Below are 230,205 nucleotides of genomic sequence, written 5' to 3'. Positions count from 1 at the left end.
TTTAATCCCTCCTTCATATTTAAATGATAGTCATGCTGGATACAGTATTCTTGGTTCAAGGCCCTTCTCTTTCATTGCATTAAATATATCATACCATTCTCTTCTGGCCTGTAAGGTTTCTGTTGAGAAGTGTGATGATAGCCTGATAGGTTTTCCTTTGTAGGTAACCTTTTTCCTCTCTCTGGCTGCCTTTAAAACTCTGTCCTTGTCCTTGATCTTTGCCATTTTAATTATTATGTGTGTTGGTGTTGTCCTCCTTGGGTCCTTTCTGTTGGGACTTCTGGACACTTCCATGGTCTGATCGATTATTTCCTCCCCCAGTTTGGGGAAGTTTTCAGCAATTATTTCTTCAAATACTCTTTCTATTCCTTTTTCTCTCTTCTTCTTCTTCTGGTACCCCTATAATGTGGATATTGTTCCTTTTGGATTGGTCACACAGTTCTCTTAATATTATTTCATTCCTTGAGATCCTTTTATCTCTCCCTGCATCAGCTTCTATGCGTTCCTGTTCTTTGGTTTCTATTCCATCAATGGCCTCTTGCATCTTATCCATTCAGTTTATAAATCCTTCCAGAGATTGTTTCATTTCTGTAATGTCCTTCCGGATATCATCCCTTAGCTCTTGCATATTTCTCTGCAGCTCCATCAGCATGGTTATGAGCTTTGTTTTTAATTCTTTTTCAGGAAGACTGGTTAGGTCTATCTTCTTCTCAGGGTTTGCCTCTGTGATCTTGGTCTGTATCAATTTCTTCTGCCTTTTCATGGCGATAGATATATTTGTGTGTTGAGTAAGAGAAAGTCCCTTCTTGCCAGTTTATGGCCTTCCTCTCCTGGGAGAACAGCGGCCTCTAGTGGCTTGTGCTGGGCAGCTGCGTGCAGACAGGGCTTCTGATCTTGCCCGGCTGCTATGGAGTTTATTTAGCTCTGCAGTTGCTGTGAGCGTGGCCTGCCTCAGGTTGCTACTCCAATATGGCAGAGCCACGTCAGAAGGGGAACAGGCAGGAGGCAGTTCATCATGGTGAGGGGCCTCTGAGCTGTGCTGTGGGGGTTTGGGCACCCAGAGTTCCCCAGGCGCTTCCATCCAGCTGTGGGGTCCCTGTCCCTTTAAAACTTTCAAAAAGCACTCGCTTTCCTTTGTCCCGGGTGCGCCAGCTGCAGGGACCTGCTCACAGGTCTTACCGTCCTGTTTCCCTAGTGCTGAGCATCCCACGCACGCACTGTGTCTGCGCTCTGGTGCAGATGGCTGGGGCTGGGTGTTCAGCAGTCCTGGGCTCCCTCTCCCTCCCAGCTCTGACTCCTCTCCTCCCACCAGGAGCTGGGGTGAGGGGTGCTCGGGTCCCGCCGGGCCGAGGCTTGTATCTTACCCCCTTTGCGAGGCGCTGGGTTCTCGCAGGTGTGGATGTAGTCTGGCTGTTATCCTGTGTCTTCTGGTCTCTCTTTTAGGATTAGTTGTATTTGTTTTATTTTCAAAAATATATATGGTTTTAGGAGGAGATTTCCTCTGCTCTACTCATGCTGCCATCTTGGTTCTCTCTCACCAACTGTTTATCTTAAAGTAATTTCTAAACCATCTTTTCTGCATACAAAACCCTCCCATGCATCCTGAACTTTCCATGAACTAGAAGTATCTCTGTCATTTTATTCAATTACGTTCCCCTGACATATACAAGACTCCTATGACCAACACTTATAAGGGATCTCAATTCAATTCAGCTTAATGTTTATTTACTGAGCAAATAAAGAGGAAAGAGGCTGCCTTAAAGAAACAAAAGCACCTTTACACACTTTCTCCTAGTGTGAATCTTTGGCACATAATTTAATAAATTCCTCTTATCTAACATGATAAGATAGCACATTAATGAAAAGATCTGATGATTTTTTAAAAATGGTATGTACCAATATTTTTATGTAAACTCTGTAAGTATATATTCAGCCATCAATCTTTTGACATAAGACCAAGTCTTCTTTTTTATTAGGTATGCTTATTTGAGTCCTTGTTGTCTTTATTACATAAATGACATACACATGACTTCCAATATTTGTTTCTCAAAAGTAGAACCAAAACTTAAAGTCACTTTAAAATCACTCTAGGCTTAGAATTCTTCTAGGTTATCACCATTTTCTGTTATAGTCCTGTTGTTTCACCTTGCCTGTTTTGGTATTTATTTTTGCAGTTTAAATAATTTTATGCATTCAACCTAGTTTTTATAGAAGGAGCTCTCCACATTCATATTTCATTTATTTGTGTAACATTGAATTAATTCCAATTACAAGTGGAACTGGCATAAACAGGTTTGGGAACAAACAATATGTACTCTTGATGAAGCCATAACTCAACTCACAAAATGTAGCCTTGTACTTAAGGATATTTTAGTGTGCCTGGGCATCAGTCAGCATATTTTTTTAGAGGGAGTGTAGAGAGGTGATTAATTTTAATCAGTTAAGTGGATTAAGATCATAATGCCCATTATTTTTTTATTGAAGTATTGTTGATAAATTGGTTTCAAATATACAACACAGTGATTCAACAGTTACCCATATTATTAAATTCTCGCTCCCACTAGTGTGGTTACTGTCAATGCAGAAGGTTGTTACAAAATCATTGACTACATTCTCCATGCTGTACTACTATCCCTGTGATCAATTTATATTATGACTGAGAATGTTTTTGCCCCTTTGCCTTCCTCACATTCTTCACCCACCCACCCCAACTCCTCCTCCCCCTTAGTAACCATCAGTCACTTCTCAATGTCTTTAAGTCCACTGCTATTTTGTTTATTTTTGTTTTGTTTTGTTTTTATATCCCACAAATAAGTGAAATCATAAGGTATTTTTCTTTCTCTGCCTGGTTTATTTCCCTTAGCATAACACCCTCTAGGTCTATCTATGTTGTTGCAAATGGCAGGAGTTCTTTTTTATGGCTGAATAATATTCCATTGTGTACATGTACCACATCATCTTTCTCCATTCATCTGTTGATGGACACTTAGATTGTTTCCATATCTTGAGTATTGTAAATAATGTGGTGATAAACATTTGGGTGTATATATCTTTTCAAATCAGGGATTTTTTTTTCTTTGGGTAAATTCTTAGAAGTGGAATTACTGGATTGTATAGTATTTCTACTTTTAGTTTTTTGAGGAACCTCCATACTGCTTTCCACAGTGGTTGATGATACCCATTATTTCTTGACTACCTACTTTGAGTCAAGCACTATGTTGAGCATTTTGCATAAATTATTCCATTTAATCCTCACATTCTTTGTTCATGATTCTGTTTAATTATTACAATGTCCCTGAAAATTATCATCACCATTTAGAAAGTAGAGGAGTCAGAATTTGAATCTAGATGGTGTGTCTCCAACACAAGCTCTTATCTGCTTCTCTTGCTCAGTCACCCAGGAAAGCTGGGAAGAAATGATAAAATGCTTTCCCATTACCTACACTAGAACACCATTTGACCAGAAACATCTTCTTCTTGAAAAATGTTACAGGCTCAAATGATCACGAGGGCTTTCTGAATAGAGGATGGGGCAAGATACTGGAGGAGGCCAACTGTTTGGCTTCATCCTTTTTTTAGCAAACTGGCTCTGAAAGGAGGAAAAGACCTTGACAAATACATCATAAATAATACCCATGAGGCACCCTCAGCAAGAAAAGTTCACTTTCTTTAAATAATTTCAGTGGGTATCTTTGGATCTTCACATACATCAGATTCTCTTCTTTCCTCATCTGTCTTGGTTTTATCATTAGCACAGTCCAGTTGCCCCCTTCTGAGGAAGGGAAGAAAAACTTCAGATTCCACCCAGATGTTTGTAAGTTGCTCAGAGAATTTGAAATGTACAATTTCTTTTTGATGTAGGTGGTTTGCAACCCTGCTACACATCAGAATGTCCTGGGGGATCTTTGAAAGAACACCCAGACTGGGGCTTTCACTGCCTTGTCCAGGGCCACATTCAGACTTCACTGGGGTGGGTGGGATGGGGCTCTAGCGTCAGTGTTGTTTTTATTAATGTTCCCCCAGGTGATTATAATGTGCAGCCAAGGCTGAAACCACAGGTCACAACAGTCAGATTTTAAGGACCAAGTGGTGCGGTTGATTGGTCCCGAGGAAGGATTCCTCCAGATGTACCTCACTTTATACAATGGAGGCATTTCTGAAAGGCCACTGTAACTGGAACACCCCACCCTCTAACCATTATTTCAAAAACTTCTTCTCTATTTGTGGCTGAGCACGGACACGTGAGCTTCATGGTCAATCTAACCGTCACGAACTTCACCAAGAAAGCTATTATAAAAGGAATCCTGCAGTGAACAGTTGTGTGATTTTTTTTTAAAGTCTAATACTAAGTTGAGTATAAATATATTTTCTGAAATACTTATCTCAAAGAAAGCTGATACCTACATAAAACAAAATGATGTGTCATCACATTTTTTAAAATTACAGTTTGCTCTTCCTTCCTTCCTCCTTGACCAGTTTAAACATGTATATTTATAGGTTTGATGGAATGGATACTTTGTGTATATTTATCCCATCAACTCGACATACTTAAGGAGATTTATAGGGTCATTTTCCTAAGCATTAATTGATTGAAATCTCTCTCAACAGGACCCCTCAAGGTCCCTGCCGCTCTGTGTTCCTCTCTATCAACTGAATAAACGTGACCAACACATGAGCCTGATATTTTCTGAAAGAGGCAATTCTGCAGCATAGGAAAAGTTTTCCCCTCCTGAATTTCGCAGTTTCTAAAGACAGAGAAATAGAGACACTGGTTGAGAGGCCCTCCTATGGGGGAAGATTCTTCATCCCAAAATAAACTCTTCCTGCTCAAGTTAGAGCCTCGGGCTTAAAGTCTCAGCGCCCTGGAACCAGAACAATACAAACACGGGATGAGTGGAACGAGAAAGGAGCATTTATACGTGATGTGATCATCGCTTTGTTAGAGCAGACGCAGGGACACGCTGGGAATGCATTAAAGTTAGAGGGGATTTTCATCACTATAAAGGAAGCCTAGGTGCCATCTACTGGTGAAGAAGCTGAAAACTCCATTTTCCCAGCAAAAAGGGTCTTTTCAGACCATGCTGTGAGCAGCGGCTGGTTGTAGGCCACACAAATCATCATCCTGTGTCATGAGGAGGTGGAAAGATTCTCTAACCCATTCCTCAGCCTGATTTGGGAACTTACATGTTCATTTCTAAACACTTACTCTACAAAACTCCACACACAAGATGGTAAAGATTACATAAAGGATGTTTACTGTGGACTGTTTGTAATTACTAAGGAGATAGGTCAAGTGCCCAGTAATGGGAGTCTGATTAAACACGTGTATGTGTTACACAGTGAAATTGCACGTACAGAGGAGCGTGCTGTCATTCCAAGAGAAAGACGTAGAGTCACACAGATTGGCATGAAGCACATGCTCCAGATACGTCAGGGGAAACCAGCAAGTTGCTGCTCAGTATTATAATATGATCCTATTTTGTAAATAATAATAATAATAATATGGAAGATTATTCATTAAAGAAGCAACAGGTTTCTTTCTTTTATATCATGTGCCATTTGTAACCAGGATAAAAGGAAACCAACACATAACATTTAAAGAAAAATGAAAAATGTGCAAAATTTTAGCTATGTAATATTTCATTATTTAAATTTTATACATTTCTAAAATAAAACTGGTTCATGCCATTTTTAAAAACTTTGGTTTACACATACACTTCCTTTTCTAGGAATGTATTCTACGAAGATCACTTGCATGAAATAAAAAATACTGTGTAAAATCACATAGCTATGAAGAAGATACAGGAAAGCTGTAGAAATAAAAAGGGAAAGAAATCCCACATGAAATACAAGAGAAAAACATAAATCACCTGAAATTCCATTCCCCAACTATTTAATGTTATTTGTTTATTTCCTTCCTTTTGGTGTCCATTTCATACTGTTCTGTATACATATATTTAATGGGCTGCTTTTCTGTGTCACATGACAATAGTTCTAGAAACTGCTCAGTTTTAAAGAAACTCTTATTTTTTCCAATGCTGCATCATGAGGTAATTTAAAATAAAGTATTTGCAATTTTACCCTCCCATCTCAACCCCTTCTCTTTGTTAACCTCACTTAAATATTGTTTTCATGCTGTCACCAAGGGTAAAACTCCTGCATCTTCCAAAATAGAGACCCAGGAAATGATCAGATTTCTTTAATGTTCAACTCAGCATAATAACTTGACTGATGGATTAAATAGATGTGGAACAGTGGCACACATGGCTTCATGAATAAAGGGTTGGTTGAAAATATCCCAATGTTTGCAAAATCTGACAAATTAAGAAAATAAGATCCTTTGGTGAAATGAAGCCAACCAAGAAGACTGATGTAATCTGATTAGAATCTGGGTGAAGAACAATGTAAACTACTAGGAAAATTTATTGAGAAGAGACATGCTTGGTGAATCCAGTTTATGCACTTTTCTCTTTAACTGACAGGGAGACTCCTAGTGGATCTGGAAAAGTAAAAGAAGGGGTTTACACAACTCTGAGTGTTGACAGAAAATTTTATTCAAGGGCCTGGCTTGCCTAAGAAGGAATGAACAGTTAGGGTGATTATGGTGACAGGTCGAAGGCTGGATGGTTTAGCCATGCGAGGAGGCCCTACTGTATTACAGTCAGAGTTATTTTGGGATGGCCACAAGAGTACTTGAACCCTGAACAAAGAACCTCTCCTTGCCTTATCCCATTGCAGATGGGAGTAAAGTGTTTTGAGTGCCCAGAATCTGCAGCAACTGTGAGACCCCCATCAAAAGGCTAGTGAACGCAGGTCTTTTCTATTTTGGGGGTCTGCCTTTCTCCTAAAAAAAAACCTCATAGTATTCCCAAGCCGATGTTTATGCCCTGTTTTGGCATAGCGTTTCTAACAATCTGCTTCAAGGAACATTTGATAGGACTGATGAAATATAGAGTGGGCATAGGACATAGCTGGTGACAGATACAGTAAGAAAATCTTAATAACTCTTGTTACACTTGGTTTTAGCCAACTTTGTCTGCAATAGCATGGCTCTGGGTTCTGGTGGGAGCTGAATTCAGAAAAGGAAAAATAGCGATACCAAGAACATGCCCAAATTCAGTTTCCTTTGCAGATAAGCAATTCAGGAATATTCAAACTTCCAAATCTTTCCTATGACAAATACAGGAGAATAAGCTTTAAATAATACAGTGAATAACACTAAAAAAAAAAAAAGAATAAACAAGCCACACCATGGTTAGTGGGATTAATACTAACTTCTCTCCAAATTCAATATCACTTCGTGTCCATTCTGGAAAACATCACTTAGACAAGTTAAAACATCAATCACAAGCCCACTTTAGATTAGCAGCAGCTAACTGGAGTCTTTCTCCCTTTCTTTCCATTGGCCTGAGCTTGACAAAGATCCCAAGTGAGCAAGGACCTTTCAACTTAGCAACAGACTTCCAGAGCAGTTATAAATATAGGCTCAAACTGCCTTACGCAAGCCTTACTCAAGGGTTAGGTTTTCACTTCTGATAAAAGAAGTGCTAATGGCTTCAGTGAATACCTGGCCAAAAATCTGCAGAGCTTTCTTTGCTTGTCATATGTTATGATTGTATTATCCAACCTAATAACACCTCAGTCAAATGAAATGTCTCCCAGCCCCTTTGCTTTCTTTCTTCGTCCTTTGCAGATTTAATTATAATGCTCAAGTTCTATTTTGTCAAAAGATTTACTGTCAGAAAAAAACATTCTCAACTTTCCATCTCAAGAGGGCTAACGTAATATTGCTGGTGACTATTTATCCAGTACAACAATCCTACGTGTAGGTAATATCATTATTTTCATTTGCAGAAGAAGAAACTCAGGAATAAAAGTTGCAGTATTTTGCTCAAGGTTATACAGCTAGTAAATGGTGGGAATTAAATCTGATTTTAGATTGTTAGGCTGTATTCTGAATCTTGGAGAAAATATAAGCTAACTAACACCCTCAGTCTTTCATTTTAACTCCCCCACCCAACAATAAGCTTGTTCATATGTTTTGAGAACAATCTAGTGGTGTGTTTGTTCCTGATACAGTTGTCCAAGAATTCACTTTATGGCACTTGAAAATTTAAGCCATAACATCTTCTCCAAGGACATCAGATAACCTTATACCCATGGATAGAATTCATTCATTAACTGTGCAAATTCTCCCACCTTAGTAATGTCCAATAGCCATATCAATAGAGTAGAAACATTAGAGTCAGGTGGCTGGGTCACCCCTTCCTCCTCTCCATCCTGGCAAACCCTCCTGCTGGTTCACGTGCCTTTCCACCCCTAACTTGGTTCCCCTCTTGCATTTGACCCTGGCATTCTTTCCTGCAGGTTGCCAAACATCCTTGTGATGGGACAAAAAGAAGTCATGTAAGAGTATCCACAACTTTCCTTTCCTCCCTGTCCTGCCAAAGAGAATTCCCTGTCTTCCCAACATCCTGAAGAGGGAGGATTCTTTCTTGAGGGGAAAAAAGCTAGGTCAGTTCACAGATGAGGAAGCTGGGGGTCCGAGAGGTTGTTTCTCCCAAAGTTCATTCTGCTATTAAGTGATAGTGCCAAGATTTTATATCTGAATATTGCAGGAACTACATCTTATTAAAGCTTGTATCCCCATAGCACAGTGCTAAGCAAATATTAGGTACCTGGTCAAACTTTATTGGATGAGTGAAATGAATAGGAGGGAACAGAAGGAAGGAAAGAACAGAAATCAGTATTAAGTAGAGTCTATTCTGCTTCAGCTCAAGGAAGGCAGAGATTAGATTAGGTAAAATTATTAAGATAGATCTTTTTTTGCTTCTTATAACTAGAACCCTTTGGATAATATTTGAACCATGACCTCGGTTTATACTTAATTCTGTGTTAGAGCTGGTTGTGTAATAGTGAGGTTATAAATTAAATTGTCCTTGGTTGTCACTGAATACACAATTCTCTTGCTGTATTTTCATTCCCCATGTCCTTTGCCAACCAACAGGTTTGGACACTCGCTGTTTACTAGTTATTGCACAGGGTGAGAGAGACAGGCTGGTGTCATCACACTAGAGAACCAAACAGTTAGCTGTAGGATGGTAGGTGCTCAGTGGAGAAATGTGCCCAATGCTATGCACAACGGACAGTGATTCCATCCTCTGTGGGAAGAAAAGAAAAGAATGTCAGGGAAAATTTTCCAGAGGAAGCTCAGAGGGTGTGAAGGACATTCCTGACAGAGAAAGCTGCCCAAGCGAGGGCATGGAGGCATGTCCATCAGGCTGAGATCAGGGACTGGAAAGCCGGCTGGTGCAGCAGGCACAAGGGTGCCTGGCAGGACCCTGCACAGTGCCAGGAGTGGAGACCAGCAAGGCAGCTGAGCCAGATTCTGAGGGGGCCCTATCTGCTCTGCTAAGGAACTTGGGCTTCCTCTTTTTATTTAACAACCAGGCTTATATAGTTTCCCTGCCTAGGCACACAGTAGCTGTGTGTTCCTTGCCCCTCAAGCTCCATCTGAGTGAACCTGCTCCAAATGCCACTGCTAACCTGGACCTTGTTCTTCTGGCAAGACATCCTAGGAGATTCTGTGTTTTGGTAAGACTGCAACTGCCAGCCTCAAGCTCAGTGAACAGCAGCCTGAGACGGGTGTGTGTGTGTGTGTGTGTGTGTGTGTGTGTGTGTGTGTGTGTGTGTGTGTGTGTGTGTGTGTGTGAAGGCATACAGGGAAAGACAAAATGAATATTTTTCCTAAGCACACCATGAAACATAATTGTCACTGTCAAAGGGAAAGCCGCTATGCAATTTCGTTTCTTGGATTTGCTTTCATATTGTATAGCACTTAAGCTATTACATAATTAACCACCTTTAAAATAAAAGAGCACTAAAATTAAAGAGACAATTTCATGTCAAAATACATTTAAAAATGGCATTTATAAAAGTTTTTGACCTCCCTAATTTAATCATTGTGTAAATAATTTTTACATAATTTATTTAAGCATACAGGTCCTGTTCTGTTTTCACTTAGCAGTATGTCACAGAGTTCTCCATTCATCTCTGTCTTCACTTATTCATTTTATAAGTTATAAAGTAGTAGAAGTACTCATACTGATATGTACATCTTATCTAATCCTCAGAGCAAATCTGTGAGTTAGATACCATTGTTACCCCATTTCAAGATGAAACTAAAGCTCAAAAATGTTAAGTGACATGCTTCTGATCACACAGCCACCAAGTAAGAGTCAGAACTTAAATGCAGACCCAACAGATACCTCATTCTGGCCTTTACTTGTCTACTGCAATGTACCTGGTACATTATGGGGTACTCATCTGCTCCCTAATTTCTGGCCATGTGGATTTTCTATAGCACTGCTGAAGAAAAAAATATCTTTTTTTTAAAGAAAAGTAGTCACACCGTAACTGGGTATGGGGGGACATGATAACAGGGGTGAATGTAGTAACTACATTGTTCATGTGAAACTTTCATAAGAGTGTATATCAGTAATACTTAATGAAAAGAGAATAAAAGAAAAGAAAACAAAACAAAACAAAATAAGAGAAAAGGAATCACAGAGAGGGGAGAGGTGGCTCTTGCTCTGGGATGTGACGCCAACGTGAGGAACATCCGTTTTAAGACCCCTGTTTGTCCTGCTCTGATCCTTTCCACAGTGATTCCACTGATTCTCCAGGCCCCAGATTGTCTGCCAGCCTATCTGCTTCTCAACAGTCCTGCCAGCACTGAGGGCATTTTCTTTCCCACTTTGCTTTGGCTTTCAAACCTCAGAAGAAATATCTGCTTTTTGCCACAAGCCAAACAGTACAATGACAAAACAGATGTTCTCGCCTGCGGTACGCCCTCCACTCCAAATCTCCCCAGTGCTCTCCCAGCCTCAAGGGACCTGGTGGTTCCAGTTGAAGCATATCCTTCTATTCCTTTCTCTATTGCCTACAAACACGTATGTACACTTGTAAGCATTTTTCTTTTTCCTTTTTTTACCTCAAGTGGATTGAACTATACACATTACAACGTATTGGTATCTGTTACTATATCATGAATATTACTCAAAGTCAGTACATACAGCACTTACTTATTTTTTTTACTAGTATGGATATACCACAGATTTTCATTTTTAGCATGTTAATGAAATTAATGCTTTTGCTCAAATAATGCTGCAATAAACACCCTTGTATAACTAATCCTTATATTCTGGTGTTTTTATTTATTCAGGAGATACTCCAGACAGAACAAAAGGGCATGAGTGTTTTAATTTTAATGTATGCTGTTACATTTCTTTCCCCCCAAATTGTAGTTACTCAAATTCCTAACAGCAATGCATGGCAATGTCTATTCCCCAAATCCTTATATGAAAATAATATCAACACTGATATTATTAATCTTTTTAATATTTTCCCAGATATTTTCCCCCAAAATGGTAACTCATTGCTTTAATATTCATATCCCTGATTACCAGTAAGATAGAATATCTTTTCATAGATTTGTTATGGTTATTAGCCCTTTAGGAAATTTTCTCTTCTATGAATCCACTTTTATTTATAAATATTTCTAATGCGTTTCTCTGTTTAGAAATCCATGCATGAGAAACAATAATCTTTATAGACTGGAAAATGTAAAAGTGCTTATTTCAGATGGAGAGAGGAGCTGTATAGAGAGGCTGATTGTATTTATTTATTTGTATATATTTATATATAAGGTGTTTCTATTTACTATTTTAAAATTTTTGTTGATAGATCTCATTACATACACACACACACACATTATCTCAATGAAGTGACAGAGTATAAGTTTCAGAAAACTTTGATTTGTGGGTTGCTATAGTGATAGGAGAACAATAGAATTGAGAAGTGCTTCCAGAAGTGACTGTGAAGGAGGCTTAAATAATCTTCAAGAACATTCTCTTTCCAAGTCAGGCTTGGGTAAAAGTATTGCTGGTCTCCTTGACTTGTGGTGAACACATTTCTATGTTCATTCATTTAATAACATCAATGGGTCAAGTGCTTGGCACATAGTGGGGAACAGGGACACAGTAGTTGCCTGCCAGGAGCTGATGGTGAAAGAGGCACCCCTGTTAGCAAGCAGGTATATAAGCAGGATAAATGGTAACACAAAAAGAACAGGGGCTATAAGGAGAATTGTATTTTATATTTGTTATTTATGTCCATGTTATATTTGTGACAACATAAAAGAGGAAAACAGAGAGCATCTACTTTGGTTTGGAGGAGGGAGGCTCTCTAAGGAATGATCAGTAAACTTGGGTCAGGAGAATGAGTACGAGTCAGGAGCCATGTCCAGGGTGGAGAGGAGGATGCTCCAGGGGGGAGCAGCTTGCAAAGGTTGTGGGGTGGGAGAGCAGATGCTGTATCCCGGGATGGAAAGCACAGTGAGGGTGGGGTCTAGTGAGTGAGATGAAGAGTGGGGAGATGAGGGTACAGTTGAATACTGGTGGCTCCATACCGCGTGTACCCCGAGTCTGTCCCTCCAAGATCCTTACCTCGCTCCTCGGAGAAGAGTCTCTCCAACTCGGTTCTCTGTGTCTCGATTCCCTCTCTGCACCAAGACTGAGAACTGAGTCACCTGTTTGGGAAAAGAGGCACCTGCTAGAGACAGTTAATTACCAGGAAGGAAATAAAAAATGATATGTGCCAGGAATCCCACTACACCTCTTGGAGTATATCCCCGTGTTGATATGTGAGACCACTTGCCAGTCAATTCTCTGTGCTTCCTGAAACACTTCCCTCCCTTGGTCCCCACGACTTATGCCTCTCTTGGTTTCCTCCTATGTTGTCATTTTCTACTCCTTCTCCTTCGCAGACTCATAGCTGTCCACCAGGCTTTGGAATGATGGGGGCCCTCAAAGATCAGCTGCCATTTCATTAGTTCATGCCTAGTCATCACCCAAACCTCATCCTAAGCATCACTTCCTTGGTGATCTTCTCCACTAATCGACCCCCTTGCTATGGACTGAATGTTTGTGTCCCCCCCAAATTCCTATCTTGAAGTCCTACCTGCCGGTATGATGGTATTTGGAGATGGGGCCTTTGGGAGATAATTAGGCTTAAATGAGGTCATGAGGGTGGGGACTCTGTGAAGAATTTAAAAGAGTCCTTATAAGAAGAGCAAGAGGCCAGAGCTCTCTCCCTGCCACGTGAGGACACAGAGAGAAGGAGGCTTTCCTCAAGCCAGGACCTGCAGGAACTCTCCCCAGAGCCCACCAGGACCTGCTCTTGGACTTCCAGCCTCCAGACCTGGGAGAAAATAGATCCTTGCTGTTGCAGCCCCCAGCCTCTGGCATTTTGCTGTGGCATCCACAGGCTTTTATTTCACTGTGATTAAGGAGTTTCTCCCCAGAAATTCAGCTCCATGAGCAAAGTCTTTTGTCTCCTGAGGCTCGCCATAGGCCTGGCTTCATGCAGTGCTGTTCCACGGGGCTCAAAAGAACCCCGTATTTCCTTTAACATTCTTCTGTTACCATCTTGAAATCTGAATACTTTTTGAACAAAGGGATCTGCTTTTCCTTTTTCACTGGCCCCACAAATTACACACCTAGTCCTGCCTGTCATTATATCCCTGCACCTAGAACAGCATCTGGCACATAGTAGATCCCCAATAAATATTAGCTGAATGAGTGAGGGAATGGATAAATGACTGACTGATTGAATACCAAGTGCCCAGAGCTGAAGGTATAGCTGCATCTGTCTGACCACAAAGCCTGTGCATTTCCACCTCTCCATATATTGCTATTTACATTCAGTTATGGGGCTGGGTTTGACTAAATCTGCCCAGGGACCTTCCTTTCTCACTCATTGCTCCAAATTATTTTCTGCTGGGGCATCTCTGGGGTAGTGTTGCAGTGGCAGCATTCTCTGGCATAAACATCCCTCTGAGTCACAGAGCAATGCCTTCGCAAGGGGCCCGGACAGCTGCAGCTGTCAGGCATCTGTGAATTACTTTGAGATGGCATGAAAAATATCTCCCGATTGGTTAAATCTACCTTATGTCCTGCCCCCAGATCTGTAGGACTGACATTTCTACAGAATACTTTTATATATACATGTGAAAATACACCACCAGCTGCTGAAAGGAATGGACTGTCTCAAATTCAGTTGAGATAAGCCCTTACTTCAAAATTAATTTGAATTTTATCTGAAGTTCTTTGACCCTTCTCTAGTCTAATTTGCAGGAGTAACATGAAAGGATTCCACTTGGAATCAGGAACAGGGGCAGTCATGGAGACCTGATTCAATTTAGATAAAGGGAATTTGGGAGCTGGCTTGCCTGCCCGAAGCTGAGAAGTCTGTCTCTATGGCTAAGCATGCAGCAAGACAGATTTGCAAAAAATCCTACTTTGAAGCAACCATCAAAGCTAAAAAGCTGGGGCCGCCTTTGGTGCAGTGACCACTGGGCAAATATTTAGTTCTTTCAGCACTGCAGAGATGAGATCTGGGCCCATAAACCACCTTCAAATGGAAAGCTGGGGCGAGATTCAGGCTCAAAGAGAATTAGCTGGTGTGCTTTGGCCACTCATAAATCACACCCTGGGTAAGGGCTAGTGGCAGGAGTTGCTGTGCAGATGGATCAGCTCTAGGAATAGCATGGTCTAGTGTTCTGTATAAAAGACCTGTGCAGGGCCTGTGATGTGAGATTGTGCTCTGCCACATTAGCCACGTCACTTACGCTCTCACGGTCATAGTCACACCACCTTCACTGTAGGTTATTCCTTTGGGATTATAATACAGGGATGGATAATAAATCCTGTCTACTCTGGGTTCCTTACGAGGGTGGAAGGTATTATCATTTGAATCTATCAGTTTAAATTGCAAGTGGTTAAAAACTCAAGGAATCTTCAGTCTGCTTAATGACTCTGTATACCCTAGAAAAATCTCAAGGGCAGAGTTTAAGGCCCACATGAGTTTGTGGTGGGTACACGCTATGCCACACTCATCCATCCTGGACAGATCAAGAACTCTCAAGCACCAATTCACTCTCTCTCTCTCTCTGACAGCATCCCAAGAAAATGCTGGACCAGGAATGCCTTGCACCAGCCACTCAACTCTCATGTAATACCAACATTGAAAATAATAACAAAGTAATTGCTAACACTTTTTAATTGATTACTATATACAGAAACCATTGTATGTGTATAGATACTTTACACTTACTGACTGATTTACTCCCTGCAACATCCCTCTGAGAGGTCACTCTCCTTTGACAGATGAGGAAACAGAGGCACAAAGAATTACGTTAAGTCCACTTTCCCTGGAGAAGGGACTATAGTGGATGTCCTTGTGACGTTTACAGGGCTCTGTGTTGTAGGAGTTTGCAAAGGTAACTTGAAAAATATTTTTAAATGAACTGACCCTATTTAAAGCTTAGAGGAAGGGGGGCATAAATAAAAAGAGGAAATTAATAGGGTGTTTCTTAAAAAAGGACATGTACATCTTGAAAAAAAGTCAACTCACAGCATTGGAAAATTATACTCAAGTAAGTGAACCAGGCTTTTCACTTGGTATTGTTGATGTTCTTAACAGAGATCCTTTTCCTTATTAGGATGCAGGTCAACCTAAGCATGTGTCAAATGTCAGCATAAGCCTCTCTTTCAAAAAGCATAGGCCAAAGCACCATATAACGCTGTCCCTCTTGGAGTCGCATATTAAAGTAATAGCCACAAGTTTTACATTTAAGCCATGAATCACTTAAAATTTATTTCCTGAGTTTGGCCAACGTGGACTGCTTTAAAAATCATGAAATTTTAGATAAAACTAGTCTCTCTTTTCCCCCTTCAATGGAATACTAATCAAGCTGACATAATAACCAGGAGAAAAGTGAATCAAAGATATGTAGGTGTAATTAGTAGATTTTCAAATTCCCTTTCAAACTATAAACAGAGATGGAAGAGTGGAAGTTGAGGAGCCACACTACGGGGGGTCAGGAACACAAAAGTCAAAACTGGAATAAAAGCACATGGCCAAGGTCACAAATCACAGGAAGCTGGGAAATGAGGAGTGCTCAGTCCTCTTGAAGTTCTTGCAACCCAACGATTATCAGCAAACCAAAACCTCTGGGAGCCAGGACCCTGGAAAACTTGGGACTTAATCTGGCTAACAAATAGCTTGGCTTGAGCTGGTCTGAAGGAAACAAAACCTTTTATTAAGTGTAACCCTGAAGTAGTAACCTACTCCCCTGGGGGTCAGTGGTGGCACAGCACCTGACCCAACTAGGCTGATACCCCTACCTTTTCCCACAAACCCCTGATGGGAATCCTTGAGCTTTCTTGGCATCCATCCTCTTTCTTCTGGAACCCCAGTTATTCTTGAGGAACCACTTATCCCCTTCCTCAGCCCCTTTGGTTGTCTACCTGCCACCCTGGATGCTTTGATATACATACGCATTGTGAAACAATCACCACAGTCAATCTAATAAACATATCCATCGCACCTCACAGTTATTATTTTCTTTTGTGGGTGTGTGTGTTGAGAACAGTTAAGATCTACCCTCTTAGCAAATTTCAGGTGTACAATATGGTATTGTTAACTGTATTCACATTGCTGTACATTAGATCTCCAGAACTTACTCATCTTACATATCTGAGAGTATGTATATACCCTTTGAGCAACATCTCTCCATTTACCCCCTCACCCCAGCCCCTGGTAAACCACCATTCTACTTTCTGCTTTTATGAGTTTAACTGTTTTAGATTTCACATATAAATGAGATCATTCAGTATTTGTCTCCCTGTGTCTGGCTTATTCCACTTAGCATAATGCTCTCCAGGTTCATCCATGTTGCTGCAAACATCAGGATGTCCTTCATTTTTAAGGCTGAATAATATTCCTTTGTAGATACATGTGTGTGTGTATGTGTGTATCACATTTTCTTTATCCATTAACAGACATTTAGATTGTTTCCATATCTTGAATATTGTAAATAATGTTGTAATAAACATGGTAATGCAGATATCTCTTCAAGATAATGATTTTATTTCCTCTGGATGGATACCCAGAAGTGGACTTGCTGGATCATATAGGAGTTCTATTTTTAATTTTTTGAGGAACCTCCATACTGTTTTTCATTGTGGCTACACCAATTTAGATTCCTGTCTTCTCAGTGAGTCCTCACATGGTAGAAGGGGACAAGAGAGCTCTCTGGGGTCTCTTTTATGAGGGCACTAATCTCATTCATGAGGGCTCCACCCACATGACCAAATCACCTCCCAATGAGCCACCTCCAAACACCATCAGAGGAAACTAGCTTTCAACAGTTTGGTGGGGACACATATATTCAGTTTATAACATCAACAATCACCAGTCAGGTTTGTGTGACAATTTTTAAATATCTTCCTGTAAGACCAGGCCTACATTTATTTTTTTTCTTTGACACTCAATAGAAGTGTTGGATGACAGATTTGAAAAAAATCTTCTAGTATACATATCAAAAAGAAAAAAGAGATGAAAAATAGTAGAGAGAATATAATACCTGAATAACAAGGGATGTAGAAAGAAAAAAACAGAGAAAATGAAGGGAAGGAAAGCCACAAAGAAGTAATTCAAGAACATTTTATAGACTGAAGAATTGAGCTTCCAGATTGAAATCATCCATTGGGCATCTTTGAGAATGTATGTCTCAAGTCCCAGACCTTAATATTCACTGCTTACACTACACCTTCTCTTGAATATGTTTGGGGAATCTCAAATTCCACAAGGTAAAAAATAAATTCCCCATTTTTCTCTGCTCAAATCTTGTTATTTCTGTGCTCCACACCTTGAAGAAGGTATGGCAATTCATCCAGTTCTACAACTTAAAATTCTAGTATTCTTGACATCTCCCTCGTACTTTCTGTAGCCAATACATCTTCAAGTCCAGTTGGTTTTACCTTCTATTTTTCAAATCCACTTAGTTGTCTTCACACTGATGAGAGCAATAATGTTCTTCTCTCCCTGCATTCTCTTGCAACCTCCTCTAACCCCTTTAACCCCACATTTTATGTAGTTATCTTTTCAAAAGGTAAATCTGATTGAGTCTTTCCTTTTTGCTCCTTCCCAGAATTGAGATTAATTGGTCTGAGTTAAAATATGTAAGTACTTTCATTCCTTTTCTGGAGTAGTTGGTTTCTTCAGGGGTTCATGTGTCAGCTGTGGTCAGACTCTACTGTCTGCTCTCCCAAACACCAAGAGAGAAACATGACTGAGGCTCAGAATTGGTTGGGAGTTAGTGTGGCTGTTGTTTTGGGCACAGGCAGCGCTTTGCCTGGTCCCTATGACTTGGTGTCCTAATATTTTTATTTTTTAATTGGAAAGAACCAAAGTGAGGTTTGACACAGCAAAGAAGAGCATCCCCAAAATTTGGAGACCCATTAATAGGTTCCCAATGTAAATATAAAATCATAAACATGCCTGCCAAGAACTTATCAGTCCTGCCTAGATGTCTGGTCCTACCTACTTCCAGCTAAACCTCAGCCCACCTGCCTTCACTCTGAGGCCCACAGCCCTCTCTAAGTCTTTCCTCCTCACCATTCTCCTACCACTTCAGGACTTCTGTCCATGCTGTTCCCTCCATCTAGAATGCTGTTCTCTCCTCTCTCTACTTGTTAATTTACTCCCACTCCTCCAACTCAGTCCCTCAGCACTTACTTGGGGGAAATCCCCACAAATAAAAAATGCCTTCACATAGGTTCCCAAAGCAACTGTTCCTTTTCTTAATAACAATTAGTTGGCAATTTTACTTTATATGATTATCTGATTAATGTTTTCTGGTCCATAGTAAGCTCTCAGGATAATTACAATTATTATCTCAGTACAAAAATTATTCTTTGTTGAATAAACAGATGTTGAATGAATGAGTGAATGAACATATAAGTGAATAAAAGAATCAGAGACCTGGAAACATCAAAGATATGTTTTTTAAATGGCCCAAAACAACTGTTGTAGACCTATTCCATTGTTTACTCCAAAGCTGTCATAAGTGTCCCAGATAATATAAAATATTATATATATAAAACAGTGCTGCTTAGGCCCTCAAATATGTCCTGTGATATTAATTAATACAGATTAGTGACTATAAGCCATAGTTCAAGAAGACAAGTGCTATCTTCTTACTGTAATGAAACAGTTTCAATCACTTAAGAGATCACTAAAAAGCAAGCTGGGATAATTTTATAGCTGTGAACCTAATTTTACACCCCAATAAAAATATGATACTGCTTGTTTGGAAAATTCAATAAGAATATACTTGCGTCCTTAGTAGTGTAAAGAAGTTTTTCAAGTTGCAGGTTACCCAGCTTTGTGAAAGCACAGCTCAGGACCCAACTGTCTCTAATAGCCTTTGTTTCATGTAAGGTAGTAATGCTGAAGTAGTGTATGATTTTCATCATCACAAGATATCAGAGATACAGTCCCTATTTAGAAAGCTCAGAGTGGAACCTTGCGGAAAGATTGCTTTGATCATTATAAGGATGTGGTTAAATGTACATCTGATGATAATTAGAAATAACATTTATGAAGCTCCAACTCTGTGTCTGTGTTTAAGTGCTCATTTAATTTTCATAACAATTTTAGATGAGATAGGGACTATCATTCATTTCTCCTTTTATAAATGAGGGGTTATGTAATTTTCCCAAGACTATACCCTTGGTGCCCTGGCTGCAGAGCCCATACCTGCACTGTCCAGTATACTGTCCACTACTCCGTCTGGCTGCTGAGCACATGGAATCTGGCCAGTCAGAACTGAGATGCACTGTCAGAATAAAATGCACACTAGATTCTGAAGACTTAGTATGAAATATACAAATTATTTTATGAGCAATTTTTCCATTGATTACATGTTGAAATAATATTTTGGATACACAGGGGTCAATAAGACATGATTAAAGTCAATTTCATCTATTCTTTTTTTTCATGTGGCTGCAGGAAAGATTCCAATTATATTCATGGCTTTCATTCTATTCCCACTGGACAGGGTTGATCCATGCTCTAATACTACATTACACTGTGTCTTCAGCAAGGCATTTAATGTCTAATGGCTGCATTTTGTATAGGGCTGTTAGCACCATGAATGCACTGTCAGCATGAATGATGCAGTGAAGAATGTGGAAAAGAGCAAAAGAAAAGAAGCAGAGATGTCGAAAATTATCCAAAATTATCAGTAGTAGAATCCCAAAGCATCAACACACGTTGACTGTTGTCTTCAGCACACTTAACATCTTCCTTGTTCCCTCTAGACAACAGAAGACAAACCATGCTTCTTGATCGACCTTGGGGTCTATCAACACGACATTTTCCTCTACTCAGAAATATCATTCATTCATGGATTTATTCTTTCATTACCAAGTCAGATGAGGTCCTTGCCCTGGATACTTTGAGGAAATACAAGCTCCTTTTCTTCCTTTTTGCGGACCTTACGGAGCAAAGGATGTCTTCCTCTAGATGGAGGAAATATGGATGAATTGTATTGTTTCTTTACAATATTCTGTAGCTTCCCATTTTTAAAACAACAGTGAATTATTTTCAATTGGGACAAAATAAACATTACTTTAAAAAGACTTTTGGGCAGTAACTTTTAAAGGCATATTGGCATGTTTAGAATAATACACGTATTTCTTCCTTTTGACTACATGTCCTAGGGCACGGATATATGCTGGCCAAATTAGTAGGCCTACATGGAGGCTGCATTTTAACTCAGGACTTACTGTGTTGGTTGCTGTGGATGCAAAAGGCTGAAGATGATGGAGATGTTGTCCTTAAAGTGGGTCATAGGAAAGAAAATCTGAAGGACTGATTTGGAGCTTTAAAGAAATCCTTGCAACTGATTTTACATTTAATTACTGCATTTTGAAAAGAGAGACTTTCTGAGGAATTGGGGCAGGTGTTATACCCATTTTACAGATGAGGCAGTGTGGCTGAGAAATTGAGCTGCTTGCTTTAAGGTCAAGCAGAAAGTGGTAGATACATACACACCCAGATCTTTATGTTGTCCTGAATTTTCAGCTTTCCAAAGAGCTGCTGCAAGGAGCCTCTACCCAGGACTTGGGGAGGACCTCAAACTGGACATTTGTGTTTTTCTAGCCACATGTGGCTATTTACACTTAAACTAACTAAAATTAATTGCCCTTAAATATTCAGTTGTGCTAGCCAGATTTCAAGTACTCAATAGCCAATGTAGCTGTGTAACCAAATTACACAGCAGAGAATGGGACAGTTCCATAATCCCAGAAAGTTCCACTGGACAGCACTGTTGTAAATTTGTTTGAACTGGTTTTTATTAACAAATTAACAAGCAATGTGGATTGAACAGTTATGAGCTGTGAGGCCTCATTTAAACCTCATAACAACCTCTAGAGGAAGGCTCTATAATTATCTCCACTTTCAGATGAGAGAAATGAGACCAGAGGGATTAAGCATTTTTATTGAACAAATGAATCTGGCGAGGGGACTGTCAAACAGATTTCCGGTATATAGAGCTTTAATTTTTCTCCTGAGAATAAAAGTAGCAGCTCATTATGGAACACCTTTTAAATGTTAATTGTGTATGCATCAAATAGTCCTTACAACAATCCTGTGGAGTGGTTCTACATCACCCCCGATTTACAGCTGGGGAAACTAAAATCCACAGGCATACATTCAACAGTCAACACATTTACTCAATAAGTGTTCATTGAGGGCACTATGTGTCAAGTCTCAAGGACAGTAAACGGCAGATCTAGTCTTGAACTTAAGACTGTCTGATTCCAAACCCCTGCTCTTTTACTAAGTTACACCATGTTCTGTGAAAATTAGACAATTGAAAAATCTACACTTCCCTAAACTTGCTCTGTAACTTATAAGTAACAGCAAGTACAAAATGGGAGCTGGTCAGGTTGGGTTTAGAGCACACCATAAGCCTGTACCCCTGACCTTGTAACCCCAACTCAGAATTACTACTCTGCGTGACACCAGGATCTCTTGCCATGGGTGGAGACAGGGAGCTGGCTGGCTCCGTGTGTCTGCATTCCCACTTGCTGTCCCAAAGGTCCAACTGCTTGCAGCTCCCAGACATTATGCCCTGCTTGCTAAGTCTGATCTGGCCCAGGGACAGAGGGACTCCAAGGCCGAGGAGTTGAGAATTCTTCTTGGCCGCTTAGGAGGGCCAGATGACACAAGTGAGATGCTGGCGTGCTAAAAAGAGGGAGTGCTATTTTGAGAATCTGTTCAAGCAACATCTCACAGTGGAAAAACGGTGGCACTCTGCACAGGATATGACCTGACAGGAGTTAGGGCTCAGGTGTCAGTGCCCTGGGTTTCTATTTTTACTGTTAAAACTTGCAGTTTGACCTTAAAAAGGCCAGCCTCTAAGAAAAAAGTTAAAATTGGTATGAAATCTGCAACATTTTCTGGGAAATGTCATTGATCAAGACTGGAGGGTAAACCTATTAAATATGTCATGCCCTATCTACATAAGGAATGCCATGCACTTATTAAAAGGATAATATGAGGATTTTTTTGTCTACAAAGAAGCATGTTCACACTGCATTTTTCTGTGCAATAAGATGATTACAGAGTATATACTTATGGCACTATTTTGTAGAATATATGCATGTATATTATAGAAAAGTTTGAAAAGAGAGTAAAAAAATAAAATGTAGCTATTAGACCTTTATATTTTATGAATTTTACAAAAAGTATAGATCGTGTGTGCGCAACAAGAACAAAAATAAAGCAATTTCTATTTTGAAGGAAGAAGATGGTGATTAAAGGGGTTCACTGACCACATGATTAAGGGAAATTCTGTAAGGTAAAGACAAGGTAAGAAAGAGCCAAAATTCTTAGTTCATGTTTGTTTCTAATATTCTCTTGAAAGAAAGTGATCTATCTCTAAAATCATCCCCAAATTACTTTTATTATGTTGATTGCTTGTAAGTTAAAGATTAGATCAGTAGAGTTGGGCTCAAAGAACATCCAAAAAGTCAATGAAGGAAAAAAGAAGAAATAAAAATTCATCAGCCATCATGTCCACAAGTTTATATTCAGTTCATAGGAAGTAATTAACAGTGAAAGCTTTGGCTGGGACCGGGACAGCTATTTATGTAGGGATAAATGAAGACTACAAGAGGCAGAGAGCCTTGGGAGAGGAGAAAATGAAATCTGCAAGGGAAGCCAAGAGCTTCAGGCACCATGACTATGAGAGTCAATATTGAGGATCCATTGCACAGGGGAAACAGAAAGCCTTCCTCAGCCTGGGCCAGTGTTGAATTCATCTCTCATGTTCAGTCTTACTAGCTCTTCAATTTTGAGAGGGTTTTTTTTCTCAGCCGAAATGTTGATTTATTATTCAAATGATCCATATCATTTTGAGTAAATATTTAGCTGTAAAGAAGTTGTCTTTTCATGAATACATCGACAGATAGAAGAATATATTAAATAGTATGTGATTAAGGCACATGGCATGAAGTTCTATGTTTGTGTGTTATGAGTTGAATTCTCTCCCCAAAATTCATATGTTGAAGTCCTAACCCCCAATATCTCAGAATGTGGCCTTATTTGGTAATAGAGTCCAAAGTAATTAGTTAAGATGAGGTCAGATGAGAGTAGGATGGGTCATTAAGCCAAAATGACTAGTGTCCTCATACAAAGGAGAAATTTGAACACAGGAGATGCACAGAAGGAAGAGGATGTGAAGAGACACAGGGATCATACAACCATCTTTAAGCCAAGAAGAAAAGCCAAAAACAGATCCTTCCCTCACAACCTAACTTGATTTCTAACTTCTTGTCTCTAGAACTGGAAGACAACAATTTTCTGTTATTTAAGCCACCCAATTTGTACTTTATTTCAGCACCTTTAGCAAACAATTTAGCCTCAGGACATGTGGTTGCTGAATTTTACCAATAGGCATTTGAGTTGAGTATTCACATTTTCCTTTTTTATGGGGGATGTCACCCCATAAAGTGAAAGGGCTTGCCCAAGGTCAGTCAGAACTGGAAGTCATCATGTTCTCTGCCTTATCTGGGTTCTCCCAGAAACTGTTCTCAATGCAGCTTTTAGGACATCACAAATAGTGATGTCATTTATCCCAATCAAACTAATCCCTTGAGATGTAAATTTTTATACCCATTAATAGCAAAAAGAGCAACTGTTAAAAATTTCCATGAAAAATTTAAGGGAGACTTTATACTTGCTGAGTTTTCTCCAGGGGAAGGAAATCAATCAATATCTAAAATCAAAAGTCTTAAGCATCCATGACCCATGGCAGATATAAGTGCATAGATACCCAGGGGTAGCACAAGAGGTAGAGAGAGAATGGCACAAGAGAATAAAGCACTAGGCAGCCGATGTATGTAACTGAATTTAGTATTGAGATCACATTACTCCCCTTCTTACAATCCTTCAGTAGTTTCTTATTGCCCTTAGGATAAAATCACACTCTTGGCCATGGCCTCCAAAGCTGTTTTCTACAGTCTCATCTCATCTCATACTTCCTCTCAATGCATCACCCTCGTTCTGTTCCCTGGCACCACCAAACCCTTTCTCACCTGCACATTGCCTCAGCTCTCCACATGACTGGCTCATCTTTCAGGCATAGAGGTCATCTCTTCAGAGAGGTCTTCCTTGACCACCAGATGTAAAACAGAGTTACTTGGCCACTATCTTGTTTTTGTATCCCCACTTTTAATTCTTTGTAGGACACTTATAACCTTTTTGTTTGGTTATTTGTTTATTATCTGCCTCTCCCTTCTACAAAGTGAACTCCGTAAGAGCTGGGACTTTTTCTGTCTTGTGCCCCACTGTATCCCTAGTGTCTAGAATGGTGCCTGGAGCACCGGCCTCAATAAATGTTTGTCGAACAAACAAATGGACTTTTAAAATTTAAGTTAACAAAGAAGTTCAGCAACTTTATGGGATGTTGCAGTCAAATTCTGTTGATGCCAACTCTTCATACTAGTTTAGGGATGGGAGGATCCCCAAAAAACATTGAGCATATCACACCCTCTAGGACAGGCTGCATCATTTCTTTCTTGACCCTGGAAAGGAAGGTATGATTATGTGATTGCTCTGTGTGGAAGCAGAAGATTCAATGTATGATGACACACTTTGGGCTTTGAGACCTGACATAGTCAATAGAAAAGAAATGCTTCTACATTAAGACTAGTGAATTAAATTTCCAAGCTCACTCCTAGATCTAGAAAGTTATTGAATTTTCTCAGTACAGCATGGTAGTTAAGATCAGGATCTTAATAGTCAGACAACCTAGGCTTGAATTCCAGCTCTGCCCCTTTCTAGCTGTGTGACCACGGACATAGAGTCAAATGAGCTGAATTAAGTTCTTCAGTATGGAGGTAATAAGATAGCAAAAATATTTTTATAAGCTGGAATGACACACACCTTCTGCCACTCAAGAGACATGATAGGATATTCTTGCTTTACAAAAATGTTTTTACATCATCCTGATATCATGTAGTCCCTACATTTTAATCCTTCTAAAAATATCCATAGTGAATGTTGGGTTGTTTTTGCTGCTGAAAAAAATTTTCATAGGGAAACCTAAAAGAAATAGTTATTTCCTGTGACCAGATGCATAGAACTGATGGTTTTCCTTATATTTTAAAGTGCCTTACATATTTTAAAGAATAACAATATAATAACCCCTTTTAAATGACCTAAGAAACATTAATGTTTCTTATGTTGATTATCTAACCTACTTGTATTAGATTAGGTTGATTTCTCAGTTATTTTAATAGAAGCACCACACAAAATTAAGAAATCACATCATTTTCTTTGAAGAAAAACTCAAGGTAAACTTACAAAAAAATAGTATGATAGGTAGGTACATAGATACAGAGTTTATGTCCCATCTACTTCCCAAAAGGTTATAAAGCAGCAGATAGCAAATACACATAAAAATGTATTTGAGAAATTATGATCAGAAAAAAGCAGAAAACAAATATAGCAAAAGAGGGATACCTAAATGAGTGTTTAAATAAATGGATAAATAAATTAATGGGCTTGATTGTCACCGAATGTGATGTGGTGATCTGAACCTCCTACCATCAGAGCAGTAAGGAAGGAGGGAGAAGCAGATTAGATGCAATAAGTGCTTCTCAGATGTTCCCCCTAAAGTTCAAGGAGAATGATTCCTGGGTTACATATACTGAAACAATCTGCTGAAAGTGAAAATCATTTATTTTATAATTTAGCATAAGAATTCATGGAAATACTATATTGTCATTAATATGTTAACAAAGCTTTTATTGAAGTATAGTGGATACATAATCTTATATTGGGTTCAAGTACCCAACACAGTGGTTCAACAATTACCCATATTCTGAAGTCCTCACCCCCACTACTGTAGTTACTGTCAAAATAGGAATATGTTACAGACTCATTGGCTATATTCTCCATGCTGTACTGCCATCCCTGTGACCAATTTATATTATGATTGAGAATTTTTGTGCCCTTTTATCCCCTTCCCACCCACTAGCCCAACCCCTCCCCCATGGTAACCAACAGTCACTTCTCAGTGTCTATGAGTCTATTGTTATTTTTTCATTTTGCTTTGTTTTGTTTTTAGATTTCACAAATAAGTGAAATCATATGGTATTTGTTTTTCTCTGCCTGGCTTATTTCCTTTAGCATAATACCCTCTAGGTCCATCCATGATGTTGCAAATGGCAGGATTTCTTTCTTTTTTATGGCTGAATAATATTCTGCTGTGTATTGTGTTTTTCTTAAGTGAAAAAATAAAGATTTTATTGTCCCTATCTGTGAGTAAAGTTTATTCTCCAAAATGAAATAGTATGTTAATCCTATAGCTTAACGTCATATTATCACAGCATGGCACATTTCCTCTTACCTCTGAGAAATAAATATACAGTTTGAAAAGCACGTTTACAAAACTATCATTATCTCATTTATTTTTAAAAATCAAACAACAGATCTTTGAAGTGAAAAACTTAAATTTAAGTGTAATATATACACAGCACTATACCCTCAGAGGTAGTTTTAAAAAGAAATAGGTTATACCTCAGAAAGACTGAAGCCCAGTCTTGAATTAGCTCAGTCCCTGATTGAGTTAAGGTGATCTACACCTAATCTATCTTCCAACCAAAGCTGAGATAAAGCCATTCAGGAGAAAATAATATTATCCAGAGTCTCTATAATTGTTCACATTCAATGTCTGGCATCCAATTTAAAATTACCAGACATACCAAGAAATGGGACCAAGGGGGAAAAGAAACAATAGAAACAGACCCACAGATGATCCAATGGAGGCGTAATAAGGACACTGGCCAAGAAGAGAACATTTCAAACCATGTGTACATACACAGAAGGGGAAACTTAAGAATGAAGTTGATTTGTCTTTGCCTGAGAAGTTAAGATTTGGGAGATACTATGGCCAGGGGGCAACATAGGGTTGGAAACAGAATGATTAGTTGAAGGACTTCAAATGGAGTAGTTGCATACCTAGGTCCCTTATCCAGAAAGGTAACTCTTCCATCTAATAGGAAATCACAAGTTTATTATGTGGAGAAATTGGGTCAAAATAGTTCCACCTTGGGCTGGAGTGTAGCCTGAAGTGTAAAGCTGCAAACATTAATGTTAAGTGAACATCTACTTAGTGAATGGTGGTATCATCAAATCCTTACTCAACCTGTTCTGAGAACAACAGGAAACAGGTCAAATCCTCTCAGTCTCCCTCCAGAAGTATTCTCAGGAAGAATCTTTTGCAGGTCATGATAATTGGGCTCTCCAAAGGAATAGCTGGCTCCCAACCACACCATCTTAGAGTCACTAAGTCAGCCCGTAGTCAGTAAGTTCTACCCAAAAATGCTTTTTAGTGCATTACACATTAATGGAGAGACAAGATGCAATAGACATTTAAAGAAAGTCACAAACAAAAAGCAAATAGGAAAAGACAAAGTGAAGGGGACTGCTTGGAAAGAAAGGAGATTACACTGGAAATGGAAGAAAACTTAGAGGGTACATATTTAATGACCTTACAGTTAGTAGAGGATATTGTATCCACAGAATTAAAACAATATATAACAAGAATGAAACAGAAAACAAGGCAAAACATTTAGATATTTAAAATATAGCTAAAATAAAATCTAATTGAGGAGTTGACATGTGAAGTAAAGGAAATCTCCCAGAAAGTAGAACGAGAAGAGAAGAAAAAGAGAAAAAAATACAAGATGTACAGGACCAATTCACAAGGCTAACAGAACTTCAAAAATGTGAGACAGAGAAAACGGGAGAGGAAATTATCAAAGAAATAACAAGAAAAATAGCATACAGCTGAAAAAGAGTCTCCAGGTTTAAAAAGTCCACTCAATGCTAAGCATAATATGTTGAAAAATACCCATGCCAGTGCACAAATCAAGAAATCTTAGAACACCAAGGATAAAAAGTCAATCCAAAAGCTTTCAGAAAATAAAGGAGAAGCAACCATTATCTGAAGGGCATCTAATGTCTCAAAAAACAGTGAATGTGAGAAGACAATGGAGAAATGCCTTCCAAATTCAGAAGGAAACTGGCTTTTGACCTTGAATTCTCTACACAGACTACAAATCAAACATGAGGATAAAATGGAAATATTTTTACACATACATAAACTAAAAATATTAATATGAAGTTCTCTTAAGAAGCCCTTTGAAGATGTGGCTTTGCAAAATGAGAGGAAGCCTGATATCCCAGAAGTGGGGACCATCTTCTCCATTTATGATGCGTATCTCAATAAATGCTAGCGCTGCTCTATCTTGGTTTCCCAACTTTAGATATTATCAATTGACATTATTGATAATATCTAAAGTTGTTGAAGTTTAAATTCCATACATGAGTACTTTGATAAAAATAAAAAATGTATCAATTTTTAATTATGTTATACTAATGCACACTCCCATTAACAGTGACAGAGAGCAGGTGGTTATTTTATATGTGATTTTTGTTAATAGCATTGAATAAACTTAGTAAAAGCTTTTCTGCAAAGTGACGTTATGAAGATCTAGCATTGGCCCAGGAAAGAACCTACATTAATGCATGCTATGAGAGTCTTTACATCAGCAGACAGTATGGCATAGCAGAAAGAATTAGATGGACCTGAGTTCAAACTGAGAGTGGGATACTCATTAGCAGGATGACTTTAAAAAAGATACTTAAATTCGTCCAGCATCAGTTTCTCCACTTATAACATGGGGCTGCTAACACCCACCCTGACTCACGGGATAGCCTAACTGAAAGAGGAGAGACAGAGAGCGGAAATAGCAAACATACTAGTATTCCAGTAAATTCTATCTGCTGGTTCTACTGCTCTCATGCATAATTCGTACAACTGAGCATCAATTCAGTCATTGGCTTGTGTTTTCCCTCCCCTTCCTCCAGAAGCCAGCAATGAGACAAGAACACGAATGCTGGTAGTTTGAGAGGCAGTTCCAGGAAACACCATTAGGGGAATAGAGAAGTGTAAGAACATGTCTCAGCATTATTCCAACTAAGGGGTGAAGAGAAAGAGGTAAGTACTTACCGATTCCCGTCTGTCATTGATTGAGGGCTGCTCCTAAGGGTCCTCTGTACCCCGAGCACTTCCAATGTATCCCTCATGTTCTCAGAGCAAGCTTTGACAAGGAAATGCTCTTGGCATGAGTTCTTTTATCAGTTGTTAATATCAGTCATCTTTTATAATTGTAACTGGTTGATTATATTCCTTTGAGCTCTTCAAACTTAATCCCAGTTAAATTAAATCATGAAACTGGAACATTATAAGAGCTTCCTGAACCAAGGAAAACATATGAATAAAACCTCCACATAGAGAAAGTTAGAAATTACAGGCTTTAATTTCTTAGATTAGTTTCAGATTAACTTCAGAAATATAAGCTTGCAATTTTACTTGGTATTTGGAGTTTAAATACAGTGTGAAATTGCCTTTTTGGAAAGATAAGGAAAAGTTATTTAGAGACTACTTAAATTCCTATGACCACAGAAGTACTAAGAACAAAGAGAATTTTTTGTTTTTGGAGATTAGCCAGGTAGGGCAAAGGTCTTCAGAATTAAACTATACATGCTCTGATCCTTGTTACTCTAGTTAAAAATTCTAATGAACCTTGTCATTCTTTTGGCTGCCCAGCATCTGAACCCCTTCCTATGTTTGGGGAATTCTTGACCTTATGAGACTTGATAAGATACAGAAACAATCTCCCAGTACAAAAATGGAAAGTTCCAGATATTGACTTTTTTGTAGTCAAGCATGGGTACAAGACCAAGCCTCAGGCAATCAGAAGTTCCCTTGCCAGAATTTGGATGGGTACCCAGTGATGTACAGAAGGGAGGGTGCAGAGCCTTCTCTCAATACAATGGCAGTTGCAGCAGGATAGTTTTTGGGGGTGCCAGGGATGCTATGCTAGCTCTGTCCAATGACATGTCAGATGACATAAACTGAGGAATCTAGTAACTGCTAATGATAGTGATGTCCTCATTTGGCCAGATCTTTGATGTGGTTTGGGACTTTATGTTTGGCTACTTATTGTCCAGAATATCTCTCAGAACTGCTGTAAGCCATATAATACTTTTTCATAAACCCCAATGAATACTTCAGTAAGTCATGGCTTATTTTAGCTACAACCATGAGGGTTTACTGCTTCAGAACAAAAAGGCAACCTACAGTATGGGAGAATATATAAACAACTTACATGCCTCCACACCAAAGAAACAAATAATTATCCTAATGAAAAAAAGAGGCAGAGGACCTGAACAGACATTTCTCCAAAGAACATGTACAGATGGCCAACAGGCACATGACGCTCCACATCGCTAATCCTCAGGGAAATGCAAATCAAAACCACAATGAGATATCACCTCACACCAGTTAGGATGGCCACTATCCAAAGGACAAGAAATAACAAGCGTTGATGAAGATGTGGAGAATGTTGGTGGGAATGTAAAGTGATGTAGCCATTGTGGAAAGCAGTATGGAGGTTCCCCAAAAAACTAAAAATAGAAATACCATATGACCCAGTAATTCCACTTCTAGGAATTTACCCAAAGGAAAAAAAAATCCTTGATTTGATAAGATATATGCACCCCTATGTGTACTGCCTCATTATTTACATTAGCCAAAATTTGGAAGCAACCAAAGTGTCCATCAATAGGTGAATGGATAAAAAAGATGTGGTACATATACACAATGGAATATTATTCAGCCATAAAAAAGAAATTCTGCCACTTGCAACAAAATGGATGGACTTAGAGGATATTATTCTAAGTGAAATAAACCAGGTGGAGAAAGACAAATATCATGTGATTTCACTTATTTGTGGAATCTAAAAACAAAACAAAACAAAATGAACAAAATAGCAGTATACTCACAGGCACTGAGTAATGAATGATGGTTACCATGGGGCAGGGGTTGGGGTGGGTTGGTGGAGAGCATGAGGGGGATAAAAGGTCACAAAAGTTCTCAATTGTAACATAAAGTGGTCACGGGGATGGTAGTACAGCATGGAGAATACAATGATTCTGTAATACCTTCCTATGTTGACAGATAGTAACTGCACTAGGATATAATAACATGGGTAACTGTTGAACCACTGTGTTGTGTATTTGAAACCAATATACGATTGCATATCAATGATACTTCAATAAAAAAGAAAGTTTTCTGCTTCAAAATTCAGTATAGGGAGTAGGGTGTTGTCAGCAAATGCTCAAATGTGGAATTGGGAATCTCAGACTTTTGAATGCGTTTTAATGTAGTGCTGCTTAGTACTAAGAAAATACATCTTTCAAATGCCCACTTCAGATACGACCACAGAAAAAATTTAACTGGGAGATTATCTCAGGAGGCAGAACCAGAGATCATAAAGGACATGGCAGATGGTACTCCCTGCAGACAGCCTGATTGACTAACAAGCAACGTACTCCTCTTCCAGGCAGAAATCTCACACTTCCTGTGCAATTGGAAGGATATGTGTTACAGAAAAGCAAGTGGGAGTTCTTTTCTGCTCTTGCCCTCCTCATTCAGACTTTATATTGTAGTCCATTGCCGAGCCGCTAATACAGTCACAGATCAGCGGAGGCAGTTGAACATTTGTATTAACCATGATTCTAGCTTCTGTAAAGTTGTTGCTTTATCTGCCCTGCACGTATATGCCAGACACACCTTGTTTTGGACAGCGCAGAGATATGCCTGCGTTACCTTGCCTTACCCAACTGCCACCCTCTTCGCCTTCCTCCCAGGCATGTAATTGATTTTAAAATACAAACCAACCAATCCAGAGCCTACACCCCTGACCACCTCCCCTATAGGGCTCTCATACTCTGGACCACTGTATGCCCATCCTGACCACTCCAGGACCAGGTACCAGGCAACTAGGGGAAGCCCCTTTGCCCTAGAGCCACTTAAGTTACCCATAGTAGTCAGTCCTAAGCCTACCCACCTGCTTCACCCATCCCACCCTGCAGAAACCACAGTAAAGTCTCTTTCCCACAGTTCTCCTCTCCGTCTGCCTCATGACCAACTCCAGTGCTTCTCCATATGGTCCTTTTGGCACAATGTGTTCCTGTCTTGGAACTGTGAGCAAAATAAAGTATCTCCTCGATGGCAGTCATCTCCTGATCTGTTGGTCTTACCATGTCAAAATAATAAAAGAACATATTTAAACTAATTTCCCTGAAGGCACAAACACTTTTCAAGTATGAATAGAGATACTGGCAGTCAAAGAGATGGACTGCAGCAAACATTATTGGTTTCCAACTCAACATGTTATGCTGTCCTTTCAGGCAAAGCACCAGCTTTATTCAGGTATTCATTCCTCTCTCCTGTGACTCAACGCATCATGACCCTTTCCTCCTCCAGGAGTCAATCCTAGTTGGCCTGAGCCAGTCACAACTGTCCCCTTCCCCTTGCCAGTCATCAATTTAGGACTGAGCGTGGGACCCAGGTATGGATGATAGGACACGGAGACTCTGGGAGGTTTACTCTATTTTGGTTAAATATTAAGAAAACTTATAAACCTAAGATAAAATATTGATAGAACTGAAGCTTCATGACAGAAGCCATGTCTGTGTCACTCGGCCCTGGATGCCCAGGGTGTGCCGTATTCCACCTGCCAACGGGCAGCAGACAGGAAGCAGTGATGGAGGAAGAGAGGGTATTATTTCAGGTTTTCTTAGACTATGTATTGTAATACGACTATCCATTTCATTGTTCCCTTCATTTAGTAAAGGAAGTGCCTCTGAGCAGGGCTGCCTACACACAATGGCTGAGATGGGGGAAAGGATCAAGTTCTCAGCACAAAAGTTCTTACTACCCTTCCCACCCCATGCCCACCTTCTTGAACAGCATATAAATGGGAGTCATACATTATGTACTCTTGTGTCTGCTTTTATTTCCCTCAATGTATTAATGAAGCTTATCAGTGTTGCTGGACATGTCAGGAGTTTGTTCTTTTTCATTGCTTTTCAGCTCCTGATTTTTAAAGGCCAGTGTCAATTTTTCTATCACTCTAATCTCGTCTTTATAAAATGGACCCTGCATATTAAGTAAAACATTATGCCTTATGAATAGGAAGAACTGAAGAGAAGGAAAATTATAAACCAACCAGAAGACCAGAAGCTCCAGCACCAGAGTGCAGAGGAGGATCCTGTGATTTGAAGGAAGTACTTGGAAGGAAAGACTTCATGCGTTAATACCTGGGCCGAGACCAAATAATGGGAGGCTACACCTGAGATGCACTGTGATGAGATGGACTTGGGTTCTCAGAACTCCCACTCACTGGAGAAGAGTTCAGCAGCCTTCCAATCAGATCAAGGTGACACAGTAGAGAATGGGACGCCATACACCAGAGAATGAGGGGCCGTGAGTAAAACTACAGTCTCTCTTCTTTATTCTTGGGTGCTGGCAGGGAGTAATAGGGTATCATTTTCTATAATGTAAGGAGAGGGAGTCTTTGAGCAGCTGGCACAAGCATGTCTTTATAACGAAGAAACTGCTTGTGAAACTGGGCTTTGGTTAGCCCACTCTGGATAAAAGACAGAGCCCAGGTTTCTGCCCAACAGGAAAAAACTGTGTGCACAGTGAGAGTTGGATTTGACTGGGGCCTCAGAACTGTCAAAATGAACCCTCAAGCTGACCTTGTGTATAAGAGAGCCTATGGGGAGAATTGATGGAATTTTAAGTTGTTGGCTCAATGATTTATACGGCAAAACCTCTTCACCATTTCCTCTCTGCAATTTTTGGCAAAACTTGTCTTCTTTATAAATTTTTATTAAATGTATTTTCTTTGTGGGGGGATGAGGGTAAATGCTGAGTCCTACTTTGAAGTTAGTACCAACTGAAATTGCCTTAGTCCTTCTGGGCTGCTATAACAGAATACTGTAAACTGGGTGGCTTATAAACAGAAATTTATTTCTCTGAGTTCAGGAGGCTGGGAAGTCAGAGATAAGATGCCAGCAGATTCAGGGTCTGGTAAAAGCCTGCATCCTGGTTCACAGACATGTCTTCTTGCTGTATCCTCATGCCGGCAGGGGTGAGCAAGCTCTGGTACCTCTTTAATAAAGGGACTAATCTCATTCGTGAGGGCTCCACCCTCATGGCCTAATCACCTCCAAAAGATCTACTTCTAAATACCACCACATTGGGGATTAGGTTTCAACATATGAATTTTGGGAGGACACAAACATTCAGTCATTAACAAAAAACTGAGACTATATGTGGAGATGGCCAAGAGTTAGCCTTCAGTTAGTCATTCTGGGGCCACCATGTTCTTTTCTAAGCGTCAGAGGAAGGAACAGCACCAGGAAGACACAAAGAGAAAGGAAAATGCTGCAAATCAAATAGGCCAGGCTCCAGGGACCTCTTGGCTGGCTAGCCAGGCCTCCTGGCCTGGACTAAGATGGTCCATCTAGTCTAGGAAGCTCTCCTGCTCCATGGTAATACAATGGAATATGCACGAACCTACTGAGCAGGAAGAAAGAAACAAAGGGTTTCCTCCCAGGGTTCCTTATGGAATGTTGAGAACAAACCATAGTTTTCAAGCCATGCTGCCTAAGTCCTGGTTCCTCTCTGGGTTTATTATCTCCTAGTCTTTATCTTTTATTAAAGTCTTTTGTTCCTCCAACTGTTCCAACGTGATATCAGATGGGCTACTTCAAGGGAAGAAGAAATCATATTCCAAAATTGGGCCAGAGCGATAACAGGGCAAGAGCACCTCCCTGTGGCTGAGTGGCAGGATAGCAAGAAACGTTAGCTTGTGGATCTACCCTAGGAAAGAGAGAAACACATGGAAATCATTGGTGGGAAGTATAAGCCTTGGAGATTTATTATCGTTAAGGAAGGTGGCATTTTCCTTAGACCATAGTTTCTTTAGCGCCACAAGGTTACAGACTATGAGATCTGAAGTGCAGAGAAAATACAGGTTCAGGTTAGCCACTGAAGTTTTTAAACTCGTGAATGTATTTTAGCATGAAAACTATCATATGCAATCATTACTGGTTTTATCACTAAAGCTATCAGATATATGTTAAAGAGTGACTTTTTTGTCTGAGTGTATGACAGGAAAATAGTGTTTAAATCAGTATATAAATCAAGTAATTTCTATTGGCATTGTTAATCTAGGATAAAGTATTGCATAGATAATCGTCTGTATTTCCAACTGGGACTTGATCATTTTCAAGTTGTTCACTGGCAGAATTTCTCACCAAGTTTTGTACAAATTGTATGCTATTTAATGAAACATAGCAATAATTAAGTTAATTTTTCTCTTCAGTATTTGCTTTAAGAGAAAAATCCTGAAATTCGTAGGAATTTCAGAAGCCAGGAAATCATGATATACAAGAGCATATTTAGCAAGCAGGGTGACTTAGCTCATGGCAGTTGGCATATGTATAATTATAAGTTGCATTCCAGTTATTTAAACTGAGATATCCTTGATCAGGTTGAACATACTGTGAGTAGAAGATCTCTTTTTCCAAGAAGTAAGATGGAGAGAGTCTTTGCAGAATGGCCTCACTGAATTGGTAAGTTAGCTTTCTCCGGATTTTGGTGATTTCCCCAGTTCTTCCATAATTCCTCAATGCTCTGGCCATTTTCTGGTAAGTCATGGTCTTCCGGTTGCCTTTTCTTTTCCCCCAAAGTTGGGCAAGTTTTTCTTTGTTTTTTGATACAAACTGAAAGATGCCTCTGCTTTTATCTACCCACTGAATACAAGATGCCATCTCAGGATTACACAAGGATTCATGAAGATATTCAAACAGTCGGAGTTTCTTCCTGCCTAAAATGAAGGAAAACAATGTCATACTCCCCTGGGACTGTACACAGTGAACATCCTCAGGATGGGTTTGTTGAGTGACTACTGAATTCAAAGCAGCATTAGAACTAGATCTCCTCAGACTCACCCCTTTAGGAATGCATTTATGGCATCATGTATGGGACTTGAAAGTCAAGGATCTATTTGGTCTACTGAAGTTTCAACTTAGCCTTCAGTTAGTCATTCTGGGGCCACCATGTTCTTTTCTAAGCGTCAGAGGAAGGAACAGCACCAGGAAGACACAAAGAGAAAGGAAAATGCTGCAAATCAAATAGGCCAGGCTCCAGGGACCTCTTGGCTGGCTAGCCAGGCCTCCTGGCCTGGACTAAGATGGTCCATCTAGTCTAGGAAGCTCTCCTGCTCCATGGTAATACAATGGAATATGCATGAACCTACTGAGCAGGAAGAAAGAAACAAAGGGTTTCTTGTTGAGAAAGATGTCAAAAATTTCATACCATCGTTCATTGGAAAAGAGAAGCCTGGAACCTCTTTGCCCAAGTCTCCTGTTTGTCATATGGTGTTTCCTCAGAATTAAATCTTGACTGCTACATTTATGTCATATGTTAAACTACAGAAAACAAAACTGAGCAAAATGTACTGCAAAGTCCAATGGTTTTAAAGAGAAACCTCAAAAGCCATTTCCAGAAAGCAAATCCTTTGAAAGGACTTCAGGCAAATAAAGTCAGGAATGTGAATGCATTTTGTAAAATGCAAAACAGCATGCAAATATAAGGTAATATTACTGAAATTAATAACAGACTACAGTAAAAATGCTAACTCTGGGTCTGCAATATTATTTTAAATATAAATAACAGAAAAACCTGGAGTGGAAAACACCAAAATATCTTCATGACATTCTGACGTTATTTATGGGCAATGATGATGGGCATTATGGTATTTTTCACTCCTGTGAAATAAAATGGTACTACCAGAGTTTTTATCTCTTTAAGAACACAGTCCCTTATATTTCAGAATAACTAAACAGAAAACTTTGGGAGGATTTGTGGTGGTGATTTTTGTTTGTTCAGTAGGTTGGATTTCCTTGGCCTAACTGAGAACAAAAGTGACAGCCCATTTTCCGACTTCTGAATTGGCCTACGAACACCAGGCCCCACCAGATTTGTCAACAGCTAAAAAAAATCCACACCCAAATTTCCATTTTTCCCCTTGAGAAAGTAAAAGAGTGGATTCCTCCTAAACTGCTTTAAACAGTCTCTGGGGAGTAATACTCTTGTATCAGTCATCATTATTCCAAAACCTCAAAGGTTTTTTAACACAGATTATCTTTTGCATTATATTATCTTGAGTTTATGAATTGAGAAATGAAAGGGACTTACCAAAAATGCGCTATGAATTAGTCACAGTCGCAAACAAACTCTCTGTATCTCATCAAGTAGTCAAATCAATTATAATGGATCCTTGTCTTTTAAAATTTGTTTTCAATTTTGAAAAAAAGTTTAAATTTTTACTTATAAAAAATAAAAGTATTATGTGCTCATGGTAAAAGATTCAAACTGAAGCACAAAGTGAAAGTAAAGTTCCAGTCTACCCTACACATTTCTAGAGATTTTTAAATATTTGCCTATCTATAACCTTTAAAAATTACAAATGGTTATCATACTATTTTGCACTCCTTTATTATTTATATATCAAGAAGCTACAAAATAGTATATTGTAAATTAAATCATAGAACAATGTGGAGACTAGCTATACCAAATGATTGACAATGGCTACTTCTGGGACACAGCATGGGAAGAATACTTTCACTTGTTTACATACTTCTGAACCATTTGCATTTTTAATGAGCATTACTACTTTTGAGTCATAGAATTAAAAAGGATTAAAACAAAAGTAAAATGTATTTTAGAGTTCTTTTTCTATCAGTATATAAGGTGTGTCTTCTATAAAAACTATAGATATTTTGTCTTAAGCATGCACTATTTTTCTTCTGATAATGAGTGCCCAAATTATTTTGAAATTTCATTCCTTTTCAAATGTATCGTTATTCCAGGTGGAAGACAAAGCTCTAAAAACAGAAAATTGTAGGTGATACATTGCCTAACGACAAATCTCCACAATACAAAACATCAGTGAAAAACACAGAATTCATGTCCTGGAGTGAGTTAGGTAGTTATAAAAAAAAAAAAAACAGGTGACAAACTCAATAACTGGACAGAAGAAGAGTATTAATGTTATTCTCCTTATATGAAATTAATACTACAGTTCAATATTCAATGCCAATATTCAGTAATCAAGTAGATTTATTTTATCTGGGTGATTTTATACACTATTCCTTACTGCATTGATATATTACCATATACTTAGAATTTTATGATTCTAGAATACAGTATACTGTTCTATAGAAATAAAACTAGTTTTTCAAAAAAAATTCATTTAAAATGATTTAGTAACTATGGTAAAATATCATTAAAATATTGCATTGTAAAATTGGGATGCACTTATACATCTCTTGTACCTTAGACACAGGCAGGTATGGCAGGTGAACTCCACTCTGTGACTATCACAGCAATATTGTAGGGAACATCCTGATGCACAGATATGTACACACACATCTACAGTATCTTGATAAGTTATCTGCAGTGCCAGGCTCGGAGCATAACGTTTAGCACAGGTTTTCTCATTTAATTTTTATAGCAATTTTACAATGTCTATAAATTATTGTTATTTGTTTTTTGAATAAGGTAACTGTGGTACAGAAGGTTCAGTGATTTGCCCAGGCTCACAAGTAACCCAGACCTCACACTGAATAACTGAGCTGTATAGTCCCTAGGAGTCAAAAAATATGAACATTAAAATTTTGATAATTTATTGCCCAATTGCCTGACAAAACTTTGTACCAATTTACACTGCCTCCAATGAATATGTGTGGCCATATCTTAGCCATCAGAGGCTACTATCCTCCTTAACTCTCCCATTTGTCAGGTGAAACCATGATCATCTTAAATTTATGAAATCAAGATTGAAAATTAATTAGTTATTATAGACCCCCCCTTTTTTTTTTTCAGAAAACTAAATAGGGAAGATGATTTCTATCCCAAAGTCTTCCCAGTTAGAAGATGATGCAGTTTTTATCCTGAAGGCTTCACAGTTGTTCACAAAGACGATTGCTAAAATAACTTATGGAAAAATTCCCCCTTCTATAACTAAAATATATCACATTATATTCTTGAATACAGATTTATTTGAGCAAAGTGACACTGTAGTTTCACAATACCCCCGTGAAGCAATAGGAAAGCTCACCCAAGAATGGCTTGGAGTGGTTCAGTCTGTCAGTTAAATTATTTTCAATCCTGATAGGAAAATATTTTGCAAATATAACTCCAGATTCAGATATGAGACCCTGTAAAAGCAGCTTTAAGGGAGACCTGGTTCTTATACCTACGCAAGGAGTGATGGATCCACGTACCTTTTCCTCCCTTTTGCTGGAGAACAGCGGGTTGTACCAGCTGGTTTTCAGGGAAGTTCTGCAGAGACTGATGAATATTTCCTTCAAAATAGAGGTCCGCCGTACTGTTCTATATAAATAATGCAGCAGGATGTTAAGTGGGACTTTCCATGTAGCCCCCAGTTGGTGGCTAAAGTCAAAAGCTGAGGGCAAAGTGTGCCAAGCACCTCCAAAATCCTAAAAAGCACTACTCTCCCCAGTAGCCGTATAGTTCCCTAGATGAACTAGCCTCAAAACCTGTGAAGGACCAAGGGATGGAGAGTAATCTTTAGCTTTTTGAGCACTTACATATCCTCCCCTCTCTATGAGAGAGGAGAGTTCTTCCCTCTGTCCCCCTAAAATTGCTCAGTGAGAAAGAAAGCTTCAAAAGAATCATTGGTACATATTGAGATGCCAACAAAGGGGAAGGTGGGTTTCCATTCCACATTGGATGCCCTTCTGGGAGAGAGGAGATAAGAGAAAGACAGCAGCCAGGGGAGGGGACAGGAGGAGGCAGCCTGAGCTCTTACCACTACATTTGGCAAGGCTATGTGGGGCTCCATGGGTTAATTAGACATAGTGAGTGGGGCTGAACTTAGCCATCTTACACATCCCACACAGGAGGCTGCCTAGCAGGCAAGCCATCCCCAACCACAGAGGCAATGCAGGGTTTCCTAGGGGGTGGGAGCTGAGGTGGAAGTAGGGTTGCCAGATTTAGCAAATAATAATATTGGGGGTCCTGTATTTTACCTGGCAACCCTCAGTGGAGGCAGAAAAGATTAAACTGGAACCAACCATTTCTTTTTTGGTTCTTCAAAGAAATGTCTTGTAGAGAGGCCCCGACGGAATAATTTACAAGGTCAGAAAAAGGACATTTGACATGGGACGGCTGAAGGTAATGACTGAAGAAAAAGAAATACCATTTCATATTTATACCCCACCACATTAACATTGCTTGATAAAATGGATACATGAAGAAAACCACATAACAGAACACAGGAATGGAGAAAGAGATAGTGGGGACACCTCCATTTACAGGAGGCTGCTAAAATATAAATGAATTGAGCCCATACACATAGCTAGCTTTGAGCTTGGGCAGAAACACAGAGCAGGTTAATACAAGATTGTCGGTAAAGCCAGGGTAGGGCAAGTTTGGGCCTTCGCCCTACGGCTTCCAGGGGAACCATATCTTTTTTTGCAACCTTCCACGTGGACTAGGAGGAGCAGTAAATATGAGAACCCTGAAAACACCCTCTTTACAAAAGTCATTCAAACCTGACTGAAGCTGGGTGAGGGGCAATGACGAAGGGCAGTTTCCTTCTTGGCAGCACTGCTGTTGATCATCCATGCTGACTGTCACATTCCCACCACTGATGGCCAATGAGTAAGCATTTTCACAGTCAGTGCCCTCTTTAAAGTGGGGTTCAGCTAGCAAACACCAAGCAGGAGGCTGGTGCACATAGGACATCTGCCTGTTACGGAGCCAGGGACGGTCTCCCTGTACATGTACTCACTATTACTGTTCTCCAGTTATAGACAGGTTCCTCTGTAGGCAGCACACCACAGCAGTTAGAACTTCCTCGGACATGAGAACAGTGGTTGATGAAAGCCAGGTAATTTTTGTAATCTAATTTAAAAAGAGAGAAGGAAATGGACAAAATTTACCTTTGTGTGTATGTTTGTGTGTCTAGGCTTCGATATGCAATTGCCTTCTTCCTTGTTCTTGAAAGTCCCATTGACTTTCCCTGTGGCGTGTAGTGCATTACGCTGGTATTACAGACCCTCTTTCACACATCCCATTTCCTTTACTAGAGTATCGGCTCCTTGCAGGCTGAGAGCCTAGGGTTTTTCTTCCATCTTGGAAGTACCCACAACACCCTATGTAAATTCAATGAGCAACATATCTGCAACTGTCTAAACTATTTTCCTATAGTCTATAGTGTAGTGGGTGTTTCTTCTGAGTAGAATTTCTCTTGAGGGTGGAGGGTCTGTAAGATAAATGAGAGTAAACTGAAAAGCCCTTTCTGAACACTTAAAATTATCTGTTAGATATGCTTAACAGCAAATAATTTTATGCATTAGTATTCTTGTGTGGAATGTCATTTTCTACATTCTCTGTGTTTTTATATGTGAGAGACTTTAAATTTATTTAGGCTAGGAAGCTTCGATGCTTTTTGCCTTCATTAAAAGTAATCCATTGGGTAAAAATGATCTCTGTTCTGGTCACTATTCTTACTTGTGTATGTGACCAACAAGCTACTTGATGTACCAGCTTTACCTGGAGAGTTCTGAAGATCTCCAGTTGAATGCTGCTTCAGTACCTCAAAAGCATCTTCAAAGGCTTGACCCAGCTTGTCTTGTTCAATACAGGCCTGTTAGAACAACGGCAGAACTCTAGATGTGTGAAATTGCCAGCTGAACTTAATTTCTGATAAAAAGGAGGATTTCTCAACCACAGCACTATCAACATTTTAGGTTGGTTAAGTTTTTTGTAGAACTTTCTGTGCATCATAAATTGTAGCAGCTTCCCTGGCCTCTGCCCACTAGATGCCAGAACTGCCATAGTTGTGACAAAAAAATGTCTTAGCTATCTCATGGAGGACAAATATACTGTGGAGGACAAAAATCAACTCTAATTGAAATCCATTGCTCTATAATATAGTCTTTGGAGAACAGTATTTATTTGATAATAAAATATTTCACACCCTTGTGAAGTTTTAGCAAGGAGTTGTATGTATAGCAGGAAAGAGTTTGGAAAAAGGGATTAAGGGAATATCTTTAATGGGACAGAATCTGAGTCATTACTTAAAAATGAAATGCTCTTAATTTCTAAAGTGTGTCTCCAAGACCTAAAATTGAACAGTTTTGCAAATCATTTCATACCCTTATTAATCTGATCCATATATTTTATTTTCAAAATGGAGGACAAGTAAAGAGATTTTAAAATGCCAACTTACCATGCTTCATTAATAAATGGACAATTCTGAAAATATTTAAAAAACAAAATTAAAGATTTAAGTTTTAATTTCCCTTGAATTAAAAGCTTACTCACAATATATTCTCAAAATATCTTATATAAGCCAAAAATACCATCTGAATTCTCTTTGATGAGTATCAATTTACTTTCTACAGTTCACCGCAAACATTTCTTTTTGTCTTTCTATTATTACAAAACTTTAGCTAAATTGCCTAAACTGCTTAACTTATAAGTACATGGAAGTAGCTCAGGAGTATATTTAAGTATTTCAAGTATTTCAAAATTCTTTTAATTATTAAAGTATTTCAAATTTCTGAAATCAAAATCCTTTTTATCTTGGCATAGTTCTCCATTTATTAACAGTGATTTTTTTTTAACCTTTCTGATGTCATATAACCTTCTGAAAATCTGGGGAAAGACATGCCTTTTTTTCTCTCATGAAATCCCCATTCAAATAAAGTTTACATTATGAAACTCATCCATGAATTTTCTAAAATCCTAGGTTAAGAACCCTGGTCTATAATTTTACATTATCTACTATGTTAGCACTGTAAGTTATATTTTGTTTTTAAATAAACAATTATCACACAGACCCATATTGAATGTTTTTTAATTCTATGCTCTCTAGAACTGCACAAAATACAAATCCACATTAATAAGAGTGTGTGTTTAAGTCCAACACTGCTTACTACTTCGTGTAGCATACCAAGCAGCTACTTACAGTTCTTAACATTTATCCTGCAAACACAACGAGTTCACTCTTTAACATTTAACACCGCATAATAATCTATTATTTTATATATATCTCCATGATACATTAATATAGTATGTCAAACATTGAAATTCTATTCCGCTCTTTGAAATCACTATACGATGTCAGTTAAAAGAGATTATGAGGAGAAAAGCCATTAGAAAAAAAAGAAAAATGTGAGGTGATGGATATGTTAACTAATCTTATTGTGATAATCATTTCAAAATATATACAAATGTGAAATTATCATGTTGTTCACTTTAAACTCACACTTTATAAGTCAATTATATCTCAGCAAACCATTGTGAGAGATGTTGAACAAGTTGGCAAAAATTAAAAAAATTTTATGTGGTCCATGGTCCCTAATGAGTATTACTAGTACATGGATTTTTAAAAAGCCGTGTCAATGACTTTCAATTTATTATGCCTCAACTCACAAGTGCCAAAGCAAATACGTCAATGTTGTACTTTGAATTACATAATCTGTCTTTGACTAAAATACCCAACATAACTATCACGATTCTTAAAAGTTTAACAAACCAAAAGGAATGAAAAGTGCCGGAAACCATTATTGATCACTTCAATTGCTTATTATTTCTTCTATGGGAACAAGCGGTCAATGAGAAACACTCATTAGCCAAAGGAGAAAATTAAAAGTTATTACAAGATATTTTGAAAAACAGAAGCTAAACACTTACCAGAAAGACACTTCAACCCTTTACAGAGACGTTGCATTAATATCAGAATCGTTAAGACACAACTGTCAAGAGCTCACTGGCACAGTGCATTAAATAGCTGTTTTTAAGGAAGTGCTACAAAAGGGGATTTTTTTTAAAAGATACAGTGCCTTCAAAATTTCTATTTCATGATATGGCCAGTAGAAGCAAGGGCTATTATTCTGAAAAGGCACAGAATAGAATCCTATGAGCCAAAAGCATTAGAATAAACCCCACAGACCCCCCTGGCCAGCATGAACTGCAGCTCCTCTGGCCGCCATAGCCCCATTGGAAACATCTGACATATAAACTCCTGTCCATCCTTTTTTTAAAATTCCTAATACTTCTCCCCTGATTCTGGACCCTGTGATACCTTTCTTTTCTGGACTATTAACAGCCTGCACACTGGCTTCTTCTATTTGGTCTCTTTCCTCTTAAACCACAACCACTTTACTTATACTGTTGTTCACTGATCAGTTTCCTAAGAGGTCGTAGAGGTGTAGGCCCTTGCCTTGGCATTCGAGGCTCTTATTGCTGCTTTAGCCTAATTACCACCACTGCTTTAAGAGGAGCATGGAATCCATGCTCTGGTCATCCCTCCACACCTCCAAAATTGTCAGGAGAGACTTATGGGTGGTGGTCTGGTGGGACACGGTTGAAGCTGCGGCATATACAGGCAGGTCCAGTTCTCTTATTTAGCTTTAAGGGCTATTTGGAATGGTTTTTGGTAGCTCTGACAGAAATTAGGCATGCTCCCTCCACCTACAATCCTTCCTTCCCAGGACATCTATCTGATCTGTTCAGTTACCCATTCCATCTTACCTGTCCATCAGAGTCCAGTCGAGCATCCACGTGTACTAGGTGGAAATAACCTTGCCCTCTGCAACACCCGTACCTAACAGTAACCTTCTACCATTTTAATAGACGTCACATTTAGCCAGGGGGAAATCCATCTAAATTTTTTGTAAACCTTGTGGGTGGGGAGAGATTTCTGTTTTGCATTGCTGGAATCTGAGCTCACCTTTGATATGGGACTATTGTTCTAGACCAACTACTTTTTTTACTCAATTTGTTATGCAAATGTAAACACACATCCTCTCTTCTGAAATGTAGATGTTATAGTAACAACTGTACAAAACCGTAATCCCTAATGTTGATGAGTATTTAATCTGCACCATCCCTGCTCTACGCCCCCCTTTCTCATCATTTTTTTCATTTGGCTCATTTTTTCAACAAAAAGGAATACTGAGCTCTTTCCTCTGCTAGACACTGTTCTGTGTCCAGGGCCTTGAACAAGTTCTAATGAGAGAAATGATTTTTTTAAAAAAAGCAAATTAAGACAAGCATGAGATGATGATAAGTACTGAGAAGTGGTAAGAGAGGTGCTGGAGAGAGCATGTGGTCATGGTGAATGGTCTGAATGGTCTCAAAAATTCTCTAAGGAGGGAACATTGTGTGAGCTGAAATCAAAGGATAAGAAAGAGTGAACAAAAGAAAAGCCGGAGATGCAAGGATCCAGCAAAGCACTGTCGGGCAGGGAACACACATGCAAAAACCTTAGATGGAAATGGAAATGAGTTTGGTTTATTCAAGGCACAGAAATAAAGTCAAGGAGCGCGAGTAAATTGAACCAGTAGGTGAGGAGGCAAAATTCGGGAGGAGAGTCCAGATCAATGAACACATCAAGCCAAAAAAAATTTTTTAAATATGTTTTCATTGTTGTTAACAGCCATGTGATCAATATGAGAGATGCCCTCTAAAAATAAATAAATAAATAAATAAATAAATAAAAGGAAAAAATGTCAAGAAACATACATATGTGCACATATGCACATGTATGCATGTAAGAGCACCCACTGTTTTAAATTTGATTATAAATCAAAAGTATTGTTACTTTGGTTATTAAAATCTAAAACTTCAGCTGTATTTCAGTCACATAGGAAAACCACTTCCTGACTAAACATGAATGAGAAGCATTATAAATTAATGTTGCTTTATTTTGCAAAAACTAGCAAATTGGTCTTTGAAAAACTTCAGTTTCTTAGTTTTAAAAAAGTCCCTTTGTTTTGAAACTCTATCATAAACGTAAAAATACTGTTTTTAACTAAATGGATGTGAATTTACTTTTTATTTACTTTGCTGTAGGTCTCATGTAGATATGTAGGCATTGAGCATAATATAGATTGTGTCCTCAGTGAAAAAAAAAATACATGCTTTCAAAAGAATCTGAAAATCAAATGTGATAGTAGTTACATGCTTAACACATTTCATAGATGAGGAATTTAAACCGAGACTCAAAGACTTTTCATGGCTTTTTTCTAAGGTCCAATTGCTAGTGACAGATGGGCTGGGCTGGGTCCAGATTTGGGCCCAACTGACTTTATTCCCATGCTGTCAGCCACTATGCGGAGCCCTGTGTCTGCAGTGCCCCATTTGACCAGGGTTCTCAGTTCCAGTGGCAGTCTCCATAGCTCACAGCAGATTCGTCAGTCGTTCAGGCTTAGGACGTATTTGAAATGAGTGGAAAAACATATGAGCTTTCTAAACCAGCATTTTGACAACTGGTGTCTGCAGAGTTTAATTTGCAAGATGTTAATGGATAGTGTATGTTGTACACGGACCCTGAAAAAACTTGAATGGAAGCCAGGTTTGCTGCTTAGAACTTTTTTAGTGAAACCAATAAGCATTTTGATGTTTTTCAACACAACCCTGTATTATAAATAAGAAAACGGAAATGCAGTTTTGGGTCCTTTGTAGGGCTAAGGTACGAAAATGCTTTCAGCAACTCAAAAAGATGATACATTGTTATTTTAATGTTTTACAACTCAAGATTCCTATTCTTGAGAATCTGATATCAGACATCTGTGAGTTCTTTACCCAGGAAAATGCCATCAGCACACATTTTCTGGAAAGCCCTCCCTGTAAAGCCAACAGGCCCTAGTGTAGGAGCTTCTCTGATATTGTATTTTCAAAACTTTTGTATTTAAGGTCTAAGTCCTGCTTCTTGAGACATTTGTACTGAATATGCACACACAGAGTATGTTTTTTGGAGACGGACGTCAATGTTTTCCTCAACCCCAGAAGTGAGCTGAGTAATAAGGGCTCTAAAGAGAGGATCCCTGATTGACAGATTCTCTTTTGCAAAAGGTCATTGTCCTCAGTGGCAACTGAGATTATTTTAGAAAATTTTAAGCAACAGATGTGCTGGAGTCTAATGTTATGGTGCCCAGCTTCAGATGGAAGATTGCATTTTCTGAGAACAGAGAATTTAAAAGGAGACTAAATTCAAGCTCTTCTCATTCTTTGCAATTTCTACTTAAATAACTCAATTGCTTAGGGGATTAAAGAACTGTGTCTTAATCTCAGTAAAATCTCTGAAAATGTAACAAACAAATAATATTGCTAGACTGGGAAGAAGGCGCTAGAAAATTTCTCATGTCAGAGTGGTAATCAGAGAACCATAGGTTATGAGCCAAATAGTTTGCTCTGACCCTCATAATTACTTGCCTTAGATTATTCTTTGAAATTTATTGAGACCAACATAGGGCCAATCTTGATGAGCGCTCGATTTGCATTTGAAAGAACATGTATTTTGCAGTTTTTGTAAGTAGTGCCTGGTAAATGTCAGTTAAATCTATTTGGTTGATAATAATTGTTCAAATCTTCCATATCTTTATTGATTTTTTTTTCATCTGCATGTTCTATCAGTTACAAAGATTACAGAAGATCACAGAGATTACAAAGAATAATGTCCAGTTATAACTGTGGATTTATCTATTTCTCCCTTTAGTTCTGTCAATGTTTGCATCATGTATTTTTGAAACTCTTTTAGATGGATGCTCTTTGGGACTGTTATGCATTCTTGATGAATTGAGCCTTTTATCCGTATAAAATTTCTGTCTTTCTGGTAATCCTTGAAGTCTACTTTAATATTAACCACACCAGTTTTTTACTTTCCTTTTTACTTTCAATATGTCCAGCTTGTTGTCTGTGTCTATATTTAAAGTGTGTCTCTTTAAGCAACATACAACCAGGTATTGCTTTTTTTTTTTTTAATCCAATTTGGACCTCTGCCTTTTCAGGTTTATCCAGTTTTGTAATTACTGATATGGTTAGGGTTAAGTCTACCATCTTGCAATTTTTCTATTTGTCCTACTTATTTTGTGTTCCTTTGTTCTTCCTTCCCTGCTTTCTTTTGGATTAAACAAGTCTTTTTATTACTTCATTTTATTTCCCCCATTGGCTTTTTATAATGGGATGGTACATTATATATGATATTATACACTTCTGCTCTAGGAATTATGATATGAATTCTTAATTTATCAGTCTACCTTGAGTTACTGTTATACCATTTCATGTATAACATAAGAACCTTAGCATGTGCATTCTCATTTACATCCCCTCCCATCCCTTATACTAGTCTTGTCATATATTCACTTCTACTTATATTATAATAGATTATTTAATCCTCATAATAATGCTTTGAGGTGTTATTATTATACGCAGCTCCATATCTCCTATCTGTATAACTTTGGACAAGTTACTTAACCTTTAGTTTCCTCTCTGTAAAACATGGATAATGATTTACTTACCACACAGATTTATTATGAAAATCTGAGTGAATCCATGTAATGTATATTGGATGGTTCTGGCATTTAATAAATGCCAAAAAATGCTTTGTATGTATCCCTGTTCTACAGATGAAAAAACAGAAACTCTGGGAAATTACAGGGCTTACTCAAGGTCACACAGCCAGTGAGTGATAGAGGTGAAGGTTTTCAAACCAGTTCTACCTGACTCTAAGTAAAGACTTTCAACCATTCAATGGATTTTGTGTCCTTATCTATGGAGTGAGACTGAGAATGAGAATCAGGATTTGATAATGGCCTTATGTCAAAGGGCTCTTGAGAGCTTTTATTAAGATAGTGCAGAAGAGCAGTAAACATAAATTATGGTAGCTCTTTTATCACCCAAACTGCTATTTTACCACATCTGGGATCTGCAGAAAGCCTAGCTAGCAAGTGACAGAGCCGAGACTCAAACTCTGGTCATCCTTGCAAAGTCTGGTGACTCTTTCCAATAACCAGGTTGCACAAATATTCTTCACCGGCTCTATGTGTTTAGTGTAATTACTTTTTTAAGTTGAAATATAGTTTATGTACAATATTATATTGGTCTCAGATGAGCAATTTAGTGATTCATCAGTTATATACAGTATTAAATGTTCTCCATGATAAGTGTACCATACAATGATATTATAATACTATGAGCTATATTCCCCATGCTATAGTTCCATCCCTATATAGGAAAATACATTTGCAAGCACTATATCTGATTAGGGGTTAATATATAAAATATATAAAGAACTCATACAAGCCAACACCAAAAAAACCCCAAATAATCTCATTAAAAAATAAGCAGAGGACATGAATAGAGATTTTTCCAAAGAAGACATACAGGTGGCCAATAGACACATGAAAAGATGCTCAACAGCACTAATACCAGGGAAATACAAATCAAAACCACAGTGAGATATCAACTCATACCAGTCAGAATGGCTAACACCAACAAGCCAAGAAATAGCAAGTTTGGCATGGATGTGGAGAAAAGGGAACCCTCTCACAATGCTGGTGGGCATGTAAATTGGGGCAGCCACTGTAGAAAGCAGTATGGAGGTTTCCCAAAAAAACTAAAAGCAGAAATGCTATAGGACCTAGCAATTCCACTACTGGGAATCTACCCAAAGAAAACAAAATCATTAATTTGAAAAGATATCTACACTCCTATGTTTATTACAGCATTATTTACAATAGCCAAGATATTGAAGCACCCTGTGTCCATCAATACTTTTTTTAAAATGTTGGATTCCCCTGAGGAAGGCGCCGCCCCAAATCACTCACCAAAGACGTTTCTTGATGCAACAAGCAAGAGGAATTTATTCAGAAGCCAACTAGTTGGGGTCCAAGTCTGCCCGTCGCAGCGGGTCTCAACGAGGACCCTGAGCACTTACAACTAAGTGGTTATATAGGATTTTCTGAGGCATTCAGCCCTAGAGGATTACCATGGTTACAGATTATGTTGTAGTAACAAGATAACAATACTACATAGCAAGATAACAATACTACAAAGGCAGTAATTTTTCAAACCTACGATTTCTGGGTTAGTGCCACGTCCTGGGGGTGTAGCAAGGTAGGGTCAGCTTTTATGCTTAACTAACCGAAAGGTTAGCGCTGCCAGCAGTCATGATTGATTAACTTGTTTTTCCAGAGGAGTTACCTGGTTTCAGTTGTTCCCTCTGAGTCATATATCAGAATGGCTTTTTGGGCTTCAAGATGGCTACTCTTAGGCTAACTTATTTCTCAGGGAGGTTGGGGTCCTACATTCCCCACTTCTTTTTCTGAACATTCTAATCATGGAATGTTGGTTTCTTCTTCTTGTGTGAGGGTATGATACTGTTGTCTCAGCATTAGCACCTGCACAGCACTTACTCTTTCTCTAATAAAGGTTATTACTCAATTTAAAATGCAGGGACCTAAGGTGAGGAGCAATATTGAAATAAGCAGGGGTCCTGCCAAAGTGGATATTAGAGTTGTAAGCCATGGGGATCTAGAAAACCAGGATTCAAACAGGCTCTGGTTAGCTTCTCGTTCTCGCTTTCGCTGATCTAATCTTTCTCTTAATTTAGACATTGAGTCTCTTACTACTCCAGTATGGTCTGCATAGAAGCAGCACTCTTCCTTTAGAGCTGCACACAATCCACTTTCTTTTAGAAATAGTAAATCTAACCCTCGTCTATTTTGCAGCACTACTTCAGAGAGAGAGGTTAGGGACTTTTCAAGTTTAGAAATAGACTGTTCTATAGTTCTCAAATCTTCATCGATAGCTATTCTTAGTCCTTCGTAATGTTGGTTTCCTTGTATAATTGCAGCTGCCCCTGGTCCTACTCCGGCTGCGACTCCTACTCTTAGTAATACAGCTAGAGTGAGTGAGACTGGCTCTTTTTTATACCTTAGTTTAGGTTCTAATTCTGCCACGAATGATAAGTCATCATGATACATTAGTCTGGGTACTAACTGGACCATGATACAGAAATCACGGGAGGAGTTGAAGGCAGAAGTAGAGACACATGGGATCACTCCAGTGTTACAAGCCCACCATCTCTTGGGAGGAGGGATTAAATACCTGTTTTTACCAGGGAAGGCTATGGGTATGGTCTCATTCTTTCTTCTACAGATAAAGACTCTAGCTGCTGCTAGGGAAAAGGGGCGATGACCGCTCTGGCTGCTTCGTGCTGAGAAGGGGGCGCAGTAAAGGGTGCAGCTAGGTCTCCATCACTGGTCAGTTGAGAGGGCTTCAGAAGGCTGGCGCTTCTATTCTGGGTTTCATTTTTATTACTATTTGCAGTTTTGTGGCTTCTAGGCAAGATAAAACAAATTGTGTTATTAGGTTATGTAGCAACATCTGGAGTTGGATTTTTTATTCTGGAAGGAGGCTACATTATTGAAACGATACTTCTCTCTAAAATCACTCTCATTTTTACTAGAAGTAACTAGGTTAAGAAAATAATTAACAGCTGGCTTGATTATTTGCACAGGTGCAGCAAGAAGAGCAATTGATTACACAGGTTCCTTTAAATATGCTTTGCTGGAACTTTTTGTAAGGAATTTCAGATTGAACTTTTAAAGGCCTCTTGAGGCCAGACAGCCAAGCCAGACTTGCCATCAGGCTTTACCTGCAGTACCTGTAGATTTGGATGAATTCTTCTCTTCTCGAGGTCTCTGCACCTGCCAGGAAGTGACTTTCTTTACTCACCTGGTAAGGCTGCTGGGAACTCTGTAAGCAAGGTACTAGGCCAGTTCTTCCAAGGGGCTTTGTTGGCTTTATAAAGTCAATCTTAGTTCTTTAAAGTTGTTCACATCTGAGTCTATGCACATGTCTCTCAGGTACGACATTCCAGTCAAAGCCCTGGTAGTATAACCAGTGTTCTTAAGTAGTCTTCTCACAAGGAAAGCAGATTCTTATTGAACTCGTGCAAATAAACATACTGCCATGGAATATAAAAACAGTCACTGAAAGTTTTTAAACTCTGGAGGGATCAAGTAGAGAGAAGGATGTTTCAATTCTGCTCATAAAGATAGTCATTTACTAAACTGTTGTCAGTTTAAGAGAACAAGGTTAAAACATTTTACCAGCAACATTTGAAACAAAAAGACACAAAATCATTTTCTTTAGTTTATGTAATCTTATGTAACTAATACCTGTTCTGCTGAAATCTAGTTCTTTACCAGTTTAGGGATAATACTATAAATGACAAAAGACTTACAAATGACAATGGTTAAAGATCTGATGAGAGCTTACTGTAAGACAGTTGACATAAGGAAATTCTGATATTTCTGTAATACAAAACATTTAGTAACAAAGTTTAGCATCATTCTCTTTGACAGTGCTTTCCTGGTAAATAAATATATATATATCAGATAAATAAGCCAAATTAGTCAAATACTTTCTCTAGTGAGAAAAAATTCTTCTGACATGTTCCAGGGGCCCTCTGGAAAATATCAGAGTTAACTAGAGGTAAAAGCACCTTTTTGCATTTAATTTTTTTAGAACTATCATTACACATTTATTGTCTATATACTCAGCACAGTAAACAAGATATCTTAAAAAGTGGGGCAGCAGGGGAGACTGCTGCTGTCAATTTTTAAAGACAACATACAGAAAGTCAAACTAATTCTAGGTTACTAAGCATTCTTGAGAGAATGGTAGCAGATGGTAGATTCTTCTGCTTTCATCTTCAGGAGGGGAAAAAAGCTACAATAAGAATTCATATTTAGCTGAAAGAACTGTCTAAACTCAAGGCAGAGTATAATATCACCAGGCATACAAAAGACCTGTTAGAGATACATACAAAGAATGAATATGGCTATAGTCAAATTCAACTTAAAAGTTTAAGCAGAATCTCAAATTTAAATGTCTCTTTCTTTCACACAGATATTCAGATATGACCAGAAATATGATTTGAGATGAAAGAGGTCAGGCATTTTACTTCTTCATTTAGGGACTGAGAAATGATGACCTTTGGCTTACAATCAATAGCTTACAAACAGTGAAAATAATAAGAACATAACTCAGCATAAGTGTCTAAGACCAGATACAAAAAAGCAGAGAAAGTGCTTAAGTTTACAGGTCTTTCCTGAAAGCTTCAAGAATGTTTTACTCTTTAATAGTAGATATAAGCTGCTATGCAAATTCTATTAAAAGCTCTAAGATTATTTGCATTAAAAAATATGGAGAGTCCCCCATGTTTTTTTTTTTTTAAAACATACAGCATATAAATTAAACAAGAAGACCTGGTGGTTCTCAAAAAATCTATTACAACTTTTCTCAAAAGTGGTCACACGTTCGTCTATCTAAACTTTTACAGTGAAACCTGTTTTTCTGGGAGAAACATAATCTTGTCCAGATTCTACAGTTTAATAAATTTTGGTTTGTTAACTAAGTGCATTTAATCAGCTGAAAAAAGCTTTGTTACTATTCTACTTAGGAATTCAATTTTTCAGGCCATGCAATCATTTTTAATAACAAAATATTTCAAAGGCAAATAAAGGTTATACAGTTGTTAACAAACTTTAGCTTTTAGTCCCTTTAACATTACGATTTCATGGCAACTCACTGAGACTTTAAGCATGAGAAACTGCTGTGATCTTTCAACATAGAGAAATGCCCTCTCTATCACTTTAAGCAGTTCTAACCAGAACTCAAAACTATTAGAAACTTCAAGCTCCAGTGAACACTGAGAAGCAGGACACTGCAAACTGTCAAACCAACATTTCCTAGACTGACAAACTTACGAACACATTCTACAATTTCTGCAACTATGAGCTTCACAGCACAATCTCCCAGCAAACACAGAGCACATCTTCTCAACTTAACAAAACTCTAAGGCTTTAAGTTACTACAAAGATTCTCAGGCTGCAGGTAGGCATACACACTGCAACACACAATTAAAAAGGTGTTCACTTGCCACACTTATCCAGTTCACTTACCTGCAACAACTATGCTAGCCTACTCACAAGACCCCCACTGAACACTAGACAAAGCCAAGCTTCTAAGCATTCTATTCTTAAAAGATTTAGCAGATAACATGACTCAAATGACTCTAGGTAAACTCAGGCAGCCGACAACTACCAGGACATGCCCGTCTCAGGCAAACCCAAATTAGCATTAATGCTTAACACTTTTTTATCAGGTTTTCTGGAAGTTTTAGAACACTCAATTTTCACAAGCGCTTGTCTTTAAATCAATTTCATTAATACCATCCGGAGGTAGAAAGATATATTCATTTACACACTTAGGGGGTTGTCTGAGTCTGTCCCATTGTCAGTATAACAATTATTAGGCACATGAAAGACACAAAAAACAGAGACACACACAGATTAGACACACAGCGGCCGCTTTTTGTTTTTTTTTTTCTCAGATTTTCAAACAGAAACCAAAAGGAATCAGAGGGTTGATATTCCTGGCGCCTGAAAATCAACCCTATCTCATCAGATTCACCTTGCCAGAAAAACAGACGGGAGGCTACCAGGCGTCCCTGGCCTCCCAACCTCCCCGAGGCGTCCCTCAGGGTTGCAGCCTGCGGTGCTCCTAGTACGTCTACCGACCGCAGTCTCGACCCCTTTACGGGATCGGGACAGCTGCCAGACAGTGGGTACCCCTTTACAGAATTCTGACCGGTCTCACTGAAAACAGAAGACAGAACACAGACAACTCAAGGCGCCACTAATCTTACCTCTTCCTCCAAGAGCGACTTCGGGAGTGAAGCGGGGTGAGCGCATGATCCCGGACGAGCCCCCAAATGTTGGATTCCCCTGAGGAAGGCGCCGCCCCAAATCACTCACCAAAGACGTTTCTTGATGCAACAAGCAAGAGGAATTTATTCAGAAGCCAACTAGTTGGGGTCCAAGTCTGCCCGTCGCAGCGGGTCTCAACGAGGACCCTGAGCACTTACAACTAAGTGGTTATATAGGATTTTCTGAGGCATTCAGCCCTAGAGGATTACCATGGTTACAGATTATGTTGTAGTAACAAGATAACAATACTACATAGCAAGATAACAATACTACAAAGGCAGTAATTTTTCAAACCTACGATTTCTGGGTTAGTGCCACGTCCTGGGGGTGTAGCAAGGTAGGGTCAGCTTTTATGCTTAACTAACCGAAAGGTTAGCGCTGCCAGCAGTCATGATTGATTAACTTGTTTTTCCAGAGGAGTTACCTGGTTTCAGTTGTTCCCTCTGAGTCATATATCAGAATGGCTTTTTGGGCTTCAAGATGGCTACTCTTAGGCTAACTTATTTCTCAGGGAGGTTGGGGTCCTACAAAAACATAACCTCAAGATTGTACTTTGTTCAGAATAAAACAAAACATGAAGCTTAGAACTGGAATGCTTAGAACCCTTTCTCCATATCTCGTCCCAGCTCAAAATGCTTGCATCTCTTAGTAGCCAGTATTCTCTTAGATCTGTAGGTGGGCTCAAGCGTCAGCACAATATTTGTACTTTCAGCCTTTTTACAGACCAGCTTAGTCTGCCCACCACAGTCATTATGCTTCCTGTCATAAGCACCCTGCTGCTTTCCCAGGGTAAACAGAGAATCCTTGTCTTACTTGTACCACGTCACTTTCCGAGGCTGGTGCTTGGCACACTTCTTAAAAGAAATCCAGAGGATTTTAGGAATGTTCATCATGTTTGCGAGAGTGCTATTAGCAGGGCAAACTACTGTAATTGCTTTAATACCTTCTACCAGTGTTCATACCAAAGGTGAAACTCCTCTGACACAGAACTAGTTAAAAACCACTCAGCTCCACAGAGAAGGAGACAGCAGATCTACTCTCATGGTCTTTGTGCAGCACTGAGGGGCTGCTGATTTTTTTTGCCCTGTGTTCTCTGAACCATGGCTGATTCTGTTCAAGGGTACTTAGTTCTAAAACACCTTCTGACAGCCTACTGGTGTGCCTGACTGCACTCTAGGCAGGAAGAAGTGAGTTAAACTGTAGCCAAATTCTTCATACCTTTTTTATCTTGAACCTGAAGAGCAGGTTTGGCTGTTCACTTCAGCCCTTCTGGCCTCAGAAGCTTCTAAGCCGAAACCACTCACTGACTTGGGAAAGGGACTCCTACCTCCTCTTAATGGAGTCATCACCCATATTTTCACTTTCTGTGTACTAAGAAGACAAGCTTGCCATGGATTCTGCTTCATCTCCAGGTACTTTTTTTTCCCCAGCAATTTGCGAGCGGCAGCTCTCCATACTTTAATAAAATTGGGGTAGCAAGGCAGCAATGCCCTTTGCAGAGAAGCAGCATCCTATTCCTATGGAAGGTGACTGGCTAACTGGGAGGGAACTGGTGGGCAAAGTGGAGGGGATATTCTCTGAGCTCAAAGCAGTTTGGGAAACTGACACATTAATGGGATCCCAAATTATAGTTAAGCTATGTGTCTATAACAGGCTATATGTATTTCTTTTTTTAGTTGGCATTATGAAATATATTGTCTCTTCATATTTAACGTCTCAGATAACTGCAACTAGCAATGAAAATATTCATTTAAAAACACCTATAGAGTGCCTTTAGTATCATTAGAAAAGAGAGAAACCTTTCAAAGATCTTCAAGGGCTTCTCAATACTGCTTTGCTCCAGTTTTTCACATCTGTAATTTTTAGGATTCTCATGCAGTCTTCGTGATTACCACCGCCACCACCATGATCATAAAACCTTGTGCTTTCATAGGGTTCATTTTCAGCACTACATTACTCTGAGGGGAAGGTAAACTCCAGAGGGGAAAAGACAAGTTCTCACATGTGTTTTGCCTTCTGGAAGCAGGTAGCAAGACACTATAACCCAACATGGGGCCTCAATGAAGTTTGGATGAATAAATGAGTACATTGTATCATTTACTATCGCAACAACCTGTAAGTCTGGCAGACCAAATCTCATCCCCATTTTGCTGGTGAGGGAACTGATGCTCCGAGATGTTGGAGGTCACTCAGTGATTTAGTGTTTGGTTTATAATTAGGTGTCATCCTCAATTCAGCTTTTCAGATTCCGTCTCTAGAAAATATTGACAGATGCCAACATTGGCTTGGCTTTTAATCTGGTAATGTTCTTAGGAAGCAAATATACAAAGGGGAGGACCTCATTAATTTTTATTTATAAAACTAGATTTTTTTTTATTAAGAAAAATGTTTTTTTAAAAAAACACAATAAAGCATTCTTGCAACTGCTTTTCCATGTCAATTATTAAAGGTTTTGTTGTTAGGGATTTTTTTAAAAAGCCTATTTGAAAGTAAAGGGAAAAGCATGGATTATCGAATGTCACGGGATGCTGATGCCCAGGATGGACTAGTTGAGATCTCTTTGAAGTATTAGTTGGTTTACATTATGTTGTACATCATGTAAGATGGCTGCACTAGGCAGCAGGAACTGATAGCATTTCCCACCTGGTAAACAGGTGGGAATGATCAGAGGCTGCCTTATGGACAATCAATTTCTCATGGCCAGATGTTGCTGCAAACAAATCTATCAACTGTGACAGAAGGTTTTGTTCTGCTTTAAATGCTGTGGTTGAGATTAACAAAAATTAGGAAATCTAACAATACCACTAAATGGAGATGTGGATCAGTGGGAATTCATCACATGACTAGTAAGAGTCTTAAGTTTGCACAACCACTTAGGAAAATAACTAGTCATTAGTAAAGCTTAGCCCACAAATTCATTCTTAGAAGTATACATAAGAGGCATGAATGTATACATGCACATTGATATGTCCATGAGTGCCAGGATATATGAGAAAGATGGTGTTAGCAGCCATGCTTATAGTGGAAAAGATCTTCAAACAACTCATGTCTCTATGGAGAGAGAGCAGGAAAGAGTGCAAATATATGTTTATATATGTGCAAATACACAAGATGGATACATACATACATATACATATACACTCTGACAGGAGAATGAATAAATGTGGTACATTCACACAGTGGAATAATGTAGAAGATCGAAAATGCACAAACCAGCTAAATGCAATGACATGGAAGAATCCTGAACATATAATGTTCAGTGAAAACAGTAAAACCCAGAAACCACTTAAAATATGGAATAATTTTTACAGAATTCAAAAATAAACAATTAAACAACATATAGTCAGCCTTTTTATTTCCCCTCCCTCCCTCCCTCCTTCCCTTCCTTCCTTCCTTCCTTCCTTCTTCCTCTCTTTCTTTCATTCTCTCTACCCATCTGTCATCTACCCATTTATTATCTTTGTATCCATCTATTATCTATTTATCTCTCTACCTTTCTATGTGTATGTATGTGACCAAGAGACTAATAATTTTTTTTTGAGAGGGCATCTCTCATATTTATTGATCAATTGGTTGTTAACAACAATAAAATTCTGTATAGGGGACTCAATGTACAATCATTAATCAACCCCAAGCCTAATTCTCAACAGTCTCCAATCTTCTGAAGCATAATGAACAAGTTCTTACGTAGTGAATAAGTTCTTACATGGTGAACAGTGCAAGGGCAGTCATATCACAGAAACTTTCAGTTTGATCACGCATCATGAACTATAAACAAGTCAGATATGATTATTCGTTTGATTTTTATACTTGATTTATATGTGAATCTCATGTTTCTCCCTTATTATTGTTATTATTATTTTTTTTAAATAAAATGCTGAAGTGGTAGGTAGATGCAAGATAAAGGTAGAAAACATAATTTAGTGCTGTAAGATGGCAAATGTAGATGATCAGGTCCGTGCCTATAGACTAAGTATTAATCCAAGCTAGACAAGGGCAACAAAACATCCACGGATGCAGAAGATTTCTCTCAAAACAGATGGGGTGAGGTTCTAAGCCTCACCTCTGTTGATCCCCAATTTCTCACCTGATGGCCCCTCTGCGACTGTGCCTGTCTTAGGTTGTTTCCCCCTTGAGGAATCTTACCTGCCAAGAGAGTAATAAGCACAAACTTTAGAGCAGTGGATTCTTTCGGGAACAGGAGATGGTCTAGGCAGTAGCACATAATTTATTAAAAATGTTCTAGTTTTTGTGCCAGGAGATGGGTTCATGTGTGTTCATTTTATTAAAATGAAAGCATACATGTGCTTTTTTATGTGTTTCAAATCATGTCCTAAAATAATAAACAACAAACAGAACAAAGGATATAAGGTCATTTAACAAAGCAAGACAAGGCCCAAAATTCTAAGGGAACAGCTTTGCTTTGAACAGTGAAAACTCTCATCAATATTGTAAAATTGAATTCTTTATTCGACTAAAACTTCTGCATAACTTAAATATAATCTGTGTAAATTTATGGCAGAAATAAAGAAGTACACCAAATAACAAAGTATAAAAGTTTAGAAAAACTGTTTTGTCCCCCTCATCTAAGCTTCCAATCATCTCCCAGTGTTATTTCTTGTTGGAAGCCCTCTATTCAAGTGGATATAATTTTGCCATCAGGTAACACTATACGTCACATACAGACTCTCGAGATTCATGTTTCTTGGCATTCCACTTTGGAAAAATATAAAAGCAGACTTACCCGGTTTTAAATCTAGTTGGTAAGGCATCTATGCTCTCTAATTTGTCTGATGACAAGCCAAAGATCTGTTACTTCTTTTGCATTCATGCTGTGAATTTTAAAAACATACTTATAAATAACTCTTGAATGAAAGAAGAAATCATAATGACAAGTTAATAAATAATTAAAACAATGATAACAAAAGCTCTGTGCATTAAAACTTGTGGAATGGAGCAAAAGTGATGCTTTTAGTCTTATATGCTCATATTAGTTAAAAAACAAACACAAGCAAACAAACAAAAGTTAAAGACATGTAGCCTAAATAAGAGATTTCAATTGTCAGATTTGCAGTCTTGGACACTAATGTGCCTGAATATTCATGTGTTTGAAAGGATCTCCATCAGCTGAGATCCAGAGTTAGAGTCTCAGGAGCTTGGGGAGGGGAAAGACAATGTCATTCCTATTAGACTACACAGCAGGGAGAATAAAATCAACCTCAAAATCTCCTGAAAGGGATGGGGGGAAGAAATATCCAAAAAGAGAATGAGTCTTTCAGAAGGGAGGGCTGCTAATCAAAGAACCAGAGAAGACTGTTCTAGAACTACCCAAGAAAAACCCTGAAGGAAAAGTGATTATCTCTGGCAAAATCATTGTTATTGTGGAGATGGATTGCAGGGTGTGGTAGCCCATGAATTTTAGAATGCTTCAGGGATCTCCAAGGAGACCATCCTCATTATGAGATGCAGAGCCAGATTCAGGGTGGGCCAGGCATGAAGGATCCAGGAGTAACAATCTACTATATTTAAATCTCAAATATCACCACGAATGTACAGAGGTAAAGGAAATATATTTACCTGAATTTTCCCCTAGGACAGGGTTATAAATAAATGAAAAAAAGTTTGGTAAAGGTGGCAGAGGTGGGGAGCAGGACGTCTGAGAGAGTCCCTTTTGTATCCATGTGGGTCTCTGAGCTGCCTGAATTTATTCATTCAACATCTACTAAGCACCAAATAGGTGTTGTTCTAGGTGCTAGTATACATCTGCAAACAAGCAAAGATTCCTGTCTTTATAGCATTTCTGTGGAAGGAGACAGACAATAAACATGAGCAAGATGAATAAGCCAAATGACAGTGTAGAAGAAGATAAGTAATTTATGAAAAGAAAGCTGAGCAAGGTAAGGAGGGGCGGGAATGGGAGAGGTTCTCCTTTAAATAGGGTCATCAGGCCATGCTATATTAAGAAGGTAGCATTTGTGTAAAGTCCTGAATGAGGTAAAGAAGTAAACCAGGGGGACATCTGTGGGAAGACAATCTAGATGGAAGGAGAAGCCACTGAGATAGCAAATCCACGGCAGGAAGGCAACACTGGGGCCAACGGCTTCTTAGCAGGGAGAGTCCCAGTCAGTTACAGGATTATATTGATTGCTTTGGGGCATTGAAGAAAGTGATCTTTATTCCATCTTCCGTGCAGTCAGACTTGACTTCTAAACGTTTAAATGTCAAGCTGTTATTTTAAGGGTACGAATCTGAGTGTGCACCAAATACAGAGCATACCCACAATGCCCATTTGTCTCCACCTCTTCTGATACCTTGAGGCATTCAGAGTGGGTTTCTCTTAGTAGGGAAGGCATCCAAATTTCCCTTCTAGGTCTAGGTTGAAAGCCTTCAGGCCTTTCACTAGGATTAAGTCAAAATAAATCTATTTGCCCTACTCAGAACTTTAGTCCAGTTTTGTATCTACCCTTTCAGTTCCTGAAATTGGATTAAGGTAATCCTTGAAATTGGATCGAGGCAATCACTGGTGCAAATGCCCTTAGGCACTTTTTGGTAGATGATAACATCTTGGCCTCAAACTATTTCTATATCGTTTGGAGTATCATGCCTAACAGATATTAAAAAATCATTGGGCACATGAGGAGATTAGGCAGCTTGAAAGGGAACCAGTAGTCACAACAGAAAACAGAGATAGCCGCCCAGGGGCTTCTGGCATAGGGGTTGTCAGCAACAGGCTTTAAAATAATTATATTTTAGTGTTTGAGGAAATAAAACACAGGATTGAACATTTCAGCAGAGAACAGGAAATTATTAATATTTGTTTAAATAACAGAGGTTGGGGGCATGGCAGAGTTGAAGAACCAAATAGAAATTCTAGAACTGAAAAATGCAAGAATCAAAAATAAGAACTCAGTACATCCATGCATTCTTTCTCTATTTTATAAACTACAACAAAACAAAATCATATGGTTAACCTTTTCAAAACACTTTGGCTTTCTTACTTCTATGACTTGCCTTTTTTTTTTTTTTCTATTCCGTCTCACCTTTGTTGTCTTCCTTTTACTCTCTTTGAATTTATTCTGTATTCCTTTTCTAACCTCTTTTTCGGGATAGTATCTTTAATTTTTGTTTGCCTGTGTTTGTTTTTTAACTAATATGAGCATATAAGGCTAAAAGCATCACTTTGGCTGTTTTCTACAATTTTGATGTACAGTGCTTTCATTATCATTCTGTGTCAACTATTTATTAACTTGTCATTATGATTTCTTTTTTGATTCAGGATTTATTTAGTATGTTTTTAATTTCTGAATACCATGGTAACCCAGGAGCTTTTCATATAAGGCAACATGGTCTAATCACTCACTATTCAGTTAAAAATTAATAACAAAAACAGAACCTAGCAAACTTTTTGTAAAGAGTCAAGTAGTAAGTATTTTAGGCTTTGGAAGTAATATATGGTTTCTGTTGCATATTCTTCAATGGGATACTATGTAGCCATTGCAATGAGGCATTTTTTTATATCAGTATGGAGCTCTGAGATACATTATAAAATAAAAAATGCAAGATGCTATTTGTAGAGAATAATTTGATTTATATTGAAAAGGATATGTGAAGTACTACATATGCTGAGATATGCATGGAATAGCCTGAAGGGATACATACAAACTTGTTAAGAATGAGTGTCTCTGGAGAAAACAGAGGGAGACTCACTTTTCACTATACACTGTTTGATAGGTTTGAATTCTTTTTGTTTGTATTAATCTAGTTTTAAAAAAACATTTAAAAAATTATAGGCTGACATTTATCATATAACACATGTTTAATACATACTTTCCTCCTTTGTCCAGAGAAAAAATTTTAGGAATAAAAGCTACTGTGGAAACAGGTAAGAATATTCCATTAACTCATAGTCCCAATGGAATAAAGAAACACTTTTTAGATATTGACAAAATGAGAGAAAAACAAAAACCTTCTGTCTTCATTTAAAATTGGCTGAATGGAATTCATTTCATTCCTTTGAAGAATATTGCGGCTATTCCAGAAGAGTTTAGTACTTTTATAAAAGTGAGTTAAGTTGACAAAAGTTAAAATCTAGCAGAAAAAGCCTGGGAGTCATAGGACTGAAAATGAATTAGAAAAGTCTGACTTCAAAAGATTATGAGAGAAGCAGCATAATGTAGGACAAGAGCATAAACTTTGGAAATCCCTAGTCTAGTCTGTAGTGGCTATGGGAATTGGGTAATGGTTTACCCATTGGTTTATTTTTCTTACCTGTGAAGTATATTAACTACCAGTCTCCTTGGCTGTCATAGATCAACTGAGAACATACAACCCAGAGATGGAGTATTGAACAGGGGTGGTTTGTCTCCCTCTTCTCTTGATAGAATGTCACACAGAAGGAAATAGGATGTCATACATGCTGCTTTGGATTTTTTTATTATAATTAGAAGATAATGAGAAAATAAATACTTGCCAAGCAATTTTATTTTATACTCTAAACAACTGAGTCAGTTAAAAAGCAAATGATTATTATAATTATAGAATTATAAAAAGGAAAAGTAACAAAGTGAGAAAGGGCTTATTTGCCTTTTTATTTCAATCATTTTACAGTCAGATCCGTTTTATTAAACATAGAGAAGAAAAAGGAATTCTAAGTGTTTAGAAGTTGAGACGTTTAACATAGCAACTGGGATTGCCATTGTTCTCATTATAGCTCGAGGAAGCCCACTCTATTTTTGCTTCTATGTACTGTAGACTAATGATATGTTATCAGGAAAAAAAAATCATGTGCCAATGTGGTCGGAATTTAATATATACATTTATGATAAATACTGGATAAGTATACACTCAGAGATTATATTGTAGAAGCATTTAAAAAAAAGACAAGATATTAACAACTTTCCAAAAAGGCGACATTGACCGTTAACCATTCTCAATAACCTCTCCTATTCATTGTTCTGTCCCCATTTGTCAGCTTCTTCAAACATTACCTAAAGCTTATCAGAAGTTAAATTGCCTTAATGTTTTTTTATATTATGCTTCCTGTATCACCATAATCAAATGTTTTGAAAACTTTTAATTTTTCTCTTTCATCTTATTCACTCATTTTCATAACTATCATATGAAGAACAATGTCCAATTGGCCCAATAACTTCTTTCTTAATTTTAGCCATCATTGTTTTTGTTTCCTTTATTATTTTTTCAGATAAAGATGAAAAATGGCAATCTTCAATTCTTTTGTGTCTATGATTCAATGCCTATCACACAAAGAAAAGGCCTTTTTAACATTCCACTTCTGGGTTATATTAACTTTGATTTTTAAAAAATCAGTATTGAAATGCTTTAAAAGATAAACTGAGGCACATTAAAATTTATAAGAATTCATTCAAACAAACATCGATTTGAATTGCACAGCACCAAACCAAAAGTGGTGAGGAGCCCTCCTCTGACAGAACAATGTATGAGACTTAACCATATAGCTACACTAATCAATTTCATAGTGTGATATTGGCCTATGGATAGACATAGATCAATGGAACAAAATAGTTCAGAAATAGAATTGTGCATGTATATTTGATTTTTTACAAAATGAAGCTGGAATACTTTGATATCCAGATGGAAAAAAATGAACCCTGATTTTTACTATATAACATAAAAATTAATTTGAAATGATTCAGAGATTTAAGGAAAAGAGATAAAACTATAAAACTTCAATATGAAAGCATGAGAGAAAAATTTTATGCCCTTGGGTTAGGCAAACATTTCTAACATAGGACACAAAACCTGAAAGAGTAAGAATTAATAAATCAAACTTCATTAAAATTTAAGCTTTGGCTCTTCAAATGATCCTGTGAAGAAAATGAAAAGCTAAGACAAAAACTGGGAGAATATATATGCGAAATTATTTGTGATACAAGACGTATCAAAAATAAGAATGTAAATAACTAAAACTCAATAATAAGACTAAAACTCAGATTTTAAAAGGGTGCAAAATATTTAGACACTTCACTGAAGAAAATATATAAATGATAAACACATGAAAAGATGCTCAGAATCATTCATTGGGGAAATTGACATTAAAAACCACAATGAGCTACATACATACTAGAATGGCTATAATTAAAAAGACTGGTAATTACCAAATGTTAGCAAGAATATGAAGCAATTGTTCTTATATATTGCTGATGGGAATATAAAATGGGAAAGCCATTTGGAAAATAGTTTGTTAGTTTTTTATAAAGTTGAATATGCATCTTCTTTATGACCCAGCTGCTCCACTCCTAGATATTTTCCCAAGAGAAATGAAAACATATCCACACACACTTGTATGAAAATGATCATAGCAGCTTTATTCATAATAGCCCCAGATTGGAAATAATCCAAATTTCCATCAACTCATGAATGAATAAGCAAATTGTGGTATAGCCATACAATGGAATTTTACTCAGCAGAAAAAGGAACAAACTATTAATACACACCCATTTGACATGGACAAATCTCAAAAGCATAATGCTAACAAAGAATCCAAACACCAAAGACTACATACTGTAAAATTCAATTTATATGAAATTCTGGAACAGAATTCTATAGTGTCAGAGATCAGAACAACAGTTGTCTGGAGTTGGAGACCCGGAAAAGGGACTGGCTGCAAAGGAGCACACAGAACCTTTTTTGGTGTGATGGAAATGTTCTGTGTTGTGATTGTGGATGTGATGGTTACACAACTGTATGTATTTGTCAAAACTCATTGTGTACTTAAAATCGGTGAATTTTTTACTGTATGTAAATTATACTTCAATAAAGCTGATTTTAAAAATTAATAGTAGTCAGAAGATACAATGAACAAACCTTAGGCCCATAATTAATTTAGGTGAAATGGGCAAATTCTGGGAAAATATAACTTAGGTGACACAAACAGGAACATATCTCTAAACTAAGCACACTTGTGATAATACACGATACTGGCAACCGGACAGGTGTTTTACCTGTCAGAAGAGTGTGGAGGCTGCAATTAGGGGTTGGTTTTTTTTTGCAGCTGTTTTGTTTTGCTTTGAACGGATGTGCTGAAACCGTTTTTATGCCTCCATTTTCTTATAAACTTTATCAGTGGGTACTTAATTGCTCTCAATAAAAGACTCAACTATATTTGTTTACCAGAAACCTGGAGACACATATTGGCCAAATTAATTATAAAAGCCACAAAAGGAAAATAATTATATTAAGTACATACAATACATAACTTGGCACAAAAACAAGTATATACCCAGGATATAAAAAAATCAGGACAGAGAGAACAGTCTCAAAGAATGTCTTTATTTTTTTCTCTCCTTTTGCCCGGTCCCTGTAGTTTCCAATTTGGTTTTGGTAGAAAATCTCATTTAGCATGTCTCTAGGAACATTTGGTAGGGGTAGTAGAGGAAGGCAGCTCTCTGGATTGAACTGCTGCTTCCCTTACACAGGAAACTATTCAAGAAATTATACCTCTTCCCATTTTTCTTAAACTTAAAAAATAGGTGAAGATTTTCAGAAAATGAATGTGTCAGGTAGTTATGAGCTGTCCTCCCTGCTCCAGGCCCAAAACCTTTCCTTGTTTATAGTTCAGTTTCCTGCCTTATCTGGGCCAACAAGATGTAAAAAGCCCAATGGGCTTTCCCAATGGGCAACGCAGGCTCGCCCAGGAGCCCGGGACCCAAGAGGCGACCCGGTGATCTGGGTTCCTTATACTGTAATTATAATAAATTTACATCGCAGTTTTGCCTCCTCATCCCCCACCGTGGGCTTCTCTTAGGTACTTATGGGGGAGGCCTGCGCACTAGGAAAAGGGTTACATAACATCAAACTGTCAATCAACATGTCAAGTAAATAACGTAAAACGCGGGGAGGGACTTCCCATCATTTTAGAGGAAATGAAAACCAACCCTAATGCTAACGAAGGGCTGTTTTTGGTTTCCAAAGAGGCTGCTTTTGTGTCTTCTGAAAAATGTACTTTTGCTCTGCTTTATAAACTCCTGCCACTTAAAATTGTTCCAAATTTCTCTATTGAATTCTTCAAGAAGACAGAGAACAGAGATCTAGATGAACCAGTAACAAATGCAGTAAAATCTAGAGCTAAAATTGAATCTGTTAGCTGTTGGCCTTGCTTTTGTATATCTGTGCGCCTTGTTTGAGCTGAACTCTTACCTATTAGATTTTTCTCCTGTATTTTCTCAGGTATCTTTGCTCTTTTTTCTCAATTTAAGAAATTAAAAATGGTTGAGTTCAGACTATTAAGGTTAGAGGCAGACTCCTTGGGTTGAAATGCCATCTCTGCCATTTTCAGATTCGATTTTTCCTATGCCTAATATTAATAACAATAACAATGACAACATCGCTGACATTTTTATTATATACTTATATGGCACGGAAGGGTTAAGTAAATCTTCCAGGGTCAGGCATCTGCCTGAGCTCAAATCTGCCTGAGGGAAAGCCTCACTTTTATGGAAATACTATCAGAGGTAAATTAATCCTGACCCTCCCATTCAAAATCAAGAAAGCAAAAACTCATTTCATCCCACAAATATTGATTGAGCAAGTGCAAAAACAGGACAAGACTTCTGGCCTTTGGACCCTGATGGTCTCTAGAAGAAAACAGTCTGGTCATTGTGCATGAGAAATAGACACGGGAAAAGAGTTTGGGGAGGTTTGTCATCCACAGATGTGGGATGAGGGCTGGAATGAATCAGGAAAAGCCTCACAGAGAGGGACTTTGGAAAGGCAGCTTTAAAACATGTCCTGAGCAACTGGAAGAGTTGGTCATTGCAGAAGCACCGCTATAACAATGCTAGCTAGAGATTGTTGATGACCTACAAAGAGCTGGATGGGCGCAATTCTAAGCATTTTCCATGCTTTAGCGGATTAGTCCTCCAATAACCCAGACCAATGCCAGGCAAGTAGCTGAATACTACTACCAGCCCCATTGTGCAATGGGAAATCAAGGTGTACAGATTCTCAAGGTCATGCATCCAGAAGTGATGGGACCAAATCCAGACATTGTCCTGGAGTTGACGTTCTTCACCATTGTTCTATACTATTTTGGCAAACATCAAAATAGACACCTGTGTTAGGTGTCAGGATCTTGGGACCACACCACCCAGTCCCCCATCTCCCAACCTCCCACACCCTGATCCCGAGGAACATCAGAAAAGCCACATTAGAGAACCAAAGAATTCAATTCAAAACGTCTAGTTAGACTGATTTGAACCTAGGTCTGGCATACTCCCAAGTCTATGCCTCTCCAAAGCAAAATTCCTCCTGCTTTGGATGAAGTTTTAGGTCCCTAAGACATTTTGCAATGGGTCCTTACTTGTTCCCAGACAACTGTGGTTTAAGTGGCAATCTCAACTCAGTGCATATTTTTATCTCCTTTAAAAAAAGAAGCTATCATTAATTAAGAATGTACTACATGCCTGGCATTGTTCTGAGCATCTTGCCTATATTGAATCATTTATTCTGCATTTTTTGTATTCATTTAGGCATGCCTGCAGATGAGAAATTCATGTTAGCTTTTCATCCTCTTTCAAAAATGGCAATGGCTGGTAGGATAAAACAAATCCATGGGAAATGGAAAATATTTTTACTCTTCCATAGTATTCTCCTGGTATATAGGTGATTTTATTTTCTCACAGCTAATCTCTGCTTTTGCAATATTCTGATTTATAATCATGGGTGTCCCTTTTAAACAAAATTTTATTCTTCCAGTAGGTCGTCTGTGAAACTGTCCTTGGTAATGCAGAAATTCTGTGACTTTAGTGAAAAGGAGCTTTGGAAACTATGCTGCTTGTTTGCTTGTTTTTATAGTTTTTATCAGGCAGTTTTTATGCCCCCATGCTTTCGGGGAGGATGAGAAGCCACCGGCATCTGTGGGCGTTCTTAAGTGATGGACTTAATGCACTAATGCTTTGAGGAAGAATGAGTTAGAATGGAAGGGATGGTTTTTCTAGTTCTCAACCACTCCACCAGAACTGGATTTCTGCTGCCAAAACGCTTTTGTTTTCAAAGGGGTTTACTATTTCTCCTCAGTTTTTATATTACTGTAGGACTAACAGCCATAAAAAGTTATGGTCCCTTCTAACAATACTACTCAGAAACTGCATTTTTTTTTCCTTCTTCAAAACCTCTAAGGAGTGAGAAAACCATACCTTCCTTTGAAAACCAAACCTAGTGGATCAAAAGCCTTTATGGTAAAAGGGTGGGAAATCACAGCTTGGGTTCTGCCAGTCAGCCACATCAACAGTGAGTTATGTTGATGGGCTGAGTATATTTATAGCCTGCTGTACATGCCCTTGCCAAAAACTTACTTTCTTGTGCCCAGAGCAATGCCTGAAACCAACCTGGTAATGCCTGGACCAATGCCAGGTCACCAGTAAATGCTTCTTTTTTTTTTTAACTTTCTATTTCGAAATAATTTAAAGCTTTAAGAAGTTGAAAGAATAGTACAGACTCAGCAATTATTAATGACTTTCTGCATTTGCTTCTCTCCTTTTTTATTTGGACATAAAATTTTTTATGAACCATTTGAAAGCAAGTTTCAGACATCATAACTCTGTCTAAACAGCTCAGTTTCTATGTCCTAAAGCAAGGATATTCTCTTATATAACTGTGACATAATAGAAAATGTATGTTGGTCTCTGTCCCTGGTTGTCTCCTAAAACCTTTGTAAATTCTTAAATGACAAGAGCGCTAGGGGCATCATTTGTTCCATTGAGGTGACTCCTGGATGCACGTGGATGGGCGGTGGTCACCCGGAAGACCAATGCATGATTATAAGCTTGGTCTTTTCAGCTCCACCCTCCATTCTCCAGAGGGGAGAGGGGCTAGAAATGGAGTTAATATTTCATCATGCTAATGTGAGTAAGTCTCCAAAAATCCCAATAGCACAGATGTGGGTGAGCTTCCAGGTTGGCAGACACATCCATGCTGAGAGGGTGACACATGGGGGCAGTGGCTTCTGAGCATGGGACCCTCCGAGACCTTAACCCTGTGCATCTCTTCATCTGGCTGTTCATCTTTTATCATAGCCTTTAATAAACTGATAAATGTAAGTAAGTGTTTCCCTGAGTTCTTTGAGCCACTCTAACAAATTAATTGAACCCAAGAGGGGTCACTGGAAAACTCTGATGTTAGCTGGTTGGTCAGAAACACAGGTGAGAACCTGGGCTTGCAACGGGCATCTGAGCTGAGTATGTCATCGAGGGAAGTCTTGTGGGACTGAGCCCTTAATCCGTGGGACCTGATGCTATCTATGGGTAGATAGTGTCAGAATTGGATTACATCATAGGACACCCAGCTGACATCACAGAGGATTGCTTGTTATGGGGAAAAATCTCCACACATTTGGTGACTGGAACTGAAGTGTTTTGTGTAAGTAGTAAAGGATACTCACAGGGAAGAGAAACACAGGTGGAAAGCTGAATTTTTCCTTTTTAAATAACCTTTTTAATTAATTTGGGGAATTTACTTTTGTTATAATACTCATTTAATATGTTCTTCAGATTTTAATTTCAACAATTGCCCCACAAATGTCTTTTATAGCGATTCTGACCCCCTAATTGCATGATCCAATTTGAGATTGCATACTACATTTTTTAGTAGTTCCCTTTAGTCCCCTCAGGTCTGGAGGAATTCCCCAGTCTTTCTTCACACTATATAGCATTGACATTTGTGAAGAGTGCAGGCCAGTTGTTTCATAGACAGTCCCTCAGTTTGGGCCTCCTCACAGTTAGATTCAGATCGTGCACTTTGAGCAGAAGTGTTACACATGCTGTGTTCTCAGTGTGTCATATCAGGATACCCACCATCTCAGTTTTTTCTACTGTTGGTGACATTAACAGTAGATACTTCTTGAACCGAGTAGCTAAATTGAGGTTATTTATAATCACACAAAGTGATTTAATAATTCTTTCTTAGTCTCTGTTTGCATTATTAACAACTAAGGTTTTTCAAAATCTGATAAGTCACAGAGGTGGGATTAAATCAGAGTAGTTAAGAGCACAAGCTGTACTGCCCAGCTCATTGGTTCAATTCCCTGATCCCACTTGGCTCTTCTGACCTTAATCTCTTAGTTTCCTCATCTGGAAACTGGTCATAATGAGAGTTCTGCAGTTCATTTGCCTGTAATGAGGATTTTAAAAAAGAAGCATTTAATATAATAAAGCATTTAGCTCTTGGTCTTAGAAAGTAAGGGCTCAATAAAAGTTATTGAATGTTATTATTGCTTTTATTATTGTTATTTGTGATTGTTATTATTATTATCCCATACAATGGCAAGCAAAGAAAGCTAGTTTAAAATAAAACTTACTCAAATTCTTTTGCCATTGGCTATAGCCATACAATCAGTTCTGGCTGCAGGACTATTGGTGGAAGTGCCATGTGTCACTCTGGGCTGAAGCCCTTACAAGCCAGTGTGCTGTCTCTGTTTTGCTTTTCCCTGGCCACAGTGGCCTTGGAGGCTGCATATTTCAAATGGAGTTAGCTACAAGGTGGGATAAGTTGCCTATCACACATAGAAACTAAATGCATAAGTAAGCCCTTTTGTCTTAAGCCACAGAGATTTCAAAGTTTAATATTTTACTGTAGGAGAATTAACGTTTCCCTGATTTGAGTGGCATGTCCACATAATGTGTGTACAATGACTCAACAGGTTTTCAAATGACTAACTATACTGTCGATTCTCTTTACTGATAGTTGACTCTATGTTTACTGATACTCATTCAACAAATATTTATTGAGCGTTCATTATGTGCCTGGCTGTCTGGCAAGTGGCAAACCAAAACAGAGTTCCTGTAACAATGAAGGGAGAGAGAGGCATCAGCAAGTAACAACATAAGCAGTTGCAAATGTGTAACGGGTGTTATGCTGTGAAGACGGGAGAGGACCACAGTGCTGGGAGAGGTTATAACTGAGAAATGAGGTCTGCCACTCACTGGGTAATCTGGGTACCTTGTCTCCTCAGTTTCTCCTGCTGTGCAGTGAGTGCATTGGCCTAGCTGATCCTGAAGGCCCCTTCCAGCTCTAACAGTCTACATTTCTTTTGCGAATTCCTCTTTTTTTTCTTGTTTGTGTGAGCATTTAAAAAAAACAACCCTCATTTTGTAGGAACAATGGCTAGCAGATAAAGCAATGTGACTTCTTTTCATACCGTCATTTAAATCCAGTAATGTTAGGCAGCTTCGCTCAATGTGTTTGTGAAACTTTGGAATAATGCTTAGTAATCATCCTCAGGGGAACTTTATGAACTATGAGTAAGCAAGTTTCATTGAATACGAAAGGCAGGGGGCTTATGTCCATTTAGCAAAGATGACCCTCTTTGGGATAGAATTTGAAAAGCAATTGAAGAAACCTGAGGTTGAGGAAAATATCTCCAACTCTAGCTACCTGAAATCCCATATTTTTCATAGATTTCCGGAAGCCTTTGAATGACAATGACAGTGTTTACCTGGGAATCTCACCATTTTTTTTTCCTAATACTTGAGGGTGAATGGCTTGTGGTAGCTGGAAGTCATTTAGGAATAAGCAAGGTATAGAGCTCAAGTTCAGCTTGAGGGATTTGGTCAGAGTGAAGACTTGGGTCCAGAAGCAGAGGTTAAGTGTGCGGTAGGGAGGCCCTTTCTGCCAAGTGGAAATCACTCAAAATGAAGGATCAAGGAATAGTGACTTGATTTTACAATGTTGGCAACTACTTACAATGAGTACCTGGTATGAGTACCAAATAAATTCACCCTAATACCAAGAGCCATAATAACATGGAATAATGCTCTTACATAATGTAAACAAAGCAATACAGTCTAAATATTTTAAGCAAGAAAAGAAAGGGGGGTAATTTTTTCCCCTGAAATGACTGGAGGTCTTTGCTAAGAATTTCATAACATCTGTATACCCCAGATAGGTGTCAAAGAGGAAAAGGACAGAAAAAGAATAGCACAAACTTCAATTCATGTGACTGATTCCCACGTTGATGCCAGCGAAAAAGCCAATACATAACTGCAAAATAACTTAAAAAAATTTACATGACTAAGCAAAACTGGTATTAATAAGCCAGTTCTTCTTTTTGTAAAGGACTTGAAACTTGCTAACATAATAGGAGCAGTTTTCTCATGCCCATAGCACCATTTTCACATCCCACATTTTGCCAGTTTGGTATTTCCTTCCTTATTGCTTGAAAGATTGTCAGATATTTTGAAAGGAGAAAAGTCGATTAAAATGCATGTAGACCATTCTTTAAAAATTCTGATAGAACAAGAAGAACTTAACATGTCAGAAACAATTAAATATGAGGGTTTTTTGTGGTTTTCTTTTGAGGGCAGGGAACTTTGGTTAATGTTCTGTATCCTTGGGTGAAAATGTTATATTTATGTTAAAAGTAAATATGCTTTTTAAAATTCATTCAACCAAAGTAATTCACTTTATTTTATATTACCTTGAACTGTCTCAACCGTTATGTTCACATATAGCTTGTAAGGAATTCTAAGAAAAAGGAAAACTATTTTATATAATAACACAGTTATTTAGTATTAGAGTAGGGACTTAGGGGACTCAGTGATTTTTAAACCATTTCCTTTTTTAATTGGTGGAACTTGTTTCAATAAACACACACACAATGAATGCCAACATTTTAACACAGGAAAGCCATCCTGGTGGGAGAGGGGATGGAGAAGCCCAACCCAATCTCAATCCAGGATTTGTTTCAGATTAATGTTCTTTGCTTCACTACTTTATCGCCAAGTTCAGCAGAGGATCTGGCATAAGCAGGGACTTGATACATATTGTTGAAGGAACATATTGTGCTGCCTCAGTCAGTATCAAATAGAGATCATCCTTTATAATACATATTAGAAAAGTTATAAACATAAATAATGTAATAATAGAAATTATTTGTTGTATTATTTTTAGTAATAGCAATTAGCCAGGCAGTAGTTGGCCTTAAAATATGTTTTAGTACTTGGCAAAACAATGTGAATTCATTTCCATTTGAGAAGTATATTAGGAGTTCAACAGTGCTCCAGGTTGAAGTCAACTGAAAAGTGTAAGACAAATTCTGATTTTGCTGTGTACTTGATACCGAGATTCATTTGCTTTAATTTTATATAGCATGACCATATTAAATTCTTCTATAAACTTTGTACAACCTTCTTACATTTAGAGTTCTCCCTCTAAATAGACAGCTGTACTTTAGAACAAAGTTACTTTCTTTTATCAAGACACATTCTTTAGTACGCAGAAATGTTTTCCTTATTAGTTTAAGTAGTTTTAATTAGAACTTAAAACCATTAGGTACCTTAATTTTTAGTGAACACTGAGAAGCAGGCTATTGTAAACTGTTACACTAGCATTCTTTGACAAATTTATGAACACATTTTATAATTTCTGTAACCATGAGCTTTACAGCACAATTTCTCACTAGGCACAAAATATGTCTATATAACTTAGCAAACTTTAAGAATTTTGGTTACCACAAAAATTCTCAGGCTGTTTGCATATATATACACTGTTATACATTAATACAGTATTATTATTAAGATGTTTATTTGCTACACTTGTTTACTTATTTTTAGCAACTATGCTGGATTACTTAAAAAACTTTTACTAAACATTAGACAAAGTTAAGCTTTTCTTTAAGCAACTTCTTGAAATGTTTAACAGATAACATCAACTTAAATGACTTTAAGTAAATTTTGACAGCTGATAACTATAAGGACATGTCCGTTTCAGCTAAACTTAAATTAGCATTAATGCTTAATATTTTTTATTAGATTTTCTGGAAGTTTTAGAATGCTCAATTTTCACAAGCACTTGTTTTTAAATCAATTTTTATTAATACTATCTGGAGGTAGGAAAATATTTTTCATTTACACACTTAGAAACACAAACATACCAATTGAGACATAATGACTACAAAAAGATCAGGTAACATCTGTCTACTTTGTCTGGACACCTTACCCTGGTCCTCTCAAGACTGGCTCCTTCTTATCTTTCACCGTTCAGGCTTCTGCTGAACTGTTACCTCCTTCAAGGACTTCCCTGACCCTTCTATCTAACCTAAAATAGTCCCTTTTCCCCAGTTAGTTACATTTTATTACAATACACAACCCATCTCCTCCATAGCATTTATTGCAATCTATAGGTATGTCATTTATTTATTTGCTTATATGTTGAATGTGATATGTTCTGCCTACCTTGGGGGTAAGGGCGCCAGCCCTTACATGAAACTTCTCTGACAGTGGCTAGTCTATCATCAGGGCTCAATAAATATTTGCTCAATGAGTGGATGAATAAATAAGCATGCATAGTGCCCCAAAGCACTCAGCTGCCCATGAGGAACAGACAAGAGTGTGAATATAGGTTGTACTTGGAATGGCTGTGGAGAGAGGGGCTCTGCAACCCTGGGGAGGCAGTCTGAGGAGGAACAGAAGACTTTAAATCAGTTAATATCACTCCCCTGCTTGAACACCTCAGACCCACTTCTTTCCACCTATGATACTTATCCTCACTTTCCTCAGCTCTAAATGACAATAACATCAATTTTGATGTCCATTAATGAAGGTCCCTTTTCTCCATGCATGACAATAAGGCCTACGTGAGGCCAGAGGACTCGAGGGGTGCTTCTTTCTGTGCACTTAGGGGTAGGGCTGACTCATCCTGAGCCAATGAGTATGGTTTCATTAAATGGATTGAAACTCAACTGGGAATGTTTGGACTTTAGTTGTAGAGGTTCCACTGGAGGTCAATTTGCATGAAAGATCCAGGAGCTTCCTAGGAAGACTTATTCCCAAGGAAATTACTTAGTTACTGGAAAAGAAAGTGAATTTTGAGTGTCGCATGTTGTTTATCACTCAGATTAGCAGAGCTTGTGCATCATGTCAAAACTAAGAACTGGGCAAGTTGTTCTGACACAAAAATGTTAGTAGGGTGTGGTGGGGCACAGAAATCCTGCTCTCCTGTGTAATGCCACAATAGCACAATGTGAACTCTCTGCATGATGGCACCAGAGAGCCAGCCTTTATCTCTCCCCATTACTTGGAGGCCAAAAGGACTTATCTGTAGGATTTGCAGGGGGCCTAGGAAAGTTCCACTCACATATAGGAGGTAAAGCCTCAGGAATGCTGTGTAATGAATTTCCATCTTTTCATTTCACTTTCTTCTCCCATGCCTCCCTCATAGAACATTTTGCCACTGTTAAGAAAAATGAGGTAAATCTACATGCATTGATGTAGAATATTTGCAGAGATACATTATTGTGAAGTGTAAAAAAGATACACAACAGTGTGAAACTTATGCTACCACCTATCTTAGAGGAAACATACATACACAGGAAAACATTGGAGATATTCCAGATTTGTTCCAGACCAGGGCAATAGAGCGGTATTGCAATAAAGTAGTCAAATGAAGTTTTTGGTTTTCCAGTGCATATAAACATTCTGTTTACACTAGACTGTAGTCTATGAAGTGTGCAATAGCATGTGCAAAAAAGTACATACTTAATTCAAAAACATTTTATTGCTAAGAAATGCTAACCATCATCTGAGCTTTCAGTAAGTCATCGTCTTTGCTGATGGAGAGCCTTGCCTCGATGTTTAATAGCTGCTTACTGATCAGGGTGGTGGTTGCTGAGGCTGGTGTGGCTATGGAAATTTCTTAAAATAAGGCAACGACAAAGTTTGCTGCATGGATTGACTCTTCCTTTTATGAACGATTTCTCTGCGCATGTGATGCTGTTTACCCATGGTAGAAATTCTTTCAAATTGGAGTCAATCCTCTCAAACCCTGCTGCTGTCTTATTAACTAAGTTTATGTAATATTCTAAAATCCTTTGTTGTCATTTCAACAATCTTCACAGCATCTTTACCAGGAGTAGATTCTAGCTCAAGAATTCACTTTTTTCCCCTTCTCATCCATAAGAAGCAATTCCTCATCCATTCAAGTTTGATCATGAGATCACAGAAATTCAGTCACCTCTTCAGGCTGTACTTCTAAATCTTCTGCTATTTTTACCACTTCTGCAGTTATTTCCTCCATGAAGTCTTGAACCTCTCAAAGTCATCCATGAGGGCTAGAATCAACTGCTTCCAAACTCCTGTTCATATTGATATTTTGACCTCATTCCATGGGTCATGGATGTTCTTGATGGCACATAGAATAGTGAATCCTTTCCAGAAGGTTTTCAGTTTACTTTGCCCATATCCCTCAGAAGAATCACTAATGTGGCAGCTATCACCTTACAAAGCATACATCTTAAATAATAATACTTGGAAGTTAAAATTACTCCTTGATCCATAGGTTGCAGAATGGATGCTATGTTAGCAAGCACAAAAACAACATGAATCTTGTAAATGAATCCATCAGAGCTCTTGGGCGACCAAGTGTATTGTCAATAAGCAGTAATATTTTGAAAGGAATCTTGTTTACTGAGAACTAGGTCTCAACAGTGGGCTTAAAATATTTAATAAACCTTGTTGTAAACAGATGTGCTGTCATCTAGGCTTTGTTGTTTCATTTATAGAGCACAGGTAGAGTAGATTTAGCATATTTCTCAAGAGTGCTAGGATTTTTGGAATGTAAATGAGCACTTCAACATCGTCACCAGTTGCATTAGCCCTTAACAAGAAAGTCAGCTGATCCTTTAATACTTTGAATCCAGGCATTGACTTTTCCTCTGTAGCTGTGGAGGTCCTAGATGGAATCTTATTCCAATATAAGGCTCTTTCATCTACATTGCAAATTTGTGGCTTAGTGTATCTTAGCTAGAGGTTCTGGATAACTTGCTGCAGCTTCTCCATCAGCACTTGCGGCTTCACCTGGCGCTTTTATGTCATGGAAATGGCTTCTTTCCTTAAACCTCATGAACCAACTTCTGCTAGCTTCAGACTTTTCTTCTGTAGCTTCCTTACCTCTTCAGCCTTCACAGAATTGAAAAGAGCTAGGGCCTTGCTCTGGTGTAGGTTTTGGCTTAAGAGAATGTTGTGGCTGGTTTGATCTTCTACCCAGACGAGTCAAACTTTCTGCATATCAGCAATAAGGCTGTTTTGCTTTATCATTTGTGTGTTCACTGCAGTAGCACTTTTAATTTCCTTCAAGGACTTTTCCTTTGCATTCACAACCTAACTAATTATTGGCACAAGAGGCCTAATTTCAGCCTATCTCAGCTTTCAACATGCCTTAAGATCTTAAGATAAGATCTTTATAGTGATTATTTCTGAGAAGGTGACTCTGGTGGGAGAGAGATTTTTCATTCTTTATACTCTTTTCTACTTTTTGAATTCCTTTATATATAAAACTTAAAAAAACTATGGATTGCAAAAAATAATATTTAAATAAAAAATGATTGGTAAGTTAGTCTGAACTTTCTCACATTGACTATTACCATGTATCCCAAATAAAAGAAAAGAAGAACACACTATTCAGAAAATAATATGTAGATATTTTTAGTTTTCATATATATGCATAGATATGAATGCATATTATATACAACATGAATGTATTATAAATAATATAGAAACAATAATTTGAATATATATACATATATATATTTTTTTCCAATTAGGAAGTTTCTTATTTTGGGTAGGCCAGGTCATTTCCCAGAAAGAGAAGACAGCAATAGTGCTTAAGAAGTCTGGTTCTGATGACAAACAGTTTAGGGATCCAGTCTTAGCTCTGCCACACATTAGCTGTGCATCTTGGATAAATTATCTAAGTTTTTATTTCATTGCCTTTAAAATGTGGGAGAATAATAGTACATACCTCATAAGGTTATTTATGAAAATTGAATGAATTAAAGCAATTGAAGCGATCAGCACGCTGACTGACCCAAAGTAAGTGCTTAATAAATGTTATTATTAGAAAGTGCGTGTGATGCAATTGAAGAGTACACAACAGTGAAGATCATGAAATAAAGCCAACATTTGTCTTCCTTTTTGAAAAATGTGACCATCCAGTGACAAGTATAGATAATAAAGCACATTTAGAGAAGTTCCATTTGTGTATTACCAATCGAGTAGTTTCTAGTCAGTCGTTAAAGTTTGAGTCTCTCAAGGATAGCAGACCATTGAGAGGTAGGTGGGGTGTGGATAAAATGGCAGGGCCTCCCAGCCAGTCTAGAAGAGATTGTGCTACATCCTTTATCTATGTGTGTTTCTTGATGCTTTTACTATTCTTAGGTTTCTTGTGTCTTACTTAACAAGGTCAAAGAACCTTGGATTGGAGAGAAAGAGTTCAAGCCTGACTCTGTAACTAATGAGCCGGTGGTCTTTGGGCCACAGTGCCCCCACTTGTACAACAAGGAGACTGGCCCAGATGATCTCCAAAGTTCTCTCTGATCTAACAATTCTTTAAAAATACCATCTCTGCTTAACCCTTCTGACCTCTACCAATTCTGTATCCTGTGTTGCTCCATTTTGATAGACTCGGATTGGGAGGTGATAGAGAGCTTTGCAAAGCCTGAACTAAAAATAGCCTCCTCCCATAAATGTTTTATCAAAGCTAGAGAGCTAAATAAAATAAAGATAATTGAAAATCAGTATTAATCTCTGCTTTCTGAAACTTCCCTTCTTTACCTTGTGAAAAGAAGTTTCCATCAGAGGTGGGTAAACTAAATTAAGAATGGATGTGCTTTGGAGTTCAAATCAAACAAACAGATTTAAATTATGAAAACCTATGAAGAATAAGATTCATTGTGCTTTTAACTCCTATTCAAATGATTCGGTACTTTTACTAGGTGTACTTATTTAGCTTACTTTTTCCAGCATTTTGTAGAAATGTTATACCTTATGCGTAATAAAGATTAAAATGCTTTACATTTGTGAAATTGGTGATTCCCAGCTTATCAAGAGATTTTACAGTTTAATAACTTACAACCAAAACATATATTTGGTCAAGAATTTGATAATATAGAATATAGCTCTTTTCTCTCATTAGAAATGATAAATTGACATTTGGGTTAAACTTTATAAAACAAATATTGCAAGTTGGTAAAAATAAAAACTTTAATAGAAATGCAAAATAAGGTAGTAGGTTCTGAAATGCTAACTTTTTTTCCCACAATAGTGAGTTAGGCAATATTCAAAGAACTTCCTTATTTTAACTTTAAAATTTAAAACAACTTCTCTATATCAATAATAAAGAGTCTTTGTTTTTCACCAGGCAGGGAGTTCTCTTCAAAATTTGATATGCAACATGGTATTTGGTGTAAAGCAGGTTGCTTAACCTGCTATTGAAAACAAGATATAAAAATACCAGTTCATATTTTATAGGGTCAATCTTTTATTCTATATAATGCCAGGGTCTCATGGATAACATAATACGTGTATGTGGTTTTTGAAAGTGGGATGGAAACTACGTGTGTTTCTTGATGCTTTTACTATTCTGAAGCAAACTTCATTGCTTCAGAAACTGAGGAGAGGAATTTGAATTTCAGTATTTTATTTTAGATAATTTATTATATTACTTCAGATATTTTAATATTAAATTTTGAATAGATTAAATTGTTGTTTAGATTAGGCTGCCTCATCTAAGTAAATGGAGAAATTTGATATTGACTCTTTCCTTCCTGTTCTGGAAAATGGCAATATAGAACAGTAAAACATTTGCTTTCTCTCTGGAGTAGGAATGCTGAAGTGAGTCATTCATTCACTCATTTATTTAACAATGATTTTTTTAGTATTTACTATATGTGAGGTATTATGCAAAGCCTTATAGGAAAGAAAAGAGGTACATAATTAGGTACCTTGTATACATACAATATATGTGTGTATATATATATATGTATGTATGTATATGTGTGTGTGTGTGTGTATAAATTCCTAGAAATGGAATTTTTGTCAGCAGTATATGCATTTAAAATTTTTGTATATAGATATTACCTAATGTTCATCCAAAAGATTGCACAGTGGATGAGTGAGTTTTCCCACATGCCACTTTAAAAATTTACCAATTAAAAAGGTAAAAAATGACATGTTAATGTGGTTTCTTTAAATGTTTTTTGAAATATAACACATAGAAAATCACATGATCAAAGAAGCAAACAAGTCAGCTTAAAAAATAGAGTATCAGAACCTTCCAGAAGCTGTCCTCTTGCTCCCTCATAATCACTACCTGCTTTTTGCTTTCCAAAAACACCATAGTTCAGTTTTGCTGCTTTTGAACTTACATGCATGGAGTCATACACAGTATGCGTTCTTTGGTCCCTGGTTTCTTTTGCTCATTAACGGTTTGTAAGATTTCTCCATGTTGTGTAAATGCTAGTTCTTTCATTTGTATTGTTATATGGTTTTCTATAATGAAAATACATTGCAACTTACATATCCATTCTACTGTTAACAGACATTTTGGTTGCTTATAGTTTTTTATTTTTGTGAATCATGCCATACTACTATTCTTGTACATGCCTTTTGGTGCAAATGGCATGCATTTCTGTTAGGTCTATAGGTAGGAGTGTGGCACAGACATTGCATGTCAAGATCAGTCTAGCCTCTTTGAGAAGGAAAGACTACATGGAGAGAGAGGTTAACCAATTAACCAAAGTACAAGCTGACTACAGCTGCCTGAGTAACCCCCAGCAAGACCAAAAAAGAATTGCCTAACTAGTCAATATGAATTGTGACAAATAGTAATTATTGTCTGAAGCCCCTACATCTTGAAGCAGTTTGTTACATAGCAATAAATAACTGACATAGAAATTGGTACCAGAAATGTGGCAATAGAAATTTAAAATATGTGGCATTGACTTTGGGACCAAATAATAGGTGGAGGCTGGAAAAATGAAGAGGCTTTTAGTGAAAGTGGGAGGAATGGTAAACAAATTGTCAGGGAAGGATAGAAAAGCTGTGAGGAAATAATATTGGAGGCTAGAAAAACAATGAACTGTGGTAAACAGTTGTGGAACAGTGGACAAAAATTTTACCTGTGGTAACTTAAAAATAAATAACATAGTAATGAGCTTGCAGAACTGGCTGAGATATTTCCAGGCAGAATATTGCAAGTATCATTTGGCTTCTAAGAGCTGAGTATGAAAAGGTATGGGAAGGTATTAAAAAAAAACTGTTCAGTTTGTAAGAATATGGAGGAAATACAGTGGGCCTAGACTTCCTGGGTTAGAAGATAAAACTGTTCCTTATCTCAATTTTCTTTAGCTAGCAAGAATTTCAAAATAAGAAATGGCTTCAGCATAGAGATAAAATCAATGATATGACTATAAGCCCCTTTGTTAAAATCCCAGAAAGATTTAGGTTATGGCTATTAGACCCTCTCAGGTAGATAAAGGGCTCCTAAGTATCTTAAATGAATTGTTCCACATCAGTGTGACATTTCCAGAGACGTCTTTTTTAACAGAATCATGAATGTGGCTTTTGAGGCATAGAATAAACCTCAGTAAGATTCTTTAGAAGTCCTACAAAATGTTCATGTGTTATATTGGTGAAAGGACTGTCAGTTCAAACTAAAAGGGTCAAGAGAGCTGTCTATGTTTAATATTTGAGACCACAGACGTTGGGCTACTGTGCTGTGTTATATCCTCCCTACAGAGTGGGGATCTGAGATACAGTTCTGTTTCTTCAGCTCTCAGAAACAAAGAGGACCATCGTAGCAAGCCATAGTCCAGGATGAGACATTAATACTATACTTAAAGCCAGTCACATTCACCCTGAGGGGACAAATACCGGTATGTAGAAAATATCTATAGTGAATACCTGTTTTGTCCTTAGATCAGCTTCTATGTACTTTCCCTTTCCTATACCATTATTCAAGTGCATGGTGCCTGTGAAAATAAATATGATCTTCCAGAGGGTACTGTTATCTTAGCCACAGTTGATTGGTCCAAGTGCAGACATCTGATTACAAGGAATTTAGTGTGTGGGTGTGGGGAGAGTGGGTGCAAATGGTAGGGATAATTATGAAACAAGAGTGGCTATGAATTATGGCCATACATTGATGACAATTATAGATGATGTTAAGTACATGGGAGTTCATTGTAACTAGTTTCTCAATAGAGTATTTAAAATCTTGAAATTGTGTTTTAAATTTTTTGTAATGTAAAGTTTTTTAAAAAGCCAAATTATTTTTTATTTCACCCAAACCTACATTTATTTTTTATGATTAATTTTTTTCATAAATAAATATTCTCATTTCTAGGTGTCAGGGTATCCTCAGAGGTAAAAAAAAAAAATCCCTTATGGAAATTTACTATCCTAAAACATCTTCCATCTTTAACATAAAGGGAGAGAAAAACCCTACATGTATAATCTCAAATGAAAGCACTTAACACACTGTAAAGTACTTCTTAAACTTTTTGGACCACAGATCCTTTGAGAATCTGATGGTAGTTCTGGACTGTCTTTCTGGGGAAAAAAAGGAAAAAAAGTATGTAGAGATAGATATAAATGTCTGGAAACAATTTCAGTAGGTTTGCAGGCTTCCAGAAGTCTATCTATGAATTTGTAAATGCCAGGTTAAGAACCTTTAACCTCAAAAAGAACAAAATACTCAGGAATAAGTTTACCCATGGAAGTACAAGACCTGTACAATGAAAACTACAAAAAGCTCTTGAAAAAACTGAAGACAACCTTTGTAAATGTGAAGACATTCTGTGATCATAGATTGGAAGACTTAACATTAAAATGGCACTTCCCAAATAGATCTACAGATTCAAGGCAATTCCCTACTCAAATTTCAACTGCCTTTTTTTTTCTTTTTCAGAAATGAACAAGCTGATCCTAAAATCATATGGAAATGCAAGGGACCCAGAATAGCGAAGTCAATCTTGAAAAAGACAAACAAAGTTGGAGAGCTCTCACTTCCTGATTTCAAAACCTACTACAAAGCTACAAGACGTTGCAGTACTGGCATAAGGACAGACATATATATCCATGGACTAGAACTGAGAGTCCAGAAATAAATCTGTATAATTATGTTCAACTGATTTTTGACAAGGATGACAGTACCATTTAATGGGTAAAGACTAGTTTCAACAAATGGTGCTGGAATAACTGGCTACCCAATAGGCAGAAGAAAGAATTTGGATTCCTATCTCATATCATATACAAAAATTAACTAAAAATTGATAAAAGACCTAAATTTAGAAGCTAAATCTATAAAATTCTTAGAAGGAAATATAGGTATAAATCTTCATGAGCTTGAATTAGGCAATAGTTTTTTAGATATGACACAAAAGTACAAGTTACAAAAGAAAAAATACATAAAGTGGACTTCATCAAAATTAAAAACTGTGCATCAAGGGACACTATCAATAAAGTGAAAAAACAACTCACAGAATTGGAGAAACTATTCATAAATCATATATTTAATAAGGGCCAGTATCCAGAATATATTAAGAACTTTTACAACTCTACGATAAGAAGACAGGTAACTCAATTTAAAAAAATGGGCAAAAGATTTGAATAGACATTTCTCCACAGAAGATACATATAGCCAATAAGCACATGAGATGTTCAACATCATTAGTCATCAGGAAAATTCAAATCAAAACCACAATGAGATACCAGTCAGTGCCTACTGGGATGGCTGTAATTTAAAAAGTGGAGAGTTAAGTGTTGGTGAGGTGTAGAGAAATAGGAATCCTCAGACACTGCTGGTAAAATATAAAATGTGAAGTGGTGGAAGAGTCCCACCAAACAATGCAGCCACTGTGGAAAACAGTTTGGTAGTTCCTCAAGAAGTTAAGCATAGAATTGCACTGAATTATGATGTAACCCAGCAAAGAATTGAAAACATATATTCTCATAAAAACTTGTACACAAATGTTCATAGAACCATTATTCAAGTAGCCAAAAAGCAGAATAACCCAAATGTCTCTCATCTGACTAATGGATAAACAAATCATGGAATATCCATAAAACAGAATATTATTTTGCTGAAAGAACGAAGTATTTCATACCTGATACAACACAGATGAACCTTGAAAACATTATGCTAAGTCAGGGAAGTGAGAAAAAAAGGATAAATATTGTATGATCCCACTTACATGAAATATCTAGAATAGGCACATTTATAGCAACAGAAAGTAGATTAGAGGTTACCAGAGGCTGGGAGCAGGGGTATGGGGAGTTATTGCTTAATGGGTATAGTTTCTGTTTGGGGTGATGACAGTGTTCTGGACTTTGATGGTGGTGATAGTTAAAAAACCTTGTGAATATACTAAAAATCACTGAACTGTACACTTAAACACTGAATTTTATTGTATGTGAATCATACCTCAATTTTATTTAAAAAAAACCCCTCAGTCTAAAGTGAAATTCTATTTTGTTGGTGATGTACATTTTATAAAGAGGAAACATTTGCAATACGATATATACATATCTTTATCTGTGAAAATCACACACCTAGTTATTTCAAAATGGGCCTTAAAATACAATTAAAAACACACATATGATAAGCCCTTTTGAGGTTTATGTTTATTATACTTATAATATTTCTTAGGTTTCTGCTTCAAGGAATCAAATCTGAGCAAAAGAATGCAAGTTGCACAAGGCAATGGAACATACAGAAATGTGAAGTTTCTCACTTTGGAAAGTAGAGCAAATTCTTGAGACGTGGACATGTACTTGAAAATCAATTTACCAAAAATAGAGATTAAGGTTCAGTTATAGAAGGCATCATTATCCGGTTGTTCCAGGCCTGAAAATCATATAATCAGGGGTGCTGTTGTGGCTCTGTCACTTGGCTTGTTTCTATCTCTTCATATGTAATTGAGGTGTTTTTGGAATTTAGGTTCTTTCTGGCTTTAAAATTCTTAACTTATTTGATGTTATGGTGACTTTATAGTCAAAACAATTTTGGAATTGTTTCACTGGCTTGGACTGCATTAAAACATTCACATTTTAAAATCTAGAAAATTATTATTTTTGGGCCATCAAATTTGAAAAGGATTAAATTGTCCACTCAGATGTTAATTGGACCAAATTGCTTTCATTCTGCTGAGAATCTGAACCAATACCACCACCTGGTGGCCTCTCTTCAAATATGACAACTTCCTTGAAGATCGTTCGGCTTCTCATCAACTTAGCCCAGGTGCTTCAGATACGGCTGTTTTAGGAAACAAGTTTAACCATATTACACAATATATGTTTAATAATACTTATGACATTGGCCTTAAAAATTATTTCATAATTCAACATGATTCTGGCATAATAAGCAGGAACTGTAATACCAGGTCAATATTAATAGGAATGATTATATTTTGAAAAATATTTTCTTAAATATACCTTACCAATGGAGTAATGGCTGTCTTTAGTACCAGGAAATGGTAGTATTGTCTTATTTTTTACCAACTTAATTCTTATTTGATCTTATTGTGACTTTACAGTCAAAAGAATTTTGGAGTTGTTTCACTGGTTTGGACTGCATTAAATGCAATGCAAATTGTGTTCCTATGAAACTCAAAGTAGGAAATTGGTGAACCAAAGAACTGCTCTAGTTTTAGGAAATGAAGAAAATAGAGGTGGGATGTGAATATAAAGCCCATGTTTCCTTTCAATCTGTATTTTCCAGAATTATGCATATTGTATTGGAAACAAATCTGACAGTAAAGATTAGCTAAGTGTTCCGTGACTGCTTATGGCTTTGTTATTATAAATTTGTCTCAACACTTCTTGCATCCATTTACATTTTCTGTCTTAAAAGCCTTTGGTTAATGAGTGCCTCTAAGTCAGAAATTTCGAGAGTAGGTACTGTTTTAGGGTATTCATAGGCACAGCAAAGGCCTTGAATGTAGGATACTGTCAGAAGAAAGTTAACTTGTCTGTCTAAACCTACTTTATAAATTTTAAAGAATAACATCTTATCTTAATATTTTGGGATTTTTCTTTAGATCAAAAGTTTCCATTAATGAGAAAAGGTTTTTTTTTTTTTTTTTTGTGCACCCAGGAAATTATGAGATCTTTACAACAAATAAAATAATAAAATGGGTAAATTTTGAAAAAGTTTTTTATTGCTTAAAGCATTTTTGTTTGGTCTTTATTGCACTATTGCTTCCATAGCAACTTGAAATGAGGCACTTAACACACATTATGAAAGGTAGAAATACAATATAATAGTGTTAACAATGTTTTTAATTTACACATAGCACTTCAAGTTTACACACCATCCTCACATATGTTTACTTGCTTATTTGGCTCCAAATATACAGTGTGAATATAAAGCCCATCTTTCCTTTCAATCTGTATTTTCCAGGAATTATGCATATTGTATTGGAAACATAAATCTGACATGGGCATAAATGTTAAGTAGCAATGATCAAGATTTGTCAAGTGATAGCAGCTGATCTTGGCAAAGAAAGGGTTAGAGGTGGATGAAAAATAGGTGAAATGGTCATTGGAATCAAGCACGCTGAGGTTCAATAACAGTTGGACAGTGCAATGGTTACAAGGCAGAGCCTTACAAAGGTACAGGTGTTTAGGTAATGAGTCATTTTGTTGCCAGGCAGCTGTGTCTAGAGAGGTCTCTCCCTGTGCACTAGGTGAAACCTCAACCAGATGCAAGAGGATTCTTGACTCTGATCAAGAAAGAATTCTTAAAACAGGTCTGATGAGTGTAGGTAAGGAATTCATTAAAGCGACAGTAGTAGTGGATGGCTGCAGTCATGCAGGCAGCAGAGAGCAAGGAAGAACAGAGGGAGGAAAGGAACGTTCATTGAACTCTTGTTCAGCAGAGGGCAGATCCCTTGGAACTTCAGCCAGGGTCACCTGAAGTCCATTGCCCTCTTGAATATACATGGAGTGAGAACTAAGCCCCTACTATCCCAGAACTTGGGGAACTGCAGAGTAGTGGATGGAGTGAAGTTATGTTCTGAGACCTTCCTCAAAGCAAAGAAAGATTTTTGGACAGGCTGCTGAAAAGGATGATCATATAGACATAGCCCCATCCAGGTTACCCAGGTGACTGGGAACTTGCAAGCCCAAATCAGGGATCTTAGTAGCCCTTCCCTACTTGTCTGAAGACTAGTGCTTAAGACTAGAAAACTGAATAAAATAGTGCGGTAGCAAAGACAATTACCACCAGGAAAGGGGTCTCTTATTAACCTCCCAAGAGGCTTGGAAGAACGCAGAAACAAAATGCAGTTAAGTGGAGGTCACTAGTGAGACGGCTTTATTTACAGCAAAGTACCCACTTGAAGAAAGGGGAGTGCAGCCAGCCTCAGAGAGGAGGTGTACTTAAGGCTTAAGATTTTTGTCTTTTAAGGATTTCAAGAATGGGCTAGAGGGCCAAGGGAGGCTTGACACGTGGTCTCACATCTACCTCCAGAGACATTATGTCATCATCCATAGTCAGTCCTCTAGATATCCTGTAAGATAAACTTAACACAAGGAATTTATTGATCCTATTCTGCTCCAAAATAATGGTTACCCTAGTAGTGGAAACATATCCTTTAGGACTGCTTGCCCTGCCTTAAGATAGGTGTTCTGAGTTAGGGCGACGAAGAACGGGAGGAGTAGCTGAAAGGGTATCTCGCCGTGACCCTCCTTACCCAGAACGACTCAGGAGACACAGGCCCACGCAAGAGACTTTATTATCTAAAAGAGAGAGTGGCTGCCCCAGACGGGGGTGGAGAGAGAGAGAGAGAGAGAGAGAGAGAGAGAGAGAGAGAGAGAGAGAGAGAGAGAGAGAGAGCAGGGAGAGCAGGGGGACAGAGAGACAGAGACAAAAAGAGAGAGAAGGCAGAAGAGAGACAGAGAGAGACAAAGGGAGAGAGGGCAGCAGACAGACAGACAGACACACAGAGACAGAGAGCGAGAGAGGGCAGCAGTGTGGTGCCTTTTATTGTGGCGGATCCGCTCAGGCCTGTTGCTTTGGGGGAGGGTCAGGATGTTTAGAGATAAGGTGGGGTAAACCCAGCAAGCCCCAGGCAAGCCCAGGCATAATTCTCACCTGCTTATGTGCTTGGGAGCATGGGGGCAAATGGAGGATAAATTACTATATTCTTACATTCCTCCATTTTCTGTTTTATAAGTGGTAGAGGATTTGGGAAGGGGTCAAGTTAGCCTTCAGTAACTGCTTCCTGCTGATTAGGGGCGATGAAGTTCATTTTTGTATTGATGGGGGGCAGTCCTCAGATGAGCCCTTGGTCTGCAGTGGCGATGGAATTTTTTAGGTTCAATAAGGAGCATCGTCTTTGGAGAGGGGTTGGTAATCCTGTAATATAAACCGGTTAAAGGTTTGGTTAGAAATTTTTGCATTTGGGCTGATGCTATGTTTGCATAGGGTGGCTGAATTAATAGCATTTAGGGGGAAATATGTGTAGGCAGAAAAGCAACCTGTAGGGCAAAGGGAATCTTTGACGGTGCAATCTTTTGGACAGTCTGAGAAAGAAAGGGCTGGCATTGGGAAAATAGGTCTGGTGAGAGAATAAGTGTTGAGACCAGGGTTAATAATCCTGAAGCATGATGCATGGCAGTTGTAAGGGAGGTCTTAGAACTCTGTGCTGGCAGAAACTTCTTCAGTGATGAGTGGAAGCAGAGATGAGCAGCACGAAATGCGGAGAGTAAGAGGTCCCATCAGGGTGGAGGAGTAGGAACCTGTGGGAGATTTGGTGGGAGGGGAATAAGGGGAGACAAACGGCTTATGGTGGGAGTTGTGTATCTAGAGGAGAAGACTCTGGAGTTTAACTGCAGTTGGTGTGGAAAGGATTACTGTGTATGGTCCTTGCCATTTGGGAGTTAGGGATGGTGTTGCTTGGTGTTTGGAATGGGCATGGTTTGGAGAAGTTTTTTCCTGTCTATGGCAATGGCCTTGTAGCGCAGGGAGAGCTGAACTCTCAGCTTTGTGACCTGAGTGTCAGACAGCTGAACTTTGGAGGGTGACACCCGATAGCTGCGTTCTGAGAGAAAGTTTAAAAGGAGAATAGTATCTGGTTGTGCGGTTTGTACGGAGGGACTGCATGGGAGGAGATCATCTACATATTGAAGAAGGGTGGAGCTTGAGAGAGTAAGGGATTTGAGATCTTGTGCTAGAGCCTGTCCAAAAAGGTGGGGACTATCTCTAAAGCCTTTGGGAAGGACTTGTTAAGTGTTCTCTGAATATTAAAAATTAACTTAACATAAGGAATCTCCTGCCTCAATTTTTCTCTGGGATACCGGTGTCTTGGTCTGGGAGCATATCAAAAGGCTGCCTGCTCAGCTCCCAAGGTGGGCTGAGGTATTGTCTATTTGCTAAAGAATCCTGCCTTTTACTATGCCATCTACAGCTGGGTCTGCAGCTAAGTTAGTTGCTCAGTTTGCAAAATTACCTCCTCAGATCTGAAGGAGGAAAGACAGCACATAGACCTGGCCTTTTAGTATGCTAAAGTGAATCTTATACATGATTAGAAATGATTAGCATAATAAAACATGTGCTACTCTTCTTTATCTGGGGAACATTAACTGATCTCACTGAAGAATGTTCAACAGTTTTAGGGGGGGGGTTCTAGCATGTAGTTTTACATTGCTCTGACTGCAAATATCCTGCCTTGCTTTCCCCAGAGGCTCTCACCTTATTCTGTCTAAGCCCATGGTCCCTGTCTCATTCTCCCCTCTACAGATAGAGACTCTAGCTGCTGCTAGGGAAAAGGGGCAATGACTGCTCTGGCTGCTTCATGCTGAGAGGGGGCGCAGTAAAGGATGCAGCTAGGCCTCCATCACTGGTCAGTTGAGAGGGCCTCAGAAGGTTGGCGCTTCTCTTCTGGGTTTCATTTCTATTACTATTTGCAGTTTTGTGGCTTCTAGGCAAGGTAAAACAAATTGTGTTATTAGGTTAAGTAACAACATCTGGAGTTGGATTTTCCATTTTGGAAGGACAAACTTGATGAGATTAAGAATGCGTGGCTGAATATGAGAACTAGAAATATGAAGAGTCTAATTGGGAATCATAGCCAGGTATCATGGGGAAACTAGAATTCTGGATCGAGTTTACATCTCAATGACTAGTATTAGGATTTAGTATAGATAAGACTGCATTATTGAAACAATACTTTTCTCTAAAATCACCCTCATTTTTATTAGAAGTAGCCAGATTAAGAAAATAATTGACAGTTGGCTTGATTATTTGCATAAGTGCAGCAAGAAGAGTAATTGATTACACAGGCTCTTTTAAATATGCATTGCTGGAACTTTTTGTAAGGAATTTCAGATTGAACTTTTAAGGGCTTCTTGAGGCCAGAAAGCCAAGCCAGTCTTGCCATCAGGTTGTGCCTGCAGTACCTGTAGATTTGGGTGAATTCCTCTCTTCTTGAGATTCCCAAGACATTCCTGAGGTTCCTGCACCTGCCAGGAAATGACCTTCCTTACTCACCTGGTAAGGCGGCTGGGAACTCTGTAAGCAAGGTACCAGGCCAGTTCTTCTAAGGGGCTTTGTTGGCTTTATAAAGTCAATCTTAGTTCCTTAAAGCTGCCTGTTTATATCTGAGTTTACACACGTGTCTCTCAGGTATGACGTTCCAGTCAAAGCCTTGGTAATATAACCAGTGGTTTTAATTAGTCCTCTTACAAGGAAAGCAGATTCTTATTGAACTTACGCAAATAAACATACTGCCATGAAATATAAAAATAGTCACTGAGAGTTTTTAAATTCTGGAGGGATTAGGTAGAGAGAAAGATAAAGTTTTAATTCTGCTTATAAAGGCAGTCATTTACTAAACTGTTGTCAGCTTAAGAGAAAAAGCTTAAAACACTTTATCGACAACATTTGAAACAAAAAGCCACCAAATCATCTTCCTTAGTTTACTTAATCCTATGTAAGTAATGCCTGTTTTGCTGAAATCTAGTTTTTTACTAGTTTAGGAGTAATGAAACAGTGAGTATAGATGACAAAAGACTTACATATGACAATGGTTAAAGATCTGATGAGAGCTTACTGTAAGACAGTTGTCTAGGAAATTTGGATACTTCTGTAACATAAAACATTCAGTAACAAAGTTTAGCATCATTCTCTGTGATAGTGCCTTCTAGGTAATTAAGCAGGTAAATAAGCCAAATTAGCCAAATACTTTCTCCAATGAGAAAAAATTACTCTGACATGTTCCAGGGGCCCTCTGGAAAATATCAGAGTGAAGGCACTTGCTTAAATAGTTACTCACATTAGACAAAGCTACACTTCACTTTAAGCATTTTTTTGAAAGATTTAACAGATACCATAAACTTAAATGACTTTAGGTAAACTTAGGCAGTTGATAACCATAAGGACATGTCTATTCAGTTCAACTTAAATTAGCATTAATGCTTAATATCTTCTATTAGAATTTTCTGGAAATTTTAGAATGCCCAATTTTTACAAGCGCTTGTCTTTAAATCAATTTTTATTAATACCATCCGGAGGTAGAAAAATATTTTTCATTTACACACTTAGACAAACATACAGATTGAGATGTAACGATACAGTGAGAGGACAGACAGAGCTCCTGGCGTGAGCCAGGAGGGGACGAGAGCCCATGGTGGTGCATTGTCTAGGAGTTTTATAGGCAGTTGAGGATATTTGGGAACGTGAAAAAAACTTAGGGGTGTGGACTTTAAGGCAAGTAGTAGGTGCTTAGGATTGCAGGGGAGACAGAGAGAGCTTGGTTCGGAGGTAGGAGAAAGCCTGGATATATGGGATCTCTTTCCATTTGCCTGTACGCTCACAGTAGTTGTGTAAGTCGTGGAGAATTTTAGGATCTAAAGAGCCATTTGGAGCCCATTTAGACTGATTGTCCAAGGGATATTGTGGCCAGATCTCATTATAGTAGCGAACAGGTTTGAGTTCTGGAGTGAGGTGGAGGGGCTTTAGATTATTGACTAAGCACCCTAGCGGTGAATCTGCGGGAACAGAGTGGCCAGATCCCATGGTGAGAATGAGACCGTTCAGAAGTCACTGAGGCATCCCTGAGCGATTGAGAAGGTCACAAAGACCAGGCACAGTTAGGGGGTCGTCACCACCTCTAACTGTGGGGTAGAGGTGAAAACACCAGGGAGGCTCGGTACCTGGTACGAGTTTTCGAGTCGAGTAGAAACGTAGATCAAGGGAGACCGGGCCTCAGTGGATGAGGATTCTCACCATGGGGAGGCAGAGAAAGGTTGACTATGGGGATCAACCATGACTCTGAAAGTCGTGGTAGGGGGTGACCCTGTCCCAAAGGAGCCCTTGGGGGTGCCAGACACTCAACGGTCACTTCCCAGGTTCCAAAGGGACATTTAAGTCGACCATGAAGGGGAGACTCACCAAATCGAAGGCCGGTGTTGGGCGAGAAGACGAGCGACTGGGGAAATGAATGGATGGTGAGCCCGTGGAGGAGGATCGGGCAGTGAGGGTTTCCAAAGCAGCTCAGGTTCCCGGAGGAAGAGCAAAGTCAATGGGAGAGCCTCATCCGAAGTCACGGCACCAATGAAAGGGTATCTCGCCGTGACCCTCCTTACCCAGAACGACTCAGTAGACGCGGGCCCACGCAAGAGACTTTATTATCTGAAGGAGAGAGTGGCTGCCCCAGACGGGGGTGGAGAGAGAGACAGAGAGAAAGAGAGGGAGAGAGCAGGAAGAGCAGGGGTACAGAGAGACAGACAAAAAGAGAGAGAAGGCAGCAGAGAGACAGACAGAGAGAGACAAAGGGAGAGGGCAACAGAGAGACTGACACACAGAGACAGAGAGCGAGAGAGGGCAACAGCGTGGTGCCTTTTATTGTGGTGGATCCGCTCAGGCCTGTTGCTTTGGGGGAGGGTCGGGATGTTTAGAGATTAGGCGGGGTAAACCCAACAAGCCCCAGGCAAAATTCTCACTGGTTTATGTGCTTGGGACCATGGGGGCAAATGGAGGATAAATTACTATATTCTTACAGTACCGCTAATGCGGACACTGCACGCAACCGCCACGCCAAGAGTGAGCTGCCTCAGGCGTAAGGCAGCTCTGCCCTGGCGCACGTGGCTTTTCCTGGAATTATTACGTAGTCCTAGTTCTTAATCGAAGAAAACAGCCAGGGAAAGGTGGGTCCCCCCCACAGGACACTTCAGGACCTGCAACATCTGGGCTGCCGCAGAGAAACCCCGCTCACATTTTGGGTTGGCGGATTCGGCACATTTTGGTGTCAAAATTTAAAATGAAAATAGCAATTTCTCTGTTTAGGAAGCCCTTTATGTCCAAGAAAACAGAAGCGGAAGAGACTTGGCATCCTTGAATTTTTTTTAACCTTTTGGTTTCCACACTACCTACACCCAGCGCGCCTTGGACTTGCGTCGAAAGCGATGACGCGAACGCTCAAGCCGCTGTTCCCGGCGCGCAGCCGCGGTAGCCCCTGGTCCCTGGCTGATGCCACCGCCCCCCGCCCCCGCCGGGAGTCCGACGTGGAAGTTGCTGGCTGACCGGGATTCCGTGAAACCGCCTCGGAGGGGGAGCGGAGGCCAAGACGAGCGAGGTGCCCCGAGGCTCGAATAGGATTCGCTGCCGTGGCCCGAGCCTGTGTCTGGCTATAGGCGTGGGCGGACAGGCCGTTCACCATGGGTGAGGGATCCGAGGAGAACGCTCGCGCGCGCCTGCGGAGCTGCGGCCGTCAGCGGGTGTCAGGAGAAAGAGGGGCGCCGCCTGGGAAGCCGGAGGAGCCAGCTTCCCCGGGGCAGGCGTGCTGAGAACTTAACTCACCTCGGTTCTTCACCTCGGGGGGTGGATCTTGCCTCGAGCGTTCGCCCCGGACCTCGCTCGTTTCTCCTTCAACCCAAGGCGGGCGGGGGCGGGGGCGGGAGCAGCGGCATCGCGAGTCCGCGGAGCGCTGGGGCCTGGGAGCCCGGCCCTGGGACCTTCCCTCTGACCGTGAGCTTCTCCCTCACCCCCTCAGACCCAGCTCGACCTGCTGGGCAGTTAGTCTTGAGAAGCTTGGCATCTTGTCAGTCTTAGGTTCTTAGAGTTTTCACGGGTGAAAGATGAAATCGGACCCGGGTGGAAAGCTTGGTTCTCTACCTGGTCGCTGGCACTGAGTCAGTTTAAAAAATCCGGAGGGAGGTGTTGCTCATAACGTTTTGTAGCCACCTTGGCATTTGTCTTCTTATCTGTAACTTTTCATGTAGATGGTAGAATAAGGTAGAAAAGGTAATGGGAAAACGTCTCAATTTTGGGGGTGATAATTGAGGGAACTACAATGTCATCACAAGCAACAGGTAAAGCCTCCCTCCTCGCTAAAGCCCAAATGAAGGTGCTGTTTCTTTGGGCTCTTTAAGTTCCTCCACGATTTCCTGTTCTGGAACATCACGAGCGCTTTCCTGTCTTTCTCCGTAACTTTCTTCAGTTTTGTTCTTCTAGCTCGCTCGCTATTTTTTACCTGTAAAAGGCAGGATTCCTTTTACACTTTTTTACACTTTCCCAAGGTTCTGTAGCCCATGGTCTTCATTTCTCCAGAGTTGGCGCTCTTGTGACATTTCCTTGTTCAATAACCACCTCTTGTGTGTGCATCGCTTCTGTTGCCAATTGTATTTTATTTTGTTCATGTAACTTTATTTTAATCATCTCTAATGACTTTTGGTGGGAAAGGGCCAGAGTGTTTTTTGGGGGTTAATCATTAAGGAAAAAATTTATTTTAAAAAAGCTTTTGCTGTAAAAAGGATAATGAAGACTGTAAGTTTCCACTTCCCTTACTCTTAGGGGTTATTGTAATTAGCACAAACCAAATGACAACCTTGTTACTGGGAGGCCTTGTTAAGACAAAAGGATAATTTTTTAATTTTAAGTTTTTCCAGTTTTATTAAGGTATGAATGATAAAAATGGCATGTATTCAAGGTGTGCAACATGGCGGTTTTTTTTCATTACTCCATTAATACAATATTACTCATGTAGCGTAACAATAATGCATTAATATTAGCAAACACCCACATTTCCCTGGTTGTCTTTCTGACCTCCAAATTTTTTTTACAGCTGATTTGATAGAGCTAAGTTTTAAACAAGGTCCACACATTTGCCTTTGGTTGATAACTTCTGTTTAGTTTTCCTTCTCTAGTGCTTCTCTCTGTTTTTTATTTTTCTTGCAATTTGTTTATTGAAAAAACTCGGTGATTAGTTCTGTAGACTTTCTCATAACCTGGATTTTGTTGATTGAATCCGCATAGTGTCTTTTCATATGTTTATCCTTTGGGTTTCCTGTAACTTGGTCATTAGATCTAGAGTTTTGATCTGATTCAGGTTTGAGTTTGGGCAAGAATATTTCTTTCCGAGGTAATTGCATTGTTCCATCAGAAGCATGTAATATTTGGCAGTCTCTATCCGGGGGATGTTAGCAGCCACTAATGACCATTGCCTAGATCCAGTATTTACTGGGGCATTTGCAAAGTAGTGCTATTTTAATTCTACTACTCTATCTTCATTTATTAGTTGGACTACTTCTGTAGAGAAAGCTTTTCTTCATCAACTACTTGATCACACTATGATATAGTTCCTACAGGAAAGGTAAGCTAAACACCTGATTCTTTTCTTGACCGATTTTCAGGATAATGATTTGATTTTTTTTAACATCGTCCAAAGGGAGCCAGTGAGCTTTAGCTTTTGTCTGTTTGGTTTATATTGTTAGTATCACCATGAACTCATGGACTTTAACATATTTGATTTGTTTCAATGCCCTGTAGTTATTATCCTTTTAGATGCCCAAGAAGTCCCATATTTTACTAGTGGGAGCCAGGGATTGGTTCCTCATCCTTTTGACACAACCACAGTCATCTTTGATGGCTTCCGTGCTTTCTGTAACAAGATGCCCCATGATCATCTTGTACATTTTCCAGTCCTGGAATCAGCCATTTCTCCAAGGAGCTCTGGTTTCTTTACCAGGAAATTGTTCTTAGACTCCGCAGTCTGCTCCATTACTAGTGGGTCATTATTTCTAGGTATTTACAGTGACCAAAGCTGGGAAGTACCAAAATAATTAAAGAGAAAATATATCGTGAGCTCATACTATTTCCAGTTCATTCATTTGGTTGATTTTGTATTTTTACATCTTTTCTCTTAGGCTGAATATCTTGGCTCCTAATAATATCAATATAAGAATGTATAACTTTATCTGATATGCATATACATAACAGTTTTGAAATCATACTGATGGTATTACTACTGCTTTGATTAATGAAAATGATTTAAGTTTTTTGGTTAGTTTTTGTTTCATAGTTCTTTTTGGTCTTTAGGGTGTTTTTCATCTAAGAATCTACAGTCAAGTTGTTGACTTCTAAAAGACACTTTATGTGATTAAGTCACCAAGTCAACACACAATTAGGTTTATTTGTTCCACTTTGCTTTTGCTTTTAAAGAATTACTTTCCATTTTCATTTTGACTTTTTATAATTATGAAAGAGATGTACATGGTTCCCAAGTCAAATCTACAAAACAAGGTATTTATAGGTGTTAGTATTTTTAATTGTCATCCACACTTCAGACTTTTTTATTATCTAGAAAACCTTAGATTTTATCTATTAAAGAAGAGAAATAATGCTAAGTGCCATTCAGACTGCTAGAAATGATGGGATATTTTTTTCCTATGAAAAGAAAAAATAAAAATATTCAACCCTGCAACTTGGAACCATTTTTGTTTCCCCTAACAAAAGCCTGTCTGTCAATTTTCCACAGTTTTCAAAGCCCCACTGCACAGCATGAATGAAAACACAGCATCATCACGATTACTGAAATCAGTTAAATGTCAAGGTTTTTCTATTTGCATGTAGCTTCCTTTAGACAAGAATGCTTTTCAGAAAATCTTTATTCCCTTTGGGGTTTTTTTCCCTTTAATGCTTTTATAATTAATGTGACAACACAAACCCAGCCATGTCTGTAACTTCCTTCCATAGATAAACAAATAGAATGTCCTAAGAATCAAAGGGTGAAATTGCTCTTGTCTGCAGGACTGCCCAGTCCTGGCTAGATGTCTGGACCTCCTCCTACAGTGCTCTCCCTCTTTCCCCTCATTGCTAATTATCTCTATGTCCTATTGATTCCACTACTTAGGGTCTCAGGCACCCAGCCCCTTTCTCTTTTCTGTCTTGCCTATTTCCAGCAGAATATTTCATGATGGATGATATAGCAGCAGCCTGGTTCCCCTGCCACCAGCGCCCCCACCCAACCACTCTCAATACAGCCACCAAAACCATCTTTCTAGAAAAATCATAAATCAGGTAGTCTTAAACTCCTGGCTTTAAAAATGTTGATGGCCTTTCCATCAGTCAAGGAACAAAATCTAAAATCCTTAGCATGGTATAAGCATCTTTCATAATCTTGTCCCAAATTCATTTTTTTCCTTGTCCATGGAACCCCCTCTATGTTCTTCCCACCTCATGGTTCTGTACATTTTTTTTATTAAGGTATCATTGATACACAATCTTACAAAGGTTTCACATGAGCAACATTGTGGTTACACTCACCCATGATTATCAAGCCCCCCCCAACATGATGTTTTGATAATGTATACATTGTGAAATGATTACTCTAGTCAAGCTAATTAGCACATCCATCACCTCACATGCTTTGTGTTATGTGGTGAGAATACTTTGAGATCTACTCTTTTAGCAAATTTCAAGTGTATAATACATTGTTATTAACTGTAGTTGCTATGCTGGTCTCCATAACTTATGCATCTGATCAGGAAAATTGGTACCTTTGACTAATATCTTTCCCATTTCCCCTACTCCCCTAGTGTCTAGTAACCATCATTTTACTCTGTGTTCACAAGTACTTTATATTAATTCCTTACATATAGGATGCTTTCTGGGAATATTTCATGATGCATTGAATGTAGCTTTACTTTTTCAAATAATTTTTCTATCAAAACTAGTTTTTTGTTATTTTTGGTTTCTGTGTCTCAGTTTCTTTTATTACATTGCTTACAGAGAAATCTCAGTGACTGAAGGGATGATGGTACTGTTTTACAGCAATAATTGTTTCTCTTATGGGAGGATCTCAGTGGTCCCAATGTCATTCTGATTTACCCTCTGGTTTTTAGGGGTAGTGAGGAGATCATGCTAAGTTATTGATATTTTTTTGATTAGAAAGTGAACTCCATGAGGGCAGCAGTAATATTTCTCTTATTCTGGAGTTTATCTTCTGTGCCTGCCAGATACAATATCTCAAACATGGTAACAGTCAGTAATTACTTGTAATTATTTTGATATTAAATAATGTATTTAATTGGGAGTAAAAATATTCACATGCGAATTGAGGAAAACATTATAGTATTACATTTTATAGCTTTCAGAGGGCAAGATTAAATGTTTTATAGACCTACCTTGCAAAATGATACTGAATACACTTCTATTTTTTATTATTTTTTTAGGTGGCTTTTTCTCAAGTATTTTCTCTAGTCTGTTTGGAACCCGGGAAATGAGAATTTTAATTTTGGGATTAGATGGAGCAGGAAAAACTACAATTTTGTACAGATTACAGGTTGGAGAAGTCGTCACTACAATTCCTAGTAAGTGTCGGTATGGTAAACTACAGGTGCTGTTTTCCATCTAGCATAACTATTTCTGAGTAAGTAATTCGTACATTAAGGTAATTTTAATATAATAAAGTCTGTAAACTTCTAGTTTGGGCATACTATTGATAACACTTTTTTTCGTAAATTTGAGGCAATTTGCAGACCCCTGTGCATAGCAGGATTTTGCTGTTTAAAGCTGTCTTAAAAGCTGGCTAGAGTTAAGTTACTTTATCTTATTGAGAGCTAGTAACTTTATTAATAAAATGAAGATAGTAAATTTCCATGGCCTTTGAGGGGGAAATAAGTATATAAAATACTTTGTAAACCAGTATAAAGAATTAAGATGTTAAGTGATACTATTATATGTGAAGTTTTTTTCTGTATTTGTTACTGTTTTATTAAAATTAGTATCTCTTAAGTAATTCTGTTGGTTAATTATAAATGTTAATCTGATACCTAAAAATATCAAGAACACTTTGATTTTAAATCAGTTGTTGATATCTTTAGAAAAATATTATCAAATAGTTCTGTTTGACTACGTAAAAATACTGTTCTGTTATTTGTACTTTTTCATTTGTTGACCTGAATTTACTTAGAGAAGATAATAACATTTAAATTAAGCTTAAGGTTTCATAGAATTTGCTCAAGAGTATTTATTTATATTTTTAGCATACTGAATTTATTTTTAAAGTTTTTTGGGAGATAATATTATATCGGTTTCAGGTGTACAGTATAATGATTGAACAATTAAATACATTGTGAATGCTCACCACAATAAGTATAGTTACCAACTATCGTCTTATAAAGATATAACAATATTATTGACTATATCATCATACAAAGATATAATATTATTGACTATACTCCCTGTGCTATAGTTTGATCCCCATGATTTACTTACTTTATAATTGGAAGTTTACCCTCTTTATCACCTATACCTATTTCACCCATCCTCCTCCATCCCTTGACCATGGCATTTGCCAGTTTGTTCTCTATGTTTAATAGTCGGTTTCTGTTTTATTTTTTATATTCACATATAAGTGAAATTTGGTATTCCTCTGTCTCTGTGTGATTTACTCCACTTAGCTTAATACCCTCTAGGTCCATCCATGGTTGTCACAAATGGCACAATCTGTCTTTTTGATACCTGAATAATATTCCATTGGATATATGTGCCACATCTTTTTATCTGTTCATTTATCAATGGACACTTAGGTTGCTTCCATATCTTGGCTATTGTAAATAATGTTGCAGTAAAATAGGGGATATATATCTTTGTGAATTAGCAATTCTAATATCTTCAGGTCAGTTTCTAGAAGTGACATTACTGGCTCGTATGGTATTTCCATTAATTTTTTGAGGAACCTCCATATTGTTTTCTGTAGTGCCTTCACCTATTCATATTCCCACCAACAGTGCAGGATTCCCTTTTTTCTACACCCTCTTCAGTACTTATTTATCTTTTGATACTAGCCATTCTGACTGGTGTGAGGTGGTATCTCATGGTTTTGTTTTGCATTTCCCTGATTATTAATGGTATCAAGCATTGCTCAAGAGTGTTTAAATTATGCCTGTAATTGTCATGCAAATTATTTCTATATTGAGCTGTAAATTTCCAGATTAAAAAAAGTCTAGATTTTATGAAAGAACTTTTTAAAGTCCTGTGACATCTGTTATTTCTGTTTGCTGCTTTCAGTAAATTTCAGTTCCCATTTTTGCTTTTCAAAATCACCCATCTCCGCTGTGGTTAAGTCTTGGTAGTCCCTACATGTAGTGTACACAGCTTAGTGGACTGCATTTCAGAGAATGCACTTTATACCATCCTCTTGTACTCTGCATATGAATGATGTTCCTATTCAAAGTGAAGATGGTGATTGTACTCCTACTTAATTCTAAGGGCAACAGCATGAACGTTTTTAGTTTTTCACTCAGGTTCATAGTTTTTTAGGTGTAATAGGCAAACTTGTCATATAGTCATGTATCATTTACCAATATAAACTTAAATCTAGAAGAAAAATGAATTGTCCAGTTACAGCTGTTAGTCACTTTTTACTTTGAAATTTTTTAATAATCTTTGTTTATATAATTCCTGAGTTTTTTAGAATCCTTTCCACCATCCCTTAGGATTCCTTTCAGTGAAAATAGTGGTATCCTTACTCAGCCACATGATGCCAGAACACTACCTTAGAAGGAGCTCATCCAGCTATGACATTCCAGATGAGCTCGAGAGTCTGCAGAGGGTTTGTGAGAGCGCCAGCCTTAGGCTACTCAGTTTCCATAAAGTGGTGTATGGCTATTGCTGTGTCCTTACCCACTGAAGTTTAGAATCTAGACTTGGATTTGTTCCTTGTTTATTTGCTACCTTCCAAAATTCTAATTTTTGTAATACATCTACAACTATCCTTTATAAATATAACTTTTTGAACACTTTTGTATGCCACTATTGTATTATGAGGGAAGTTTAACATAATAGGATTCCTACTGAACTAAGAATTATATTTGCAGAGGTGGCTGAAGATCTTACATAATTTTTAAGTGGTGTTGATCTTGCTAATTTTTTTGTATGTTTGTATAGCATAGCATACTGTCTTGTCTTAAATGGAGTATCTCAGTCAATCTGATTCAGCAGTTACCATTAATTGCTAAAACTCAATTAGATTATATACTTTGAAGGTAGAATCCATTAGTCTGCATGTATTATGTTGTTTCTCTTTCAGCCATTGGATTTAATGTTGAGACGGTAACATACAAGAACCTTAAATTCCAAGTCTGGGATTTAGGAGGACAGACAAGTATAAGGTATGGTACAAAGACCAGATTGTTTTGTGGTTTTGGATATTTATTGGCTCTTTTAGATTTAGCAGCAGTAAGCCAAGATATATCTTCATTTGTAATTAGATTGGAGCCTTCTATTTTAAAATGAGGTAAAACTGCCTGTTCTCCCAATTGAGTTAAAATCTAAGGAAGCCAGTTTTTTCAGATATCAACTAAATGATAATTTCTTACATGAAAATCTCAAGACCTAATTAATTACTTTAGTAGTCTTTAACTGATTAAGCCCTTCAGTTCTTGTCAGTCCCATCCTCTGTGAGACAGGCTGTTTTGGATTTTGTAACAGTACCTTTCAGGCCCACCATTTAGGACTAATATGAACATGGATGCCCTCTGGAACTCAGGTTTCCTGCCCAGCATTCTTTGCTTGCCATGGCAGGTGTGAATGTTTGCTGACTATCAGTTGTTGCTCACTATGGTACCTACTATCTTAAAAAGATTAGTAGTGCATTTCTCAGATATCCTGCTGCCTTTTAACTCATTTTATTTTTTGAACCACTTTTGAATATACTTACAATTTTAGCCATTTCTACTTCTTGGTGTCCCAAGTGATCAATTTAATGTCTATTATATAAAATCATATTAATTTTTTTAAGAACCCATTCCTCTTAAGGAGTTCCCATTTAAACATTTTATAAGATATAATGATCACTTCTGTATATAACTTTTTTATCAATATAAATTGATAATATGAATTTAAAAACCAGAATAACTTTTTTAGTTATTTCATAGATTATGTATCTCTCAGCTTAAACTCATTTTGAAATGCCTCGGTCCTGTGATTTAAGGTTTATCAACATTTTTTCCACTATATCACATCTGAGGTATGATACATACTCATCAGAAACAGTGAATCATTATGGCATTGATTCTAACATGAGTAGGGTTAGAACTGTCATGTAACTCTACCCCACCAATGATTGCCAAGTCCTAGCATATGAATTACAATAGCAATTTCTTCTATCAAATAATAATATATCCTCCCTTTCTGAATTTTTTTAGGCCATACTGGAGATGTTATTATTCAAATACAGATGCAGTCATTTATGTAGTTGACAGTTGTGACCGAGACCGAATTGGCATTTCCAAATCAGAGTTAGTTGCCATGTTGGAGGTAAGACAACTTTATTAAAATATGGGGAAATTCTTTATGTGGCTTGCTGTTTCCATTGTTTATTATCACATGTGGGAATAATTAAAAAGAAAGCAGGACTTTTTCTCCCACACTTTTTGTATAATTTTTCTTTTATGCCAGTTACTTATTATTCCAAAAATACCTTGGGGAGAGGATTAGAGACAGAAAAAATCCAACCTTGTCATTTCCTTTCAACTAGATTCCTTGATTTCCAAGAAGGTCACAGCTGAACTCTTTTTAATCTGAAGTAACTATTCTAAGTCACTTCCTCAAAGTAGTTTTTTAAAAACATGTCTTTATGTCTAGTTGTATAAATTAGCTTATAAAAGCAGGGTGTAAATAATAAGCATACTTGTTTATTTTAGAAACAATGAAGGGCACTAGAGTTCATTGTCTCTCAGGGTTTCTGGTACAGTTCTGGCTCCTGCAAATCATTCTTTATTCTTCCAGCTTTATCAACTCTTTACTCCTCCCTGTGTTTACAGTGCCTTAGCCACTATAAAACTGACTTTTCTGTTCTTTGAATGCATCAAGTTTGCACACCTGACACCTGGCTTATGGCTTTTTGCATTTGCTCATTCTTCTGCTTGGACTGCTATTCCCCTAATCTTTGCATGGCTACCTTCTTGACATGTTTCATCTCATGTTTCTTCCAGAGAGAAGTCTCAGTTATTTTCTAGCTCCTTTTCCTACTTGATTCTTTGTACACCTTGTCATTTCTTGCCATTATTTAAAAATGTATTTGTTTACTTACATATGTCTCCCACCCTAAAATGTAAATTCTTCAGGTTTCTCTTAATATCTCTGATGTGTGGAATAGTGTATAGCACTTAATTAAGAACTCAGTACATTGTATTCACTGAGGTTCATGAGATAATTTATTGGCTAACTGACCGACTGAATTCAGAGTTAATGTTTTAAAAATATTAATTTGTTATATAAAGTTTTCACACGTAGTAATGATTAATCAATAATGAAACTGCCTTTGCTTGAGAAAATTAGATGAGTTCCCACTGAAACAATGATTCTGAATTATCCAATCATTGAATGCTTAAATACATGTTCTAGGCCACTTGAGTACTTAAGTATTTTGAGACTGCTTTGGACTTCTGATTGCTTGGACTACTGACTCCTTAATGGCTTCTGAATTATCAGTTGCAGACCTAATAGTTTTAAACTTTTTAATATTTTTCATAAATAGCATCATATTTATCACAAGAGCTTCTTAGACAAAATTAAAAGTGTAAGGAATTTTAAAGGACTGTTTAATTGCTGTGGGTATAATGGATTTTTAAAACAAAAGCTTTATTTAGATGTAACTCAATGGTATAATGTATTTTTGTCAAAATAGTGTATAAAGAAACGGGATTATTAGGTTCTATTTACAGTTCTTGAGATGTGCTGGATTGTTAGGTTACTTGTGATACTAGGATTTGATTCATATAATCTTATGGAGAATGATATAAAAATTATATTCATTCTTCAGGAAGTAACTTGATTCAGTGAATATTTATGTGATGTAAAGTACACATAGAGTATGAATCATGACCATTAAAACTTATCAACACAAAATCAACTTAAGTTCTACCTTTTTTATACACAAAAATTCCAAATGGAGGAAAGAATTAAATGTAAAAAATGGAAGTTGTCAACTATAAGAATATATAATATTTTAATATGCTTAATATGTGTTTAAAATTTCTGGATAGGGAAGGTTCAAAGGATCGGAAGGAATTACAAAAAGGATTTAATTATGTTAATATAAATCAAAAACTGCTAAGGCTCAGATGCCAAGTAATACAAATTAGGGTAAAACAGAACCACAACACGGTTTTACAACCAGTGTTAGTATTGTTCTTAATCATATCAAGATCTTTTGTAAATCAATAGAAAAATGAGCAAAAGTCATGAACCTCCAATTCACAGGAGAAAAATAAATCGCTAATATTTGCATTTCCAAAACACTTATAAATAAGCATATGAGATGCTATGTTTAGAGAAATACATAATTTTCAATTCTAACAAGGTTGCATTGAAGATGGGCACTGTCATACACTTATGGTGAAGCCAGATTGTTAGTTTTCTGGAGAGTAGTTTATTAATACATGTAACAGTGAAAAAAGTTCATACTTCCTGTCTTTAGAGAATTGTGTTAAAGAAATATAGATTCACAAAAGATTTGTGTGTAATGATTCTGTCACTTGGGTTTCTTTAGTAGTGAAGTGAAAAGAATCTATTAAGAGTCTAATACTGGAAAACAGGTAATATAGTTTATGGTGCATGCATTCATGGTGGGGTGTATTTAACCATTAATTTTTTTGGAAAAAATTTTGATAGCTTGGAAAAACATCCATAATTTAATGTTAATTTCTTAAAGTGGGGTGTGAAACTGTATGTAAATGCAACCTTAAATGTGTAAATGTATTTACTAAACAAACTCTTAAGTATCTAACTTACAAAGTAGAGTAGCAAATACCCAGATTGTTAACAGTGATCATGTGTAGGAAGTAGGATTATGGGTGAAGCTTCTTTTCTTCATACTTCTCCGTAACTTCAAATAATTTATAATTTGCATTATGTATTAATAATTAGGAAATATACTTTAAAAATAATATGGTGTTTTTTTGGCATTTCTTCCTGAACTCAAGGGAGCAAATTGATTAGAGGAAACTAAATATGTTTTATTTAGGAAGAAGAGCTAAGAAAAGCCATTTTAGTGGTGTTTGCAAATAAACAGGACATGGAACAGGCCATGACTCCTTCAGAGATGGCAAGTTCTCTTGGGTTACCTGCCTTGAAGGATAGAAAATGGCAAATATTCAAAACTTCAGCAACCAAAGGCACTGGCCTTGATGAGGCAATGGAATGGTAAGTTTCATGTTTCCAGTAGCCATCTGTGCATTTGTGTGTGTGGGCAACTGTGTATGCACATGTGTAATTTCCCTTTAGTCTTGAGGATGAAATTCAGATTACTTAGCTCATCAGTAAGTTTCTCCATCCTTTTTTCCCATTGGTCTTCATGTCAGCAACACCTACCTGATTATAGTTAGTTAAGCCAGCTCTCTGCCATTTTTTTTTTCTTTTTCCCTGCCTTAACTTCAGCCTCCAATTCCTTATCCTTAAGGACTTAGGGTAAGACTCTCTTCTTCTCAAGAGCATTCCCTAACATCTCTCTGTGCTCACTGCCTGCCTGTCACATAGATGTCCTTGTCACAACAGTGACAAATAATACAGTACTTGTTACACTGTCTTGTAACTGGTTTGTGCATTAGATTATCAAGGAAATTATCAGCTCCTTGAGGATTGAGACTATTTTGCACCTCTGAATTACCCACATCTGGCCTGCTTATAGTAGTAGTATCCTGGAAAGTAGATATTTGGTCTTTTTTGATCATTTATTCAGAGCATAGACAAAGTGAAAGCCAAAGGACCCTCATGTAAATTGAGGCCATAACCTCATTCTTTTCATGTAACTATCTTAGCCTTCATCACTTAAAGTGCTTTGCAATACACCTCCAGTAACAAATTTGTATTATAAATGATCGTGCTCTCTATCTGAAAGTTTGAAGCTAATTTTATGAAACTGTTAATTTTCTCTTCATAGGTTAGTTGAAACATTAAAGAGCAGACAGTAAATCAATCACTTCTGCTCCTCTGAAATGAAGACCACCTCACATATTCCTTCTGGAAACAGTTAAGTGTGGTTCACGCTACTAAAACTGTATGATTGTTGGCATATACTGAACTGACCACAACATTTGTAATAAATATAAAAAATAAGCATTTGGTTGGAAGGGTAACGTGATTGAACTGAGTATCTGTTCTGTGTAATGTAAAATCCTCCATTGCTTTCTTGTGTTAAGATATATATTCTATTTGTATGGAATTCTTATTCAAATAGAGTCCTATTAAAGAATGTACTATTATTAATGGAAAAAAACCCCTCCTATTTTTGAATTAGTGGTTGCAGCTTGTTTGTATAAACACTAATAAATATCTTAATGCAGACTTTTTCCCTCCTAAAAAATGAATTAAGTTTTTCCAAAGATTAGACTGAGTAGACTAGGAACATACTGTGGGTAGTAGTCTTCATTTGTTTAATGACCTCTTTAAGCTATTTTGTTTAAAAGCTCTCGGTTATAGGCATGAAGTTGAAATATTTTGGTGGTTAACTTCAGTAACACCTGTAATTGTTATTTTATGTAGTACTTTATAGTTGAAAAAATCTTATATATATTGACCTAGTTGATTTGTACAGGAACCCTGTGAGGTAGGTAGGACACGTTGTAATGTCATTTTTATGGATGTGGACCCAAGGTTCTGATAGGTTGGCTTGTCCAAAATCACCTGCTAGTGAGGTGGGCACAGGGCTCAAAGTGAAACTTCAGGATCAAAAGCTTGTCTCAGACATCATAAATTCCTGAAAATGCCAACATTGGGTAACACAGATAATAACTCCTTAAATAAAATTATGCCAATTTAAGCAGAGTACATTCAAAATGATGTCTGAAGGTTATTTACCATACTAGTAATAGTAGAGGTAGTAAAAATAATCCTAAATGGTTATATTTGGAGGAATCTCTACATGTTAAAGAAAAAAATGCACATTAAAGGAAAATTTGAAAAAGGCCTGTTTTAAGAAGCATTGTGAAAGATTTATTTACTGTCTTATCTACCTGCAGTTGGACATGTAAATTTGGTGAAAAATAAAATCTTACTGGTTCTACAGGGAGAAATTAAGCATGCTTGGTTTTAAAAATTAGACTTACTGTTAGGCTATCAAAAACAGTTATGGAACTTTTCAGATTACCCAGTCTAACACAGGACTGGCTGTAGTTTGATGGAAGTAAATGTAGACCTTAGTACTTATTAAATTAAGGGGAATTTTCATGTTTTAAAAGTTGGACAACTGGGGGCATTTAAAAAATTAGATGCTGGTAAAGAATGCTTTGCCCTTCAGGAACACTAGTGGTTCATTTCCTGTCCCTACCACTGACCTGGATGTTGGCCTCTGGTCTCTTTCTCTCACGCTTTTGGTCATTGAGCTCAAATCAATGTGGCTTTCTGTTTTCATCTGTGGGACTTTTACTCATTCTCCAATACCCATTCTTAATTTGGTCTCTCTGAAATCTCTTTTGGAGGCCTTTCTCCAGGCACACATTCCCAGTGCACTTAGTATTACTGAACATGTAAGTAATGTTGTTTCATAGATTCCAAGGCACTTCTGTCAGGTAGGGTACCTTTTTCATATTTCTATCCTCAGGATCCAGTATGGTGCCGTCTAACACTAACGGCCCTTAGAGTATGTTCATGGTTGAAATAGTTTATGTATGTCAGCTAGGAAATAGTACCTCTGCACTTTATACGTGGGTCTCCTCTGGTCAGTGGCATATGTCTAGTGCTGGCTGTGTACCCCAGTGGCTATGCATCCCCCAGCAATTCAGGAACACCATGACAATGAAATTGGGGCAGGTGAAGCCCTGGCAGGCAGTTGCTGCCCAGCACATAGCCTTTGCTGTCTTGAATACTGAGGGCACTTGAGGTTGTAGCAAAGGCCAACACTTGGTTGATCCTGATCTCTGGTTTATCACAAAGAATAGGATGGGATAAATAGAGCACACACTTATTTTAATATGGTATAAATTATAAGATACCTATCCAGCAGGAAACTACAGGTATGTTACAGGAGTTTGGATACTTATAAAAATCTAGTGATTATTATTTTGTGAGAAGCCTGAAAATGGGAGAAGCACCAAACTTGAAATCACAACACATGAGTTCTCAGCACAAATGGCCACTCCTTCAGGTTTTTTCTATAAAACAAAAGACTTGGACAAATTGTATCAGAAGTTTCTTTTGCTCTAACAACTCTGGTTGGTAGCTGTGCTATTATGTGTTCACATTGAAAAAGTTGAGAGGCGAAATTTTGTTATCAGCCTACCTGAGATGCACTTTAAATTGTGGAAATGTAAGCTCCTTGAGGGCAGGGACCATACTGTTAGTACCCCTTCAATCTAATTTGGTGTACCTGGCACATAGTAGGCACTCAATAAATATTTACTGACTAAAACAAAGCTGTGCTCAATATCCTTGAGAAATTTCTGATTTTTGCCTTAACTTTTGATTTAAAATATTTTTATAAAAACAATACATGCATTTTACATCACTTAGAATTAATTGAAATCAGCCTTCCAAGATGCCCTGTGTCCATCTTCTGGCACATTATTACAAGCCCTTTGAAAGTATAGAATTACTGTTTGAGATACAAACTGTATCAAAACACAGACGATTAAGTTAATGACTGTTTGAACATTTGATTCCTATGCCACATGCTATAATATTCCAACTCCATGGGCTTTCAATCCTGGGTTTGAATCTGATTTCAATCCTGGGTTTGAATCTGGTCATGCCACTTACTACCATGTCAGTCAACCTTAGGTAAATTATTTAATTTGAATCTCAGTTTCCTCATCTGTAAAACAGTAGCTAATCTTAGGAAGCTCTCAGGAATACTATGAAGATAAAACAAAATTTAATCAAAGTACCTGTCACAAAGGATGGATTCCTCCTCCCACTCCCTTCCAATTACGTTGGGTGCTAAAGAATGTTGCTTCCACTTCAAGTGTAGAGTGCAGCAAAAGACACCTTATGGTTGAACAAGATAATGCCACATTATTTTCCAAAGTGCTTTTATAAGCATTCCCTGTGCCAACATCTGGTATTGTCAACTTTATCTGAAGGGTTCAAAATGAATTTCATTCTAGTGTTAATTTGCATTTTCCTAATTATTAATGAGGTTGAATATCGGAGTGATTAAAAATATTTAACAATAAGACATAGCTGATGCAGGAGGATCCCCACTAACCCAGGTGTTAATTCTTTAATTTGTGGTGTGGGGAGATGAAGTCTAGAGACTCATGTAGCCAGGGTGGCACTTAGGGATTTTAAGGTAGTGACTACTTACCAATCACTTAATAAATGCTTTAATATTTAAAAACTGATATAGCCATATCAGCTAAGGATTTAAGGGCCATTTATATTCTATACAATGCCTGTTTCTTTTGCCACTTTTCCTACTGGATTATCTTTGTTGATTCATAGGTATTCATTATATAGCTTGGGTATTAAATCCTTTTTATCTGTATTTAGTACATGCTATATCTCAGTTGTGTATATTCATAAGTATAAGTTCTTAATTTTGATAAAGTAGATGTATCACATATGCTCTCTATAGATCGTACTTTCTGTGTCTTTTGAGATCTGACAGGGCAAGCCCCTCACCCTGTTCTCCTTTTTTAAAAGCATCATGGTCATTCTCAGTTTATTATCTTCCATATAAATTTTAGAGTCAGCTTGTTAGAATAATGTAAAGAACTCCTTCGGGATTTTGCTCAGATATGCATTTACCATGGAGATCCAATTTGGGAACAACTTGAACCCGCTGATACTGAATTTTCGTATCTATGAACATGGTTATATTTCTAAATTGCTGCATATTTTTCTTAATGCATTTTGATAAAGTTTTTATAATATCTTTCTTAAAAGTATTGCAGATCATTTGATTTATTCATAATTTCACTTTATCTTGCTATTTTAAAGTGTATTTAAAAAATTTTACCTCTATCACTAGTAACAATGAAATTACAGTAGTAACGAAATGTTAAAAAAAATACGTGCATGATTAAAGTGTATAATATACAATCTGTACCAAAGTTTAATTTAAATCATAAAAGATATTTTGTTACTTTAAATAATAAATCCCTCAGACTAGCAGATACACTAGGAAGTTCACGCTTAGAGGTAAGCTGAGATACTGTATCAGCACAGGGAGCATTTTATTCTACCATTGCTAAATCTTTTAGGCTGTGGCTCTTTTGTCTCTTGGCCTTATAGCCTGGACGCAGAAATTCTATCTTCCTCTTCTTTGCTTCACTTTTATTTTTGTGTTTCTTCAGCTTTTTCTTGGCAGCAATATCAGGGTTAGTTACAAACTTGAAAAAAGAATAAAATTTTACATTACCTTTACAGTAAATGTTAAACAATACAAACCAAATGCAGAAACGAACCATTTTGTTTACCTTTTAACATCACATATGCAAAACATGCCCATTAAAGAAAATCTAGAGCCCCAACTACAAAGTCCCCACTTCTCAAACAGCCAATTCCTCTCTCCTCCCTGCTAAATTGTGACACATGCGTGTACACAACCCTGGTTAAAAACAATTAAACCAAATGAACATGCCACATTTCAAACAGCAGACTTACCTCCAAAGCCTTCCTTTTTTTCCGGAGTGCCCTTTTCTCATTAGCCTGTTTCTGTACAGAGGCAAAGGCTAATGAGAAGCTCTCGAGTCCAACCAGCTTTTTGAGTAATTCTATGATTTCCTGGGATAGATTCTTCAGCAAAGGATCTAATCACACACACAGTAATAAATCAGAGACATTCATGTAGGAAAGCACGCATTTGAACATTTATAAAATCAACAGGCAAAATTTAAACTCTTCTAGTATCACTTTTATTATTTAAACATTAAACACTGATCTACAACTAGCAGTTTCTGAGATGGAAAAGCAGGAAGAGTTGGACACAGCACTCCCAGCCACCACCTTGTACAACAGGAGATCAGAGACCATGAAGCCCACTTCCTGCAGAATCCTGGCTCAGAAAACATTTGTCTGGGAACTTGGCAGTAACATTTGGGTTACCTTTATGAACTTGCTCAGCTCTGTGCAGAGGGGGTAAAGGTAAGTGTGTTTCTCTAATTCATGGCTTAGCTCTGGCCATAGTCTTTGAATCAAAGACCTCTTAGGCTGAGAAAAAGCTGCTTTCCCACCCTCCTCTCTCAAATGCAAATAGCCCACAGATTTTATTCATTCAGTTTTAGGAGACCTCAGGTTTTAGGTTGTTCTAGAAGCAAGTTTCTTGATAGGGAATTGGCCTTCTCCCCTGTTGAACCCCCAGTGCTTGGCAAATATTAGATGCTTAATAAATGTTGGCTGATGAGAACCAAAGTAGACCTGACCATCACCCATTCTAAGAGGAAGGAACTTTCTCTCAAGGTTGTAGTACTAAAATAGCTCCTGCTTTGATATTCATTCATTTTAAAACTCAACATCCACTTTACCTCCTCTCTTTCCAACCCCAATTCCCTCTTAATACCAAGAGACAATTTAAGGTCAGTGAGGGAAATGTAACAAATGTACTAGGCAAGAAAAAGGAAAATTAAAGTACAACTATTTTTACTTTTGCTTATGATTCATAAGAGAATATAATGACATTTTTGTTCATTGCATTATGAGCTTAGAACCACCCCAAATTATACTTTTTTTGATTATTTGGTCTATGCTTAAGAATAAAACGTTTTAGGAGAGAAAACACAGACACAAGAAAGCATATAGGAGAAGCGGTTAAATGTAACACAAATATGCCTTATTTGTTTGCTGTATTAATTGCTCCCTAGCAAGTTTTGTTTATTAAAACTGGTGGGCAGGGAGGGCAGAAAGGAAGAGGGAAGCATTCAGGAAAGAAGTGAGAAATATTAACGTGCAAGTATTCAGAAGAGAGACTGCAGGGTTACCTTGGTCCGAATAGGTGCTGTTTAGTTCTCGAAACAAAGGAGCTATGATCACTGGGAGATAGGGCTTCACCTTGTCTACTCCAAGATCCATTGCTATAGCTCCGAGAAACTTAAAGATGCATGTTCTCTGAAAGTAAAGATCATTGTTCATTTGAAGTGTTTCTCTTATACTTGTAGCCAGATAACAGTTGATTTATAGAAAACAAGATCTATTTGGGGGTAGATTATCCCTACTGCACTTTTGGGTTCAAAAGCACCTATGTACTTGGGAGGATCACTAATACACTAAGTTACTTTTAAACAAAATGACTACTTTTGGTCAGCCTGCACATGCACTGGCACCTTCAAGGGGTTTCTAGGTGAATAGGCAGCTTCCAGTTTTGCAATCCGGGACAACTTCTGTATCAACCACAGCAGTGTGGCTGGCTTGCTGTGTTCATCCTTCATCGCTTCATTGTCAGATTCCACCTCATCTGCACCGGCCTCGAGTTCTACCTCCTTTCTGACCATACCATCTCTTAAGGTTTGTTCTTCCATTTCTTTTATCTCATTTTGCTTATCCTCAGAATCAGATTCCAGTAAATATAAGACTTTTGCTACAAATAACAAATTCTTCACAACCTTAAAAAAAAAAGATAGGAATTAGACTGATTTTGAAATAAATATGGCTCAGTAAAGCAGGAGCTAAAATAGGTATTCTACAATTAGAAACAACTATTTCACTATTAAGTTGATTGCTTCATTTTTTGATAATTCTTCAGTCCTTCCTTAGTGTGTCCAAATCCATTTCCACATAACTTTCATCCATTTGACCTACTTCTACCCTTTAAGGTCACAAAAGAGAGTTAATTTCATTCTGAACCATCCACTTATATTTTTAAGAGCTTTCATTTCCCCATCCTTAAATTCCTTTATAGAAGTAATTTACATATATTGAACACTGACTTTATATACAGCCTTTCACTTCAATTTTAAAATACCCCTTTATATCAGGAGAGAAAACCAAGGCTTATCTATAGTTACTGAGTGATTCACCCAAAGACAAAGTGAATAGCAGCCAGGATTCAAAGATCTTTAGAATTCGAACCCCAGTTCTTAAACACTGAGCTCCCTCCTCAAATACCATCTGATCCAGATAAACAGCCAGGGACCAATTTTAGTCTTATAATAATTGACCCATTTAGAGTCCCCAACTCTGACATCCATGAAATCTCTGACATAGGTATTTCACCCATTATATGCAGGAGGAAACCAGGTTGGTTTTGAGTTCCTTCACCATCCTGCTGCTCTGCCAGAGGGGCTGTGCGCCAGAAGTTCCCCCAAATGTACTATTCAGAACGTGTACACTGTCCAAGGCTAGCCTGGACATCTAGAATTCACGCCACAATTATAATTTTCTCCTAGTGGTTTGGCCTCCATGAAGACAGTCCCAGTTTTAGGGGCCTTTTTCCTCTGTGGCAGCCACTTCTAATTGTTAACTCATCCTAAGATTACTGTGAACTAAATACCTTAATTTTTTTCATCCTGGGTCAGTACTAGTAAATCTCTTCTTCCCTGTCTCAAGTTTGTATGGCCCGTCAGACTCTGTTATAACTGATCCTATGTGACATCCCACCCACTGTCCACCCTGGCAGGATTTCTTTGCCTTTACTTTGCTATCTACTGAATAGCTATCCATTCCTTACGTGACCCTGCCATATAATGAAACATGGTAATCTTCATTTAAAAAAGTGATGGAAGTATCAGTGTTTATGGCATACTACTTAAGGTCACTCAGGATATGACATTTGCCTAGTTTCTAGTGTTCCATCACTTAATCTCCATTGTCCTACCTTGTCCATCATGACAAGAATCATGGTTAAGTGCCTTGCTCATACCCAGACACCACATCTGTGTTAACTCACCATCTATCAGCTCAACTGCTCTATGAAATAAGGGAGCAGCAGACCAACTATCCAAAAGCAACATTTCCTGAATATTTATAAAGTGTTTCTTTATATTTACATTTTATAATATGAAAATACATAAAACATTTTAGTGGTGTATATGTCTTCAGTTAAAAACAGACAATTCTCAGACCACAGTGTAGCATAATCATTGTTTTCAACGTATAGGGGTAAGCGAAGGAAATTCAGTATTATAGTTTAACTATAAGAACAATCACAGTCATTCATTCAACAGCCAATGCCCTTCAAAGCTTCAGTTATAATGTGGAGTAAATGAATAGGCAGCCTTCTGCTGCCTCATCTGTATTGGGAATTTTAAGTGGAGCCAAGAGGAATCCCAACATGGCCCCAGAGTTGACTAGATTTATGTGTATCACTGAAGATGTATTTCGCTTAATTTCCTGAGCATTAAAATAGGAAAACAAAAACCACACAGATACCAAATGTAAGCCTATTCCTAAACTGTTGGTAGAGTAGTCCTGTCTATTAAAACTGGGAGGGTCACAACACTTACCTGCTCTCCTGAAGACTCATCTAAGAATTTGGAATGCAATTGACGGCAAGAGGCTAGGGAGATACTTTTCATCTGTGAAAAGAAAGTGGACACTGGCAGACAATGCAGGACATCTGGTCATTTTTACAAACTCTAAGTAACCATAATAATATTTAACAACTCAGGTACTAGATTTTGCTTTGAATGGCCACCTATGTACATCTGTAAGGGAAGGTTCATGACCAAAAATTGTGTAATTGTTCCCTTCTACTTGCCCCAAGCATTTCAGTCCAAAGAAATGGGATGCTTTTAAAATTCTGAGGAGATACAGGTAATAATTCTTCAGATTATTAGTAGAAAACTGCAACATTCTGGTATTATTTTTCTTTTTTTTCCCACCCACCTTCCACTCATTCATATTTATGGAGTTCCCACTATGAGCCGGGTGTTATGCTAGGTCCTAGGAAATCAGAAATGGAATACCATGGTCCCTATCATTTTCATGAATGTGGTCTCATTTAGTCATCAACAGGTTATAAAGGAGGCAGGACAGACAGTATTAATCTTATTTTCTAATACTGATAAAGAATTTAAACATATAATAGAAGATGAACATGCTAAATAAGCAAAAGTGACTAGACTGATGGTCTAAAAATTATCTTTGAAAAATGTCTTGGCCTTGAGGGTGACCCCTTTCCAGTTCCTAACACTCCTCCAGATTCACATGTGCAACTAGTCAGTTGGACGAGTTTCTCCTTAGGGCCAACCCCAAGATAGTTACATGAACCAGAACGAACATCTCATACAGACCATGAAGGAAGGAAAAGGTTTTAGAGAGACCTTACCGTTTGGTCAAGGTCGCTTGTTAGGAACCTGACTGCTACAGGTCCTGAGAGTTTCTTCTTAGTTGTTTTGGCAGTCCATTTTCTAGTAAGATCCTCTGGTTGGCAAGAGGCAAAAAGCAATCCAAAAATCTGGGCTGCAGTGAGCCACACCCAGTTGTGTGGATGTGTCAGGTGAGCGTGCACATGACCTGAGGGAACCAAAATGCATTCTCAGATGCCTCACAGCTTTCCCAACTCTTTGGTGGTAAATATGACTAATTCAGGGTTTACTGAGTATGTGCTTGGATTTGGAAACACAAAGATGAACAAAATATTCCCTCCTTCCCAGAAGCTGTCAGAGAGCAAGGAGAGCTAGGGAGACGTGAAGTGGCAGGACACTGGAAACAACAAGAAAATCAAATCCTAACATGGTAAACAACAGGTGTGAGTAAGCCTAAAAACTGACCAGTTCCATATTCAAGGGAGATAAGCTGGCAGTAGCATTTACAATTTCTAAAGTAATATAAATATGTACATAGGTATGTTTGTTTCTGATAATTATTGAAATTGGTGGCTTCAAGTAGCTGACTGGAAAGTTATCATTTATTGAGGCTCTCTTTCTATGTGCCAGGCACAGGGCTAAGTGTGTTATACGTATTACTTCATTTAGACCTTACAACAGTTCTGTGAGATTAGAATTGTTATTTCCATTTTATAGATGAGGAAACAGATGTTTTCAGAGGAACTAAGTGAGGTGGCAAGCTGTAAAAGACAAAACTGCCTAGGCCCTAGCTTGATCTGGCCTCAAAAGCTCACACTCTCCATATACCACACTTGGAAAGTACAGTGCAAAAAGCCTTGTGGGTGTTGGGGGACAAATTAAAATTCTGGATAAACCATGTCATATCTGAGTCTTAGTCTATGCTATCTTTCATGGTTTTACTTTTGTTCTGCATGAACTTTTGCAATAATCTGGCTGTGTGTCAGTGGAGCCATAGCAGAGCAGGCCACTTGGTAACTTAGTAACTGCATTATTTCCTATAGGATCACCAGTACTCTTAAAATAGGTGGGCACTTAAAGCATTATTCCAATGTCTATTTCCTATTAACTAATCAAAATTGATTATTGAATTAAAAATTCTAAGATCTTATTTTTCACTTAAAGAGTGATATACAATAACATAAGTCCCATAGAAGTGAAATGGCTTAGTAAATTACTGCACATTTGCATGATGGACTATTTAGAGCTACTTAAAAAGACACCTAACCTACAAAGTGTGTTGTAGTATAGTAATTTGCTTGCTTAGGTACAAATAAGATATAAAGGTCTATATGAAATTGTGCAAAGCAAACCCTCTAAGAAAACCTATGCCTGTTTAACTAAAAGACTACATGGAAATATATACCAAATTATTAAGTAGCAAGGAAAACTTTGGGAAATGTTTTTCCATTTTTACTTCTGAAGAGTTAATATTCTTTTATAAATGATGTATTACTTATTAAGTCATAAATATATATCATTTTTTTCAGAAAGAAACATTTTCTCTGTAATCAATGTGAAAGGGCCTTTTAAATCTTTTTCTCAAGGACTTTTTTCCTGACATTATATACTTCCTGAAGTATTCATATTCTAATTTCCCAAATCTATTTTCAGTAACTCTATCACAACTAATGTGTTTATTTTTAGATTTAAATAAAAAGCAGATACTTACTCCAGATTTCACGCAAAGTTTTAGAGGGCTTGGTAAGCCGAATAATATTACATTCCTTGATGAGTTTACTTATCAGTATAAGAAACCTAAACAGAAGGTGATCTGCAGCTTTTTCTTCAGCCTCTTCCATGATCTAAAAACAGGATGGATATAAATCGAGATAATTTTGAAGTATCTGATGGACATTTTTACTTCAGTATGTAAATCTACACCAGGGTTTCTTAATATCAGCACAGCTGACATTTTGAGTGAGATCATTCTTTGTGGTGGGGCTGCCCTGTGCACTGTTGGGTATTCAGCAGCATCCCTGGCCTGTGCCCACTAGATGCCAGTAGTGCTCTCCCACCCTCCAGCTGTGACAAGTGAAAATGTCTCCATATGTTGCTAAATGTGCCCTGGGGAGGCAAAATCACCCTGCTGGACAGCCCTTGATCTTCATATACAATGGAGGATAACTTACTTTAATTTTAATTCTTACTTTAAAATGATGATCCAACTGCACTGAATCCTTTAGTAATAAAAAAATTTTTTGAACACAAATAATCTGTTCACTATATTACCTCAAGTAAAATTATAAATATGAACAAAAGTTTTCTTCTCTAGCAAGTAACTTACATTTTTAAAGTTTTCAGGATCAATTTCTTTTTCAATCACAGGAAGAATAGTTCCAAGTCTTCTCTCAAAGGTGACACCTTCACTTTCCACAAACAAGCCACAGATTAGGGCAGCTAGTTGTCTACTTAAGCTCTATCAAAAATAAACCACCACGAGACAATGTCAACACACCTTGGAAGGCTGTTTCCAAAATTGTAAAATGAAGATGGGCATAATTCTATGCTCAATTATTTCTTTATGATGCCAAAAATCAACAGAATATGGATCTTTGGTGGCTAACATGAAAAATATAGAGAAATCTTCATACCCAAGAATAACATTTTTAAAAAAGTGGTATTACTTTAAAATACATTTTTCCCATTTTAAATTAAAAGAAAAGAATGGAAATAAATTTCAAACAGCACCCCCTCCTCCCTGCATTCTGACTTTAATACCTAAAGCCAGTATTAGGATATGACATGTAGTGTTTATGTTCCACAAAAATGGACCACTGATGATGGTGGTAGAGTCAGCAAGCAGATATAGTCACTGACAAAAAATTACACTTCATTAACTGAATAAACAAAATTGGTAACAAAGGTATTCACCAATGTGTGCAGTTAAGTACACTATGACACATTCATGTAGTGGAGTAATTGGCTGACATTAACCATGTAGTGGGAATATAGGTGATTTTTATGTTATTCTATAACTTCTTATATTTTCTGAAATTTTACTATAAGGACATATTTTTAATATAATCAAAAATAATAAAGCTATTGGGAAAATTAATTCAATCATCTATATAATACATATTCTTACTTAAAGTGTACACCAAAAAGCTAAGATTTCATTGAAATAGGACTACAAGCAACTCTAACCTTTTTTGCTCCAAACCAGGTGGTCACCATACTAAAGAGCCAATCTTTTTTCTCAAGGTTGATTTTACTGAGTAATGACTTGATTGTCATGGATGCCATCTTCTTACACATGGCAGAGTCATCATTCACTGTCATTAGACAAAGAGGAATGAAGAACATTCCGCAGTTCTCATGGAGCAGTCCCTAAAAAAAACAAACCAGGTACTTGTGAGCACACCCATACGGGAATTCTCACAGATGCTAACAAGGACTGTGGGCTCCCAGGGCTCATGGGAAACAGTGAGCAGTTTGTCTTTGTGATCACAGTACCTGAGGGAATGTGTCGAAGAGATAGGTGATCATTTCCAAGGCAGACTCTCTCCCAGTCTCATGTTCATAACTAGGGCAAGAACATTAGATGGACCTGTTAGTATTATAAATTTACCAGTAACTGTTTTTAGAACTTACAAATATTATTTCAAGGTGTCAGTCTATTTCTTTAAAAAGGGGAAAAAATTTTTTTTCCCCAATTCTGATGCTTGTATATACTGTACAGCTTCAAATGTAATTTTGTTAAGATTTGTACCTTTCTCCTAAGTAGACTCTAATGAAAATCAGAAGTCAGAACGAACTGGAAAAGCCATTTACAGAACTGCCATATGAAGTCATTTTCAAGACAGCTGCTATATTAAAGGAGAAACCACCCTTCTGCCCCTGTATAGTTTATAGCTTAAACTTACTTCAATTGAGCAAGCATGAATTCCAAGTTTGGTCTCAATTTGTCACCCAGGGGATAGTCAAGAATATATTTCAGAAAAACCTAGGAATAGAAGTCACACAGATAATTACTTTGATCCTGTCTCTTCAGGATTCCTGTTTCAAAGCTGCTTTCTGAGACACTGTAGGTTACAAAGACCTTTCAGAAGGGTGATCAGTCAGGCAAAGTTTGTGTAGTGAGTCAGCAACTGTGTCCTTTCTTTTCTTCTCCGACTTCACTTACTCAGATCCTGCCCCACTTGCCTGATATTAAGAGTCAAGTGCTGGCACACCACTGGCATGGTTGTTTAGGGCTCCAAATTTAAGCTCACATGTGGGAAGCTCCTGTCTTTGATAGGTGGTATGGTGTGGCAGACTAAGTATATACTATGGTTCAACCCCATATTTCCTCTGTATGAGAATAACAATAATGGTGACAATATTAATACTGATAATAACTCTTGCTTTTACTAAATACTTCCCTCTCTGCTAAGCACTGTGTTAATTGTTTTTCAGTTAATCCTCATTACTACCTTACGAGGCAGGTGATAGCACCCCATTTTACAGATGAAGAGAATGGAAGTTGGCACAGAGATGTAAATATTTTGCTCAGGTGACAATGCCAGAATTGCATGTCTAGTCTGTCTAGACATACAAGGCCTCTACTTTCAAACTACTATACTATTCAGCCTCCTTTATTATTAAATTGCTGAGAATTAAGGCACACCATTAAACTTTCCAAAGCCTGTTATTTCTCTAGTCAGAAAAAGGGGGTACTATTTCTTTTGAAGGATAGTTATAAATAGAAGTCATGTTTATAAAGTGCTAGGCAGAAAGCTAGTACTCAGTAAGTAACAGCTAGCCCTCTTTCACCTAACAATACTCAAGGGAACTTTTTATTATGACAGGCTTTCTCCCTTCCACCCTGACCTCCTTAGCAGCCCAAACCCTCCTTCAGCCCTGAATTCGTATTTCCAATTCCAGTTTCCATCCACCCTGCGTGTGATATGCACTCAAAGGATCATGGATGAACAAATGTATAAACACAAATCTATGCCTGTCACTTCCCTGCTTAAAGAATTCAAGAGCTTTTTGCTATTCTTCGAATAAAGCCCTAAATCTTTAACAGGACCACAAGGTCTTGCTTGGCTCAGCTCCCTTCCCCACCTCATTCACATTCACTAAGCTCCTCCAACAAGCTAAGTTCTTACCTACCTCATGGCTTACCTTCCTCAGGCATTGGCTGCTCCCTTCGCCGGGAGGCTAAGACTTATTCTTCACATTTTGGCTTAGAGGCCAATCCTCAGAAAAGCCTTCCTTGATTGTCACACTAAGATGGTCCTCCACCTGATCATACTTTGCTAATTCTAAGAAGCAGTTTTTTCACGTCTTAACATGTGTGAAATTTGGATGTGTCTTACAGTGACTGATGGCACCTTACCACTGTGTCATAGTTTTTTCTTTCTTTGAGGTATATAAATAATGGTGTGTCTTTTAAGTGGTGAAATATAACAGCACTTTTTCCCTCCTGGCACTTAAGATGTCTGTATTTAAATAACTCTTTGTGGAATTTCTGCTTTGTGCCTGCCTACTGTAGGACAGGGTATATAAAAACTTTTTTCACTGTTCTTTGAACAGCACCTGGCATATGCGAACAGTGATACACATAAGTAATCACTGGACTCCAGGGTGGGAACCTTTGCTGCAAGCTACCATGCTGCAGAAAGAAAGTGGACTTCTTCATCCATCTGAAACACTCCACTTATGGTGGGCTAACTCAAAACACTCCTTGTTCACTGAAAAATGCCTTTAAGACAAAGAAGAGGCCCTTCTCACACTTGGTATGGAAATGGGTTCCTGAGTCTCAGAATAAAGCAACAGTGTGACACAAAGTCATCTTTAGAATTCAGCCAATGTTGACAGTCTCTATCTAAAAACCAGAAAAAGCAGAGCCCAACTACTGTTAGGAGAATAAGCTCTCTTCACAAACCTGTCTGCACTGGACTCTGACAGGTTCAGTTTGCGCAGAAATTGCCAACTTGGATACTTTCCGCATGACATCCTCAATTTCTGGGACCAATAACTTTCTTGATAAAATAGCCTAAAGTACAAAAGGAAAAGACATACTCATTTCAAGTTTTAGTGTAGATGGGCATAAGCTGACCTGATGTTAATACAGTCAGAGGCACTTTTCAAACATAATGAAAGTATCTCCAGAAGAAAAAGAACATTTACTTAAAAATGGTTAAAATTGTGAATTGTATATATATTTTACTGCAATTAAAAAAAGATGTCCAATACAATAAATACAAGCAGAGTAGCATGTATTTGTACATAATTCCATGGAAGTGTCAGAGAGCTCATGTTGAAACATTTTAATTAGTAGATACATTAGTTTATAATTAATCCACCAAAATAACAATGTTTATAAGTCAATTTTGGAAATTTACAGGTAGCCAAAATGCATTTTCCGCATTATTCTAAATATCTGACATGAGGCTTATAAACTGTAAAATCCAACATTCTGGTGACACCATACCTTCAGAAGACCAAATGCAGTGGCTTGTCTTGAAGTATCGTAAATGTCCTCCTCCGCATATGCCAGCAGAACATGCAGCTGCTTTTCAGTTATCCGGTAAGACTTCACTTTCTTTACAAGTATGGCTACACACTGCAAGTTACAATAGTGAGGTTAATAGCTAGGACAGCTTACAAATCAAGATCCAGCGAAGTGGTTAAGGACTCAGCACAACATCAATGCTTTTTCACACAGGATACCAACCCTTGGGCCTTAGCAAAGTGATCTGGAAAAATAATTTGACCATGGACAATGGGGAAAACTAACTTTGATATTAATCCTGGCCCTGGTTGTTCCTAAGTGCAAGTGAAAACATCTCACCTTGAAACAATTTACCACCAGATGGAAGTTCTGGCCCTTGGCAGCCCCAAGTTTTGCATAGTCCTTCAGCAAAAGGAAAAGGTGTTTCGTCAGCTGTTCTGCTTTTGTTTCTATGGAGGGCAGAGGGAACCTCAAGACCCAAATCAGGCACTGTAAAGCACCTGTGATCACCTGAAAGACAAAAACAAAACCAATCCACTTAAGAAGTGACCAAACCCTATAACCCAGCACTTGAGGCTGTGTAGACTCTATAAGCAATCAAGTTGAAGGAGTGAAATGCTCTGCCTAGTCCACTTTGGAAAATCTCTGCCCAAAGTGTAGGTCTTGCTATTCCCTGATGTACAAGTACTGCTTCTCCAGGGCAACTGAAGGTATGTGCTTGCATATCCTCACTGAATAAGAAAAGGTACTCACCATATTAACCTATATGGGATAGCCAATTTTGGCAGTTTTCTTTGTAGAAATGTGCATTATAAATGACTTCTTTTTTCTAGAATGGTACTTCAATTTAATCCATTCTTACTAAGATTATATTGTGTATACAAAGCACTCTACTAAGTATTAGATATACAAAGATGAAAAGGATGCCATTGCTACATTTAAGAAGCAAATAGCTTGCTCAGAAATTAAGCCCAGAAACAGTGAACTGTAATATAGATAAATGCTATGCAAAAGATGTGAAAAAAGTGTGCTGGACCAAGTGATTACATGAGAATCCCTGAACTCCAGGCTAAACCTTAAAGGCTGCTTAGACCAGCTAGTCCACCTACTTCAGCTCTTCCTAGTAGACCCATATTGCCCTGATTGCTGTGATAGTCTTATTGAGCTGGATTAGATGCAGACACAGAGAAAAGGGCATGGGAATCAGAAATACCCAGACTTAAATCCCAGCTCTCAGTTTGTCACCCATTTGACTGTAGAGGTTACTTAACCTCTTGACACCTTCACTGTAAAAACAGGCAATCTGAGGAAACGAGAGATGAGCAGACACTGGAGTCTGACGGACCAAGGCTCATAGCTTAGTTCTGGGATCTAAGCCAAGTCACTTAGCCTAAGGCTTAGTTTTCTCATCTATAAAACAGAAACATCGGTAATATATGCCTAATGGGTTGTGATGAGGATTTGTAGCAGGAAGTAGAAGTAATGACAAGGATGATGATGGTGATTACTGACATGGGGACACCACCACGCATTCTCATGAAGTTGCTGCAAGGATCAAATGAAATAAATAATGTGCTCACAGGGCTTTAAAAACTATTAAAGGCTATCCAAACATACGGGATTATTAAATTGTGAAGCAATTTAATGCAGGAAATAGAGGTAATTCATCATGTCAGAAATCCCTTAAAAATCTCAACCATCTTGTGAAGCATGAACCCAGAAGTTAAGTTCTAGGTATTTTGCACAACAAAGCTCTCGTGAAGAAACAGATGCTTACTTTTACATCCATGGAACCCAAGCAGTCGACAAGGAGAGACACAAAAGGATCCAACATTTCTAGAACATGTTCACTTGAAGACTTGATCTTGGAAGTCTTCAGACTCAGATGTAGCAGCTGAAAGATTTAAAAAGATATTTCATGTCAGTTGCCCATAAGATAAAACGAGTTTAAGAGACATATGCAAAATGTTAAGATACTTCTATTTGAAGTGACAAATATTTTGAAGAAATGGGGAACTGCCTGGGAGAGTCTCAGTAAGGGAAGAAGATGGAAGCTCACTGTGCAGCTCAGATGTTAAAGATAAGTTCATTTACCAGATGGTTACTCAACATCTGCTACTTTGATTCCAAGCACACAGGATGCAGCAATGGCCAAGGTGGACACTGAATAATGACCAAGAAGTCCCTGTCCTGCTGGATCGATCTTAGTGAGGAAGACAGACTATAAGAAATAATTAACTATATATGCAGAAGGCTTTGAGAGTTCTGCAGGGACCTGGTTAGAGGGAGGAGTAGGTGATGAGGTTCTGGGGCAGGAAGAGTGTGATGACTATAGAACTGATGGGAAATCTGTGTGGCTGGAACATGGGTTGGAATGGTACAATATGAGGCTAGGTCTTTGTAGCCCAAATGAAGGACTGAGTTCTCTCCTAAGAAAAATGGGAGCCAGTGAAGGGTTTTAAAAAGGAAATGCAATGATCAGGTTTGTGTTTTTAAAAGCTGGTATCTTTTTTTTTTTTTTTTTTGAGAGGGCATCTCTCCTATTTATTGATCAAATGGTTGTTAACAACAATAAAATTCAGTATAGGGAGGTCAATGCTCAATGTACAATCATTAATCCATCTCAAGCCTAATTCTCGTCAGTCTCCAATCTTCTGAAGCATAACGAACAAGTTCTTACATGGTGACCGAATTCTTACATAGTGAATAAGTTCTTACATGGTGAACAGTACAAGGGCAATCATCACAGAAACTTTCGGTTTTGATCACGCATTATGACCTATAAACAATCAGGTCAAATATGAATATTCGTTTGATTTTTGTACTTGATTTATATGTTGATCCCACATTTCTCCCTTTATTATTATTATTATTTTTATTTTTAATAAAATGCTGACGTGGTAGGTAGATGCAAGATAAAGGTAGAAAACATAGTTTAGTGCTGTAAGATAGCAAATGTAGATGATCAGATGATCAGGTGTGTGCCTATGGACTAAGTATTAATCCAGGCTAGACAAGGGCAGCAAGACATCCACGGATGCAGAAGATTTCTCTCAAAGCAGGGGGGGTGAGGTTCTGAGCCTCACCTCTGTTGATCCCCAAATTCTCACCTGATGGCCCCCCTGCGACTGTGCCTATCTTAGGTTGTTCCTCCCTTGAGGAATCTTACCCGTCTCTGGCTAACCAGCCATCTTCCGGGCCATACAGGGAAATGTAAAGTTGGTAAGTGAGAGAGAAGCCATATTGTTTGAAAAGGTTAGCTTTTTACTTCTTTGCAGATTTGTGCCCTGTGGCTTCTATGCCCAAAAGCTGGTATCTTTTTAAAAAAATTCATAGTTTATAGATGCTCATGGGCAAAGCAACAGTGAAATCATAATAGATACTAGGTCAGAATCATTCATTCTGAGACAGTTATATAAAGTAAGTTCTAGAAGAGATAAATAGTAAATGGACCAATCCATCTTTAAAAAAAAAGTATTCCATACATTACTTACAGTAAGGCATGTACAATGGAAATGAGCAGTACTGAAAATGCAGGAGAGGATTAAAAGGCACAGATTCACCGTGGGCAGCAAGTCTCAGTTTAAGGTTAATTCTTACCCGAAGCCCCGACTCAATAAGTATGTGCATGTTGGTTTTCCTGCTCACAACAGCTTTCTGTCCACCTCGAACTGGAGTTGGGGGGAGCAGAAGGCAGCTCTGAGGCGGTAGACGTGGATCTGGTGCAGGGGCTGCTGGATTTCTGTCGATCACAATGGAATGAAATTTAGGGGAAGAACATTCCATACTGCATTCTAAGAAGTTACTGTGGCCTTCTCTGGAGATGAGAGTCTAGTACTAAATAATGTGCTCTTTGCTCTGAGCTTTTTTCTCCCATAACCACAAGACACTGAGAGATTATTAAGTTGTTGATAAAGGTTGGTAGAACCCAAGAAACAGGTCAGATTGATGAACACACATTTAAATTAAGATGAACAGCAAGGGACACAGATCTTTCTTTGATTTCTGAAAACAAATGTCAAAGAGTTTCTTTTACAACACAGAAGCAAAACCCAAAGGAAGTTTCCTAATAAGGTATTTTTAAATCTTTTAAGATCTTAATCTCTCTTTAATCAGAACAAGAGGTATATATTTAAAATGTATCCTAATTTTGATTCAATAAATATATAAAACAGAAATGTTATCAGAGAAATGCCAAAAACTGGCTGTTGTCACAGCTACTCATGCATCAGAAAAATAACCTCACGTTGAGATGTGTCTCATGTTGGAAGGACCTCAGCCTGACTGTTACAACTCAAATAAATGTAGTATTTCTTTTTTTTGTACTAAAGTAAAATTTTAAATTAACCCACTTAAGAGTAAGAATGAACTGAATGGTTTACCAGAAGCAAGCACCAAAAAGATTCTTTTATTTCAAACTTACTTTTCTTTCTCTGTTAACAGGGGGAGATTTTCACTGACCAAACCATAACTGAGCAATAGAATGGATTCTGCCGTCATTTCCTGATTTACAATTAATCCTGCTATGATTCGTCGTAAGGTTTCATGAACTTTCCGGGCCATTTTTAAGCTTGTGGTATTCTGTAAGATCTGAAGACAAACAGAAATGTCATGCTGAGGAAGGACATAACTGTATTTTTGATTTGTCGTAGTGGTAGTTTTTCTAATATTTATTTGCTTTTTAATATATTTTTTTCTAATTAAAAAAATTCTTAATAAAATTGCAAACATAGAAATAATATATAAAATAGTATTTACCCAAAACATCAACCTTTAGAGAGAGCCATTATCAGCACTGTGTGTGCCTCTGGAGTTTTTGCACTCCCTCGATGCTGCTGGTGAGGCCTCAGGATACATGGCTGGAGATATGCTCTAATACTTGGAAGACCTCAACTCTCCAAGTGCATTAAAAGGAGGTGGTTTACAGGTAAGCACCTGTGTGCGTGTGCATGCACACATGCACACGCACACACGTTAACAAAATGCAGTCATAGGAAACAGTGCTAATGAAGTAGTGCAATGGCCAACCCTCGGGGTTTGATGTTAGTTACTGGGCCAAAGCAGAGGAACTTATAGGACCACCAACCTCAACAAAACCCTCAGCACTTCATAGCTATTTCCTTACCCAGGACATGGTATGGTGCCCTTCGCACCAAAGGAAATCCTGGTCAAGTGCAGTTTAAGGTTTATCCTGCAAGAAGTTCTTCAAGAACAACATCAAGCATGATGATACAGTTAGTGTAGTGATCTCCTGTATTACATTCAAGACCTTACCTCTTTTAATGGAAGGATAAGTTTTGTAAACTGATCTTTTCCAACAAACTTGCCAAGGATTTCATAGGAATCATAACTCTTGCTTCTTCGTGCCTCCATAACTTTGGAGAGGATCTGCTTTACTTCTTTCTCTTCAGCAATAGCACCGAACAACTCGTGGTTAAAAATCTTGAAAGAAAAAAGCCAAATGGCAATTATGTGTACTCAGCAAGATATGTCAACACAAGCAGTCTTTGAAAAGAGCATTTTGATAATCAAGGAAAGTAAATTGCACAGCACTGAAAATAGATGGTAGATTTCCCTTTTTTCAATGTAGTTACCAGAAGTTTAAAAAGCTAGTAGGTCATGAGTTGGTAGGACCTTTAGGGACGAATTAGTAACAGACAATACAGAAACACCTGAAGGTTTATACTAAGGGGAAGCAAGAAATAGTAAATAGATTTACATATATCATTGTATATTATGCAGACAGGCACTTTAATACCAAAGAGTAGCTTAATTTCTCTTTACAAACTCTCATATTTGTAATTATCAAAATTAATACATTTAATTCAAAACGTTAGTCAATGCCTACATTTTAAATGGATGAACAAAAAGGTTTTGTGGAAAATTTAGTCTCTTCCTAATCTTACTCCCCAAATTGTCACATTATCCTATTTAAACAATTGATTATTATTAATTTTTCACTATTATAAATAAAATTCTGGTGAACATATTTTTATATAAATCCTAGACCACACCTTAGATTAATGTTTTAAAACAGATTTTTGGAAGTGGCTGAAATTTTTGGTCATTTCAAAAGCCCTTGATTCACAATGCCAACTTCTTTCGTGGAAATTCATACCAATGTATGACCTACTAGCAATGGCAGAGCACCTATCTCCCTTCATCTTAGCTTTTTATACTACCTCTGCTAATCTAAGAGATGAGATAGTATGTTACTTTCATTTTTATGCACTATTATTATTTGTTATTTTGTGAACTAATTTTGTTGTGTCATTTGTCCACTTAAAAAAACAATTAGTACTCCTTCTCTAAATCTTACCTCAATCATTATATCTAAACAAGAATCCAAATCTCCAACTTGTAGCTTGTTGGTGAGGCCTTGGAGCAACATGTAAACAGTGAAAGTCAGCACATGGACCTAAAATTAAATGCACAATAAATATATGAATAGCTAAGAATACCACAATGGAAAAAATAAGATCTGAGAAGTACTGCAAAGACAGCAGTCCATTTATATATGTGATTATTGTAGGGAGCCACTTGACAAATGACACATACTTATATTACCATCTAAAAGCCTCTAACCAAATGATCACTTTGTATAAGAGATGCTCAGAAACACATTGCCATGCTTAGGATCTATTTCTATGATTAAACCAGACCAGATTCATAAAGATAAGCACATACAGTCTTGAACTTAAAAAAACAAGCTGTGATTTAAGAAGCTTGCCGATGCTGAATGCAATCAAAGCTGGTACATAAAGTGTTATGAAGGAAACAGACAAGTTTTTGTACTCAATGGCTAACATTTTGTACTCATAGCTAACATTCCTAAGGGCTGACTATGGGTTAGGCACTGTATCAACACCTCACATGTACTAAATCATTTAATCCATATCCACTCTATCTATGGTGTACGTGCAGTATTAGCATTTTTTGGAAGAGGAAGCTAAGGCACAGAGAGATCAAGTGATACATGGGTAGAGACAGTGGTGGAGGACTTGAAACCAGAAGCACTGGTGCCAAAGCCCCAGGTTTGTATCACTATGCCCCACTGCCTCGCAAGCTTTTTGCATTCTTTACACTAAATGCTTCTCCTGCTGTAAAATTATCTTGGTAAACATCAGATAATGATCATAGGCTAAGGAAACATATTTAATTGCCAATAGATAGACTAGATTTTTAAAGGCATAATTTCATGTGTATCTACTTGTGGTCTTAATGTATTTTTATATATTTAAAATGTTTTTATGCCTTTATATATGAAAAATGTACTCAAAGTACAATTTTGGTAATGTCTACAAAATTTTATTCTCTCACCCTTACTAGTTATTCTCTCACCCTTACTTTAATTATTTTAACAAATAATGGAAGGGACTTTAACACAGGCGCTTAGGAAAAAAGTGCTCCTCATTTAAATGCCTCGGGTTCCACTACAATATAAGTCCTCAAGTGGAGATATACTGTATTTATCCTTATACACCCAGTGCCCAATAGAGCACCTCACACAAAGTAGCAAAGACATAAATGCTGGTTGAAAGAACAGAATAAAAATGAACTGACAGAGGCTCTGGTTCCAGGTAATATGGAAAAAGCACACTCTACCCTGTCCCTCCCTCTGAATGCAGCTGTAACACCTGGACAGGATGCAGGGAGCAGCTACTGGGGAAGAAACTAGAATGCAGGTACTCCCAAACCTCCAGTGAGTTCACCACTGTCAGCATCCCTCAGTCAACATGGCAGTGGATGCCAAGGTGCACAGAACTATCGGAGCAGCCTGTGGCTTGCAGAATAGGAACTCTAATGTGAGAGAGTGAGGAATACTGTTTTTTTCCCTCTTCTTTTCTCCATTTTCTCATATCCCAGCCCGCAAAGATCCTAGTGATGGTGGTGGCAGTAGCCTAGAAATGGGAATTGACAGGAACCACAACTGTGTTGGGGAGACCCTTCCTCTCCTCCAGTGGAACTGCTGTTCTGAGAGGGCAGGCAAATGCTAGTGGCTTTTCTTTTTCTGTCTTGCTACCTTTGCCCCCTGACATGGGTGCAGTTGTGGGAAGTGCAGGGCACAACAAGAGAAATAAAGGCCCAGCTTTCTAGTGGGAGGGCTGAAACCAATGGAAAAATAGTGTTAGCAAAGAAACAAGATACAAAGAACTAAATGGAAATCTGAGAACCGAAAAACCCAATAACCAAAATAAGAAACTCACTGGATGGGCCCAAAGGTGAGATGGAGATGAAAGAGAGAAGAGTCACTGAACTTGAACAGAGATCAACAGAAATTACTCAAATCTAAACAACAGAAAGGAAGAACTTAGAAAAAAAAATATGAACAGAACCTCAGGGACTCGTGGGACAAAGACAAAACACCTAATAGTCCTTTCACTGGAGTCCCAGGAAAGGACAGACTGCAGTGTGGAAAATAGTGTTTGAAGAAATAATGGCTGAAAACCTTCCAAATTTAGTTGAGAAGCTTGGTAAATCTCAACAGGATGAACCCAAAGAAATCCACACTCAGGCACATCATAATCAGATTGATGAAGAACAAAGGCAAAGAAAAGTCTTTAAAGCAGCCCGAGGAAAAGGATGCGCTACAGTAGAGGGGAACAAGTCTTTGAACAGCTGGATTACTCAGAAAGGCCAGAAGGAATGTTTTAAACATTTAAAAATTTCAACTTAAAAAAAAAATTTTTCAAAGTGCTAAAAGAAAAGGACTAAAAAGGAGAGTTATATATCCAGTAAGAGTATCCTTCAAGGATGAAGGTGAAGTGGAGACACTCACAGATGAAGGAAAACTCAGAGAACGTGCTGCCACCATCCCTGCTCTACAAGATTGCTAAAGGAAGTTCTTTAGATTGAAGGGAAATGATTCCAGAAAGAGACTTGGCAATTTAGAAACAAAGGAAGAACAGTAAAAATGATAAATATATGGGTAAAATAATAGACTACGCTTCTCCTCTGCAGCTTTTAAAAATATGACAATTTAAAGTGATTTAAAAAAAATATCCCTGATGTTTTCAATAAATGGAGATGTTATATACAAACAACTGTAAGACAAAAGAAGTACATTCCACTTGAAGTGGCAAAATACTGACTTTAAGCAGATTATTAAAATTAAGTATGTATATGATAACCCCTAGAGCAATCATTAAAAAACTATACAAAGAGAGGCAGTTAAAATGGATACTGTATTTTTAGCATGTTAGACTTGTTATATAACATATAGAATAGGAACATTACCTATGAACAAATCAGGATACAGCAAGTAAAGCTGACTACCTGGAGTCTTGACTGGGTTCTTGAAAAGAATAAGCCACAATGCTTCTCAAACTCAGGGATCTTATTAAATGGCAGATACTGCATTTTAGGTGTAGGGCCTTAAACTGTGCGTTTCTAACAAGATCCCAGTTGGTGCTGACGGCACTTGTCCAGGGCCCACACCTGCAGTAGTGGGGAGCGAGTCATGTAAATTACTCAAAGAGGTTTGTATTCATCTGAAGATCTTACTGTATGTTTCAACACTTAAACAAATGTGTATGTTCTTTATTGTTTACATTTGTGGCAATACATTCAATATGTTTTCAAAAAGAAATTTTATAAGAACTCTTGAGAACATGAAACTTGGTATCAAGTGATTTGAGAGAAAAAGAAAGGTTATGTAACCCACGCTTATAAGGATCTTTACAAAAATCAAGTATAGGAGCTTTTTTTAAAAAAAAAAAACGATTTTAAAAATACTGATAGAAACTTTTGAATATTCTTAATTGTTATCTCCATGGATCAACATTACTGAAGATACATCTCAAACATGACTTACAGTGTTCAAACTGCAAAAATTTGAACTTCAACCCAACTGAATATGGATTTACCTGATATCCACGGACAAGGGTAGACTGTAATTCTTTTAAAACATATTGTAGGTAGTGCACACCCAGATCTTCTATTATTTTTGCAAGGGTGCTACGTGCAATGTCTCTGATTTCCTGTGCTCTGTTTTTGAGGAGGGCACACACTTTGAGCAGAATACTAGAAAGTGAGAAATTGAAAAATGACTAACAAAAAACAAGCAAATTAAGATATTCACATCCTTTTGCTTAATTGTTCATAACTCACATTTCCCACTTAGGATTCTAAACTACAGCAAACTGTGATAGTACTTTTCCTCTTCCTCACAAAAGAGGTTTAAAAGTCAGAAAGTATCACTTTTTGAGATTCACTGAATTTTCCTAATTTGTCACACAGCATACCTTGGCAGATTGGCTTCCATAACTTCCTGTGGAAGGGACTGCATTAGTTTAACCATGGCAAAAGCTAAAGGAACTCGAGCTACTTCCTCATCATTCACAACCTTGGATTTTATGAGCTTGTGTTCTTCTTCCCTTTTAGTCTGTAAGAAAAACTTAGGTTAAACTAAAATGAAAATAAATGGATCAAGGACCTAAAAACATTGCAACCTTACACTTGGAAGGTAAACTCTTTTGATATATCTTATGTCCATATCTAAGTTTAGTGTCTTAAAAAACAAATTAAATTATGCAATTTTACAATTAGTCTCTAAAAATTATGTGTATGTGTGTATATATGTGTATATAAAGGATTAGAGTAAGAAAGTTTTATTTTCCAAAGAAGCAACCAGAAAAAACAATAAAGCTAAGTTTTCACTGATGTGGGTTAAGAATGCTATGAAATATATAAAAATCAAATTTGTGTTTATTGGGACTTCACGTGTGTGAGTGATGTAAGAAATAGAGTACATAAGAAATCCAGTGCCTCAAATAAGATTTACAAAGATACAAAATGATCAAGTCAGTATTTTATACCAGGGGATGGCAAACATTTTCTGTAGAGGGCCAGACAGTAAGTATTTGGGCGTTATGATCTCTGTTGAAGCTACTAAGTTCTGCCTTGGTAATGCACAAGTAGAATTAGACATTGTGTAAATGAATGAGTTTAACTGTGTTCCAATAAAACTTTATTTACAAAGACAGTCTGCAGACTAGATTCAGTCCATGAGCCACAGTGTGCCTAATCATGTTTTATACCGAGAAGGAAAGGCTCCAGTTTCATGAGAATCCACTACTAAATGTTATCACTGTTAACCAGGGGGAAGATGAATTTTGAACAGTACAGAAATGGCCAAGAAGTTGGAAAGGGAAACATACTCTAACTTTTCATAAGCTTTTTTTGGAAAGCTTAATATCTACTTTGGAGATAGAAAAGCATATATCTACCATACTTAAATCATAAAGAAGGAAAAAACGCTACTGCCTAGCTGCAGCGGATGAACCTGAAGATGATGAGGAAAGAGAAAGGAGATGAACTGTGAAATGCTGAGACAGAAGAAAATCCAAGAGCTGAAGTCAACCAAAAACAGTCAGGAGACTTGGTCTGACAGGGCTCCACAAACACCAGAGTTCCCACAGACCTGCTGGGCTCCAAAGAGAATGATTACCGTAGATGCCAGACATTTATGTAGCCTGGGTATGATGTCTCCAGTTATGGTTCCTTGGATATTTTTAATTGTTCTCTCCAATTCTTCCTTATTCCGAGGAAGGAAAGAGATGGACTTCGAAACATACTCCGATTCCTTAGCTGATGTTCCATCACAGTCGGCTGGATCAGGGTTTCCCAGTTCTTCATTGCTGTATGACGAACTCTCACATTTATTTTCCTTCTCATTCTCATCCATACGCTCTGATTCCATTGGTTCATGCTCTGGCAACTCAGTCACTTCTATCGTGTCTATGTTTAGTAAATAACAAGTGTCACCTTAAATCAAATAAAAAAACAACACAGTTGTGTTAAGTGGCTTTTCCCACCAACATCCAATAAAAAATACCTGGTCACCAACTATGGGCAGACAAGATTAAGTACTGAGGAAACTAATAAATGAGAGGGTTATGGGTTTTTTTTGCTTTCTTACAGTTTAGAGTTTAGTGAGGAACACAGGTAAGTAAACTGGCAAGTATAAAAGTGGAATAGCAAGTACAGGATACTTTGGGACACATTGGGAGGCTAGGTGACAGGAAGGTTTGAACCAAAAGAAAGCCTCCAAAATGTTGTTATTTCCAAAAGCAAAGACCTACATTTATGAGCATTAAAATCATAATAGCAGCTAAGTTTTTACTTTACATTTCTGAACCTTCGTATCTCACATCAAAAACAGAGGGTAACCAATTACTAGGGTTCCTGTAAGATTCTTATGAGGACAAATGAGATAACGTCTATAAAAGCCCAACTCATAGTAGGTACTCAAACATTTTCCAACTTAAGCCATATCTAAGAGGAAAAGAGAAAGTTAAGCAAATTATTTTAATTTTTTAATGTTTCTGTTTATGCAAAATGCAGATTCAACTGATTGAAGATAAATTGTTATGAGGCTTTAGTACATTGTTTAAAACACAAATGGTTCCTACAGATTCAAACCAGTCTTTTCTATTGGTATCGCTCTAGAGTGATTTTACCATAATGAATCAAAGAATTAGAAAATTTTGAGTAGGAAGAACACTGGGGAACGTAGGAAGTACAAAGTGAAGGCCAGAATATTTCAATGTCTTTAGCTGAAAGAATTAGGATAAATACCTTAGACCACTTAAGTGTTCATTCTTTTACTTATTTTCCTGTGTGGCTAGAATCTCTAGTTCAGTGTATCCTTTACCATTGATTATGATGTTGCATTAGGTTTTTAAAGACATCTCAATAGTTTAAGGAAATTTCTATCTGTTTGTTGTCTGATATTCACTTTTATCGTGAATATTGAATTTAATTAAATATTTCCTCTGTGTCTACTTAGATGATCACATTATTTTGTATGCTAATGTGTTAAATTCCAGTAACCAATTACACTAATGTTAAGTTAGCGGGAACTTCTTTTTTCAGTCATCTGGGATAGAAATACCTGGTGTAAGGTTGAAATTACTCATTTCCTTGAATATCTGCAGAACTTGCCTATAAAACAGTCTGAGCCTTGCATTTTTATCAAAAGATTTTTAATGATGTTTAATTTCTTTAGTGGTTAGAGATCCATCCAGATTTTCTATTTCTTCTAAAGTCTATTATTGTATTTTATTTTTCTAAGAATTTGTACATTTCACCCAAGTATTTATAATGAACAAGGATCATAATTTTATCTTCTTCATTTAATTGCGACCTTTAAAAAAATTCCTAATATTGTTTATTATGCTAACTTCACTGATTCATCTTGTCAGAGATTTGCCAATTATAACTGTGGAACTGTATAAAATTTCTGGACATGAGAGATTCCAATTTGCAGCTCCATTTTCCTAACTAGTAAACTACTGAACAGGGCCAGAATCAGTAATTCTTTTATAAGTAGTTGCTCATAAAATCTGATAGAACTGGTATTCAGACCATAAAACTGTTCATAAGAACTTTTATGGTAACAGAATAACTAATGTATCCCAAGAATAGTTTTGTTTAACAGCACGAATATAATTAATCAAAAGGTAATCAAAAGTGGCTCAATCAGTTAACACTAAATTAACGATTTTTTAAATTTTCTCTTCTTTATCTAAGACATGTAATTACACCCCCCACCACCTTCTTTTTCTCATAAAAAATCCCGGTGTTCCTCACAAGTGGGACACTTTTCTGGTTACTCTTAATCTGTAGTCCCCAAATTGCAATTCTAAGACTCCAAATAAAAGGCCTTTGTTCTTTTTCAGTTTTGCCTCCTTTTCTTGGTTGACATAATCTTTTCAAGTATCTATTTTTAGCTTTGATGATCCTTTCTTATTGTATCTACTTCATATTTAATTGTTGCTCTAAGGTTTAATTCTTTTCTTGTACTTTCTCTGCATTTATTGTTTAATGCTCTTTCCATACATGTAGGTGATAAAACTGGACTTCTATGTAATCTGCACCTCAGATTTTTTTCACCCTTAAAATCTAGACTGGCCCTCTCTATTATTAAATAAGTTTTCACAAGAATATGCAAACCATTCATTTTAACTGCCTTCTAACTCATTCACTGGCTGCTGCTACAAGAGTAGCAGAAAAAGGGAATACGCTGAATTTTGCCATCACATTTCCACCACAAATTATCCAAGAATAGGATGGAAATCTAGTTTAAGAGTTTTAAAAACTTACTTCCTTTGTTCTGAATTTTTCTCATTTGTTCTTCAAGAGTTCTGTGGTCAAAGTGGAATGCTTCTAGTACTGTCACTAGCAAACTGTTTAAAAAAAGGTACACAGAAACGTTCATTTGATTAATATCTGATAACTAAAAGGAGAGGAAATCTGAAGATTTATAAACATTAAAATTATTTTTACCAGTTTTAGATACTTTTGACTTCAGCAAGCATTAGCATAAACCTCATTAATGCAAGGTAAATATAAACTAAGATTACAGAAAGACTATCTCAGGAAATAATCCAAAATTTACATTTTAAAACAAAACAAAACAAAAATAAGAAGTATGACCATACCTGACACCCAGCTTTTGATTGGTTTGTCCTGTCTGTAACACATGAATGAAATGTTTCAAGTAATATATATATGCTGACCAAGAGAGATGTTTGCAAATAGCTCCAATAACCTCTGTGGCAGCAACAGTTATATTTTCATGCTGTAAAAAACAAATTAAGAATATCAACATAGAACAAGCATTTGCTCGTAAAATACAGAGCTAACTTGGTACACTGAAAAACTTAGTAAGTGGTCAACAATTACAGAAATGAAAGAATGCTCAAACTATACTCTATTTACCCCAGGTCTAGGTAAAGATGCTGTCAGTTAAAGGAATGACACCTTCCTTTAATTAAGGATATTAACACATTTTTCACTTAAACTTCCCTGATGGGTTCAAGCCTACAAACTGTGAATGAAATAAATTCGATGTGTAAAAGCTGATAAATGCCAAAGTTACCTACAGATTGCACTACTCAGCATTCAAAAGTACACTACCTTGGAGACATCTTTTTCATACCATGATGGAGATGATGGGACTGGACTTACCATCACACTTTAAAACAGAAAAGTAGACAAAAATATGTGAAACAACAGTTTTCAGATTTGGACATCAAAGAGTGCAGAAGAGTGCTTCCTGAGAAAAAGGAAACAAAATGAAGTGTACCTTATAATTACCCTAAATCACTAAGGCCCAGTGGTCTCCCTGAGTTAAGGAGGCAGAGTTGAGGCTGCAACAGATGGAGTCCATAGGGCAGTGGACAAGAATGGAGAGAGCTACACAGAAAGAAAAGCTGCAGAGGCATACGAACAAGCACAAACATATCTCAAATGAGAAGAAAAATAAACCAATAGAAACAGACCCAGAAATGACACAGATGATAGACTTATTAGACAAAGACAGCAAAATAACTGATATAATTACACTCCATATGATTGAGAAGGGAGAGGAAAGTTAAGGAGAAAAGTACCTTAAAAGTTAGCAAGCATATTAAGGAGAGCCATGTAAGATATAAAAAGGCCCACACTGAACATCTAGAACTGGAAGAGATAATTCTGAAAGGGAAGATACAATGGATGGAATTAAAAGCATATCACACACTGTAGAAGAAAAGATTAGTGAACTCGAAGACAGCAACAGAAAAATGAAACAAAACCCAGAAAAAAGAAGCTATTATAAAAAGAGCCTCAGTGAGTTATGGGATAACTTCAAATGGCCTAATGTACACTCAGGTCTCCAAGGAAAGAAGTTGACCTGAATATATCTTTGAAGAACTAGTGACCAAAATTTCCAAGTTTGGTGAACACTACAAATCCAGACTCAAGAAGCTGAATGAACCCCAAGCACAAGAAACATGATGGAAACTACAGTAAGGCACATCATAATCAAATTGCTTAAAACCAGTGATACAGAGAAAATTCTAAAGACAGCCAGAAAGGAAAAAAGGTACATTACACTCAGATGAACAAAGAATGACTTCTTGTTAGAAATTATATGAACCAGAAAACAGCAGAGCAATATCTTTAAATAACTGAAAGAAAAAAACCTGTTGATCTAGAATTCCGTACTCAGAAACATTATCTTTCAAAAACAGAGATGAAAGACAAACAATAGCTGAAAGAATTAATCACCAGTAGACCTGAACTATAAAACATTTAAAGGAACTCTTCCCATCAGCAGTAAAATGATGTAAAATGAATATATGGATCTATACATAGGAATGAAGAGCACTGGAAATTATAAATATGTAAGCAAAGATGAAATTCTTTTCCTTATTTTTAAAGATCTCCTTAAAAGATAATTGACAAAAATAACAACAATGTACTGTGTGGTTTAAAACTAATGTACAAGTAAAATCTAGAAAAGGAAAATAGCTCTATGTTAATCAATAAGCCAACAGAGAGAAAATAAAATCATTAAAAAATATCCAATTAATCCAATAAAGAAAAGGTAAAAGAGAAAAAGAAATGGGACAAATGGAAAATAAATAATAAGATCAAAGATTAAAACCCAAACCTATTAATAATCATGTCATGTGTAAATGGTCTAAAGCCATCTAAAAGGCAGACTGTCAGAATGGATAAAAAAAGCAAGATCCAGCTATATGCTACCTACCAGAAACCAACTTTAAATATAAAGTCACAAATAGGTTAAAAATCAAACACTATAAAAAGATATACCCTGCTAACACCAAGCAAAGCTAAATATAATTTATTTTTTCCATTTACACCTCTTCTGTGTATCTCCACCTCTTCCTATTTTACTACCATCAAACTCTGAGTTTTTTGGGTTTACTGGCACTTTAAACTGGAATTTAGGGAGTATTCTTTTATTTACTTAGGTAATTTCTAAAAAATTTTTGAATATTCTGAAACAGAGGAAACCTACATTTGCAGAAGATCATGTAATCAATACAATATAAATTCAAGTCATAAATCCTGAAATTACCTCAATCAGAGTTGAGTTTCTGAGTATCATGTTTCATTAATCTAAACACTTAAGTATTTATCAGGTCCTTACCATGTGCCAGGCATTATTCTAGGCACTATGTAGTATAAGGGTGAAGGCAGTCTCTAAGTTCAAACACCAGTTCTGACTCTGTGTGTCTGAGAAAGTTATACACCCTCACTTACTCTCAGTTTGTTCTCCTGTAAAATAGTGAAAACAGTGCCTACCTCACAGGGTTAAGCTGTGGTAAGGATGAAGTAGAATTACAAATTAAAGTACTTAGAATAGTGCCTTTATCTAATATAGTACCAAAGAAAAGATAAACACTATTTTATTTAATCTCTTATGAGCAACTGGGAAAGCAATAATTCTACTAATTAGTGGAGTTCACCAGAATTAAGTCCTATGATACAAAAGAAAAGTGGTGTATCATCTTAATGTGATCACTTCTAAGAGGGGAAAAATTTTGTGGTTGGCCTCTGTGAACTAATAACAATGAAAATAAAAATAATAGCACCATTTACAGAGCATGTTCTATGTCCCAGGCACAATACTAAGGGCTTTGTAATTATTCTAAGGCTCTAATTATGATGACAACATCAGTTTAGATGATACCAATCCCATATAAATTTTGGAAAAGTGTGTCATGGTATGAGTAGAGGCTGATTTCTAGATCTAATGCCCTACCTTGAGCATTTTCTCATCAAAAATTGGAGTCATAGCATAAGGCATGATGTAATTCTGAAGAGATTTAGAAGACAGCACAACTTTGCCTTCCATTAGTTGTTTTGCCAGTTTCTTCAAGGCTCTTGCTCTTCTGTGTATCTATGAGTTAGATAAAATATGAGTTAGGTACTGAATAAATGCAGCTATAACCAGCTCCACTTCAGTATCATGTTCCTTTTCCAAGAAAGGATTAAAGGAGTGAAATACTGTCCATGTGTTACATGAGCAACACATGTTAACCCTGTGCCTTGATTTGCTTCCAGAGATACAATCTATAGCATTTGTTTAACAATAGATACTAAAGCATTTAAACTTTCTAGGAAATGGCAGAGAAAGGTGACACTGTTTCTGTGGTTTGTGATACTACCAAAGCAATCAGACCCCAGGATGTGATAATTTTCTGTGCAAATCTGACTGATGATCATGAAGACGAAGGAATGAGAAGCTCGAAATTTTTTGGAAAATTAAAATGTACCCTTTTAAATGAGACACAACTGTCTGAAATGCTTATTTTATAGACAGGGGGAAAAAAAGCAGAATTGTCTTCTTACCTGAATGTGCTTCATATTCTCAAAGAAGTCCATTTCTGGATCATGGCAGTCAGTAAGCTGTACCAAGTCTTTAAATTCTGGTTTATTTGGAAAGGTTTGAATTAAACAGGAAAGCAGTGTGGTATAATCCTGTTGAAAACTCTGCAAATATCAAGTTGAGAAAAAAACTTTTTTTTACTTTAAAAAGAACTTGCTTCTTAGATAATATGAAGAAAAACATAAAAAGGCATTAAAATGTTTTTTAAGGTGAAACATTCCCACTATAAAAACAAGCTATATGAAATTAGAAGTCATTACTCTCCTTTCTATTCCCACTTGCCTGTTAAAAGTCTGGTGAATGTTTACACAATCAAGTATTTTAACTAAATGTACTAAGTCTGACTGCTTTTCTACATAACAGAAGAAGTAGGGAAAAAGAAAAACAAAACTAAAATCCACGGATAGTAGTATTTAAAAGACAAAGTTATGGCTGCAAACCCCAGTACCTCTGTCTGACTCTTCAGTCCTTTCCTCAGTTTCTCCAGGAGTGAAAGATGAATGATTTCTCTATATTCTTTCTCTGTGACATTCAAGGCAGCTAGCTTTTTGATGATACTCATCAAGCATATGCTAGCATTATCACTTAAAGACATGTCTCCTAGCTGGAAGCAGGAAAAAAAACCCAAATTCTGTGTAAGACCTATAATATGGAATACTATTTCCCAATGAAATAGTTTACAAAATTTTGCCACTGCTCTGTGTAAAAATTTCTAAAAAGCTTCCCACAACTACTCCATATATTTAAAAAAGAACCAAACACAGGATTGTGAGGAATATAATAAATGACTTAGAAAAGTCATGCTTACTGAAAAGTATACTTGATTTCAAAAAATAACCATGAAACAGACTTTTAGTTAGTTTTACTTCTCAGACCAAAAAGAATAAAAGGTTCACTAAAGCTAGTTTTCAATAGTCAGTATCAGGTAATCACTGAAAATGATACAGTTGACTAGTAAAATTCTGGTTAGTTGCACTAGAGTTCCTGGTTTGAGGAATGCAGGTAGTAAATGCAGACAAAGTATGCCCAACTCAGCCAACAGCTGTGATTTAGAATTCCTGTGTTGGCATTTGACAGGATATATGAAGAATAAATCCCAAATGGGGAGATTACTTTACATATATTAAACAGTCCTTAGTATCAGATAACTAACAATAAAACACCACAAAGAGATTATTGATGCCACTCTACAGTTACTAATCAATGGTTTCAGTTTCCCCATTTTTGGATTTTAATTCAGTTCAGTAACATGGTACCTAATACAGTCCAAACCTTTAATTTCTACTATATAAAAGAGGGCAAACTGTCAAATAATAAGGTTAACTTCAAAAAATTGAAATACATCTGTCATACTCTAAAATTCACCCTTTTAAAATGTACAACTCATTGATTTTTTAGTATATTCACAAGGCTGTGTAACCATTACCATAATCTAATTTCAGAACACTGTTGTCACCCCCAAAAGGAACCCTGTACTGGTAAGAAGTCACCTCATTCCTTCCTCCCCATGCAGCCCCAGGTAACCACTAATTTACTTTCTATCTCTATGGATTTGTTTATACTAGTACATAGCTTTTTGACTTTTCAAAGTACTTCCACATATACAATTTTATTCAAAGTATTTGTCTTTCAAATTGTGAGAATAACAATATAACCTTTGCCAAAGAAAATATTCTGCAAGAGAAACTACTAAAGATGTTTGTCCTTCTCAAAACACAAATTAAGTTTTTGGATCATGTAGCTGTATTATCAAAACAATTTAAAAAATTAAAATTTTTGCTGTAAAAACCTACCTCCAGATTATAAAAACAATTATGCATAACTGGAATTAGGTAGTTAACATCCACAGTTTGCATGTCTTTAATATAAGAGGTGATGGTCTGGAATGTTGAGAAGCGAACATCAAAGTTGATATCATCAAGATGTCTTTGATCAAAGGCGTTAAGCTACAAGAAATGCCATTGAAACCATATAAATGAAGGTATATAAAAATCTTAAACAAAAATGATAATACTTTTGAAGCAAGAGAGAAATAAGATTTCTTTCTTACCTTGACAACATCAGTAATATATTTTAATCCACTGTCAAAATCAGAAAGAGTCTAAAAAGAAAACAAAGAATAAAAAAAACTGTTAGATAAAACTTTAACTTTCCTGCCCTCCTCCCTTTAACCCCGTCCCCACTCAAATTTATATATAAAAACGATATTGGCACCAAGAAAGCTGCAAATATGCTTTCCGTGTCATAGTTTTTTAAAAAGAGGTGATTTGGGATAAAAATGAGTATTACAGACCTGGAAAACTGTACAAAGCAATTGTCTCGATAACTTGTTCTTAACAACTGAGAAGAGTTTTGCCAGAGGCTTGAGGAAGCTTGTAGGCTCCAGACAATGTTTTAACAGGTTTTGTACTGTCACCAAAATATCACCCTCTGTATCCTTAAGACAAAATATTAAGAGAAAATATATTTCAGTAATTTGTAAAACTGGTCAACTTGGTTTTAATATAACACAGAAAACAAGTAATTATAAATAAGAAGTAAAAGTAGTAATTGGAAATGTTACTGTATAGTCTTTTAAAAGTTCTTAGCATTTCAATTTAACATAAAACCCACAATAATGTCCATTAACAGTTTTTCTTTTAATTCTAAGAGAAAATACGCGTGGTTTCGAAACATAATTTCTTCTACTCTCCAGTCAAAAAAGAGCCAAAGAAAAATGATCTTACTGAAGAAAAATATACACTTTTGATTGTTGGTAGATCTGTGGTTTTCTAAACTGAATTACTGTGTGGTCAGAGATGTTCAGTAAAAGAAAGGTTTTATAAATGAGTCTGAGCCATTGAAAGATTCTTTTAATCAAGGCTGATCTAGAGTTTAAAAATTATATCAGAAACTCTTTACTCTGACTGAATATTTAAATCAGTGACTTTTCATTCAGTTTTGCCACTGTGACCCATATTTAGGATTATACAATGCACTTCTTGGGTTCCAGATTTGTTACTGATCAAAGTCAGAGAGGGGGAAAAAAATCAGAAATGGATTAGGAAGTAAAAAAAAGGAAAAATAAAGGGCTAACACTTCTACCATTATGGTAGATGATGGTGTCTCCACTATGTTGCCTGCGACCATTCCTATTTCTGTCCCAATTTTTCTCCTCTATTTTCAATTTTACCTTTCTGTATAAAGTCTTTCCACATAATCTAATCAATAAAATTTTTGTTCGCAAACCAATCTAATAGTAAACTGCCCCTTCAAGGACCAAGTAAATGTCCTGTGAATTTATACCTGAGAAATACTGCCACGGTGGAGGAACGGAAGAAGAAGAGTAATAAGTAGAGAACTTTGTTCCTTGTTTTTCATAAACTTGCTGATCCTAGAGAGGGAAAAGAAATGGCATGTAAGCAAAATAGACAAGTTAAAAGTATTACTCTGAGAAGTTAAATGTTTTGTAGAAAATCATCAGTGATGAAAGACACTTGGCATTGAAGTGTGTGTGCATATATAAAAAGTTTCAGTCAGTTACTTCGCAGTGCCCACCCTTATTTCTCTCCAACTCAGGGCTCATGGCTATTAGTCTATTTCTTTTGTCACATCAGATTGTATAGGTGGGTTATAGTAAACTCTAATACTATGTAATCTGGCAATTAGTAATTTCTTATTTTGCAAGAAAAGAACATTTTTAAGTGCCATGATTTATTTAATAGTATTCAGTTTAACTCCCACAACAGCCCTACACTGTACGAATTATTAGCCCTGTTTGCCCAGAGAAAACTGGGACTCAAGAGAAGCAGATATCACACAGCCAGGAAGGGGTAGAGCAGGTCTTTCAAATCATGGTCTTCCTTGTGCTCAATCTCCCATTATCTTTTCACTACCACATAGCCTGTGATAAAATTTAATGAGTGCATTTAGTATAGTTTCCCATTTTGTATAACTTAGAATACAATAATATAAGTAAAACATCTAAAAGAAGTTCCTGGAAGATTTAATATATCATTTTTTGTTGTTGCTGAAGGTAACAGAAAAAAAACTTTAAACAACTAAGCCCTGTAACCATTCAAACTTTAAAATAGAGTAATTTTTTGCACTCAGGTTTACCAACTTTGCATTTTATAGAAATCACAATTATATGCTACTAGGTCTAATGAGAAAGAGAATCTTTAAAAATCCTTGCAAGATCTTGACTCAAAAAAACAAAACAACCTGCTCTTTTAAACTAATTCTTTTTTCAATTAAACTAGAAATTCAAAACTATGTGATATCACATAACTCAAAATTTTAATTGATCAAAATATGCAAAGGCTAAACAAGCAATCTACTAGTCTACTTTAGAATTTTGAAAACTGTTCTCTTTGAAATGTCTTTTATAAATCAGATGCCAAAATGGTTTCTAATGAATATTGTGGCAGAGCAAGAGAATTCTATATGAACTTAAAAATGGAGGGCATTAAAAATTCTGAGGACCTTTATAGAGTCTTATGACCACATCAAACCAACTGAAAAACAATGTATAATTTAGAAAAATTAAAACTACAGATGGTAATATTATCTTTTGAGAGCCAGTGTAACACTTACTTTGAAAGAATGCCAAGTTCCTTACTGAGCTGTACCCTATTCTTTTTCTTTTTCACCTTTTCTGTACTTATTGTGGTTTTGCTTAGATACTGGAGAATTGCCGGTACATGAGGTAGAATTAATCGTCCTCCTACTGTGATAGACTCTGAAATAAATAGTGACAAATGTTTTGGTTTTATTTTTTAACTATTCTCTTAAAGGGAACTGTACAATATCTTTATAAAGACAGATAAGGAAAGCACTCAAAGCATGAAAATTTATTAACTATCAAGTCTAAGGATTAAATAACTTTCTTCTTAGTCAAAATAGCCAAATTAAAAATTACCATTAACCAAATTGAAAATTTATGTAAGAGACCCCTAAGGCTTTATTTAAGCCACTTGTGTTAGCAGTAAAAGAATTAGGATAATATAGTAGGAAGAATTCAGAGACATGACAGTTGAAACCAACTGATAATTTTCTGGAGGATAGTTGAGTTTTCTGGAGTATAAATTACCTGAATTTCTAACACTGCAAAGAAAATTCAGTTTATATAAGCTGGTATTCATTCTTAGAGAAAAGAAAATTTTTTAATAGCATAAGTTATTAAAAGAGTCAAATTCTATTGACTTTTTCCACCTGAGAGAACAAATGGTACCTTAGAAATCTAAGAATCATTTGCTTTATACAGCATACATACCATCTGCACTTTTTGGGTATATGCATCCAGTTACTGGCAAGCTCAAAACTGTTTCCGTGGGCTCAAAATCTGGAAGGTTAAGAAGGTCATCAGCTATGTCCATCACAATACTGGCTGTGGCTTCAGAGAGATTCTTTGCTGACAGAATTGCAAAAACATTGGTCAGGATATCACATTCTGGGTGCCCAGGTTTCTGTTTAGCCAGTAAAGGGAAATACCTGCAAGAAAAACATCAGGAGTTGTCTTATTTCTCAACATGTTTACTTCTAAAAACATGTTCCATATGAATTTTCATGTTGAGTATAACAAATATTTGTGTGTGTATGTGAACGTTAGTAAGATACCCAAAATGGAAATTACTTTAAAATCTAAAATTAATGAGTAAGAATTCTAGGCACCTTACAAACATATTATTTAGGCACTTTACATCCATTTCTCATTAATTCCTCATAACAACTCTATGAGGTAGTATCATCATCCCTATATTATAAAGAAACTGAGGCCTGTCCAAAACTCCTGAGCTAATAAGTAGTAGATCTGAGATTTGAACCACAGTCTAACTTTAAAGTGTAGACTCTTCTAAAGGAAATGTATTGAAGACAGGGTATTTTTCAATCTTAAGCCTTCCAGAATAAGACTGTTCGTACACTTAACATAAAAACCAGTGTACTACAACATTGGAATTAGGAGTACAGATCAAATAAAGATTTGCTGTATCAGGATATGCAACATTCAGGGATGAAGATGCGTTGTCAGGAAAGGTGGATTAATCTATCCCCAATAATGAAAGACTCACACAAATGATATTGAGCAACCCACCTAGCAGAAATACCCAACAAAGGTCGAGGGCATTTTTGCTTTCCAGACAAGGGAAAACTAGCACTTGTTTTACAATCAGAGATGCAATCCTTGCAATTAGTAAGAAGGTCAAACTGAAAAAATTCAGACTGGTTGGTTTTATCAATCCATCATGACCAGAGAAAGAGCTCAAGTATGCTTAGTATGGATAACTGATAGGAAAGTTCTAAGAGGTTATATTCATTCATCTTTGTCCAGCAGATACTGGGCATAGTATGCGTAGGCACCAAGTAAGATACTTGACATATTATCATCTCTATTATCAATGGGGTAGGTACTGATATTATTTCCATTTTATAAGGGGTGAAACTGAGGCTCAGAGAGGCCAACTTTGCCAAAGAACAGACAGTTGTTCTAGGATTTGAAGCTAAGTTTGTGTCTGGCAGAGACTGGACTCTTAGCCATTATGTTGTATGTTGTCTGAATTTTTATTTCAAGCAGCCAAAGTAACAGAACTGCTGGTCCTACCAAGAGCCCATTCAAATCCAATGCAACTTCTGAGTAACCAAGCTCTATTTCTTGTACACAGTACACTGGGCTTGCTCCATGCTTAAGTGTGTGTCTCAATCAGAAATTTTAATCACTCGTTCAACATGTAATGGATATCGACAAACCATCGATTAAGAAGGGCAGCCCTCTGTGGAAGAAGTTACAATAATAAATGCAAAATGGTCTCTGCCCTCAAGGAGCTTTGGGCAGGCAAGCTATGCGGAGAGATGAGTGCAATAAAGGCCATATATGATCAGGGGCCTTCCAGGAGTGGCAAGAACTAAAGGGAGAAGACTGAGCCATACAAAGTCCATGACGGTCAGAACAAGAGCAGCTATTAGGAGTGGCCAGGAATAGTTCTAGTTTATAATGGTTGTTCTGGCTTAATTATTTATAGCATTTCTTTTCACCCTCAGGAATATTTCAGTCTGACAAAGATTATATGATCACTGTAGTTAGTAAGCAACTTTTTGTTGTCCTGAGTTCACCTAATTTCTGAGACAATCACCTTAGTTGTAAGTGTAAAGACAGTCTATAGTTGAGCTGTCTGCATCTGTCCAAATACACAGTAAAATGCTAAACTTTTCTACAGATGAAAACCTGTTTAAATGTCTGACTGACACTATGTAAACTGCAACCATACTTTGAAATACAATTTTTCGTTGAAGAGTAAAATTCCTATTAAGTGGTTCTGAAATATTCATTAATTCTTCCAATACAACTATATATGCATAGCTGTTTTTAGAGAGACTTCAGGGAAGTCAATCCTTCTAAAGATTTATTTCAATAAGTATTAAGTAGAAAAGAAAAATAAATTCTGTTCCTTATCTCCTTTATTGCTATGTAGCTTCTATTTTTCTCCTTCCAAAAATGAGAAATTGCAGGAGATAATGAAGTGGCATCAAATAATACGGAACTCCACCTTGAGAAAGGACCCCACTAATATAAAACTAAGTCACTACGGTAAAGTCTTGAATCAAAGTCCTTCATGGCTCATTTGAATAAAAATTACACAACTATAAAACATTCCTCAATATGCTTATGAAATGCTACTTATAAATGTCCCGTAATAAAACAAGGTATGAAGCTGCTTACTCAAAGTCAGAAATAAATGAAAAGAGCACCAGTAAAAATAAAACAGGCTTTCCTAAGGAAGGTCTCTGGTTTGTCTTTGGAAGCTACTTAGTGATTGAGGGAAATTTTCAAGACATAATGGTAAATGAAACCAGAACAAAACAAAATCAAAGCTGGTTTTACAGTATGATCCCAATTTTGTAAAAACTGATGCCAAGACTTAAACATTATTGAATCAATAATAAAATGTTTTCTTTTATTCTATTTTTCATTCTTCAAAATACATCAGAGCAAACTTAAGTCTGTTTCCACTATTGAAATAACACAGGTAAGGTTTTGACACTGCTCAGTAAGTATGCGTTTGGTCTGTAACACAGCATCTCTGAACCATCAGTGTAAACAGCTCATAATGTCCTTGAAAGGATGTTGATTTATGACCACAAGAGCTTTAAGTATTTTCAGATGGAGTTTTACACAGATGTCTAGAAACTCTAAAATGACTATGAAATTTTTTTGATTTTAAGTGGAAACTAGGAAAAAAAATAGGATGCCAATTACAAATCAGCTTTTATTTTTAAGCAAGCATACAAAAATTACTAATATTTATGTGCTGACATAACTACAGATATCCCTGGCTTTTCCAAAGTTTCTATTACACCACTTCACTTTTACAAAAGAGAGTGAAAAGTGAAAATGATGTTCAGTGTTTGTTTTGCAGTGAACTATTAGAGAGGCCGCGTGTACCTGAAGCATGTAGAGTGGGCACCACTAAGATCTTCCCCTGGGAGCCACACTTGAGCATCTCAGCATCAAGCCACTACAGCTTTGAATTGTCTGCAAGCATCTGTGCTTTATCTCAATTTATTTTCTGCATTTGTTAGCAAGATGTGTCTTAAGGTATCAGGAAAGCCCAAGAGAGATTCTTTTTTGGGGTTTGGGAATGCTCAATATTTTTCCATATAAATTAATGGCAATTGCTTCTTAACACCATTTCAACTTAAGAAAGGTTTCACTGGAATGCTCTGCTTTCAGATAGCGGGGGGAACCTGTATCTGGTGTTTCACATTGTGTTTTTCCCTTTGCCAAGCCAAATCAAACTGATGAAACAACTACTACACAGTGGAAGAATATCCCTATCAATCCTAATACTTCTAATTTTCAAGTTTTAATGAGGCCATAAAAATAGCAAGAAAGTTTTGATATATTAACTCTACAATTTTGACTTAGGTTGCAAAATTAATTTTACCTATTTTTTTCCTTTTTTAAAATTATAAATAATTCAAATACTCCAAAGATTTATCATGAAAATTCTCTCTTCCCTACTCTGGCCCACTCAAACCTCCATATGCTATGGTAACATTAAGTTTATCATGTATCCTTGTAGACATTTTCTATTTACATTTTATATTTACACACATGCACACACATTTTTCCTGGATTACACTATACATATTAATCAATAACTTATATTTTTATTTAAACTATGTATTTTGAGATTCAGCTTTCTTAGTCTCTTTAACTGCACTGAAGTTCACTGCATGGAAAGCCCATGAATTATATTATTAATTCCCTTGACTAGTTTTGTCAAGATTAGTCTAAAACACTGCCCTTTTTAAAGGGGAAAACAGGGTTTTACCTTGCATTTCTGCTCCAGATACTAATTAGTTTCAGCAGAAGGGTAGGAGAATACTGACTCTCAGATCCAAGTCTGCTGATCTAGGACACAAGAACAGAATGCCCAGTAAAAGCATATGCAGAACTGTACGAAAAAATAAGTAAAAAGCAAAAACCACACCAGTAGACAAAAGAGCCAAGAGACAGAGATTAAAATTTAAAGGACAGACCAAGGGAAAACATAAAGGAATCCAAAATAACATCTATACAGGAAAAATGACAAAGATAGTGCACAGAAGTGCTGGACACTTGAAAGGAACCAGATACTTTAGTTTTCAACTGGTCAGAAATAACAGAGCTCAAGCAGCTACAAACCTTGCCTAAAATCATGTCTTACAGCCATCTTATCATCACCAAATGGTTACATCCAAAATATCAAATGAGGAAATACTGTAACAGAAATACCTGTGTATTTTCCCTCATGCTTGTCACATGATCCAGAGGAACATCATGTGAGGTGCTTTAAAAGTTATGTTCGTATTTGCTTCAGAGACACAATCATATTCAAATTAGTCTTATACTATATACATTTACATTATAAATGTCATAGTATTATAGACAGTAGCTCTTGAGCTTTAGGTGGTAGTGGAGGAAAAGAAAAGACCAGGACAGGCATTCATGTCTGGGTGTGGACTGTGCTGGTACAGTGGTAACAAAGGAAGCAGCAGAAGGTATCCAGGCAGAATTTAAAAATCAAGGTTTACCTGAGGCCAAACTGTACCATGAAATACAGCATCAATTTCTTCTGTTCTGAACTGATAGGACTCCCAATCCAAAAAGATATCAGTTACCATTTTGAGTCCAAGGCGTCTTAAGTTTTTCAGTGGGTTAATAAACCTCAGCTGTATCTGTAAAACAAAGATCTTCTATTTAAAAAAAATATGTATCATTTTTATCCTAAACTTTTCAGGGAGACACTCTTCCTCAGATGGCTAAGAATCAAACTGAAAATCCTGTTGGGTCTGTTGAATTGAGCTCCAATTCATGTGGAAATGTAGACTGAACATGTAATACTGTTTTCTCATTGAACATGATGGGAAAGCAGAGACTTAAAAAAGCAAATGGTGAGACATGTTCCTTTGTTACTGCCCAGCAAAATCACACTAGAGTGTCCTTAGGGAAGAATAAAGTCACAACTGGAACAGCTGTTCTATCTATATTCTTTTACTTTTTTATCCAAGTAACTGTCTCAAATAAAATCCTGATTTCTTCCTATAAACAGAGCATTCTAAACAAAACAAATCTTCCATCAGAATGCCTTAGATTAGGAAAAAAACTATTAAGCCTTCATTTCAAATGAAAGTCACCTTCCTCTTTGTTTTCATACTTGTATTACTATTTTTTACTTTTTTTAAAACCAGAAGTTTTCTATTATTCTTGTTAAAATTAGTCTAGGGGACTAATTAAAGAATGTATGGTCTCTCCATACAATGGAATATTTTGTGTAGTAAGAGAGAATGAGGTGATTGAATTAAGGCACAGTAAGATCTCAAAAATATAGTGTTCCAAGAGAAACACAATTAGAAAAAAATCAAGGTTTGTCTTTTCAGAGGCATAGGGACTGGAGTGGGTAGATGTCTGAATTAACAGCAAACTTCTTCTATAACAGAGATTGCTTCTTCTATTGGCTTCTCACTCCTTATGAGTTAATAAAAATCACAAATATGTAGGCACTTTGTTCAGGCTCAGAGTAAAACAATTTACTGAACCCCCATCAACAAATGGGTCCAATGACATGACGTGGCCCACAAGTTTCTACCATCTGCTTTTGGCTATCTCATTATACAAGTTACAGAGAGAGACGGAAATGACAGGCAAGCCCAAGTGGACAGTTACAAGTCATTCTGTCTGTCAATTCTATTGGCAAATTTTTCATTATTAGCTGTGTTTTGTTTGCTGAAAGATAAAAACTATTACTGATATTTGAAAAAAATATGGTATCATGATCCTCTGAAGCAAAGAAGGAACTAACCTTAGCAAACATAATATCAAATCAGACACTCCCTACCTTCTCCCCACTCCTACTAGGTCCCCTCTGCATCAGGTAGGAAATGTTCTACTGACTTCCATAACTACAGTGGCAGCTGCCCACTTTATTCAATAATTGTTGAATAAACCTGAGAGAAACCTGTAAGTGAGCAATTATAGACTTCAGTTCCTAGAGGGATAGTCAGTGACAGGGTTTATGTACATTTACAAGTTACTCCATTGTTTTAAGTATAGAAAAAACAAAACAAAACAAAATCCACATGACACACATTTAGGTGTCAATCAATGCCTTGGAGGATCTGAAAGATATAAAAAAGTAAATGTATAACTTAGTTCAAACACATAAATGTAGAACTTGAACTCATTTAAGCAATATTATTGTGCAATAATTCATTACAACACTTCAAGAAATTCTTTGGACTTGTCCAAGAATTTAAAAAAAAGACAAAGCTCCTATCAGTCAAGAAGCTTAGCAATTCACTAACTAATGAACTGTGAAACTGCATAAATGATCCTCTGAGTTACTGATTATTGACTAGAGTAAGGCTGCATTTACTGGGTAACTTCTGCTAAGTTAACCAAGAAATCAGAGGCCTTATGGAGGGTTTATAAAACCTCTAACTTTTCATGATTTAACATATCGATGTAAAAAGTCACTATCACTCACTTCAAGACATAAATGAAAATTCTCTCATAATTCTCCCTATGGCCCTGAAGCTCTCATAGAACAGAATTTCTATGACATCTTTGCGCTTCCACTCTTCACCCCCTACCAGCCTCACTTCCACAAAGCAATCAAAGTGATGTTTTTAAAACGTCAGACCGTATCACTCCCCTGCTTTAAATCTCTCAGAGGTTCCCCAGTGCATTTAAAAGTAAAGCCAGCTCCTCGTCCTGGCCCACAAGGTCCTACTCACCTCTTGACCTCGTTCTACACAATTCTTCCTGCTCCCTGTGTTCTAGCAACCTTGGTGTTCTGTCTGTTCTCAGAATGTGCCAAGACTGTTCTACCTCAGGGAATTTGTGCTACTATTAGTCATTTCCTCTACCTGAAACATTCTTCCCAAGGCCGGGCAGGTGTAAGGTCAAACATAACCTCCTTAGACAGCACCTGGACACCCTAGTAAAAGCAGCCCCACCCTTGTTTGGTTACCTACCCCATTCCCTCATTTTGTTTCAGGTTCTTCACATCTTTATGTGTCTCATCAACATGCTCATGCCTTCCTCCACTTTCATGAACATGTGGGGTCTAATTCTACTAAGTATTCTAAACCCATGTCTAATTCTATCTGGGTCACTTCTGGGTCTGCTTCTATTGATTGTTTTTTCTCCTCAGTGCAAGTAAAATTTTCCTCCTTCTTGGCATATCTGGTAAAACCTGACTGAATATCAGACTCTATGAATTTTATTTTCATTTAAATCATTCAAAAGCTTTTGAGTTTTGTTCTGGGATGCAGGTAATTCAATTGGAAACAGTTTGGTCTTGTTAAGCTTAGTTAGGTGGTATCAGAGCAGCCTTTATTCCAGGGCCAATCTGGCTCCACAATGCAGGCAATCTCCTGCTAAGGACTCTTCCTGATACCCTGGGCATTATGAGGTTCTGCTCTGGCTGTTGGGAACATGGCTATTCCCAGCCCTGTGTTAGTCAGACAACTGTTCTGCCTGCTCCTTTCTGCTTTTGGTCAAGCTGAATCAACAAAGACCAGATTTACCCTCTAAAGCAACTAAAAAACTGAACAGAACGTAAGAAACAATGATTTTCAGACACTGGCCAGCAGGAAGCAGAGGACAGTAAGCCCCAAAAGAGGGTAAAAAGATATGGTGAGTCCTACACATTCTCCAGCTTCCTGCCTGGAGAGCTTAAGGCATTAGTATAGGAAGGAATAACCCAGAACACAGACCAATTGTCTTCCTACAATGAGGAGACTGAGTTGAGTGGCTTAGTGAGGCTCAGGTGGCTAGAACTCACAGGACAGAGTCCTGGAGAGAAGACAGCTGCATAGAGAATGACTTTTGGAGATCTGCAATGGGTGCCATCTTATTCCCCTCTCTGTACAACCATCTGGCATTATTCTAAACATCTGTGTATTTACTTTTTATTTTTCACCTGATGGTACTGAGTCCTTACCCATCTCACCTCCCACCTAGAATGATGTTTGGTAGATAGCAGGGGTGAAGTAAGTACTTACTGAATAAATAAACAGATAGGAATATTTTTTTGCTTTGTTCTCTGTTTTATCCCCAGTACCTAGAACAGTGCCTGACACATAGTAGGGGCTCAATGAATATTTGTTGAAGTAATGAGTGAAAGAATGAAGGAAACAAAATGGTGCCTATTAAAATGGAAGGGGTGTTCTAAATCTGGCTGCATTTGGGTAATCAGAGAATATTATTTCATTACTAATGCAGATTTATATTCCATGTATAGCCCCCAAAAACCACATAAAATTTTGGCTGTCAATTTTCAGTTATCATGACCATATCTGACAGCAGTTCACCAGGCATTTCCGTAAATCAAATGAAATGAATTTTATCCAAGTTAAAACTATTCATCATTAACTGAAAACTGATAGCAGAAATCTAGTCTGGATCTTCACTTCAAAATCCCATTTTCTCCAAAAAGCCTGCAGTCCTTAAAGACACCAAGTTCCTCTAAACTGCAGAGTATGCTTATGCCCATATACCTGTTTCAACAAAATATATTGTCTTGAATGCAATTTGGAAAACATTTACTGAGCATCCCCTCATGAAGCCTCTTGGCAGTTAGTTGAATTGTCTTGCCTGATCTTGCTGCTTATTCTTATTCAAAACATTGTGCTTACAGTAGGGAAGCATTTATGGTTAAGAAGCTGTAGGGAACTTCAAATTAACAAGGATGATGCTAACAGTATTTATTCTCCAGCCATTCTGGAGAAATGAGAGTTGGAAGATTACCTACACCTCTAGGCTCTTAAAATTAAAATCTAAGAAACATCAACTCAACTATCCCTATAGTTGGTTCTGAGACATATACAGAACACACTCCCTATAATTTCACCTCATTTTAAAATATACATTTGATATAATTTGCATTTTCTAGCTACAAATTAATATTTATAACAACGAAGATTGCTAAATATTCAGGTCTCAACCAATTTCCCAAGTAAAACACAGCTCATATTAGCCCAAAGGAGAGCATCTACAGTGAACCTCTCTCACCTTTTCTCGTTGGTCAAGGATGTGTGATACAGCTGCTGTCATACAGAGCAGTATCTGCAGAATCTTGGGTAAGTATGCACTGATTAGGTGACTAATGTTCTTCAATACTATTTCGAGGCTATTTAAGATGCCATGCTGACGACCTAAAGGAAGAACTTTGGACAAATCCAAATCTTCTACTGCCTGAATGACTGCAGAATGGCATTCTCCTAGGGAAACAAAGAGGAACAGAGGTGTCATGTAACAGTAACTATTAGTTTGTATAGTATTTTCTATTATAATGATTTGTAGATGATAGCGTACCTTCCTCATATATTTTCTCCTTTTGATTCTTACAAATATTCAATGAGGTAGGTATGGCAGGTTTTACTATTATCACTTTATAGATGAGAAAATTGAGGAATAAAGGAGTAAGAAACTGACAGAACTAAGTCTCTAAACGCAATCCTTAACCTATTTATACTGTTCCTCAAAACCTGAGTTGGAATAGTCTTTTATTCCACCTAGCAACTTTCCATACATTTTTTCACTCATAGCTTTTGCTGACTATGCTGCCTTCAGCAGTTTCACAGAAAATGTCTTTCTACATTATAAGCTCCCTGAAGGCTGAGAATCAAATGCTTTATTTCTCTTGTAGTCCCTGGTGAATAAATAAAACAACAGTTCTTTAAAGAGGTAACATACTGATTTCATAATCTACTTAAAAGACTGGAACTATTATTGCTTAAGCTTTACTTCAAACCAATTGGTATGGGAACATGAGCTTACTGATTTTTAAACACATAAATGGTCCATCCATAAGAGTGCCATTTATAAGCTACCTTTTTATAATGGAAGCTACTACACTGCAGAATCTTTTGTATTCATCAGAACCAACTTCCTTCACAGTGCAATATTACACTGAATGATAACTTTTCCAACAGCTGGATCTGTTATTACAGAAAAAACACAAAACAAATGCAACACATCACCATGCAAATAAATATCTATGTTTGCCTAAAGCAAATAAATTTTGGCATTGGAGCAGAGGATCTGTAGTCAGAAGGATATGGATTCAAGTTCCAACTCCACCATTTCCTAGCTGAGTGGCCATGGGCAAAAAACTTACCTCTTGAAGCCTGTTTTCTTATTTGTAAAATGGGAACAATCAAGTAGTGATGCTTCTTGTGGTCATTTTAAGGATCAAATGAGTTAATAAGTAAAGGGGCCCATCATAATATTTGGCACAGAGTAAGCACTCCATAAATATTAGCCATTATCATCATCATTATTATTAATTACTAACACTGCATACCAGAAAACATACCACAAAGCACTACAGCTCATTATACAGACTTATAACAACCACTTCGTTTAGACTGTGAGATTGAGAGCAGAGATAGTAAATAGTCACGTTTCTATTTTCAAGAATGTCCAGGGTATAGGAGGTATTCAACAAATAGAACTCAATAGATGAATGACTCAGTGAATGAATAAATGCCAAGATAAGTAGGATTAATTCTGTAGCATGCTTTACGTTTCTACGGGAGAAAACTCCATTGTAATGGGCAAGTACCACTTTTCAAATGGCCTAAATGTGCAACAAAAATTCAGTTTCTAATTAGGGGCTTGCTTATACCTGGATGCTAATAATCCCCCTCACCTATTGTGAGCTCTGCATAATTCAAAGTTTAAAATGAACTGCATTTCAGCAAAAAGACCATGAAGACTGGGAGGAGTGACCCCAGGTAGAAAGATGCCAAGAGCCTGGGAAATCTAGCCTGCTGCATGAGGAGTACACAGCAGACAATATGCATTCAGAGTGGCAGGCAGTACCATTTTTGAAGTGCTTCACAGGTTCAAACAGCAGGTCTAAGAATATCTGGATCTCCTCAGGTTGGGTCCCAGCAAGGAACCTCAGGACAATGGACATGCGAGTGCCAGAAGCCGATTTCCCCTGAGTTTTACTCCCAGTCTTATTCTTCATTCGGCCATACAAAATTCTAAAAAGTCAAAGAACATTATTTTGTTTGCATATTAATCCTAAAACATAATACCAGTTGTTTTGTTTCCCTGAAATGCTAGAATAGCAACTCAGCACATTTAAATGGCTATGTTGTAAAACAAGAATGAAAATAGAAATCAAGATATTCAGCATAGAAAGATAGTAAAACAACAACATAAAAACAAGGCTAAAGGAAGTAGAAAGAAGGAAATAATAAAGATAAAAGCCAAAAGAAAATGCTTTATAGGAGGAAAAAAGCAGTAAAATAGGCAAGGCAAAAGCAAATCTACATCAAAGAAAAATGAAAACAAGAATGTATAAAGTAAAGGAAATAAAATAAGAGAATACAACTGTAAGTAAAATAGGGAAACTGGAAAGATTTCAATAAAATAGGTAATTTTATGGAAAAATACATAAATAAGGAAAAGGAACTGAAAATGAAAACCTGACTAGACCAGTAAGCATGAGTAAACATGGAGCTCATATATAGTTTTTTCACATTAATTTTTAAACTTTCAAAGAAAAACAATTCCCATGCTGTAAGGTTTCATAGTGGAGAGAAAGAAGGAAATAGTCTTTTTCATTTGTGAAGGTGGTATAACTGTAATGCTGAGGTTAAGGAACAAAAATAAAACTATGTACCAACAATGCTTATAAATAAATATAAATATAAATATAAGTATAAATATATATAAATATAAAACACATTTCCAAACATAGTACCTAGTGCTGCATTAAACCAATATTAAAGCTAAATAAAGATCATTTTATGATTGTAAGAAAGATTAGTAAAATCTATTAGATTAATACAGATCAATAGCTCATAGGAAAAACTTAACATGATCATTTTATTACATGCTTAATAGACATTCTAATAAAATTCAACATCCATTCCTGATAAAATACTAAGTAACCTAATACTAAAAACTACTTTCCTGAAGGGAGGAGCCAAGATGGTGGTGTGAGTAGGGCAGCAGAAATCTCCTCCCAAAACCATACATATTTTTGAAAATACAACAAATACAACTATTCCTAAAAGAGAGACCAGAAGATACAGTACAACAGCCAGGCTACACCTACATATGCGAGAACTCAGTGCCTCACGAAGGTGGTAAGATACAAACCATGGCCTGGCGGGACCCAAGCGCTCCCCCGACCCCAGCCCACCGGCGGAAGGAACGGAGACGGAGCGATGAGGGAGTGGGAGCCCAGGACTGCTAAATACCCAGCCCTAGTCATCCGCACCGGGAGTGCAGACACACATTGCGTGGTGTGCTATTAGGGAAATGGAAGAGTAAAATCTGCGAGCGGGTCCCCGCAGCCGGTGCCCCTGGGACAAAAGAAAAGCGAGTGCTTTTTGAAAATCTTAAAGGGACAGGGGCTTCACAGCTGGACAGAAGCATCCCAGCACGCTCAGCCCAGCAGCTAGGAATCCCAGGGAAACTCAGGTGCTGCAGTCCCCTAAGAGGCAGGTCAGCTCTGAAACCCCTCACAGCGATAAATAGCCTCCCATCCATTCCACCTCCGGCGAGGCCCCGCCATAGCAGGGGAGCAGCCTGAGAGTGGCTGCGCCCACAGCAACCCCCAGAGCCTCCTCCGCAGCTGCTCAGGCCAGTCTTAGCGGCCCTGCCAGCGTGCACAGACAGAGGAAGATGGGTCAGGGCGCCAAGGGTCGCTGTTCTCGCAGGAGAGCACACCGGGCGCACCTGCCACTCCCCGCAGGACTCTGGGCTGCCCTGCCCGCGGCAGCCCAGGAAATAAAACCAAAGCTGCTCTGAGAAGGGCAAGGTGACAGCAAGCAGGAAGGGACTACGTTCTCCCAGCTAACACACGTGCCAACTACCTCTATAACCATGAAAAGGCAGAAGAATCTGATCCGTTGAGAATCACCCTGAAAACCCCTGAGAGGGAGCCTGGGGAGATAGATATAACCAATCTTCCTGAAAAAGAATTCAAAATAAAGGTCATAAACATACTGATGGACCTGCAGAGAAATATACAAGAACTAAAGGATAAAGTTAGGAGAGAGAATACAGAACTAAAACAATCTCTGGAAGGACTTAAGAGCAGACTGGATGAGGTGCAAGAGGTCGTTAATGGAACAGAAATCAGAGAACAGGAACACAGAGAAGCTGAGGCAGAGAGAGATAAAAGGATCTCCAGGAATGAAAGAATATTAAGAGAACTGTGTGACCAATCCCAATGGAACAATATTCGCGTTATAGCACTACCAGAAGAAGAGAGAGAAAAAGGAATAGAAAGAGTATTTGAAGAAATAATTGCTGAAAACTTCCCCAAACTGGGGGAGGAAATAGTCTCACAGACCATGGAAGCCCACAGAACTCCCAACACAAGGGACCCAAGGAGGACAACACCAAGACACATAATAATTAAAATGGAAAAGATCAAAGACAAGGACAGAGTATTAAAGGCAGCCAGAGAGAGAAAAAAGGTCACCTATAAAGGAAAACCCATCAGGCTATCATCAGACTTCTCAACAGAAACTTTACAGGCCAGAAGAGAATGGCATGATATACTTAATGCAATGAAACAGAAGAGCCTTGAACCAAGAATACTGTATCCAGGATGATTATCATTTAAATATGAAGGAGGGATTAAACAATTCCCAGACAAGCAAAAGTTGAGGGAATTTGCCTCCCACAAACCACTTCTACAGGATATTTTAAAGGGACTGCTCCAGATGGAAGCACTCCTAAGGCAAAATAGATATCACCAGAGAGAATAAAATCACAACAAAGAAAGCAGACCAACCAAATACTAACTAAAGGCAAAAAATAAAATCAACTACTCACAAAAGCAGTCAAAGGAAACACAAAAGAGCACAGAATAAAACACCTAACATACAAAGAATGGAGGAGGAAGAATAAGAAAGGACAGAAATAAAGAATCATCAGACTGTGTTTATAAAAGCTTAATAAGCAAGTTAAATTAGACAGTTAGATAGTAAAGAAGCTACCCTTGTACCTTTGGTAGCCATGAATCTAAAGCCTGCAATGGCAATATGTACATATCTTTCAATATTCACTCTAAATGTTAATGGACTGAATGCACCAATCAAAAGGTACAGAGAATGGATAAAAAAGCAAGACCCATTTATATGCTGCTTACAAGAGACTCACCTCAAACCCAAAGACATACACAGACTAAAAGTCAAGGGATGGAAAAAGATATTTCATGCAAACCATAGGGAGAAAAAAGCAGGTGTTGCAGTACTTGTATCAGACAAAATACACTTCAAAACAAAGAAAGTAACAAGAGATAAAGAAGGACATTACATAATGATAAAGAGGTCAGTCCAACAAGAGGATATAACCACTGTAAATATATATGCACCCAATACAGGAGCACCAACATATGTGAAACAAATACTAACAGAATTAAAGGAGGAAATAGAATGCAATGCATTCATTTTAGGAGACTTCAACACACCACTCACTCCAAAGGACAGATCAACCAGACAGAAAATAAGTAAGGACACAGAGGCACTGAACAACACACTAAAACAGATGGACCTAATAGACATCTGCAGAACTCTACATGCAAAAGCAACAGGATACACATTCTTCTCAAGTGCACATGGAACATTTTCCAGAATAGAACCACATACTAGGCCACAAAAAGAGCCTCAGTAAATTCAAAAAGATTGAAATTCTACCAACCAACTTCTCAGACCACAAAGGTATAAAACTAGAAATAAATTATACAAAGAAAGTAAAAAGGCTCACAAACACATGGAGGCTTAACAACATGCTCCTAAATAATCAATGGAGCAATGACCAGATTAAAATAGAGATCAAGCAATGGAGACAAATGACAACAGCAGTACAAAGCCCCAAATTCTGTGGGATGCAGCGAAAGTAGTTCTAAGAGGAAATTATATAGCAATCCAGGCCTATTTAAAGAAGGAAGAACAATCTCAAATGAATAGTCTAAAGTCACAATTATCAAAATTGGAAAAAGAAGAACAAATGAGGCCCAAAGTCAGCAGAAGGAGGGACATAATAAAGATTAGAGAAGAAATAAATGAAATTGAGAAGAATAAAACAATAGAAAAAAATCAATGAAACCAAGAGCTGGTTCTTTGAGAAAATAAGCAAAATAGATAAACTCCTAGCCAGACATATTAAGAGAAAAAGAATCTACACACATCAGCAGAAACAGAAATGAGAAGGGAAAAATCATGACGGACCCCACAGAAATACAAAGAATCACTAGAGAATACTATGAGAAGCTATATGCTAACAAGCTGGAAAACCTAGAATGGACAACTTCCTAGAAAAATACAACCTTCCAAGACTGACCAAGGAAGAAACAGAAATCTAAACAGACCAATTAGCAGCAATGAAATTGAAGCAGTAATCAAAAAACTACCCAAGAGCAAAACCCCCAGGCCAGATGGATTTACCTTGGAATTTTATCAAACATACAGGGAAGACATAATACCCATTCTCCTTAGAGTTCTCCAAAAAACAGAAAAGGAGGGAATACTTCCAGACTCATTCTATGAAGCCAGCATCACCCTAATACCAAAACCAGGCAAAGACCCCACCAAAAAAGAAAATTACAGACCAATATCCCTGATGAACGTAGATGCAAAAATACTCAACAAAATATAGCAAACCAAATTCAAAAATACATCAAGACAATCATACACCATGACCAAGTGGGATTCATCCCAGGGATGCAAGGATGGTACAACATTCAAAAATCCATCAACATCATCAACCACATGAACAAAAAGAAGGACAAAAACCACATGATCATCTCCATAGATGCTGAAAAAGCATTCGAAAAAATTCAACGTCCATTCATGATAAAAACACTCAACAAAATGGGTATAGAGGGCAAGTACCTCAACATAATAAAGGCAGTATATGACAAACCCACAGCCAACATCATACTGAATGGCGAGAAGCTGAAAGCTCTTCCTCTGAAGTTGGGAACAAGACAGGGATGCCACAAGACAGGGATGCCCACCCTCCCCACTGTTATTGTTATTCAACATAGTACTGGAGGTGCTAACCATGGCAATCAGACAAAACAAAGAAATACAAGGAATCCAGATTGGTAAAGAAGAAGTTAAACTGTCACTATTTGCAGATGATATGATATTGTACATAAAAAACCCTAAAGACTCTACTCCAAAACTACTAGAACTGATATCGGAATACAGCAAAGTTGCAGGATACAAAATTAACACACAGAAATCTGTAGCTTTCCTATACACTAACAATGCACGAATAGAAAGAGAAATCAGGAAAACAATTCCATTCACCATTGCATCAAAAAGAATAAAATACCTAGGAATAAACCTAACCAAAGAAGTGAAAGACCTATACCCTGAAAACTACAAGTCACTCTTAAGAGAAATTAAAGGGGACAGTAACAAATGGAAACTCATCCCATGCTCATGGCTAGGAAGAATTAATATTGTCAAAATGGCCATCCTGCCCAAAGCAATATACAGATTTGATGCAATCCCTATCAAATTACCAACAGCATTCTTCAACAAACTGGAACAAATAGTTCAAAAATTCATATGGAACCATCAAAGACCCCGAATAGCCAAAGCAATCCTGAGAAGGAAGAATAATGTGGGGGGGATCTTGCTTCCCAACTTCAAGCTCTACTACAAAGCCACAGTAATCAAGACAATTTGGTACTGGCACAAGAACAGACCCACAGATCAGTGGAACAGAATAGAGACTCCAGACATTAACCCAAACATATATGGTCAATTAATATACGATAAAGGAGCCATGGACATATAATGGGGAAATGACAGTCTCTTCAACAGATGGTGCTAGCAAAACTGGACAGCTACATGTAAGAGAATGAAACTGGATCATTGTCTAACCCCACACACAAAAGTAAATTCGAAATGGAGAAAAGACCTGAATGTAAGTCATGAAACCATAAAACTCTTAGAAAAAAACATAGGCAAAAATCTCTTGGGCATAAACATCAGTGAGTTCTTCATGAACATATCTCCCCGGGCAAGGGAAACAAAAGGAAGAATGAACAAGTGGGACTATATCAAGCTGAAAAGCTTCTGTACAGCAGAGGACACCATTAACAGAATAAAAAGGTACCCTACAGTATCGGAGAATATATTCATAAATGACAGATCCGGTTAAGGCTTCACATCCAAAATATATAAAGAACTCATGCACCTCAACAAACAAAAAGCAAATAATCCAATTAAAAAATAGGCAGAGGAGCTGAATAGACAGTTCTCCTAAGAAGAAATTCAGATGGCCAGCAGGCACATGAAAAGATGCTACACATTGCCAATCATCAGAGAAATGCAAATTAAAACCACAATGAGATATCACCTCATACCAGTAAGGAATGCCACCATCCAAAAGACAAACAACAACAAATGTTGGCGAGGTTGTGCAGAAAGGGGAACCCTCCTACACTGCTGGTTGAAAAGTAAATTAGTTCAACCACTCTGGAAAGCAGTATGGAGGTCCCTCTAAAAGCTCAAAATAGAAATACCATTTGACCCAAGAATCCCACTTCCAGGAATTTACCCTCCGAATACAGCAGCACAGTTTGAAAAAGACAGATGCACCCCTTTGTTTATCGCAGCACTGTTTATAATAGCCAAGAAATGGAAGCAACCTAAGTGTCCATCAATATATGAATGGATAAAGAAGAGGTGGACATATACACAATGGAATATTATTCAGCCATAAGAAGAAAACAAATCCTACCATTTGCAAAAACATGGATGGTATTATGGTCAGTGAAATAAGCCAGGTGGAGAAAGACAAGTACCAAATGATTTCACTCATCTGTGGAGTATAAGAACAAAGAAAAAACTGAAGGAACAAAACAGCAGCAGACTCACAGAACCCAAGAATGGTCTAACAGTTACCAAAGGGAAAGGGACTGGGGAGGATAGGTGGGAAGGGAGGGATAAGGGGGGGTGGGAGGAAGTAAAGGGGCATTATGATTAGCATGTATAATGGGGGGGGCACGGGGAGGGCTGTGCAACACAGAGAAGACAAGCAGTGATTCTACAGCATCTTACTACACTGATGGACAGTGACTGTAATGGGGTTGGCGGGGGGGACTTGGTGTTGATATGGGGAGTCTAGTAAACATTATGTTCCTCATGTAATTGTAGATTAATGATACCAAAAAAAAAAAAAGAAAAAAATCATATATGTGCACAGAATGATAAATGGGGTAAATGGGGCAAAAGGTTAAGAACCAAATCTGGATAAAGGTTTTATAGGGAAAAAAAAACTACTTTCTTAACATGATAGAACTTAATAACTTTTAAAATTCAAAGACAGTGATTTTCAAACTTTTCAGTATTAGGACATCTTTACATACTTAAGCATTACTGAGGTTCTCCCAAGGAGTTTTTGTATATCAGAATTTACTTATTGATATTTATCACAGTAGAAATTAAAATGAGTTACCATAAGTGAGATTTTTTTTTTATTAAGGTATCATTGATATACTTACGAAGGTTTCACATGAAAACAATGTGGTTACTACATTCACCCATATTATCAAGTCCCCCCCATATCCCAGTGCAGTCACTGTCCATCACTGTAGTAAAATGCCACAGTCATTATATGACATTTTTAATGAAAAATAATTATATTTTCCAAACCTCTCCGTGCCAAAAATTAGTGAGATAAGAGGCGAGTTTTACTTTTTTCAAAATTTCTTTATTGTCTGGCTTATTAGAAGATAACTGGATTCTCCTATCTGCTTCTGCATTCAATCTGTTGCAATATATTGTGGTTGAAGAAAAGCCAGCCTTATGTAAATAATACAGCTGGAGAGAGGAAAAATATTTTGTGAACTTTCAAGCAATTCTTTTCAGGTAACTGTGGATATTCCACTTGGATACAATCTCAAGCCTCAGTTCCTAGTTTCTTAAAGGTTATTTGCAGTGTGAAATCTGAAACCATACCAGTGAACTTTGTGAACCCTGTCACATTAAAATCCATCTGCCTGTCTTGCACTTTGAATGGCTCTTTACCCATGAATGTTTCTGTAACATGCATCAGTTATTTGAAAAACATGCCATTCCATCGACAACTAGCATGCAGGAGAAGTGCTTTATGCATACTTCCCACTTTGTCATATAGAATAAAGACAAGTACTGAAGGCTCAAGATTCATCAAGGCCATTAAGAGAAAGTATCTTTTTTTTTTTAAACTACAGGTGCATAGAATGGCAATGAAGAATGACTAGTATGGTTTGGAGCCACTGACCTGATTCATGCAAAGGCACCCAGAATTTTACCCACCACTGCTTTTGCCTTGCCAGCACAAATGTAGACAGAATGAAAAAAGGTAATATTTTAGTAGTAGTATGAAAAAAGTTTCAACCTCATGGACCTCCTGAAAGTGTCTCAGGGACAGCCCCTGCCAAGAAGGAGCAGACCACACTTTAAGAACAGCTACCCTGAGAGCATTACTATTAAATCCAGTAGCAAGACAAGGATAACCACAGCCACTACTACCACAGTTAACTCTTCTGGTCTCTGTAGGTAACATGCAGATTATAAAACAGAAAAAAGAGGCTTGATACCATAAAAAAGAACACAAAATTAACTTGACCAATATTTACTAAGGAACATGAGTTTACCTTCTAGCAGGGATGATAATAAGAAAGAGGTTTATATTGGATGATTAAGTAGAGAAGAAAAATAAATTGAGTAAGGGACTAGGGAGTGGTTAGTGGAAGGTGTGATTTTATATAAAGAGGTCAAGGAAGGCATCTCTGATAATATGACATTAGAAATGAGGCTGAATGAAGATGAGAGGTTAGCTGTCATGTATTCCAAGCAGAGGGATAATAACCAAGTCCGAGATCTGAAGTAGGCTCTGAGAAATGTGGTTAGACAGGCAGCCTGGGACAGGTTACACGAGGCTCCGTAAGGAGAAAGGACTTATATTTTATTTTCAGTAAAATGGGACTCAAAGGGATTTTAAACAGAGGACTAACAATCTGACTGACAACTGTTACTTTTTTTGACAAAGAAAATCCAATGAAAACTGTAAAACTAATCACAAAGTCTTAAAATGTGGATGCTTAGGTAATGAACATAAAACATCACTAGCTTTTATATCTTGTAATTAGTTACAAACCAAATGAATTAATTATTTTTTTCTCAAAAGAAAAACATAGAGAAATACTGGATTTAATTTTAACATTATTATTGAAATAACGCCATGGACAAGATGTGACCTCATGTTAGGGGCAAAATATTCTAAGATAAGTCCCTATAAAGACTCAATTTCTCCAAAGGCCCAATTTTAAAAAATCGTAATACAAAATGACATAATCCATTATAATTGCTGAAAGAATCATACGACTACATTCACAATTCTTTTTGCAATCAACTTTAAAAAAATCACTTTTTAAACAGTATAAATACCTCATCAGAATAGGAAACAAATCTGCTCGGTGGGCTGTTTTCACTACTGAATTATCTTCAGAAATGCTAAAATGCACTATCTCTTCCTTAAAGCTTCTGTCTTCAAGCAATCTTTGTAAGTTTTCCCTTAAAAAATAGATTACAGCACAAATCATGACTAAGTAATTAATGGTACTTTTAAAAAGTGCAATACAGTAGAGTAACATGTGTAATTGAAATAGGTATCGAGCACATCTGTATTGTGACTGACATCTATAAAGGAAAATCTTCACAAAAATACCTTCCAAATGACAAGTTCTCAATTTTAAAAGGTAAAAGAAATTATAAGGAGTTACACTTAGTAATTCAGCTGTTTAAAAGAGTATAATACAAAACCTTTCTTCAGTTCTTGGACTAATTATTGTGATTTCCTAAGTAATCACCAAGATTTTATGACTTTATATAAAAAGAAATGATACAACCTTGTTAACACAAACATTTCAAATAATATTCTCTTTCCTACCTTACTATCTATGGAAAAAAAGCACTCTTTAATATATTTTTCATTTTCATTTCTTACCTAAAAATAGCGTTATGATTACCTTACAAAAGAGGGAAATTTCCCAAACCTTCATAAAAAGTATTTTAGAACTCAGGTAGAAAGATAAAAAAAATCAACCAAAGAAACAGCATTTCTTTGGCTTCAAATAACTTACCTGTAAGGGAGGATATGTGGATGTTTATATGTCATTATGCAATCCAGGGTTATTTTCTGCACCATTTGATCCTGGTGTAGCAACAACTAAGAATGACATTTTACAGAATAAATTAATGAAGTCACATATACACGTACTGTGGGACAGTAATTTACTTGTGTTAATTTGCTAAACTAGATTTCTTAGAATCTAAATTTTTAGATATGGGTTAAAGCTGATTCCTGAAAATAGCCTTACATTTTCCTGGAGGTAAAGGAGGAGGAATAGAATGTGTGCAAAGAACAAAATGGAAGCAAAGCTCTGACACCTGCCTGCCACACACCAGATGGTCAGGCCTATCATTCTTTTGGCCAAGGCCAATCCCCTACATGAATCTGAGGTTTCCACCAACTGGGTTGGTCCTGTAATGAAGAAAAGCTCTCATAATACTGTGAAGGTAAAGGTGGTCAGTGAGATGCCAGGAGAGGGTCTGAGGCCTCTCAATCAGTCAGTTCAGAATTTTACTTTCTGTGGATGACTGAGGGTTAGAATTATGGGCAGAAAAGGATAAATTTTGATGACATGATAAAGTCTCATCTAAAAAACAAACAACAGAAACAAAAATTTGCTGCCCCAGATGGCTTAGAATGACATCTAATGCTTAGTTTGCCTCTGACATGAAGTTGTTTCTGCAATCTTTTCTGGATGCAAGGTTATATATTATGACTGCAACAGATAATTAATCCAACTATCAGCTTTCCCTCCATCTAACAGATTATGAAATCCCAGTGCACCATTAGGCTACTTTATCCATAAGTGAAAAGTAATCAGCTTTTCTTAGCATAATCCCCACTGCCTTCTAAAAGGCAATATTTCAAGATATTTATGTATTTCAAGATACAGAAAATATTAATTTAAAAAAACTGTACTTAAAACATAGACATTGACACTATCCAACAATTACTGCAAACCTAAGTTATTCTGGCAAAGAAAATGGTAAAGTTCATAAAGAACTGTAGCAGCAAGAATTTATTTTACTTACCTGAAGATATAACTCATACAATTTGGATTCCAGATATAAGGCTCGTGGATTTGAAAACTTTGAGAAAACTTGCAGATGAGCAATCAGCTGCCTAAAAAAATTAAACAAAACAGAGGGAGGGTACTGCAGAATTAAAAAACGAGAATATTTTCTTAAGATGATAGTACCCACCAATTTTAGTCTGACATGTACTCCAAACATCTTGACTATAGTTCTACATTAATTATACAAGTTTTAATGATTTGCATTTAGGAAATTATTCTCCAGGAATTCCAAATCTTGGGCAGACCCTGCCCTGAAATTCAGGTTCCTCACTCCAGAAAATCATTCAGGATGTGCTTACAATGGTTTAAATGAATCCAAATGAGAAAAAAGTAACCAAAATGGTAATAGTTTCTGATGTTGAACACAGATTATTTTTCAGAATAATTCCTTGTCTAGTTTCTATGTAGCAGACAGGAAAATAGTAAAATATATTCCTCCCTTTCATATAAAATAAATATTGTCAGGTAGCAGAGGTCCAACTTTGGGTAACCATGGCTCTTGCTTATCAAGGAGGAAGAAGAAAGGCAATATTGTGGTAGGAAGTTAAATTTGAAGATGGGACTGCCTTTGAGCAAATTACAGCATCTACTGAAACAAGAGAGCTTCCACTGCATTTACTTACTCAACTTCTTAATCTAAAGACTCAGTAAGATGTATGTATAAGATTAGAATTAAAAAAAAACACAGAATGAATAAATTGTTTTAAATTGGAGAGATTTTATTTGCTATTTCAGGAATGTAAGCAGGGAAAAGTGAAGAAAAGTAGAAAGCACTGCATGTGTGATTCTGACTTCTGAGCTGTAATTCTGGGGAGTTACTGAAAGTTTGAGTTTTAGTTTCCTCATTTGAGAAGACAAGACCTCTCGATTTCTGCAGGGATTAAATGAAAGGACCCAAGCTGTGGTGCCACTTCTCCTGTGAGTTTAGTGAACAATGCATTTCTGTGCTCCTGGGCAAAAAAGAGCAAAACCGTTAATGTCCTACTAGTTAATATAGAAAAATGAGCTGGAAATTATGACCTCTTTAGATATGACAGAAAAACAGGGGTAAGGGTATCACTACTGTTTGTATTTAGCTTAAATGCCTGTGACAGTCTTCTGTGTCAAGTACTTCAGTGGCCAACACTCAGTTAAATAACAATGCACTAATCTACGTTATTGTGATGAAAATATTTTGTAGATGCTGACATCTTCAATCAGTAGACTTGAAATAAAGGAGCTCACCCTCAATAATGTGGATGGGCCTCATCCAATCAGGCCTTAAGAGCACAAAATTGATGTTTCCAGGTAAGAAGAAATTCTGCCATAAGACTGTAACATAGAAATCTAACTCTTATCAGTTTTGGATTCAAGACTACAGCATCAAATCCTGCTTGAGTTTCCAGCCTGCCATCCTGCCCTACAAATTCTGGACTTAGCTTCCAAAATCATGTAAGCCAATCCCAATAGATGGACAGATAGATGACCATATATATATACATATCTGCACCTCCATCCTATTGGTCTGTTTCTCTGGAGAGCTCTGACTGATATAATGAAAAATTAATTCAGACACTGACCTTATCCTTCAAGAGTTTCTAATTACATGGCAGATCTATACAAAACTAACTAGTATCCAAGGCAAGGAGTAGCATCATGGAAGAGGCCCGAGCAGCTGCTGTGAAAGTTTGAAGTTGGGTAAGATAACTTGCAGTTTAAAAGACAGGAAAAGCTTCAGTGAAGTAGCACAGGAAGGGCGCCTTGAAGGATGGACAGAATTTCAGTGGCAGAAATGAGGCAAGGGCACAGCAGAAAGAAGGAAGGACACAGCAAGGTGCAGGAGTGAGAAAGGAAGGGGCATGACTGGATAAACAGCTTACTCATTTAATGAACAAATATGAGGACTAATCTTTGCCAGCTTTCTGCTGAAGGATATGGAGAAAACAGCAATCCTTGTCTTAGAGAAGTAGTAGGAGAAAGAATGGTCAGACTTGTGAGCAGGGAGAAGCAGAGAAGGAAATGTAGTTTCAGGACACTAGGTCATGATCCTTCTTGTCCCTGTGCTTTCCACACTATTTCGATTAGCTGGCAAGTCCTTCCCTAGCAGCCTGGCAAACTTTCATCTTTCAACTTCAAAGGTGCCCTCTCCTTTGTAAAAGTCATCCCTTGTGGTAGAGTTAGGTCACTTTTTACTGTGCTCATGTAACTCCTTTAAAAATACTCCTCCTATAAAAAAAAGTTCATCAGGCATTAGACTGTGCTTCCTACACTGCAGAGGTTATGAACCATTCATCTTTGTAGCTCAGCACTTAGCAAAAGCCCAGCACTCAATACAGCTGCTGAAAGGATGAACTAACAGACGGCCCACAGCAAAGACTCAACAAATGGGCATATCAGATTGAGATCAAACGTGTTAAAAATGACACAGTAGCACCATTCCCTGGATCTTGGACATGCCAATTCAGACAATCTTCAAGTACGCTGGAGTAACTTCTGAAAGCATGATTACTTCTTTTCTAAGGTGTCTAAGAATTTAAGTAAATGAATAACCCAGAGAATAAGAAAGACAATGTAACAAGAATGAAAAAAAAAATTAACCAGAGGGGGACAGGTCAAAAGGCAAAGTATAAGTGCTGATGCATTTATTTATAAGAGAAAAGGTGTTCCCCTAGCTCACAAACAGAATACCCTGGTGCTATAAAAGTGACCAATAAAGGTGAAAGAGCATTTAAACACTCTAGGCCAACGCTCTTATCCATAAAGAGGACCTATGACCACCTTAAAAGTCCCCCAAGCTCTAACATTCAGTGGCTCAAGAGGAAAAAAATAAATAATAATAAATAAGCAACCAAAATCTCAGAAGACTGGTAGTTTCCTTTGGGCTATAAAAGACAACCCCAGGAAGATGCAGCACGGTGTAAGTAATCATCTGAGCAGTTTAACTTGACAAGTCTATTTCACACTTCGGCAATCAGAGATCTCTTCCCGTTTCTCTTCGGCAATCAGAGATCTCTTCCCGTTTCTCCCAGAACCACGGATCTGTGATCCATCAGCATGGTGAACTTACTTTGCTGCAGCTCTTCTTGTCTTTTTCTTCTGTGAGGGCTCACCTTGGGGCACCACCTCTTCCTCCAACGCCTCGTCATCTCCAGCAACAGGTTCCTCCTCTATCTCCTCTGCTGCCACTGCTTTGCCTTTTATTCGCAAATCCTGTGTTGGAGCAACTTGCAGATCTGCTGGGTAATACTCATTGCTACAGTGGAAAGAGCGATACAAGACAGATGAGACTGAAATGTCCTAAATCTGTGTATGATAAATGTATTCCCTGGTTCACAGAATCACACACTGAGGAGATGTCAGAGGAAACTAGTCAGGCCTCTTTTACATTATTCTTGCTTATTCAGTTCCTCCTAAGTACTCTATTTGACAAGTCAGTCACTAACCACAGAAGACAGCCCATTCCACTGTTGCACTGTTGAAAATATTTGAAATGTCTATTTTGAACTGAGCTGAAATCAGCTTCCCCTCTCTGGGGGAGGCAGGTGTAGGGGTGGATTATATTACAATAACTAAATTATAGCATTAAGACCATGCTGGTCACTTTCCACCAGACACATGCTACTTTGCCCACGTCCTGTTAGAAATACATTACTGTAACACTCGAAGTTCTGTCCTCTGGGAATATGGTCTGTTAAGACAGATGAAACTGTAGACTCCACTGCTTTAGGGGACAGTCACAGCATGACACAGACTCAAACTGAATGTCCAGGCAGTGAAAATCAGTTAAGTCTTTATGATTTGCCTCCTCTAAACTAGGTTTGTGCAACTGGCATTCACATTTGTTTTTAAGAAATTCCAGCCCTTAATATTGGTCCAGTGTTGGAAATAACTAATATTATCTTGAAGGCTGTCCTTCAGTGAATTAGTTTTGTGTCACTTTAATTCATTCATCCAATGGTTGCCTTCTGTTTTGTGCATGGCACTGGGCTATAGGCATAAAGATATTGATGAGACAGATTTTAAAGTCTATACTCAAAACACATTGATAAAATAACATGTTTAAGGACAACATCCTACCAACACACTTGGAAGAAACTCCATGTTAGCAGACTAAACTACAACTGGAGAGCTGGGCCACTATCTTATTCAACTTTGTTTTGTCACCTAGCAGGATTTAATACTTAATAAAAAATACATGAATGAATGAAATGAAGTTGCTGTTACAAACTGTACCATCATCCACTTAATAACATCCACTATGCTCTCAACACTCAATTAACCACAAATGACATATTTTTAAACTTTGTCTACATGCACAGCATGTTCACTCATTTATTAAATAAGATAATTCACACAAAGCACTTATGAGAGTGTCTGGCATACAGCAAGCACTCATTAAATGTCACCTATTATTGGGATATTGTTGTCATTGTTAGTCATTCATTCCTGCTTCTGGTTTGGTTCTTCTCATTTGCAAGAGAGTCACAGATTAGTTCCAATACCAAATTGTTTACAACATATTTAGAAATATAAATTTCTAGCTAAAAAATATAAAAAGCCATCATATATTTCAAAGTCAGAATTGAAGGTGATATTTAGATTTTCCATTAGTTTGGGTCATCTATAAAAGTATTTGTTATAGGTAATCATTGACAACGACTCTTAAACATCTTTAGTCTCTAAGTCTTCCTAAACTCAGAGACTCAGTCCAGTTACAGGCTCCTCTCTTCGTCCCCACTCCACAGCACCTTATATTGTTAGAGGAAGGTCTTCATCCTCAGGCTGGGTGGTAATCTATTTCTTACTTTAGGGAAAAATCTGGAAAATTAACATGGCAGGGAATTCATATCCTACTAACACCATTAATACTAGCTGGCATATATACACAGCCCTTTGCAATTCATGAAACAACTGATAAACATTACCTCATATGATCTTCAAAATAAGGCAAGGAAGCTAAATATCACTGTTTTCATTCTATAAATAAAGTCCAAACTATTATGTGCAAATCATTACTCTTCCACCACCATACCTACTGACCTGCCTGCTTCTTTGCTTATAACCTTTGCCAGAATGAATTATCCATGTAAACCTTCTTTACTTATGCACTGGATCCAGGCTCCTCTTACCTATTGAAAGACATGGCTCTAGCAATTGTATCCCATCTCTGCATCACAGGTTTTCCCTCCCTTCTGGATCCTTCACACCAGAATCCTATTTTCACAAGCTATTAAATGTTAAATACCAAGAACAGCTCCCTCTCTGCTCCTCATCTCTCTCCACCGGTGTCTTTGCCACAAGAACTGCCCATACTTGCTGTTTCCATTTGCTCTTAAGCTCATTAAAATCAGGCTTTCATGCCTACATGGTTAACCAAAACAACTCTTGTAAAGGTCTTCTCCAAAGCCAACTGTCAATTCTTAAGCATTATCTGACTGGCACCTCAGATACCTTTGATTCAGTTGATGACTCCCTCCTTGAAATACTTTCTTCACTTGGCTTCTGGGATGCTAAGTGGTATTAGCTCTCCTATCACTCTTTCCTGGCTTCCTTACCTCTCAACCTCTAAATATTGGTATTGATCCTTACAAGTGTTCTCTCTATATTCACACCATATGGGTGAATGTGGCTTCATTCCCTGTCTTGTAATTTTAAAACTATCCATACACCCATGATTCTCAAATATACTATTTTAGACCAAAGCTTCCCCTTAAACTTTAAACTTCAAATTCAATGACCTGACACCTCTACTTAGATACCTAATCAGTATGCCAAACTTAACATATCTAAAAATGAATTCTTGATCTTCCCCATGGACTGCAAATTGAGACTGTTCCTCCCAATCTCAGCAGTTGGTGACTCTCCCTTCCAGCTGCTCAGGTCAGAATCCTAGAGAGCCTCCATTCCTCTTTCCTCCTTCCTGCGTACCATCCCTGCCAACACTCGTGCAGTACTACATCTGATCTGTTGGCTCATCAAATCCTGCAGGGTGAGCTAGTTGCAATCCTTTAAAAATATATCTTACTGAACTGAAATTCTTCCAAGAATATTCAGAATCCAGGTATCACCTCTCATCGTTTGTACTACAACAACCTTGGTCAAGTCACCATCATTTCTTGCCTGGACTTTCACAACTTTAACTGGTCTCTCTGCTCTGACCACTGCCATCCTACAGTCTATTCTCAGCACTGCAGCCGGGAAGATGCTTAAGAAAATTTAAGGCATGTCACGCTGTGTTTAAACTTACTAATGGCTTCCCATTCACTGATAGAAAAAACACAAAATCCTTACTATCATTTAAAGGTCCTACATAATTTGGTCTCTTGTTAACTTTTCTCCCTGATCCCCAACTACTTTTTCCCAGGATCTCTCTGCTGCAACCACTCAGAATTCCTTGCTGTTCCTCGAACAGGACTGGCATGATGTGGTTCATAGCCCACTTAACCAAAACCTACAGCATTTTCCATGTGATGAAATATTACCAGAAAACATCCTTCTCTAATCAGTACTCTTCTCTACATCCCATTCCTTCTCTTTAGAGTTTTAAAGCAATCTAGCTCTCACACAGCCTCTCTAGTTAAAACAAAACAATGCTCTAGAAAGTTTTTGCTCTTCTTTGAAAGTACATTCCCTCAGCATTATAAGAAACATCAAGAGGCTCAAAACAGAGAGGCTGGGGTTGGGTTACTGGAGAATACTTACAAGGACCAGGCAGGCAATAAAACAACGAACAACACAGCAAGAAATAACAAGGCCTTTGTATGTTGATCTAACTTAATATGGTTTCTTATTTTGTAACCTGAGGAATTTTTTTTTATTAACACCATTTGTGGGCTGGCTAAATTTGATTTGTTCAAAATTAAATGGTGAACAAAACCAGCTTTTATCTGATAGAGCCAGTGCTTTATAGATATGTTAATGGTTTGAAAACATGATAGTTGTATGAAGAATTCAGTTTCGGAGCTAACCCTTTGTACCTTCTCTCCCTCACACCCTATCAGGGATATTCCTAAGAAACAACACTTACTTGATAAATCTCAAGAAAAGCGGGGAAAGCTCCCTGGACCGTGGCTCTACCCTCTCTGGGAATTTTGCCAGAGCTTGCCAGAGCAAAAATCGAAAGTTGGTATGGTCCAGTCTTTCCTGACAGTCAGTTTTCAATGCTAACTGCTTAAGATAAAGAGTTCCAACATCTCCTTCCTGAGTCTGCTGCCAACTTTCATCTCCAATGGACTTCTCATCTCTTACATCATTTTGCAGCTCTCTCTCTGCAAGAAAAAAAAGTCAGAACCATCTGAGAAATGCTGACCCAAAGTCATCAAAGATTACGCATTTCTCATTTGTTTCCCAATTTCATATGTAATTAAGTAGTAAAAAAAATTAGTCACACAATCACTTTTCTTCCCAGTTCCCTCTTCCTTCCCCATACATACCAGCATGTGTAGCTGCTTTTTCTAGATGCTCATAGTAGACTTTCCAAAATTGCTTATTTTCCATTTCATGTGCATGAGAACTAAGAGAAAACATCACAAAACAAAATACATAGCATGGGCCTTCAATCTCATAGAAAACAACAACAAAAAGAATGAAAGGTTATAACTAAAACATTAATTGTTGTCCCTGAATGAAGGGTTGTGGACAACTTCTATAGTTTCCTGTATTTTTCAAAATGCCTACAACTGAGCACAAATTATTTTCATAGTCATAAGGCACTAAAGAATATTTTTAGAAACCTCAGCAGATCCCTATAAGGAGCTCTGGAGCGGAAAACTCAGCTTGTTCAAAGCTAAGTTTAAAATGTTGGGTTTTCCTCCACCAAATTCAAATGTATTTATCATTAACACAAAGGTAAAATAAATTTTCATTAGCTACATGAAACACACCTTTCAGAACTTAAATTAGACGAATCATGTGATATAATTTGATATCTTAGCAACAATATTCTCAAAATGCTTTATCTTCCTGTCATTAATTTTCTAAGAATATGCTTTTTCTTCTGTCCCTAGTACTTTAACGGTCACCACTAGGCCTGTGCCTGGTTAGGTGGGCTACAGAGAGGGGGTTAGAATTCACCAGTTTCTAGGTGGCAGCACGAGAAGGCCTTGGCCTAGGGTCACGGACTGTGGGGTCTGAGGGGCAGGTGGCCTTTCCCGGTTCTGCATGCAGCATCCAAGCAGCGTCACTCGGGGAGACCAAGAGTTTTTTCTTTCATTTGGAGACTGGGTATCATCTTCAGCTAGTAATACCATAGCCCAACATCCTTTTTGTTGCTCCAGAGAGTGTGATTATTTAGTATGTGTGAGTATGGGTGTGTATGTTGCTCCTGAACGGAAGGGGCCAGCACACACCCAAGCAGGTCTTGGCCAATAGCTCTGCTGAGTGCCAGCCGGGAAAGGGGAGGGTCGTAGCTACACAAAGGGTGGACTCCTGCCCCCTTTCCTCCTGTACCACCTTTCATGCATTCTGAGGGCAAGGCTCCTCGGAGGCCTGTGCCTGCTCAGATTAAAGGATTTCACAGCAAAGATCAGTCTCCAATCCCTAGTCCTTGGTGCCTCCACCAGTACTCTGTGCAAAGCAGACTGCTAGGCAAAGGCAGACAGCCTTTACACAGACATGAACTCTGTGTTTGTCGAATACATGTGAAAAATAAACCATATTTCAGACAGTATGTACCCAGTAGGAAGAGAGCCCAGCCAGCTATGGAGAACATTAAAGGCATCCAATAATTAAAGAGCCATTTTTGAGAGTGGGTTATTGGAAATGCACCTATCATCAGGTTCTCCCTTAACCACAATCAGCAAAATTATGAAGCTGACGTTAGAATGCCTTGGTTTCACACACTGGTTTGAAGGCATTGAAGGGCAGGAAAAGGCAGACAAACTGGTTCCAAATTTGAGAGGGATTTGTCTGTTCTGCTTCTGTGGAACACGAAGCAATAGTTAGGGTTTTGAGAGGCCACACGTGATATATTTCCGATCTGACAGAAAGTCAGAGCAGACTGCAAAAGGACACCTGCAAAAAGACAAATTTCTACTTAGAAGGCACAACATATGTATTTTCTATGTGATTATTAAGGTCCTTTTTAAATGTAAAGGGATTTTGGATATTAGATAGCCAGGATTTTAACAAGTCCTTATTTTTAAAGTTTGGCTCAATGACTCAAATATATAAATAAAATGGTGTAATTATTCTATAATACCTTGTTATCGTAAAAAAATTTCAGTAATACAGATATATAAAGTATAAAGTTTTCCAGTTTGTCAATGTACAAAATACCATACACAAAACGTGAACTGTTGAAAAGCCTGGCATCAGAGACAATAATTAATGTTTATTTTTTTTCTTTCACCTTATCCCACAAAGGATTCAAAGTGGCATAAATACTGTATACACCCATTTATTTAAATCACTCCTAGAAGGGAGAATAATACTGGCCCCATCATTCTTCAGTACTTAAAATGTAACAGCTTCATCAACTTAATCCTGCTTACCTTATGAGTTCAATAACAGGATCCCAGAGGGCACTGAAGTTAACATACAACATGCCTAATAAATAACGAAGTGGCACCTGCAATTATAGGAGACTAGTTTAGGTAGTGGGTAATGAACGACCCCAGAACAGCACAGAAATGCAAAAATCCCAATTTGAATAACCCGAGGTTGGAAAGAAGCTTGCGCTTTAAGAAAAAAGTTGCAGGTACCAATCCAAAACTCAGTGTCTAGTAATTTTTCAACTCTCCCCAAAATGTCACTTCCTGTGTAACAGAAGAACCACTAAAGCAAACATAGTATTCAAACTCACTCCAGATGTGCGCAAAGGATACACTATTTGAATAAACAGATTTAACTCATGATTAAATTACCTCTTAACAAACATTGCCATTACTATCACCTTGTAAGACAAAATTTGAACAGTCGTCAATAAAGCAGATTCCAAAGAACCTAAAACAGCACAAGATGTGTGGCAGCTGAGACTTCACAAACAGATGCTTGAGTTCCCAAAACTATACATTAAAGGATTTCTGTTCAGAGGGTCTAGTTTTCTCAGTTGCCTTGTGGAATGACAGTCATTACAGTTAGTATTCCCATGTGGTGGGGAGGTATTATATATAATGGCAGTTATTATTTGGGGATGGGGTGTTTGTAACTATTGTAGCAGCAGAGGCCCTTTTTCCAAATGAAACGTAATACAGGGCACTGATATATAAAATAGGCAAAGAGCAGAACTGCTTTCACTGAAAGGCAAATGCCTCCACTTGGCTTTCCTCCCACAGGGATGTATCTTCAAGGGTCACAGACAGAAAATCCCTGATGCAAAAGGTAAGGCTGGCATTTATAGTAGTGAAAAAATATGGAGAAGAAATTATTAGGCTTTTAACCTGGCATTGAGTCCTCTTGTTGCTACTTACTATCTACCATCACAGACGACACACAGATTCAGGAGAGGGGAGATGGGAAATTATTTCTTCTGCTGAGAAGCCTGGCAGAGCCATTTAACTCTAAGCATCTAAGAGAACTGGGGATTACCTACTTCTAAAATTCTTTCTTTATGTGACTGTTGGTATGTCGCTCTTTTCAAAAGCCAGCTAAACAGACCGTAAAGTCTAAATTAAGTTGAATAAAGTTTAAAAAAAAAAAAGTATGCTGTTTTCTACCTCCTGTAATGGCCCACCAGGGAGTAGAGTCTGCACCACATCGTGTCTTAGTTTTTGCAAATGAAGAAGCTTCTCTCTGTAATCACTCACAGTTGCTGGTACAAGTTCTGCTTGGCGTAATATAGCAAAGGCCGACTGACGCTCTGAGAGCCCGTCATCCTGATCGACCAGAGAAAATCAAGGAGGCAGGTCAATATTTTGATTTTCTCAGAAGAACCTTAAATGTGACTGAAGGTCAAAAAAAGAAAAACTGGACCATGGTTAGGTTTTAAATTCAATAAGCAACACTTTTTTTTTTTTTGGTAAATGACTCATCTTTCCTCACAACCATTTTCTTTTCAGTAGAAAATTTAGGTTTAATGTCTAGCATAGAAATGACACACAAAAAACAGGAAATTAGTTCTCAAAATGACTCAAGTTGATTGGCAACATTTGTTGAAATAAGAATGTGTATATATGTTTTCACTATACAATTCTACTTCTACTAGAAGTAATTTCTACCTCTAGAAGACTAATTTGCTTTGTGGAACTACTTTCCTACCCAAAGATACCAGTGTAAGACATTTACTGCAGTATTACTGGAAATGCTAAAAAACTACAAACAGCCCAGGCAAGCATCCATCAATAGAAAATTGGTTAAATATGATTATTTCAAACTATGATATACCATTCAAACTTCAACAGAAATAAGGTGGAATTAGAGGTAGTGATATAGAAAATCCCCACAACACCACCTGTTTAAATTATGTATGTGTATACAAAGTATCTGAAAGAATATTCACCAATCACCTTTGGATTTTCAGTGGTGGCCCTGTTGGTGGGCAGGAGTAAGAATTACAAAAAATATTTCTATTTGTATGACAGATATTTGACAATAGTGTTTGAATTTTCTGCAAAAGTGTCATTTTGGAAATGAAAAAATATCAGAAGTTATGTTTTCAAATGTTATCCAAATCAAATAGTTAAAATACCTCCATCAGTTCTGGAAGTTGAACCTCAAAATGGTTTAGGATCCTTATTGTCAAAAGGCGAATCTAGATAAAGTAAAAGACATATTTCGAATTCCAAAGGTTAAACATAAGAAACTGATTAAAAGTCAGTGAGACCTAGGTTATAGAATTAAGAAAAACATACCTCTGTCAGAGTAATATATGTTTATTTTATCCCTTATTTCATATTCAACACCTTATTCAAATGGTACAGGGAATAATAAATGACCAAACTAGTCTGAGAAAGTTACCCATAGAACCATGTTGTTTCTTTCAGACTGTCACACTGTAAGCAAAGAAATTGTAAGTTAAGTGCAAAGAATCAGACTTAAGTTTACAATTTCATTAAATTTGTGGTTTTTATCCTTACAGGGCTTTAAAGAGCTATGCAGATTTTTCAGTTCCACCTAAAAGAATTGTGAGGTGTGGAGATCCAGCATTTTTATTTTGATAATTAAGGTCCCCAATTAATCCTGCTACAATCAGTTCATAGTTCAGTGTTCAGGAATCACTGCTTTAAACAGCAATCACCCCACAACGGCGTTTTCTGATTATGAAGCTCGGACAACCACTGACAATACATGTAGAATCAAAAGATGAGAGTGAGAATGCACCACAAAGCAGTATTACCTTGGCTATCCCAGTGGAAATGTTTGCTTGCAGCTTGGGAAATAACTCCATTAAAGCTTCCTCAGAAAGTGGCCCTTTGCAGCCACACAAGGAGAGTCTCTGATAATAGAGATCAGCTAACAGCAGCACAGAGGGCTCCCAGGGAAACGTTCTGCAACAAGAGGCTTATTAGGGCCAGCCTGCACCATACATCCCAGAGTATTAGACCGAAACAGAACCGACAGAACACTGTCACTGATGCAGGAAACATAAAAGGGCACAGGTAAACATTTTCCGTGGACAGGCACTATCATTTCAGAGCCGAAGAAACCAAGGCCTCACAACCGTGAGTGACGCTGTAGATATGCAGCTACGTGGAGGCAGAGGTGGGATTAGAATATGCTATTTTGACTAAAATCCAATGCTGTCTTTTCAACCCACATAGTTGTTAAGTGACAATGACATAAAGTGGATATATAATATTTACTAAGTATTTTTCATGTGCCAGGCACTGAGCTAATGCAGGGAACAGCACAGAGGGATCTAGCATAGGCTTTAGGGCAGGGCAGCCCAGGGTTGAAGTCAGCCCCATCGTTCATCAACGGTGTAACCCCGAGCCAGTGCTTCGCTTCTGTGTGCCATCCTCCTTCAACAAATATTTACTGAGTGTCTACTATGTGCCAGTGACTTTTCTAGATGATGGATAGAGCAGTAAACAAAAGACAAAGTGTCTTTCTTCTTGGAGTTTATATTCTAATAGTGGAAGGTAGTCAATAAATAAAGAAACTAACAAATAATAAGTATGATGGGTGAGTGTGGTGGAGAAAAGTCAGTCAAGGAAAGGCTAGACTGACAGACAGCTGCGGGTGAGTGGAGGGGCGTGGGGAGAGCTGTTTGACGGGGGAGGTCACGGGAGGCAGAGACTCAAGGAAGACAGTTCTGTTCTAGGCGGAGGAACAGTGATGCCAAGTGGCAGACAGGTGTGTTTATCTGTTTGAGAAGCATCAAGGAGACCAGTCTAGCTGGAACTGAGTTAATGAGGAAGATGGGGATCAATCAGAAGTAGCCAGGGATTAGATCTTATGGCGAACCCTGAGGAACATGACACGGACTTCAGATTTTACACTGAGTGATATGGACACCACTGGAGAAAGTTTCTAAACAGTGACCCTACTGACATTTTGGGCCAGACAGCTCTTCACTGTGCGTGATTAGCGTGTACTGTGGCCTCCACCACTAGATTCTAGTGGCAGCTCTAATTGGGACAACCGAAAAAGGTCTCTAGAATTGCTACTGGCTGAGAATCACTTTTGGCAAAAGAATGACATTATCTGTCTTTCATGTCAAATAATCATCCTTGTTGCTGGGTACAAAACATGGCAGCAGGGCAAGGAAAGAAACAAGGAAACTCATTAGGAGCCTAATTCAATAATCTGGGTTAAGAGATGGTGGCTTAGACCAGGGTGGCAGCGGGTGCTGAGTAGTTGGATTCTGAGTTTATTTTAGCACGTTCGTTCTCCATCTGTAATGATAATAGAACCTACACTTCATGGAGTTGTGGTTGTGAGGATTAAATTAAATAAGGTACGTAAAGTGCTTACTACAGTGAGTGACTGGCACGTAGGATACTCTAAGTGCAATTCATATGTCACTATTACTGGATGCACTGTCTAATGCCCGCAGGGAAAGTACTGCTATTCTGTTTGTGAGATAATGAAGTTGAGGTTAACTAATTCATCCAAGACTCTGGTGCTAGTAAGTGCTAGAGACAAGATTCAAATTCAGGTTGTGCTGGCTGTGAAATCTATGCACTCAGCCAGGAAGCAGCAATGCACTGAGCAAAGAGACCTGCAGCTACAAATGTCACAGCTACAAGCCTACGTCTCTACCCTCAAAGCCAAATCCACTCCAGCAAGATGCTTGTGGGCCTTCAAGGCTAAGAGCCATCTGGCTGCGAGGCCACCTGGCCTTCTGCAAGGGAATACTAATCTTGGTCTGTGTTATGTGTGCACCTTTCTGTTTCAGAACCTCTACAGATGCCTTAAATTGCTTCTACCAAAGAATATAGTGTGAGAAGTTTGAACAGCTTGAAGAAAAAAAGGTAATATGTACTAAGTTCCATAGGGTGATGTGGAGAACTGCCAGCTTCACCCAGCTTTGTTAGTGTAAAGAGAGTCTGGATTACTGCAGTAAGTCTCCTAACTGGTCTCCTCTTTACGCCTTTGGCCTTTTCTCAACACAGCAGCCAAAGTGATCCCGGTTAGGCCTCAGTTGCTCCCCTGCCAAGTATCTTCCTGGGACTTCCTCCCTTTTCACTCAGAGTAAAAGTTAAGACCCTACAACGGCCACATACTGTCTGCCACCGCCACCTCTATGTCCTCTTCTCCTGTACCCATTCCCAGTGGCTCCTCACTGCTCATGACAGGCACTTGACCCTAGCCCCAGCGTTGGCAGGCACATCTCCCAACTGGAAACAGAGCGCCCCAGGTCCCAGACGTCCTCATGGCTTCCTCCCTCGCTGCTTCCAGGGTCATGTTCAGATGTCTCCCTCTTGGTGAGGTTGTCCCTATTTAAAACTGTTATAGTCCCCAATCTCCAGACTCGCCCTATCCTCTGATTCTGCTTTCATTCTTCTTTCCACTGTCTAACATGCTATATATTTTACTGATTTATTTTGTTTAGTGTCTTTTCTTGTTAGAATGTTAGCACCATAAAGGCAGGGAATTTTATCTACTTCATTCACTGAGTATGTCTCCCAGTGCCTAGAACAGGGCCTGGTATATGAGAAAAGCAAATGAATATTGAAAGAAATAAATGAAGAAATCTGTTTTAGAAAGCATGGGAATAAAACGGGGACTAGATTCCAGAAAAAGAAGTCAACTACTTTATCATATGTTCAAAAGGCCTGACTTTTAGAGGGGGTGAGAGGCTGAGGAGTGAAGGGCTCCCCAGTAATGGCCCTGTGCTACAACCAAAATCAGGAGCTGGCTAACAAGAACTTAAAAAAACAAAATAACTGGATTGTTTGGTATTAAGTTAAAGGACCACAGAAATGTTTTCTGAAATGCTTGTCATGTCAAGCTGAGACAAAACAATAAAGGAGTAGGAATGTGTATGTTGGAACGACTCAAGTTACAAAAGGTCAACACTGTGCAATGTTATGGTTGGGAGTCATCAGCATTATACATCCTTTATACTCCACTGCACTAGTTTACACACATAGTAAAATGCCCCTTTGTAAAGATGAATCTGTAAATCTTTAAACAGATTATGTCCAAAAATGTACTTATTTTAATTGGAGGATTTAAATTAGTAATAAATTTCCTGTGTGACTACAACTCAGGTATATAATGGATTAAACAAGGACTTCTATTATGTCTAAGATTTCACAAAAACAGAAGCATTTATATTTTATTCGTTGTTAAACTGAATGGGAGATATGTTTACTCACAACACCAAATTCTTCACACGTTTCACAGGAACCAACTGGAGAAGTTCAGAAGAGTCTTCCAAATTTAGCAGAGTATTTACAGCTTGACAAAGAACAAATAAGTTTCCTAAGGGCAGAAAAACAGGAGAAACCACATTACTTACTCCGTGACACAATAACTATTAGACATTTCATTTATTTAACATTTGCTATTTATAGGAAGTTCTTAAAGTAAATTTGTGCCTTCTAAAGACTTGTGTCAAATGTCAGAGTATAACAGAAAAGAAAGGAAAAGTGAAGATTCCAAGTCTTATATTTTAACTTTTTTAAGAGAAAAATAATATTCAAAAGTAGATAATAAAAATGTATGTTCCACTAACTAGGCAGTTCAATGGTTCTACCCACTGGCATTACCAAAATGTTAAAATATTAGAATTTTTCAGTAATTTTATGATATTAGAACTTTTGAGGAGTAGACTTGGACTTTTTAAAAGCTAATTATTTTTGCATAAAAGTCATGTTGACTTTATGTCTCCAATTTATAAGTAACATATCCAATGGGTACTACCCACAATTCAATCAATTACTATTAGTTAGACATTTAATTAGTCCTGGTCCACAGGTTGGCAAACTATGGCCCACAAGCCAGATCTTGTGTGTTTTTTATATGACTGACAAGCTAAGAATGTTTACATTTTTTAAAGGGTTATTTCAAACAACAAACAAAAAACAATATGCCACAAAGACTGAATAAGGCCCCCAAAACCTAAAGTATTTACTATCTAGTCCTTCACATAAAAATTTTGCCAACCCTTGCTCTAAACTCAAGAACAATGCTGTCCAACAGAATCTTCTGCAACGACAGAAGATGTACTAATATGCAGCTATAATCCAGTATGGCAGCCACTAGCCACATGTGGCCACTGAGCACTTGAAATGTGGTAAGTCAACTTTATTCTCTAATATGTCTGCTTAGTATACAACACAGAACCTAGCACATTAATATTTAAATGAATGAATGGCTACTATACATATGTATTAGAAAAAAATGCTGTACTAGAATAAAACAAAAAAACTACTTTTAAATTGCTATTTTCAGGCTAGTACAGGGAGACATACAAGTCTGCAATAGGAAATGGTGTTTTGGGCAGAGCAGCCTAATTCTGCCAGGAAGAATGATGAAGGCCTGCCTAGAGGTATATGGTGTGTGCTTGAACTGAGTTTTGAAAGGTAAGTGAGAGCTCATCGATGACAGGCCTAGAAAGGACTCCAAGCAGACGGAACACATGTGCAAGGGCACAAGCAAATGGGAATGGCTGCAGCGTCAGGTGTATACCTGGTGTAGAGTGCTGTGGCAGACATGGAACAAGACCCAAGCTGGGGCTTTAAAATGAGGGATCTTATATACCATGACATCCTTTGGTACTTCACCTTCAGGTTCACCTTCTGTTCAAGCTGTCCTGACGTGGTCACCACATTATGAGGTTATGTGTAACACCTCCATCATGTATCCTCTTTTTTCTGTACTTATCATATCGAGGGTTATGCCAGAACACAATGTTAGCATTATTCTGTGTGTTTATAGTTGCTTAGGGTGTGCCAGAAAAGAAAGAGAAGAGAACAAATGGATGATTAAAACTGACCTTTTCGAAAGCTTCCTCTGTCAACAGTCATGAAGAGTGACTCTATAAAGCATGTGATTAGTGGTATCACCTTTTCTTTCTCAAGAGGTCTGTCCAAGAGGTACAGAGAAAAAGGGAAAACTGGCATTCAATGGCTTTTTCATGGAAGAGCAAGGAATGGCTAATAAGCATTTTAATCAGCATGCTAAGTATTCTCTTTCAAAATTAACCATAGTTTATTTTCTCACCTAATATGAGGTAACACAATAAGGGCTGCCCAAGAATGTGAAAGGTAAGTAGTATCATTATTTGGGGATGACTGAATTATAGACAAAAGGTGGTCCAGCACTGGGATCTGTTCCTTCCTTCCCCTGGATCTAGTCTTCTTCTGCCTTATGTAGGATCTGAAGGAAGAGAAGATAAATAAGTGGTTAAAATAAGAGCGAATGTAATCATTCTTGCCTCTGAAATCTGAAATAAAATTGGTTCGTTTCCATGTGTGGAGCATTTGCGGGAAGAAGGGAACTGGTGGTGGTGGTTGAATATACATTACTAACCAAATGTGAGTCATTTACTGATTTTCAGGGAGAGGATTTTGAACCCCATTGGTTCTACTGTGTCCTATTTTCTATTTTAATTTGCTTCATAAGTTAAAGGAAGTGTCTTCTAGTTCTAGGCATTACTTCTGAATTTTGTGCTGAAGGACACATTTTCAAGAACTGGGGAGGTAATTTATTGGAATGGGCTCACTTCCTCCATCTGCCTCCTTTCCTTTTTGACATGAATATTACTACTTCACAAATGCAGAATGATGTTGCGAAGTTCTGGTGAATTTGACAAATGTCACTAAATGATTATGATTTAGAAGTAACTTGCTCTGCTTCTTTAATCTGATAAATGGTTACTCAATGATGCTCTCTGACATGACACTTTGTTTTAGGTTATTTGTTACTTTGGCACTATTCTTGTTTGCCTCTTAATTTTTGCCAATGAACTATCTACCATAGTCGTATTTGAAGACAGAAATTTTACCAAAAGTAAAGTCACAGAAACAGTAAGTAAAATGATTTCTTTTTATGATTTACCTTCCATGTCCAGTTTGGTTAGCTTACCACACAACTGAAGTGGACTATCAGGTGTTTATTTCTGTGCCTTTTTTATCATTAAAGTTAACCAAAAAGTTTCACTCTCTTTGTTTCACACTTACCAAGACATTAAATGTTTGGAAATTATGACTGGTAATTAAGTTAACTTCACTGGCAACTTCTAAAAGTCACCACATCTTGATACAGTCTTTCTAGTAGTAGCCATGGCTCAACAATCTGTAAAAATCTTACAAATAAAATACTGAGATGCTTTAAAACAGTCCCTAGTTGCCATGTCATTCCCCTGCTTCATCACGCCTGCCCATGAGCTCCTGCAATGAACCCCACACTCCTTATCACCCTGTAAGGCTCTCTACGATCTGACCCTTGCCTGCCTCCCGGCAGCTTCCACTCTCTTCCTCGCTTGATGCTCTTCTCTCACACAAGTTTTTTTGGTCCTCGGACACAGGGGGCTTATCCCTGTCCCAGAGCCTTTGTGGTAACTCTCCCCTCTGGCTGGAAAGCCTTTCATCTCCATCTTTGCAAGGCTGGATCATTCCCGTCATAATTGGCACAAAGGTCCCTTCTCTGGGGAGAAGTAGTGCTGCCTCTCCATTCACTCTGCTCTCCCTCTCAATACCCTGGTCTTATTTTTCTCTTTATCACTATCTAAAATTACCTTGTTTATTTTTTTATCTGCCTCATACCCTACTCCCCAAATATGTCATCTGCCCCAAAGAGGGAGCCTTTTCTTATTCATTATCATGCCCCAATGCCTAGGACAGTGCCTGATATAATAATGTTTGTCAACTGACAATAAATTTATTTTCTAAAGAGTCTTTTCACATCTACTATTTCTTTGTATTCTTACAACAAATCTGTGAGACAGATGGAGGGTTCCTAAGGGTATTCAGACAAAGGTGACCATTCACATATATCCTGTCTCCGAAGGGGTGGCAGAGGGATGTTTTCCCAGAGAAAGAAACAAAGAAGCTGCCTTAAACTAACATACCAAATCTATTTATTTCTTCTTATCATGTCCAACTCCAAGGAAGAGCTGAGACGGCTGAGCTGGCACTGTGACGAGGTGCAGCCCACAGCCTCAGCGGGGCTCGGCTTTGCCACTCGCATTGCCCAGAACCCAGCTTGGGCCCCAGGAAGGAATGTGCCTGTTGGAAGTCGGCTTGGTGTCACAAAATCAAGCGAAAAGTTCCAAGGGAGTAATTATACAAGAGTTACCATTACCTATTCCTCAGGAACCAGAGCTCAGTAAATTAAAAATCCAGCAAGATTCTGTTGGTATGTTTTGATAGAGGAGCTACTTTTAAGGACGTCAGAAGGGCAGTGTGTGAGGATTCGCTTCTCCAGAATCTCCAGCTGATCAGACTGAAAAACTGCTGTGACGAGGGGGACAATGGCACCCACCCCAAAAATACTTGGGACCTACAAATGCTATGATGCTTTAAAAGTCAATACTAGGCACAAACTCAAGAAATGTCCATCTATTCCTACTGCCCCAAAGCAAGCCACAAATGTAGCAATAAGTCTAACAAATCTAACAGAAATAAGAAAATTAAGTTTAAACACATAGGCATGATTCATAACAACTGGTTTCCTAACCTATAATTTCTAGATACAGACCCACTCAACTAATTGAAAAATGATAAGCAGAATCCTCTCACACATTTCTATAAATTTTGCCTTAAACTTCTGAAGAATTATTTTTAAAGAAATTAAGAAAATAATCCATGGCCCTTTTAATAATTCAAACTATGCAAAGGAATATAATCTAAGAGATAACAAACAGTCACTTCTTTCTTCTCCTTACTAGCCTCCTGACATAGATAAAACAAACAGTTCTGTGTGTCTGTATGGAGATGTCAATTCTCTCTATATTTATCTATAGATTTAATGTAATTTCAAACAAAATCCCAGAAAAGGTTTTTTGTGGACATAGACAAGTTTATATAGAATTTATATAGAAAGGCAAAGGACCAGGAATAGCTGAAACAATTTTGAAGAAAAAGAATAAACTACGAGGATTTTTTATTCAAGATTTCAAAACTCAGTGTACAGCTATAATAATAAGACAGTGTGGTATTAAAGGAGGGTTGATACAAAGAACCCTGAAATAGACCAACATACATATGCCCAACTGATTTTTGACAAAGGCGCAAATGCGTTCAAGGAGGAAAAACAGCCTTTCAACCAATGTTACCAGAGCAGGGGACACCACAGGCAGAAAACATGAACCTGACAGCAATCTCACAGTTTATATAAAAATTAACTCAAAGTGGATTATGAATTTAAATGTAAAACACAAAACTCTGAAACTTTAAAAAAATAAGAGAAAATATTTGGGACCTTCAGCTAGGCAAAGAGTTCTTAGACGTAACATCAAAAGCATCACCCATAAGAAAAGTTAATAAATTGGACCTCATTATAAAGTTTAAAACTTTGCTCTGAGGAAAATTTTAAGTGACTAAAAACAGGCTATAAACTGGAAGAAAATATTTGCAAAGCATGTCATGTCTGACAAAAGGCTTGTGTTCAGGATATATAAAACATTTTCAAAACTCAACAGTAATGTAACAAGCAAACCAGTTAGAAAATGGGCCAAGGAAATAAACAGGTATTTCACTAAAGAGGATATAGAGATGGCAAATAAGCATATAAAAAGATGTTCAGTATCATTAGCTACTCAGAAAATGCACATTGAAACCACAATGAGATGTTACTACATCCTATCATAAACCAAAATTTTTTTAAATGCTAATTAGCAAAGGCTAGAGAGGATGCAGAGAAACAGAATTCACTCATATGGGCTGATATCAATAAAAAATGGTACAACCACTCTGGAAAACCACTGTCAGTTTCTCATAAAACTAAAAGTGTAGAATATAACTTAGCAATTCCACTTTTGGGCATTTTTCTCAGAGAAACAAAGAGTTATGTACAAAAATATTCATAATAACTTTATGCATAATAGTCAAAAACTAGAAGTGACCTACACGTCTTTTAACAAGTGAATGATTAAACAAACTATGCTACATCCGTACCATGGAGTATACTATCCAGCAAAAAGCACATGAAAAGATGCTCAACATAAGAGGAATGGATTACTGATACACACAACTTGGGTCTCAAGGTAATTATGCTGACTGAAAAAAAGCCAATCTCAAAAGGTGTGCTGCTTAATTCCATCTACATAATATCCTAAAATAACAAAATTATAGAAATGGAAAACAGATTAGTGGTTGCTGGGTTAGAAATGAAGTGGGGAGTGTCAGGGTGAGTGTGGCTATTAAAAGGTAGCCCGAGATCCTTGTCGTGATGGAACAGCTCTGTGTCTTGACTCTGGTGGTGGTTCTGAATCTACACATGTGATAAAATTACATAGAATTATATACCTATATACATATACATTCAGAGATAAGTACATGTAAAACTGATGAAATTTGAATAAGGTCAGTGGATTGTACCAATGTCAATTTTCTGGTTGTGGTATGGCAGTAAACTTTTTTAAGATGTTACCACTAGGGGAAATTGGGTTAAGGGTACACAGAACCTCTCTGTATTACTTCTTAAAACAGCATGTGAATATACAATTATTTTTTAATAAAAGGTTAAAAAAACCTCTTTCATGTACCCATCCACCTGACATTACCAAGTGAACCTGTTTATGTATCCTTCCATGTTTTCCTATAGTTATATACACTTCTAATTTTGCAAAATAGGATCATGTGACACATAATATTGTATAACTTGCTTTTTTCACACAACAGTGTATCAAGGAATCTTTCCAATTAATGTATATACATCTTTTTTTTACATTAGTCTTCATGCATTGTTTTTAAATGAGTAACTCTACTGACACAGAGGGAATAAACCCTTAGCACTCACCCCAGCGTGTGTTGTGAGAAGACAAGAGGGTACTTCTCTATCGCCATGGAACCAGCAGTGGGAGGTGCTGCTTTGTTCAGAATAAGCTTGGCCAAAATGGCCAAAGCTTCATCTTTGACCATAACATCATTAATTGAGAAGCAATTCTCAATGTACGAGAGAAAGCTGGGTAGGAAGAGCTAAAAATAAGAAAATCATATTTATTAGCAGATATACATTTCAGAATACCCACTAAAGAGGAGATTCTAACACTTCTAGAGAGAGAAAAAAAAAAAAAGAGCATGAAGGATTAAGAATCATAATGGCATTAGACCTCTCCACAGGAAAAATGGAAGCTAGAAGACAATGGAGCAATGCCTGAAAGACTGAGGGAAAATGACGGAATCTAGAATTCTGTACCTCACCTACTAGCAATACAGTGTGAAGAGAAAGTAAAGATATTTTCAAATGTATTAAATCTTAGAATTTTACTTTATTCAGTCTTTTCTCAAGAGCCTCTGGAAAATGTGTTACATCAAAATAAGACACTAAACCTTAACAAGAGACAGATGTGGGATCCAGGAAATAGGAGAAAAGCAAAAGAAAGCCCTAGAGTGACATTTGTGCAGTGGGCTGAAAAGCAACCCATTTGGGCTTGAACTGCTTCAGGAGGAATGTATCCCAGAAAGGAAAAAAAAAAAATCATGGTGTTAAATAATCCGACATTATGTTACAACATTAATTCTGCCATGTGAAAAGCATTCTACAATGCTGTTGGAGGACAGGACTCACTGACCAGCTATTCAAAGAAAACAATTTCTAGCTTTTAAAGAATGGAGGCAATCAGTAACTTCAGGAAAAAAATGAAAAGGTACACAATAAAGAAATGTAATTATAAAATGCATTTTACATGAACTCAACCATAGTTGTGATATAACTCAACTGAGAAGATGGGTGATTTAGAAGAACCAGAACCCATCTACCACAGAAGTTTAAATGAGAACTAAAACTAAGGAATCAAGGAAAAGCAGTGTGTTCAGGTAATTAAAAACATAAAGTAAATAACAGAAAAAAATAGCTAAAACATCATAGATGTGGTTGCTCCTGGTAAGGAAAATGTAATTAAAAACATAGAGTAAATAACAGAAAAAAATAGCTAAACATCATAGATGTGGTGAGGAAAATGGTAGTGGAAATGAAGTGACTATCTTTTAGCCCTACTTACACTGAATACTCTGATTAAAAGTTGGGTTTTTTTAAAAAGACCAAAGGGAACAGAGGAGAAGGAAAAGACCTGGTTGCTAAGAAAACCAGAGCAAGATAAAGGGCCCACACTGGGCAAGGGGGAAGAGAGCTGGGACACATACAAAGGGGGTGTCTTTGAGGCAAATGAGCATATATATTACTAAAGACTAAAGGGAAAAAGGGAGAACAGACACAGAGGCAGGTTTCCATGAGGTATATTATATGGTTACCAGTTATAAGCAGCAGCAAATGCTTGACAGGTGAGTGAGGGAAAAGGGATAACATAAACTAAGGATTTGATAAGAAAAATTTCTACTTCATAATAGCAGGTTATCTATTTTATAGTAATGAAATGAATTTGCAACCTTCCTGCAATGCAAAATGTTTCAGAAACTATTTTCTATGCTTTGAATTCGCATAAAACTTTCTTAACCTCTCTTTTCAATTTTGCCACACGGTCCTCTAACTTCTAAAAGATCATTAAAACACAAGCTGGTTACCTAATCATTTTAAATGCCATAGCATATACAAGAAGGTTTTGTTTGTAGCCTGTCACTGGAATACAACTGCTTTAAGGAGTATGCAGATTAAAATCAAAAAATATTTATTCTGTTACTGTCCAAATAAAAAAAAACCTAACAAACGATAGCATTTTAAACTTGATTATTTATCATGACAGATTCAAAACAAAGCAAAACAAATTTCAAACTAGTGTCTTGTTTACCTGCTCAAACTGCTTCATAGCAAACATGACTTCGGAAAAATCCAAAATTAAACGTCTTTCAAATCTGCTCTCAAAAATCTGTGGACCACAGATAAAAATGCTAATTTAAGTATACAGAGATTACTTTCCCCATTCCTCAAAAACAACATCCAAAAACCTTCAAGGTCCTCTTAACTTGCACACAAGAAGTAGCGGGAAGCTTGATACAAGTTAATACAGTCACAGGAGGCAAAAACAACTCGATTGCTGAATTTGCCATCATGCGGGGGGAACACACCTAGGTGCGAGATACAGGCATAGAACCCTCCTCCTTGGAAAAGCAGCTAGAGGAAGGGAATGGTGGGTGCACTTCAACAGTATTCTGCCCAAATGCTCAGCCTTCTCCAGGGGAATGTATACAGATGTGAAGGGTACTGAGCTTCCAGTCATTACACAGGGCTCTGCAAAAGAGCTGCTCAGTTCTTTCCCAGCTAGAGAATTACCAGGGCAAGCAGCACTATATTATACCTTTCTCTTATGTTTTATACTGCTATACTATGTGAAGTAAGGAATAACTTAACAGGTATTTCTATTTTCGATATGACTTCTCTACAATCCATCTTCTAAACTCACTACAAGGCAAATCTCAACAAATCATTACCTTGCTTAAAATATTTCCAGAGCCTTCCATTACCTGTAGGTTAAAACCTAACCTAACTTTTCAAAGCCAAGCAGACCCTTGTTGATGTACATCACACTTCCTTACATATCCATCTGCCTAGATGGCATACTTTTTTTTAAACACATCTTCTCCTGGCATTTCTAACCCATTTTCTGACTGGCAGACTGCTTTATAACCTTCAAGAATTATCCCAAATATAAGTCCTTTGAAAAGCATTCCTTATTCCTCACCCCCAAGCAGAGTTGTTATGTTTCAAAATGATGCCAATAGATTAGTTCAACAGATTTTAACTACGCATTCCCAGGGCCCCACTTCCTTAGCAATCAAAATCACAGGTATCATTCTGTCCACCCTGCAATACCTAGTCCATATCCAGCACATAGTAAGCTTTCCATGTGTGTTGAGCATTTGCTGAATATTTTTACTTTAGCACACTTTGTTTTATTTCCTTTATAGCATGTAATTAACATCTCCTTAACAAGATTATAAAGTCCCTGAAGACACAGCCTGTGCCATACTTCACTTGTATTCCCCGGGAGGCTTACTCCATGCTAAACATCTTATTAACAGCTGAATTAATTACCTTTTCTATGGTTCAAGTAAATTACCTTTTCTATGGTTTCTTTGATAAGAATCTCTGGCAAGGAAACATTTTCACCTAGGAGCAAAGCAGAAATTACATCCAAGAGGGTCTCCTGGCAAGATGTGGAGAGATTGGCTATTTGTAATGTTTGAGAGAATATCTATAAAGGAAAAGAAAAAACAACACACACTTAGTAATACGCTTTTTAATGAGCAGACTCTAAGCAAATTAAATTGGGAACCCACCTTACAAACATCAGTAGGTTTGGTTATCTTAGATCCACTTCCATGTTTCACAAGTATCAAATATGTTTCTAACAATCTCTTTATCTGTTCAGAACTTTCACCACAGTTAACTTTGGTTACTTTTGCATGTAGATCCAGGAGTGACTCCTGAAAATGAAAAATTTAACAGAGGGAATAACTATAAAATATAAACTCATCTCTTAATCCAATAGTGAAAATATTGTGTGAAGCAGTTCAAATTTTCATTCTCTTGCTTTGAAAGATAAAGACACATTTCCTGGGAGTCACTAAGTATAACAACTGCTACATTTCTGAGTGCACAGTTGTTAAGTTTTTTATAATTATTTCTTTACAATTCTCACAGCAACCATGAGGTAAGGAATATTACTACCCCACCTCCCAGATGAAAAAACTAGGGAAGACAGATTTAAGTAACTTTCCCAAGTCACACTAGCCAGAAGTGACAAAGCCAAGATTTAAACAGAAGTATTCTGACTCCAAAGCCTGCACTCTTAAAAACTGTGCTCTACTGAATCACATAAGAATAGTCAGGGGGTGGAGGGAGGGAAATGCCTAATGTGTGTGTAAAAGTATAAAGACAACAATTATAAAACACAATTTCCAGGAGAGGTCTGTTAATCTCAAACAAAGAGTAATCAACTCTTGGACTTATTATTATGCACAAATTCTTAAAAATTAGAACTCACTTGCAAACATTCAAAAAATGTACCAAAATGTTCCTTGTAGATGTAGAATGCAGTGGATTTGACCATGCTTTTGAATGCTTCTCCAACTAAAATCCACGGTAGTTGAGTTTCTGTTTCAGTAACTGGTCCTAGCTTTTGCAAAATCAGCTTCACTGCCTGTGGGAACCCAAGAATCATGAAAATGAGCATGTACACTCTTATTTTTAAGTACTGCATATTTCCTACTCTGATTAAGCTATATTAGAATCTGATCTGGAACAATCAAGGATATGGCAGCTTTCCTGGTTAACTAAGGGTCTCAAAAAGATGAAGAATTTTATTAGATAGTTCCCCACTCCCCACCACCCTTGCTCACTAATCAATTTATGGTACCTTCTAGGATCCAAGATGAAGAGAGCAATGATTTTGTAGGTAAAAATACCTAATTAGAGCCTTCATCAGGTGAGCATTATTATTAAAGCCCTTATGTTCCCTATTTAGTGCTTTCTATTTCTCCTAGGCTATTCTCTTTCCACATTCTCTGCATATATCTTATCTATCTTCTTTTAATCCCTTTCACACAGACTCAAAGTATCCTCTTGGTTACTTACCTTCCCTGTACAGGAGTGAAACATATTTCTAACTCCTTTGCACATTTCAAAGAGCAATTGTCCAACTCCTTCTACTTTTTCTGGATGTTCACCAAGATCAAGAAACATTAAATTGAAAAGTGCATTTTTATCAGAAACCTAAAACACAAAATGCAAATGGAAAATTCTAGTTACAACAAAAACATATCCAAATTTAAAATATTTGTTATTTTACAGATTAGTATTTAAATGTAATTAGGACAAAATAATAAAAGGAAGAGACACTTGTAAGGATTTCAAACTACTGTAATAGTATACTATTACTTATGATGTTACATGAAAAATTAATTCAACGGCATTATCAAGAAAAAAGATATAACATTCTCTTTTCTAAAGTAAATCATATATTTTATTAGTACAAAAGAAATTTAAAGAAAGTTTTTTTGTTGTAATCTAAAAACCCTCTAAGATTTACTATGGAAACCAACAAAAGAACACTATGCAATCAGTTCCTTCCAGGAAATTTTAAAAAATTCCTGCCAATCTCACTGCTCATATATCTCAATTGACTTGAATTAGAGGGCACTTTTGATATAAACACCCTGAAAGCTACCTAAGACCTAAATAACAATAGAAGAGCAATCCAAATTATTCCACATTAGTGAGCAAAGAAACCTTACGGTGAGATGATCTCTAAATAGTAAAAGGTTTCTTTTTATATAAAACAGTAGTCCATAATAGCCACATCATAAAAGATATATGCTTCTGTTCATCAGATTCTTGAGGGTGAAAGAGCAATAAACATAAAATATCAGACTAACCTTTCTCATCAAAAAAGTAAAGCTTTCAGCAGCAAAATTTCTTATATGTAGTTTTTTATGAGCCAGGAGTGTACTATACATGCTATATAAAATAAGACGAGAAAATAAGACATGTTTAATTAATCATAATTTTAATAAATATGTACCACGTTTACTATATGTCCTACACTGTGCTACATATGCAAGGAATACACTAACTATGTAAAATAAGTAGTTTAAATTTTCATTCAATTAGGATGACAGATGACTGAAGGTCATAGACAATAAGAATCCTAGGACTGGTGGTGTTGGCCTTATAGGAAAGACTCCATGAAAAGCTGAAACTTGTAATAAGCCCTGAAGAACAGGAAGAATTCAGGTGGGTACTGGAGTGCATATTACTAGAGATAAAAGTAAAAGCAAAGATGGGGTAGGTAAGTGACCATGGGCAAGAGACAACAAGGAGGCTGTTCCCTTTAAATGAGGAACGCTGATGTGGTTGGCAGGAGAGCTGCAGATAAACTAAACAGGTGGCTCTGAACACCAGGTAGAGGTGTCTGGACCTCACTTATATTTATGGAGGCACTTACTCTGTTACTCCACCTAATCAGCACAAGTCCACGGGGTAGGTTCTATTGTCCCAAATATTAAAAAAAATGAAATTGAGGAAGAAAGGCCAAGCAAACCTGTCCAAGGTCATATAGCCATGTAGCTATAACTAAATAATTACTTGCATAATCACACTGTCTAAATTGGACTCCCTAAGGACAAGAGAGCTCAGAATGCATCTCTGCTATTTTAGCTGTATCCCTAGTACCTAACAGTTCCTGGTTCACAGCAGGTACTAATCAGAATTGACTATCCAAAATAGGTATTCACAGAAAGATCAATTTGGCAGTAGTGTACAGGATGGAATAAAAAAGGAAAGAAGAGGCTGGCAGTCCAACTAGAAAGCTGCTTCTACAAGCATGTGTGAACAAGAGCATGTAAGAGGCTGGGGTAGAGAAAAATAGCAAAGGATAGATCTAAAAGATATTTCGAAAGTCTTTGCAATGGAACCAAAGACCTTACAGTGTCCATAGGACAATATATGATTTGCTACCATGTCTGTGACATCACCTAATCTCTCTGTTTATACATGCTGCTCCACCACCTAAGACCCCTTGATGTTCTTTGCACACACCAGGCATTCACTCAAGACGTTCTCCCCTTGCTAAACTGTCAACTTGGCAGGAAAAGGGATTTTTATCTGTTTTATTTGTGATTGTACTTCAAGTGCCTTGCACACAGTATTCAGTGAATGCATGAATAACAAACCAAGAGGATTTGTATTCCTTAAAGACAACTGGGTCAAAAATGCCTCTAAGGTACCAAGGAAGGTGATGAGAAGAATAAGAATATCACTATTAGAAACTGGGCAAACAGGGCCTGGCATAGAGTACACGCTTACTGAACACATGAACGAAGGAAAGGGTTGGCTTGAATGAGAATTTGCTGATTCTGGTTTCAGTAATACTGAAATGAAAACATTCATGCTGTTGATGATGTCATACAGCAAATAAATTTAGAACTAGAGAGCCTGACTTAGGAGTTATGAAAGTAAGAGCAGAAATCATGAAACCAAGCGAGGCATGCAATAACCCCTGTCATCCGCAATTTTGCTTTCTGTGGTTTCAGTTCTCTGTGGTCAGCTGCAAGCAGAAGGAGTAGATCCTCCTTCTCATGAAGCATCAGAAGGTTTGTAGTAGCCTAACACTCCATCACACTGCCTACGTCACTCACCTTACTTCATCTCCTCATGCAGGCATTTTATCACCTCACATCATTACAAGCAGGGTGAGTATACTACAATATATTTTGAAAAAATACTGATCACTTACACTTAAAAAAAAAGGTATTGTTCTGTTTTATAATTGGTTATTATTGTTATTAATCTCTTATTGTGCCTAACTTATATACTTTATTGTTGGTATGCACCTATAGGAAAAACAGGAAATATAGGATTCTGTACTATCCACGATTTCAAGCATCCCCTGAGGATAAGGGGGGATACTATATGGCCCTCAAGATCATGCCTGCGTTTTAATGAAGAAATCTTGGTTTCTAATACATTTTGCCAAAAGTTTTATAGAGAGCTAGTGAAGGCTAGCAATATATTCCTTTCTCATTCTTTGTTCAAAGGAAGTAGGGTGAAGGAGGTGGTACAAAAACAAAATCTACAGTCCTATCCCATACTCACACCTATATGGAAGGAGGTGGGTAACCTTACATATTCTTGTGGCAATTAAAGCATACATAAATAATCAGGACACTAAGTGAATAATCCTATCAAGACCCAGGTTGAAATAGATTATAAATATCTTTCCCTTAGTTTAAATAAAAAGCTACTATATAATCCATTCTCTTTCCCTGTCCACATTTGCTCACAAATACTCAGTGTCTCTTTTGGCTTGAGAAAATGCAGGTATTTAAGACCAGGTTCTTGAAGAGTTTACAGGTTTATAGAAGACACTGTGACATTATGAACTAATTATAATACAAGTTATAAAAAAATTAGTGATACAGAATGCCAGAGGAGTTTAGAGTACAAAACTTTCATTTTATGAATTATTTGTGGAGGTTATAGAATTCAAGCCAGGGTTTGCTGGCAGTGGGTATGATTTCAGTATCTGGAGATAAGAGGTGGTCAGGTCAATGCAGACTTGTGGAAGAGACTATAGAGCATGCTGACTAAAGAACCAACTTTGTGTAACAATTAGACATTGAGTTGGAAAGGTAGTCTGCAGTCAGACAGAGGCCAAAGATAAGACAATTAAAAACAACGTTAAGAGTCAGGCAGTTATGTCAGTAGCTATGCATGAAAGGTGTTATGCATGTCTTAACTAAATAAAGGTGGGAGTCAGAAATCCTGGTTGTCAGTATCGATAAAGACTGCCCTTGACCAAAAAATAAAAACTTAACAAAACATAATACCAGGGTATTTTCAGAGGCAATCCTAAATATTCAACATGTATATATTGCTTTTGTTCTCAGAACTGATGCAGATGGGGAACAGCATTAGTAGTGAAAAGGCATGAGAAATCTTTCATAGACGATGGGAATGTTCTTGAAATGCATTGTGGTGACTTTATACAGCTTTATAAGTTTACTAAACAGCATTTAATTGTAAGTAAAATGAAGAACTATTTAAAAGCAAAAGCAAAAGCAAACAGCCCATATTAGAGAGAAAAGAGAGTCACCTGTATATACTGGACATGTCCTTCACCATCCGTCTCCACAGGTACTTGTAAAGATATGACAATGAGGTGAAAGCCCATTCTAACAGCTCTGTGTCCTTGGTCTCCAGGATGGCGGTGATAGTCAGGAAAAAATCCTGAAAATGTGGATAGAAGTCTGTCTGCAGATCTCGTGCCAACTGTACAACCAAACTGGATTAAAAATAAGTACAAGTAATTGATTCTAATACATGTAGATAAAAAACAAAGACTAAAAATCCTTTTCACGAAACACAGTGGATGACCTGTGATGACAGGATTAATTCTTCCAAACCAAGTCTTCAAAGAGGTTTAAGATTTTTCACATTTTAAGACTTCAGTAAGAAATCAGGGTAGGGAAAGAAGGTGCATTCCATCACAAGTTATGGCCAATCATTCTTAGAGTGTCAAGAAAAGGTGGGGTTCTCTTAAAAGTATAAAAGGAAAGCAAAAAGGTATGTCCCTGAGATTCTGCTTTATGGTAATGCACTAGTACGATGATCTAACAGGTGAGATAAATACTGGTTTCTAAATTACAAACACGAGATCTAAGGCATATGTAGCTGTACAACACAATCTTTCTTAAAATTCAAATTTCTCTTAACATGCTACTTACTCTAAAAGGGGTTGATAGGCAAAACTATTCTTGATTTGCAGGTGAGTCTTCAAACTCAGAACTATCTCATTTTGATGATAGACCAACTGATTGAATGACTGGCATTTGTCAATAACTTCTTTGTAAAATGTCCCTGGATGAGAGAGAAAAAGAAAAAGAACAGGTTGTTTTTCAATCACACTATTATTTAGTTGTTTTTAAATATAAAGTGCAAATGATGGGTGAATAAAATAGAAACAAATTAGAAAATACCAAAGTGTTCTGTAAGGTTCAATTCTCTCCATTTCAGCAGACCCTCAAAAAAGTAGGTTTCAACTTCCTGCCAAGAGGAAAGCAGTCCATTAATCAGAGAACTCAAGGAAAAACCATTATCAAGGTAATTAAGAATAATGATATTTTAATGTCTTAAGGCAGTGACGATAGTCAAGAGTTTAAAATCTCCTTTTAGTTTTTTTTTTTATAAGGGCATTAACTAACATTTAAAAATGCAATTAGGTGTACAATCTGGGCAGATGATCAACAAAATAGTATTCTGTTGATTTGGTTGCAGCAAATAATTCTCTGAAACTATCTAAAGTCACAATAGGGAAAATTTTTTTGTTTTTTTACACTTTTAGGCCTATAAAACTGTGCTATTACAGTTCTTTTGTTCTGTTTTTTGGAAATACAGACTGCAACAATGTTATGGAGAAGTAATCTGGCATGTCTATTAAAATTAAAAACAAATATGCTCTTTGACCCAGCAATTCCCTTTTTAGAGATGTTTCTTATAAAACTTGCAAACATACAAGTATAAAGATGTTATTTGGCTTTATTGTACTAGGCAGAAAACATAAAACAGCCTGGATATCCCAACAATAGGAAAATGGTATAATTTATGGTATATACATACTACGGTATATTATGAGGTCATTAAAAAGTTATATACTTATTGAAATAGAACAATATTGATGATATACCGCCAAAGTGATAAAAGCAAGTTACACAGTGAAGTTTATGATAGGAACCAATTTTTTTAAAGACCTCTATAAACGTTTGCACATATTTGTATGAGAGAAAAGCATAGAAATCACATGTACACTAAATTGTCGATAAGTTTCCTTAGTAATAAAAGTCGTGAGGGGTGAGATAATGGGTTTTTCTAAGTTCACCAATATGTTGTTTAGCTTGTTAACACAGTATATATTACTTTGCACTTTGAAAGATAAAACCAATAAATGATCATTCATGTGTATGTGTGTGTATGCACAACGTGTGTATGGAGAGAGTACAAATATACAAGCACACATACAAATAGCATGCCAAATATTCTACAATCTCAGAAAAAGTAAACACTTAAATTGTGGTTTTAACAAATTAAAATGAAAATAAAATAGGCAGAATAGAGAGAAAGAGAATTCTATGGTTTTGTTCTATCTCTTAAGGCAGAAGGCAGATACACCTAACAGTTTAAAACCTAAATGTAGTTCCAACTCTAGCACAGTGACTGGCACATGTCAGCCATTTGTCATAGACTATGTCCCTATCCCACTGCAATGTGACTTGTAGCCCTTACCACAAAGAAATGTAGTCTATTTCCCCACCCTTTGAATCTGGCCTGGTCTTGTGACTTGCTTTGACCAATAATGTACAACAGCAGTCATCCTGCAACTGCCAAATTTTGGCTTTAAGAAGCTTCTGCTTTTGCTCATTTGGAAAGATTTGGCCATCAGCTTAGGCTAGCTTACTGAAGAATAGAGACCATTAGGGCAAGCAAGCCCAGCAAGCACCAGTCAATAGTCAGACACGGGATTACGGACCACCCAGTCCAGGATCCTATCCTAGGCTCTCTTCTCTGTTAATTTAACATTCTACCCTTTAGTCTTTTCATCCTCTCCTGTGGCTAAAACTACAAACCATATAGTGAATAGTAAACCTGTAATTCCACCTCTGAAGTCACCTGTATTCCTCCAGATCCATGTATCTAATGTCTTTTGGACACCATCAGTCAGATGGCTACAGGTTTATCAGGCTCAACAAGCCCCAAACAAAACCAACCTTATGCTCCTCTTCCTATAAATCTATCTTGGTAAGTGACATCCTCAACCACCTATTTGTTGGAGCCAACACCTTAAGTCTATTCCCTTCCTCCCTGCATACCCAGCAGGTCATAAGTCTTATCCATCCTACTTCTTTAGTATCTCTGGAACCCTTCTCTTCTCTCCATCTTGACTGCTATCACAACCGTTTCTTACTTAGATAACTACCAAATTCTTATAACTGGTTGCCTTGACTCTAGTCTTGCTCTTTCCTCCGTATTAAAGCCAGAGAGATCTAAAATTCAAACCTGATCATGTTACTCACTCCCCTGCCTTCCAATCCTAGAATGACATCCATAGCTTCAGGGTACCATCCACACTCAGCTTAACATATGAAGCCCCTTATGATCCTTGGCTCTCTCTTCAGCTGTGTCTCTCAGTAGCTACCGTGTTCCCCAGTCCTAGTCACCATCAACACACACAAACACCCTACAGACAATTATAACCGCAATGAAATTGCTTTGCAATTTTTTAAGTGTGACATTCATTATTTAGCCTCTGTTCCTTTATACAGACTTCTCCCTCAGCCTGAAACAGCCTTTTCTATCCTCTTTGCCAGGCTGAATCTTATCCAACAACAAGCCCCAATTTGGGTATCACCTAGTCTACATTACCTTTTCTGACACCCCACCCTACACCTCCAAAGAATTCAGGTTAGTCCCTTCACTATGAGTTTTCCCAAAGCATTAAATGCTTATCTAGATAACATCATTTAACACACTGGAGACAAAGCATTCAAAGGGATCTGACTAAAGACAAGTGAAGAATAATAGTAAGAACTGAGGTTGAATCCCTAAATTAAAGTCATGTTATGTGGGGCCTTAAAGGGCTAGTAGAGAAACATGGACTCGCAGCAAAAAGCAAGATTTTAGGGTAGAGGTGTGACTGAGAGCACAATTAGAACCAGATACAATTATGTAGTTTAGCCCTTTTCCTTTTATGAAGGAGGAAACTAAGCCCCAGAAAAGTGAATTTCTTTAAAATTGTAGCTTCAGGGATACAGATCTGCAGCGGTGTTCAAAATGCACACAGAAAGGGAGAGGCTGGAATCACAGAAGCCACCTGAGTTTCAAGTCAACTGTCTAAAACAGTATCACCCAACAGAACTTTCTGCAAGGACAAATATTCCATTTCTGCACTTGTCCAATGCGGTAGCAATGAGCCACATATGACTACTGGTGACTTGAATTTTTAATTTACTTTAAATCTAATTTGCTATGTATGACTAGCACAGGTCTAATGTATTTCATGTTCATAAAGGAATGGCTTGAAAAACAATTCATTTCTACTAAGAGGACAGAGACTGATAAACCAACCATGAATACTTGAAGACTGGCCATTAAAATATTGTCTTACCTCATCATAGCTTGCAGTTCTATCAATCCGGTGAATAATATCAATATTCACATTCCCTAGTCGTTCAGCAAATGTAAGAAACTGTGGAGGGTAAGGGAGAGTGTATTTAACCTACACCATCATTTAATACTCATCACATCTTGAATACCTTTTGACTACTGTATAATAATCCTGCTATAATTTCCCTTGAAAGTAGAAAGTTTAAAGCTTCAATAAGACTCCTCATTTACTGTCTTTACAAATGGCAATGCTTTACTTACCATTTCAGACCTGTATTTTTCAATCATAAAACATGAACTTGAGTTTTGACACTAAAAGTAGAAATCACTAATGAATCGCAAAATTGTAAAAACAAACTGAAAGACATCATTGTAAACAAGTGCACTGCTACTATACGAAAATAATGAAATACTTCTATGAATATATTTGCATAAGTTTTGTTAATGACATTTCGAATAAAATTTCCATGCTCGATTACGGTGGACTCAGGTGAAAACTGACAATCTACTCGCTAGATCTATCGTTAGGTTTCACACCACGCTGAGGTAGGGCTAAATCATTACATCAGTAGTGTCTTTAAATGTACACAGACCTACGATTGTACAGTGACAAATTCTCAAAGGACAAGCAGAAAAAGTGGTGTCGTAGCTATTAGCTGGAAATCACCTCCCGCCGCACCCTCCTCCCCCTTTCGGTCTTTAAGTATAGAAGGGCAGTGGAGAACAGCTTCTAAGCAATTAGTCTGTAAATAATGAATTTAACTGTGGATCTAAAGGGAATTTCCAGGCAAGCTAGAACCTACAAATAATGTGCGCAATCTGCTGTCCAGACTTCGTTCCCCATCCCATCTTTACTACACCTGGAATCTCCCTCTTTTGCTAGAGCTTCTAGGCCAGTAAACTCAAGCTCGGCCCGTAACACCGAAGCTCTGGGAGTCACTCTCATTGTTGGACCACGGCCGAGGCAGCAAGGACCCATGGTGCCCGGCCCAAGATCTCTCGCTCACCCGGTGCGTGTTCTTGGTCTTGTGGGAAACGGGCTTTGTCTTCATGGCTGCAAAGGGGCAGCGGCCCAAGAGGACCCAGGAGAGCGTCCAAGGTACGCAACCGACGGTAAGGAGGGGAAATATGCACTCCGGGATTCCCAAGTGTTCAGAATCCTTATCACGTGCAGCTTGAGACCCTGGGCGCCGCCATATTGGAGGCGGGGAGCAGCCTGAACGGTCACGTGGGCGGAAGAAGCGGACGGAGCAGGCGCACCGTCCGGGGAGACGGGGAGAGGTGGCGGGCTGCGGAGGCGCGGAGGCGCTGCCAGGGCCGGTATGTGGGCGTGGAGTTTTTACTCTGTGTATTTTTATTGTACGAGAGTACATTGCCTGTCATCACTATCAGCTATTAATCCCTAGCCCTGACTAGGTACCCCACACCAAATACTTATTGAGAGTCTGTTGTGGGCGGTGCACTGTCCTGTGAGCTACACAAGACAGAATAATTAATAATAATGATAATAGTAATAATAATAATAATAATTCTCTCTGAAAAATTTAGTCTGAGGTGTTTACTTTCATAGCCAAGGAGAGATGTTAAGTTGCCAATTGGATACATTCCTGCCAGAGCTCAGTGCGAAGGTCAGGGCTGGAGGTGTGACTTAATTACCTTACCCGCACTTACCCACTGAACGTGTGAAGTAATTAAAGCCATGGAACTGCATGAGGTCATTTAGGGAGAGAGTGAGCAAAAGGAGGATGACGAGAAGAGGACCCAAGTTGATCCTTGGAGTGCCCCACCGTTTCGCAGTGGCAGGAAGCTGACCGGGAGAGGAAGCCGGTGAAGGCGTCCCGGCGTGGAAGCAGAGCCAGTGCCAACGACGCTGAAAGCTGACGATACAGACGCAGCTGCTGGATCTAACGAGGTGATGGTCACTGATGACCTTGACAAGGACAGGCCAATGAGGAGGGAAGGAGGCAAACATATGCTTGGATTGAGGAGGGAATCAGGTGAAGAAGTGAAGCAAACAACACTTTCATATTGTTATTGGTATTTCAGCATCGGCATTTTCTGTCATCATAGAGTTGTAAATATTTTAAATGGTTGTTCTTCACCTTGATGGGTTCCAGATATGGTAAGGGAGTCCAAGAAAGCTGTAGACCTTCTCATGAAAACGTAAATAAGCTCATTCACACTAAAATGTGTGGATGATTTCAGAGAGTTGGAAGTCTACACTTACCAAGGATAAGAGCCTCCACTCTAAGCAATGTTCCCACCCTACTGCTAAGTTTGCCCCCAAATTGTGTCCTTTTCCTTCTTTGTTATTTTTTTTTCAGTAGTGGAGTAAATGGGATAATAAGGAGTAGAGAGAAAAATGGAAATGAAGGACAGTAAAAGAGCTGACACAAGTTACATATTACATTTTTGCTCATTAGATAAGCCTCATTGATAACTCTGGTTGAACAATATCAGTATAACATGGTTAAGAGCTTGGGTGCTGGAACCAGATTGCCTGGGTTTTAGTCCTAGTTCTGCCATTTGTTAGTGGTGTGACCTTGGGGAAGTTACCCTTCTGAGCTTCATGTCCTTATATATAAAATGGGGGTAACAAAAATACCTACTTCATGGAGGGCTGTTGTGCAGACTATAAACTAGCCGATAAAAGGTGCTTAGAATGGTACCAGGTGCCCTAACTGTGCAACCTTTGACAAGTTATTTAACCTTTCTGCGATCCAACTTCCTGATCTATTGAATGGAGATGATGTTAATACCAATCTTTCAAAGTATTGTATTGGCACATAGAGCCTGGAATAAATGTTTGCTGAGTAGATACATAAATGACCATATTTCCTCTATTGTCTGGAAACCTGGTAAGTTCCTTCAGGGCAAAAACCATGTACTTTTTGTTTTTTTTCTCTTTTTTTTACTTGAAGTGTAGTTGATATATTGGTGTCAAGTATACAGCGTAGTGATTTAACAGTTACATATGTTGAAAAGATGCTCCAGATCACTAATCATCAGGGAAATGCAAATCAAAGCCACAATGAGATACCACCTCACACCAGTTAGAATAGCCACTATCCAAGAGACAAGACATAGCAAGTCTTGGCGAGGATGTGGAGAAAAGGGAACCCTCCTGCACTATTGATGGGAATGTAAATTGGTCCAGTGTCTATGGAAAACAATATTGAGGTTCCTCAAAAAATTAAAAATAGAAATACCATTTGATCCAATAATTTCACTTCTAGGGATTTAGCTAAAGAAAACAAAATATCTGATTTGAAAAGATATATGCACCCCTGTGTTTATTGCCCCAGCCAAGATATAGAAGCAACCAAAGTGCCAATCAATAGATGAATGGGTAAAGAAGATATGGTTCACATATACAGTGGGATATTATTCAGCCACAAAAAAGAAAGAAATCCTGCCATTTGCAACAACGTGGATGAATCTAGAGGGAATTATACCAAGTTGAAAAAAGCCAGGCAGAGAAAGACAAATGTAGTTTTTCAACTTTGTATCACCAGTGCATCTCTTGAATCAACAAAACATACAATACTTTATTTAACCCTATTTCTGAGGAAACAGTATACAAAAAAGTTCAAAATGGTTGAGTATAAATTGGTTATTTTAAATTCCTAATCCAAAGCCACACCTTATCAAGTTAGCCCAGGGCCTTGGTGTCATCTTTATCACCATTGGACTAATAAAAAGGAAAACATAAGATTCAAGGTGAAATTCAGAGTTGGGAAGAACTTTGGTTTTCTAATACACCAGTGCCCCTCATAGAGCTGTTAGGAAGGATCAGTGACCTAATAAGTTGGTTTTCAAGGTGTGGTCCCCTACCAGCAGCATCAGCACCCTATGGGAACTGGTTAGAAATGCAAATTGTCAGCCCTCCCCTCACCCCCAAAACCTACTGAATCAGAAACTCTGGAGGTGGGACCCAGGAATCTCTGTTTTCAGAAGCCTTTCAGGTGATTCGGATGCAGTCTCAAGTTTGGGAAGACTGACTGAATGTATGTTAAGGCACTTAGAATATCGTTTGGCACATACGCATGCTACAGAAAGCATTTACTCATTTATGTAAGTGTTTGCTATTACCATTATTTAATTCTCCTATCCACATCTTTGAGGTACATTGTATTATCCTCGATTTAAATAGGAGGGATCTAAGGCTTGGAGAACTGCTAAGTGGTGGAGGGATATGAATCCAGGTTTTCTAATTTCAAGTACAGTGCTTTTTACCACCCCCATCTTAAGAGTGTGAAGTAGGAGGGACTGATTTAGGGGAATTAATGCTTTGTTGTCGTGGTAGACATTTATAAATTTCCTGACAGTCTGTGTTTTCTCTTCCTCTGGAAACAGCATCCTGATTTTCTTTTGAGGAATCAGTCTTCCTTCATTCTCCATGTCTGAGGTTCACGTTAGGTACAGGAAGGGCCTGTGTCCTAGGCTGTATTTCTTTGGACAAGTAACTGGTTCAGAGATAAGCATGTGTCCCAAGCTGGGCCAAGAGCTCTGCTTTTGCTAGAGGTATAGTGGAAGAGGTGCTTCTTTTTCTTGGATTTGCCAAAAGGGTAGGAGCCTGAAGCTCTTGATGGTATTACTGTCACTTCAAGGAGAAGTTAGCTTGAGAATGATTCTCTGCAAAGGACTGAGAAAGAGAGAGAGGTTGATTAACTAATTTGAGCCACTGGATTCATCCAGTCTTAGACTTTTCAGTTACCTTAGTTCATTAATTCTTCTCTTGTGCTTATGCCAATTTTTTTGGGTTGTGTCACTTGTAATCAAAGCAATGCTTATGCAGCTAATTTAAAATTTTTGTGTTGCTGATAAACAAGGCTGGAAACTCAAGTCTTACTCTGAACACAAATATTTATATGGTAAGAATCAAATAAGTCAAATACAAAATCTTGATAAGAGTCATTGTGATACATTGGAAAGAATATCAGATCAGAGATTGGGAAACCTGGGTTCTAATCCTAGGAGGTTCACTCAACTGTGTGGCTTTGTAAAACTAACCATTTGTCAAAAGAAGTAGTGTATATATACATGGTTTATATGGTGCATTATGTGAAGTCAAAGAACTATTAGAGTTGATCCCAGAACTTCTATATGCACAATGGAAAGTTTTCAATATTAATAGGTGTAGGCAGAAGATGGGACACTTCTCAATTTCTTATATACCATTCTCTTATCTAGGCGGTAGAATACTTTTTTTTAATACTTTAAAAAATTTTTGGTATCATTAATATACAATTACATGAGCAACATTGTGGTTACTAGATTCCCCCATTATCAAGTCCCCACCAAATACCCCTTTACAGTCAATCAGCATAGTAAGATGCTATAGAGTCACTACTTGTCTTCTCTGTGCTACACTGCCTTCCCATGCCCCCTCGCTACATTATATGTGCTAATCGTAATGCCCGTTATTCCCCTTATCCCTCCCTTCTCACCCGTCCTCCCCAGTCACTTTCCCTTTGGTAACTGTTAGTCCAATCTTAGGTTCTGTGAGTCTGCTGGTGTTTTGTTCTTTCAGTTTTATCTTTGTTCCTATACTCCACAGATGAGTGAAATCATTTGGTACTTGTCTTTCTCTGCCTGGTTTATTTCACTGAGCATAATAGTGGTAGAATACTTTTAAATATACACTTACAAATGAATCCTGAGAGAATGAGAAGACAAGCCACAGACTGGGAAAAATATTTGCAAAACAAAAAAGATTTGTATACAACTATGCAAAGAACACTTAAAACTCAACAGTAATAAAGAAAACTAAATTTAAAAATGGGCAAAAGATCTGAACACACACCTCACCAAAGCAGATATACAGATGGAAAGAATATGAACAGATGCTCAACTTTATATATATCATTAGAAAATTGCAAATGAAAATAACAATGAGATGCCACTACACACCTATTAGAAAGGCTAAACTCTAAAATACTGGCAACACCAAATGCTAGAGAAAATCTGGAGCAACAGGAAATTGCAATTCATTACTGATAGGAAAGCAAAATGGTACAGCCATTTTGGAAGACAGTTTCATTTTTTACAGAGCTAAACATAGGCTTATCCTATGATCCAGCAACCACCCTCTTAGTTTAATGAATTGGAAACATACATCTATGCAAAAACCTGCACTCAGATGCTTAGAGCGACTTTATTCATAATTGCCAAAATCTGGAAACAACTGTCCTAAAAAGAGCTAATGGATATATAAACAATGGTGTGTCCGTATAATAGAATATTTTTCAGCAATAGAAAAAAATGAGCTATTAGGTTATGAAAAAATGTGGAGTAAGTTTAAAATGAATATTGCTAAGTGAAAGAAGCCAGTCTGAAAAGGGAGCATACTGTATGACTCCAGCTATGTGACGTTCTGGAAAAGGCAAAATTATAGAGACAGTAAAAAGATCAGTGGTTGCCACGGGCTTGAGGAAAGGGGAAGATGGGAAGGGATAAATAGATGAAGCTCAGGATATTTAGGGCAATGAAACTATTCTGTATGATACTCTAGTGGTGGATACATGACATTGTACATTCCTCAGTACCCATAGAAGTATGCCACATAATGAGTGAACCCTAAAGGAAATTTAGACTTTAGTTAATAATGTATCCACATTGATCCATCCATTGTAACAAATATACCACACTAACACAAGATAGTAATAATGAGGGCAGGGTGGGAGGAGGGAAAATGGGTATATGGGAAGTCTGTACTTTCTGTTCATATTTTTTGTATCCTTAAAGCTTTTTCAAAATAAAGCCTATTGATTTTTTAAAAGATTGCACCTCCTCTTAACTCCTTTTTTTAAACCCAGAGTCCTTTGGAGTACATCATGGCTACCTAAGATGGGCTCTAGAAATACAACACCCTACTCTTGAATCCTGGGAGCCTCAAGAGGAAGTAAGACCAGAATCTCATTAATACTAGAAAGCAAGAAAATTCAGATCTGTGAGATCCAAGGTGTATCAGAAAACCAGAAAAAAAACCCATTTACTCAGTGAATCTTTATTGAGCCTACTGTGTGTCAGGAGCTGACCCACAGGCTAACAATACAGCAGTAAACAAATTCTCTCCCCTTGTGGGAATCATATTCTAGTGTGGGGAGACAAAAAATAAACATTTAAATCCATAGATTGTCAGATGGAAATAAGTGCTGAGGAGGTAAATATAGCAGAAGGATAGAGCATGGCAGAAACTTTTAATTGTTCCATAAAATTCATTCTCCCTTTCATCTTTTAGAAAAAGTACCCTCATCTCAAGTTTTAGCTGGTAACAAGGCCATCTGTCAGGGACTACATTTCTTCCCCTCCATTTCACTCCTGGATATGCATTGTGACCAAGTTCAGGCCAATGGGATATAAGTAGAAGTGAATTGTGTAACTTTCAGGCCATTTGCTGAAAAATAAAGTATTCACCTTGGAACCTGTCCTTTTCTTTCCCACTGGCTGGGAAATGGCATTGACTGGAGCATCCTTGGAGCCAAGTATAGAAATTGGCAGAGTTCCCGGCTTTAGATTGCTCAGTTTTTGACACATGAAAACAAAGTAAACTTCTATCTAATATGAACCACTTCATTTTTGGATCTCTTTGGAACTGCGTTATTGAAGCATAGCTAGTACCTAACTCAGGGAACAGCAGAGCAAGGTGGGGAGGGTTTGCTGTTTTACATAAGGTGGTTAGGGAAGCAGAAACCTGAAGGAAGGGAGGAAGCCATGGGGCTGTTAGGATGAAGATAATTCCAGGTAGAAAGACAGCAAGTGCAAAATCCCTGAGGCAGCATTCAGCTCTGGTCTTGTTCAGGGAGCCCCACTTGTCTGGTATACAGTGAGTAAGGAGGAGAGGAAGTCGAAGGTGGTATGGGGTAACAGATTGCATAGGGCCTTATAGACCATAGTAGGAAATTGCTGAAACAGCCTCATAGAAGGACCTGACAGAGTCTCAAGGCAAGGACAAAGGAAGAGAGGCCATGGAAGAGGACATTGCCAGATGCCTTGTAAAACCAGAGAAAGGAAGATTGCTGTCTCCTCTGGACCACCTATATGATCTGTGCTTGTATTCATGGAGAATTCTATAGACAAAGACACTGTGGTCTCAACTTATTCTCTTGGATGTATTGTGTTAATCAAATATCATATTTATAGTAAAATGCTGTCTGGGCAGATGTATTTTCCAGAGATTCAGTGGTCATTTAAGCCAAGTGTTGAGTAATACTCCACCAAGAAGTGATCAGAACCCTAATGCCTGGGAACATCTCTGTTGCAAGAACTTTGTAGCGTTACAAATATTCATCATTTCACAGACGAGGGAAACCCAGAGAAATAAAATACCTCACCCAAGATGACACAATAAGTTAACGGCAGAACCAGGAACTAGAATCCAGATGTTCTGACCCCCAATTTAATACCCTTCCCATTATAATCAACTTTACTTCATGCTAGATACAAAAGATAATAGTGAATATTTCAAATCACAAAACAATTCTAATGACTTTTGAACTGGTTTTGGTTGGAGAATCCATAACTTTATGTCAGCAGATGATTTTCTTTCCTAATGATTCTTTGCGCAAAACAGCGTGGGTTGAAAAACTTCCCTAATTACATGCAAATCAGATAATCTAGATGGAGATAATTAGTATTAATAAGCCTTCTTATTTATAAAGGGCTTGAATGTTTTCAAATAATTTAGTATCCATTATTTCCTCTGATCTTTACAGCAGCCTTGTAAGCTCAGTAGGGTAGACCTAATTTACATCATATTGTAGGTGAAGAAATTAAGATGGCCCCAGTGACAATAAGTGACTCAACCAAAGTCACACATCTTTGATTGATGGTGCCAGACTTCCTTACCCCAGGTTCAAAGGAGTTGTTGTCACATGCATCCTACCAGATGACTAATAGTTGACACTGAATAGCTCTAACTGCAAACCAGATACCCTTCTAAGTGCTTTGCACATAATGACTCATTTACTCTTCCAGCAGAGTCAGTTCTATTATTATATAGATATATAGATGGGGATTTACTTATGGGAAAACTGAGGCACAGAGAGACTGAGTAACCTCCAGAAAGTCACACAGACTCATGAAGCAGTTAGAGCTGAGACCCAAACATATGTAGACTGTATCCAGAATCTGTGCTCTTAGCCACTGCACTACGCTGTCTCTCCAGTTAGGACTTGGAAGTAATTTCATGATTCAGGAAGCTCACGAGCACAGTTTATTGGGCTAAGTTCAGATACTCCATACTTCCTCAGTCATCAAATTTTGATTTTTAGATAACTTATCTGGGGTAGAGGAAGCATCGTGCATAACAAAAGCTACTGTGACATCAATGTTGGAAACTTTGTACAGGTAGGAGTGAACTGCCTACTGTTCTGCAGAAGAATCAATGCTGAGAAGTTGTCATTTAACTTTGTTTAATTCATTAGTAATACTAACGAGTATAGGAGATCTATATTGTTTTCATTTATTCCCTATTTATTTGGTAGCACTGCTTAGGTTTTCCTTTAGGGGATTCCCTGTTTGTTTATTCTTAGTCTATGCGCCTTCACTACCAATCCAATCCCTATCTCCAGAGTTGGATGCCTGATCCAAGACCAGGCCTAGCATATCTCCCTGAAAAAACAAAGTTCAGGAATGAGGTATGATCCTAATCAATCTCATGAAAGTTGTCCATAGGACTTCTACTTGGACTATTGGGGAACAGAAATCCTCTTTCTACTTAATAACTAATATAGTAAAGTATAAGCTGGAAGCTGCTGGTGGCCCTATTGCCCCATGAGGGGGTATTTGCATAAGAATGAAACTAAGACAAAAATAGAACCAAAAGATGGAGAGAACCAAGGTCCAAATGCAAATTTTGGGCATCCAGCTCTTACTGTATCTACCCCTGGATGTTTCATTAACATAAACCAATAACGTCCTTTGTGTGTTTAAGCAGGGCTGTGTCAGGTGCCTGTCACTTGCATCCTAGATTAATGAACTGTACTGATTAATACGGGCATAATTCATATGCCATACTTTCTGCTTTGCATGACAAGTAACTGTGTCAGTTATCTATTGTCACAATAAAACTGCATACAAAATAGCTATAGTGGCATGCAGCAACTCTGTGGTTGGCTGGGTGGTTCTGCTGTTGTGGGTCTTCACTGTCTTGGCTGGGCTCGTTCAAGCATTTGTGGTCTGCTAACAGTCTGGTTGGGGGCTGGCTAATCCAGCATGGCCTTAGCCTGTATGGCTTGGCTACATGGCTCTGTTCTGTGGGGGCTCTCACCATCCAGTGGGCCAGCCTAGGCTTTTGTCATGTCCAGGTAGAGGCCTGAGCTCAGATCTGTGATACCACCACTTCTACTATTGGGCAAAGCAAGTCTCAAGAACAGCCCATGTTTAAGGGATGAGAAAATGGTTTCCACATCTCAGGGGGATGAGCTGCAAATCTCCAGTGCAAAGGGCATAGCCATAGGGAGGAGGGGAGAATTAGAGACATTTTTGTAATTAGTCTACCACACCCATCCTTGTTGCCTTTATAAATTGATGGTAGTAAAGAGATCAAATAACCAAACAGATACTGGAACTTAACCAGGTGCTTAATTCCTTTGGTGCGTCAAGCAAGATACGATGCTATCCTGTCCTTATTTCTCTTATTTAGCAAATGCGACTTTTCTTTAACATGGAAATAGATGCAGACCCTGTTCTGAAAGAGACCTTAAAGGTCATCTGGCTCAACCTCTACATTTTTATGAACAAGGAACCATATCCCTCATCAAGGAACTTTCCCAGGGCCACAGAGACAGGTCTAGACCCTCACCTGGTGACCCAGTGCCGTAGGTCCTCCATCATCCTCTGCTGTTCCCTTCCCACACCAAGGCAGCACGTGGCAGAGGCTACACACCTGAACCTTGGAACCAGTTAGCCTGGCTTCTCATCCTGGTCTTATCACTCATGAGCTCTGAAACTCTGTGCAAATTATTCAGTCCCTCTTTGGATGATAGTAGTGCTTACCTCATAGGTTGTGAGGATTAAATAAGAGAAACTAAATAAAACACATAGTAAGTCTTCCATACATCTATCTGTTATTGTTTCTTAAAATGCAGTATTTTCTATTTGGCTTGTTCTGCCTACATTTAGTCTGGGTTTGGGAGTTTAGGGAACAGAAAATATCCTAACTCCTCGTATGTAGATGTCAGAGAGGTAATTAATCTTTTAAAATTATGCTGGAGTACAATACCATGTCTCATTTAAGAGGAAACGCGTGCAACCTCATTCATCTGTTCATTTACTAACATCCGCTGAGAATGAACTCAGAGTCAGGCATTGTATTAGTTTGCTGTTGCGACAGCATGTGACCACAAACATGGTGTGCCTTAGAGCAGCGTCTCAGTTGGGTCAGCCAGGCTGCATTCCTTCTGGAGGCTCTAGGGGGCAATCTGCGTCCTTGCTTTTTCCAGCTGCCTGAGGTTGCCCACATTCCTTGGCTCATGGCCCACATCACTCCAGCCTCTGCTTCTATCACTGCATCCCCTTCTCTCCCTCTGTTCCCATCATCTCGTTGCCTTCTCTGACCCTCCTGCCTCCTCTTCTATCTCCATGTGTCTTGTGCTTCCACATACCATGGTGGCCAGGAGTAGTCAGATTCCTTGCACAGCAGCTCAGGGCTCCTGGGATGATGTCCTCAGCAGGCAAGACAGAATTATCAAGGCCGTTTCTGAACTAGCCTTAGAAGTAACATTTCAACCATATGTTTCCACAAGCATTCTTCCAACATGGCTTCATTTCTACCATGTCCCACTGGCAAAACAGTCATAAGCTTACCCTGTTTCAAGGGGAAGGGACAGAGATCACATGTCTTGATGGAAAGAGTTTCAAAGAATTTGCAGTTATATTTTAAAAACACCCAAATGGACTTCCCAAACATAAGTTTTTTCAGTTGCCATACATTTCCCTGCCATGCCACTTGCCCTAGGACTGTGGAGGTCTTTGAAGTTGGCAGTGGTTTCCTGCAGGCTTCTGAGTTGGGTGGCAACAGCTGTCTGGCTCTGAAGCAATGAAACTGAAAGCTCGTGGGGATACCCGTGACTTTTGCTTCTGAGGCCTTTCTGCCAGCTCTGTGAGCCCCTAATTTCCTGTATTAAATATCCTTCTACATGAGATACCTAGAGTGATATTTTCCCTACAGGAGTCTGACTGATGGAAGCTCCAAAGCCTGCTGTCTTCTCTGCTGCCTCTCACATTATTAACCTTTCCCACCTTCCTGGCTCCCAGTCTGTTCCCTCAGGCCCACCCACATGCCTGTACACCCAGCATGCCCTCAAGAAGATGATTGTACTTCTCATTGCTCAGAAAAAAATATATTAGGTATGACCTCCCTCAGCCATCCTCTCTACCCAACTGGGGCTGTAACTACTCTTTTATTTCCTTCTCTGTCTTAAGAGAAGAATTCTTCTGTGTGTCTGGAAAAAAAGATAAGACTTTTTTATATGGTACATGACATGCTTCATCTATCTTTTCAATCTAATTTTCTGCTACTTTCTGGTATGTGCTTATATTAATTATAGAAGGCTAACTGCATTAATAAATAGGCTCATAAAATAAGTGGAATTTTTGCAGTAACAAAAAGACCCAAAGACCTCATGAAAGTTTATTTCTTGCTCAAAAAACAGTGCTTGTCAGGTGAATAATCAGTGGGGCAAGCCCTCCTCTATTTAGAGCCCAGACTGACGGAGACATAACCATTTTCAATGTGTGTTTTCCAAGATCACCCTCTGTGAACATCCAGAAGGAAAAAAGCATACGAAGAATATACATGGGAGGTTTTTATGGTGTATGTCTTTTCTGCTCACATCCCATTTGCTAAAATTCAATCACATAGTTACACTTAATTGCAAAGGAGTCTGGGTAATTAGTCTAGCTGTGTGCCGAGGAAGAAGAGAAATGGGTTTTGATGGAGAGCTGTCAGTCTGTGCCCTTGAGCCTTAAACATTGGAAAACTTCATATTTTTAATAGTTCAGCTTTGTCATTTCTAAATTAAGGATAATGATCGCACCTCCTTCATAGGGCTATTGTAAGGATTAAATATGTTAGTACTATAAACACTTTAGAACATTGCCTGGCACAAAAATTCTCATCCAAGTTACCAGTAATTACTATTTTTATTATTAGCCTTAGAAACTCACTTAAATGTTACCTTCCATGTGAATCCAGCTCTGTGAGCACCTAATTTCCTGTATTAAATATCCTTCTCCTCCTTTTTCCTTCCTGCCCATTTCTACCAGTTATATTGTATTATAACTGTCTTGCTTAGGATTGGTGATCCTTCCTCTACGTGCTTCTTGAGGGTGAGGATTGTGTTCAGTTGTTTTTATATCTCAAGTATCTAATATAGTCCCTGGGATATTATAGGCATTCACTAAATATTTATTGAAGGAGGAAGGAGGAAGAAAAAAGGAAGAAAGGAAGGGAAGGAGGGAGGAAGAAAGGGAGCCCATGTGGGGGTCAACATCTCATGAGCAGCTTCATGAAAAGGCAGCCTGGTAAACTGCTAGCTGCTTTAGTCACTGTATCCCAGGTCCCAGAGGGCCACTTGGTGCTGAACTCTGACCTGCTCAGAGACCAAGGCTGTTTGTATACCCTTGGTGCTGCACTGGACACCCTTTGGACACCACCTCACACTCTCTCAGTCTAGCTTTACTCCAGCCATTGCTGCAGCGCCCAGCTGCCAGAGGTGTGAGCCGCCTGTTCCTCACCCCAGGTGTGCTGAATCTCCGTCTGCCCGGGCCGTTCCCACTCCACTTCTTTGGACACCTGTGGAAATGTGTTTTAACTTCCACGCAGGCAAACATGCAAGACTGAGGGAACTGGCTCTGTTTCATGGGGTGACTTAGCCACTGAAGGATAGAAGATAGTGGATAAATGTTCCCCTGCTCCAGCTCTTAGGCAGATGATTTTGAAATCGTGACCAACTTGTCCTGGTTTTCCCAGGATTTTCCATGTTTTTACTTTCTAAGTCCCATGTTGCAGGCATTTTGAGAGAGGCCTTCTATAAGACTCTTCATGGGGTCCCAGGGGGGTCAAGTCCCAGTTGCCCAAGGTGCCCAGATCTTAATAACAAACCTGTATTGCCTTTCTCTGCTGTCTCAGATCATGTCTGTGGAAACTGCCTCTACTCAAATTATGTCGCAGGCTCTGTTTTCTGTAGGTCTTTGAATTGGGTGGTCCTGAGCTTACCTGTGCAGTGATGAGTGTTTTCAGCTCAAGAAAACTTAAAAAAGGCAGAGGCAGAGGAAATGAGTCAGGGCCACAAACAGCAAAATTACCACTTTCCTGATGTTGCTTCAAAATTAATATGGAAGATATGGTACCATTCAAAGATATTATCATGAAATGTTTATTATACGGTTTAATTGCTTGAACAGCAAGGTGTTAGAAAGAACTGTTGACAGACAGGAGACTTGAATTTTAGTCCTCCTTCTAGTATTTAAAACCCTATATGACTTGTGTTATTTTTCTTCTCTTTGGGCCTCAGTTCCCTATCTATAAAATGAGGTGGACTAGTCCCTTTTCTTTTACCAGTTGTCCTGTCCTCAGCTGTTGTAGTTACTCATGGTGTGGATGGGGGGAAGGGCAAAGGATTTAGAGATTCAATAGGCCCAATAGCAAGGGAGGGACAGAGACTGAGAGTTCACATCCATATCAGTCGTGGAGTATATGTTGCAGAAAGATTTTATAAATGGGTCATAGTTATAAATGTAGACCATGAGCAGCCCCTAACTCATTTCCCTAACAGGCCTGAGATTGAATAATCTCAAGTCCTCTTTCCATAGTGCCAACTAGACAAGATATCAGGGCCTGGAATATTTGCCTCTGAGTTTTAAGAAAGATATTCATAATAACTGCAGGACTTGAGGCCATGATCATCACAGCCATGGAATGTTTAGTCAGTGGTGGGCTGGAGTGGCTTGTACCTGCTTGTAAGAGCCGACTGCTAAGTATTCAGGAATTTTGTGAACCAAACAACCATTGTAGCTGGAAACTAGCCATGGTGGGAATATTGATACCATAGAAATTGGCAAACACTACAAACTGGGCAGGGGCTCCTTCTGCCTCCCAAGCTGGTTTGTTAGCTCATCATTGTATCTAGCTTTGAAGACTGGTAACTTTTTATCCAGGACTGTAGCTAAGTTAAATGTGTATCTTAAAAATGAAGTTTTTTCCCATTCTTTTTCATTTGTGAAGACAATGAGCAGAGTCATTAAAACCCATCTTTCTTCTCCCTCCTCAGTAGCTTTCCTTACAGATTCTATGAATCTGAAAGATGCAGATTCCTGCAGAGGTCTTTGGCAGGAGTCCACAACCTCAAGCCCTGCAGGTTCTGACGGGGGCTGGGCTCTGCCAGAAAACTCTCAGAACCACATCAAGGTTCTGTGCTGCTGTTTCAAAGGAGTTTGTCCTCATGAATTGCCTATGAGAGGACTTTGGGCAATTCTGTAAGGATTTTGGAAGCTGGAGTACAATCCTCACTCTGCCACTGGGTAGCTCTGTGACTGAGCAAGTTACTTAACCTGGTTGAGCTTCCTTATGCGCAGAATGGATTAGGAAATATAAGCATCAAGGCACCTCACTTGTATGCGCCCCTCAGAGGGTGGCTGTACGCATGTTGTCTTTTTAATTTTATATTCTAAAAGACGCCCATTCCAAATGTATATAATCTTCAGAGTCTTGCACACCTTGGATCAGCCTGTTTGTGGGGATGAATCACATGACACATGTGAATCATATGACACATGTAAAACACTTAGCCCAGGGTCTGGCCCATTGTAAAAGTTTCATAAATAGTCCCTGTAGTAATGCAGGTACTTTCCCTCTGTCACCACACATCCCAGAGAATTTCCCTCCACTCCCTAAATGTTAGCCCTCATCCACATTCTGTTCATACTTGGCTTCTCTTCCACCTGTAACACTGGCTTCTTGCCAATAACTTGCCACTTAGCCAAGCCTATTCTGAAGTGGAGCAGGCAGTGCCCACTACACCCATGCTAATGGTGGGAAAACAGTGTTTGGAAATCATGCTCTTCACAGAAGTAATTTGATGACAAGGAGAGATCATAAATTAATTGCCCGAAGCTCCTTGGTGTGATGTGGAATCAAACACACTGAACAAAACATTCAACAGGACAGGAAAACAAAGGACAATTGAGGAAGCACTGTGATGCTTTGCCAGTTGTTAAGAGGTCAATTGTCAGTCAGCCATGATGTAGAGACGCTTCCTTCAAGAGCACGTGTATCTCAGAATTATCAAAGGGCTCTAAGTCATCCTAATAATGGGCTTTTACTATAAGCAGAGAGAATGTAAGCCACAGTTAGTCTTAAAAGACACAGCACTTTGCAGGGCAATTGTAACAAGAATCACAGAACTATTCATCTTTACTCAGGGTGAATAAAGGGGACAAGTGGAGTGTCTGTGAGCTGGACACCTCTTCCCTGAACTCTAGGAAAGGAGCTTCAGATGCAACTTAGGGGCAGCCATTGGCTATTGTATACAAGGCACCATGGATGGTGATGAGTGAAACCAGGTCTCTGCCTCTTCCTGTAGTGCAGTGCTGGGAGCTGTCTGGTCTAGTGGAGAGAGTGTAGCCATTGGGATCAGATGAATCTGGTTTAATTCTGGCTCTGCTTGGTACTGGTTTATGATTTAGACTATCTATGTAACCTCCTTGAACTTCAAGTTTCCTCATCTTTAAAATGAAAATAATACCATTCACTTTGCAGGTTTGCTGAAACATAGCAAGTATCTAATAAATGTTAATTTTATTACCTCCTTCTGAAAGCATAGAATCTAAGTGCAATTTTGATACTCTCAAAAACTTTATGTAGCTTTTCTTAATCTTGTATTATTTTAGTAGTTGGAACATTTTGCCTTATTATAAAAGCAGTATTTTTGTGGCAAAAAAATGAGGATAAGCAAAAAGCAAAAAAGAAATGTACACATAATTCTAATATATAGTTATAACTTCTATTAGTCCCTTTGGATATATCCTTCCAGAATATTTTTATGCCTATAAATACATATATTGTTAAAACTATAATTATGCAATACATATTTTTCATATACTAGATCATTATTATGGGAAACCCATAGGGAAATTTCTTTCATGACAGATTTCCAGGTAACAATTTTTCCTTGTCATGGTAAGCAACTGAGATTAGTACACTATGACAATTGTCTGTTGTTATTATACCAAAATTTCAGCACCCCTTTCCCAAAGAAAGCCCACATAGCTGCTATATAGAAAGAAAACAAGCAAATCTATCCATCTTTTCTTGAAGCCCCTTTGTTTAGAAATCATGCCTTTAATAATTTTATAAAACATAGAAATAAACTTACCCCTTTGTGTTCAAAACAAGGCAAAAAGAGATTTGTGGTTAGATATTGTCTTAGCTCAGGCTGCTGCAACAAAATGGCATAGGCTGGACTGGGTGGCTTGAACAGACACTTATTTTCTCACAGTTCTGGACAATTGAAGTCTGAGACTAGGGTGCCAGCAGATTTGGTTCCTGGTGAGAACTCTATTCCTAGCCTGCAGATGACCACCATGTGGCAGAGTTCTTACATGGTGGAGAGAGAGAGCTCTGGTTTTTTCCTTTTGTTAAAAGGACATTAATTCCATCATGGGGGTTCCCCTCTCACAATCTCATCTAAACCTAATTACCTCCAAAGGTCCACCTCCTAATAGCTTTCCACTGGGCATTAGGACTTCAACATATGAATTTGCAGGGAGCACAGACATTCAGATCATAACAGATACTGTTATAGCCCCATAACTTTTGCCCCAGGGAAGATATAAAAGAGAGTAAAAATACCTCTACCCTCTGTGATCCATCTTGTTAGAAAAAAAATAACTGAATTGACTCAGACAGGCAACCAAGCTACTGTCCGAATGGATGAGGAGTCTCACACCCAGCTGAGAGATTGAAACCGTACAGGTAACATCTGTATATTACTTAGTGAAGCCTTTTATAGGGAACCAAGGTACAATGGTGCCTGTTGGTCTATCTGCTATCTTTTGTGTCTTCAATATTCTCATTGAAAGAAAACAAGAATCAAAACAAAATGTGGCCAAGAGAAGGGCTGTATCCCTAATTTGGCCAAGCTTTAGACTAATCCTGACTACCTTTCCATAACAATACATAAAACGTTTGCATGGTGTGCATTGTACAAATTGTTTCTCAATTTCTCAAGTGAAAACAGGGATTTGGAGAGTGCGCCAACTACTTATAAAAGCCTACACTCCAGGCATTGCCTCTTACTATCATTCAACAAGTGCTTTTTGAGCTCCCAATAGTTCCCAGGCATTGCTTTATGTGCTAAACATACCATGGTAAACAAGACAGGCAGTCTCTTCCCGTTGCAGCTTATACCCTATTTGCTGACATAAGCCACCGTAAAATACATTTCTAAACTTGTTGATAATTCTAAGACTTCCACTTGGTGATGCTCCAGAAGCAAGGTGATGGAAGCCATAACACGGACAGGGAGACCTCTATGGAGTGTCAATCTCACTTGCAAATTTGAAGGGGAAGGAACATCACTTTGAACAAGTAAAACAAACATTAAACATTTCATGGAGTTGGACCCTACATTTTTTAATGAAATTATAGAGGGAACATGAGGCCATGTATATACATATTTCCTGTTTGCAGCATTTGCTCACAGCTGCCCTCCTGGACCATACACGGCTGAGATCTAGCTCTCTGCATGTTAAAAAGCAATTTGATGGAATTGTTTGAGGAGGATTGCTCTTGACTTTTTATCTCCTTCACAGAGGTTTCTGGGAGAACTAGATGAGGTGACCCATGTAAAACACCCAACACTGGACTGGCTCTGTATGTCGGTGACCATCCTGCCCTCTCCTCACAGCAGTAGCCTGAAACACCCATAGGCTTTGGTGTCAACAGACCAGGGTTTGGATGCTGACCCATCACTTATGTGTTGGGGCATCTCCAAGCCTCATATATCAGGGCATCTCTTCCTTGGTAGGGTGCCTAGCCACTCATCATTTAGGGCTCCTGCCCATACCAAACGAGGATTTAGAAAAGGGAGGAGAGGAAGCAAGTTTTTGTTGGGAAAGGAAATGTCAGACAATTTGCATCCCAGAGCATCTGAGTTATATTACGACAGGAGGCCAGCAGAGGCAGGTGATTGCTTTATCTTGTGAATGTTTCACTCTGAGGCTGGGAATGAAAGGGCTGTTTCCTCTGTCCCCTGAATCTAAGTACAGGACCGGAAGTCTCTTCCCTCCCCCACTCGATGATGGCCCCTGGCTCCGCTAAGGGAAAAAGTGCGTGGTTCCGTTTTACTAGTCACCTGAGTCACAGGCTAGAAAGAATAAGCAAGGCCTTGAGGTAGGACAGAGGGGGCAAAAAGACTGATGAGAACTTGGAAAAAGGGGGAGAGAAGGCACCCAGACAGAAGGGGTTTTCTGATGCCCAATTGATGAGGAGGTGGTATGGGCTGATGGATGGCTCAAGGGAAATCTTTGTGCATTTCTGATGGAGGGATGTCCTTCCCTAGTGTGGAAATAAAGGACACAGTGAAGAGGTCACATAATGGATGGAAATAACCCTGCTCTCCCTCTCCATTCTCATTGCCCTTCTTAAAGTGTAAAGGTTAAAGGCCTTAAGAGGCCCTTAGCACTGAAAATACTATGGTACGACTCTACCCACCCACCCATCTACCCACTGTTCACCAACCCCGTTGGTTTGTAATTGTGACTGGTTTACTGAATGAGCTGCATTTGGTGGCATAAAACTTCTAGTCAACTCCATGTTCTGGTAACTTCGGGAGTGACAATGACCGCCCTGAATACACTGCTCATGCTTTCCTCTACCTGGAGTATTTTCTTGTCTTCCATCCTTGGGTGCACTATTACTAATCCTTCCAAACCAGGTGGGACAGCATCGTCAGGAAGCTTTCTCTGACCCGGCCTTGAGTTTCCATCGGATACCTCTCCCCCATGGCTGTGCATTTAGAATATCTACCGGTAGCTCCTTGCAGGTGGAGGAATGGTCTTACTCATCTTTTTATCCTCAGGAGCTAGTCCAGGTCCTGCCAAATAATTAGTATCTATTAGGATTATTGTGTTTATTACCTCTCTTATTTTTGGTCAGATATGATAGTACAAACATCTTCAATTATTTGCAGATCTGGTTCCCTGGGAAGCAGACTCTGGATGGAGGTTTACCTACGGAAAAGTTATTGGGGATGGGGCAGAGGACAAAGGTAAGCTACAAGGCTTCCACAACTGGTATATAAGATAATCCCTGTGGAGCAGGATGGCCTTGCAGAATTTTCCTGAATTATCTTGAGTTGGAGCAAAAGATGAAGACTTTTACCACAGCATCAATCAAAACATGCAGGCTGCCCTGAGAAGGGGGCATGATCTTGGTTGAAGAAGCTTTCTCCAGATGAGGGCACTGTGAGCCATCAGCCATCATAGCCTCCGTAACTGAGGGAATATGTGCTTTCGTCCTGGAGGGGAGACTGGCTGGTGCACTGCAGTGTCCATCATAGTCCACTTCTTGGGCTCTTGGATCCACCTACTTCCTGTAAAGGGCCTTTCCTGAATAACAAATATCAGTATTCTCATCCCTAAAAGGTCTATACACCAGAATGGGTAAAGAGCTTGATGTTCTGGATTGTGCACCCATCAGACTTTTAACAGTTTGGGGAACATCAGTTTTGTCTAGGTAGGTTTCTGAACCTAAAATCTATGGGATTTAGAATCTTAGAGATATTTGCCAGCCCTTTGTAAGCATTTATAAGACTCTCCATTAAGTTATTTCTCTGTAAATATGGCATCTCCTGAGTAAAAAAAATTTCTTAGAAATGCAGTTATCTACAGAGAAAATTTTAAATGAATATACAGAAAACTGAGATTGCAAGTTTTGTTATTTCAACCCCTGCAAAGTAAATCCTAGACTAAGGACCCCCTTCTACCTCTGGCCCTCAATGTACTTTGCAAAGTCCTTCCTGAACAACAAGCTGGCCTCTCTTTCATTAATATCTCTCTTTAAATGTAAATGTTTTAAAATCAATGATGGCAACCAAAAGAAGACAGAACTGTGAAATTAGAAATGCAGCCTAGGAAGTCTGAGGGGATATTTTCAGAGCATTAAAGTTTCAGTGGGTGGTGAGAGAAGCAAAGAGGATTAAATTTAGTTTCTGTGCTTAAGTCTTTAGTGAAATTAGAGTCAGCACAGTTTCCTTTGATCCTAAATCCCAGCCATTTTCTGAAAACAAGGTGAGGTCACTACCAAAAATAGCCTACCCTTTGTTTGACCATTGGGTATAATGTAACTTAATGAGTTTCTGCAAATGTCACAGGACTTTTTAGTCTTAGATGGGCCTCCTACTGTTATAGGTTAAATTGTGTCCCCCTAAAAATGTGTTTGTTGAATATGTTGAGATCCTAACCCTCAGTACCTCAGAATGCAACCTTACTTGGAGATAGGGTCTTTACAGAGGTGAGTGAGCTAAAATGAGGTCGTTAAGGTGGACCCTAATCCAATACTACTGTTATTCTTATAAAAGGTTTGAAAATCTGGAGACAGACACACAGAATGAATGCCAAATGAACATGAAAGTGGCCCTTTACAAGCCAAGGAGAGAGGCCTGGAACGGACCCTTCCCTCAGAGCCTTTGGAAGCAACCATCCCCACCAACACCTGAGTCTGAGCTTCTAGCCTCACCTAGTTTGTGGTACTTTGTGACAGAAGCCCTAGAAAGCTAGTACATCCAGCCAGATGGACGCTTGCCCATTCCCCAGAGATAATTAGAAATGGTATGGATGGCTCTTCTGGTGACAGGTAACAGAGACCTTAACAAAACCAGCTCAAGCTAGTTTAAATGAAAAGTGGGGATTTATTATAAGGATAGGTGGTCATCTTAGAAACCTTGGGGCAAAGGTATGGGCTGGGCCACAGGGCTCAAATGGGAACCAGGGACTCATTTATTATCTGGGCTGGTCATATCTCTGCAGATAGACTGATGTTGAATCTCCAGACCTTGTAGCAGGACACACAGGTAGATTCCCATGTTTGCATAGTTGAGAACGACTGAAACACCAGGTGAAGGGATGCTGGCTCAGCTGAAGTCACTAGTTTTCCTCCTGCCATTCCTGCCTCAGACCAATCTCACATCAGTATTGCTGCTGAAAGTGTCTTCTGTAACCAGGTGGATTGCAGAGGGAAAGGCTTAGGCCAATTAGTTCCCTAGGATTTAGTTTCTTAGGATTGCTGTAACAAAGTACCACAAATCGGATGGCTTAAAACCATACAATGTATTTTCTCACCATTCTGGAGGTTAGAAATCCAAGATCATGCTGTTAGTAGGGCCATGCTGCCTCCAAAGGTGCTAGGAAAGAATCCTTCCTTGTCTCTTCCTCTCTTCTGGTGGTGACCAGCAGTCCTTGGAGTTCTTTGGCTTGTCCCTGCATCACTCCAATCTCTGCCTACATCTTTACATGGCATTTTCCTCTCTGTGTCTCTGTGTTCAAATTTTCATCTTATGTAATACTAAAATCCAGTTTGACCTCATTTTGACTTGATTACAACTGCAAAGACCCTATTTCCAATAAGATCACATTCACAAGTAATGGTTCTAGGACCTAAGCATATCTTTTTGGGGGGATACAATACAACATATGAGCAATGGATACCAGTCTATATCCACTACACAAACTTCTAACACTTTTTTTTTGTTGTTATCACTAATCTACAATTACATGAAGCACATTATGTTTACTAGGCTCCCCCCTTCACCAAGTCCCCCCACCCACATACCTCTCTACAGTCACTGTCCATCAGTGTAGTAAGATGCTGTAGAATCACTACTTGTCTTCACTGTGTTGCACAGCCTTCCCCCTGCACCCCCCACCACATTATACATGCTAATTGTAATGCCCCCTTTCTTTTTCCCGCCCTTATCCCTCCCTTCCCACCCATCCTCCCCAGTCCCTTTCCCTTTGGTAACTGTTAGTCCATTCTTGGGTTCTGTGAGTCTGCTGCTGTTTTGTTTCTTCATTTTTTCTTTGTTCTTATACTCCACATATGAGTGAAATCATTTGATACTTGTCTTTCTCCACCTGGCTTATTTCACTGAGCATAATACCCTCTTGCTCCATCCATGTTGTTGCAAATGGTAGGATTTGTTTTCTTCTTATGGATGAATAATATTTCATTGTGTATATGTACCACCTCTTCTTTATCCATTCATCTACTGATGGACACTTAGACAAAGTTCTAACACTTTTATTAGTTCCTGCCTTCTCTGGTTTTTCTGCTTCTTGAGGCAACAGTCTAACTCCAGTCGCTCTTAGCACGTGTCATCTGTCATCTCCTCTGTCCTCCCTCTTACCTCTGAAGACATGTCTGGCTTGGGTTGTCAGATAAAATACATGATGCACAATTAAATTTGAATTTCAGCTAAACAATGAATAATATTTTAGTATAATTGTGTCTCGAATATTGCATGAGAGTCTTGATTTTTTATTTGCTAAATCTAGCAACCCAAGTACTACGCTTACTTTAAAGACCTGGAAGTGCTTTATATAAAGCATGTGTTCTCCAATTTGCCACCACACCAGAATATCTACACCTGACCTGTTTTATAGTTGTTACCTTTCTTTTGCATGTAGGTGTTTCAGTTTGCAGCACCTACTCTGGAGTTGGAGGCCAGTTCAAAGGTGCAAGGCAACTGAAAGACTGAACTAAGGTAAAAATATTGAGGTGAAAAAGAGAGGGGTGGATTTGTGAGCCATTAGGATACAGAAACAAGTGTTTGTTGTGTCTTTGGATGACTCTAGTTTCATCACCTGGGCTACAAAATGAATCTAGTAACAGAGACAGAAATATAAGAGGAAAGAAGGTTGTGGGGGAAAGTAGTGTATTGTACTTAGATGTGATGGGCTTGGGGTATCCTTTAGATGGCTGGACATGGAGTGCTCAGGAAGGAAGTAGGAGCTGAAGATATAAATGTAGAGCCAAAAGCATGTATTGAGATATGAAAGTTGAGATATGAAAGTAGTTGGGATTTTTTCAGAGAAACTTTAGTATTAGAGGAAAATAAAACCCCATGAAAGACCAATATTTGAAGTGAACACTGGAAGGAATCCAGCAAGGAAACAGACATGGTTAGGAAGTAGATTAATCAAGTAAAATGATGAATGGGTGTGTTTTGCACTGTAACATGGTATGAAATAAGAAAATAATGGTACAAAACCTAAATATTCATCAATAGGTCACTGGCCAAATGTATTTTGCAACAAGCATAGAGTGGAATACTGCGCAGCTGTGCAAAGGATGAGGACACTCCTTGTGTGCTGATACAGAGGAATCTCAAAGACATATTGTTCAGTGGAGAATACAGAAGGGTATCCGTAATATGCTGTGAATTTAGGCATAAAGGAGGGGAGGTATGTGTTGGTATTCACTCGTATATGAATAAAAACAACCTCCGGAACACTATACAAGGAGCTAATGAGAATGGTCATTTATTGGGGGAAAATGGGAATTGACTGGATGAGGGGGACAGAGGTGGGAAAGAATTTGACTGTAATCATTATTAGACTTTTAGATTCTTTAATCAGGTAAACATGTAATTTGTAATCATTTGAAATGTTTGAAATTGTTTGAAATGTTAAATAAGTGGAAGGAAGACGGAAGGAAAGGAGGGAGGGTTAGGGGATATGTTTAGATTTCATCAGTGTCTACCACAGGGCATTAGGAAGGCCATTTGGCTCAGGACATGCCATTCAGAAAGGGTCTCAAAATTACATCTCCAAATGAGATTTTACCCACATTCACAAAGGCATTTACCAGCAACTTTATACTTGGGTCCCATTACCAAGTCACATCTTCTGCAGCATACAGTTGGCCCTTGAAGAACACAGGGGCTGGGGGAGCTGACCCCCCATGCAGTAAAAAATTCATGTATAACTTTGACCCCTCCACAATGTAACTACTAATAGGCTGCTGTTGACCATAAGCCTTACTGAATAACATAAATAGTTGATTAACAAATATATTGTATATGTATTATATTCTTACAATAAAGTAAATTAGAGAAAATGGTTTTTAAGATCATCACAAATCTCCAAAATTTTTCCAATATATTGAAGAAAAAACCTGCATGTAAGTGGACCTGAGTCACTCAAACCCATATTGTTCAAAGGCCAACTGTATTTTGAATTAAAGTTTTTATAAATTATTTAATTATCTTTTAAATAGCTCAGTTTGTACTCCACATTATGTTTTGTTTAAAAAGTAATTTGTTAAATTATTAATATAAATAGTTAAGAGAATCTTCACATTAAGTAACCATGTGTTTGCATTTCTTCACATTTTTATGCAGTTGAGAGCTTCAAGAAATAGTAATGTCCTGGACTTCTTTCTGTGTGTTTTGAATTAGCCCTGACCTGTTTGGAGTTAATGATTACACTGCAGAAGTCAGTCTAGAGTCTACTGTAAGTTAGATACATGATTATTCATAGTAGGACCTCAAACCAAAGCTTGGTTCTTGAATTTTTATATATGGGTTGGTTTGTAAAGCTATGTATTTGCAAACTATTGCTTAGTTTGAACTGTGAGGTTTGTCTTCATAATCCAATTGAGAGGACTGTATATTTTTCAGTTCCAGGGCCCTCACGAAATAAAGTCCAGGATTTCAGATTTTGCTACCTCCTCAGGATGTGGGTGTGTATTTACTAAAACACGCATGGCTATGCCTACGTTCAAGCCTCTCTTTGTAAGAAGGGAACTGTATAAGTGGAAATTTTGCTTCTACTATTCCTGTGAGGCAGCATAGCCTAGTGGTTAGGAGCACTGCCTCCAGAGCCAGACTGTGGGCCTGAATTCAGCTTCACCAGCTGTTAGCTGGGTGGTCACACACAAGTTAGCCAAATTGTTATGAGTCTTTCTTTTCTTACCTGTAGAGTGGATAGAATAATAGTTATTCCTATTAATAACTATATCCACCTCATGAGGTAATATTGCAAGGATTAAAAAAATTTTAAAAAAAGGTAGTATCTTCATGTCCTTAGAACAGTGTCTGACTATTAACATTGTTAGGTATTATCACTGATATAGGTCAGTCAAACAGAACTGGCAATTTCTTAAGTGACATTTTTAGTTCATTCATTACTCAAACAATACATAAAATCCTGGATGTCTAGATATGTCAGGCACTACACTAGGCTCTGGGCAACTAGAAAATGCCCATTTTCCTTAAAAAAAACCCCTGGATGTACAAGTCTTCTCAAGAATCTTTGTGACTGGTGTTGTGCAGGTCCCTTTATCTGAAGCAGGAAGTGTGAGCATGCTCTGTGGCTCACCTGCAAAGAACTCTGTCACTTTGGAGGATGAATAATTCCTCCAAAGAATAGGAAGTATGTAGACATTCCCCAAGGCCAACTCTTCCTGCGCCTGTAGCTATGTCAGACCTGCAGTGGTCA

At 37.9% G+C, this 230,205-nt stretch overlaps 3 protein-coding genes, 6 long non-coding RNA genes and 1 pseudogene across 14 annotated transcripts; 4 read left to right on the top strand and 6 right to left on the bottom strand.

Annotated features, from left to right (window-relative positions):
* Positions 1 to 34,354: 34,354 nt before the first annotated feature.
* On the bottom strand, positions 34,355 to 44,241 carry SPIC (Spi-C transcription factor). Of its 2 annotated transcripts, XM_037007139.2 has the most exons (7): positions 44,147 to 44,241; positions 42,678 to 42,703; positions 41,999 to 42,092; positions 41,235 to 41,347; positions 39,703 to 39,811; positions 35,915 to 36,239; positions 34,355 to 35,230 (listed from the first exon to the last, which is right to left on the bottom strand). In XM_037007139.2, the coding sequence occupies exons 2-7, from the start codon at positions 42,678 to 42,680 to the stop codon at positions 35,134 to 35,136; spliced, it is 741 nt and encodes a 246-aa protein (XP_036863034.1). In that variant the 5' UTR covers positions 42,681 to 42,703; positions 44,147 to 44,241; the 3' UTR covers positions 34,355 to 35,133. The 2 variants fall into 2 exon arrangements, with proteins under 2 accessions (XP_036863034.1, XP_036863032.1); XM_037007137.2 differs by lacking the exon at positions 34,355 to 35,230 and having other exon boundaries at positions 35,237 to 36,239.
* A 5,831-nt stretch (positions 44,242 to 50,072) lies between these two features.
* On the bottom strand, positions 50,073 to 55,542 carry LOC140843631 (uncharacterized). Its single transcript, XR_012121537.1, has 2 exons — positions 51,897 to 55,542; positions 50,073 to 51,792 (listed from the first exon to the last, which is right to left on the bottom strand). It is a non-coding gene; the product is annotated as an uncharacterized lncRNA (long non-coding RNA).
* Positions 55,543 to 55,613: 71 nt separating this feature from the next.
* LOC108406909 (large ribosomal subunit protein eL42-like) lies at positions 55,614 to 55,910 on the bottom strand (annotated as a pseudogene).
* Positions 55,911 to 59,104: 3,194 nt separating this feature from the next.
* Positions 59,105 to 60,416, bottom strand: LOC140843821 (uncharacterized). The gene is made up of 3 exons (XR_012121779.1): positions 60,236 to 60,416; positions 59,762 to 59,849; positions 59,105 to 59,163 (listed from the first exon to the last, which is right to left on the bottom strand). It is a non-coding gene; the product is annotated as an uncharacterized lncRNA (long non-coding RNA).
* Positions 60,417 to 60,468: 52 nt separating this feature from the next.
* On the top strand, positions 60,469 to 86,843 carry LOC140843822 (uncharacterized). Of its 2 annotated transcripts, XR_012121780.1 has the most exons (5): positions 60,469 to 60,575; positions 60,813 to 60,914; positions 62,862 to 62,899; positions 82,597 to 82,699; positions 83,734 to 86,843. It is a non-coding gene; the product is annotated as an uncharacterized lncRNA (long non-coding RNA). The 2 variants fall into 2 exon arrangements; XR_012121781.1 differs by lacking the exon at positions 62,862 to 62,899.
* Positions 86,844 to 88,543: 1,700 nt separating this feature from the next.
* On the bottom strand, positions 88,544 to 94,793 carry LOC140843630 (uncharacterized). 2 transcript variants are annotated; one of them, XR_012121536.1, is made up of 3 exons: positions 94,627 to 94,793; positions 93,220 to 93,621; positions 88,544 to 89,184 (listed from the first exon to the last, which is right to left on the bottom strand). It is a non-coding gene; the product is annotated as an uncharacterized lncRNA (long non-coding RNA). The 2 variants fall into 2 exon arrangements; XR_012121535.1 differs by lacking the exon at positions 94,627 to 94,793 and having other exon boundaries at positions 93,220 to 94,147.
* On the top strand, positions 94,306 to 108,018 carry ARL1 (ARF like GTPase 1). Of its 2 annotated transcripts, XM_037007140.2 has the most exons (7): positions 94,323 to 94,488; positions 96,344 to 96,418; positions 99,279 to 99,416; positions 102,140 to 102,221; positions 103,257 to 103,368; positions 106,079 to 106,257; positions 106,994 to 108,018. In XM_037007140.2, exons 3-7 carry the CDS (start codon positions 99,326 to 99,328, stop codon positions 107,022 to 107,024), a joined length of 495 nt encoding a protein of 164 aa, XP_036863035.1. In that variant the 5' UTR covers positions 94,323 to 94,488; positions 96,344 to 96,418; positions 99,279 to 99,325; the 3' UTR covers positions 107,025 to 108,018. The 2 variants fall into 2 exon arrangements, with proteins under 2 accessions (XP_017505611.1, XP_036863035.1); XM_017650122.3 differs by lacking the exon at positions 96,344 to 96,418 and having other exon boundaries at positions 94,306 to 94,488.
* A 3,060-nt stretch (positions 108,019 to 111,078) lies between these two features.
* UTP20 (UTP20 small subunit processome component) lies at positions 111,079 to 204,896 on the bottom strand. 2 transcript variants are annotated; one of them, XM_073213694.1, is made up of 62 exons: positions 204,708 to 204,896; positions 203,702 to 203,782; positions 200,520 to 200,586; positions 200,268 to 200,400; positions 199,637 to 199,825; positions 196,419 to 196,500; positions 195,619 to 195,756; positions 195,029 to 195,184; positions 194,322 to 194,468; positions 194,102 to 194,236; positions 192,833 to 192,910; positions 190,885 to 191,063; positions 186,145 to 186,300; positions 185,918 to 186,006; positions 184,296 to 184,401; positions 180,866 to 181,016; positions 180,218 to 180,280; positions 179,247 to 179,405; positions 178,083 to 178,159; positions 176,025 to 176,104; positions 175,619 to 175,859; positions 171,659 to 171,844; positions 168,569 to 168,659; positions 167,548 to 167,633; positions 166,853 to 166,978; positions 157,251 to 157,417; positions 155,436 to 155,644; positions 150,953 to 151,096; positions 150,211 to 150,290; positions 146,154 to 146,371; positions 145,475 to 145,619; positions 144,185 to 144,272; positions 143,193 to 143,336; positions 142,950 to 143,000; positions 142,693 to 142,845; positions 141,348 to 141,503; positions 140,863 to 141,003; positions 140,273 to 140,410; positions 137,157 to 137,296; positions 136,819 to 136,901; positions 134,162 to 134,478; positions 132,957 to 133,096; positions 132,579 to 132,735; positions 129,032 to 129,130; positions 127,987 to 128,154; positions 127,136 to 127,302; positions 126,313 to 126,454; positions 124,490 to 124,606; positions 123,052 to 123,222; positions 122,692 to 122,823; positions 122,143 to 122,253; positions 120,137 to 120,216; positions 119,727 to 119,796; positions 119,418 to 119,600; positions 118,558 to 118,689; positions 117,943 to 118,075; positions 116,252 to 116,439; positions 115,428 to 115,499; positions 113,310 to 113,588; positions 112,968 to 113,094; positions 111,655 to 111,800; positions 111,079 to 111,380 (listed from the first exon to the last, which is right to left on the bottom strand). In XM_073213694.1, the coding sequence occupies exons 1-62, from the start codon at positions 204,750 to 204,752 to the stop codon at positions 111,225 to 111,227; spliced, it is 8,385 nt and encodes a 2,794-aa protein (XP_073069795.1). In that variant the 5' UTR covers positions 204,753 to 204,896; the 3' UTR covers positions 111,079 to 111,224. The 2 variants fall into 2 exon arrangements, with proteins under 2 accessions (XP_073069795.1, XP_073069796.1); XM_073213695.1 differs by having other exon boundaries at positions 134,162 to 134,451.
* Positions 119,491 to 127,980, top strand: LOC140843629 (uncharacterized). The gene is made up of 3 exons (XR_012121534.1): positions 119,491 to 119,618; positions 122,605 to 122,787; positions 127,156 to 127,980. It is a non-coding gene; the product is annotated as an uncharacterized lncRNA (long non-coding RNA).
* Positions 204,897 to 204,937: 41 nt separating the features above from the next.
* On the top strand, positions 204,938 to 228,274 carry LOC108390811 (uncharacterized). Its single transcript, XR_001851598.3, has 4 exons — positions 204,938 to 205,020; positions 223,899 to 223,976; positions 227,392 to 227,468; positions 227,994 to 228,274. It is a non-coding gene; the product is annotated as an uncharacterized lncRNA (long non-coding RNA).
* The last annotated feature ends 1,931 nt before the right edge of the window (positions 228,275 to 230,205 follow it).

The sequence above is a fragment of the Manis javanica genome, chromosome 10 (assembly GCF_040802235.1).
Source record: "Manis javanica isolate MJ-LG chromosome 10, MJ_LKY, whole genome shotgun sequence".
Taxonomy (NCBI): Eukaryota; Metazoa; Chordata; class Mammalia; order Pholidota; family Manidae; genus Manis; species Manis javanica.
The sequence above is the reverse complement of the archived record's forward strand: the minus strand, read 5'-3'. Positions and strand labels throughout refer to the sequence as shown.

Excerpts from the sequence above, each read along its gene's own strand:
- UTP20 (XM_073213694.1), bottom strand. The coding sequence starts at position 204,752 with ATGAAGACAAAGCCCGTTTCCCACAAGACCAAGAACACGCACCGG. Across the intron at positions 200,401-200,519 it reads GAACCTTACAGAACACTTTG|GGACATTTTACAAAGAAGTT; the intron begins GTATTTTCTAAT and ends TCTCTCATCCAG. Across the intron at positions 196,501-199,636 it reads GACATGTCCAGTATATACAG|CATGTATAGTACACTCCTGG; the intron begins GTGACTCTCTTT and ends TATTTTATATAG.
- ARL1 (XM_017650122.3), top strand. Across the intron at positions 99,417-102,139 it reads AGTCGTCACTACAATTCCTA|CCATTGGATTTAATGTTGAG; the intron begins GTAAGTGTCGGT and ends TTTCTCTTTCAG. Across the intron at positions 102,222-103,256 it reads GGAGGACAGACAAGTATAAG|GCCATACTGGAGATGTTATT; the intron begins GTATGGTACAAA and ends GAATTTTTTTAG.
- SPIC (XM_037007137.2), bottom strand. Across the intron at positions 41,348-41,998 it reads AGATCTTCAGAACTCTCCAG|ATTACAAAAATTACCTGGCT; the intron begins GTAAAGCTGGTA and ends TTTTTAAATTAG. Across the intron at positions 39,812-41,234 it reads ATAACTGGAGAACAGTAATA|AACAGTACGGCGGACCTCTA; the intron begins GTGAGTACATGT and ends TTATTTATATAG.